Source organism: Macaca mulatta, chromosome 16 (assembly GCF_049350105.2).
Source record: "Macaca mulatta isolate MMU2019108-1 chromosome 16, T2T-MMU8v2.0, whole genome shotgun sequence".
NCBI lineage: Eukaryota > Metazoa > Chordata > Mammalia > Primates > Cercopithecidae > Macaca > Macaca mulatta.
This window is the reverse complement of record NC_133421.1, coordinates 4,056,058-4,268,866: the sequence shown is the minus strand read 5'-3', so window position 1 is coordinate 4,268,866 and position 212,809 is coordinate 4,056,058. Positions and strand designations below refer to the sequence as shown.

At 47.0% G+C, this 212,809-nt stretch overlaps 2 protein-coding genes, 1 long non-coding RNA gene and 1 other non-coding gene across 17 annotated transcripts; 2 read left to right on the top strand and 2 right to left on the bottom strand.

The window, feature by feature from the left end:
- The first annotated feature begins 587 nt into the window (after positions 1-587).
- On the top strand, positions 588-22,963 carry CLUH (clustered mitochondria homolog). Of its 11 annotated transcripts, none has more exons than XM_077969812.1 (27): positions 2,283-2,655; positions 3,759-3,794; positions 7,653-7,855; positions 8,665-8,836; positions 10,376-10,519; positions 10,689-10,813; positions 10,906-11,060; positions 11,160-11,285; positions 11,591-11,738; positions 11,943-12,035; positions 13,811-14,505; positions 15,463-15,686; positions 15,867-15,968; positions 16,144-16,244; positions 16,829-16,981; positions 17,075-17,137; positions 17,254-17,498; positions 17,780-17,864; positions 18,064-18,217; positions 18,301-18,440; positions 19,483-19,563; positions 19,640-19,765; positions 19,851-19,972; positions 20,235-20,328; positions 20,420-20,554; positions 20,643-20,716; positions 21,534-22,963. In XM_077969812.1, exons 3-27 carry the CDS (start codon positions 7,667-7,669, stop codon positions 21,715-21,717), a joined length of 3,930 nt encoding a protein of 1,309 aa, XP_077825938.1. In that variant the 5' UTR covers positions 2,283-2,655; positions 3,759-3,794; positions 7,653-7,666; the 3' UTR covers positions 21,718-22,963. The 11 variants fall into 11 exon arrangements, 9 of the variants coding, with proteins under 9 accessions (XP_028691707.2, XP_028691706.2, XP_077825937.1 ...); XM_077969809.1 differs by having other exon boundaries at positions 15,864-15,968; XM_028835874.2 differs by lacking the exons at positions 2,283-2,655; positions 3,759-3,794 and adding an exon at positions 588-790.
- Positions 22,964-27,155: 4,192 nt separating this feature from the next.
- On the bottom strand, positions 27,156-135,129 carry PAFAH1B1 (platelet activating factor acetylhydrolase 1b regulatory subunit 1). Of its 3 annotated transcripts, none has more exons than XM_077968500.1 (12): positions 134,776-135,129; positions 125,129-125,256; positions 82,350-82,571; positions 52,311-52,395; positions 51,677-51,751; positions 50,573-50,779; positions 41,718-41,886; positions 39,700-39,802; positions 38,492-38,720; positions 36,330-36,431; positions 32,477-32,633; positions 27,156-31,060 (listed from the first exon to the last, which is right to left on the bottom strand). In XM_077968500.1, the coding sequence occupies exons 3-12, from the start codon at positions 82,379-82,381 to the stop codon at positions 30,987-30,989; spliced, it is 1,233 nt and encodes a 410-aa protein (XP_077824626.1). In that variant the 5' UTR covers positions 82,382-82,571; positions 125,129-125,256; positions 134,776-135,129; the 3' UTR covers positions 27,156-30,986.
- Positions 65,084-65,184, bottom strand: LOC114673333 (small nucleolar RNA U13). The gene has a single exon (XR_003724049.1). It is a non-coding gene; the product is annotated as a small nucleolar RNA U13 (small nucleolar RNA).
- A 31,150-nt stretch (positions 135,130-166,279) lies between the features above and the next one.
- LOC144335242 (uncharacterized) lies at positions 166,280-188,850 on the top strand. 2 transcript variants are annotated; one of them, XR_013405915.1, is made up of 4 exons: positions 166,280-166,580; positions 166,834-166,879; positions 185,488-185,614; positions 185,742-188,850. It is a non-coding gene; the product is annotated as an uncharacterized LOC144335242 (long non-coding RNA). The 2 variants fall into 2 exon arrangements; XR_013405914.1 differs by lacking the exons at positions 185,488-185,614; positions 185,742-188,850 and adding an exon at positions 174,317-174,726.
- The last annotated feature ends 23,959 nt before the right edge of the window (positions 188,851-212,809 follow it).

Sequence of the window (212,809 nt, the reverse complement as noted above, 5' to 3'; positions counted from 1 at the left end):
GGTGAGGACCCAGGGGTCGAGGACGCGAGCAGGGGGCCCGTTCTGGCTCGGAACACAGTCTGGCGGGTCCATTCTGACACTTGAGCCCCATTTGCCATGTCCCGCCCTCGCCTCTCTTGCCCGTGCCCTACGCGGCCCTCCACTCCCTCAATAATCCCGCCGCACCCATTAGGCGGGAAAGGGCCTGCCCGGTGGGGAGGGCGCTGACGGTCACGCGAACACCGCAGATGACAGACTGCGCGGTCATTTAGCAAATTTGCAAAAGAAAACAGGGGATCATTGGGCAAGGGAGGGTTAGCCATGGCCGACCCAATCAGTCTCCACCCAAGGTCACGGTGCCCGCCCGACGGGCAGCGAGCGGCAGGGAGTCTCCCCGAGGCCCCGCCCCGAGAGGGCGCCCAGCCTCCCTGGGCCTTGAGTCAGGGTGCGTTGCCTTTAAGACGTTTGGGAAAGTCACCGCGTCCGTGGGCGGGGAACGAGGCGCGGCGCGTTTTGTCCCTCGCGGGCTGCCGTGGGCCGGGCCGGGCGCGAGGGCGGGGCAGGGGAACGGCGGGGGGTCAAAGGCCACGGCGCGCACCACGTGGGCCGGTGACTCCGTCCTTCCCGCAGCGGCCGCGGCGCGCAGGGCACTTGGGTTAGTGGCGCGGCGGGCGGCGCGGACAGCCGAAGCGGACGCCCGCTCCCGCCACCATGGTCATCAAGACGGACGAGTTGCCGGCGGCCGCCCCGGCCGACAGCGCCCGGGATCACGGCTCGCAGGCCGGGGGCAAGGGGCGGCCGGGCGCGGCCGGTGAGCGGGGCCGGGGCCAGCGGGCCGCCGGGCGGGGGGCGCCGGACCAGGGCGGGCGGGTTCGGGACTCCGCGGGGACCGTCGCCTTCCCTCCGCGCCTGGCCCGCTTGTATCTTGCTGGGGCCTCCACCGGGTCGCCCCCGCCCTGAAGGTCACCTTCACAGTCGCCCCCGGCTGCAGTCCGGGCTTCGCACGTGGGGTCCCGGGGAGGGCAGCCTCGGCCGGCACCCTCGGCGGGCACACGCGCGCCTCATCGCAGGGACACGTGCGCGCACACGCGGTTTCGGGGTGCGCCGCCGCCGCAGACCGAGAGAATCGGCGGCCCCACCCCCTCTGCGCCCGGGCATGGGAGCTGTCTGAGCTGGGGTCGCTCCGATGCTTGCGGGACGGCCCCCTTCGGCACCTGCTCCGCGTCGGCCTCCCAGGCATTCCCGGTGCGCAGGGCTGCAGCCCTGGGAGTGAAGCTCCGCTCGAGGCTTCCCAGGCTTGGTTTGTGGGAAGAGCACGAGGTGCGGGGCGTCCCTGGTTCATGCCCTGAGGCCAGGCTGTAACCGCAGGTCTTCAGGCTGTGGCGGCGACTCTCAGGTGTGTTGGCCCGCTCGGCCGACCTGGTGTAGGGGGCGTCTGCCTGTGCATGGGGCAAAACCGAACTCCTTGGCAGGGGGAAGTGTTTGTGCCAGAACTTGATCATTAACCTGCCTTATTGCGAAAAGTGGGTCAGACCAGAGTTGCTGTTTTTAAAGCAAAGGTCGTTAGTGTGGAGTCAAGCTCCCAGCGATCCCCCATGGTGGCTGTGTGGTGGTGACTGTGGCAGTGGCTGCAGCTTGTCTCGGGTGGGGCCTGCTTTCCCTTTCTCCTGAGCCCCTTCTCTTCCCTCTGTTACCTCCGCCGTGTCTCAGACTCCAGCTTTGGGGCTGGAATCCCCTTCCCAGACCTTCAGTCGTCATCTTCCTCAGGCCTGGGCTGCGGTCCTCTTTGCTCCGGGTGGCAGTGGGGGTGCAGAGCTACTCCTGTCCCCCAGTTCCTCCCGCCTCTGTCGACTGTCCTCAGTTGGGACTTGTGGTCTTAACGCCTCATCATCTCCCTTCCCAGCTTCAGTGAGTGCGCCAGGGCTGACTTGGGAATCAGGATGGGGACAGCGTTCGGCCCTCTGACCCTGTTCCCATCATAGCAGAGTTACCTTGGGGTGAGGGACAGGTGCTGGGGCAGTACTGCTGATTGCCTAGACAAGGCCAAGGTTTGGGCAGCACAGCAAATGCTGATCGCCCCAACCTACCAGGCTTTGTGCTGATGTGGTTCTGAATCCGTGTGGGCAGGCTAGATAAGAGGAGTTTGGCTGATTTCCCCTTTAGCAGAGACCTGAAGAGTCGAAGTGACTTGCCCAAGGTCACACAGCGATTTAGTTGTTAAGGGAAGTGTTTAGATTCCAGCTCATGGCCAGCAAGCCAAGGCTGCCGTGGCCAGGCCCAGAGGAAGTTGGGACAGGCGTGTTGGTTTGGATCACATGCTGAGAACGAGGGGGCCGAGGAGCATCTGTTGGAGGATTTCTGTGAGGGAATCAGTGAAGCCCCTTCCTAACTGTGCTGGTGGTGGTGGGGCTCTGGGGTAAACTGAGTCAGGGAAGGGCACAGCTATTTGGGGAAACTGGGAGCATATTCGTGGGCAGGACATGGGCTCCTACGTCCCTGGGAAGCTAGTACAGGTAGCTAAGACTTACATTACAGCCAGCCCGGATCTGTTGAAAGGACGGAGCCTTAATGAAGACCCACCCCCCTGCAAGCTGGGGCCCACCTGAGCATCAGAACCAAGGCTTCTGACCTCTGAGATCCAGCTCTGGAAGGCTCTTCAGTCCCCTTAAGAAGGAGGTGATCAAGGCCATTGAGGGTGGGGGGCAAGGGTTGGTTACCTTCCTGGGAATACAGTGGCTTTTAGGGGTTAAGAGAACAGGCAGGTTTTTCAGGTCCACAGTGGTGTGTCAGGTTCCTTCTGCCCAGGGGAGAGCGGGAGGAGGAGGAGGCTGGCAGCTGGGGAAGGAGTCTAGGGGCTAATGGGAACTCCCCAAGAGTATCCTAAAGCTCCTCTCTTGGATGGGATGTGGGGAGAGCAGCTTGAGGAACTCTGGACTGTCCTCAGGCCCTGAACACCTGCCTCTGGCCTGGGTGGGACAGGCAGGAGGCAAACAGGTGCCTGGTCTGTGGGTTCTTCGATAGGCCGCCTGCCTGCCCCATTGCCTTTCCCTGAAGCCCTGGGCTCCTGGGACGGGTGATGCACCTTTTAGGACCCTACTTCCTGCTGGAGCCTCAACTGCCGAGGCCTTGGCTGGGGCGTGGCCTGGCCCTGGCACGATCTTCTGAGTGAGATTGTGCCTGGCTTGGGCAGCTCACAGGCCCTCTGAGGAGGCCTGAGTTTCTTTTCTAGTTCCTCCTGTCTGCCGCCTTTGGGGTCCCTGCGCCTCCAGGCCTGCTGGGGTGCGCTTTACCTCTTCACTGGCATCTGAGTTTGCGTGTATGCAGAGTGCTGCTGGGCCCCGTTCTCCCGCTCTGCGGAAGGCCTCCTTTTCCCCTCCCCGAAAGCTCACATCCTCAGAGGTGCGGGCGGGAGAGGAGGGAGTAGTGGCCCGAGGGTTTAGAGGCCTCAGGGGATGCTGTGCCTGGGATAGATCTGCCCCCCCCCCACAGTCTTGAGGCCTGGAGAAGGAAGCAGGTGCAGCCAACCTGTGGGTGCTGCCGGGCCCCTAGGGAGGGCTGCGCTGAGCGGGAGTGGGTCAGTAGGAGCGGGTCGGTGGGAGTGGGTTGGCAGGGGCTGGTCGGTAGCCTGCGCTCTGTGGGAGTGACTCAAAAGCCATGGGCTTGGGCATTTGACACACCTGTTTTTTCTTTTTTTTTAAACTTAATCCCAAATGTGATAGTAACACCTGGTTTTTTCTTGCTCTGGGTTGGCTGCCTCTTGCCTCTGTGACCTTGGGCAGCTGCTTCCTAGCCTTCTGGAGCCTCAGTTTCCTCAGGTGAGATGGGCTGGCCAAGCCAATTTAGGGAGCTGCCGTAGGTGAGATGGGCTGGCATGGTGGTTCAGGGAGCTGCCGTGGGCTGGGCCTAGCGTGAGTCCTGGCTCTGTGGTAACCAGAACGCAGGTGGTTGTCAACACTGCTCTGGGGTCACTGCCAGGCTGCCCTCCCCCAGCCCTGCCTCCGGAGGGTTAGAGTGTATTTTGTGAGGGGATAGGAGCAGAGGGGCTCTGCCTACGCCTGGTCCTTCTCCTCTGGTCATTGTGTGAGACAGAACCTTCCATGGGGGCTGTGAGGCAGCCCAGGGTCTGCCTGATCCCTGGTCCTGGAGGGGGGAGGGGATGGAGTGAGAGCCTGACTCCCGCCCACCCTGGGTAGGGTGGGTGCTGGGGCAGTCCTCACTGGGCCCTGGCAGCATGTCAGAGGCCCTGGGAAGGCGCCCTGGCCAGCTGGGCTCCTCCCCCGCTGTGCGGCCGCCGGCCTCTTGCTGCCAGCTCTGCTCTCCCCTGGGAGAGACTTGGTTCCCTCCTGGTAGGGCCGGGGCTGCTGGGAAGGGAAGATGGAGCCTGCCAGCTTCTTGATGGAGCCTGGAGGCCAGGGGCACGGGTGCAGTTGTCCTCTGGGAAGCTGGGGGCCCATCCCCCTCCCTCCCAGCAGAACCAGTGGCTCCCAGGAAGGGGCTGGCAGCCAGGTCACCTGCAGGGGGCAGCAGGAGCCAGAGGTCCCAGCCAGGCCCTTGGCCCAGGGACAGCAGGGTGCTCAGTGTCTGGGACTGGTGGGCAGAGGCAGCCACCTTATGGCCTGGGCCCGGGTCTGTGCCAGCTGTTGGCGGCAGCTGGCGGAAGCGGTCCTGTTCACCCCCACTGGGGTGGGAGCTGAGGAGAGGACCCCCTTACTGGGCCCTGCCCCTGCCAGCCAGTCTCCTACGCCCTCAATCTTGAGGGGTCCAGGTACCCCAAATTCTGGGTTCTTTGATCCCCCTAGCGGCTTTGCCAGCAGTGACCCCCTCTCTAGGGGGCATAGGGAGGCGGGCCTGAGTGCTGATAGCAGCTCCCCCTGGGGTCCTGGGGCCATTGGGTTATCCTGGCCCACAGCCGTCCTTCTGGCCGACCTTGAGCGGGATGCCAGGCAGGGGGAGTGTGCCCTTCCTGGGGCTGCCACGGCAGGCCTGGCCCCGCTGAAACCCGAAGCCAGCCAGAGCTCCAGCCCCGGGCCGACTGGCTGCATTAGGGCAAGGGTAGCGGCTGAGGCTGGAACGAGGCACCCGGGCAATGCTGGGGCTGATGTGGAGAGCCGGCTGCCTGGCTGCCACGGCCATCCTGAGACTCCAGAGCCGAGGGCAGGGCAGCTGCCCACTGCACCAGGTGAGCACCGGGACCTGGTGAGCCAGCCAGTTGTGTGTGGGGGAGATCGCTCCGCCTTCATCCAGGGGTGGGGAGACCTTCGGGGTTCCTTGGAGGAAGGTTCGGGGCAGGACATGCTGTCCTGGGGAGCGGAGGCCCATGGGCAGCCAGTCACATTCCTTTGAAACCGGATCAGGGAATAGGTACCCCCTGAGGGTGGTCTCCCTGGGCTGGGGAAGGAGAGTGGGAGCCGTGGCCGCCTTGCCTTGTCCTCCCATTCCAGACAGGCGGAAGAACACAGGCTGTCTCTGTCTAGGTATTTGACTCCCCGCTTCTGGGCTCTCACAGCGCAAAACCGCTGTTCGATATTGGGTGGGGGCTCTTCCTGCTTCTCCCCTCCTTCCAGGGGCTTTTGGCAGCCGGCGCAGCCTTTCTCAGGGACCCTGTGGGGGGTTCCTGGCTCCCGGCTGCAGGTGCCTCCACCTGGCTGCCCTGCTCTTGCCTTTTGAAAGCTGACCGACCACCGCCCAGCTGTCATCTGCTGTGTCCCTAGAGTCAGGCAGGTGTTCGCCTGGGGGGGCTGCTCCCTTGCTAGCGGCTTGGGGGTGTCCTTGCCGGGGCGGTTGGATCCTGGCAGGGAGGACTTTGTGCATCCTTGTGCCTGGGAGTCCACGGCAGGCTTGGAGAGGGCGGGGTGGGGATGGAGAGGCGTGGCAGACACAGTCATTGAAAGTCCTCAGCAGGCCGCAGGAGGGGGTCTGGGGCCCTTTCTGACTTGGTTGACCTTAGGCCAGGCTCCGAGCCTTTCTGGGCTGCAAATACCCCTCTTTGGGGGAAGGGGGAAGAGACTGTCTGGGCTCTCAGCGGTCCTGTTTCTCATTGACTCGTGGGGTTCCAGGGAAAGGGAGTGGCTCTCCAGGCCCCGGGCTCTGCCTTTCTGTGCCGGCCTCATCCCCTCCCTGAGGCTTCTGCTCCGCGTTTCTGGTGGGTCCGGACTGGGACCACACAGTTCTGGGAGATGTACCTGTCCCCAGTCCTGAGAGCTGGGCAGGGAAGGGGAGGTGGGGTCTCGATGGGATGGGCAGAGCTGGGTGAGCTGTTCTTTCTGGAAGGGAACCCAGGCCCTCTTCGGAGTTGGCACCGTTGAGCTTCAAGCCAAGCCAGGCAGGTGAGCCTGGCTGATGGGCAGGTCCTGGGGCCAAGGTCCTCGTCTCCCCGATGGGTGCCCAGGCAGGCCTGTGTCTGCTGGAGGTGATGAGAGGCGGTCCTTGGCTCCTCCACGGAACAAGGGGCTCTCCTTTGTTCCACTGGTGCCTGGGTAGGAATGCAAGGTTTTGTCACCTCCTCCCCACCCTGCTGGACTGGGTGCTGTGTACAAATATTGGACTTAGCTACAGGTTTGCAGTAAGTACCTTATTTATTGCCTTTTTTGTTGAGCCTGGGCAAGATAGAACGTGGTGGTTAGAGCTGGTGAGGACGCCACCCTGGGTGCAGAATGTCTCTGGGAATGAAAGGGGGGTGGGGTGTGATCCCGCCATTAAGGGTCGTTTGGGCAGGCTGCCGAAAAGGTTTATTTCTCCTGGGCCTTGAAGGGTGAGTCAGTGTTTGCTGTACTCAATGGGATGTCAGGGGCAGCACAGACACAGAAGCACAGCGGTGGGAGGGCAGTAGGCGGTCCCAGGCTTCCATGGTGTGATGTCCTTAGACCTCAGCAGGGAGCAGGCAGGAGCCGAGGCTGACTTCAGGTGGGTGCCTGAGAGCACTGGCCTAAGAAGCTTGGTCTTGTAAGCAGTGGGCTTCCTAGGAGGAAGGTGGCCCTGCTGAATAGAGGAAATGCCTGCCCCAGGGCAGTGGCTGCAGAGGCCAGGTCCTGTGGGTGGGTTGGGAGATACCTAGTGGGTGACTAGATAGAGCAGGCGCCGGTTTGAGGAGGAAGATGAGTTCCGTTCCTTAAGTCTTCAGTGGTGCCTCAGGGCCAGCCACTTGTTGATGCCTGGGAGGCAGCGGTCTCCTTGGTCCAAAAGGCTGGAGAGGGGACAGGATTGGCCGTGTGAGCCACGAGGCAGGAGTGTATGGGAGGGGGTGGGGTCAGAAGGAGGAGAGGCTGGGCCCGGGCACACCCCTGCAGCCCCGCTGCAGCCTGGGACCTCAGCTCAGTGGGGATGGAAGAGGATGGGGCTGGAGGGGGAGGGGCAAGGGCACTGCGTGGGTCAGAGAAGAGGAGAGGAAGAGGGGCTGCTGCTGGGAAGCCAGGTGTGTTAGGGCCGGAGGAGACCCTTGGGTTTGGCTTGAAGGGTGGCTTTGGTGACCCTGGGGAGAGTGGTTTGGGCGGCGTGTTCAGGTTCCACACTACAGTGGGTCCAGGAGCAGTGGCTGGGAGGGCGGCTGGGTGTGTGAGTGGCCTGCAGGTGTGCGGAGGGCAGGGCGAGACCGCGCGGCTGGGGCGTGTGAGGTCAGGCGGACGGCACCCCGGACCAGCGAGGCTGCCTGATTCTGATCCGTTCTTGTCCCACAGAGCTGCCATCAGTCATGCTCTTAAACGGGGACTGCCCAGAGAGCCTGAAGAAGGAGGAAGGGGTGGCCGAGCCGCCCAGGGAAAATGGGCTTGATGAGGCCGACCCGGGAGACGAGACCACCGGCCAGGAAGTCATTGTCATTCAGGACACGGGCTTTTCTGTGAAGATCCTCGCCCCTGGGATCGAGCCCTTCTCCCTGCAGGTAAGATGGAGGAAGTTGTTGGGGACCAGGCCTGAGCCTGCTGGGGAGGGTGAGCTGGAAAGCTCCTCCTGCCCCACACTGTGGCAGGAAACTGAGGAACCCGTGCGCTCCCCGGAGTCGCCCAGCTAGCGTGATAGACGTGGGAATCGAGCCCAGGGTCAGGTCATTGCCCCATTGCTAGAGGACGGCGACCAGCTGGGCCCGCCAGCCCTATGTGGGGAGGGGAGTGATGGTGGCTGGGTCGTGTTGGCATCCCAGGACTCCCCAGCCTCTTGCTCTGTGCCCTCAGGCAAGTCAGCTCTCTCTCGGCCGTGATTTTACCATCTGCCAGAGGGGAGGGTGGTATTGGGTAATCTCCAAGGGCAGAGCCAACGTGGAGGTCTTGCAAGCCGGTGACTCAGTGGGGAATGAGGCAGGGCCGTCGTGTGTCTCAGCACCCACAGGCTTGGGCCCCAGAGCACCCCTTCTGGAAGGTGAAAGCCATTTGCTCCAGGCCCCTTAGCACTGGGCAAGGACGGGGGTGAGGCTGCCGTCAGAATTCTGACCCCCTGTTCTTCCGTCTCCCCTTCTCCGCTCGGGGGTTGCTCCTGGTCTGCAGGGCCAAGTTGGTGGGCCACGCTCCAGGCTGCACACACAGGGCGTGGCACGTGTGGACACGGCCTGGATTTAAAAGCCAGAAAGTGGGAAGTCGAGTATTTGGGGCATTTATTCTGGGGACCAAGGTACTTTGGGCTGGGGACAAGGTGGTATTGTCCTTGCTCTCTGCTACATGGCCTCTCACCAGGGTGGTCGGGGCCTTCTCCCTGCAGGTGTCCCCGCAGGAGATGGTGCAGGAGATCCACCAGGTGCTCATGGACCGTGAGGACACGTGTCACCGCACCTGCTTCTCGCTGCACCTGGACGGCAACGTGCTGGACCACTTCTCGGAGCTGCGCAGTGTTGAGGGGCTGCAGGAGGGCTCCGTGCTGCGCGTGGTGGAAGGTTGGTCTGGAAGTTGGGCGCTTGCCCAGGGGAGGGTCCACGGAGGCAGAGGCAGGCAGCACCGTCCATGCCAGGGTCCCTGTGTCACAGATGAGCTCATGGAGGCAGGATTGGAGCACAGGTCTGCTTCTCAGGCCATCACACCTATATCTGCCAACTTCACAGCCCATGGGTTGAAGAACAGAGCCGTGGCTGGGCGTGGTGGTTCACGCCTGTAATCCCAGCAGTTTGGGAGGCCGAGGTGGGTGGATCACCTGAGGTCAGGAGTTGGAGACCTGCCTGACCAACATGGTGAAACCGCATCTCTACTAAAAATACAAAAAGTTAGCCGGGCATGCTAGCACACGCCTGTAATCCCAGCTACTTGGGCGGCTGAGGCAGGAGAATCACTTGAACCTGGGAGGCAGAGGTTGCAGTGTGCCCAGGTCGTGCCACTGCACTCCTGCCTGGGCAATAAGGGCGAAACTCCGTCTCAAAAAACAAACAAAAGAACAGAGCCATGATTCTAAAACAGAAAAATCCGGCAGTACCATGCCAGGGCTTGCAGCCAGCCCAGGCCAGGTCTGTAGAGATGAATGAGAAGTCCCAAAAGTTCCCTAGCCCTGGAGTGGGGCGGGCGGGCACAGTGAGGTGCCATCAGGTTGGTCCGTGGCCTTGAGTTTTCTGGGTAGAAGCCGCTCAGGTTCCCCACCCAGGGCCTGTTGAAAGCAGTGACGGAAAAGATCTGTAGCTCAACAGCGCCCACGGTTGATCACGGAACCTCTCCCCACCACCAAAAGAGCCGCCATTAAAGTCCCATGAAACCGCATAGTGGGCAGTGTTGACACTGGGGGCCTTGGAAAGTCCTCAGGCCCCTCCACGAGGCTGCCTCGGGAGAGCAGGGCAAGGCTGTGCTGTGGAAGCCCCGAAGCTCCAGGAGCCCTGTCCCCCCGAGGCGCTGGCGCACAAAAGCAGGCGGCCGTGTGTGCTTCCGAGGCATCTGGCAGAAAGTTCTTTATGAACAAAGATCCCTGCTTACCAGTAGGCAGAGCGTGTGTGTGTGTGTGTGTGTGTGTGTGTGTGTGTGTGGTGTCAAAACCAGAACTCCAGCTTATGTGTTCATAGTGGAATTGGAAAACGGAAGCCTAGAGTTGAAAATTAAGGCCGGGCGCGGTGGCTCAAGCCTGTAATCCCAGCACTTTGGGAGGCGGAGGCGGGTGGATCACGAGGTCAGGAGATCGAGACTATCCTGGCTAACATGGTGAAACCCCGTCTCTACTAAAAATACAAAAAACTAGCCGGGCGTGGTGGCGGGCACCTGTAGTCCCAGCTACTCTGAGGCTGAGGCAGGAGAATGGCGTGAACCCGGGAGGCGGAGCTTGCAGTGAGCTGAGATCATGCCACTGCACTCCAGCCTGGGAGACACAGCGAGACTCTGTCTCAAAAAAAAAAAAAAAATTAAAACCACTACGTTAGCACCCCTGAAACCTGTTTGGTGCTGAGCAGGTTGTTCAGGGTTCAGGGCTCTGGTGACGCCGTCCCCTCCCACCTTCCTGACAGAGCCGTACACGGTGCGTGAGGCCCGCATCCACGTGCGCCACGTCCGAGACCTGCTCAAGAGCCTGGACCCATCCGATGCCTTCAACGGGGTTGACTGCAACTCCTTGTCCTTCCTGAGTGTCTTCACCGACGGCGACCTGGGAGGTGCGGGAGGCATTGGGGCCGGGGATTGGATCAAGGGGCGGGGAAAGGTGGGGGGCTGGAGAAGGGGCCGAGGGACCTGGGCCTGAGGCACCCAGACCAGGGCATCGGCAGGTGGGGAGACGGCTGGCCCTGGTGGCTCTGTGCTGAGGACCAGCCTCGGGTCCCTCAGACAGCGGGAAGCGGAAGAAGGGCTTGGAGATGGATCCCATCGACTGTACACCGCCCGAGTACATCCTGCCAGGGAGCCGGGAGCGGCCACTGTGTCCCCTGCAGCCCCAAAACCGCGACTGGAAGGTAGGATCCTGGGGGAGGGAGGAAGAGGGTCCCTGGCGGGGTGGAGGCCCCACACCAGAGGCCTGGCCCCTCAGCCTCGGCCACTCCCGCAGCCCTTGCAGTGCCTGAAAGTACTCACCATGAGCGGCTGGAACCCGCCCCCGGGGAACCGGAAGATGCATGGGGACCTCATGTACCTGTTTGTGATCACGGCCGAGGACCGGCAAGTCAGCATCACCGCGTCCACACGGGGCTTTTACCTGAATCAGTGAGTCCCTGCCAGCCCACCACGCCCCCCTGCCTTGCCGGCTATTCTGGGTCTGGGCAGACACCTGGGCCCCTGCTCAGTGCCCCCCTCGCCCTGCAGGTCCACGGCCTATCACTTCAACCCCAAGCCCGCCAGCCCCCGCTTCCTCAGCCATTCCCTGGTGGAGCTGCTCAACCAGATCAGCCCGGCCTTCAGGAAGAACTTCGCCGTGCTACAGAAGAAAAGGTAGTGCCTTCGCCCGCCCGCCTGTGTCGTGGCACACGGGGCCTGGGGTGAGCCGGCCCTGCACTCCAGTGCTTCTGTCTGGAGAAACCGCCCTGGGCCCCCAGTGCTGGAGTCCCCGCTATAGGGAGCTGTCAGTCGGTGCCGAGACAGCAGCTGCGGGAGAGGGCCCGTGCGCTTCCCTCCGACTTCAGGGCGGTGTCTCAGGGTAGGAGATGCCAGGGCAGGCGGGGGCCTCAGGAGAGGGCCCATGGCAGGGCTCTGAGCTTGGTGGGCTGCGCCATCTTCCCCTCCCCTGCCTGCCACAGGGTCCAGCGCCACCCGTTCGAGAGGATCGCCACCCCATTCCAGGTGTACAGCTGGACAGCACCCCAGGCGGAGCATGCCATGGATTGCGTGCGCGCAGAGGATGCCTATACCTCGAGGCTGGGCTACGAGGAGCACATTCCTGGACAGGTGCCTGCGGCCTGGCCCTGCCCTCGCTGGGCACCCCTGCCCTCCTGGGTGCTGGGCTGGTTCCATGCACTTCCTGGAAGCCCCATGCTTGACTCTTCATTTGCGAGTCTGGGGCTCTTCTCAGGAAGGTGGAAGGAGGGACTGCCCAGAGCAGGGCACAGGGCACAGGCTGAGCCCGTATCTCCCTCTCTGATCGCTCTGCAGACCCGAGATTGGAATGAGGAGCTGCAGACGACGAGGGAGCTGCCTCGCAAGAACCTGCCTGAGCGGCTGCTCCGAGAAAGGGCCATATTCAAGGTGCCTGCAGCCTCTGCTGACCGGCAGTCTCAGGCCCACCGTCTGTCTGCTGATGGGTTTTCTTGTGGACAGGAGGAAAGCAAGGGAGCCAGGGGCAGCCCTAACCCTGTCAGGTTCCCCAAAGGCCAGTCAGGGTGTCCTGCAGGGTCTGCTAGCCGTCTGCCTCCCAGCAGACCATCCCAGTACCTTTTTCTGGTCTCTTTGAGGCTCTGAGTCCCTGGGAGGAGCGGGCCCTACTTCCCATAGGGACTGAGTGTCCAGGGCCATCCAGCTTCCCGCCCTCCACTGACTGCTGCGGGGCTTTTGCCTGGGCGAGCGCTGGCCAACCGTGGCCCTTCTAGGGCGGGAGCTCATCTGCATTAACACTTTTAGCTGGCTGGGGTTTAAAAGTTATTAGCACTGGGTTAGTAAGAGAAATGAGGAGAAGTAGTTGCTTAAAAAAAAAAATCTCAGGCCAGCTTCGGTAGCTCATGCCTGTAATCCCAGGACTTTGGGAGGCCGAGACGGGCAGATCACAAGGTCAGGAGTTCAAGACCAGCCTGGCCAATATGGGGAAACCCCATCTCTACTAAAAATACAAAAATTAGCTGGGCGTGGTGGTGGGCAGCTGTAGTCCCAGCTACTCGGGAGGCTGAGACAGGAGAATCGCTTGAACTCAGTAAGCGGAGGATGCAGTAAGCTGAGATTGCACCACTGCACTCCAGCCTGGCGACAGAGCAAGACTGCATCTCAAAAAACATCTCAGCCAGGCACAGTGGCTCACTCCTGTAATCCTAGCACTTTGGGAGGCTGAAACAGGGGGATCACTTGAGCCCAGGAGTTGGAAACCAGCCTGGGCAACTTGGTGAAACCTTGTCTCTGCAAAAAATACAAAAGATTAGCCGGGCATGGTGGCATGTGCCTGTAGTCCCAGCTACTCAGGAGGCCAAAGTGGGAGGATCGCCTGAGCCAGGGGAAGTCGAGTGAGCTCAGATCTCGTGCCACTGCACTCCAGCCTGGGCAACAGAATGAGACCCTGTCTGAAAAAAAAAAAAAAAAAAAAAAACTTTCCATTGTTTTACTGCCTAGAGATGATAAATGTAGAAACAAAAACTCATTTCTCAGTTACCAACTTCCCCTAGAGATGGTGCCAAGTGCGTTATAGACACTATTTTGTGTAATATTTTGGACTTGTAAATACCTTTATCTGTTCAAGTTCACCTGGCACATAACTGGTGGGTCCCAAACTTGCCCACACTTGTTAATCACTCAGCTCTGCTGTCTCCCTGAGCACAAGTGTATTTTCAAAACATGGAGGTTTTGTTTGTTTGCTTGCTTTTTTGAGATGGAGTGTCACTCTGTCCCCCAGGCTGCAGTGCAGTGGTGTGATCACTGCAACCTCTACCTCCTAGGTTCAAGCAATTCTTCTGCCTCAGCCTCCCAAGTAGCTGGCACTACAGGCGTGCACCACCATGGCTGGCTGTTTTTTTTTTCTTTTTTTGTATTTTTATTAGATATGGGGTTTCACCATATTGGTCAGGCTGGTCTCGAACTCCTGACTTCGGGTGATCTGCCCGCCTGGGTCCCTCATAGTGCTGGGATGACAGGCGTGAGCCACCGCGCCCGGCCAAAACATGGTTTTGTTGCCTTTTTCTACATAATGAGGAAACTCAGGCTCTGGGTCCCTGGGTTTCCAAGGCAGGGCTGGTTGCCTCGGCGGTCTAGGTGCGCTTGGCCAGGTGGATGCAGGCTCTCCTGGGCAGGGCCTCTTACCCTCCCCACCTCCACCCCCGCAGGTGCACAGCGACTTCACCGCGGCAGCCACCCGGGGTGCCATGGCCGTCATTGACGGCAATGTGATGGCCATCAACCCCAGCGAGGAGACCAAGATGCAGATGTTCATCTGGAACAACATCTTCTTCAGCCTGGGCTTCGACGTCCGAGACCACTACAAGGACTTCGGGGGGGACGTGGCAGCCTACGTGGCGCCCACCAACGACCTGAACGGCGTCCGCACCTACAACGCGGTGGACGTGGAGGGGCTGTACACGCTGGGCACGGTGGTGGTGGATTACCGCGGCTACCGCGTCACGGCCCAGTCCATCATCCCCGGCATCCTGGAGCGGGACCAGGAGCAGAGCGTCATCTACGGCTCCATCGACTTCGGGAAGACTGTGGTGTCGCACCCGCGGTACCTGGAGCTGCTGGAGCGCACGAGTCGGCCCCTCAAGATCCTGCGGCACCGGGTGCTCAACGACCGCGACGAGGAGGTGGAGCTCTGCTCCTCCGTCGAGTGCAAGGGCATTATTGGCAACGACGGGCGCCACTATATCCTCGACCTGCTGCGCACCTTCCCCCCAGACCTCAACTTCCTGCCGGTGCCTGGCGAGGAGCTGCCTGAGGAATGCGCCCGCGCCGGCTTCCCGCGCGCGCACCGGCACAAGCTCTGCTGCCTGCGCCAGGAGCTGGTGGACGCCTTCGTGGAGCACAGGTGAGGGGCGGCCTTGCTGGGCCAGGGCCAGGGCCAGGGCCAGCTGCAGGGAATGCGGGCGCCCTGGGTGGGGCTAGGGCTGGGTCCTTGGAGAAGCGCCGGAGAGTGAAGAAGGGCTCCGTCTGGCCACAGTCATTGGAGACCCGTCCCCACCTGCCCTGTTGTCAGGCTCCCAAGTGCAGAAACCAGGGCTGCAGACTCGTGAGCACTCAGGCGGGTGACCCGGCTGCAACGGCGCTGTTCTCTTAAGGAGCATTAGGAAGTCTGGGTGGCTGTGACTGTCCCAGTGCTGGGGCGGGCAGGTGGGGCACCGGGGGTCCCTGCCGCTGGTGTGTATGTAGGGTTAGGAAATGGCCATGTCAGAGGTCCCACAGTGTGAGTAACTCTTTCAAATGCCAGTGGCTTCCTGTCACTTTCGAGAGCCCTGAGCCGGATGGGGAGCCCTTCTTGTCCCATCCCCTCCATAATGCAGCCTTTTTTTTTTTTTTTTTTTTTTTTTGAGATGGAGTTTTGCTCTTGTCGCCCAGGCTGGAGTGCAATGGCGTGATCTAGGCTCACCGTAATTTCCGCCTCCTGGGTTCAAGTGATTCTCCTGCCTCAGCCTCCCGAATAGCTGGGATTACAGGCGCCCGCCACCACGCCCAGCTAACTTTTTGTATTTTTAGTAGAGACGGGGTTTCTCCATGTTGGTCAGGCTGATCTCGAACTCCCGACCTCAGGTGATCCACCTGCCTCAGCTTCCCAAAGTGCTGGGATGACAGGCGTGAGCCACCGCCCCCGGCCACCTTCTATTTCCTCTCTTGGGAGATCTTGGTTTTTCTGCGTTGACTCGTGCACACCGGCCAGAAGGTGCCTCATGCCTGCGGGGTGTGGAGCCCCAGCCCCGGGAGCCTTGGGCCAGCAGAGCTCCTCTCCCCGATTCCCAGCTCCTGCTGTGCCCTGTCTCTTCTGCTCCAGGTACCTCCTCTTTATGAAGCTGGCTGCCCTGCAGCTGATGCAGCAGAAAGCCAGCCAGCTGGAGACCCCCTCCTCCCTGGAAAATGGTGGTCCTTCCTCCTTGGAGTCCAAGTCTGAGGACCCTCCAGGACCGGAGGCGGGAAGTGAGGAGGAGGGTAGCAGCGCCAGCGGCCTGGCCAAGGTGAAGGAGCTGGCAGAGACCATCGCCGCAGACGACGGCACAGGTGAGGCTGCTGCAGATGCCGGGGGAGAGCCCAGGCTGGCCCTGCCAGGGTGGCTTATGACCCCACCTGGGAGAGGCTGGCAGACGTCTCTGCGAGGAGCTAGGGGGCGAGGCGTGGGGCAGCCCAGCTCCGCCGGTGGCAGAGGGGACCCGCGTCTCATGGAGCCGTGTCTCACAGCAGACCCTCGGAGCCGGGAGGTGATCCGCAATGCGTGCAAGGCGGTCGGCTCCATCAGCAGCACCGCCTTCGACATTCGCTTCAATCCTGACATCTTCTCACCAGGCAAGTGGTAGGGGCCGGCCAGTGCGGGAGCCCTCCGGGACCAGAGCTTCTCTGGGGGGGACTGGGCCCTTGGGGCTGGTGGGTTTGTCCCCCATCTGAGCGCTTCCCCCGCCAGCCACAGGCAGCATTTGTCTTGCCACCGCCTGGCTCAGCCTCTCTGCTCTCCCTTCTCCAGGGGTTCGCTTCCCTGAGTCCTGCCAGGATGAAGTTCGGGACCAGAAGCAGCTGCTGAAGGACGCGGCTGCCTTCCTGCTCTCCTGCCAGATCCCTGGCTTGGTGAGGGAGGGGCTGCGGGGCTAGGTGGGGCTTGCGTGGTGGGTGCTGGTCCCTCATCCGTCTCCGACTTGGAGGCCCCTGAACACAGGATTGCAGGAGTTATTTCTTCAGCTTTCCCTGAGTGGGTCTCCCCGTTTGACAGATGGGGAGCCTGACTCCCAGAGGTCAAGGGCTCGGGCCCTGCTGAGCCCACCGGGTGGACCGGCAGCTGGGGATCCAGTCTTCTGACCCGTGGGTGGTGACACGGCTGGGGGATGGGGCAGGAGCTCAGTGGGGGCTGCCCATCCTCCTCCTCTCGCAGGCTCTGCACCTGGCCCCGGGGTGCTGGGTGCGCTCCCCCAACACTGTGGCCTCCAAGCCTCAGGACACGGGGCTAGGGGTCAAATAGTGGCCCCAAGCAGGCACCTCTGCGTCTCCCACCTCTGCTTCTGCCAGAGGCTGGGCACATTCCCACATCCTGACTGGGAGCTAGAGCCTTGGGGGTCCTTCTCCAGAGGCTCCCGGGATAGCTGTGCTCCCCTAGAAAGACTCAGCTGGGTGGGGGCAGAGGAGCCGGGCGGGGCCTGACCTGCTGCAGCCCGCAGGTGAAGGACTGCGTGGAGCACGCGGTGTTGCCCATGGACGGGGCAACGCTGGCCGAGGTGATGCGCCAGCGTGGCATCAACATGCGTTACCTGGGCAAGGTGCTGGAGCTGGTGCTGCGGAGCCCGGCCCGCCACCAGCTGGACCACGTCTACGTGAGTGCTGCCCGGGCGGGGGCGGAACGGGAGCTGCGGGGCTGGGATGGAGGCGGGGGGCCTGACCGAGACCTCCCTTCTGAATCCTTCCAGAAAATCGGCATTGGAGAACTCATCACCCGCTCGGCCAAGCACATCTTCAAGACGTACTTACAGGTGCCACCCGTCCGCCCCGTGGCTGGCCATGGCCTGCCAGCATGGTGTGGGGCCTCGGGAAAGAGCCTGAGGTGGGGCTGAGGGCCCTTGTGACTTGGATCCAACCTGTCTTGCAGGGAGTCGAGCTCTCCGGCCTCTCAGCCGCCATCAGCCACTTCCTGAACTGCTTCCTGAGCTCCTACCCTAACCCCGTGGCCCACCTGCCCGCCGACGAGCTGGTCTCCAAGAAGAGGAATAAGAGGAGGAAAAACCGGCCCCCCGGAGCTGCAGATAACACGGCCTGGGCTGTCGTGACCCCCCAGGAGCTCTGGAAGGACATCTGCCAGGAGGCCAAGAACTACTTTGACTTCCACCTCGAGTGGTGCGTGTAGGGCGTGGCTGGGACGCGGCTGGGACGCAGCTGGGATTGGGCAGATGAGGCAGCCACCACTGGCTCCCAGATGGCATCTAAGGCCTGTGGTCATAGGCCAGGGAGTCGGAGGAGAGAAGAGGTGTGGAGATCACTGGGTGCTGGAGGGTGAGGGCAGCCCGGAGGCTCCCAGGAACTGGGTGGAGGGTGGGGCAGTGTTGGGGGCCCGGGCTGGACAGTGTTGGGGGGCCCAGCGGTGCTTGGGCTGCTCAGGCCTCCTGCTCCTTCCTCAGTGAGACTGTGGACCAGGCTGTGGAGACCTACGGCCTGCAGAAGATAACACTCCTGCGGGAGATCTCGCTGAAAACAGGGATCCAGGTGGGCACGGCTCAGCGTCCCCACTGCGTCCCACTGCATCCCCGCCGCGTCCCTGCTGCAGGCTCCCACCCCCGACCGGGGACACAGGGGAGGTGGCTTTTTCATAGTAGCCATCTGTGCGCAAGCATTGGTGGGTTGGGAGGTGCCAACTCTCTGAGCCCGGGGCTGAGGCTTCCTGTGTGTGGGGGCTGCTCTCCAGGTCCTGCTGAAGGAGTACAGCTTCGACAGTCGCCACAAGCCCGCGTTCACCGAGGAGGACGTGCTCAACATCTTCCCCGTGGTCAAGCACGTCAACCCCAAGGCCTCGGATGCCTTCCATTTCTTCCAGAGCGGCCAGGCCAAAGTGCAGCAGGGTGTGTGGCCGGGTGGGGCTGGGTGGAGGGGGGGGCTCCCCATGCCCCGTCCTGACCTTGCTCCCCCTGGGGGTGCCCTGCAGGCTTCCTGAAGGAGGGCTGTGAGCTCATCAACGAGGCCCTGAACCTGTTTAACAACGTCTACGGAGCCATGCACGTGGAGACTTGCGCCTGCCTGCGCCTCCTCGCCCGCCTCCATTACATCATGGGCGACTACGCAGAGGTGGGCCTCAGGCACCCTCTGGGCTGTGGCAGCAAAGGCCTGGCCTCTTGTTGGGGAATGAGGAGTGAGGGGGCCCCCGGCGGAGGAGTGGGTGGAGTCCAGGGAGACCCCGGGAAGTTAATCGTTCTGCCCAGGCCACCTCTGGCTCCACCCTTGTGTAACTGTGTCCTGGGGAGAGCTCAGGAGCCCCCTGTGCTGTGGTGAGGTCAGTTCTGGGAGGCGATGGCAGGGGGGTCAGCAAGACTGCCTACTGAGAGTCCGTGAGTGGCAGGAAGCATGCCACCGAGCTCCCGCGTCCTCTGTGCCCAGTGCAGGCTGTGGGGTTCTGGGTGCCCTGCCTGGCGGGGCTGGCGGAGGCTGTGGGGTTCTGGGTGGCCTGCCTGGCCGGGGCCGGCGGAGGCTGTTTCAGGGTCCACATGTCTTAGGATCCCCACTCCCTGCAGTCAAAGGGACTGTTCTGTCTTTTGTTTATAAATGGGTGTCTTTGGTTTTTGGTTTTTGAGACAGTGTCTTGCTTTGTCACCCAGGCTGGAGTGCAGTGGCGTGATACCGACTCCCTGCAGCCTCCACCTCCTGGGCTCAAGCGATTCTCCCGCCTCAGCCTCCGGAGTAGCTGGGACCACAGGCGTCTGCCACTACACCTGGCTAATTTTTGTATTTTTAGTAGAGATGGGGTTTCGCCATGTTGGCCAGGCTGGTGTCAAATTCCTGACCTCAAGGGACCTGCCCCTGCTCAGCTTTTTTTTTTTTCTTCTTACGTTTTTAGTAGTTTTAGGTTTGTGTTTGGGTATTTGTGGAGATGTTGTTGGGCGTAAGACCACGGGTGTGTGGAGCTCTCTGTGGAGTCTGACCCACCCCTCAAGGTGTTGCAGCGGCTGCTGTTGACCCCCCTGCTGCCTTGTGCAAGGGACAGACCCAGAGCGCAGCTGGAGAGGACAGGAGTGTGCAGAGCAGTGCCGTGTGGGCTGCTGGGCCGGGGCCAGGCGGGCTCTGGGTGCAGGGGTGTTCCCACGCCACAGCGACCGCCACCGTCTCTCCCCAGGCCCTGAGTAACCAGCAGAAGGCAGTGCTGATGAGCGAGCGGGTGATGGGCATCGAGCACCCCAACACCATCCAGGAATATGTGAGTGCCGCGTGGGCGGGGGCCGCGAGGGGCTGGGGTCCGCGGCCACCCTGACCTGTCTCGACTCCGCCCGCAGATGCACCTGGCCCTGTACTGCTTCGCCAGCAGCCAGCTGTCCACGGCCCTGAGCCTGCTGTACCGCGCCCGCTACCTCATGCTGCTGGTGTTCGGGGAGGACCACCCCGAGATGGCGCTGCTGGACGTGAGTGCCAGGGCAGGGGGCGGCAGGGACCCACCTCCGTCCCAGGGGACCGGGAGCTGACCAGGGCCCCCCCGCCTGCCCCCAGAACAACATCGGGCTGGTGCTGCACGGGGTGATGGAGTATGACCTGTCGCTGCGCTTCCTGGAGAACGCGCTGGCCGTCAGCACCAAGTACCACGGGCCCAAGGCCCTCAAGGTGGCCCTCAGGTGAGGCGGCCGCTCGCCCAAACTCCAAGGGCCACAGAGGCCGGTGGGGGCGTCCGGTGGGGGCATGGAAGAGGCCCAGTGCTCTGGCTTCCTCGGACACCGGAGAAAATTTCTCTCCACCTCCCCCTGTTTGCTGAGCCTGGACTTGATCTTCCCCTCGGTGGCTTCCAGGGAGGGATCTAGAGGAGACCCCCGGCCCCCGAGTCAGGCCCCCACGCCCAGCCCTCTTATGCCCTTCCCTCGCCCCGGCGCCTCCCGGCAGCCACCACCTTGTCGCCCGCGTCTACGAGAGCAAAGCTGAGTTCCGGTCGGCCCTGCAGCACGAGAAGGAGGGTTACACCATCTACAAGACGCAGGTGGGCAGGGTGCGCTGTGGCAGGGGCGGGGCTGTGGCAGGGGCCACGGGGCGGGCCCGATCCCTTCCTGCCTCTGCCCGCCTCCCCGCAGCTGGGCGAGGACCATGAGAAGACCAAGGAGAGCTCCGAGTACCTCAAGTGCCTGACCCAGCAGGCCGTGGCCCTGCAGCGCACCATGAATGAGATCTACCGCAACGGCTCCAGCGCCAACATCCCGCCGCTCAAGGTGAGGCCTGCCGGAGACGGGGCGGAGCGGCCCCTCCAGCCCAGCGGGCGCGGGAGCCCCGCTCACGGCTCCTTTCCCCGCCCCGCAGTTCACAGCCCCCAGCATGGCCAGCGTCTTGGAGCAGCTGAACGTCATTAACGGCATCCTCTTCATTCCTCTCAGGTGAGCCCCCACCCCGCTCAGAAGCGTGTCCTGGTGGTTTCTGTGTTTTGAGTGGGAGCCCCGCTCTGTCGCCCAGGCTGGGGTGCAGTGGCGCGATCTCTGTCACTGCCAGCTCCGGGTCCCGGGCTCAGCGGCCTCCCGAGAAGCTGGGATTACAGGCGCGCACCCGGCTGAGTTTTGTGTTTGTAGTAGAGACGGGGTTTCGCCCTGTTGGCCAGGATAGTTTCAATCTCTTAACCTCGTGATCCGCCCGGCTTGGCCTCCCAAAGTGCTGGGATTCCAGGCGTGAGCCACCGCGCCCCACCCCTTACTTTACTCAGCATCCTCCTATTCCATGAGTGAAGACCTTGGTGTTTCGGCTTCACACAGTGTATCTTGGCGTCTTCCCATCCAGTACCTAAGAAGTGGCTTCGTTCCCTCCCCGCCGCCTCCCCTTCCACGGCGGGGTGTGCCTGAGGAGCAGGCCCCGGGCTCCCCGGGTGCTTCCAAGCAGTGTGGCCTCATGGGGGGAGTGGATTTAAAATGGTCGGCAGGGCTTGGGAGCAGCGCCGCGACTCCACTTTCCTCCATCTGTTCTGGAGGGAGGCCGCAGAGGGCAGTGACTGGAATTGGGTGTGAGGGGAGCCCGGAGACTGGGTCAGGTGCGGGGTCCTTACCTTCTCCATGTCCAGGGACCTTCGGCCTTCAGGAGGGAAGCACTTGTTCACACACGTTTCCCACTGAATAGAGCAGAGCCTGAGTTTATCCCAAAAGCCAGGAGGGTGGTGGAGGGCCCAGGACTCCTGAGACCCACCTCCATCCCCGCCCTTCTCTTCAGCCAAAAAGACCTGGAGAATCTGAAAGCCGAGGTGGCGCGGCGGCACCAGCTCCAGGAGGCCAGCAGAAACAAGGATAGGGCCGAGGAGCCCATGGCCACCGAGCCCACGCCAGCGGGGGCCCCAGAGGACCTGGGCTCCCAGCCCCCGGCCGCCAAGGACCCTTCTCCGAGCGTGCAGGGATAGAGAGGGAGACAGACGGACAGTCGGCCAGCGGCCCCGTCACCAGGGAGCCAGACTCCAGGAGAGAAGGGGGCGTGCCTGCGGGCGGAAGAGGAAGCAAGGCCCTCTTCTTCCACGTTTCACCCCACCCCACCCCCGTATCTTCCTGGGACCCTGGCCTGCCTGCCCCGCAAATGGTGTTTTTGCACTGGTTCAATGAATATATGATGCAGAGGCCCCATTGAAGACACGTGAATGGCGCGTGCAGCCATCAGTTCCCGGCCGGGGGGCAGGTGTTCCTCAGGCCCCCGCCCTCCAGCAGGCGTGTGCGCGTGCGTCCGTGGCTGTGAGTGTTGACCGTTCCTCTCCCCTGTACATAGCCCGAGCCAGTCCTGCGTGGGTGGTGCACAGGTGGGATTTCTCAGGTCGTTTGTATGGTCGACATGATGGCTGCTGCTTTTGCTGCCACTACCCCTAGGCCCAACCTCTCTGAAAGTTCAGGTTTAAAGCCAAAAAGCATGGTGGGGAGGGGCCTTTCCTGTGTCCTGGGATGGGGAGCCAGAGCTCTGTGGCAGGGCTGGAGGGTTTGGGGTGCACTTTAGTTTGGGGCAGGACAGGAGCCGCAGGGCTGTTTTAGTTGTGATTGGCCTGGTGTGGCTGCTGCTCCCAAATGAAGGGGTCAGGGTTGGCTGTGCTGGGCCCTCAGCCCGTGTGCCCGGCCCTGGCTTGTCTGCCCTCAAGCCCAGTGGGTGGCGCTGCCGTAGGCTCTGGCTCGGCTCCCTGCTCCCTGCACCCAGCTGGGCATACGCTTGGGGTCTGCAGTCTGAATGTATCCCTCTCCTGGTTCGAACCTGAGCTGCCTAACGCACAGTGGGCGGGGGCGGGGCTGGGGGAAGTTACAGGTGCCGATGTGATGTCACTTCTCTGGAGCCCAGCTCCCTTCCTGGTCTGAGACTAGCTCTGGGGGTGGTGGGGGCCCCCACAGGCCCCGCTCTTCCCGCGCCCCCCTTCCTGTGCTGCTGCTCTGTGCCTGCTGTCAGAGCCCTGGTTGGGGAGGACGTGACCACCCTGAGACCTGGAGGAGACGGGCGTCCGCCTGGGTTTACGGAGAGCTGCTTTTGGGTGTGGTCTGTGCAGACACCTTGTTTCAAAGGGGATGGGCGTGAGCTAGCAAGCAAAGTATCCCCACCGCTGAGCAAGAACTTTTTCTTGTTTTTAAACCATCACGTCCTCATTTCACATTGGAATAAAGTGAGTTTTTGAAACCTGCGGCCGCAGGCTCACCTGAGTGTTCTGTAACCCGGTCTGGGTGGATGGTGAAGGCTGACAGGAATGTGACTGGGAGAGGAATAGATACAAGTGAGGTCAATTTCGAGGTCATGCTTACATTGTCACTCGAGCAGGAGGTAAGGGGGTGGAATCACAGGCACTCAGCTGGAATTCACCGAGCTGCCAGTCAGTCACCAGGCTCGCTGGAGTGTCGTGCAGGCGAATGTCACCTGTCATTGGGCATAGAAGAAATGCAGTGAAGGCCAGGTGGGGAGGGGTGCTGGGCTGTGGGGCCAGGCCCTGTGCATGCTGATCCCGTGAGGTCATTAACACCCCCCCGGCTGGGCACCTGCCCATGTCGCTTCATTCAAGGTGGGAAGGAGGTTGGGTAGCACTCACAGAGGTGAGACACTGGGGGCAGGGAGGAGGGCCTCAAGTTTGCCACCCTTGGGTAGGATTTAGAGAGCCGAGACTCAGGCGGACTTGAGGGGCAAAGCCTGTCTCTGTTTATTTAATTTATTGAGACAGTTTCACTCTGTCGCCCAGGCTGGAGTGCAGTGGCACAATCTCAGCTCACTGCAATCTCCACCCCCCGGGGTTCAAATGATTCTCCTACCTCAGCCTCCCGAGTAGCTGGGACTACAGGTATGCACCACCACACCCGGCTAATTTTTGTATTAGCAGAGAAGGGTTTCTCCCTCTTGGCCAGGCTGGTCTTGAACTCCTGACCTCGTGATCCACCCGCTTCAGCCTCCCAAAGTGTTGGGATTACAGGCGTGAGCCACCGCGCCTGGCAAAGCCTGTCTCTAGAGGGGAAGTTGAGCACTCAGGGCAGCTGCTGGCCACGGCTCGCCATCTGTCTCCAAGAACAGGCCCTCGGCCCCACCAGGAACAAACGCCTTTTGGGATGCTTGGAGAGATCTGTACGTCTCGGAAATTCTGAAAAGAAAAAAATTCCAACCCTGAGTCTGTTAGTTTTCCTGAGCCAACTGGAGAAAAGGTGCTTCTGACCTGGAGGTTTTAGGTGACAGCCGGGGACAGCCACCAGCAAGTGGCCTGCTCCAGAAACCTCCCGTACTTCCAGCAGCCCCAGCCCCAGCAGCTTTCGCCATCTCACCGGCGTGTCCTACACATGCTTTCCCCTCTCCTGAGTTTTGGGAACATGGACCACACGTTCACGCACCTCTCAAAATGGGGCCTCCTGTGAAGGTGCGAACGGATCAGATGTGGTTACCATTGTACCTCCCGTCACCTGAGAGGCCCGTGTTTCCTGGCTGATCCTTTACGCGTATTAGTGCCCTCAGACATCTTTTCACGACCCAAATCACAAGGGGCTGTTTCCATAAAGCAAGTGGAGGCTCTAGGTGTGAAATCCATTCTTTTGCCTTCCCTTCTTTTAGGTGACAGGTTTCAATTTTTTAAAAAGTGGGGTCCTGGGCCGGGCGCGGTGGCTCATGCCTGTATTCCCAGCACTTTGGGAAGCCGAGGCTGGCAGCTCATTTGAGGCCAGGAGTTCGAAACCAGCCTGGCCAACATGCAAAACCCCATCTCCACTAAAATTACAAAAATTAGCCGGGCGTGGTGGTGGGCACCTGTAATCCCAGCTACTCGGGAGGCTGAGGCAGGAGAATCGCCTGAAGCCTAGGAGGCAGAGGTTGCAGTGAGCCAAGATCACACCACTGCACTCCAACTCCAGCCTGGGCAATAAGAGTGAGACTGTCACACACACACACACACACACACACACACACACACACAGAGTGAGAGCCTGGGCAACAAGAGAGAGACTGTCACACACACACACACACACACACACACACACACACACACACAGAGTGAGACTGTCTCACACACACACACACACACATTTAATTGGGGAAATTTCTACATATCCTACAGCTGGAAAGTAAGGTATCCTGATGTGGCCCAAATTTTCCTCTCCCCTACCTCTAAGGTCTAAACTACCAAATCAGTCAGGCTCCCCCTCCAACGCCTCACCCCGCCCAGAGTGCAGGCGCAGCCATCCTTGAATGGCAGGTGAAATGCCCTCATTTGTGAGTAAGCCATTATTTTATTTTTGAGACAGAGTCTCAAGGTCAGGTGATCAAGTGGGAATGAAGATGATAGGAAATTGTCACAAAGGAATAAACCCCACATGTTCAAAGTGAGGATGGGCCGGGCACGGTGGCTCACACATGTAATCCCAGCACTTTGGGAGGCCAGGCGGGCAGATCACGAGGTCAGGAGTTCAAGACCAGCCCGGCCAACATAGTGAAACCCTGTCTCTACTAAAAATACAAAAATTAGCTAGGCACAGTGGCGCGTGCTGGCAATCCCAGCGACTTGGGAGGCTGAGGCAGGAGCATTGTTTGAACCCCAGAGGCAGAGGTTGCCGTGAGCCTAGATCACCCCACTGCACTCCAGCCTGGACGACAGAGTGACACCCCGTCTCAAAAAGTAAACAAAGGATGAAAGAGGAAAGATCGGGATCCAAACCTGATCTTTGGGGCCAAGGGACCAGTGATGTGCCCAAGTTTCTTTGGTGAGAAGCTGAATCATTTAGCTCAGTGGTTCTCAAACCTGAGCCTGCCTCAGACTCATTGGAAAGGCTTGTTAGATTATAAATAAAGCAAGCAGGCTGCACCTTTTCGATTCAGGGGGTCTGAGGTGGGGCCTACGACCTGCGTCTCTAACGAGCTCCCAGCTGCTGCTAATGCTGCTGCACCAAGGAACACACTTTGAGGATCCCTGTCCTAGAGCTTCTGGTGTGTCAGCAGTTAAGAACTGTCTGCACACAAGTCAGGTTTCGCCAGGCTAGGCAGGGACAGACGGAGCTTCCACAGCCAGCTACCCTCCCCCTGCATCAAAGGCCATACAGAGTCATGACTCCTGAAGGAGGTTTGAGGCTGTTACATGCCAGCGAGTTACTTGCCAGGTTTTGAACAGCTAATGGCATTTCTGGATAGTGATACTAATGCTGCCCCGGAGCCCTGTCATCTGGATCTCAGCCTGGAAGAGTCTTGCAAGGAGATGGAAAAGCTGCAAAAGTGCAGTGAACTAACTTCAGGCCCATTTCTTTTTTCTTGCTTTTTTGAGCTGGAATCTTGCTCTATTGCCCAGGCTGGAGTGTAGTGGTGCATTCCCAGCTCACTGCAACCTCCACCTCCCAGATTCAAGCGATTCTCCTGCCTCAGTCTCCCAAGTAGCTGGGACTACAGATGAGCGCCACCACGCCTGGCTGATTTTTTGTATTTTTAGTAGAGACGGGGTTTCATTGTATTGCCCAGGCTGGTGTCAAACTCCTGAGCTCAGGCAGTCTGCCTGCCTCGGCCTCCCAAAGTGCTGGGATTACAGGCGTGCCACTGCGCCCAGCCCATTTCTTTTTCGCTCTGGGCCAAGCTCCTATTCTGGGGGAGGCTACTACTCCCAACAGGAGGCAGGAAAACAGCCGGGCTGTAAGAAAGGAACCAGCACATCACCAAACTGTCCTTGGTAGGTACCCCGAATACAAGATACAGCCCCGTGTAAAGTACAGAGCTGGGGTTTCTGGGACAAAGATGAACATTCTTATTTTGGTGTGTTGCAACCAAAATTGAAAACAGTATTAAGGATTTACCTTCATGAATCCAAGACCACTGAGCAAGGTAAGAGGTTCACTCACAGAACAAAGAGGGTAGGGCCCCATCTCTTTTTTTCCCCTCATTTTTGTGGAGAACGGGGTCTCGCTATATTGCCCAGAGGTACTGAACTCCTGGGCTCAAGCTATCCTCCCGTCTCTGCCTCCCTAAAGGCTGGGATTACAGGCGTGAGCCACCGCGCCCGGCAGGGTCCCTTATCTCTAGACTCTGACCCCAAGAGTCTAGTCTTGGGCCTGTAACCGGTCATCCTGGGTTTGACTCTGGCCACAGCAATAGCCATCGTCAGAATGGGCTGGTGGGAGGGTGGGGGAGAGCTGGCCTGTACCGCAGACGCCCGCCATGGTAAGGGCCCACGCTACGGCACTCCCTCCTCCACCTGGGGGAAAGGGGACAGCAAAGCCAGTCCGGGTGCTGCCCTCAAGCAGCTCATCAGGCCCTACCGCCCTCACACCAATTCGTGTCACTCTTTGTGACTGGTGCTACATACAGCCCCACTTTCCATCAGGATTTCACCTGTGCAAAGGAAGACCCCCCCCAAAAAAAAAAAATCACATCTAGTTTTATAGGCATTTAATAGTTTACCAATTGGTACAATAAGATTTTTTAATATGCAGAAAACATGAATAAATTTTGTTTTACACAGTCTGAGAGCAACAAATCTTACTGTAAAACACGAGAGCAATATTATATACATTCCTTTACTGATTTGTTTTTTTAAATTGTGTCAATATCTTCAGTGAACTCTTACAATCTGGGGAACTGTTTTCTCAATCGCCACCTCTGCAATGTTCATATGAAATCAAGGCTTGCCTTCGTGTCAGTGTCAGGATCAACTTTGACTCCAGGAGTCTGTGTTTGTCTCTACCATCTTCAGAGTGAGCTTTAGGGATGCCTGAAGGATAGGCAGTACAAGCAAGCAGCTACTTCCATGATACGGTGGGAAGATAAAAAGGCCCATTCAGTCCAGCCGTGACCTGTAAATCCAGCTTGCCCTCCCCCCACCCCACTGGAAAAAAATCCAAAACCTTTTTCCACCAGTTTTTTACACGTCGCTTCTCTACCAGGAGATTCTTCTTTGTGTCAGCTAGATTAATGAACACACTGGACTTATATACAGCTGGACAAGAAAGAGTAACCAGTTTAAGTGCCTTTTCCTTCAACAATTTTAACTTCAGTTGCTTAAGGACGATCAAGCCACCAATGTCAACAAAATATCCTTTACTTTTAAATAGTTGTTCTTTAAATAAATTTAAAGAAAATCTATTTAACGAGTGATATTACTGGGAAGTTCACACAGAAACAGAAAGAGGCGAACGGGAGAGCAGGGCACTGGCAGTGGGGAGACGGGGCTTGGTAAATCTAAAGCCAAAGCTTTCCAAAGACTACAGCGAGTGCTCCCCAGCCTGGGACGACTTGCTAACACTAGTGATTCTGAGAGGAGTGCTCTGGGCACACCACTGGTCACACCACACACAGACGAACCAGGACGGTCTTAGTCTCCTAAAGCGCAAGCTGCTGTGACAACAGGCAACTAGGCTCCACGCGCTGTCTGAACAGTTTCCATGGCTTGCACTCTCCAGAGCACAGCTAGGATTTCTTGGGCACGTTAGAGATACTTGGGTGGCACTGGAATGTCTGTTTTCACACACACACACACAGTCAATAATCATCTGAGGATGCAATTCTACCAGCTTTTTATTTCTTAAATAAGTGGCCAATTTGATTGAGAAAGTGACAAAGCAGCAGTGAACCTCTAAACCAATTAATAAAAGTCCTCTACTTACAATCCAAACCAGTAACCTCATCATTGTCCTTATCCCAGGCAAGGCACAGGGTTAGACAGCAGACAGAGAAAACAGAGAACACAGTCAGAAAGGGCATCAACAGGACAGTGTCAGACAGCAGTGCAGGAAACCTTTGCAAATCTGATTCCAGGTTGTAGACGGACTGCTCTCCCCAACCCCTTCGTTATTAAACAGGGCTCGTTACATGTGGACCCAGTTGTGGGCCATCCCTGAGATTCAATGTTCGCTGCTTCTCACATGGAGGATGTCTGGTAACTCAACTCAGCAGCAGGCTGTGGCAATCTCCCAAGTAAGGATAACTTTGTTTAGAGTAATCGTTTCCTCCTCCTTCTCAACGCAAGTCGCTGTGTGCCGCAGGGGAAGACACGCTTGCTTCCTCCTGCATCGGTACCATTCTCCTTTATTGTTCAATTATCTATGAGTGATTTCTAGATGTTGTGGCTTACCCTTAAACAATTCATGCTAAAAATGAATTAAAATACAAGACATTTATACATGTACAAACAAATGTTAAGATGCACCATTTCTATGTATTTATATTTCTCAAAATAGGACAGAAAATAGCAGCAAACAAGAACAAAGATATTTTCCATAGTTTTTGTAGAAAAATCCAGTCAGAAGAGCTAAGGGAAAAAGACTTTTCAATGTAAGCAGGGTTGTGAGGCAATATTGTCCTGAAAATTCACCTACTTGTATGTATTTAAGGAATTAGCTTAATTAAGATGTAATTTTTGTCCTCAAAAATAGCCATTAGTTCTCAAAACTTTCCCTTCCAGAGACATCTCTCAGGAATCTAAAAACAAACAAGCAAACAAACAAACAAAAAGACACAAGCTAGACATAAAGTTGCTTCTAGTTAATAGACGGCCTAGTCTCTGTGTGTATCTACAGGACGTTAACTCTCACCCTTCGTCTTTTGCAGGAACCAAATTTCCATTAAATACTAAAGGGGTCATTTAAAAAATCACGTAGTACACAAATGAATAAAATGCAATTCAGAATTTTCTCTCTGTTAAACTGTCACTGTTATCTCATTGTTCTGTTAACTTTTCAAATAACTTTCTTGGGAAAAAAAAAAAAAACCCGTTGGTTAGCTAAGCAATGGAATTCTTTATTAATAACTGACAATGGAATAGTGCTCCAAAAGTCATGGGTAAAAATTCTCTTAAACCTACTTGTAACTTTGGGTCAAAATATACAATATATCTGGGCTGTGTAAAATGTCAAGCGGCTAAATTAGAGGGGGAAATAACGGAAGTGATTTTCCTTCGGCTGGAAAAAAATCCCCAGAGTCAGACCTAGTTTTCAGAAGCATTAAGATCAAAAAGGGTTTGTTCTAAAGCATGGCATTCCACAGCAAGATTTATTCTACTTGTCCGTTTTAGCACTTTTTCAAAAACCCAGGACTAAGGACGTGGAGGTTGATGTGTATGATACACACATATAGACTTATCCACTTACAGATAGGCCCATATACTTACAAACATTTACATATAAACAAAAGGTGAAAACAGTACATTTTTATGCACGCTCCATTAAACCCTGTCATTTTATAAAACCTGTAAGTGAAACACAGTTTAAATCAATTATCAGATTCATGTTGAAAAACCAACTGCTGTATTCCTCCCTCTCCTTTCAAATGGGCACACAGAACCTTCTCAGTACTTCTGTCATTATGTAATGCACATTGCACATCCCTAAAAAACACCAAAAACAAATAGTGATTTGTACCATGACACACTCAATGGGAAGATTACATTCTACTTGGAAGTCACATCACTACAGTCTAATAGTATGGAGAATACAACTAGAAGTATGTCTAGTGTGTAAAATAGAAGCTTAGAGTATGATAGGATTTTTTGACCTGTTTACAAAGCATTAAGACCGAAATGAAATAAATGAGTTGCAATTAGCTGCTGAGATTTTTCTTGAGATTTACAGTCATTTTCTTACATAAATATACCACTAGCCTTTGCTTGATAGGCTGCCAAAACAAATATATCCTACTGATTTGGCAAATGTGTCATGAGAAAAATCCAATGTGTAATCCCCATTCATTACATAGATGGTTCAGAAGATTCTGAATTGTTGCCTTATTATCTAAAATCCTTAAAGATTTATTAAGCACACTTAAGTGATGTTACATAGATACACATTTCAGAAAAAGCCCTAATAACCACCACTTTTCCCCAAATGAGGCCATCAAGTCAGGCACCAACAGATAGCAGAAAGAAAAACAGGAATTAATAATCCAACATAAAATGACACTGTCAACTATTCAGTTTAGTGCCCTAGTTCAAATGATTCAACTTCTGCCTTCTTAGGCCTGGTGTGACCAATGCCAGCCCAGGTTTTTAAACCCCTATGGTACTTCTAGACAACGTATGTAAATTTACAGTATACAATTTGGATTCACCATGCATGAATACTTTGTGTGTAACATTTAATAAGCTCAATCTACATCCAGAATAATTTACATGAAAGGACAATATTTATTTAAACAGAGCTCAATGGGGGTAACCATGGTATCATCAGAGTGCATCCAGAGGAAAAGAGGGAGGAGGGGCCGAAGGAGACGCAATCAACGGCACTCCCACACTTTTACTGTTTGATCTACGCTGCCAGTGACGACATAGGGTGCCGTCTTGTGGAAATCTGAAAGAAAAAGAAACGGTTTATTTAAAAACCACAGTAAGCCTAGGCAACAAACAAAGTGAGACCTCCCTCTCTACAAAATACAAAATTAAAAAAAAAAGTTAGCCGGGCATGGTAGTGTGTGCCTGTAGTCCCAGCTACTCGGGAGACTGAGGCAGAACTGTCTGAGCTGGGAAGTCGAGGCTGCAGCGAGCCATGACTGCACCACTGCACTCCAGCCTGGGTTACAGAGCAAGACCCTGCCTGGTCCCCAACCCTCCATCACTCTGAGCCAGATACAATTTTTAATGAGCCACAAAATAAGAAAGCCCAAATACCAGGAGTTTTCAGGTTTCTCCAATATACACATACTCCAAGAAGGTATCTAGTTTGCCAATTTAGTTAGGGAAGTTGAGACTCAATGATCAAAACCTGTATTAACATCTCTACAAACACGCCTGTTCCTGTTTGGCCCATCCCAAATGGTGCTCGAATCTTTTTTTTTTTTTCTTTTTTTCGAGGCAGGGTCTCACTGTGTTGCCCAGGCTGGACTGCAATGGCTATTCAAAGGTATGATCCCACTACTGATCAGCAGGGGAGTTTTGACCTGCTCTGTTCATGCCCTGGGCCAGATCACCCCTCCTTAGGCAACCTGGGAGTCTCCTGTTCCCAGGAGGTCACCATATTGATGCTGCACTTAGTGCAGACATCCGATCAGCACAGCACACTGTAACCCAGAACTCCTGCGCTCAAGCAATCCTCCAGCCTCAGCCTCCTGAGTAGCTGGGACTAAAGGCATAGCAGGGCTCAAATCTAACAATAAAGAGTCTCACCGTATCTATTTACTGAACACTAAGTTCCAGGCATAGCACAAATGCTCCATATTCGTGTCTAATCCTTGAAACAATCCTGTGGGGCAGGCATTAGCTCCACCTTACCGAGGCTTTGGTCCATTATACTTCAGTGTATTTATTAGACTTGACTGTATTCACTATCTTAAATTCCAGATGCAAGTCCAAATGACAGTGAGGATGTTTACTAAAATCAAATACAGTTTTCTGAGTTTCTAGTACCTGACAGTATACACCTGCCAGAGGAAAAGGTTGAGGAAGATTTTGTTTGAGAAACAAACTAATAGGGGAGAAAAATTACCCATCAGAGTGTTAAGTATCCTCTTCATAAACTCTGGTTTCCAAAACCAATGTTGTGCAGTGCAGAAAGTAATATTTTTATTATAAGGCTAACGATACAAAGAGTTAAGGAAAGGAGAATTTAAAACAAATGGTAGGAATCCACAAAATTTTCATCTGTCTTCTCTATTCTGCTCTGAAAGCACATGGTCATTTCTTACCTGGCAAAGTTCACATGATCATGTAAAACACTGTTACGTCTGGCACTCCAAAATCTAATGTCAGAGACGTCACGAGGCGTACATACCCAAGGAGGTAACAAAGTGTTCATGCGCATTGAGGGTCTTCATGCATCGCTTGTTCTTGTAATCCCACACGCGCAGGGTCTTGTCATCAGCACAACTCAAAATAAACTTCCCCCCAGAATGGAACAGAACTCCACGTACCCAGTTATCATGACCCACCTTAAAAACAAAAAAGTTACTTGACTTAGTGAAAGGACAAAATGTTTAAATAGCATCTATTTAATAATACGATAAAACTATACATACCAAAAACATCAAAAGACACCAAAAGACCAAAAGAAAATAAAAGTCTAGGGAATTCTAGATTAAAGGAAACTGAAAACTCCTAAGACATGACCAGCAAATATAATGTATGATCCTTGACTGGGTCCTGGATGAGGGTTAAAGAGAAGTCACGCAGGGCATTATGGAAATAACAAGAACAAATCTGAATATGTAGTCTATCAATGGTAAATTTCTTGAGTGTGATTAATTTTATTGTGGTTATTTATATACTATCCTTGTTCCTAGGTGGTTCATGCTAATATACTTGGGGGTAAAGTGTACGATGTCTCCAAGGAACTCTCAAATGATTTCAGCAAAATATACACACATACATGAAGGAAACATGTTAACTAGGTGAAGGATATACAGGCATTCACTATATATCCATCCATCCATCCAATCATCCATCCAATCATCCATCCAATCATCCATCCATCCATCCTCCAATCATCCATGTATCCATCCATGTAATCATCCATCCATCTAATCATCCATCCATGTATCCATCCATCCATGTATCCATCCATCCATGTATCCATCCATCCATCCATTCATCCATCCATCCATCCATCCATTCAATCATCCATCCATCTAATCATCCATCCATCCATCCATCCATCCATCCATCCATCCATCCATCCATCCAATCACTCATCCATCCCTCCATGCATGCATGCGTCCATCCATCCATCTAATCATCCATCCATCCATGTATCCATCCATCCATGCATCCATGCATCCATCCATCTATCCAATCATTCATCCATCCATCCATGCATGCATGCGTCCATCCATCCATCCATCTAATCATCCATCCATCCATGTATCCATCCATCCATGCATCCATCCATCCATGCATCCATCCAATCATCCATCCAATCATCCATCTAATCATCCATCCATCCATCCATCCGTATTTCCCCTGTCGCAGCAGTTCCGTTCTTGCAATTTATCTTTAAGCACATGCCCAGAGATTCAGTTAACAAAGATGTTTGCAAAGCACTGTCTGTAGATCAATGTACAAGAAGAGCATCTAACAACACGAGCAAGGATCACATACTTTCTAAATTAAAGGTTTGCTACAAAGCTACATTAAGGAGTATGATACCATTTTTATAAAAAACAGCACATTCATCTACACATTAATTTAAGAAAAAGGCTTAGAACTGCACAGTTGAACATGGTAGCTACTGTCCATGTACGCCTTTTTTTTTTTTTTTTTGAGACGGAGTCTCACTCTGTCGCCCAGGCTGGAGTGCAGTGGCCGGATCTCAGCTCACTGCAAGCTCCGCCTCCCAGGTTCACGCCATTCTCCTGCCTCAGCCTCCCGAGTAGCTGGGATTACAGGCGCCTGCTACCTCGCCCGGCTAGTTTTTTGTATTTTTTAGTAGAGACGGGGTTTCACCGGGTTAGCCAGGATGGTCTCAATCTCCTGACCTCGTGATCCGCCCATCTCGGCCTCCCAAAGTACTGGGATTACAGGTTTGAGCCACCGCGCCCGGCCCATGTATGCCTACTTTAATATATAATAGTTAAGATTACATACAACCAACAATTCAGTTCTTCAGTCTCACTAGCCACATTTCAAGAGTATAACAGCTGCACGTGGCTAGCAGTTACCATGCTGGATAGTGCGGTTATAGCACAGCATTGCAAAGTTTTGTTTTGTTTTAAAAAGAGACAGCAACTCTCTCTGTTGCCCCGGCTGGAGTATAGTGGCATGATCACAGCTCACTAAAGCCTCAAATTCCTGGGTTCAAGTAATCCTCCTGCTTTAGCCTCCCAAGTAGCTAGGACTATAGGCATGCACCATCATGCATAACTAATTTTAAAATTGTTATTTTGGTACAGACAGGGCCTCGTTACGGTGCCCAAGCTGGTCTTCAAACTCCTGGGCTCCTCCTGCCTTTGCCTCCCAAAGTCCTGGGATTATAGGCGTGAGCCACTGTGTCTGGCCAAGAGTATGTTTTTCTTTCTTTTTTAAGAGAGTCTTGCTTTATTGCCCAGGCTGGTGTGCCATGGTGCGATCTCGGCTCACCGCAACCTCCATCTCCCAGGTGCAAACAATTCTCATGCCTCAGCCTCCCGAGTAGCTGGGATTACAGACATGCACCACCATGCCCGGCTTTTTTTCTTCTTTTTTTGAGACAGAATTTTGCTCTTATTGCCCAGGCTGGAGTACAATGGCCTGATCTTGGCTCACCGCAACCTCCGCCTCCTAGGTTAAAGTGATTCGCCTTCCTCAGCCTTCCCGAGTAGCTGGGATTGAAAGCATGAGCCACCAAGCCCGGCTAATTTTGTATTTTTAGGAGAGACGGGGTTCCTCCATGTTGGTCAGGCTGGTCTTGAACTCCTGACCTCAGGTGATCCGCCCATCTCGGCCTCCCAAAGTGCTGGAATTACAGGCATGAGCCACCGCACCCAGCTACGCCCCACTAATTTTTGTAATTTTAGTAGAGACGGAGTTTCACAACGTTGGCCAGGCTGGCCCTGAACTCCTGACCTCAGGTGATCCACCTGCCTCAGCCTCCAAAAGTGCTGGGATTGCAGGCGTAAGCCACTGCACCTGGCCAGCTTTATTTTATTTTATTTTATTTATTTTTTTTTTTTGAGACGGAGTCTCGCTATGTCTCCCAGGCTGGAGTGCAGTGGCGCGATCTCGGCTCACTGCAAGCTCCGCCTCCCGGGCTCACGCCATTCTCCTGCCTCAGCCTCCCAAGGAGCTGGGACTACAGGCGCCCGCCACCTCGCCCAGCTAGTTTTTTGTATTTTTAGTAGAGACGGGGTTTCACCATGTTAGCCAGGATAGTCTCGATCTCCTGACCTCGTGATCCACCCGCCTCAGCCTCCCAAAGTGCTGGGATTACAGGCTTGAGCCACCGCGCCCGGCCGCTTTATTTTAATTATATATCATCTTTTCTTAACAGCAACATGGTACAGCTGAACTCAGCTCAGAATACTACTAGAAAGTTTCATTTTCTAATCAATTCTTGAAGATGCTTCTACATGTGTCTGTCATATCCTACAGAGAGACAATCACTTCAAGATATGGTTAGCACCTAAAAAATCTCTAAACAAACGTGGATGCCAAATTATAAAAACTACTACTAAATGAACATCCATAGATCTCTTTGGAACTCCTTTAGGCACACAGCAGTGTCAACAATCCCTTACTAGTACTGACATATCTTTCTATGGAAATATGCTCCTAAGTAAGCCAAATAAACTAGATTATGTGAGCAAGGATATATAACAGTTAAAAGGATTCAAATAAAGTGAAACAAACAAACATCTTCAACAGTGAACAGGTCTCTAAGAATGCTGCTGCTTCTCCATAAGAGATATAACACAATTTTTTAGCATCTCTCCCTCAAACACCGACTAGCTCTACAGATTCTTTATAGAACCTGCATTCTAGAGAAATAATTTTCACATCACTGTAACGACAAAAGCTAAAGGAAAACTGTATTTATAAAGAAGTTATTTTAAAACCCAGTATAATTCAGATTTAATAAGATATCACAAAGCATTAATCCAAAAAGGTATAAACAGTGAAGATACAAAAGAAACGGTAGGATTATGCAAACTTACAAGGGTCATAAGGCACATGCCAGTACTGACATCCCACATCTTAATAGTCTTGTCTCTGGATCCAGACAGCAAGAATGGCCCAGGTTTACCACTTTTTTTAGTCTACAGAAAACATAATAAAAATTAAGTTGCCTACACAAGAAGTTAGGTACAGACTTTAAATGGTTTCTACCTAATAATGATCTATATTTCCAATTTTGTTGCATTTTGGTTGTTTGTTTTGAGACAGAGTCTGGCTCTATTGCCCAGGTTGGAGTACAGTGGCACGATCTCGGCTTACTGCAACCTCTGCCTCCCAGGTTCAAGCGAGTCTCCTGCCTCAGCCTCCTGAGTAGGTGTGATTACAGGTGTGCACCACCACACCAGGCTAATTTCTGTATTTTTCGCAGAGATGGGGTTTTGCCATGTTGGGCAGGCTGGTCTCGAACTCCTAACCTCAGGTGATCGGACCACCTCGGCCTCCCAAAGTGCTGGAATTACAGGCTTTTGAACCACTGCACCCAGCCCAATTTGTTTTTATCTGTTGAAATACACAAGTCTTTAACACCATACCTAGGCTATACAGGAAGGACCCAGATAATATAAGAACAGAAAATCTCTGTTTAGGCTAGGACTCAGTTTTCATAAAACCAACAGATAATACATTTACTTTTCAACATTTCTGTAATCACTATTTAATTTAGCTTTTACAAATCCAACCAGAATCAAATTTATTTATTTATTTTTTTGATCTGCATTAGGGAATATTCATTTATTTCAAGACAGGGTCTCATTCTGTCACCCAGGCTGGAGTGCAGTGGAACAATCACAGTGCACTGCAGCTCTGAACTCCTGGGATCAAGCAGTCTTCCTGCCTCAGTCTCCTGAGTGGCTGGGACTACAGGAGTGCACCACCACACCTGGCTGAGTTATTGAAAATTTTTTCCTCATTAGTATAGTGGTGAGTTAAAAAAAAAAACAAAAAAAAAGCTTTCTGTAGAGTCAGGGGTCTTGCTATGTTGCTCAAACTCCTGGGCTCAAGTGATCCTCCTTCCCTGACTTCCCAAAGTGCTGGGATTACAGGCGTGAGTCATCATACCTCTGGCGGTGTGATGCACCAGAATCAAATTTATGACACACAGCATGTAACCACCACCAAAGGGCAGTAAACAGAATCTGAAAATGCAATGGGCCAACCAAAATAAAGAGAACTCACAAGAGAAGATTCATTTAAGAGGGAACTGCCTCTTTTCTTTATTGAAATGTAGTTTTAAAAATACACGATAGGAATGCCTCTATCAAAATCAGTGTGGGGCTGGGCGCAGTGGTTCACATCTGTAACCCCAGAACTTTAGGAAGTTGAGGCAGGCAGATCACTTGAGGTCAGGAGTTTGAGACTAGCCTGGCCAACATGGCAAAACCTTGTTTCTACTAAAAATATAAAAAGTTAGCTGGCAGGGTGGCACATACATCCGTGGTTCCAGGTACTTAGGAGGCTGAGGCAGGAGAATCGCTTGAACCCGCGAGAAAGAGGTGGCAGCGAGCTGAGATCACGCTACTATACTCCAGCCTGCGCAACAGAGTGAGACTGTCTCAAAAACAAACAAAACTTTTAGACCATTCATTTTCATTCATTTATTAGAAACAGGGATCTTGCTCTGTTGCCCCAGGCTGAACTTTAACTTCTGGACATAAGTGATCCTCTTGCCTCAGCCTCCTGAGTAGCTGGGACTATAGCCATGTGCCACTGTACCTTGTAGGTAATTTATTTTTAACATGTTAATCAGAAAGACCAAAATCATAAAGAGCACAAAGAATCACAAAGAAATGTGTTAAAGCTCCAGACTCAGCTAGTACTTTTAAATGATCAAGAACATCAGAGGCCACCATATGAAATAGTCTTCATTTAAAGAAACATTTATACCATCACATCTGGGATTAATTTTAAAAAATAAATACTGAACTGCATTTTACCATAAATCTATAAATAAAATTATTATGTTCATTAATGAAGGCTATTTTTCTGACAGACACTGTGAAGAGTAGAGAATTTCAAGATTCAGAATTCTGGGATGCAGATTTTTAAATGCATTAACAGCCATGAAACTGGGAATCAGCAAAGTTATCTAAGGATTTAAGATATCAGCAATAAAACCGTGAAGACAAGTTTATATATACAGTACCTCAGATCCTGTTGCTTCAGAGATGGAGGAATATGAGCTTTCTGGAGCCCAGGAAATGCATTCTACCACATGCTCATGCTCTCGGAGCTCAGCCTTGCATTCCTTTGTTGCTACGACCCATACACGCACAGTCTGGTCATTGGAACAGCTGGCTATCAGAGTGCCATCTTGATTTGGTCGTACCATACGTACCCATTCTCTGTGTCCTGTGAATGTCTTCACACAGTAGCTGTCAATATAAATAATAACTTACATTGTGAATGACAATCATCGGGACACTTTCCAGAAGTGATATAAAAATAGCTATGTACTGGGATGAAGAGAATGGTACCAAGTCAGATATGCAAGTCGACAGCATAAATGTACAATCCTGGCTAATTAAAGTGGGAACAACAAGCTAACAGGCGCATCATTAAGGAGCTAACAAAATCAACATCTAGAAGATAAAATATATATAAGAAAATATTTCAAAACTAAACGCACACTTAAAAATATTTCTAGCCATATTGGAAAAAAGCTATGCTCTACTAATCTGAGTAAAACTAGTAAGTTTGTGTGACAAAAATCAAGTGTAATTTTACGCACAACCAAATTCAGTCTAACAGAGGTATACCAGCACAAACATTATTTACATTTTCATTAAAACCCACAGAGAGATGACCTAAAAGAAGACCACAGAGGAAAGAAGCCATCACACAGAAAAGCCTCTCAAGGACATGGAGTCTCTTCTTACCATGTCTCTGTGCTCCTTTTTGGAAGACAGGTACAGACCAAGCTGAGTTTTAAAGTGTATTTAATATGACTGTCATAATGATCATTCTGGGTTAAAGCTGAAATGACTGAAACACCAGAACACAATTTTGTTTTGTTTTTTATAAATATGTCTTTAAGCTGATGCCTTTTTTTTTTTTTGGAGACAGTCTCACTCTTGTTGCCCAGGCTGGAGGGCACTGGTACGATCTTGGCTCACTGCAACCTCCACCTCCCGGGTTCAAGTAATTCTCCTGCCTCAGCCTCCCAAGTAGCTGGGATTACAGGTGTGCCCCACCAAGCCTGGCTAATTTTTGTATTTTTAGTGGAGACGGGGTTTCACCATTTGGTCAGGCTGGTCTTCAACTCCGGACCAGGTGATCTGCCTGCCTTAGCCTCCTAAAGCACTGGCATCACAGGTGTGAGCCACTGATGCCTTTTCAACCAAGCTTACTTACCCAGTTTGCACTTCCCACATTTTTATGGTTTTATCCCTTGAAGCGGACACTAGATGATCTCCATTGGGCATGATGGCTACTGAGGAGACATTGTGGTCGTGGCCTGAAACACACAGCACGGCGGTGCGTTATGGCACATTAGGAAGCAGCACCCCCAAGAGCAGTGAGACATCAATTCACCATGGGGTCTCCCCACGTCAAAGCAAGTTCTAAATACACTGGATTTTATACAAATTTGATAAGAAACCTGGATTTACACGATAAAGTTAAAAAAATCAGTAAAAACAATCCACAAGGAAACAGTCAACTCCATTTAGGATTAAATTTCAACCTGTACAAATGGTTTAAAAACGTAAGGTATCAGGATTATCAACATTTGAAATATATTCATATACTTACCTCAGTGAGTCTGTTTACATATAAACGCTAGGAAAAACAATTTCTTTCTTTTTTTTTTTGGTGAGGCAAGGACTTGCTCTGTCACCCAGGTTAAAGTGCAGTGGCGCAATCACGGCTCATGTAGCCTTAAACTCCTGGGCCCACGAGCTCTTCCCACCTCAGCTGTCAAGTAGCTGGAACTACACAGGTGTGGCACCACCACACCCACAACATTTTAATTTTTTGTAGAGACAAGATCTCCGTATTTTGCCCACACTGGTCTTGAACTCCTGTCCTCAAGCAATCCCTCCTGCCTTGGCCTCTAAAAGTGCTGAGATTATAGGTGTGAGCCACTGTGCCTAGCCTGTAGACTGATATTCTAAAATATAAAAAAGATAAAACGAATGGGTAAGAAAAATGGGGAACTGGTTCTCTGTTTAAAATGGTGGGCCAGGCGTAGTGGTTCACGCCTGTAATCCCAGCACTTTTGGGAGGCCAAGGCGGGCGGATCACCTGAGGTCAGGAGTTCAAGACCAGCCTGGCCAATACGGTTAAACCCTGTCTCTACTAAAAATACAAAAATTAGCTGGGCGTGGTGGTGCTCACCTGTACTGCCAGCTACTTGGGAGGCTGAGGTGGGAGAATTACTTGAACCTGGGAGGTAGAGGTTGCAGTGGGCCAACATCGCGCCACTGCACTCCAGCTTGGGTGACAAAGCAAGAGGCCATCTCAAAAAAAGAAAAAAAGTGTTCATGTGTGGAATTCCTGTAATTATAAACTTCCCCAATGCATTTAATTGGGCGCGGGGGGGCGAGGAGAACACAATCTTCAAATTATGCCCTTTAGGTAAACACACAGTTTACTCATGTGTTAACATCATGGATAATCTGTATGCACTCCTTGTACAAAATCCCAACATTCAAATGTCATCATGTGTAAAGAAACAACAAAAATCCCTACGTAATGAGCATCTCCTATGTGGCAGGTACTACACCAAGATGATTTATCTTATGACTTCATTTTATCCTCATGACAACTGTATGACTCTGGTATTATTACCTCTGTTTTGCTGATGAAAGAGGTTTAAATTTTCTAATGCCATAAGTAGACAAGTAGGAATCTGAACCCAGGTATCTGTCTCTAAAGCAAATATACTCTCGTTCCACAAACATACTGCCTCAGAAAACAGTTCCCACAACAAGACCCAGGAAACAACTTAACAATGAATGAGGGCACGGGATATGTACCCTTATTCCATTTAAGTGAGCAAGATAAACTGGGCTCCAGTTTTCACTATACCTACTCTCTCTGGTCTTCAGTTTCCCAACTACGAGAAATTAATAAAACACAAACAAAACCATTTTTAACTCAAATACAGATAAACGACTTGGCAGTTTTTCTTACCAAAAAATACTCATACAAATATTTTATATAAAGTACTAAGAGATACTTAAAACCTCGTAACAGAAACGACTCTCAACTACTGTGACTTATCCCTGGACTATCTACATCGTATGCTCTTCCACCAATACAGACAATTAAGAGGTGCATAAAGGAACCCCGTACACTATTAGAAACAATATTCTTTCTGAAGTACCATGATAGAAATTACTATTAAAGTACTATCCTCTACCCCTTACCATGCATGGTTCTGATGCATTCAAAGCCCTGAAAATCCCATAGTTTAATGGTCATATCTGCAGAACAGGAAGTCAGAAGCTTGCCGCTGTGATCGAATGAAATGTCCTGTACAGAGTCTGTATGTCCTTTAAGAGTTCGTTCAAAATCTCCAGTCTCATAATCCCACACCTGTCAAGTGAACAGAAAACTGTTTAACACCAACTCCATCACTCCTTTCTTGTTTCATATTTGCACTCAGCAGGCCAGTCTGGCACCTTATTGAGCAATTAACCAAACAAGTAACAAAAGATAACTAACTTAGAAATACTGTATCTCATGTACAAATTGGTCTTTTTTCTACAGGGAAAACGAACGTTGCAATTATTAAAATCTATCTCTAGTACCACATTTGCAAGGTTTCTATCACATAACCAACTGTAATAGTGATAAAGTATAATAAAGTCACAAAACACAGTCCGTTTCCTGTCTCAGAGCAGGAAAGACATGTAAATAAGGAAACTTTAGGGGAAGAAATATGAGAAAAGAAAGAGATGGAAAGGAAAGGGAAAGAAAAGAAAAGGGGAAGGGGAAGGGAAGGACCTTAAGGGGGCTATAGCAGGTATTTGTATGTAGAGTATTTGAGGAATAATGGATCAATACTCAATCCTACTAGACCAGCAAAACTCAGACATCTGAAGAGCCAAGGAAAGTTTCAGAAGATGTAAACTGTTCACGAATAGCAAATGAACAAAAGCATATGTCATTTTGAGTTAAAAAGTGAAATATGGCCGGGCGTGGTGGCTCATGCCTGTAATCCCAGCACTTTGGGAGGCCGAGGCGGTCGGATCACAAGGTCAGGAGATCGAGAACATCCTGGCTAACACGGTGAAACACCGTCTCCACTTAAAAATACAAAAAATTAGACGGGCATGGTGGCGGGCACCTGTAGTCCCAGCTACTCGGGAGGCTGAGGCAGAATGGCCGTGAACCTGGGAGGCAGAGGTTGCAGTGAGCTGAGATCCACTATAGCCTGGGCGACAGAGCAAGACTCCACCTCAAAAAACTATATATATATATTTTTATATATAAAAATATATATAAAATTTTGGCCAAGTGCAGTGGCTCATACCTGTAATCCCAGCACTTTGGGAGGCTGAGGTGGGCGGGTCACCTGAGGTCAGGAGTTGGAGACGATCCTGGCCAACATAGTAAAACCCTGGTCTCCACTAAAAATACAAAACTTAGCTGGGTGTGGTGGTGCGTGACTGTGGTCCCAGCTAATCAGGATGGAAGGCTAAGGTGGGAGAATCACTTGAGCCCGGGCGGCAGAGGATGCAGTGAGCTGAGATTGTATCACAGCACTCCAGCCTGGGCGACAGAGCCAGACTGTTTCAAAAAAAAAAAAGAACAGTCACATTTTAAAAAGATAATTTTGGAGTGCAGTGGTGTGATCAGAGATCACTGTAGCCTCATACTCCTGGGCTGAAGAGATCTTCCTGTCTTAGTCTGTCGAGTAGCTGGGACTACACAGGTGTGCACCACCATGCCTGGCTAACTTTTTGATGTTTTGTAGAGATGGGGTCTCAGTATGTTGCCCAGGCTTATCTCAAACTCCTCCATTTTCTTTTTTTTTTTTGAGATGGAGTCTCACTCTGTTGCCTAAGCTGGAGCGCAGTGGCGCAATCTCAGCTCACTGCAACCTCTACCTCCCGGGTTCAAGCAGTTCTCCTGCCTCAGCCTCCTGAGTAGCTGGGACTACAGGCATGCGCCACCACACCTGGCTAATGTTTGTATTTTCAGTACAGATGGGGTTTCACCATGTTGGCCAGGATGGTCTTGATCTCCTGACCTCATGATCCACCCGCCTGGGCCTCCCAAAGTGCTGGGATTTCAGGTGTAAGCCACTGCACCTGGCCCTATGTTCTTTCTTCTCTTTCTCTTATTTTAATTGACAGGGTCTCCCTCTGTGGCCCGTGGTGAAGTGGAGTGGTGTGATCACAACTCACAGCAACCTCGAATTCTGGGCTTCAGTGTTGTTCCCACCTCAGCCTCCACAGGAAGTAGGACTACAGGTGCACACCACCACACCCAGGTAATTATTTCTTTCTTGTAGAGACGCAGCCTCGCTATGTCGCCCAGGTGGGTCTAGAGCTCCTGGCCTCAAATCGATCCTCCTGTCTTCGCCTTCTGAGTCACTAGGATTACAGGTGTGAGCCACTGTGCTCATCCCTCCTCCTGCTTCTTATCACAAATATTTTCCTGTGCCACTAAACACTCAGAAAGTATTACTTTTAAAAGAATTCTCGGTTGGGCATGGTGGCTCATGCCTGTAATTCCAGCACTTTGGAAAGCCGAGACGGGTGGATCACCTGAGGTCAGGAGGTCAAGACCATCCTGGCCAACATGGTAAAACCTCGTCTCTACTAAAAATACAAAAAATTAGCTGGGCTTCGTGGTGGGCACCTGTAATCTCAGCTACTCGGGAGGCTGAGGCAGGAGAATTGCTTGAACCCGGGAAGCAGAAAATGCAGTGAGCCGAGATCATACCAATGCATTCCGGCCTGGGCAACAGGAGTAAAACTCCGTCTCAAAAAAAAAAAAAAAAATTGCGGGCTAAACCACCATTATAGAAAACATTATGGTGAACATTTCTGAATATAAAAAAATTCTGTCCTCATTTTATAATACTTAGGTCAGACAGCAATGGGGAAAAAGAATTAGTGGGTCAAAAAGTATAAACTTTTAAAGCCTTCATATACTCTGTTAAACTGATATCCCATAAGACTGTATCAAATGTAATGAGAATGACTACTTTATCAAACTCATCACTGGGGATTCTTATTTAATAGGTAAAATATCTTGACAATTTCACACACACACACGGTAATTTTTTTTTTTTTTTTTTTTTTTTTTGAGACAGAGTCTCGCTCTGTCACCCAGGCTGGAGTGCACTGGCATGATCTCGGCTCACTGCAAGTTCCGCCTCCCGAGTAGCTGGGATTACAGGTGCCTGCCATCACACCCGGCTAATTTTTCGTATTTTTTAGTAGAGACAGGGTTTCACCATGTTAGCCAGGATGGTTTGATCTCCTGACCTTGTGATCCACGTGCCTTGGCCTCCCAAAGTGCTGGGATTATAGGCGTGAGCCACCGGACCTGGCGCAATTTTTTTAAGACAGGGTCTCACTCTGTTACCCACACTGGAGTACAGTGGCTCAATCATAGCTCACTGCAGCTTCCAACTCCCAGGCTCATGTGATCCTCCCACCTCAGCCTTCCGAGTAGCTGGGACTACAGGCATAGGCCATCACACCTGGCTAATTTTTTAAGTACAGACGAGGTCTTGCTATGTTGCCCAGGCTGGTCTCTAACTTCTGAGCTTTAACAGTCCTCCCACCTTGGCCTCCCAAAGTCCTAGGATTATAGGCATGAGCTACCACACCCGGCCCGTAATTTCAGTGTTTATTTCTTCTGCTGTTAGTAGTAAGGCCAAACTGTTGTTATTATTTGGTTAGTTGTTACTACCTTTTATTTTTTTGAGACAGTCTTGCTCTGTTGCCCTCGCTGGAGTGCAGTGGAGTGATCTCGGCTCACTGCAACCTCCGCCTCCTGGGTTCAAGCCAATTTCCTGCCTCAGCCTTCCAAGTAGCTGGGACTACAGGTGCACGCTGCCATGCCCAGCTATTTTTTTTTTTGCATTTTAGTAGAGATGGGTTTCACCGTGTTGCCCAGGCTGGTCTTGAACTCCTGAGCTCAGGCAATCTGCCCGCCTCAGCCTCCCAAAGTGCTGTGATTACAGGCGTGAGCCACCACGCCTGGCCTGTTACTACCTTTTTTTGTGAATTGTCTGCTCCTGTACTATGTCCATTTTTCTGAGACGTTAGTGGTTTACACATCTGAATTCTTCATGTTATATATTAAAGTTGGCAATCCAGCTGGGCATGGTGGTTCACACCTGTAATCCCAGCACTTTGGGAGACAAAGGCAGGAGAACTGCTTGAGCTCAGGAGTTTGACACCTGGGCAACATGGCAAGATCCCCTCTCTACAAAAAATAAAAAATCAGCTGGGCATAGTGGCACATGCCTATAGTCCCAGTTACTGAGGAGGCTGTGGTGGGAGGATAGCTTGAGTCTGGGGAGGTCGAGGCTGCAGTAAGCCATGACTGTGCCACTGTACTTCAGGCAAGGCAACAGAATGAGACCTTGTTTCACACACAAAAAAAGTTGGTAATCTTTCTTTTTTTTTTTTTTGAGACGGAGTCTCGCTCTGTCGCCCAGGCTGTACTGCAGTGGCCAGATCTCAGTTCACTGCAAGCTCCGCCTCCCGGGTTTATGCCGTTCTCCTGACTCAGCCTCCTGAGTAGCTGGGACTACAGGTGCCCACCACCTCACCCGGCTAGTTTTTTGTATTTTTTTGTAGAGACAGGGTTTCACCATGTTAGCCAGGATGGTCTCGATCTTTTGACCTTGTGATCCGCCTGTCTCGGTCTCCCAAAGTGCTGGGATTACAGGCTTGAGCCACCGCGCCCAGCCGGCAATCTTTCAATTGCTTATTAGTTGAACATATTTTCGAGTTTTGCTTGCTGTTTATTTACTTATCTTTTAGAGATAGGGTCTCGCTTCGTTGCCCAGGCTTGAGTGCAGTGCCATGACCATAGCTCACTGCAGCCTTGACCTTCCAGGCTCAGGCGATCCTCTCACCTCACCTCTTCTTTCTCCATGTTTAAATTAGTTCTAGCTGGGCACGGTGGCTCACACCTGTAATCCCAGTACTTTGGGAGGCCAAGGTGGGTGGATCACTTGAGGTCAGGAGTTAGAAATTAGCCTGCCTGGCCAACAAGGCGAAATCCCGTGTCTACTAAAAATACAAAAAATTTAGCCAGGTTTAGGGGCGCACGTCTGTAGTCTCAGCTACTCAGAAGGCTGAGGCAAGAGAATTGCCTAAACGCAGGAAGCAGAGGTTGCAGTGAGCCAAGATCGCACCACTGCACTGCAGCCTGGGCAACAGAGCATCTCAAAATAAATTAGCTCTAAATGACAATCAGAAAAATCAATCTAAAAATTTAAATAATGTAATTAAAAATACTGTCATGAACTGGTCTAAATATACATCCCTCTATAATATTTTTCATAAATTATTGTTCAAAGGTTGATGACAACTGAATGTTTTTAAAAGAAACCAGTTTTATTCATCAAATGCATGTAAGACATTATTTAAGACAATTTTATTGTTATTAATAATTATAATATCAGCAACAGTTTATTGAGCCCTTACCATCTATTTGCCAGGCATTGTTCTGTTACATTCATTACATATGCATTACTTTTACACTGCAGAATATAATACAGTTATTTATTTATTTGCTTATTTAATAGAGACGAGGTCTCACTTTGTTGCCCAGGCTGGCCTCCAACTCTTGGACTCAAGTGATCCTCCCGCCTCAGCTTCCCAAAGTGCTGGGATTACAGGCATCTGAGCCACAGCACCTGACCACACAGATATTTTTAAATAAGAAAATTGAGCCTTAACTGTATCAACCCCTTTGCCCAAGACAGTCATAAAATTACAAAACACTTTCTGTATGTTGTCCTTTGAGTATTTTGGAAAATCATTCTATTGCAGTTGTCATTTAAAAATAACTTAGCTGGCCAGGCACAGTGGCTCACGACTGTAATCCCAGCACTTTGGGAGGCTGAGGCAGGTGGATCATGAGGTCAGGAGTTTGAGACCAGCCTGACCAAGATGGTGAAACCCCATCTCTACTAAAAATACAAAAATTAGCTGGGCGTGGTGGCGGGTGCCTGCAATCCCAGCTACTCGGGAGGCGAAGTCCAAAAGAGGACAGCTTGTTACTGATGCTGATACACTGCTGACACTGAGTGCTCCTCTGGAATCTGGCCAGCAAAAACTGTTTTAAACAGCTTCCATGTCCTAAATCATTTAATCCTCCCCCAGACCCTACAAGGTAGGTATTTATTAATAATCTTCATTTAATAAATCAAGAAAGCCACAAAAAGTTAACTTGCTCATAATCACATTAACTATTGAGTGGTAGAGCCAGGATTTGAACCCAGAGCCAGTGCCCCTGACCACTAACTATCCTACAAAGCCTCTCTATATAAATAAGATGATCAGTTTAAAGTTACTAAAATGATGATTCATTAGAAACAAAGAAAAGTATTTCTAAAATAAATCAGTCAAAAGTTAACAAAACCATATATAACTACTTCATTAATGAAACAACCACATGTGTGCACATTTAAAGACTAAATGGTATGAGGAGGTTTCCTGTGGCCAGAAAAAAATAAAAATAAAAAGACCAAGTTGAAGGGTGGACTCTAAGTAGTTGCTGTGATACGTGGTATGATTACAAATAAAAAGTTCTAAAACTTCCATTTGTAATAATTTTAAATCAGACTTAATAGATACATTTTAAGGGGGTACATTTACAGTTCTATTTATGCTTTTATAATACTGTTATAAAATCAACAGTTAAGCCTAGATTCTAGATTTTCCACCTTTTTTTTTTTTTTCTTTTGAGAGAGTCTTGCTCTGTTGCCCAGGCTGGAGTGCAGTGGCGCAATCTCGGCTCACTGCAACCTCCACCTCCCGGACTTCAAGAAATTCTCCTGCCTCAGCCTCCCGAGTAGCTGGGAATACAGGTGCCCATCACCACACCCGACTAATTTTTGTATTTTTGGTAGAGACAGAGTTTCACCATTTGGCCAGGCTGGTCTTGAACTCCTGACCTCGTGATCCACCCGCCTCAGTCTCCCAAAGTGCTGGAATTACAGGCATGAGCCACCACGGCTGGCCAATTTTCCATCTATTAAAGAATGTCTACCTCTATCCCAAACCTCACAAGAGCAGTTGTAGTGTTTTAGTACATAACGATGAAAGACTATCATGAAAAAAATTTAAATGCATGTCTACCTATTTTTTAAAATGGAGTATATTAATGTATTAGGCATATAATTATTTTACCCTCTAGAATTCCATGATGCTTGTATGAATGTAAGACTCCCTTACAATGACTCCACAGCCACCCTCCTAAATCACAAGCCCACAGGGTGCAAGTCACTGATTTAGAAACTAAAGAAATCACATAAACACACTGTAAAACAATGTTTAATTTGAAGAACTAGTTAAGTACAGTCGCATTTAAATTATGCCTGTATTTATTTTTTCTTTTTTGAGATGGAGTCTTGCTCTGCCCTCCAGGCTGGAGTGCAGTGGCGCGAGCTCGGCTCACTGCAAGCTCCGCCTCCTGGGTTCTCGCCATTCTCCTGCCTCAGCCTCCTGAGTAGCTGGGACTACAGGAGCCCGCCACCATACCCAGCTAATTTTTTTGTATTTTTAGTAGAGACGGGGTTTCACTGTGTTTGCCAGGATGGTCTTGATCTCCTGACCTTGTGATCCACCCGCCTCGGCCTCCCAAAGTGCTGGGATTACAGGCTTGAGCCACCACGCCAGGCCTACGCCTACATTTTATGCTGAACTGCTATATGACATATACAATCTACTCACATTTTCTTAGTTATACTTTTTTTTTTTTTTTTTGGAGACAGAGTCTTGCTCTGTCACCCAGACTGGAGTGCAGTGGCGTGATCTCAGCTCACTGCAAGCTCTGCCTCCCGGGTTCACGCCATTCTCCTGCCTCAGCCTTCCGAGTAGGTGGGACTATAGGCGCCCACGACCACGCCCGGCTAATTTTTTTGTATTTTTAGTAGAGATGGGGTTTCATCATGTTAGCCAGGATGGTCTTGATCTCCTGACCTCATGATCCACCCGCCTTGGCCTCCCAAAGTGTTGGGATTACAGGCGTGAGCCACTGCGCCCAGCCTATTGGTTACACTTTTGTAAATGAAACTTAATATCTGTAACTAACTTACTTTGAAACAACCCTTAGTATAGAGAGACCTACCTAAATCTACCTATATTGCAACTATCTTATCTTTCTGTAGGAGGTTTATACAACTGTCATTTTACTGTGTCTGGAACAAAGGCAACTTAAAAACAACTCTTTTCCTAATTAAAAAAGCACAACATTAAAAGGTATTATATGTTTACTGTGAAAAAAAAATTTTTAATGAAATATATAATTTATAAAATGAAAAGCTCTTATATTCCCCTACTCCTGGAAAGCCAATTTTAAATACATCAAGGAAAGTCCAATTTAAATGAATCCTCTACTGAATTCGTTTGCAGTATAGATTCACCCTATCAATTACTAGTTTTGTCAAATGGTATTTCACACACAACCTCTGTTTAAAGGTAAGGCACACACTTTTCATCCTCTAAGAACAAAAACTGTTCAAGCACAAGGTGATCTACTGACATCAACTCAGTTAGTGACACCCGACTTTCTCAAATTCACCATCGAACTTACCTGGCAGCATGCCTCTCAGGAGCCACAATGGTATTTTATTCCAATTCTGTCTTTAAGATTCAGAACCAAATCACTACATTTCAAAGAGTACCTCCTGTCCCTCTGCATAGGCCCTCATTTTCAGGATCTTTTTGTTTGAGACGGAGTCTCGCTCTGTCGCCCAGGCTGGAGTGCAGTGGCCGGATCTCAGCTCACTGCAAGCTCCGCCTCCCGGGTTCACGCCATTCTCCTGCCTCAGCCTCCTGAGTAGCTGGGACTACAGGCACCCGCCACCTCACCCGGCTATTTTTTCGTATTTTTTTTTATTAGAGACGGGGTTTCACCGTGTTAGCCAGGATGGTCTCAATCTCCTGACCTCGTGATCCACCTCAGCCTCCCAAAGTGCTGGGATTACAGGCTTGAGCCACCGCGCCCGGCTTATTTTCAGGATCTTTTAATTTTCTTCACCCTATTAACTTTAAGTCTGCTTTTAGCAAAAAATTACCTTAATAGTAGCATCCTCTGAAGCAGAGACCATAACACTGAACACAGGATGGAAAATGACTCGAGTGACTGGACTCCTGTGACCACTCAATGCATATTTTTCTGGCGGACGGGGAATCCATTCTTTTGGGTCTCGTTTCTGACCAAGAGGTCCACCTGACGTAAATTCTTCTTTTGCTTCATTTAGCTTTGATTCTAATTCCATAACCTTGAAAAAGAGCATGTAGTTACGTACAGATAGATTTCAATAAAAATAGCATGTGACATTTAAAAAAACTGCATTTTGCAACTATATATGCAGGATACTTGAAAAAATTTCAGTAATCTCCAAGCATTTGTCAAATTTAAATGAAAATTATTTATTTTATACAGCATCAAAACCTAAGTCATGAGGAAACTAAAAACTGAGAAAAATTCAGTACAATTGCCTTAACTCTTTAACACAAAGAAAAACTTCAATTTATATCTGGTGACAGAGTCTTCTAATCAAAGAAGGGCAGTGAATTTGCCTTGGTCCCTCTAAGGCTGCTACTCTTAGTAAGTTCTTTCCAAACCACATTATATATGGTAATCATATTAATAATAAAAGCTAATATTTATTGAGCATCTACTATGTGCTAAGCACTTTTCTAAGAGCTTCGTAATAAATGATCAACTCATAACAATGTTATTTACTTATTCTAACTTTGCCTATGAAGTATACATTTTAGGACTGGAATATTATTTGTTGTATTTACAGATAAGAAGAAAAGCTCAGAGATAAAAATGACTTGTCTAAGAGCACAATGTAGTGCTCTTTTCCCAGCATCAATCACAATGGCTCCATGTGTTCTTTCCTTCTAAGTGCACAAATGAGTTCTTTCAGTATCAATTCCTCCAAGTCAGGACTATGCAGATTCCACCCAGTCAGCAACTCCGGATATGCGAGTTACCATGTATCTGCAATAATATGCCTAGGTCATACTTTTCATAAAGCACAGAAAATGTATTTTTATTTGCTTTTTAAAGATTAGATGCAATTATTAATTAATGCAGATGAATAGTTATTTTCAGAAAGTTTATATAACTGAATACAACTAATTTTAAAGAAACAAGACTTAGTTACCTTCTTCTGTAACCTAATAACAGATGTCCATTTTTTTTCCAAAAGACCAGCATACTTTTTATCTAATTCTTCATTCTAGAGAAAATAAAGTTAGAACCTTTTAAGAATGGCTTAACTATGATCCTCAAGCCAAAGATTACTCATCTTTAATCCCAAACATTACTAAAAATCTGATTATAAAAAAAGGGAGTGGCTGGACACGGTGGCTCACCTGTAATCCCAGCACTTTGGGAGGCTGAGAAGGGTGGATCACCTGAGGTCAGGAGTTCAAGACCAGCCTGGCCAACATGGCGAGACCCCATCTCTACTAAAAATACAAAAATTAGATGGGTGTGGTGGTGCGCGCCTGTAATCCCAGATACTTGGAAGGCTGAGGTAGGAGAATCGCTTGAACCTGGGAGGCAGAGGTTGCAGTGAGCCGAGATCACGCCATTGCACGCCAGCCTGGGAGACAAAGCGAGACTCCATCTCAAAAATAAAAATAAAAAATAAAAAAAGGGAGTGAAAATCAAGTTCAGTACCAAGTAGACCACAGTAACAAATGACAAAATTGTGCATAACTGTTAACTAGATACCTGAGTAAAAATCCACTCATTAACTCTACTTTGAAGAATTGTTAAAAAGTAAAACATACCATATCTAATTCAGCTTCCTTTTTAAAAACTGAATATGCCTCTTCATAGCCATTTGAACGAAGATAATCTGCTATAGCTCGATTTCTGAAAGAAAACAAATTCAAATGACTCCTAAAAAAAAGACCTCATTTCTATTTTGAAGAAATAGAATTTATTTAAAATCTCATTAAGCCAAGATACTCTTGAGAGTATTCCCTTTCAAATCATACAAGTATTTCATTAAAAAGGACACCCCCGCAAAGCCCTCAGAACTTTTAGCCTCTGTCATAGTACATCCATAATATTATATTCTTAGTTATAAGTTTTTCTTTTTTTTTTTTAACATCAGAAGAGAAATTACATATTTATAAGTTTCAAATGTGTTGCTTACCTCACAAGCTGTAGGCACTCTATAGATCAAGCTATGGCTCTGTGACAGCAATCATCAATTTTGCTAACATTTACATTTAGTCTTTCTTTACTACTTGTTATACACTCAAAGGCTGACAGCTGGAATTTAGTTTTGCAGAGAAAAGTTTTGAGAAAACTAAAGTATTTTCATATTAGAAATAACTTTGAACCATTGGAGTCGGTGAAAAAAAGAAATCATACACTATAAACTTAGTCTACTGTCGTAGAATGAGACATTCATTTAGAATTAGAACTTGAAGGTTAGAGAAGCTGAATTAGCCTTTTCATGTTTGCCTTATACAGTCTGAGTACCCTTTATACAAAATGCTTGGGACCAAAAATGTTTTGGGCCAGATAGATAGATAGATAGACAGCCAGCCAGACAGACACATAGACAGAGATATATAGATAGATATATAGATATAGATCACGAGGTCGTGAGTTGGAAGACCAGCCTGGCCAATATGGTGAAAAGCCCGTCTCTGCTAAAAATACAAAAATTAGCTGGTGTGGTGGCACATGCCTGTAATCCCAGCTACTTGGGAGGCCAAGGCAGAAGAATTGCTTGAACCTGGGAGGTGGAGATTGCAGTGAGCCGAGATCCTGTCACTGCACTCTAGCCTGGGCAACAGAGCAAGATTTCTTCTCAAAAAAAAAAAAAAAAAAGGCCAGGCGTGGTGGCACATGCCTATAATCCCACCTACTTGGGAGACTGAGGCAGGAAAATCACTTGAACCTGGGAGGCAGAGGTTGTGGTGAGCCCAGTTCGTGCCACTGCACTCTAGCCTGGGCAACAACAGCGAAAACTCCATCTCAAAAAACAATACAAAACACGCTCCAGTAGTATTGTAGAACTGGTGGGATTACTGACTTTAACTCAATGGTATGTTTAAAACAAATCAGCAAACAAAGATAACAGGGAATTACCAGCAAACACTTTATGTTCCAGGTAATTATCAGCATGCCAAAAATCAACGTATAATAATTACAGGGTTAGGCCGGGCGCAGTGGCTCATGCCTGTAATCTCAGTACTTTGGAAGGCCGAGGTGGGCAGATCACAAGGTCAGAAGTTCAAGACCAGAGGCTGGGAGCGGTGGCTCACGTGAGCCTATAATCCCAGCACTTTGGGAGGCCAAGGCAGGCAGATCACAAGGTCAGGAGATCCAGACCATCCTGGCTAACACAGTGAAACCCCATCTCTACTAAAAATAAAAAAAAATTAGCTGCGCATGGCGGTGGGCGCCTATAGTCCCAGCTACTCGGGAGGCTAAGGCAGGAGAATGGTGTGAACCTGGGAGGCGGAGCTTGCAGTAAGCCAAGATTGTGCAACTGCACTCCCGCCTGGGTGACAGAGCAAGACTGTCTCAAAAAACAAACAAACAAACAAAAAAAGTAGTAGTAGTTCAAGACCAGCCTGGTCAACATGGTGAAAACCTGTCCCTACTACAAATACAAAAATTAGCGGAGCATGGTGGCAGGTGCCGGTAATTCCAGCTACTTGGGAGGCTGAGGCAGGAGAATTGCTTGAACCTGGGAGGCAGAGGTTGCAGTGAGCCGAGATTGCACCACTGCACTCCAGTCTCGGCAACACAGAAAGACTCTGTCTCAAAAAATAATAACAGTAATTAAAAATAATTACAGTGTTAGACAATCACATCAAAGACATTGAGGAGAGGTAAATCTTAATGTTATCACAAGTCTGTGTCTGTGTCTGTGTGTTACTCATACTACAGCTTGTACCTTCCTTCTGGCCTGTTTCTACTAATGGCTAACTCCATTCATGCTGAATTATCTTCTTTACACAGAGCTGACTCTACTTTTTGATTTCCACCAAGTAATTATACTTGGGCCTTCCAAATCAATATACATACATATTTTTTGGAGAGAGGGGTTGCACTCTGTCACCCAGGCTGGAGTACAGTGGGTCGATCTCGACTCACTGCAACCTCCGCCTCCCGGGCTCAAACAATTCTCCTGCCTTAGCCTCCTGAGTAGGTGGGATTACAGGCACATACCACCATACCCAGCTAATTTCTGTATTTTTAGTAGAGACAGGGTTTTGCCACGTTGGTCAGGCTGGTGTCGAACTCTTGACCTCAAGTGATCTGCCCGCCTCGGCCTCCCAAAGTGCTAGGATTACAGATATGAGCTACTGCGCCTGACCCCAAGTCAATGTTAAGAAGGCAATGGCTCTCTCACGAGGTGCAATCAAATATCTTCTTTTGTCAAAGCCTGTACTACAAACCTTCAACAAAAATAAATTTTCCTTTTGTTAGAGTGTTGCATCCTGGCTGGACATGGTGGTTCACACCTGTAATCCCAGCACTTCGGGAGGCCAAGTTGGGCGGATCGCTCAAGGCCAGGAGTTTGAGACTTGCCTGGGCAACATGGCCAAAACCCTTCTTTACAAAAAGTACAAAAAATTAGCTGGGTGTGGTGGCAGGATCACCTGAGCCTGGGAGGTCAAGTCTGCAGTGAACTGTCATTGCACCACCTGCACTCCAGCCTGGGTGACAAAGTGAGTCCCTGTCTTCAAAAAGTAAAAAAAAAAAAAAAAAAAAAAAAAACCTGCATTCCAAAGTAGTAAGAGGAAAAAAAGGCTGCAACACATTTATTTCTTAGCTTCATTTTCTTTTAATATAAAAAACAAACTTCAAGCAAATAAAGAAGAATATGTCAAGAAATCATATATATTATTCTTAAATACTTAATGTTCCTACCAAACTCTATTAGCTCAATTGCTATTTTGGGGTCAAGTCCTAATGCCTGAAACTCTGCCTGAAAACACACTACACAGCTTCAAACAATAAAGCTCACATAACACATAATACATATGTGTAACATATATACAAATTACAACAACTATAATCTTTTTTTTTTTCTGAGAAATGGTCTCAAGCTCTGTCTCCCAGGCTGGAGTGCAATGGCACAATCATGGCTCACTGCAGCCTCAACCCCTCCGGGCTCAAGTGATCCTCCCACCTCAGCCTCCTGAGTAGCTGGGACCACAGGTGCATGCCACCATGTAGGGCATTTTTGTTGTTGTTGTTCTGTAGAGACAGGGTTTTGCCATGTTGCCCAGGCTTGTCTCAAACTCCTGGGCTCAAGAGATCCTCCCACCTTGGCCTCCCAGAGTGCTAGGATTATGGGCTACCATGCCAGGCCAACAATTACGGTCTTAAGGAACATTTTTTTGTAAAGGATAAGTTAAATGGTGACACATTTCCAGGTAAAGGAAAGATAATATTAAAGGAAAAATAAGAAAAATGATTACTCCCTTTTCCTTCTTAAAATCAGTAGGACAGAATCTTCAGTACCACTTCTTCCGCCTCCACATCAGGCCCTACTGAAAGGTTTTCAAGTGCAATAACATGCATGGAACTACCATTCTTAGGATAACAATGCCTTCTTCTGGAATACCTCCTGAAGACCTGAGGCTGTTTCACAGTTAATCTTTTTTTTTTAAAGAAGAAGGAGCACATTCTAAAACAACCATAAAAGTACAGCAGTACAGGTTTTTTGTTTTTGTTTTTTCATAGAAATAATAACACTGTTTTAGTTCTATTAAATTCTATTCTCGGCCGGGCGCGGTGGCTCACGCCTGCAATACCAGCACTTTGAGAGGCCAAGGTGGGTGGATCACGAGGTCAGGAGATCGAGACCATCCTGGCTAACAAGGTGAAACCCTGTCTCTACTAAAAATACAAAAAATTAGACAGGTGTAGTGGCAGGTGCCTGTAGTCCCAGCTACTCAGGAGTCTGAGGCATGAACCCGGGAGGTGGAGCTTGCAGTGAGTCAAGATTGCACCACTGCACTCCAGCCTGGGTGACAGAGTGAGACTCCGTCTCAAAAAAAAATAATAATAATAAAAATAAATAAATAAAAATATATATATATATTCTCCTACCAGCAATGTAGCCACAGCCACACTTCTAGCCACGTATCAGGTAAGTAATATTGTCAGGGTTAGGGAAAGAATTCCAGCTGGGCGTGGTGGTTCACACCTGTAATTCCAGCAATTTGGGAGGCCGAGGTGGGCAAATCACCTGAGGTCAGGAGTTCGAGACCAGCCTGGCCAACATGGTGAAACTCCGTCTCTACTAAAAATACAAAAATTAGCCAGGTGTGGTGGCATGCGCCTATAGTCCCAGCTACTTGGAAGACTGAGGCAGAACTGCTTGAACCTGGGAGGTAGAGGTTGCAGTGAGCTAAGACTGCGCCACTGCACTCCAGCCTGGGCAACAGAGCGAGACTGTCTCCAAAAAAAAAAAAAACCAACAACATAAAAAAACATCCAGAGAATTTTAGCACTACCACCTTTGATGCCCTGCCTCTCAAAATTTAAGCCAACAACTTGATCCAGTTAATGCAGAACCTTTAACTTCAGCAAGGTTTACCACTATTACTAAAAGTAAGAAATAAGTAAAGACTGAAGAACCTCAGCAGGTGGCAGTGGCTCACGCCTGTAATCCCAGCACTTTGGTAGGCTGAGGCAGGAGAATGGCTTGAGCCTGGCAGGTTGAGGTTGCCGCAAGCTATGAGTAAGCCACTGCATTCTAGACTGTCTATCAGAGCAAGACCCTCTCTCAAAAAAACAACAAACAAAACAAAATAAAAACCCACAAAATTCTTGGTTCTAACAGCCTAAAGAGTGCTTCTAGGGCTTGCTAGTAATTTCAGTTGACCTAGAGTAGATTTTCATCAGCTTGCTTTCTCTCTTTCTCTCTGTCTCTCTTTCTCTCTGTCTCTCTCTCTTTCTTTCTTTTTGAGACAGAGTCTCGCTCTGTTGCCCAGTCTGGAGTGCAGTGGCGCGATCTCGGCTCACTGCAAGCTCCGCCTCCCAGGTTCATGCCATTCTCCTGCCTCAGCCTCCCCAGTAGCTGGGATTACAGGCATGTGCCACCACGCCCAGCTAATTTTGTATTTTTAGTAGAGATGGGGTTTCTCCATGTTGGTCAGGCTGGTCTTCTCAAACTCCTGACCTCAAGTGATCCGCCCACCTTGGCCTCCCAAAGTGTTGGGATTACAGGCGTGAGTCACTGTACCTGGCCTCATCAGCTTTATTAAGGATGGAATCTTTGCCTCTTTAAAACCAGTCACTAGAATTAAACAGAAATTCACACAGAAGTAAAACAGAGTAGACCAAAACCAGTAATACTGTAAAGAATCAGAGAAGGCTGGGTGCGGTGGCCCATGCATATAATCCCAGCACTTTGGGAGGCCCAGGAGGGCGGATCACTTGAGGCCAGGAGTTCGAGACCAGCCTGGCCAACGTGGTGAAACCCCGTCTCTACTAAAAATACAAAAAATTAGCCAGGCATGGTGGTGGCCACCTGTAATCCCATCTCCTTGGGAGGCTGAGGCAGGAGAATTGCTTGAATCTGGGAGGCAAAGGTTTCGGTGAGCTGAGATTGCGCCATTGCACTCCAGCCTGGGCGACAGAGCAAAAGTCTGTCTCACACACACACACACACACACACACACACACACACACACACACACAGAGGTTAAAAAAAGAAAAATGGTTAAGCAAAATAAAAAAGAAAATGGTTAAAACCAAAACTGAGATGAAGGACTTTTATCCATGAGCAAACAGATCCTAGCTAGACATAGCCTAGACTTAAATATCAAACTATTACAAACATAACGAATGAAATTATTTTCTAAACTATCAGAAGTTTATGAAAATGCCAGGATTTGATTTTATCTGACTTCCTACACTCTTTTCATTGTTGTTTTTATCCCCTAGGGTAATTTCTGCAGCTGTAATACTAGTCTTAACACCTCATCAATACCACCCATAAGAATTTTTTTTTTTTTTTTTTGAGATGGAGTCTTGCTCTGTCGCCCAGGTTGGAGTGCCGTGGCGCGACCTTGGCTCACCACAACCTCTGCCTCCTGGGTTCAAGCAATGCTCCTGCCTCAGCCTCCTGAGTAGCTGGGATTATACACACCCGCCACCACGTCCTGATGATTTTGCGTATTTTTTGCAGAGATTGGGTTTCATCACGTCAGACTCCCAGAGTGCTGGGATTACAGACATGAGCCACCATGCCTTGCCAATAATAGTGTTTTACAAACTGTATACTCTAGCATTCTAAAAACGAAAAAAGTTCTAAGAGTTCTGTAACCATTTTACTTTCACTGCTCATATGAAGAAAAAACAAGGTTAAGTCAAAGGCTGATGAACTGAGATGTTTTCTTACTAGACCCATTTAAACAGATACACTAATAGCCAGGACAATCCTAGCAAAAAGAACGAAGCTGGAGGCATCGCATTACCTGACTTCAAACTATACTACAAGGCTACAGTAACCAAAACAGCATGCTACTGGTACCAAAACCAACAAACAGACCAAGGGAACAGAACACAGACCTCAGAAATAACACCAAATATCTACAACCATCTGATCTTCAACAAACCTGACAAAAACAAGCAACGGAGAAAGGATTCCTTATTTAATACATGGTGCTCAAAAAACTGGGTAGCCATAAGCAGAAAACCGAAACTGGACCCCTTCCTTACACCTTATACAGAAATTAACTCAAGATGAATTAAAGACTTACATGCAAAACCCAAAACCATAAAAATCCTAAAAGAAAACTTAGGCAATACCATTCAGGACATAGGCATGGACAAAGATTTCTTGATGAAAATGCCAAAAGCAACTGCAACAAAAGCTAAAATTGACAAATGGAATCTAATTAAACTCAAGAGTTTCTGCACAGCAAAATAAACTATCATCAGAGTGAATGTGCAACCTACAGAATGGGGGAAAAAAAGCCCATCAAAAAGTGGGCAAAGGATATGGACAGACACTTCTCAAAAGAAGACATTTATGTGGCCAACAAACATATGGAAAAAAGCTCAACATCACTGATCATTAGAGAAATGCAAACCAAAACCACAATGAGATACCATCTCATACCAGTCAGAATGGTGACTATTAAAAAGTCAAGAAACAACAGATGCTGGCAAGGCTGTGGAGAAATAGGAATGCTTTTACACTGTTGGTGAGAATATAAATTAGTACAACCATCATAGAAGACAGGGTGGTGATTCCCCAACGATCTAGAAGCAGAAAAACCATTTGATTCAGCAATCCCATTACTGGGTATATACCCAAAGGAATATAAATCATTCTACTATAAAGACACATGCACACTTATGTTTACTGCAGCACTATTTACAATAGCGAAGACATGGAACCAACCCAAATGCCCATCAATGACAGACTGGATAAAGAAAATGTGGTACATGTACACCATGGAATACTATGCAGCCATAAAAAGGAATGAGATCATGTCCTTTGCGGCAACATGGATGAAGCTAGAAGCCATCATCCTCAGCAAACTAACACAGGAACAGAAAACCAAGCAGCGCATGCTCTCACGCCTAACTGGGAGTTGAACAATGAGAACACATGGACCGCAGGGAGGGGAACAACACATACCCGGGTCTGTTGGTGGGGGCGGGGGCCAAAGGGAGGGAGAGCATCAGGACAAACAGCTAATGCATGTGGGGCTTAACACCTAGGTGATGGCTTGATAGGTGCAGCAAACCACCATGGCACACATTTACCTGTGTAACAAACCTGCACATTCTGCACATGTATCCCGGAACTTAAAGTAAAATAAAAACTAAAAAAAAAAAAAAAAAAAAAAAGGGCCGGGCACGGTGGCTCAAGCCTGTAATCCCAGCACTTTGGGAGGCCGAGACGGGAGGCCGAGACGGGTGGATCATGAGGTCAGGAGATCGAGACCATCCTGGCTAACACGGTGAAACCCCGTCTCTACTAAAAATACAAAAAAAAAAAAACAACAACAACAAGCTGGGCGTGGTGGCGGCCCCTGTAGTCCCAGTTACTCGGGAGGCTGAGGCAGGGGAATGGCATGAACCCGGGAGGCGGAGCTTGCAGTGAGCTGAGATTCGGCCACTACACTCCAGCCTGGGCGACAGAGCGAGACTCCATCTCAAAAAAAAAAACAACAAAAAAAGATACACTGAAAAGGCTAAGCTTGCATATTCAGGGCAACAATGGAGACAACATGCATTACTCTAAAAGGTCCAGAGGCCCAACAAATCTGAGATGTCTGCAGGGCTGTTGAAGGCTCTGTGAAGGTAACACAGAAGACCAGGCAGTATCAAGCATGACACCACCAGGAGCACACCTGGAGTCATCTTTAGTACTCTCCTCCAAAAGCCATCTCTCACACCACTCCAGGCTATACCATTTTAGATAACAAGATGAAACTTGTTATAGTCTTGGGAGAGTATGTGAATAAAATTTATTTCCAGGGCAGAAATATACAGGGGATCATTCCCTAAGCTGCGGCCATAGGATATCAACCAAGTCTCAAACAGGTATCAAGCCTTCCTAATTTTTTTTTTTTTTTTAAATGGAGTCTCACTCTGTCACCCAGGCTGGAGTACAGTAGCATGGTCTCGGCTTGCTGCAACCTCTATCTCCCGAGTTCAAGTATTCTCATGCCTCAGCCTCCTGAGAGTTGGGATTACAGGCGAGCACCACCATGCCCAGCTACTTTTTTTTGTATTTTTAGTGGAGACAGGGTTTCACCGTGTTGGCTGGGCTGGTCTCGAACTCCTGGCCTCAAGTGATTTGACTGCCTTGGCCTCCCAAAGTGCTGGAATTACAGTCATGAGCCCCCATGCCCGGCCAAGGCTTGCCAATATTTTCTTTTTTTTTTTTTGTCTGCGACGGAGTCTCACTCTGTCGCCAGGCTGGAATGCAGTGGTGCAATCTCAGCTCACCACAACCTCACGATTCTCCTGGCTCAGCCTCCCAAGTAGGTGGAACTACAGGTGTGTGCCACCACACCCTGCTAATTTTTGTATTTTTAGTAGAGATGGGGTTTTGCCATGTTGGCCAGGCTGGTCTCGAATTCATCATCTCAGGTGATTCGCCCACCTTGGCCCAAAGTGCTGGGATTACAGGTGTGAGCCACTGTGCCCAGCCAAGACTTCCTAAATTCTTATGCTAAAATACCCTACCGCGCCTTCAGGGAAAGGGCAGCACAGATGTGATGAGTTCCTGGCCATAGGTCTTATACCTCTCCAACCTCATGTACCCTAAGAAATCTGTCTGACAAACTGATTGCCATTACCATCCTTCACCATCACATTTTAAGGTAACTACTTCCAAAAGGCAGTTCAGGATTCAACTACTACCAATCTTGGGACAAGTACAAGTTCAGCAAGAGGCTATAATGAGACCTTATCCATGGCAGAGACAAAATGAAGAAGAACGAAATTCAGGCAACTCCGGGTGAGTGGAACTTTATCTTCCCCATCAAGCAAAAAGAACCCTGTACCTGGTAACCAGCCTGCTGGCTCCCATTTCTTTTCATCAGACAGCTGGGTCTGAGGTAACATCCTGATATACCCTCCAGACCACAGCAGCAACAAAAGCCAAAAATGATCTACCAAATAAGTATATCACATTGCATTTTCAAAAAAGCAAAACCAAATAAATAAACAAAAAATATGCATTACTGTTCATTCTCATATTTGGATTAAATTTCTTGAGTTACAGAAACACAAAACAGAGGGCAGTCACTGAACAGTTGTTTTCAGCCTCCACCCTTTTTTATTGTGTTTCCCTCTTTACCCTTTAACCTGTTAACAAAAATAACTTTACTGAAAACTAAAATACTTAAAGGTATGAGAGAGAGAAAGGGGGTTGGGGGAGTGGGAGAGAGAATGTCACACTAACCGGGCTGAACTCCTAATTATGTTGTTTTAAAGTTACTATATTATTGACTGACACTTAGAAAAAAACTGCATGGCCTGCTACAGGCCAGAAGTCAGCTACGTTTCCAGAGACAGGGAGATTTTGCCTTAGTTGTTCAGCATAATTTACAACTGTGAGATCCTCTCAGGATATATTCCTGTAAAAATATTTTGTATTATTTCAAAAGCTCATAAGGAAAAGTCAGGTTGTACAACAAGATAGCCAGTACAACTGTCATGTATTGAATAGTTTGAAACATTTGTATTTTTAAAATGTAAACCAAAATTTCACTATAAAACATGTAAAGAAAAAAGGAGAGAGGAAGAAGGGATGAGTGTCTGTTATTCCCAGTTTTATACAAGGGAATATAAAAGAAGGTTAAGTTATATATGGTCCCTTGCCTCCTAGGGATCTTGTAAACCTATAGGAGGAGCAAAATAAAAGTTACTGAAGTCTATGAAATTTAATTCAAAACCAAGAGAAGAGAGACTGAATGGAAGAATCTTTTTATAAAGGCAAGATGCGAGGCCTTAAAGGAAGTAGTAGGTATTACCTAGGCAGGGAGCTGATGCGGACCAAGTGAATCAGAATGGTACATTATGGAGATCTCAATGTTTATCTAAAAACATCTGATCAAATTCAACATTCTCGGCCAGGTACAGTAGCTTACGTCTGTAATCCCACCACTTTGGGAGACTGAGGTGGGTGGATAACTTGAGGTTAGGAGTTTGAGACCAGCCTGGTCAACATGGCGAAACCTCAGCTCTACTAAAAATATAAAATTAGCCCGGCGCGGCAGCGCACGGCTGTAATCCCAGCTATTTGGGAGGCTGAGGCAGGAGAATCACTTGAACCTGGAAGGTGGAGTATTGCAGTTAGCCAAGATGGCGCCACTGCATTACAGGCTGGGTGACACAGTGAGACTCTGTCTCAAAAAACAGAAACAAATTCAACATTCTTGATTTTAAAACATTCCTTATTAACGGAAAGGTCTTCATTAAGAATGTTCACGGCCGGGCGCGGTGGCTCAAGCCTGTAATCCCAGCACTTTGGGAGGCCGAGACGGGCGGATCACAAGGTCAGGAGATCGAGACCATCCTGGCTAACATGGTGAAACCCCATCTCTACTAAAAAATACAAAAAACTAGCCGGGCGAGGTGGCGGGCGCCTGTAGTCCCAGCTACTCGGGAGACTGAGGCAGGAGAATGGCGTGAACCCGGGAGGCGGAGCTTGCAGTGAGCTGAGATCCGGCCACTGCACTCCAGCCTGGGCGACAGAGCGAGACTCCGTCTCAAAAAAAAAAAAAAAAAAAAAAAAAAAAAAAAAGAATGTTCACTAACATCAGGAAAAAGAAATCTCTCAAACCTTCAACCAATAAATCTAATAGTGGCAGAACACTAGAAACACTTGTGTTAAAGAACAAGGCAAAGATGCTATAATCATTACCATGACTTAAAACTGCTCTAAAAGCAAATTATCTAAAAAATAGATAAAAACATTAGAAAGATGGCATTAAAATAATGAGAGAAATGGCTAGAAAGAGAAACAGACTATGTAGGACATTCAAGGCAAGAAAATGCAATTTAATGAAAGCAGTAATTTTAAAAGACCTATTTATCAGAAGTATCAGAAATAGCAAACTAAACAAAGGAAGACCACTGTATAGTAAGTCAAACCCTAAAAAACAATGAAGATCCCTTAAAATCAGGTCATATTCATAATAGGCATCCCCTGAATTATCTGATTAAATGTAGCTTCCAATTGTTGATGGAGCAGTTTTTACTCTGCACTGAGCAGCAGGATATTCAATTATCTACAATACTGCTAATAACCGATTTATATTTTTAGAATTAGGATAGGTCAAGTCATAGTATATGATTGTCATTCCATTGCCACCTGATGAATCATTTACTTGTCCCAGGCCCCTTTCCTCACTCTTCGAAAAAAAAAGAGATGAGGTCTTGTTCTGTTGCCTAAGCTGGAGTGCTGTGGCACAATCATGGCTCACTGCATCCTCAAGCTCCTGGGCTCAATGGATCCTCCTGCTCCAGCCTCCTGAGTAGCTGCAACTACAGGCATATGCCACCATGATCAGTCATTCTTTTTTCTTCTTTAAGTAGAGATACGGTCTCAATATGTTGCCTAGACTGGTCCTTTTTTTCCCTTTTAAATACCTAATTTTGGCCGGGCGCAGCAGCTCACACCTGTAATCCCAGCACTTTGGGAGGTGAGGCGGGCGGATCACAAGGTTAGGAGTTCAACACCAGCCTGGCCAACATAGTGAAACCCCGTCTCTACTAAAAATACAAAAAAATTAGCCAGGCATGGTGGCAGACGCCTGTAGTCCCAGCTACTTGTGAGGCTGAAGCAGGAGAACGGCTTGATCTCAGGGTCGGACGTTGCAGTTGAGCCGAGATCACACCACTGCACTCCAGCCTAGGTGACAGAGAGAGACTCAATCTCAAAACAAACAAACAAAAACCAAACGAAAAAACCCACCTAACTGCATCCCACCCTTCAGCTGACCTCCAACTCCACACAGAAAATAGAAGCTACTCAGCATATAACTTTCTCAATGTAGTTACTTGTGTTTCTGGCACTGCTTTCCTCTTGTATTTTTTTTTTCCACATCAGTCGGGTAATGTGACATTATAACAAGGTTGGAGGATGGCACATCTTATACATGTGTGTGAACACATAACCATCACACTTAGCAACTACAAAAGAATCTGCCTTCCTCTTCTATGATGTGTTTTATTTTTTATTGAGACATGGTCTCGCTGTCACTCAGGCTGGAGGGCTGTGGTGCAATCTCAGCTTACTGTAACCTCTGCCTCCAGAGTAGCTGGGATTACCAGGCATGTGCCACCACACCCAGCTAATTTTTATATTTTTAGTGGAGACGGGTTTTCGTCATGTTGGTCAGGTTGATCTTGAACTCCTGACTTCAGGTGATCCACCTGCTTCGGCCTCCCAAGGTGCTGGGATTACAGAAGTGAGCCACTGTGCCTGGCCTACCATGTGTCTTCTCTTTCTAATACAATTCTCTAGAATACCCTCCATCTTTCAATGAAATGCAATGTGATGTGGTATGTAAAAGGGCTTTGTATGAATTTTCCAGAAAGTCAACAATTTTGACCTTGATCATATCTTGATCATCTTTATAGATGCCTACATTTCACTCTTATAAAAAAGTTAACATATATATGTATTTTAAATGATGAGCAATTTCATTCTGGAAATCAAAAATTTCCAAAGAATAGAAAGATCTAACACAGGCTATGCGTGGTGGCTCACACTTGTCATCCCAGCACTTTGAAAGGCTAAGGTGGGAGGATTGTTTGAATCCCAGAGTTATGAGCTATGATCATGCCACTGCACCACTCCAGCCTGAACCCTGTCTCTTTAAAAAAAAAAAAAAAAGAAAAGAAAAAAGAAAAAGAAGAAAAAAAAAAGCCGGGCAGGGTGGCTCACACCTGTAATTCCAGCACTGCGAGACGCTGAGGCAGGCAGATTGCTTGAGCCCAGGAGTTCAAGACCAGCCTGGGCAACATGGCAAAACTATGTCTCTATAAAAAACAGAAAAATTAGCAAGGCATGGTGGCACACACCTGTAGTCCCAACAACTTGGGAGGCTGAGGTGGGAGGATGGTTTGAGCTCGGGAGGCGGAGGCTGCAGTGAACTAAGATCGAGCCACTGCACTCCAGCCCAGGTAACAGAGCCAGACACTATCTCAAAAAACAAACAAAAACACACACTGAGAATATTTTAATCCTCCTCTGAAGACCGAAAGGGCCTTTTAAATTTTTTACCTTAACGTAATAATCAGAAACAATAGTCACTGCATAGAAAGTGAAAATATAGGCAATATGATTAAAGATTCCATCATTATCAAACTTTTAAAGTTGAAAAGACAGGCCAGGTGGAGTGGCTCACACCTGTAATCCCAACATTTTGAGAGGCTGAGGCGGGTGGATCACCTGAGGTCAGGAGTTTGAGACCAGCCTAGCCAACATGGTGTAACTAAAAATACAATGAGCCGGGTGTGATGGTGTGTGCCTGTAATCCCACCTATTCAGGAGGTTGAGGCAGAAGAATCGCTGGAACCTGAGAGGCAGGGGTTGCAGTGAGCCAAGATAGCGCCATTGCACTTCAGCCTAAGCGATAAGGGCAAAACTGTCTTTTTAAAAAAAAAAAAAAGTTTAAAGACAACAGGGACCTCAACATGTAAGCTGGAGATAAGCAGCATATTAAATAGTTTATGTTTAAATGTATAGTTACTGGCCGGGCACAGTGGCTCATGCCTGTAATCCCAGCACTTTTGGAGGCCGAGGTGGGTGGACCACAAGGGCAGGAGATTGAGACCATCCTGGCTAACATGGTGAAACCTGTTTCTACTAAAATTATAAAAAATTAGCCAGGCATGGTGGCACCCGTCTGTAATCCCAGCTACTTAGGAGGCTGAGGCAGAAGAATCGCGTGAACCCGGGAGGCAGAGGTTGCAGTGAGCCGAGATTGCACTATACTCCAGCCTGGGCAACAGAGTGAGATTCAGTTTCAAAAAATAATAATAATAAATTTTTTTTAAAAAATAAAAAATGTATACTTACTTTGACAGTAAATGAAAATACATAGGTGTTTTTATAAATATAAACATAAACATCTGAAATTTAGATTACAGTTATAGTCTTATTTCAACCTTACTATCCAATTCATTCATGTACTTTGCTTCTGTGGCCCCATGTTAATAAAATTCAAATTCACACAGGTAAACAGTGCAAACAGTACCTGGATTTAAACAGCTCAACTTGCAGTCTCAGAGTATTCTGCAATTAAACTGAGCCAGAAGATTTAAAAAGGAGTGGGAAATACCTGTTAGAAAGCTGAGTCACTAACAAGATCTAAAAATTCCTTTCATGCCTTTCTATAGATCACAAAGTCAGGCAAAGACTACCCAAATCTTAAACTAAGCCCTAGAACTATCTGGCATCTGACACCACTGCATGAACATGTGCAGCTGTAGTATATTCCCATGTACAATGCGAAGTGTGCGGGCAGGTGCAGACCTTCAGTGTATTTCACACAGGCCAGGGAAAAACCACTCTCCAATCACTGCCAAGTATGTATGATGTTCAAACAGATTCACAGGAGAAACCCTGAATACCTCAACTAACTGCAGAGGTCAGTTTTTTAAAGCAAGAAAGCAAACAACAACAACAAAAAAACAAGCTTAAAAATATATTACAGTCATGAAAAGACATGGAGAAATGTTTTTGGTTTTTTGTTTTGTTTTTTTGAGACGGAGTCTCGCTCTGTTGCCCAGGCTGGAGTGAGTGGCGCAATCTTGGCTCACTGCAAGCTCTGCCTCCTGGGTTCACGCCATTCTCCTGCCTTGGCCTCCCGAGTAGCTGGGACTACACACGCCCGCCACCACACCCGGCTAATTTTTTGTATTTTTTTAGTAGAGATGGGATTTCAGCGTGTTAGCCAGGATGGTCTCGATCTCCTGACCTCGTGATCCACCCGCCTCGGTCTCCCAAAGTGCTAGGATTACAGGTGTGAGCCACCGAGCCCCGCTGAGAAATGTTAAGTACAGATTGCTAAGTCAACACAGCCAATCTGAACAGGATACATGCTATATAACTGTAATTTTCTGGAAAAGACAAAATTATGGAAACAGTAAAAATATGAGGGTTTTAGGGAGGCAGGGAGGGATGAATAGGTGGAGGCTGAGATTTTTAGGGCAGTGAATTTATTCTGTATGATTGATGGATATTTAATATTAGGCATTTGTCAAAACCAACAGAATATACAACAAAAAGAGTGAACTCTAATGTCAACTGTAGATTTAGTAATAATGTGTCAATGTTGGCTCATCAATTATAATAAATATACCACATAAATGTGAGATGGTAACAGTAGGGAAAACTGGGGAAAGGCAAAATTAAGAGGTGGGGCATGAGAAAAGGCATATTGGCACCCTCTACCAACTCACTCACTCTATTCCCAAATCAGAATTCCTATGGAAAACATTTAAGGCTTTTTGGGAAAATAATTTGAGAGAAGCAAGGTGGTTTACAAAACAAAAAATTTAGGAGAATTTATCACCTCATATTGAAATGTATTTTTCTTTTGTTTTGCGATGGAGTCTCACTCTGTCACCCAGGTTGGAGTGCAGTGGTGCGAGCTCAGCTCACTGCAGCCTCTACCTCCCTGTCTCAGCCTCCTAAAGTAACTGGGATTACAGGCAGGCGCCACCATGCTCAGCTAATGTTTTTTTTTTTTTAGGTAGAGATGGGGTTTCGCAATGTTGGCCAGGCTGGTCTTGAAACCCTGATCTCAGGTGTTCCACCTGCCTCAGCCTCCCAAAGTGCTAGGATTACATGCGTGAGCCACCGCACCCGGCCAAAATATATTATTAATATAAAGCTACAATAATCAAGAGTGTTCTTCTGGCTCCTGAAAGCACAGCAAGTCCAAAAACCAATGCAAGGTTTTATAAGAAGGTGTTTTCAGATCAATAAGGAAAGGACTATTCAATAAATGTTTGGACATGTGGATAATGACTCAGAGAAAAAGCACTTGAATCCCTTCCTTGTATAATCCACAAACATAAATTCCAGATGGCTTAGACATTACTATAAAAAGAAACGAAAACAAAAATGCCTTAAGAAAGTAAAAGTGAATACTTATGTAGTCATGAATTGCGAAGGTCTTCCCAAACATGAATCTAAAGGTAGTATCAAGGAAAACAGTTTTACTCTGTAACACTTCTTTGCAACATATGAACATGAGTGACTTAGTACACTAGTCCTCTTATGAATTGACAAGAAAAATGTAAACACTACAACAGAAAACAAAACAAAACAAAAATGTAGCAACACCCCAAACAGGCAATTCACAGAGTAAGAGAATGGCATTATACACACAGAAAAAGTTTTGAATTCACAATAATTTTAAAGAAAAAAAATTGTATCAATTGTAGGATTACTTTTACATACCCACAAAAAATTTGATTTTTTCAATTAACTTACTTTTTTTTTTTGACACAGAGTCTTGCTCTGTCATCCAGGCTAGAGTGCAGTGGCATAAGACCTCCCCAGATCCTCCCACTGAAGTCTCCCAAGTAGGTCCCAAGACCGTGCCCGACATCCCTATATATTTTTTTTGAGATGGAGTCTCGCTCTGTCGCCCAGGCTGGAGGGCAGTGGTGCAATCTCGGCTCACTGCAACCTCCACCTCCCAGGTTCAAGTGATTCTCCTGTCTCAGCCTCCCGAGTAGCTGGGATTACAGGTGCACACCACCACGTCTGGCTAATGTTTGTATTTTTAGTAGAGACGGGGTTTTGCCATGCTGGTCTTGAAAATCCTGACCTCAGGTGATCCACCTGCCTCAGCCTCCCAAAGTGCTGGGATTACAGGCTTGAGCCACCACCCCTGGCTACCAGACTATTTTTTAAACAAATTTTTTGTAAAGATAAAATCTTGTACCTACGTTGCCCAGGCCCATCTCAAACTCCTGCCTCAAGCAATCCTCCCTCCTTGGCCTCCCAAAGTACTGAATTCCAGGCCTGAGCCACAGTGTCTGGCCTGTTTTAAGGCCTTTCTTCACACAGAAGTTTTCTATTTTGATATAGTCAAACTTACCACTCTTCCTTTTGTTTCTACATTTTATACCTTGAGGAAGTTCATTTCTACCCAAAGTCTATACTTTCTCTACCACTTTATACTGTTATTCTGTATGTGTTCAACATTAACACTTTTAATAATACCACCTTTATCCCATTCTAAATTTCATAAATGGGCATGTCTTTCAACTTGGTTCCCCTAACCTATTTGCCTATTCCACATTTTACAATCATATTTGTGTATCTGATAGATTCAGTTCCTTTCCCATCTATCATTTAAAATATTCATTTTTCTCTTCCAAATGATTTTTAAGATCAAGCTGGTCAAGCTAATGAGAAATTTAGTTTGAATTTTGATTGGGATTGCATTTTATTATTTTAAGAGTTGTGGTATCTGTCCAATACTGACTTTTTCATCCAGAAACAAGGAAAAAAATCTTTTCTACTGTATTATCCAATAACAAGAACAGTTTATTATTTGAGACAGAATCTTACTGTTGCCCAGGCTGGAGTGCAGTGGCATGATATCCGCCTCCTAGGTTCAAGCAATCCTCCTGCCTCAGCCGCCCAAGTAGGTGGGACTACAAGCACACACCACCACGCCTGGCTGATTTTTGTATTTTTAGTAGAGAAGGGGTTTCGTCATATTGGACAGGCTGGTTTTGAACTCCTTATCTTAGGTGATTCACCCGCCTCAGCCTTCCAAAGTGCTGGGATTAAAGGTGTGAGCCACTGTGCCTGGCCAAGAACAGTTTATTTTTGTATGCCATCTTGTTTCAGGTCACCATACTAAACCCATTATTATTAATATTTTTTGAGACAGTCTTGCTTTGTTGCCCACGCTGGAGTGCAGTGGCATGATCTCGCTCCCAGTTTCAAGCAATTCTCCTGCCTCAGCCTCGGCATCCCAAAGTGCTTGGATTACAGGTGTGAGCCACCCCGCCTGGCCTTGAACCCATTAATTCTCATTGTTGGTTCCCTTAGGTTGTCCCTGTAGATGCTGTCACCTATAAATGTTTGGTTGCTTCCTTTCCAATATTTCTAATTCTTTTTGTGGCCTTACTACATGAGCTGGAATCTCAAACACCTAAAACAGATGCAGAGATACAGGAACTCTTAGTTTCTTGCTGACTTTAATGGGAATGCACCTACTATTTCTACTTTAATGTTTATTGTATATTTCTGGTAGGTAGCCATAATCAAGTTAAGAAAATATCCTGTTATTTTCTACAGGGTTTTTTTTTTTTTTAAACAATCAGGAATAGGTACTAAAAATTATCATTTTCTACATCTTTCTGGATTAATCATATGGTGTTTCATTTTTTTTTTTTTTTTAGATACAGTCTCACTCTGTTGAGTGAGTGCAATGGCACGATCATGCCCCCTGGGTTCATGGTCTCCCACCTCAGCCTCCCAAGTAGCTGGGGCTACAGGTGTGCGCCACCACGCCCGGCTAATTTTTTGTATTTTTAGTAGGGATGGGGTTTCACCATGTTGGCCAGGCTGATCTTGAACTCTTGACCTCAAGTGATCCACCTGCCTCGGCTTCCCAAAGTGCTGGGATTACAGACGTGAGCCACCATTCCCAGCCATAAATTTCTTCATGTTGAACCAACCTCGTAATCATGGGGAAAACTGTATTTGGTGATAGGATCTGGCTGTGACCCCACCCAAACCTCATCTTGAATTGTAGGTCCCAGCCGGGCGCGGTGGCTCAAGCCTGTAATCCCAGCACTTTGGGAGGCCGAGGCGGGCGGATCACGAGGTCAGGAGATCGAGACCATCCTGGCTAACACGGTGAAACCCCGTCTCTACTAAAAATACAAAAAGAAATTAGCCGGGCATGGTGGCAGGCGCCTGTAGTCCCAGCTACTCCAGAGGCTGAGGCAGGAGAATGGCGTGAACCCGGGAGGTGGAGCTTGCAGTGAGCTGAGATCGCGCCACTGCACTCCAGTCTGGGCGACAGAGCGAGACTCCGTCTCAAAAAAAAAAAAAAAAAAAAAAAAAAAAAGAATTGTAGGTCCCATGATCCCCGCGTGTGGTGGGAGGGACCCGGTGGGAGGTAACTGACTCATGGGGGCAGTTTCCCCCATGCTACTCTAATGACAGTGAGCTCTCAATGAGATCGGATGGCTTAATAAGGGGATTCCCCCTTCACTCGTCTCTCATTCTTCTCCTTTCTGCCACTATGTGAAGAACAACATGTTTGCTTCCCCTTCTGCCATTATTTTAAAGTTCCTGAGGCCTCCCAGCCATGTTGAACTGTGAGTCAATTAAACTTCTATCCTTTATAAATTACCCAGTCTTGGGTATGTTTTTATTAGCAGCATGAGTGAACAAATACACTTGGCCATGCATAATGCTTTTCATATTCTACTGGATTCCACTATTATATTATTTAGTATGTTTATATCTGAGTTCACAGAAAGAATTAGACTGTAACCTTCTTGCTCTCCTTTTTGAGACAGGGTCTTACTCTGTCACCCAGGCTGGAATACAGCAGCATGATCTCAGCTCACTGCAACCTCTGCCTCCCAGGTTCAAAATACTCTCACACCTCAGCCTTCAAAATAGTAGCTGAGATTACAGGTGTGCGCCACCAACCCCAGTTAATTTTTGTACTTTTATTTTTTTGAGACAGAGTCTCACTCTGTCTCCCAGGCTGGAGTGCAGTGGCACAATCTCGGCTCACTGCAACCTCCACCTCCTGGGTTCAAGCGATTCTCATGCCTCAGCCCTGACCCAAGTAGCTGGGACTACAGGTGTGCACCACCACACCCAGCTAATTTTTGTATTTTTAGTAGAGATGGGCTTTCTCCATGTTGGCCAGGATGGCCTTGAACTCCTGACCTCAGGTGATCCACCTGCCTCAGCCTCCCAAAGTGTTGCGATTACAGGCGTGAGCCACTGTGTCCAGCCACATTTTTTTATTTTTAGTAGAGCCAGGGTTTTGCCACGTTGGCTAGGCTGGACTCAAAAGACCCACCCACCCTGGCCTCTCTGAGTGCTGGGGTTACAGGTGTGAGCCACCATGCCTGGCCTTGCCCAGTGTTTCTATGAAGGTGGTACCCGCCTTATAGAATAAGCTCCTAAATTTACTACCTTTATGTCCCGGAAAAGACAATGGAATCTGGGAAGTAAATGGTCCTTAAGATTTGAAAAAATTAGCATCTAGGCTTAAAAACTGCCTGGGCTTGAAGTCTTTAATGTTACAATGTCCTCTACATTTAATTATCTATTCAAGTTTCCTACTATTTCTTGAACCAATGTTATCACATATTTTCCTAGAAAAAGCACCCAGGTCATTTAGATTTTCAAATTTATTTATTTATTTATTTATTTATTTATTATTTTTTGAGAGTCTCACTCTGTCGCCCAGGCTAGAGTGCACAACCTTGGCTCACTGCAACCTCCGCCTCCCAGGTTCAAGCGATTCTCATGCCTCAGCTCCTGAGTAGTGGGGACTACAGGCGTGTCCACCACACAATAAAAATACAAAAAAATACATTTTTGTATTTTTAGTAGACATGGGGCTTCGCCATGTTGGCTAGGCTGGTCTCAAACTCCTGACCTCAAGAGATCCACTGCGCCCGGCAGATTTGCAAATAGGATAACGTACTCTCAGAAGTTTGAACATCATCTGAATTCATTTTATGTTGAATTTCTCATTCCTATATAGTTCATTTATGTCTTTTCTCTTTATTAAATTGGTTTGTCTATTTTACTGGTCTTTTTAAAAAGCTAGTTTTGGTTTTATTAATTAAGTTTACTGGACTATTTTCTGTTTTATTAAGGTCTGCTTTTATTATTATTATTATTATTTTTTTTTTTTTTTTTTGAGACGGAGTCTCGCTCTGTGGCCCAGGCTGGAGTGCAGTGGCGGGAACTCAGCTCACTGCAAGCTCCGCCTCCCGGGTTCACGCCATTCTCCTGCCTCAGCCTCCCGAGTAGCTGGGACTACAGGCGCCCGCCACCTCGCCCGGCTAGTTTTTTGTATTTTTTAGTAGAGACGGGGTTTCACCAGGTTAGCCAGGATGGTCTCGATCTCCTGACCTCGTGATCCACCCGTCTCGGCCTCCCAAAGTGCTGGGATTACAGGCTTGAGCCACCGCGCCCGGCCGCTTTTATTATTAATTCTTCCCTTTCCTGCTTTCTTTAGACTTATCTTGTTGTTCTTATTCTTAAATTGAATACATAGTTCATTTTTTGTCATTATTTTTACAAAGATTCACTGAAGACTTTCTGTAGGCTATGGTGGCTGTATCTGGTAAGTTTTTGTTGTCAGTACCCTCATTATTACTGATGTCTTCAGTTCCTAAGTTTTATTTTAATCTCAACTCCGGAGCTATTTAGAAACATACATATATTTGGCCGGGCGTGGTAGCTCATGCCTGTAATCCCAGCAATTTGGGGGGTCCAGGCGGGTGGATCACAAGATCAGGAGAGCGAGACCATCCTAACACAATGAAATCCCGTCTCTACTAAAAACACAAAACATTAGCCAGGCGTGGTGCCATGCGCCTGTAGTCCAAGCTACTCGGGAGGCTGAGGCAGGAGAACCCAGGAGGCGGAGGCTGCAGTGAGCCGAGATCGCGCCACTGCACTCCAGCCTGGGTGACAGAGTGAGGCTCCGTCTAAAAAAAAGAGAAATATATATATTTTTGAGACAGTCTCCCTCTGTCCTCCAGGTTGGAGTGCAGTGGTGCAATCTCGGCTCACTGAATCTCTGCCTCCCAGGTTCAAGTGATTCTTGTGCCTCAGCCTCCCGACTAGCTGGGATTACAGGCATGCGCTATCGCGCCCAGCTAATTTTTGCATTTTTAGTAGAGGTGAAGTTTCACAATGTTGGCCAGGATGGTCTCCAACTCCTGACCTCAAGTGATCTGCCACCTCAACCTCCCAAAGTGCTGGGATGACAGGCATGAGCCACCGCGCCCGGCCCCAGATTTACATTTAAATCTTATCATAAGACAAATTTTCTTCACTTGATGAACACTTCTGTTTTTGTTTTCTGACAGGATCTTGCCCTGTTGCCGGGGTGGTGTGCAATGACATGATCATGGCTCACTGCAGCCTCAACCTCCCAAGGTCAAGCAATCCTCTTGCCTCAGCCACCTGAGTAGCTGGGACTACAGGCATGTGCCACCACGACTGGCTAATTCTTGTATTTTTTGTAGAGATGGGGTTTCACCAGGTTGCCCAGGCTGGTCTTGAACCTCTGTGCTCAAGCCACTCTCTCACTTCGGCCTCCCAAAATGCTGGGGATTATAGGTGTGAGTCACCACACCTGGCCTGATGAACATTTTAACTTATTTATCTAAAGCTCTCCACACATTTAGTCATCTGAAATTAGGTTCTCCTCTTTCACTTCATTTTTATTCAAATTAAAAGCTCTCTTGTGGGTCATAATGTCATAATGTTTAAATACTTATCCTGATTATGACGGTAGTAAGTGTGACTGCAGTGAGTTCATACAAAGCATCTGGAAGATCTGAATTGACTCAGAAATAACAACAACTAAAAAACAGATACAGCTCCAAGTAACACAAAGGTACACTTATACAGGGTTATGTATTATATACAGTATTATTTGGAGTTACAAAATATTGAAAACTACCTAAATATACCAAACACGGGAGACTGCTTGAATACATTAAGGTATAAGTAGAGAACTAGGTGCTACATATACAACTGTTTTATTTATTTATTTATTTTTGAGATGGAGTCTCACTCTTGTTGCCCAGGCTGAAGTACAATGGTGTGATCTCAGCTCATCGCAACCTCCACCTCCCAGGTTCAAGTGATTCTCCTGCCTCAACCTCCCAAAGAGCTGGGACTACAGGCGCCTGCCACCAAGCCCAGCTAATTTTTTGTATTTTTAGTAGAGATGGGGTTTTGCCATGTTGGCCAGGCTGGTCTTGAACTCCTGACCTCAGGTGATCCACCCACCTCAGCCTCCCAGAGTGCTAGGATTACAGGCATGAGCCACTGTGACCAGCCTACAACTATTTTAAAGAGAAAAATGAGGAAAAGTTTTATGAACTTACATGGAAAAAGTTCCAGGAGATACTGGATTGGTAAGATAAAAAAAAAAAGAGCAAGAGAGGCCCAGTGGCTTGAGCCTGGAACCCCCGCAACTTGGGAGGCTTGGGCCCAAGAGTGAGACCACCCTGGGCAACATAGCAAGACTTCATCTTCACAAAAAAAATTTGTAAATAAAAAATTAGCCAGATGTGGTGGCAGGAGCCTGAAGTCCTAGCTGCTCAGAAGACTGATGTGGGAGGATCACTTGAGCCCAGAAATTAAATGCTGCACCACTGTATTCCAGCTTGGGCAAAAGAGGTTGAATCTGTCTTTAACAACAACATCAAAAAAAGCCAGGTATGGACCGGGCACGGTGGCTCACAACTGTAATCCCAGCACTTTGGAAGGCCAAAGCAGGTGGATCTCTTGAGGTCAGGAGTTCAAGACCAGTCTGGCCAACATAGTGAAATCCTGTCTCTACTAAAAATACAAAAAATTAGCTGGGTGTGGTGGTGCCCACCTATAATCCCAGCTACTCAGGAGGCTGAGACACAAGAATCACTTGAACCCAGGAGGCAGAGGTTGCAGTGAGCTGAGATCGCCCCACTGCACTCCAGCCTGGGCCACAGAGAAAGCCTCTGTCTCCGGGGTGGGGAGGGGGAAGCCAGCTGTGTTGGCTCGCACTTATAATCCCAACACTTTCTGAGGCCTAGGTGGGAGCATCACCTGAGTCCAGAGGCAGCCTGGGCAACACAGTGAGACCGTCTCTACAAAAAAGAAAGAAAAATTAGTTGAGTGTGGCCAGGCGCAGTGGCTCATGCCTGTAATCCCAGCTATTGGGGGGCAGAGGCAGGAGAATAGCTTGAGCCCAGGAGTTCGAGACCTGCCTGGGCAATATAGTGAGACCCCATTCTCCACAAAAGGGGGAAAACAAAAAAGGCAAAGGAAAAAATTAGCTGAGCATGGTGGCATGGCATGTGTCTGCAGTCGGAGCTACTCAGGACGCTGAAATGTGTCAATCGCTTTAGCCCAGGAGGTCAAGGCTGCAGTGAGCCATGATCATGCCACTGCACTCCAGTCCAGACTGGAAGACAGAATGAGACTCTGTCTCCAAAACCAACCAACCAACCAACAAACAAACAAAGAACATATATAGTATGCTACCTTTTATTTAAGAAAGAGGGAGAAATAAGAAGACATATATCTCATATTTTTAAAAACAATAAGCTTGATTCCCTCAAGGGATGAAAGGAGTTGGGGGTAACATGGTGGAAGGGATTCAGAAGAGAATAACACTTCTGGGTATATGTTTTTCTAAAAAAAATTAAAGACAGGACAGCAGGGAGTAAGGGGGAGGATCAAAATAAGCAAGATGAACTCAACTATATTTCAAATGAGTAATACCATCATGCAAAGAGGGAAAACAACAACAAAACAAATTCTAAGTAACCTATTAACACATTTGATGATCATGTCGTGGGCAGGACAGGCAGGAGTAGAGCTGCATACGCATTCTCAATCCGTTCCCGGATGTTTGGTCTTCGTAGAAGTATGAGGGAAACAATTCTAAAACTATTTTAGAAGTAGAGGTTGAGTATCTCTTATCTGAAATGCTTGGGATCAGGAGTATTTCAGATTTCGACATTTTTTCTAAATTATGGAATATTTGCATATATCTAATGAGGTATCTCGGGGATAAGCCTCAACCAAGTCTAAACACAAAATTCATTTGTTTCATAAATGCCTTATACATACAGCCTGAAGGCAATTTTATTTATTTTTTTCTGAACACTTATCCCCAAGTTCTAATGAAGGTAATTCTATACAATATTTTAAATAACATATGCAACTGGTCACATGGGGTCAGTCAGGTGTGGAACCGTCCATTTGTAGTGTCATGTTGGCACTCGAAAAGTGTCGGATTTTGAAGCATTTTGGATTTTTGGACTTGGGGTGCTCATTCTATATTACAAAATTGAGCAAATGAGTCAATCTATTGATATTATTGGGAGTCAGGGTTCTCGCTATGGAAGAAAAGGGATATAAATAAATGGAATGAGAGAAGATAAAGAATTTTGTGGGGACAGACCAGAATTAGAAGCATCACTGTAGCCTAATGATTTCTAAAGTAAGTATGTGTACATGTAGGTACTTATCAGTGGTTTTCAACTGGTGACATTGGCAATGTCTGGAGATAACTTTCTTTGTAGCATCTAGTGGGTAGAAGCCAGAGATGCTGCTAACAACCAACATTATACAAGACAGCCCCCACAACAAAGAATTATTTGGCCCAAAATGTCAATCTTGCCAAGACTGAGAAAACACTTGTATATGTCTCTACCAGGGTGTCGGTATATGTATTCATACATGCATGTATTTTCTACCTCTGTCTCTACTTAAAGGGCTCAGAAGCAAAGACATCCCAGTAATAATGTCCATACCTAGTGCCCATATCTTGGTCTCTAATACATATCATGCGCCACTAAGAACCAAAGCTTGTTGGAGAAAGAGCTGATTCTAGAATTAAGGCAGGATAGGTACATAGTAAACCTGGAACATCTTGTTATTCTAGAAAGTAAGGAAGTAATCCCCCAAAATGATAGAAGCATACAAAAGTATCAACTAAGGGGGCTCTCACGGGCCAAACGAGGGACAATTCAAGTACGAAAACAGTGAGAACAGTGATGCATGATAAACGATGGAAAATACGAGAACTCATGAGTTCACATCACTGATGAAAAGACAGCCGGACGCGGTGGCTCACATCTGTAATCCCAGCACTTTGGGAGGCCAAGGTGGGCGCATCATCTGAGGTCTGCAGTTCAAGACCAGCCGGGCCAACATGGTGAAACCCTGTCTCTACTAAAAATACAGAAACTAGCTGGGCGCGGTGGCAGGTGCCTGTAATCTCAGCTTCTTGGGAGGCTGAGGCAGGAGAATCGAATAACCCAGGAGGCAGAGGTTGGAGTGAGCCAATATCTCATCACTGCACTCCAGTCTGGGCAACAGAGTGAGACTCCAAAAAAAAAAAAAAAGGAAGGAAGGGAGGGAGGGAGGGAGACAAGTAAATAAAAAGAAAAAGAAAGAAAGAAAAGAAAGGCAAGTAAATAAAGAGAAGAAAAATAAAGTCCCTTGCTTACAGCAAAATGATGAGTGCTGCCTGTAGTGTGGAATGAGTGGTGGTGAAAATCACCACTCTATAAAAACCGCTGTAGTAATGATGGTTCAGGCGAGACTCATCAATAGATGTCAAATCCAGAAGGGAAATACTGACGGAAAACATTAATGTTTGTATGGTCTTAAAAGTACTTCCCACTTATTTGTGGTAAAGAAAACAACAGTAACTACACAGTGGAAAAATCAATCATTTTGGTTGAGGATGAAAATTGAGGGGCAGATGACCATATCTCTCTCTAAATGCAACTGTCTTAAGAAGAATACAAACTACTTACGTAGTATTCTGGCCAAGAATGCATAACCTGAATCTAATCATGAGGAAACACTAGAAAAGTACAATATGAGCACTTTGGGAGGCCAAGGTGGACGGATCACCAGGTCAGGAGCTTGAGACCAGTCTGGCCAACATAGTGAAACCCCGCCTCTCCTAAAAATACAAAAAATAAGCCGGGTGTGGTGGTGGCTGCCTGTAATTCCAGCTACTTGGGAGGCTTAGGCAGAAGAATAGTGTGAACCCAGGAAGCAGAGGTTGCAATGAGCCGAGACTGGACCATTGCACTCCAGCCCAGGAGAGAGTGCGAGACTCTGTCTCAAAAAAAAAAAAAAAAAAAAAGGACAATATGAGAAATACGCTATTTTAAAACAAAGACTATTCCTCAAAAACATCAAGGTCAAAAAAAAAAAGGACAAGGAAAAGCTGAGGAACTGTTCCAGATTACGTGTGACTGAAGACACATGAGGGCTAAATGCAATGCCTGGTCCTGGACTGGATGATGCACCAGAGTCACAAAGCACCACGAAAGACATTACAGAATCAACTGACCAAACTGGAACACGGAAAGTTAAATTTAACAAAACTGCTAGCTATACTGCGGTTTTATAGAATATCCTTATTCTTGGGAACTACTTACGTTTATTTGTGGGAAAAGGTATTTCTTTGATATATGCAACTTACTCTCAAATGGTTTAAGGAAAACCTATTGTGTACTGCACACGCACACCCCCAACACACAGAGTGCAGATGATAAAGCAAATGGTACAAATGTTAACAATGGGTGTATTTCAAAAAACATTAGTATGCTTTGTGTTAATCTTGCAACTTTATAAATTTGAAATTACTTTCAAATAAAAATTGTTGAAAAGCCACATAAATTTTTTTTTTTTAATTTTAAAAATGTAGAACATACTCATGCCTGTAATCCCAGCACTTTGGGAAGCCAAAGCGGGTGGATCACAAGGTCAGGAGTCAGAGACCAGCCTGGCCAAGATGGTGAAACCCTGACTCTACTAAAAATACAAAAATTAGCTGGGAGCGGTGGCAGGCGCCTGTAATCCCAGCTACTTGGGAGGCTGAGGCAGCAGAATTGGTTGAACCCTGGAGGCGGAGGTTGCAGTGAGCCAAGATCGCACCACTGCACTCTAGCCTGGGCAACAGAGTAAGACTCCGTCTCAAAAAAAAAAAGAAAAGAAAAAGTAGAACATAAAGCCACATTTTCCCGTTTTGGTTTTTTGTTTTTAAGGCTAGTCAGGTGAAGCAGGAGGAGTGGAAAATCCCCCTATGTTCTTCACCTATAAAAATAGAATGCTGGCCGGGCGCAGTGGCTCACACCTGTAATCCCAGCACTTTGGGAGGCCGAGACGGGCGGATCACAAGGTCAGGAGATCAAGACCATCCTGGCTAACACGGTGAAACCCCGTCTCTACTAACATACAAAAAAAATTAGCCGGGCGAGGTGGCGGGCACCTGTAGTCCCAGCTACTCGGGAGGCTGAAGCAGGAGAATGGCATGAACCTGGGAGGCGGGGCTTGCAGTGAGCTGAGATCCGGCCACTGCACTCCAGCCTGGGCGACAGAGCAAGACTCCGTCTCAAAAAAAAAAAAAAAAAAAAAAGGAATGCTATAAAATACTCTAAAACAGAAGGGGTCAAACCATTGCACACCTCTCTCATTAAAGCATCCGCATTAATTATTTTATTAGCTACCTCATAAAGTTCAAATTCTGTAATGGCCATTGGAAGATAAAAGAAACACAACAAGGCAAAGGAAAGGCATCAGTGATAACAAGAACAAGACAGCTTTCACTTTTCTAAGACATAGATTCCAGACCAAAAAAAAAAGTTTAGAAGAGCTTTGAAGCACCTAACTTCCTACTGAACATAATATTTTAAAAGATAAGCTTCAGGGCAGGGCGCGGTGGCTCATGCCTGTAATCCCAGCACTTTGGGAGGCCAAGGCGGGCGGATCATAAGGTCAGGAGATCGAGACCATCCTGGCTAACACGGTGAAACCCCGTCCCTACTAAAAATATAAAAATTAGTTGGGCATGGTGGCAGGCGTCTGCAGTCCCAGCTACTCGAGAGGCTGAGGCAGGAGAATGGCATGAACCCGAGAGGCAGAGCCTGCAGTGAGCCGAGATGGCGCCACTGCACTCCAGCCTGGGCAACAGAACGAGACTGTCTCAAAAAAACAAACAAAAAAGATACGCTTAGGGTAAAACTTATCCCAACTGACTTGTCTGTTTTGCGTTAAACTTACATACAATCAAGTCACAAGGGTGAATAATGCTGTATCATGGCCGGGCAAAGTGGCTCATGCCTGTAATCCCAGCACTTTGGGAGGCCGAGGTGAGTGGATCACTTGAGGTCAGCAGTTCGAGACCAGTCCAGACAACATGGTAAAACCCCATCTCTACTAAAAATACAAAAATTAGCTGGGCATGGTAGCAGGTTCCTGTAATCCCAGCTACTTGGGAGGCTGAGGCAGGAGAATCGCTTGAACCCAGGAGGCAGAGGTTGAAGTGAGCCGAGATGGTGCCATTGTACTCCAGCCTGGGTGACAAGAGCGAAAAACTCCTTCTCAGAAAAAAATGAATAAATTTTAAAAATAATGCTATATCATAACAAGACTCTGTTTTAAAATCAGACCAAACTGCCTAAACCAATATTGGAACACTAGTAAAAATAGTTTTGATCTTAGAAGAGACCTCCCAAAGCTGTATTATAATTTACTACTTTCTCTCTCATGAGGGCGATTTTTTTTTAAAGCACAAAACAAAGAAACTTACAGTTCATCTCGTTGTCTCTGGGACAGCACCATCTTGGCTGTAATGTCAAGCTTATCTGATATAGTGGTAATGTCCCTCCTTTGGGAAATCAAAAAGCTTTTTGATCCGTGGACTTATAATTTAAATATGCCACTGAGTGTCTTCCACACGGGGAAAATGATTCTTTTACAAATGAATCCAACTGGTAACCAGGAGATATTCAACAAGTAAGATTCATTCCACCTAAGGAGAAAGAGAGAAGAAAAAAAAAAGATTATTTCACTTAAAATTTATTTCTAAATTATTAGTTGTAGTACTCATTTTCAAAGATAAAATTTATTGTGATGTTAGTATAAATATCACATGATGATTTTCAACTTATAGTAAAAGTCAACTAATGTCAAAAACCATACTGTTTTATATCTTTTAAATAATTCAATGAGCCAAAACAGCATTACTTTTAAATTTAACATACATTTACCCAATCCCAATCATGTTAACCTGACAGATACATTTGATTTCAAATATTAACATATAACTCTAAAAGACTGTAATTCTCTCTTAGAGACAAAAAGTAAAATTTCGTATTTACAAAAAAGGTATAAAAGGTAAAACAGATAAGGGTTTCATGAACTGCACAAGCCCAACAGTGCCAACTATAACTGAAGTAACCTTCAATGTTGAATGTTAGTCACCAACAACCTGAGAATGGCCGGTATTTATAACATACACTACTGCTTAGCAATCTTAGGCTTTTTTTTTTTTTTTTGGAGACAGGTTCTCACACAGGTTGGAGTGCGCAGTGCCATGATCACAGCTTATGGCAGCCTTTCCCCTCTGGGCTTAAGCGATCCTCCCACCTCAGCCTCCCAAGCAGCTGGGACTACAGGCACACACCACCATGTCCAGTTAATTTTTAATTTTTTTGTTGTAGAGACAGGTCTCCCTACATTGCTGATCTCAAACTCCTATGTTCATGGGATACTCCCGCCTCAGCCTCCCAAAGTGCTAGAATCTTATGCTCTCTTAACCAATGCACTGAATTAAGAAACGTATTTGAGATGGTCTTATTTAAAATAGAGGCTACCAAATGATATGAAATCAACATATAATGAAGACCCTGTGGGATAACCAATCTAGAAACCTATCATGGACAGAAGAGTTAAAGGACCATTTCCTGAGTACCTTTCAAATGCCATTGTAGTCACTGCTCCAGACACTGGGAATACAGTAATGAATAAGCCAGTGAAGAAAGAAAAATGAGAGGCGGGTATGGTGGCTCACACATGTAATCCCAGCACTTTGGGAGGTTAAGGCAGGAGGATGACTTGAGCTCAGGAGTTCAAGACCAGCTGGGAAACATAGGAGGCCCCGTTTCTACAGAAAATGTTTAAAATTAGGTAGGTGTGATGGTGCATGCTTACTTCAGAAGCTAAGGCAGGAGGAGTGCTCGCCACCCAGGAGTTCAAGGTTATGGTAGGTAAAATCATGCCACTGCACTCCAGTCAAGGTGACAAAGCGAGACCCAATTTCTTTTAAAGTGGGGGGGGGGGCGGGGAGCATACCTTCGGGTTTCAAATATGAGCCCTGAGGCCAGGCATGGTGGCTCACGCCTGTAATCCCAGCACTTTGGGAGGCTGAGGCGGGCGGACCACTGAGATCAGGAGTTTGCGACCAGCCTGGCCAACATGGTGAAACCCTGTCTCTACTAAAAATACAAAAATTTGCCAGAAATCGCTTGAACCTGGGAGGCAGAGGTTGCAGTGAGCTGATATCATGCCACTGCACTCCAGCCTGGGCAACAGAGGGAGACTCCGTCTCAAAAACAAACAAACAAAAAACGAACATGAGCCCTGAGTGACAGAGTGACAGCTCACTATGGCAACTGCTATTCCATTAGAGACCCTCATCTGAAGAACAATTCTAGTAAATAAAAGCAGGAATTTATTTTATAATCCTTAATGACTCTTCTGACCTGGAGCCCAGCTAACTACAAATGACAGCCGAAAGCCATCACTATCACTCCATCTAAATTCTGAGAAATATGATTGGTATCACTAAGAAATAGTGGAAGTGGAACCAAACACAACAAACAACCCAGTAAACCATACTTCTTTGGTACTTAATAACTCCCAATTATTCAAGCGTCACTCTTCTTCATATTTTTCTTTTTTGAGATGGGGTCTTATTTTGTTGTCCAGGCTGGCATACAGTGGCAGCACAATCATGGTTCATTGCAGTCTCAACCTGCTGGGCTCAGGTATCCCCCAACCTCAGCCTCTTGAGTAGCTAAGACTACAGGCATGTGCCACCAACCCCAGCTAATTTTCTCTGTGTGTGTGTGTGTTTTTGTAGAGGCTGGGTTTTGCCACATTGCCTAGGCTGGTCTCAAATTTCTGAACTCAAGCAATCCTCCTGCCTCGGCCTCCCAAAGTCCTAGGATTACACGCGTGAGTCACCATGCCTGGTCCAATTATATAGAGTGAAAATAAGTTATGGCAAAAATCCCTGCTTTAATCAGAAAAAACTCCCCCCATATGATGTATATTACAGAGTCCAATTTAATTATAAACAGACCTCTGCTAGCCAAAAAAGCAAATCAATGTACAAGAATAATGACAGTGTTGTGCATGGTGGCTCATGCCTGTAATCCCAACACTTCGGGAGGCTGAGGTGGGAGGACTGCTTAAACCCAAGAGTTTGAGACCCGCCTGGGAAACACAGCGAGACCCTGTCTCTACAAGAAGTAAAAAAAAACTGGCCAGGCATGGTGGCACACGCCTGTAGTCAGTCCCAGCTACTCAGGAGGCAGAGGCAGAAAGGCTGCTTGAGCCCAGGAAGTCAAGACTGCAGTGAACCATGATTGTGGCACTGTACTCCAGGCTGGGTGCCAGAGAGAAACTCTGTCTCTTAAGAAATAAAAATAAAAGAATGATGACAGTACTGGCACAGTAGGATTACCTAATAATGATAAAACACATACACAAATCATTAAATACATTGGTGTACTGAACAAACTTATTCATTCAACAAACATATAAAGAACACTTAATTTATAGTACGTGCTAGGTATTGTCTTAAATACCATGTTTAATGGGGAAAAGGACTTGGTCTTTTTTTTTGGAGACAGAGTTTCACTGGTTGCTCAGGCTGGAGTGCAGTGGCACAATCTCAGCTCACTGCAACCTCCACCTCCCAGTTTCAAGTGATTCTCCTGCCTCAGCCTCCTGAGTAGCTGAGATTACAGGCAACCACCACCATGCCTGGCTACTTTTTGTATTTTTAGTAGAGACGGGGTTTCACCATGTTGGCCAGGCTCGTTTCAAACTCTTGACTTGAAGTGATCCACCTGCCTTGGTCTCCCAAAGTGCTTGGGATTACGGGTGTGAGCAACTACGCCCGGCTGGACTTGGTCTTTACATTCAAGAAGTTACAGTCTACTGGAAGAGTCAGCCAAGAGGGCAATTAAAACAGCTTGAATAATGTGACAAGTATTGCCACCTGTGGGCGATGGCACAGGGTGAAGCTCAGCAAGCAAACAGGCCACAAAATAAACTCAGGTCTTTATAATTTATCCCAGGGCCAATGGGGAGCCATTAGATAAGTTTTTTAGAAAAAAATCACTCTCATTTACATAGTGAAGAACAGACCAGAAAGGAAGCTTGCAGTAATGAAGGTGACAGATGACAGAGGTCTATGTTAGGACAACAGGAGTAAATAAAGAGAATGAGATGCATTAAAGTTGTTTACTGGGTAAATCTTACAGGACTAGTGACTCAACGTGGACAGTAAGAAAGGGAGAAAGTCAGTCAAGGAGTCAAGTGATTTCTGGCTTACAACTAAGTTGAGATGGAGCGCGGTGGCTCATGCCTGTAATCTCAGGACTTTGGGAGGCCAAGGTGGGTGGATCACCTGAGGTCAGGAGTTCAAGACCAGTCTGGCCAACATGGCGAAACCACCCCGTCTCTACTAAAAATACAAAAATTAGCTGGGTGTGGTGGCGAGCGCCTGTAATCCCAGCTACTTGAGAGGCTGAGGCAGGAGAATCGCTTGAACCTGGGAGGCGGAGGTTGCAGCTGAGCCGAAATCACGCTCCAGGGTGGGCAACAGAGCGAGACTCCGTCTCAAAAAACAAAAAAACTAAACTAAATTGAACAGGAAAGTAGAATGTGTGAGGGGATGAGGAAAGTATGATTAACTCCATTTTAGATATGTTGATTCTAAGATGCCTGTGAAATTTCCAGTACGAAGCTGTAACAAACAAGTTAGTTCTGAAGAGAACCAACCTATTAAAAAAAAAAAAAAGATTTGGTACTATTTAGACATGTTTACTGAAACCACAGCAGTGGATAAGATTACCCATGGAGATTGTGCAGAGCAACACCTATATTTAAAAGAGCCTACAACTAAGGCTAAAAGTAACAGTTCAAGAGGTAAAAGAAAAAGAGGAGAGAGTATGTCTCAAAAGCCAAGAGAGTATTTCAAGGAAGCAATCAACAGTATCCAAAGCTGTCCAACTATCAAGCTTAAAAGTAAGGTTGGATGGGTCTGTTGTATTCAGCAAGGAGTTCATTGATAACCTTGATGAGAATGGTTTCACGTGGCAGAAATAATATTTAAATGAGGAAAGAGATGAAGCAGCGATGGTACCATAAATAAATATTTTTGTTTGTTTGTTTGTTTTTGAGACGGAGTCTCGCTCTGCCGCCCAGGCTGGAGTGCAGTGGCCGGATCTCAGCTCACTGCAAGCTCCGCCTCCCGGGTTTACGCCATTCTCCTGCCTCAGCCTCCCCAGTAGCTGGGACTACAGGCGCCCGCCACCTCGCCCGGCTAGTTTGTACCATAAATAAATATTTTTAAAGTAGATGAAAATATTGAAAAACAGTTTTTCTCTGTTTTTTTCCCCCCAGCCAAATTATATACTTAAATCCTAATAATCTAGGTATGACGCCTTACAACTTAAAAAAAAAAAAAGAGAGAAATCCTGGCTGGGCGGGGTAGCTCATGTCTGTAATCCCAGCGCTTTGGGAGGCCCAGGCAGGTGGATCACCTGAGGTCAGGAGTTCGAGATCAGCCTGACCAACATGGCGAAACCCCATCTCTACTGAAAATACAAAAATTAGCCAGTCATGGTAGCAGGCACCTGCAATCCCAGCTACTCGGGAGGCTGAGGGAGGAGAAGTGCTGGAACCTGGGAAGCAGAGGCTGCAGTGAGCTGAGACTGCATCACTGCACTCCAGTCCCGGCAACAGAGTGAAGGTCCAGCTCAAAAGAAAAAAAAAAAAAAAGAAAAAGAAAAAGAAAAAAGAAATCTTGATGGTGGAGAAAAAGACCATAGGAGAAATGAAGAAAGAATTAACCAAAGCCTAGTAAAACAACAAGACAACCAGATCATGGTATGATTACAGTTCTATATCTATGTAACTGTAGTTTATATTGGTGTAGTGATAGAATAACAACTACCACCTATGAAGTATTCTTGCCACAAAAATCAAACATGAATCAAGCCTCTGGCTTCAACTATCAATCTGCAAGAAGGATAGAGGGTAGATGAATACAATGTACACCTCAGTATCCATGGGGCAATGGTTCTGGGACCTCCAGGATTTTGATACCCGAGGTCGCTCAAGTCCCTGGTATAATATGGTGTAGTATTTTCATATAACCTATGCATATCTTCCCCTATAATATAAATCATCTCTGGATTACATATAATACTCAATACAATGTAAATATTATATAAATAGTTGTTATATTATTAAGAGAATGACAAGAATAAAAGTCTGTATATATTCAGTACAGATGTATTTTTTCTAATGTTTTCAATCCGGGATTGAATTCACAGACGCAGAACCCACAGATACAGAGGACCAACTCTATGTTACAGAACACCATGAGGATACAATCAGCAAAATCTAGACTGTGAAAAGTCCTATAAAACAAATGACCAAATTTCTTCTATAAATACCAAGGGAAGAAAAATGAGATAGAAAGGGAAACCTATGGATCAAGTGAGACAAGTGACATATCAACCAATTGCAATTTACAGACTTAATTTAGATCTAGATTTGGACAAATTGTAATATAAACCAATGAACAAACTTGGAGAAATCTGAACACTGGCTGGACATCTGGCAATACTAAATAACTGAAATTTTTAAGAAGTGATAACAGTATTGTGGTTATTTTTAAAAGTCTTTCAGAAATACACAATGAGGCTGAGTGTGGAGGCTCACACCTGAAATCCCAAGATGTCGGGAGGCCAAGGCAGGAGGATTGCTTGAGGCCAGGAGTTCAAGACCAGCCTGAGCAACACAGCAAGACCCCATCTCTACAAAAAGAAGATACACAATGTAAAAACTACATCAAATCAAAGTAAAATAATATCATGTCTGTGACTTGGGTAATGACAGTGAATGAGACAGATATATGAAACAAGACAGGTTTTGAACTGCTAACTGTTGAGGCTGGGTAACGGGTACATAAGGGTTCATTACACTATTCTCTAACTTTGTGTAAGGGTCTGACGTTTTCCATAATAAAACATGTTTTAAAAATCAGAAGGAGAGGAATTAACGGATCATGGCAGACGGCAGGCAGGACTAGATTGCAGCTCTGGATAGAGCAGCATGCAGAGGCTTGCACTGTGAATTTTAGCTCCAGATCCACTGCAAGAACCAACCAGCAGTCCTAAGAGGATCCACAGACCCTCTGAAGGAAGTGGATTGCTCCTGCAGGACCCGGGAGACACCCCAAGTACTGTGAGTGCCCCAGCTGCGGGAATTGAGAAAGAAAGCCCCTCCTCTCCTGAGCACACCCCCACTAGAGAAACTGAAGTTCTGTTTGCGGTTGAAGTTTCAGACTTTAACTTAGAGAGCCAAGCGAAATGCAGGGGTAGAGGAAGCAGCAAAAAGGCCCTGGGAGCTCACTGGGTCCCCAAGCAGCCCATTCTTGCCTGGCACCACAGGGAGGGTGGCCAGAGGAGCAGGGGGTAAAACCCCACAGGAAGAAGGAATTCTCTAGCCAAATTTTGTACCCATTTGAATGGGGTGGGAAGCCTCCTGGCCAGAACTCAGGGGAGGGTGCAAATCCGGCATGCAGACATCACAGGCTGGGGAAGAACTAAAGCCCTTTTCTTTCACTGCTGGAAGGCAGATAGCCTGGGCCAAGTTTTCTTTTTCCTTTCCTTTCTTTTTTTGAGACAGAGCATCTTGCTCTGTTACCCAGGCTGGAGTGCAGTGGTCCCACCTTGGCTCACCGCAGCCTCTGCCTCCTGGGTTCTAGCGATTCTCCTGCCTCAGCCTCCCAAAGCTGGGACTACAAGCACACGCCACCACACCTGGCTAATTTTTGTATTTTTAGTAGAGACAAGGTTTCACCATGTCGGTCAGGCTGGTCTCGAACTCATGACCTCAGGTGAACCACCGCCTCAGCCTCCCAAAGTGCTGGGATTGCAGGCGTGGGCCACCGTGCCTGGCCTTGTCTTAATTTTTAATGACTGCATGATATCTGATCATGTGGATGTACTATTTTTAACAATCTTTTATTGCTAGATATTTAAATCATGTCTATTTTCAATTACCAGCTTGAAGACAGTAACCCAACCCAACCCAACAAAGACAAAGAAAAAAGAACAAGAATATATGAACAAAGCCTCCAAGATGTCTGGGATTATGTTAAATGACCAAACCTAAGAATAATCAGTGTTCCTGAAGAAGAAGAGAATTCTAAAAGCTTGGAAAACATATTTGGAAGAATAACTGAGGAAACTCCCCAGGCCTTGCTAGAGACCTAGACATCCAAATACAAGAAGCACAAGGAACACCTGGGAAAGTCACTGCAAAAAGATCTTCACTAGGCACACTGTCATCAGGTTATCCAAAGTTAAGAGGAAGGAAAGAACTGTGAGACAGAAGACAGGTAACCTATAAAGGAAAACCTATCAGATTAACAGCAGATTTCTCAGCAGAAACCCTACAAGCTAGAAAGGATTAGGGCCTTATCTTCAGCCTCCTCAAACAAAACAATCATCAGCCAAGAATTTTATACACAGTGAAACTAAGCATCATGTATGAAGGAAAGCTACAGTCATTTTCAGACAAACAAATGCTGAGAGAATTCACCATTACCAAGCCACCATTACAATAACTGCTAAACAGAGCTCTAAATCTTGAAACAAATCCTTGAAACACATCAAAACAGAACCTTTTTAAAGCATAAATCACATAGGACCTACAAAACAAAAATACAAGTTAAAAAGCAAAAGCAAAAAACAAAAAAAACCCAAAGTACACAGGCAACAAAGAGCGTGATGAATGCAAGGATACCTCACATTTCAATACTAACATTGAATGTAAATGGATTAAATACTCCACTTAAAAGATACAGAACCGGCTGGGCGCGGTGGCTCAAGCCTGTAATCCCAGCACTTTGGGAGGCCGAGATGGGCGGATCACGAGGTCAGGAGATCAAGACCATCCTGGCTAACACAGTGAAACCCCGTCTCTACCAAAAACTACAAAAAACTAGCCGGGCGAGGTGGCGGGCGCCTGTAGTCCCAGCTACTCGGGAGGCTGAGGCAGGAGAATGGCGTGAACCCGGGAGGCGGAGCTTGCAGTGAGCTGAGATCCGGCCACTGCACTCCAGCCTGGGCCACAGAGCGAGACTCCCTCTCAAAAAAAAAAAAAAAAAAAAGATACAGAACTGCAGACTGAATAAGAACTCCCCAACCATCTGCAGCCTTCAGGAGACTCACCTAACGCATAGGGACTCACATAAATTTAAAGTACAGTGTGGAAAAGGGCATTTCACGCAAATGGACACCAAAAGCAAGCAGGGGCAGCTATTCTAATGTAAGACAAAACAAATTTTAAAGCAACAGCAGTTAAAAGAGACAAAGAGGAACGTTATATAATAGTAAAAGGCCTTGTCCAACAGGAAAATACCACAATCCTAAACATATGTATGCACCTAACACTGGAGTGCCCAAATTTAGAAAACAATTACTAATAGACCTAATAAATGAGACAGAGAGCAACACAATAATAGTGGGGGACTTCAATACTCCACCGACAGCACTAGACAGGTCATCAAGACAGAAAGTCAACAAAGGAACAATGGATTTAAACTATACCCTGGAACAAATGGACTTAATCTATACACAGAACATTTCATCCAATAAACACAGACTATACATTCTGAATTTCAACAGCGCATGGAACTTTCTCCAAGATAGACCACAAAACGAGGCAGACCTCAATAAATTTAAGAAAACTGAAATTATATCAAGCACTCTCTCAGACAATGGAATAAAATTGAAAATAAACTCCAAAAGGAACCTTCAAAACCATGCAAATACATGGAAATTAAATAACCTGTTCTTGAATGTGCATTGGGTCAAAAACGAAATCAAGATGGAAATTAAAGAATCATTCGAACTGAATAACAATAATGACACAACCTATCAAAACCTCTGGGATACAGCAAAGGCAGTGCTAAGAGGCAAGTTCATATCCCTAAATGTCTACATCAAAAATCTAAAGGAGCAAAGACAGACAATCTAAGGTCACACCTCAAGGAACTAGAGAAACAGGAACGAACCAAACCCAAACCCAACAGAAGAAAACACATAACCAAGATCAGAGCAGAACTAAACGAAATTGAAACAAACAAACAAAAAATACAACCTTGGAAAAATACAACCCTCCTCGCATAAATCAGGAAGAATTAAGATACCCTGAACAGACCAATAACAAGCAGTGAAACTGAAACGGTAATTAAGAAATTACCAACAAAAAAAGGTCCAGGATCAGACGAATTCACAGCAGAATTCTACCAGACGTTCAAAGAATAGTTGGTACCAATCCTTCTGATACTATTCCACAAGACAGACAAAGAAAGAACCCTCCCTAATTCATTTTATGAAGCCAGCATCACCCTAATACCAAAACCAGGAAAGGACACAACCAAAAAAGGAAATTGCAGACCAATATCCTTGATGAACATAGATGCTAAAATCCTTAACAAAATACTAGTTAACCAAATCCAACAACGTATCAAAAAGATAATCCACCATGATCAAGTAGGTTTCACACCAGGGATGCAGGGATGGTTTAAATACACAGGTCAACAAATATGATACAACACATACAGAATTAAAAACAAAAACCACATGATCATCTCAATAGACATAGAAAAAGCATTCAACAAAATCCAGCATCCCTTTATGATTAAAACTCTCTGCAAAATCAGCATACAAGGGAAATACCTTAACATAATAAAAGCCAACTATGACAAACCCACAGCCAACATAATACTGAATGGGGAAAAGTTGAAAGCATTCCCTCTGAGAACTGGAACAAGACAAGGATGCCCACTCTCACCACTCCTCTTCAACATAGTACTGGACGTCCTTGCCAGAGCAATCAGAGAAGAGAAAGAAATAAAGGGCATCCAAGTCGGTAAAGAGGAAGTCAAACTGTCACTGTTTGCTGACGATATGATTGTTTACCTTGAAAACCCTAAAGAATCCTCCAGAAAGCTCCTAGAACTGATAAAAGATTCCAGCAAAGTTTCTGGATTAAAGATTAATGTATGCAAATCAGGAGCTCTTCTATACACCAAGGGCGACTAAGTGGAGAATCAAATCAAGAACTCAACCCCTTTCACAACAGCCACAAACAAAATACTTAAGAATATACCTAACCAAGGAGTCAAAAGACATCTACAAGGAAAACTACAAAACGCTGCGGAAAGAAATCAGAGATGACACAAACAAATGGAAACACATCCCATGCTCATGGATGGGTAGAATATTGTGAAAATTACCATACTGCCAAAAGCTTTCTACAAACTCAACACAGTCCCCATCAAAATACCACCATTCTTCAAAGAATTATAAAAAATGATTCCAAAATTCATATGGAACCAAAAAAGAGACTGCATAGCCAAAGTAAGACTAAGCAGCAAAAAGAACAAATCTGGAGGCATCACGCTATCTGATTTCAAACTATACTATAAGGCCATAGTCACCAAAACAGCGTGGCACTGGTATAAAAATAGGCACATAGACCAATGGAACAGAATAGAGAACCCAGAAATAAACCCAAATACTTATAGCCAACTGATCTTCAACAAAGCAAACAAACACATAAACCTTTTCAATAAATGGTGCTGGGATAATTGGCTAGCCACATATAGGAAAATGAAACTGCATACTCATCTCTCACCTTATACAAAAGTCAACTCAGGATGGATTAAGGACTTAAACCTAAGATCTGAAACTAAAAATTCTAGAAGATAACACTGGAAAAACCCTTCTAGACATTGGCTTAGGCAAGAATTTCATGACCAAGAACCCAAAAGCAAATGCAATAAAAACAAAGATAAATAGCTGGGACCTAATTAAACTGAAGAGCTTTTGGACAGCAAAACGAACAGTCAGCAGAGTAAACAGACAACCCACAGGGTGGGAAAAAATCTTCACAATCTATACATCTGACAAAGGACTAATATCCAGAATCTACAATGAACTCAAACAAATCAGTAAGAAAAAACAAATAATCCCATCAAAAAGTTGGCTAAGACATGAATAGACAATTCTCAAAAGAAGATATACAAATGGCCAACAAACATATAAAAAAAACTGCACCCAGGGCCGGGCACGGTGGCTCAAGCCTGTAATCCCAGCACTTTGGGAGGCCGAGACGGGCGAATCACGAGGTCAGGAGATCGAGACCATCCTGGCTAACACGGTGAAACCCCGTCTCTACTAAAAAATACAAAAAAAAAAAAAAAAAAAAAACCTAGCCGGGCGAGGTGGTGGGCGCCTGTAGTCCCAGCTACTCGGGAGGCTGAGGCAGGAGAATGGCGTAAACCCGGGAGGTGGAGCTTGCAGTGAGCTGAGATCCGGCCACTGCGCTCCAGCCTGGACAACACAGCCAGACTCCGTCTCAAAAAAAAAAAAAAAAACTGCACCTAGGTGCGGTGGCTCATGTCTGTAATCCCAGCATTTTGGGAGGCTGAGGCGGGTGGATCACGAGGTCAGGAATTTGAGAGACCAGCCTGGCCAACATAGTGAAACCCCATCTCTACTAAAAATACAAAAAATTAGCCGGGCGTGGCAGCAGGCGCTTGATATCCCAGCTACTAGGGAGGCTGAGGCAGGAGAATCACTTGAACCTAGGAGGCGGAGGTTGCAGTGAGCCAAGATCGTGCCATTGCCCTCCAGCCTGGGGAACAGTATGAGACTCCATCTCAAAAAAAAAAAAAAAAGAATGAAAGAAAAAAAAAAAGCTCAACATCACTAATGATCAGGGAAATGCAAATCAAAATCACAATGCAATACCAGCTTACTTTTGCAAGAATGACCACAATCAAAATATCAAAAAACAGCAGATGTTAGGGTGGATATTGTGAACATGGAACACTTGAACACCACTGGTGGGAGTGTAAACTAGTACGAACACCGCTGGTGGGAGTGTAAACTAGTACAAACACTGCTGGTGGGAGTGTAAACTAGTACAACCACTATGGCAAACAGTGTGGAGATTCCTTCAAGAACTAAAAGGAGAACTACCATTTGATCCAGCAGTCCCACTTCTGGGTATCTACCCAGAGGAAAAGAAGTCATTATTCTAAAAAGATAACTTGCACACAGGTGTTTACAGCAGCACAATTCACAACTGCAAAATCGTGCAACCAATTCAAATGCCCATCAATTAGTGAATAAACTGGTGTGTGTGTGTATATACATATACACACATATATATAAACATACGTTTATATGTTTTATATATATGTGTGTGTATATGTTTTATGTATGTGTGAGTATATATACATATATACATGTATATACACACGCACACACACCAAACTCTATCGATACATCCACAGTGGAATACTATGCAGCCATAAAAATGAATGAATGAACAGCATTTGCAGTGATCTGGATGAGACTGGAGACTACTATTCTAATTGAAGTAACTCAGGAATGGAAAGCCAAATGTCATATATTCTCATTGACGTGGGAGCTAAGCTATGAGGATGCAAAGGTGTAAGAATGATACAATCGACTTTGGGGGCTTGAGGGGAAGAGTGCAAGAGGGGCGAGGGATAAGACTACAAATATGGTCCAGTATATACTGGTCGGATGACAGGTGCACCAAAATCTCACAAATCTCACCACTAAAGAACTTACTCATGTAACCAAACAATACCTGTTCCCCAATAACTTATGGAAAAATAAAACAAACAAAAAAAAGATCAGAAGGAGAACTCAGTAGAAGAAAGACCTAAGGGAAGAGGAAGGGGAAAGAACGGGATCCAGGTGTAGAATAGAAGCCTTACACATAAAGATGGGTCACTTCTTACATGGTGTTGGAAAGAAAGGAGAAAAAGATGTATATATGTTTTTACATCTCTGGAAAACAGACAGCAAGGTCATTTACTGAAGAGCAGGAATAAGGAAGAGACATTAAGAGGCTCGATATAGTTACAATGAATAATAAGAGAAAAGAAACTGGTAAATAAAGACATTTTTTAGAATGGAGACCATGAATTTTTAGTGGTGTCAATCTCCAAAGACGTGATTTTTCTTCAGTAAGTATGGACAGTCTGAAAGCAGACACTGAAATGGCACACATTTAAAAGAATCTAGGGTTGGGTTGAGGGTTTGCAAGGTATATGCAATAAATGCATGATGAAGAGAGCTGAAATAGCGATTAGAGGGGTCAAGAAACTAGAGGTCTCTTCGTCCTGACTATAACCTGGAAGGTTACAGTAAGAGCAAACTACATTTAATATTTCCCAGTGTAATGATGAGTACTTCATGTTTTGATTAGAAACGAAGTATTGATGATACACAGTAAAGAGAGATGATGGGTATGATGAGCACCGGATGCAGATTAAGAAAGAAGGTGTTGGCCGGGCGCAGTGGCTCACACCTGTAATCCTAGCACTCTGGGAGGTTGAGGCGGCTGGATCACGAGATCAGGAGTTTGAGACCAGCCTGGCCAACGTGGTGAAACCATCTCTACTAAAAATACGAAAAATACAAAAAATACAGGTGGCACGCGCCTGTAATCCCAGCTACTTGGGAGGCTGAGGCAGTAGAATTGCTTGAACCCGGGAGTGACGATTACAGTGAGCCGAGATTACGCCACTTCACTACAGCTCTGGGTGACAGAGCAAGACTTCCCCTCAGGGGAAAAAAAAAAAAAAGAAAGATGATGTTGGTTCAAGTTTATCATCAACTATCTAACCCAAGTAATTAATTTAATTTTCTACATAGTAGATAACATCTAAGGCACCCTTTAACTCAGATTATTTCATCCTATGAATTTTCTAACTTTAACCTTTCTAACCTTTAACAAGTATTTGTGCTATCAGAAAGCGGATATGATTGAGCTATCATACTTATCATACTATCATACTTATTTTAAGAATACAATTATACCTTTCCAGTTGCCTTTTAATGTTTTAACACATAATTGCAAAATACCACATGAAAACAGAAATAATTTTTCTTTTTTGAGACAGAGTCTCACTGTTGCCCAGGCTGGAATGCAGTGGCACGACCTCGGCTCACTGCAACCTCCACCTCCCGGGTTCAAGCGACTGTTTTGCCTCAGCCTCCCGAGTAGCTGGGATTACAGACGCATGCCACCATGCCCAGCTAATTTTTTTTTTTTTTTTGTATTTTTAGTAGAGATGGGGTTTCACCATGTCGGTCAGGCTGGTCTCCAACTCCTGACCTCAAGTGATCCACCTGCCTTGGCCTCCCAAAGTGCTGGGATTACAGGCGTGAACCACCATGCCCAGTTTTTATTGTTTTTCTGTTTTTCTTGAGACAGGGTCCTCACTCTGTCACCCAGGCTAGAGGACAGTGGTATGATCGATCATAGTTCACTGCAGCCTCTAACTCCTAGGCTCAAGAGATCCTCCTACCTTAGCCTCCTGAGTAGCTGGGACCACAGATACATGCCACCATGCCTAGCTAATTTTACCCCCAACCCCCACTAGAGATGGGGTCCTGCTATGTTGCCTAGGCTGGTCTTTAATTCCTGGGCTCAAGCAATTGTCTCACCTCAGCCATCAAGTGCTAAGATTACAGGCATGAGCCACCATGCCCAGCCTCTAATAAATGGTTCTTAAATGGAGTGAACATTTTTAAAGAAAGAGTTTAAAATTAATATTTTGCAATGAACAGTCTACATTAACAAACAGTACAAATAAATCAGGTAATATTTTCATACTACCTGGCATAGAAGTTCTCAACCTTTTTTGAGGTTACTGGATTCATTTGAGGATATAATGAAAGCTAAGATCTCTCCTCTCAAAGAAGCACATATGAAAATAAACAAAGGCCGGGCGCGGTGGCTCAAGCCTGTAATCCCAGCACTTTGGGAGGCCGAGACGGGCGGATCACGAGTTCAGGAGATCGAGACCATCCTGGCTAACACGGTGAAACCCCGTCTCTACTAAAATACAAAAAAAAATTAGCCGGGCGAGGTGGCGGGCGCCTGTACTCCCAGCTACTCGGGAGGCTGAGGCAGGAGAATGGCGTGAATCCGGGAGGCGGGGCTTGCAGTGAGCTGAGATCCGGCCACTGCACTCCAGCCTGGGCAACAGAGCTAGACTCCGTCTCAAAAAAAAAAAAAAAAAAAAAAAGAAAATAAACAAAATATTGCGTGTATTTTAAGGGGGTTCACAAATCTTTCCAAAGTCAAAATAATGAATAAGATGATTTAATATTTTTGAAATGTATTTTGGCAGTATCCTAATATTCTCTTTTAAGCAACTTGTATATATGACAAACATAATTCAAAGAACAGTCTGACTTTTTCATTTGCATGTCAATATCCAGACTATCTTAGAGATCAAGATCACTGTTGCTTAAGCACTAGAAACAGAGGCTTTAGTATGCTTTTGGAATGCAGAATTCTTAAGCATTCTCTATTCTAGTACTATATCCATGTACCTGCTATCCAGTGCAGCACCTAAAACAACAATGTGTTTATTGCTAGGGTAAGTACCCCACCACAAAAAGAGAAAGTGGAGGAGTTAAAAAAAAAAAAAAGAAAGAAAGGAAACAACAGAGCATTAAAATAATTTTATAAAACAAGATGGTGATCATTTATTAAATGATTCCCATCTTATGTTTCCAAATGTGTTAAACAAAACAAGTTTCACACTTATCAAAACAACCTTTACAAAATAATCATTAATAATCTGTTTTTTGGCTGGGCGCGGTGGCTCACGTCTGCCCAGCACTTTGGGAGGCCAAGGCGGGCAGATCACCTGTGGTCAGGAGTTCGAGACTAGCCTGGCCAACATAGCGACACCCCGTCTCTACTAAAAATACAAAAAAAATTAGCCGGGCATGGTGGCACATGCCTGTGATCCCAGCTACTCAGGAGGCTGAAGCAGGAGAATCACCTGAACCCGGGAGGCAGAGGTTCCAGTGAGCCAAGATAGCGCCCCTGCACTCCACCCTGGGTGACAGAGCAAGACTGTCTCAAAAAAAAAAAAAAAAACAAAAAAAAACAAAAACCTACTTTTTACACTGGTCCCTGACAACCAGAAGTTTATGAAATGGGAAAATACAGAAAATAAAGGATGTGTGTGAGGGAAGACAAAAATTAACAAATTATATGTTAACAGTAGAGGCACAATGACATGAAAATGGAAATCATCAGGTTTATTATTAGATGTAGAAGGGAGAAATAAAGACCTCTCCGGTAATTCATCAATTATCAATGGTTCCTAACCTCAAATTGTCACTTGCCAAAGCTTCATTTAAAAGGTCAGCAGAGGCCGGGCGCGGTGGCTCAAGCCTGTAATCCCAGCACTTTGGGAGGCCGAGGCGGGCGGATCACAAGGTCAGGAGATCGAGACCACAGTGAAACCCCGTCTCTACTAAAAATACAAAAAAAAATTAGCCGGGCGCGGTGGCGGGCGCCTGTAGTCCCAGCTACTCAGGAGGCTGAGGCAGGAGAATGGCGGGAACCCGGGAGGCGGAGCTTGCAGTGAGCCGAGATCGCGCCACTGCACTCCAGCCTGGGCAACAGCGTGAGACTCCGTCTCAAAAAAAAAAAAAAAAAAAAAAAAAAAAAAAAAAAAAAAGGTCAGCAGAGGCTGGGTGCAGTGGCTCACACCTGTAATCCCAGCATTTTGGGAGGCCCAGGTGGGCGGATCATGAGGTCAGGAGATCAAGACCATTTTGGCTAACCCGGTGAAACCTCGTCTCTACTAAAAATACAAAAAATTAGCCGGGCGTGGTGGCGGGCGCCTGTAGTCCCAGATACTCAGGAGGCTGAGGCAGGAGAACGGCCTGAACCCAGGAGGTAGAGCTTGCCGTGAGCCGAGATCGCGCCACTGCACTACAGCCTGGGTGACAGAGCCAGACTCCGTCTCAAAAAAAAAAAAAAGGGCCGGGCGCGGTGGTTGAAGCCTGTAATCCCAGCACTTTGGGAGGCCGAGACGGGCGGATCACGAGGTCAGGAGATCGAGACCATCCTGGCTAACACGGTGAAACCCCGTCTCTACTAAAAAATACAAAAAACTAGCCGGGCGAGGTGGCGGGCGCCTGTAGTCCCAGCTACTCAGGAGGCTGAGACAGGAGAATGGCGTAAACCCGGGAGGCGGAGCTTGCAGTGAGCTGAGTTCCAGCCACTGCACTCCAGCCTGGGCTACAGAGCGAGACTCCGTCTCAAAAAAAAAAAAAAAAAAAAAAAAAAAAAAAAGGTCAGCAGAGGCCGGACGCGGTGACTCAAGCCTGTAATCCCAACAGTTTGATGGGCCGAGGCAGGCGGATCACTTGAGCCCAGGAGTTCAAGACCAGCCTGGGCAACATGGAGAAACCCGGTGGTATGGTTTGGCTGTGTCCCCACACAAATTTCAACATGAATTATAGCTCCCAGAATTCCCAGGGGAGGTAACTGACTCATGGGGCCGGTTTTTCCCATGCTATTGTTGCGATAGTAAGTCTCACGAGATCTGATGGGTTTATCAAGGGTTTCTATTTTTGCTTCTTCCTCATTTTTCTCTTGCCCCTGACATGTAAGAAGTGCCTAGTGCCTTTCACTTCCTGTCATGATTCTGAGGCTTCCCCAGCCATGTAGAACTGTAAGTCCAATTAAACCTTTTCTTGTTCCCAGTTTCGGGTATGTCTGTTATCAGCAGTATGAAAACGAACTAATGCAGTAAATTGGTACCAGTAGAGTGGGGAATTGCTGAAAAGTTACCCAGAAATGTGGAAGTGACTTTGGAAGTGGGTAACACGCAGAGTTTGGAACAGTTTGGAGGGCTCAGACGACAGGAAAACATGGGAAAGTTTAGAACCTCCTAGAGACTTGTTGAATGGCTTTTACAAAAATCCTGATAGTGATATGAACAATAAGGTCCAGGCTGAGGTGGTCTCAGATGGAGATGAGGAACTCGTTGGGAACTGGAGCAAAGGTGACTCTTGTTATGTTTTAGCAAAGAGACTGGCAGCATTTTGCCCCTGCCCTAGAGATCTGTGGAACTTTGAACTTGAGAAAGATGATTTAGGGTATCTGGCAAAAGAAATTTCTAAGCAGTAAAGCATTCAGAAGGTGACCTGGGTATTTTAAAAGTATTTCATTTGAAAAGGGAAGCAGAGCAGGCAGGGGCAGTGGCTCATGTCTGTAATCCTAGCATTTTGGGACGCCAAGGTGGGCAGATCGTTTGAAGTCAGCAGTTTCTAGACCAGCCTGGCCAACACGGTGAAACACCATCTCTACTAAAAATACAAAAATTAGCCAGGAGTGGTGGCTAATGCCAGCTACTGTGGCTGGGATCTCAGCTACCTGAGGGCTGAGGTAGGAGAATAGCTTCAACCAAGGAGGTGGAGGTTGCAGTGAGCAGAGACTGCACTACTGCAGTCCAGCCTGGATAACTCCAGGCAAGACTGCATCCCCCCCGCAACAACAAAAAAAAGGGAAGCAGAGCATGAAAGTTTGGAAAATCTGCAGCGTGACTATATGATAGAAAAGAAAACCCCATTTTTTGGTTGGACGCGGTGGCTCATGCCTGTAATCCCAGCACTTTGGGAGGCCGAGGCGGGCGGATCACGAGGTCAGGAGATCAAGACCATCCCGGCTAACACAGTGAAACCCCGTCTCTACTAAAAATACAAAAAAAAAAAAAAAAAAGAATTAGCCAGGCGCCTGTAGTCCCAGCCACTTGGGAGGCTGAGGCCGGAGAACGGTGTGAACCCAGGAGGCGGAGCTTGCAGTGAGCCGAGATCCCACCACTGCACTCCAGCCTGGGCGACCGGGCAAGACTCTGTCTCAGAAAAAAAAAAAAAAAAGGAAAGAAAAACCCATCTTCTGGGGAGAAATTCAAGCTGGCTGCAGATATTCGCATAAGAAGCAAGAGGCCCAATGTTAATTCCCAAGACCATGGAGAAAATGTCTCCGTTCCATGTCAGAGAAATTCCTGGCAGCACCCCTCCCAACACAGGCCCAGAGGCCCAGGAGAAAAAAGTGGTTTCATGAGCTGGGCCCAGGGTCCCCATGCTGTGTCCCAGCCGCCCCAGCCGTGGCTTAAAGGGGCCGATGTACAGCTCAAGCTGTGGCTTCAGAGGGTGGAAGCCCCAAACCTTGGCAGCTTTCACATGGTGTTGAGCATGTGGGTTCACAGAAGTCAAGAACTGAGGTTTGGGAACCTCCAACTCGATTTCAGAAGATACATGGAAACATCTAGATGCCCACACAAAAGTTTGCTGCATGGGCAGTGCCCTCATGGAGAACCTCTACTAAGGCAGTGCAGAAGAGAAATGTGGGGTCGGAGCCCTCGACACGAGTCGCTACTGTGAGTCCCAGCTGTGAGAAGGCGGCCACTGCCTTCCAGACCCCAGAATGGTAGATCCACTGACAGCTTGCACTGTCGCCTGGAAAAGCTGCAGACACTCAAGGCCAGCCCGTGAAAACAGACAGGAGGGAGGCCGTTCCCTGCAAAGCCACAGGAACAGAGCTGCCCAAGACCATGGGAACCTACCTCTTGCATCAGCGTGACCTGGACGTGAGACCTGGAGTCAAAGGAGTTCATTTTGGAGCTTTAAAATTTGACTGCCCCGCTGGATTTTGGACTTGCATGGGCCCTGTAATCCCTTTGTTTTAGCCAGTTTCTCCCATTTGGAATAGATGTATTTACCCAATACCTGTACTCCCATTTTATCTAGGAAGTAACTAGCTTGCTTTTCATTTTGCAGACTCACAGGCAGAAGGGACTTGCCTTATCTCAAATGAGACTTTGGGCTGTGGACTTTTGGGTTAATGCTGAAATGAGTGAAGACTTTGCAGGACTGTTGGGAAGGCAAGATTGGTTTTGAAATGTAAGGACATGAGATATGGAGGGACCAGGGGTGGAATGATATGGTTTGGCTGTGTCCCCACCCAAATCTTAACTTGCATTGTATCTCCCAGAATTCCCACATGTTGCAGGAGAGACCCAGGGGGAGGTAACTGAATCATGGTGGCTGGTCTTTCCCATGCTATTCTGGTGATGGTAAGTCTCATGAGATCTGTTGGGATTATCATGTTTCCGGTTTTGCTTCTTCATTTTTCTCTTGCCACCACAACGTAACAGGTGCCTTTCGCCTCCTGCCACGATTCTGAAGCCTCCCCAGCCATGTGGAACCATAAGTCCAATTAAACCTCTTTTTGTTCCCAGTTTCGGATATGTCTTTATCAGCAACGTGAAAACGAACTAATACATACACCCCATCTCTACTAAAAAATACAAAAATTAGCTGGACATAGTGGCACACGCCTATAGTCTAAGCTACTCAGAAGGCTGAGGTGGGAGGACCAGAGCCCGGGATGCAGAAGTTGCAGTGAGCTGAGATCACACTACTGCACTCCAGCCTGGGCAACAGAGGGTGACCTTGTCTCAAAAAAAGAAAAAAGAAAAAAAAAACGGATTATCTACACCATGCTTGAATAGCACATATTATATATTATGGCTCCTAATCTTTTTTTTTTTTTTTTTTTTTGAGACAGAGTCTTGCTCTGTCGCCCAGGCTGGGGTGCAGTGGCCGGATCTCAGCTCACTGCAAGCTCCGCCTCCCGGGTTTAGACCATTCTCCTGCCTCAGCCTCCCGAGTAGCTGGGACTACAGGTGCCCGCCACCTCGCCCGGCTAGTTTTTTGTATTTTTTAGTAGAGACGGGGTTTCACCGTGTTAGCCAGGATGGTCTCGATCTCCTGACCTCGTGATCCGCCCGTCTCGGCCTCCCGAAGTGCTGGGATTACAGGCTTGAGCCACCGCGCCCGGCCTATGGCTCCTAATCTTAATCCAAATATTTTCCAGATGCAACAATGAAGCAAGGCAGAAGCTATTCTCAGTCAAGAACCGAGTATCTTTTCAGACCAGTTGCTTTCAAGAATCTGTCAAGCAATGTCTCCCGATAAGCTGGGTTCCATGACACCTTGCAAGTTACTAGATGTTTAGAATAGTAGTTCCACATGGATGGAACTGGAGGCCATTATCCTTAGCAAACTAACGCAGGATCGGAAAGCCAAATAGCGCATGTTCTCACTTATAAGTGGGAGCTAAATGATGAGAACGTGTGGACACATAGAGAGAAACCACACACATTGGGGCCTTCCGGAGGGTGAAGGGTGGTAGGAAGGAGAGAATCAGCAAAAATAACTAATGAGTACTAGGCTTAATCTATGTAACAAACCTGCACATACACCCCTGAGCTTAAAAAGGTAGTTTCAAAATAATAGCATTTTGGCCGGGCGCGGTGGCTCAAGCCTGTAATCCCAGCACTTTGGGAGGCCGAGACGGGCGGATCATGAGGTCAGGAGATCGAGACCATCCTGGCTAACACAGTGAAACCCCGTCTCTACTAAAAAATACAAAAAAACTAGCCGGGTGTGGTGGCGGCGCCAGTAGTCCCAGCTACTCGGAAGGCTGAGGCAGGAGAATGGTGGGAACCCGGGAGGCGTGAGTCATCGTGCCTGGCCCAAATTTTTTTTTAATTAGCCAGGCATGGTGGCACATGCTTGTAGTCCCAGCTAGTGAAATACCATCTCTACAAACAAAAATTTTTTTTTAATTAGCCGGGCGTAGTGGCACATACTTATGTCCTAGCTACCCAGAGGCTGAGGTGGGAGGATCACCTCAGCCCAGGAGTTGGAGGCTACAGTGGGCTGCAGTGATTACGCCCCTGCACAAAAGCCTGGGAGACACAGTGAGACCCTGTCTCAAAAATAAAGAAAGAAAAATAACAAAATTACAAAAAAAAAACAAGCAAACAAAAAACCCCAGCTAAAACAATGAACTTGAGACATGCTTTCTTTTAAAAGTCCCTGAAATTGGCTTACTTTGTGACACTGTTTTCATTTAACATCATGAAGAATTATCTCCTGTGGGAGTGTCATATGACTGCTGCTCTGGAATTTTTTTTTTTTTTTTTTTTTTGGAGACGGAGTCTCACTCCATTGCCCAGGTTAGAGTGCAATGGTATGATCTCGGCTCACTGCAACCTCCACCTCCTGGGTTCAAGTGATTCTCCTGCCTCAGCCTCCCAAGTGAGTGGGCGCCTGTAATCCCAGCTACTCAGGAGGCCCAAGCAGGAAAATCGCTTGAACCCAGGAGGTGGAGGATGCAGTGAGCCGAGATTGCGCCACTGCACTCCAGCCTGGGCAACAAGAGCAAAACTCTGTCTCAAAATAAAATAAATAAATAAATAAATAAAACTCCATCGTTAACAATGTAGTATAATGCAGTCAAATAATTTCTTTAAAAAAAGTAAATTTTCCTATAAAATCATTTCATCACGTATCTGAAAAAGACTCCAGTCTAGAGCTAAATCCAAGAGATTACATAGAAAGACAAAGTACTCCAGGAGAGTAACTTCATTTCCTTAGATCAATCTTTGTATTTCCTTTCTTACCCAGAGAGGTGAGTTTCTAGAGTTTTAAAATTGTTTTCTGAAAAAATGGTGGCAAAATTTATCAAAAGATTAACTTCACGTTCTTGAAGTATCATGTGCTCTGTATGAATAACTGAAGACACGAGAGATTTTAGACTTCTCCCATTCACACTATTACAAATGATAAATGAAAGTTTTTTTGTTGTTGTTTGTTTGTTTGAGACAGAGTCTTGCTCTGTCGCCCAGGCTGGAGTGCAATGGCATAATCTCGGCTCATTGCAACCTCTGCCTCCTGGGTTCAAGCGATTCTCCTGCCTCAGCCTCCTGAGTAGCTGAGATTACAGGCGCCTGCCACCACGCCCGGCTAATTTTTTGTATTTTTACTAAAGGCAGGATTTCCCCATGTTGGACAGGCTGGTCTCGAACTCCTGACCTCGTGATCCACCCGCCTCGGCCTCCCAAAGTGCTGGGATTACAGACGTAAGCCACCACACCCAGCCTAAATGAAAGTTTTTAATCCAATACTGAGACTTTTTGATGGGGGACTGAGTCTCGCTCTGTCGGCCAGGCTGGAGTGCAGTGGCGCAATCTCCGCTCCCTACAAACTCCACCTCCCAGGTTCAAGCAATCCTCCTGCCTCAGCCTCCCAAGTAGCTGAGATTACAGACACCTACCACCGCGCCTGGCTAAATGCTGCATTTTTATTAGAGACAGGGGGTTTCACCATGTTGTCTGTGCTGGTCTCAAACTCCTCACCTCAAGTGATCTGCCTGCCTCAGCCTCCCCAAAGTGCTGGGATTACAGGCGTGAGCCACTGCATCCAGCCTAAAACACTGAGACTTGAACATATCTAACTTCTTATTCTGCTTCAGCTTAGAAGCCCATCTATGATTCACTAGCATCTGCTGTCGGCAGGTAACAAAAACAAAAAAAGAGATCAGGTTGGTTTATCAGTATGGTAAAATCACTGAGGAATGGACTGAGCTCAGGTGTGGTTCATTGGACTGAGCTCAGGTATGGTTCATTGAAAAAGATGTAAATTTATTTGACAGCTTCACCACTCTTCACTTTTCTATTAGTTACAGCTAACCACTATACTTCACTCATTTTGCAAGATTTAAGCTACCCATCCAAAATTTACATATGAAAATATTTTCTATTTTACAATTAGCCTTGAGCCAAAGATTAAGCTACCACTTTTTTCACTGAGAAGCATTCCTACCGACCTCAAATCTCCTAACTCCAGCATTAAAGGCAAGTGCTGCAAATAGGTGGTCCACGGCTTTAAATCTGAAGAAATAAAAAGTAGAAATAGTTTTGGGGTTTTGAAATCAATCAGACTTAGATTTAAGTAACACAATGTAAGTCATATCTGGATGTCCATTTTTTTCTTATTAAGAGCAATCATGTTTGGCTTTGCCCTTTGCCTTTTTTTTTTTTTTTTAGACAGAGTCTTGCTCTGTCGCCCAGGCTGGAGTGCAGTGGCGTGATCTCGGCTCATTGCAACCCCTGCCTCCCGGGTTCACACCATTCTCCTGCCTCAGCCTCCCGAGTAGCTGGGACTACAGGCACTCGCCACCACGACCAGCTAATTTTTTTGTGTGTATTTTTAGTAGAGACGCGGTTTCACCGTGTTAGCCAGGATGGTCTCGATCTCCTGACCTCGTGATCTGCCCGCCTCGGTCTCTTAAAGTGTTGGGATTACAAGCGTGAGCCACTGCGCCCGGCCTGCCCTTTGCCTTTCACCAGAAGTCCCAAATATACATTATGAGATGGTTTCTATTATAGCCTTGTGATGGTTAATTTTACATTCCAACTTGGCTAGGCCCAGTATATTTGATCAACCATTAGTTTAGATGTTGCTGTGAAGATATTTCTTTAGATAGGATTAGCATTTAAGTCAGCAGACTCAGAGTAAAGTCAATTAGCTTTATAACGTGGGCGGGCCTTATTCTATCAGTTAAAGGCCTTAATAGAAAAAGACAAGACTGATTTCCCAAGGAAGATATAATTCTGCCAACAGACTGCATTTGGACTTGAGATGCAACATCACCTCTTCTCCAGGTCCCCGACCTGTCGGCCTACCCTACAGATTTTGAACTTGCAAGCCTTCACAACAGACAGACACACACATACACAATCAAATACACACACACACACACCCTACTGGTCTTGTTTTTCTGGAGAACCCTAATATACTGCCATATTCCAGCAGCAGTATTCTTCTCCTATAATATAGAACCTTTATTAATATAAGCTTAGTCTGTCCGTAAACTCTACGAGAATGAACATTTTTCACTCTTTATACTGCTTGAACTCTACTCCCTGGGTACCCTCCAAGCAAATTAATGCTTTCAAAGATTATCAAATGTAATAAACTGCTCTCCATTCTACAACAAAGATGTGCTGAATAAGGGCTACTTGAAGAATAAAGTAGGTAACTGAGAACTCATCCTATTCTTGTTCCTTCATTGCTTTCTTTCCACTAAGTTTTTCACATTCACTGCCGCTGCAGCTTGTAAGCACCCTCTCATTACTGCCGATCTTTCCTTTCCTTACTTTTCTCTCCTTCTGTCTTCTCTCTCAGTCTGTCTACCTTATCACCTCCTGGATTTCCTTATCACCTCGTGGATTTCCTTATCACCTCCTGGGTGCATCCTTATTGCCACACCAGACTGATCAAACACATTAGGGATAATCTTCATCCCAGATGCGTTCAGTTATTGATGGGTGCTCAAAGACTACTTCTTCACCGTCCCTCAAAAAAGAGAAAGTTTCAGGCTGGGTGCGGTGGCTCACGCCTGTAATCCCAGCATTTTGGGAGGCCGAGGCGGGTGGATCATGAGGTCAGCAGTTCGAGACCAGCCTGGCCAAGATGGTGAAACCATGTCTCTACTAAAAATACAAAAATTAGCCAGGCACAGTGGCAGGCCCCCATAATCCCAGCTACTCAGGGGGCTGAGACAGGAGAATCATTTGAACCGGGCGGCAGAGGTTGCAGTGAGCCAAGATTGCACCGCTGCACTCCAGCCTGGGGGACAGAGTGAGACTCCATCTCAAAAAAAAAATAAAAAGTTTCCCACTCAAGCCTGTAATCCCAGCACTTTGGGAGGCTGAGACGGGCAGATCACAAGGTCAGGAGATCGAGACCATCCTGGCTAACACGGTGAAACCCCGAACCCCGTCTCTACTAAAAAAACACAAAAAACTAGCCGGGCGAGGTGGCGGGCGCCTGTAGTCCCAGCTACTCAGGAGGCTGAGGCAGGAGAATGGCGTGAACCTGAAAGGCGGAGCTTGCAGTGAGCTGAGATCCGGCCACTGCACGCCAGTTTGGGCGACAAAGCGAGACTCCGTCTCAAAAAAAAAAAAAAAGTTTCCCACTTTTGTCTTCAAAATGAAGCCATTTTGAACACCTGAAGGTTCTAAAGAAACTGAATTATGACTTTAGATTATGTCATAAATCGCTTTTTCCTTGTACTTTTTATCTCAGCTGTTGTGTATCATACACATGTACAGTCCTTCCAGGACCCCTCAGATACCAAAAAAACGATGCTCGAATCCCTTACGTAAAATGGCATAGTATTTGCATATAACCTACACACATACTGTGATATACTTTAAATCATCTCTAGATTACTTAGAATACCTTAAAAAAAAAAAGCTATATAAGTTGTTATTATATTGTATTGTTTAGGGAATAATGACAGGAAAACTGCATGTTCAGTACTGACACAACTATCATTTTGTCTGAATAGTTTCAATCTGCAGTTGGTTGAATCCACTATACAAAACCCATAGATATGGAGGGCCAACTGCATATGCCACAAATAGTGGGAGGGAATGTGAGGACAAACATTCACTGTTTTAGTATGATTTTCAAGATTGTGGATCACTTTTTTCTTTTAAATTTACTTTAATGTTGGCCTGCAGTGGTGGCACACTATAATCTCCGCCCCTTGGGAGGCTGAGGTGGGAGGATTGCTTGAGGCCAGAAGTTTAACACTGGCCTGGGCAATGCAGTAAGACCCATCTCTAAAAAAAAAGAAAAGAAAAGAAAAAATTATAACATTTAGCCATGCATGGTGGCATGTGCCTATAGTCCCAACTACTCAAAAGGCTAAGGTGGGAGGATCACTTGAGCCCAGGAGTTCAAGGCTTCGGTGAGCTATGATGACACCACTACACTCCAGCCTAGGCTTTTTATAAAAGTCCTCTTTAAAAATCCTTCAAGAAGAAAACACAGTTGCCTTGTTCTTTATATAACTATCTAGTCTTTCTGGGAAGTTGTAATAAAGACACATTCTTTGCATCTATATTAACTTTGTTGCTTTCTATCTTATATTCTCTCCCCTTTGTATCTAGACCAGGGATCAGCAAACTCTGCAAAGATAGTAAGTATTTTAGGTTTTGTGGGCCATTCAGATTCTGTAGCAACTCTTCTGCCACTGTAGTAAGAAAGCAACAATAAACTATGTATTGGCTAGGTAAGTGCCACGGCTCACTAGTCCAGAACTTTGGGAAGCTGAGGCAGGAGGATCCCTTGAGCTCAGGAGTTTGAGATCAGCCTGGGCAAAACAGCAAGACCTCGTTTCTACCACAAATTTAAAAATTAGCCAGGAATGGTGGCACATCACTGCATTCCAGCCTGGGCGACAGAGTGAGACTATGTCTCAAAAAACAAAACAAAACAAAACAAAAAACCCCAACATATAAACAATACATAAGATATAGAGGCTGTTCATTGCGCTACTGTCCACAGGTAGCTGCCACAGCCGCCCCCGCTTGCTGTCGCCCCAGAATGCCCTCACATCACCCTGGGCCTCCATTTCAGGGCCCCCTTTCTGGGGGTGCCCTCACCTCTGTGCCAGACCCCAGGATATGGCTTCCTGCCCCCTGCCCGGGAGATGTTCGCCTGGCAGCAGGAGCTCCTGCAGAAGCAGAACCTGGCCCGGCGCCGTAAGACTCTCCATGGATGGGAATGAGGTCCTGGCCCCTGAGGACATCAGCAAGTGGACCGTGGATGATGTCTGCAGCTTCGTGCAGGGGTCCTGTCTGGCTGTGGAGAGTACACTGCGGTCTTCAGGGAGCAGGGGATCGATGGGGAGACCCTGCCACAGCTGACGGAGGAGCACCTGCTGACCACCATGGGGTTGAAGCTGGAGCCTGCCCTCAAGGCCCAGGCCCAGGTGGCCAGGTGCCTGGGCCGCATCTTCTACATGGCCAGCTTCCCCGTGGTTCTGCCGCTGCAGCCACCAACCCTGCGGGCCCCGGATCGGGAACTCAGCACAGGAGAACAGCCTTTGTCCCCCATGACGGCCACTTCCCCCTATGGAGGGGGTCACGCCCCTGCGAGCTGAGCTTCACCCAAGCAAGAAAATGGGACCCTGGCTCTGCTTCCAAGGGCCACCGACCCTTCCCAGCCTCTGTGCTGAGGTGCCCAGGGGTGGCGGGTGGGGCCACACAAACTCCCAGGAGCCACCACTTGATGTGACGGCCCTGCCTCCCACAGCTTGTTTGCTTTCTTTCAGTTTTAGATGCAAAAAACAAAAACAAGAAAAAAAAAAAAATTTTTTTTAAAGGAAAATGTGAAAAAAAAAAAAAAGAAGAAGACATGGTTTTATTCCAACAAAACTTTATGGACGCTGAAATTTGAATTTCACTTATTTTTTTTTAAATTATTAGTTTATCAAATGGATTTTATAAAATTATTTTACAAAATATTTTCTTTTGATTTTTCAACCACTAAAAATTGAAAAAAAAAACAACATTTTTAGGCTTATGGTACAAAATCAGGTGGCAGGCCGGCCATGCTGGCTCACACCAGTAATCTCTGCGCTTGCGGAGGCCAAGGCAGGAGGATCACTTGAGCCCAGGAGTCTGAGACCAGCCTGGGCAAAAAAGTGAGATCCCCATCTCCACAAAAAATGAAAACTTAGCCAGGCGTAGTGGTGTGCATCTTGTGATCCCAGCTACGCAGGAGGCTGAGGCAGGAGGACTGCGTGAGCCCAGGAAGTCAAGGCTGCAGAAAAGCCATGCTCAGGCCACTGGACTCCAGCTTGGGGCACAGAGACCCCTTCTCAAAACAAAAACAGTAGGATTTGACTTGCTAGCTCTAGTCTGCAAACCCTCTTATACCTAGAAATTATCGGATACAGCTACTTCTAATAGTAGTCTCTATTTCATAAGATTGTCAGGAAGATAGGGCCGGGCGTGGTGGCTCACCCCTTTAATCCCAGCACTTTGGGAGGCCAAGGTGGGCGGATTACCTGAGGTCGGGAGTTTGAGGCCAGCCTGGCCAACATGGCAAAACCTCGTCTCCACTAAAAAAAACAAAAAATTAGCCAAGCGTGGTGGTGCACGCCTGTAGTCCTAGCTACTCGGCAGGCTGAGGCAGGAGAATCACTTGAACCCAGGAGACAGAGGTTGCAGTAAGTCAAGATCGCACTGCTGCACTCCAGCCTGGCAACAGAGCAAGACTCTGTCTCAAAAAAAAGATTGTCAGAAGATTAGATGAGTTGATTCATGTAAAATACTTAGAACACAGTACCTGGTACATATTAAATTCTATATGATTTTATCCATATGTATGTCACTCTTAGTTTATCGCCTCCATTTTGTTTAATAACCCTTCATTGTGTTAGCCTCTAACATCAAAATGTTTTGCGTAAATCGGACTGTTATAAACAAAGAAAGATCTTTCATTGTTAAGATAGAAAAAGTATCCAATTATGATTCATCAGTTTTTCCTAGAAACTAATTTTCTAGTTCCTTCTTAAAAATCCAATGTATCCACCTGCAAAAATTAAAAATAAAAATTTTTCGGCCGGGTGCGGTGGCTCAAGCCTGTAATCCCAGCACTTTGGGAGGCCGAGACGGGCGGATCACGAGGCCAGGAGATCGAGAGACGATCCCGGCTAACACGGTGAAACCCCGTCTCTACTAAAAAATACAAAAAAACTAGCCGGGCGAGGTGGCGGGCGCCTGTAGTCCCAGCTACTCGGGAGGCTGAGGCAGGAGAACGGCGTAAACCCGGGAGGCGGAGCTTGCAGTGAGCTGAGATCCGGCCACTGCACTCCAGCCTGGGTGACAGAGCGAGACTCCGTCTCAAAAAAAATAAAAATAAAAATAAAAATAAAAATAAAAAATAAAAATTTTTAATGTACCCACACAAATTAAAATTTTCATGTGCCCCCACACATTAAAAAAATTTTAAGTATTCACCTGCAATTTAACCATAGCAGTACTCCCATTTAACTTAAATCTCCTACCTAAGACCTCAGAGGAGAATTATAAAGATTTCTAATTTTCAACTGCACTTAGGAAGAACTTGTCTATAAACGCATCACTACATTATGATCATACACAGCTTACAAGTTCAGGTTTACAGTAGAGGTTGAGCATCCCTAACACAAAAATCCAAAATGGGCCAGGCACGGTGGCTCACGCCTGTAATCCCAGCACTTTGGGTGAGGCAAGCGGATCCCTTGAAGTCAGGAGTTCAAGACCAGCCTGGCCAACATGGTGAAACCCTGTATCTACTAAAAGTACAAAAATTAGCGGAATGTGGTGGCACATGCCTGTAATCACAGCTACTCTGGAGGCTGAGGCATAAGAATCGCTTGAGCCTGAGAGGCAGAGGTTGGCTGCAGTGAGCCAAGATCGTGCCACTGCATCAGCCTGAGTGGCAGAGCAAGACTCTGTCTCAAAAAAAAAAGGAAAGAAAGAAAGAAAAAGAAAAAGAAATGCTCCAAAATCCGAAATTTTTTAATGCTAACAAGATGCTTCAAGTGGAAAAATTCCACACTTATATGACAGGTCAAAGTTAAAACTCTGTTTCATGCACAAAATTATTTAAGATATTGTATACAATTACCTTCGGCTTTTGTGTATAAAGAACATACGAAATATAGGCCGGGTGCGGTGGCTCAAGCTTGTAATCCCAGCACTTTGGGAGGTCGAGACAGGCGGATCACGAGGTCAGGAGATCGAGACCATCCTGGCTAACATGGTGAAACTCGTCTCTACTAAAAAATACAAAAAACTAGCCAGGCGAGGTGGCGGGCGCCTGTAGTCCCAGCTACTCGGGAGGCTGAGGCAGGAGAATGGCGTGAACCCGGGAGGCAGAGCTTGCAGTGAGCTGAGATCATGCCACTGCACTCCAGCCTGGGCAACAGAGCGAGACTCCGTCTCAAAAAAAAAAAAAAGAATATACGAAATACAAATGAATTTTGTGTTTCGACTTGAGTTTCATTCTCAAGATAGCTCATCAGGTATATGCAAATATTCCAAAATCCAAAAACCAAATCTAGAACACTTCTGGTCCCAAGCGTTTTAAATACAGAATACTCAACCTGTACTTCAGTTTACCAAAGCAAGTTAGTCTCTCGCTTTGGCCTGACCCACCGTAACAGTAAAATTTGAGTCAAAAACTGTAGATGGGCCAGGCACAGTGGCTCACGCCTGTTCTCCCAGAACTTCAGGAGGCTGAAGTGGGAGCAGCACTTGAGCCCAGGAGTTCCAGGCTGCAGTGAGCTATGATCCCACCACTACACTCTAGTCCGGAAGACAGAGTGAGACCTTGTCTCAAAATACATACACACACACACACACACACACACACACACACACACACACACACACAGAAAAGCATCCTAGAATGCAGGTGAAGGCTCTTATCCTCAAAAAGGTATAATGAGGATGCATTCCACATTCACAAGTCTTCATTACTAAAATGGTTTGTTTTGGGTACATGTCCCTAACTCTTATATCGGACCATTTTCCATTCACTTTTAATTATTATTATTTTTTCACAGACAGAGTTTCACTCTGTGACCAGGCTGGACCTCCTAGGCTCAAGTGATCCTCCTCACCTCCGCCTCTCAAGTAGCTGGGGACATAGGCACACGTCCACATGCTGGGCTAATTTTTTCCAATTTTAGTATATGTGCTGCTGAGGCAAGCGCATGGGGTAATTCTTTTCATTTTCTGTTCCTAGGCTGGTCTTGAACTCCTGGGCTCAAGTGATCCTCCCCACCTCAGCCTCCCAAATAGCTGGGAACACAAGCACATGCCTACATGCTGGGCTAATTTTTTCATTTTTTTGTTCCTAAGCTAGTCTTGAACTCCTGGGCTCAAGTGACCCTCCCGCCTCAGTCTCCCAAAGTGCTAGGATTACAGGCACAAGCCACCGTGCCCAGCTCTGATCACTTTTAAGATTCGGCCTGAAGGCAGCCCATCACCACTCCTGTGAAGCCTTCCCTGACTAGCCCATCTCCCTTGGCAGTGGTAAATCCAGTCTCCTTTAGTCTCACTGCGCCACATAAGTATAATCCTCACAGCTATCATTTACTGGTTGACATTACATGCCAGGCCCCTTCCTACATTAATTCTTACAATACGGAGCAAGGAAACTAAGTTAGGTCAAGGTCAAACAGCTAGAAAGTAGCAGGGCCAGGATGCACACCAGGTTTGTTTGTTTTTTGTCTCCACACCAACTGTTCAAACAGTAGGCATGAAGACATAGAGGAGGCCAAGTAGGTAAGATTCTGTTTTTATCTGTTTATACATTTGGCTTCCACATAGTTTTTTGGAGAAACTTCTCCACTATTAAGACAAATTTGAAAGATCACTCATTCTAAACTGTGCTACCTCTCACATTATTTGTAACCGTATATTAAGTTGTCACTAGTACCAGACTGACCTGCTTAGCAGCAAACACTAAACTAAATTCAATCTTTGCATCTTTAGCATCAGGCACAGTTTCTAGCATTCAACAAATGTTTGTAAGGAATCAAGCTTTGAAAGTAAGACGTAACAAATTAGGGCTGGATGCGGTGGCTCACGACTGTAATCCCAGCACTTTGGGAGACTGAGGCAGGCAGATCACCTGAGGTCAGGAGTTTGAGATCAGCCTGGCCAACATGGTGAAACCCCATCTCTACTAAAAATACAAAAAATTAGCTGGCCGTAGTGGTGGGCACCTGTAATCCCAGCTACTCAGGAGACTGAGGCAGGGAGAATCGCTTGAACACAGGAGGCGGAGATTGCAGTGATCTGAGATGGCGCATTGCACACTCCTGGGCAAGAGAGAGAGGCTCCGTCTCAAAAAAAAAAAAAAAAAAAATGGCCAGGGAGGTGACTCACGCCTGTAATCCCAGCACTTTGGGAGGCTGAGGTGGGCAGATCACCTGAGGTAAGAAGTTCAAGACCAGCCTGACCAAAATGGTAAAACCACGTCTCTACTAAAAATACAAAAATTAGCTAGGTGTGGTGGCATGCCAGTGTAATCCCAGCTACTCAGGAGGCTGAGGCAGGAGAATTGCTTGAGCCGGTGAGTCGGAGGGTGCAGTGAGTGGAGATCACGCCACTGCACTCCAGCCTGGGCGATGAGACTCAGTCTCAAAAAAAAAAAAATATATATATATATATATATATATATATTTCTTATTTTCTTTCTTTTTTTTTTTTTTTTTTTGCCCCAAGACGGAGTCTCACTTTGTCGCCCAGGCTGGAGTGCAGTGGCGCACTGCGCGATCTTGGCTCACTGTAACCTCCGCCTCCCAGGTTCAAGCGATTCTCCTGCCTCAGCCTCCTGAGCAGCTGGGATTACAGGTACGCACAACCACACTGGGATAATTTTTGTATAGTGGAGACAGGGTTTCACCATATTGGTCAGTCTGGTCTCGAACTCCTGACCTCATGATCCGCCTGCCTCAGCCTCCCAAAGTGCTGGGATTACAGGCGTGAGCCACCGCGCCTGGCCTTTTTCTATATTTCTTCATGTTTTACCACTTTTGGATATTCTGGAAGAATATTCTCTACCCACCTTTGAATTAGAAGAAAGACAAGGATGAAGAAGATTTGAAATTATTTTCTAACAAGGATTTTAATGTAGTCACTCCCACAAATTCTATTCTGGGTAAAATTAGATTTTCACAGAATAATTTAAATCCTACATATGAATGGTCTGTATTTGATGTATGGAGGTACCTGCCAAGGAGGTTAAAAAGCTGGGTTGAAGGAAACTCATCCACTCATCAGACACTGAAAGACAAATCTATCCACTCTTTCAAGACTGACTCATGTGATGTGATTGGTCTCCCATACTAAGACTACTTAAATACTTGTCATCCATCTACCTTAGAGATGTTGAAGAGGATAATAATAATTGCAATATAATCCTCTTTATAAGAACCCCATGAGAAACTCTAGCCCAAGCTTGTGCTACCCACAGCCCAGGATGGCTTTGAATGTGGTCCAACACAAATTTGTAAGCTTTCTTAAAACACTGACTTTTTTGTGTGTGACTTTTTTTAAGCTCATCAACTACTGTTAGTGTATTTTATGTGTAGCCCAAGACAATTCTTTTTCTTCCAGTGCGGCCCAGGGAAGCCAAAAGATTCGACATGATAGTGCCAAGTGGTTCTAGCCTGATAGTGCCAAGTGGTTAGCTATCTTTCTGAACTATCTACTTTATTTTTTATCTTGAGGACACTGTAAAAAAATAAACTACCAAGTTTTTCTCTCCTGCTGGCTCCTAGAAAGCTCAGAGTCAAATCTGTGCTCTGCCTGTAGCAAGAAAATTATAACAAACCTTTTTTGCCCATATCCTGACTGGACTTTACCTTTTGTTTTTGTTTCTTCTTTCTCCTCACTTTTAATCTGAGGCATTTTGTAGTTTTATGCATCCTCATAAATTTGCTTTAAATAAGGAGTTACAAATCAAATACAGAGACCAACTTGCCAGGTGAAAGTCTGAGTCGGCTAGAAATGGAACACCAGTGATACAGTCGTGTTTTCAAAGTTCAATTAAAACCAAAATTACTGTCCAGCCACAGTGGCTCAAGTCAGTAATCTGACCACTTTGGGAGGCTGAGGCGGGCAAATAATTTGAGGCCAGGAGTTCAAGACCAGATGGCCAACATGGCAAAACCCTGTCTCTACTAAAAATATAAAAATTAGGAGGGCATGGTAGCACACGCCCATAATCCCAGCAACTGGGGAGGCTAAGGCACAAGAATTGCTTGAACCCAGGAGGCAGAGGCTACAGTGATCCAAGATCCTACCACTGCACTCTAGCATGAGCGACAGAGCAAGACTCTGTCTTAAAAAAGATATATATTAAAATATTCTTCATTTCGGCCCCGGGCACAGTGGCTCATGCCTGTAATCTCAGCACTTTGGAAGGCTGAGGCGGGCAGATCACGAGGTCAGGAGTTCGAGACCAGCCTGACCAACATGGTGAAACCCTGTCTCTACTAAAAATACAAAAATTAGCTGAGCCTGGTGGCTCGCGCCTGTAATCCCAGCTACTCGGGAGGCTAAGACAGGAGAATTGCTTGAACCCAGGAGGCGGAGTTTGCAGGAGCCGAGATAGTGCCACTGCACTCCAGCCTGGGCAACAGAGTAAGACTCCGTCTCAAAAAAAAAAAAAAAAAAAAAAAAAAAATTCTTCATTTCCAGAAAAATATACTCTTTTCCACTTTTCTTGAATATTACAGCTGTCAAGCTATACTTTTTGTCATTTTTGAAAGAAACATTATCAATAGAGAAGTATTTCTCCACCATAAACAATATAAGGGCAATAATAAACACCAACAGAGAGTACCAGAAACTTGTTGCACTGGAGAGCTTATGCTCATCTAAAGGAAGGCAGCTGGGGCTGGGTGCAGTGGCTCCCTCCTGCAATCCCAGAACTTTGGCAGGCCAAGGTAGGGGGATCACGTGAGCCCAGGAGTCTGAGACCAGCCCCAGCAACAGAATGAGACCCTATCTCCAGCACGGGGGGAAAAAAAAATTCAAGAAGGCAGCTGTAATTCAGCTTAGGTTAACAGTTGTCATGGGAAAATGTGGGCCGCCTGTTGAGAGAGCTCCTAGTTTTACAAGATAACCAAAAAATAAAGACTTTATGTAAAACAGCTAGTTTTTAAATGTTGGCTCAAAAAAATATTAACCATCAATGCAAAGAGAAATATAAGGCTGCCAGTATTCAACCCCAGGCTAGATAATAAATAAATATGGGTTTTTTGTTTTTTTTTTTTTTTTGAGACGGAGTCTTGCTCTGTCACCCAGGCTGGGGTGCAGTGGCCGGATCTCAGCTCACTGCAAGCTCCGCCTCCCAGGTTTACGCCATTCTCCTGCCTCAGCCTCCCGAGTAGCTGGGACTACAGGCGCCCGCCACCTCGCCTGGCTGGTTTTTTGTATTTTTTAGTAGAGACGGGGTTTCACCGTGTTAGCCAGGATGGTCTCGATCTCCTGACCTCGTGATCCGCCCATCTCGGCCTCCCAAAGTGCTGGGATTATAGGCTTGAGCCACCGCGCCCGGTCGGGTTGTTTGAATGGTTGAAGAGACGGAAGAAAATGGAACAGTTTAGAAATTTATACTCTAGGCCGGGCGCGGTGGCTCAAGCCTGTAATCCCAGCACTTTGGGAGGCCGAGACGGGCGGATCACGAGGTCGGGAGATCGAGACCATCCTGGCTAACACGGTGAAACCCCGTCTCTACTAAAAAAAAATACAAAAAACTAGCCGGGCGAGGTGGCGGGCGCCTGTAGTCCCAGCTACTCGGGAGGCTGAGGCAGGAGAATGGCGGGAACCCGGGAGGCGGAGCTTGCAGTGAGCTGAGATCCGGCCACTGCACTCCAGCCTGGGAGACAGAGCGAGACTCCGTCTCAAAAAAAAAAAAAAAAAAAAGAAATTTATACTCTAAAATTGATGCAATAATATTATCCATTCTCTTTATTCAACTCAAGGCATAAATATCACCAAAGAAGAAATATTTTATTTAATTAACCTAAGGGTGAATTCTGCAGTGCAAAAACAAATCATTTTTAATTTTTAGAGATGAGGTCTCACCCTGTTGTCCAGGTTGGAGTGCAGAGGCACAAGCACAGCTCACAGCAGTCTCAAACTCCTAGGGACCACAGGCACACACCGCCACATCCGGCTAATTTATTTTTTGTAAAGACAGGGTCTCATTATGTTGCCCAGGCAGGTGCCAAATTCCTGGCCTCAAGTGATCCCCTGCTCTGGCCTCCCAAAGTGTTGAGATTACAGACGTGAGCCACCACGCCCACCCCAAACACACACATCATATTATCTCATTAGCAAATACCTTCCTTATGTTCACTGCAGCATTGTCTGTAATAGTAAAAAGCTGTAAACAACCTAATTGCCCATTTCTGTAGTCTAAACATAAAGAAAATATGGTATAGGGCCAGGTGTGGTGGCTCACGCCTGTAATCCCAGCACTTTGAGAGGCTGAGGCCAGTAGATCACGAGGTCAGGAGTTCAAGACCAGCCTGGCCAACATGGTGAAACCCCGTCTCTACTAAAAATACAAAAATTAGCTGAGCATGGTGGTGCGTGTCTGTAGTTCCAGCTACTCAGGAGGCTGAGGGAGAAGAATCGCTTGAATCCGGGAGGTGGAGGTTGCAGTGAGCTGAGATTGTGCCACTGCACTCCAGCTTGGACAAGAAAGTGAGACTTTGTCTCACAAAAAAAAAAAAAGAAAATATGGTATCATATATAAGAAATTATACAACCAAACTAGATCTATATATATCAATAATGCATCTAAAAAACAGGAAACAAAACCAAGTAGATTAATATAGGTATACAGTAGAATATTCATGTAAATTCTAACAATCTATAAAGCACTACTATATATTGTTTATGGATACACCCAAATGCAAATGCATAAAAACATGAAACAAAGGGCTACATACAACATTTAGAAACTTTACTACTGAGAAGAGGAAGGCGGACACGATTGGAAAGAAGTACAAAAGGGACATCAAGCCAGGTGTGGTGATTCACGCCTGTAATCCCAGCACCTTGGGAGGCTGAGGCAGGAGCATCACTTGAGGCCTGGAGTTTGAGACCAGCCTGGTCAACATGGTGAAACCCTGTCTCTACTAAAAGTACAAAAATGAGCCGGGTATGGTGGTACAGGCCTGTGATCCCAACTACTCGGGTGGCTGAAGCACAGAACCGCTTGAACCTAGGAGGTGGAGGCTGCAGTGAGCCGAGATGGTGCCGCTGCACTCCGGCCTGGGTGACAGAGCGGGACTCCATCTCAAAAAAGGAAAAAAAAGAAAAAGAAAAAAAAAAAAAAAAGGCCGGGCATGGTGGCTCACACCTGTAATCACAGCATTTTGGGAGGCCTAGGCAGGTGGATCACGAGTTCAGGAGATGGAGACCATCCTGGCCAACATGGTGAAACCCCGTCTCTACTAAAACACACAAAAAAATTAGCTGGACGTAGTGGTGCGTGCCTGCAGTCCCATCTACTCAGGAGGCTGAGGCAGGGGAATCTCTTGAACCCCGGAAGCTGAGGTTGCAGTGAGCGGAGATTGCACCACTGCACTCCAGCTTGGTGACAGAGCAAGACTCTGTCTCAAAATAAAAAACAAAAAGACATCAACTGTAATAATGTCTTCTTAAAAAAAGCTCTAGGCCGAGTGTGGTGGCTCACGCTTATAATTCCAGCACTATGGGAGGCTGAGGCAGGTGGATCACTAGGGTCAGGAAATCAAGACCATCCTCGCTAACATGGCGAAACCCTGTCTCTACTAAAAATACAAAAAATTAGCCGGGGGTGGTGGCGGGCACCTGTAGTCCCAGCTACTCGGGAGGCTGAGGCAGGAGAATGGCATGAACCTGGGAGGCGGAGCTTGCAGTGAACCAAGATCACGCCACTGCACTCCAGCCTGGTGACAGAGCAAGACTCCATCTCAAAAAAAAAAAAAAAAAAAACCGCTCTGAAGCAAATATGACAAAATGTTAATTAACATCTGTCAATTGTCAATTCTGGTAATAGTTACATGGCTATTTTGTTATATTACTGCAGGTACTTTTAACATTTGACATATTCCAAAATAAAAATAAAAAATAAATTAAACTATAAATACACAAAATAAAACTTTAGCAGGCATAGTGGCTCACACCTGTAATCCCAGCACTTCGGGAGGCCAAGGAGGGCCTGAAGTCAGGAGTTCAAGACCAGCCTGGCCAATGTGGTGAAACCCCATCTCTACTAAAAATACAAAAATTAGCTGGGCTTGGTGGCAGACGCCCACATCCAGCTACTCAGGATGCTGAGACAGAATTGCTTGAACCCGGGAAGTAGAGGTTGCAGTGAGCTAAAATTGCGCCATTGCAGTCCAGCCTGGGCAACAAGAGTGAAACTTCATCTCAAAAAAAAAAAAAAAAAAATTAAAGAAAACTCAAGGCCGGGCGCGGTGGCTCATGCCTGTAATCCCAGCACTTTGGGAGGCCGAAGCGGGCGGATCACAAGGTCAGGAGATCGAGACCACGGTGAAACCCCGTCTCTACTAAAAATACAAAAAATTAGCCGGGCGCAGTTGTGGGCGCCTGTAGTCCCAGCTACTCGGGAGGCTGAGGCAGGAGAATGGCGTGAACCCGGGAAGTGGAGCTTGCAGTGAGCCGAGATCGCGCCACTGCACTCCAGCCTGGGTGACAGAGCGAGACTCTGTCTCAAAAAAAAAAAAAAAAAAAAAAAGAAAACTCAAAAAGCACTTTTTTCATTGGGCATAGGTCTCATGATAGGCTTTCTGACAGGTAATAAGTTGGAAATATAAATGAAATGAAAGCCCTGAAGGGTAAGTCCTACATATATGAAGCCCTCCTGTGAAGAACTTTGGAGTCGAATAGTTAAGATTCATACATCAATCTGGCTCCTTACAAACTGTGTGACCTTGGGGAAATTTGCAAACTTCCTAACCCCTTTACCCATTTTTTAAAAAGGGACCAATACTACCACCTACCTCAAACAACTGTGGTGAAGCTTAACAAAATAGTCAATATGTAAGGGCTTGTCTACCTTTGTATATCCCTCACCTACAGCTCAAGAATCATTTCACTTTTGCACTTTTATATACATAAGCAAAGTAAACGACTTTGCTTTCCTAGTGTCCAAGGATAGACAACAAATCATTTTTGCCATCACAAGAAAGCAGAAAGTAAAGGTCACCTCATCTTAATCATCATCACCACCAATCATCACCGTAACAACATTTATTGAGTACTTACTATGTTCCAGGTGTCATTCCTAGACTCTTTAAATGCATTAACTCACTTGACAAGTCAGATAATATATTTTATATATGCTATAAGAGAAAAATAGGTACTTATTATAAGATTACGAACTCAGAGAAAAGAAAGTTTCTTCCAGGTGGAAAAATTAGAACAGACTGCCTGGAAATGGAAAACGTGGTAGGCATATTTGAAGCATAAGGGGGGTGGGGCAGGAACAAAGTAGCAAAAGGAACAGAAAATATCTTCCCAAAGCTGAATCACAGTAGACGTGGAAGGCAATAAGAAAAAGGATGAAAAGCCAGGCCACGTAAGAGAAGTATTTGAGTGCCCATTTAGGAGTCAACAAACACCTATTCAGTACCATGTTTTGCCATTGTGTTCTTTGCATTTTCATTAAAGACAGTAAAAAGCTGATGATGGGTTTCTGGCAACAAAGTGACTTGAAAACTGTGTTTCAGGAACATTTATCTGGCTGCTTTATGTAATATTTTATACAACTCCTCCTCTTATTCTCTGCTTTGGCTAATAACACCTAGTTTCTCAGTTCCACTCAGTCACCCAAACTACAAATCTGAATTGCTTAAACTTGCCTCTCCCATCACACTACTCATTCACACCTGGACCTCCTAAACCTTTTTCCACTCAGCAACCTTCATTGTCACTGTCTTGCTTCAAGCACTAATCGTTATTTCCTGAAAAGGTCTACATGACCTCCAAAATCCACATTCCTCATTGCCATCCACATAATCTCTCTAAAATACACATCATCTCACAATGTTTGTTTTTGCTTGAAATTGTTTAATGACTTCCAACTTGCCTACAAGCTATACAGAATATACAAATTATATCAATCTGGCTCAGACATGCCTCTCCAATCTCAAATTCTACAATCCCCTCTTCCAAACTATTACCAGCATACACAAAATAGTTTCTCAAGCTTTTCTGACTATGTATGTTGCTGTTGCTGTTCCCTCTACCTAAAACGACCTCCCACGTTCACTCCAATTATTCTTTTTTTTGAGACAGAGTCTTGCTGTCGCTCAGCAGTCTGGAGCGCAGTGGCCATCTCAGCTCACTCCAATACTCCTCCTGGGTCAAGCGATTCTCCAGCCTCAGCCTCCCGAGTAGCTGGGATTACAGGCATGCACCACCACACCCACCTAATTTGTGTATTTTTATTTGTATTTTTTTTTTTTTTTTTGAGACGGAGTCTCACTTTGTCACCCAGGCTGGAGTGCAGTGGCGCGATCTCGGCTCACTGCAAGCTCCGCCTCCCGGGTTCACGCCATTCTCCTGCCTCAGCCTCCGAGTAGCTGGGACTACAGGCGCCCGACACCACGCCTGGCTAATTTTTTGTATTTTTAGTAGAGACGGGGTTTCACCATGTTAGCCAGGATGGTCTTGATCTCCTGACCTCGTGATCCGCCCACCTCAGCCTCCCAAAGTGCTGCGATTACAGGCGTGAGCCACCACGCCCAGCTTGTGTATTTTTAATAGAGACAGGGCTTCACCATGTTAGCCAGGCTGGTCTCGAACTCCTGACCTCAAGTGATCCACCCACCTCAGTCTCTCAAAGTGCTGGGATTACAGGCATGAGCCACCATGCCTGGCCCAATTATTCATTCTTTAAGATTCAGATCAAGCATCATCTTTTGGCTGTTTTCAGTGGGGAGATCTGATGGGCTGTGCAATAGCCTAAGTGACATAGATCATATACAAGGTATACCATAACAACTCATGACAGCTTTAAAATAGCAAGTACAATGACTTTCCTAGCCATTTAATCATTTTATTAAGAATCTTGGCAGGGTGCGGTGGCTCACACCTGTAACTCCAGCTCTTTGGGATGCCGAGGTGGGGGGATCGGAGGTCAGGAGTTGGAGACAAGCCTGGCCAATATGGTGAAACCCCGTCTCTACTGGAAATACAAAAATTAGCCGGGCGTGGTAGCACACGCTTGTAATCCCAGCTACTCAGGAGGCTGAGGCAGAAGCTCTTGAACCCGGGAGGTGGAGGTTGCAATGAGCCAAGATTGCGCCATTATACTCCTGGGTGACAAGAGTCAAACTCCATCTCAAAAAAAACTGGCCGGGTGCAATGGCTCATGCCTGTAATCCTAGCACTTTGGGAGGCCAAGGTGGGATGATCATGGGGTCAGGAGGTCGAGACCAGCCTGACCAACAGGGTGAAACCCCATCTCTACTAAAAACACAAAAATTAGCCGAGCGTGGTTGCGCACACCTGTAATCCCAGCTACTCAGGAGGCTGAGGCAGAAGCACTTGAACCTGGGAGGTGGAGGTTGCAACGAGTCGAGATCGCACCACTGCACTCCAGTCTAGGAGACAGAGACTCCGTCTCCAAAAAAAAAAAAAGAATCTGGAGAAAATTTCAAAGTACCCAATGTCAATGAAGATTTTCCCCCTTCTTATGAAATTGAATAAAAACAACGTGTGTGTGTGTGTGTGTGTGTGTGTGTGTGTGTGTGTGTGTATACACATATACATACTTTTTTTTTTTTCTTGAGACAAGAGTTTTGCTCTTGTTGCTCAGGCTGGAGTAGAGTGGCGCAATCTCAGCTCACTGCAACCTCCACCTCTTGGGTTCAAGCAATTCTCCTGCCTCAGCCTCCCAAGTAGCTGAGACTACAGGCATCCGCCACCATGCCCAGCTAATTTTTTTTAATTTTTAGTAGAGACGGGGTTTCACTATGTTAGCCAGGCTAGTCTCGAACTCCTGACCTCAGGTGATCCACCTGCCTCGGCCTCCCCACGTGCTGGAATTACAGGCGTGAGCCACCGCACCTGGCCTATATTTTGAAAAATACAAAAATTACCCGGACATGGTGGCATGGGCCTGTAGACACAGCTACTTGGGAGGCTGAGGCGAGAAGACTGCTTGAGCACAGGATTTGCAGAGTTGTAGTTAGCCACTGCACTCCAGCCTGGGCAACAGGGCCAGACCCTGTCTCAAAAAAAAATAAAATAAAATCATTCTTTTGTCAAAATGTATTCACTGCACTCTGTTCTGAGATACTAGAGGTTGCTCTAGACAGAGAGAACAGCAGGAGTAGAATCATAAAGATCACACAGTGGGGAGGGAGAAGGCATATATATACTAGACTGAGTAAGGTGGGGCTTGATTAGAAATGAAACGAAGTGATCAAAGACCTTGAAAACTGTGTTAAAGTATGTGGACTACAGGAAAGAGGGAGTCAGCACAGTAGGATGGCTGAAAGCCCCAACTGTGGAGCCTCCGTACCTGAGGTTAGACTTTTAGCTCTGCTATTTACAAAGCTGTTACAAAGGGCTCGCTAAATTCTCCTAGAATGTTGTGAGGAGTAAAGGAGTATTTGTAAAGCGCTTAAAACAGTGCCTGGCATATTAGTAAGTGCTAAGTAAATATTTGTTAAATAAATACAAAGGGAGCCAAGGAACGGTTCTTTTAAGTAGCGAAGTGTGATATGGTCAGATTTCATTTTAGATAGATGACTGGGGACTACGTAGCACAAAGATGTTAACAGGGCAAAACAAGAGTTAGAGGGACTATGTGAAATTTGTTGGGTAAGAGATTATGTGAACTATGATGGTAGTAGTAGTAATGGTAAGTATGGATAGAAGGGGACTAACTCAACAAATATTGAGAAGGTAAAATTGGCAAGACAAGGTAATTGAATATAGAGGAAGAAAGAAAAAAGTCAAGGTTGAGTGCCACATAAAGTATTATTTCTGCTGTTTTTAAAAGCAATATTCTTCTAAGAACTTCGGATCTTAGGTGTCTTCTTGATGTCTTGGGGTGGTATTATGATGCTTCCATAAAAATGGGAACTACAGGCCTGTTGAAACTCTCACATTTACAGGTCCTTGCTGTTTTCTTTCTTTTTTTCAGTAGGTGGAGATAATTTCTCTTTAAGGACATACATTATGCAGAACACTTATTTAGCCCGAGTCAAAGAGCCAGAAAGCATGAATAATCATTTTATTATGTGGGGGTTTTTTTATTTTTACGTTGGGATTTGTGATGATAAAGATTATAGCATTATGGTAATATTGTAAAAATTTTTAAGTGACTGCTGAACCATTAAAGACAAATTAAAATTTGTTAATTCTGTTATTTCCAATTTTTTCACTGTTCATTCATATATGATAAACTTTGATAACCAGAATATTTCATTACTTATTCATCTCTTTGACAAATCTTAGCTCCTTATTTCTACATTTGTCAACTTTAAAAATATTTTTTCTTAGGCTGAGAGCAGTGGCTCATGCCTGTAATCCCAGCACACCGAAAGGTTGAGGTGAGCAGATGGCTTGAGGCAGTTTGCTTAGGCTAGGAGTTTGAGACTGGCCTGGGCAACGTGACGAGACCTCACTTCTTACAGAAAATACAAAAATTAGGCAGGACGCAGTGGTGCATACCTGTAATCCCAGCCCTTTGGGAGGCCGAGGCACGAGGATCACCTGAGGTCAGGAGTTCAAGGCCTGCCAGGCCAACATGGTGACACCCCATTTCTACTAAAAATACAAAAATTAGCCAGGCGTGGTGGCAGGCACCTGTAATCTCAGCTACTTGGGAGGCTGAGGCAGGAGAATTGCTTGAATCCAGGAGGCAGAGGTTGAAGACAGACAAGATCGCGCCATTGCACTCCGCCCGGGCAACAAGATTGTGAGACTCCGTCTCAAAAAACAAAAAAATAAAAGAACAAAAATTAGCCAGGTGTGGCTGGGCACGGTGGTTCACGCCTGTAATCCCAGCACTTTGGGAGGCCAAGGAGGGCAGATCACTAGGTCAGGAATTCGAGACCAGTCTGGCCAATAAGGTGAAACCCCATCTCTATTAAAAATACAAAAAACTTCACCGGGCATGGTGGCAGATGCCTGTAATCCCAGCTACTCAGGAGGCTGAGGCAGGGGAATTGTTTGAACCCAAAAGACAGAGGCTGCAGAGAGCCAAGATCGCACCATTGCACCCCAGCCTGGGCAACAAGAGCGAGACTCATTCTCGAAAGATAAATAAATAAATAAATAAATATTCATATATGGGTTTAGTCAACAAATTATTTCATTTTCTCTGACTATGCTAAATGTATAGCCTTTTCTCACCCATAAAAAGTTAACCAAGGCCAGGCATGGTAGCTCACACGTGTAATCCTAGCAATTTCAGAGGCCAAAGTGGGCGGATCACCTGAGGTCAGGAGTTTGAGACCAGCCTGACCATTACGGCGAAACCCCATCTCTACTAACAATAAAAAATTAGCCGGGCGTGGTGGCACACGCCTGTTAACTCCAGCTATTACTAGGGAGGCTGAGGCAGGAGAATCGCTTGAACCCAGGAGGCGGAGGTTGCAGTGAGCCGAGATCACGCCACCATACTACAGTCTGGGCAACAGAGCAAGACTCCGTCTCAAAAAGAAAAAGAAAACTTAACCAAAATACTAAATAATCAAAACATCTGACTCATTTATCTCCACCTTCTTTCTTTTGTAGTTAGCATATTTTTTATAAAAATATGAAAAGAGAAGAAAAGAGAAATAGATAAAACACTAGCATATCATAAAACATATTCTTTTTTTTTTTTCTGAGATAGAGTTTCACTCTTGTTGCCCAGGCTGGAGTGCAATGGCACAATCTCAGCTTACTGCAACCTCCGCCTCCTGGGTTCAAGTGATTCTCCCGTCTCAGTCTCCCTAGTACCTGGGATTCCAGGCGCCCGCCACCACACCTGGCTAATTTTTGTATTTTTTAGTAGAGACAGGGTTTCACCATGTTGGCCAGGCTGGTCTGGAACTCCTGATCGCCTTCTGCCCACGTTGGCCTCCCAAAGTGCTGGGATTACAGGCATGAGCCACCGCACTCAGCCCATAAAACATATTCTTCTATCTTTGCCTTAGATTAAAAATGGATTGGGCTGGGCGTGGTGACTCACACCTGTAATCCCAGCACGTTGGGAGGCCAACTCAGGCAGATCACTTGAGGCCAGGAGTTCTCTAGTAAAAACACAAAAATTAGCCATCCGTGGTGGTATGCACCTGTGGTCCCACCTACTCAGAAGACTGAGGCATGAGAATCGCTTGAACCCAGGAGGCGGAGGTTGCAGTGAGCTGAGATCGAGCCACTGCACTCCAGCGTGGGTGATAGAGTGAGACTCTTACCTCAAAAAAAAAAAAAGGTTAAAAATGGATTAATCCACACTGTAAAATTTTAATAAACATATAACTTTCTACAATGCTTTCAAAAATTAAATTTCTTAAAATATTCAAAGATTCTTAATTTTACTTTTGTAAAAAGTCTCAGAAAACTTCTGAATGGCCTCAGTTAACTGTCAATTCTTGTTTAACATAAGAGCCCCAAAAGCAGATAATCAAAATGTATAGGTAATTTGTCCAGTTGAGTTAATTCACTTTTTATACTTAACAATTCTGGGCCAGGCGCAGTGGCTCAAGCCTGTAATCCCAGCACTTTGGGAGGCCGAGACAGGCGGATCACAAGGTCAGGAGATCAAGACCATCCTGGCTAACACGGTGACACCCCATCTCTACTAAAAAATACAAAAAAAAAAAAAAAAAAAAACTAGCAGGCGAGGTGGCGGGCGCCTGTAATCCCAGCTACTCGGGAGGCTGAGGCAGGAGAATGGCGTGAACCCGGGAGGCGGAGCTTGCAGTGAGCCGAGATCGTGCCACTGCACTCCAGCCTGGGCGACAGACCGAGACTCCATCTCAAAAAAAAAAAAAAAAGGAATTCAGTCAAAGTGTAATACCGTTCCCTCAGAGAACATAAAATCTCCATATAGGAAAGGCGGCCACTCTTCCTTCCATCACCTTAATTCTCTCGAGATCACTGGAGCTATTACAGAGATCTTCAGGATAGCACATTTCCTTTCATATAATCGTTCGTTCAGTCAAATGCAACTAGTACTTATTTACTTACTAATACTATCTGTAAAGCAGTATTAGGCATTTTTGGGAGAAGCTACTCAAATGCCAAAAGGCTTATGCATGCAAAGCAGTCAACAACACAAGACCATATGTTAATAAACGCCAATTTAAATGATGTAGGCAATAAATGCCACCAACTTTCACCATTTTAGAAGAGATTAACAAAGATTAAGGAGTCCAATCGTTATAGAAAGAAGGAACGTGTGATCTTACAAAGCAGTACCCAAGAGTTCTGTGACTACAGTATTTACCTTATTCTAGTCACTAGCCTAACATTCGACAGGAAAATTCTCTGGATTTTAGTTCTCTCATCCGTAAAAATACCAATCTACCTCAAAAAGCAGCTGACAGAAGAACAAATGAAAATGAGTACCAAGCTCAATATTTATAAAGTTCTAGAGAAATGTTTATGACAATGTTAAATGACAATAGAGAGTACCGTTCCAGAAGCATCCTTGACAAATGCAGATTAGTCCTATCTAGGTAAGTTTCAACAAGAAGCCACCATCTTTTAAAAAGAAAACAAGAAATAAAATAATAAGTGCTTACGATGCCTGCCACCAATGAATAGAAAGCATTTCACAAATATCAATTAAATTCTATAACTGCCATGCCAAGGTTAAAAATTACATATGTAACAGAAGTTAAACTAAGGTTCCATTTCAATGACTAGCCAAAAAGTGCCACATCAAATCAGAAACAAAGTCAGAACAACCCAAAAAGCCTTCACTGCAGTTAACTATTATGCTTACATAATGCAGCATCTTTCTTCATGAAATACAGATTTCTCAAAATGTTTGGCCTTCAATGACGAGGATTCAATTTACAGCTAAACATCTTCTGGAGAACGGTAGGTTCGCCTTTTTTCAGAGCTCATATTATATACCATTAGCTTTATTTTAAATAGAGCAACTTTCTAAGTTTAAAAAAAAAATTAACAGTTGTACTGTAGATGACATAATAAGAACAGTGGCAAAGAATTTCCACTTCAAAACCTAACTATTTCTCTCTGTCCAAAGCACATAAAAATAAGTTACCCATCATAATGAAATTTTTTTGTAACAGGGACGTACAGGCAAGTAAAAAATACTTTAGGACCAGAAGCAGAAATGGCCAGCTTGGTTTAAAACCAACCCAGCCTCAAGTCCCTTTGGCAAAAGAGCACATGACTCACTGCTTTAGAACTCAATGGGAAGATATGGAAAATTCACTCTGCCCTAAGATTTTGCTTTAGGTTTGTTTTTTAAGATATCTTCATCTTGTTTTATTTATTTATTTATTTTTGAGATGGAGTTTCGCTCTTGTTGCCTAGGCTGGAGTGGAATGGTGCAATCTCGCCTCAATGAAACCTCCGCCTCCCGGGTTCAAGCGATTCTCCTGCCTCAGTCTCCCCAGTAGCTGGAACTACAGGTGTGTGCCACCACGCCCGGCTAATTTTTTTGTATTTCTAGTAGAGACAGGGTTTCACCATGTTGGCCATGCTGGTCTTGAACTCCTGACCTCAGGAGATCCACCTGCCTCGGCCTCCCAAATTTCTGGGATTATAAGCATGAGCCACCGTGTCTGGCCAGACAGCTTCATCTTAATGTTCACAATTTCTATAGCGTCCATGGCTTATTTACAAAGATGACAAACTATGAATAAGATGAACCACGTGTAAACAAGAGGGTCTTATTTTTTTGCTGGATACTTAAAATATAAGCCATAAAGTCTCACACACACAGACACACACACACACACACACACACACACACACACACTTTCTGTCTCTGTCATTTAGTATACAACTGAGAGAGAGACATTTATATTATTTTTAAAAATTGAAAATAGGGAAGGGCGTGGTGGCTCACGCCTGTAATCCCAGAACTCTAGGAGGCAGAGGCAGGCGGATCACGAGGTCAGGAGTTCAAGACCAACCTGGCCAACATGGTGAAACCCCATCTCTACTAAAAGTACAAAAATTAACCAGGTGTAGCGACAGGCGCCTGTAATCCCAACTACTCCAGAGGCTGAGGCAAGAGAATCGCTTGAACCTAGAAGGCAGAGGTTACAGTGAGCCGGATCACGCCACTGCACTCCAGCCTGGGCAAGAGAGCAAGACTCCACCTCAAAAAAAAAAAAAAAAAAAAAAAAAACGAAAAACCAGACACGAACGTTCTAAATAGAAAACCAAAAATTATGGTTCTGATTTTTCCTTCCCAGAAACATCTCAAAATCTCTTTAAACTGGAGATATTTTATCTGGAAAAATAGGTAACAAATAATTGTACTAAAAAATTCCTTCCAACCTCATTAAAAGTTGTATATAAGAACTATGAATAATTTTAAAAATTAATGTACAAATTAAGCATAACATTCTTCAACATGTATCAAAAAACACTACATACACTACATACACTTGGAACTAAAGCTCTCTTATTTACGTCAAATTATCTTAAGCTCCTGATTAATAAGCTACTGAAAAATCACCACTCTTAGTGTGTAGGGTTTTGTTTGTTTCTGACGGAGTCTTGCTCTGTCACCTAGGCTGGAGTGCAGTGGCGTGATCTCGGCTCACTGCAACCTCCGCCTCCCGGGTTCAATCCATTCTCCTGTCTCAGCCTCCCAAGCACCTGGGACTACAGGCGCATGGCACAACACCCGGCTAATTTTTTTTATTTTTAGTAGAGACAGGGTTTCACCATATTGGTCAGTCTGGTCTCCAACTCCTGACCTCAGGTGATCCACCCGCCTCGGGCTCCCCGGTGCTGAGATTACAGGCGTGAGCCATTGCACCTGGACCTTAGTGTGCTTTGATACCTACAAACGGTAGGAATAGGGATATGTCAGACACATAATAAAGTGAATTATCATTCCCAACCTTACTCATTTCCTCACCATACTAACTGTTCTACTTTCTAATCATATTAAAAAGAACAAAAATGCAAAAACAAATCATACACTGACAAGCATTCATAAGGCTAAATCAAAATCACATTTACCACATATAGGTGAAATTCTTTTGAAGATGTCTACTCATGTGAATGCTTGATACAAGGCATTAAAATGACCTACCCTCTTATGACAGTATCTCACAAAAAGGTCCCTTTCAAGGAGCAACACAAGAGAAAAGGTCCAAAGGGCCTTTCGTGCAAATTATCTTTTCCTTTTTTTCCCACCTTTTATGTTCACTATTTTAAAATCGCAAATAGATTTACTGTTTTAAGTAAAACAACTGCAGTATTCTTCTTAGATTTTTGCAGTTTTCTTGTACCTCCTATTTCTTGCCAAATATTTCTGACATTAATTTATACTTATATGACTAGAATAATAAAAAACATCAACAAGAGTGTAGATGTATGTGTATCTTTATATATTAACATATACACACACAGGGACAAATACAGAGACAATAAGTGTCTATTTTAAAGCAAGGACATTGCTTTTTATTCCAATCATTCAATGCCCATCATGAAAAAAAGGTGGAAAACATTAGATTTTAAGATTTACGACAGAGAAATTACTTAGTTGTAGCAACCATTCATATCAAATAACCTTACAAAACACAAGCTAGAGAAAGACGCTCTGAAAGGGCAATCCAGCATTTCACAGCTTCTGCTCCCTTACTCCACCCAGTCTTCTCGGCTCAATGGCTGTTCACAGCATCCACAAATATTAGCCCATTTTTTAAAAAAAGGATGTGGGGGGAGGTACCAACGTAGGGCTTGCTCCATCAAAATCAGCATATACAGAAATACTTCATGTGAAAAATTGGGTTCCTTTCTGGTTTTAAAAAATATATACCAGCCTTAAATTTCTTTTAGGAGATTCCCCCCTTCTGAGCAATCCAAACAATGATCATTAATGAACACGAAAGAAATCACCCTAAATACAGATTACTCTTCTGCTTTATTAAAAACTGCAATTTCCAACTGCCAATTATTTTGTGAAACCGTGTCCTAAAAGACACCCGTTAGAGATTAAAAGCTAGCTGATGCCTTAAAACCAAATCAGAATTTTTTAAGTAAAAGCTTTTACTATATATTCAACATCACTATGACACAGTCAACAGGAAATTTTCCTGATTATGAGACTGGACCCCGCAGCGATCAAGCCCTGCTGCAGCAAAAAAAAAAAAAAAAAAAAAAAAAAAAAAAGCAAACACTCCTGTGGCAAAAAGGGAGGGATGACATTATTACTGGTATGAAAGGCCCAAGCAGTGTCTCTCCTCCGCCCTAGCCTCGAAAAGAAATTCACACAAAATAACCCACTCCCCCAACAAAAACAGAATTGCCAAAAATGGCATAAATTTCTTGTTTGGCGTTTAAAACCTTACGAATCTCAAAGACTGTGTGCTTAAAGGAGAGATGAGAATAACAGTAGTATCTCTATTTGTCCGGACTGCCACTTAAGGAAAGAGGGAGGGGGGACCTTGGCATGACATCGCCCATTGAGAACGAGACCACAAATCTGGTCCTCCTCTTCAAAGGCATATTTTCTTAACCAAAAGACTGATATAAATTGGGCCGAAACCCCAAAAGAAAAATTCCTGCCCTCTTCCCAAGGAGTTTCTTGCTAAGTCACTGAAGAAAGGCAGCCTAACAAATAAAGCGAAGGTACCTTGCTCTCTCCTACTAAATACTGAAAACCTCTTCCCGTCTACTGTTACGTTCAGAGGGGCAGAGTCAAAATGTGCCGACCACCTCAAAGGCATTTTCTCGTGTGGGAGGCTAAGAGGGTAAATATGCACAGGCACTGCGTTTCCCAAAGGGGCAGGGAGAGGAGATTAGATGAAGGGGAATGGCAGGGAGCCTCGAAGCTGAATGTTAACAGCATCAAAAGGCAACTCCCGATCGAGGAGCCGGTGGCAGAAAGAAAATCCTGCCAGATTCGGTGGGTGGATGCTGCGGATTGCTCGGTGGGCCGGGCTGCCTCTCCTCGGCGGGTGCTGAGGCTGGACCGCCGCACTGGGGGCCGGGGAGACGCTGGGCCACCCTCCGCTGGTCCACCCCATCTTAAGGACCAGTCGGGGACGGAATGCCTGGAAGGCCCAATGGGTGCCCCGGCGGCGAGGGGCTGAGCCGGTCCCCGAGCCCACAACTGAGGGTGGGGTGGGGACTGCGGTGCTCGTCTCTGCGGCCGGAGAGAGCAGGGCCGAGCCCTTTCCCCGGGATCAGAGAGCTACCTGGTCCCCACGCCCTTCCTACCCAAGAATACTTTTCTTGCTAAGTCACCCAGGGAGGAGGGCGATCCCTTCCTGGGGAGGGCCGCGGGGAGGGTCGCAGCGGCGCCGGCAGCCCCCAAAGCCGGGCCCGGGAGGAGAGCAGCGAGGGCAGCGCCCTCCCCGGACAGTCCCCCTCCTCCGGGTCTCTCACTCAACGGCCGTCGCGGCCGCCATTTTGAGAGCGAGGAGAGAAGAAGAAGGAGGAGGCGGCGGCGGCGGCAGGGGGAGGGGAGAATGGGAGGGAGGGGACCGGCGCAGCCACATCGTCAGGCCGCCGGGTCCGGCCTGCAGCCGCCCGGGCGCGGTGGAAGAGACAGAGGGGAGGGCGCAGACCCGCGCCGCCTTACCGGAGCGCTGCACCGCCGCCTCCGCAGGGCCTCTTCCGTCCTTCACTCCCATCCACCGGCGGGGGAGGGTGAGGGAGAGGGGAGGGAGGAAGGAGGGAGGGAGGGAAGGAGGGGGGGAGGATGGCGCGCTGGGCCCGGGCCCGGGGAGGGGGAGGGGAGGGGAGCGGGCGAGCTCCTCAGCCGTTCCGGGGCTCGAGCCCAAGCTCGGCGCTCGCGGTTTCTCTCGCTCGCGCCCGGGCGCTCCCCTCCTTCTCCTTCTCGCTCCCTAGACCCCCGGGTCGCTGCTCCTCCGCTCGCTCACTCGCTCTCCCGGCCGCCGGACTCCGCCGCCGCCCCGCCGCTCCAGCTCCGTCTGTCACAGGAGCTGCCCCAACGCCCTGACGTCACCGCGCCGCCGCCGCCGCCGCCACCGCCGCCGCCGCCGCCCCAGACCCGCCAGGAAGAGGGAGGGGCGGGCGCCGGGAGCGGAGGAGGGGCTGCGGCGCATGCGCGGGGCTGGGCCGAGCCGGGACCGCACTGCCTTCTAGCGGGTGGGCGGCTCCGCGGTGCCCCCGGGCCGGCGGGCGAGTCTGCGCGCGAGGTGCTGCTTCTCACGCTCGGCACGCTTCTGTAACCTTGGGAAAGGCTCTTTTTTCCCAGCCCCTCGTCTAACTTGTGGCCCCTTCTGAACTCTGGCTCTGCTCACCTCCCTGCCCTGCTTTTGCGCTCATGCGGCCGACCGCGGGGACCGGTTGGCACCGTGCGTGGCGGGCCCCGGGAGGCGCGAGAGGCAGCGGAGCCCGGCCACCTACCGTCCCTTTCTGCCTCCGGCCTCCGAGATGATTTCTCAGTTTGGGGGGAAATGAGGGAAGGGAGTAGGTTGGTCGGCTTGGGAGGAGGAGCTGTTGAGGTTAAAAGGCAGATGGAATGCTGTCATTGTCTTGATTTTTGTTACAGATTTTTAATTGGGAGGACTCGCTTTTGGATGTGATTCAGCTATTCTTCTTCTTAGTCACACACACACATCAGAGGATGCCCAAAGAAAGGCCTGGAACTGTATCACTATAAGGGATGTCTGTGTGTGTTTGTTAAATTATGGATTGAAATATTGATGAGAGAGTCGTCTTGGGGATTTGCAGTTAATTTATTCCGCACAGAGACCCATGATTTTTTTTTTCCTTTTTTTTTTTTTTTTTTTTTGAGACGGAATCTCGCTCTGTCGACAGGCTGAAGTGCAGTGGCGCGATCTCGGCTCACTGCAACCTTCGCCTCCCGAGTTCAAGCGATTCTCCTGCCTCAGCCTCCCGAGTAGCTGGGACTACAGGCGCCCGCCACCTCGCCCAGCTAATTTTTGTAATTTTTAATAGAGACGAGGTTTCACCATGTTGGCCAAGATGGTCTCGATCCCTTAACCTCGTGATCCGCCCGCCTCAGCCTCTCAAAGTGCTGGGCAGGCGTGAGCCACCGCGCCCTGCCGACCCTTGATTTTTAAAAAGCGAGATTTGGGGTTCTGAATAATTCAATATGGGTTATTATTTTAATAACAGGTTTAAATGAGATTATCTTATCATTAATTTTATTGTCCAAGGAAGCTCTTTTCTTCAAACAGGCTTAACCTTATGTGTACTGATTTTATTGCATCACTTTATATAGGTAAATATATATATACTGCATTTGAGAAGCAACAGAGTTAATGAAAGAGACAACTTAGGTGTAAATCCTGGACCCCGCACTTGCCAGAAGCCAGACCTGGGGCAAATTATCATACCTCTCTTTGGCCTCAGTTTCTCAATAAAAGACACCTAATAACTAACCCGTCTTTTGTGAGAATTAGAGAGGGGATGCAGCCTGTGCAAAGTATCCCAGTTTCATGGGGACTCATCGGTAACTCATGTAAACATTACTGTTGCTTGATACCAAAACAAGCTTCCTTTGATCAAGAAAGGTTATCTCCCATCCTGGCTAACACCGTGAAACCCTGTCTCTACTAAAACATGGTGAAACCCTGTCTCTACTAAAACTACAAAAAAATTAGCCGGGCCTGGTGGCAGGCGCCTGTAGTCCCAGCTACTGGCGAGGCTGAGGCAGGAGAGTGGTGTGAACCCTGGAGGCGGAGCTTGCAGTGAGCTGACATTGTGCCACTGCACTCCAGCCTGGGCAACAGAGTGAGACTCCGTCTCAAAAAAAAAAAAAAAAAAAAAAAGAAAGGTTATCTCTGCCAGGCACAGGTTGCTAACCCCTGTAATCCCAGCAATTTGGGAGGCCAAGGCAGGGATGGGGAGGTTGGGAGCGGGGGTGGTGGATCACCTGAGCCAAAGAGTTGGAGACCAGCAGGTGCAACATAGTGAAACCTCATCTCTACAAAAAAAATTTTAAAAATTAGCTAAGTGTGGTGGCACGTGCCTGTAGTCCCAGCTACTGGGGAGGATGAGATGGGAGGATTGCTTAAGCCCTGGAGATCCGGACCAGCCAGGGCAACACAGCAAGATCTCATCTCTAAAAACAAAAAAGAAAGAAAAGAAAAACAGCCGGCACGTTGGCTCATGCCTGTAATCCCAACACTTTGAGAGGCCCAGACAGGCGGATCCCTTGAGGTCAGGATTTCGAGACCAGCCTGGTCAACATGGTGAAATGCCATCTCTACTAAAAATACAAAAATTAGCCAGGCATAGTGGTGTGCGCCTGTAATCCCAGCCACCTGGGGGACTGAGGCATGAGAATCGCTTGAAGCCGGGAGGCGGAGGTTGCAATGAGCCAAGATCATGCCACTGCACTGCAGCCTAGGTAACAAAGCGAGAGTCTGTCTCAGAAAAACAAACAACAAAAACAAAAACTTTTAATTAGCTGGGTGTGGTGGCCCGTGCCTGGAGTCCTAGCTACTCAGGAGGTGGAGACAGGCGGATCACTTGAGCCCAGGAGGTCCAGGTTGCAGTGAATCACGGTCAGGCTACTGCACTGTAGCCTGGGCAGATTGGCCCCCCATCTCTAAAAATAGGCTGGGATCAGTCCTTCAAGCCTGTAATCGCAGCACTTTGGGGTACCAAGGTGGGAGAATCGCTTGAGCCCAGGAGTTCGAGACCAGCCTGGGCAACACAGGGAAACCCCGTCTCTACGGAAAAATAGAGAAATTAGCCAGACGTGGTGGTTCGCGCCTGTGGTTCCTCCCATTGGGAGACTGAGATGGGAGGATCGTTTGAGCCCGGGAGGTGGAGGCTGCAGTGAACAGAGATGGCACCACTGCACGCCAGCCTGGGTGACAGAGCAAAACCCTGTCTCACAATAAAGTTAAATTAAATAAGTAAAATGAGTAAAAAAGAAAGATTGTCTCCATCCCTGTAAGTGTTCAAAGGGAACATGAGCCAATTGCATGAAGGGCTTGGGTTTTTGCGTCACGAAGATTTGCCAGAGATGAATCAAATTGTCTCCAGAAAGTCTTGTCCAGTTTTACATTTCTGGGATTTTCAGATAAGGACAATAAAATGAGGCATAGAGCTTTGGTCTGTGCTATTGCTTTGGTTCAGTAACAGTCAATAAACATACAATAAATTAGCATCCCTTTGTTCTAAGAATCCACCCTCCCTTCATTTTTACCTTTTAAAATATTTATTATGGTCTGATATCATGCTACTTAATATTTAATTAGCTGAGTAAATCAGTTCTTTATTTTTTAAATGAATGCTCTAAAAGTAAACAAAATTGCCCAAAAAGATATCAGAAACACTTTTATAAACACTGACTTCATACAAATAGGTAGCACTAACTCCTATAAACCTTGAGCTCTCAGACTCATACTTAGAAAAATTTTAAATCTATATTATGTAATTATGCACTAAATTTATATCAAATTTTATTTCTATAGCGGTCCTTCAAAAAATAATAAACTCCCTTTGGGGGAAGGTATAAAACTTTCTCCCTGGATTATGATTTTTCTGAACAGAAAACTGTTAACGTGCTTACCTTGATGTGAAGTGATGTGTTATGGTTCTATGCACCTTCCCTTCAGTTAGCTGCTAGGATGATAGATCTATCTTAATAAACCTTTGTCTATTGAAAATGTAGAATTAGGACATCTATGCTATCAATCAGAATTTGTAAGGACTTAGATAGAACTTACTATATCCATCCAGGAAACATTTAATAATGGACATTTTAGATGATGTTTCTTGAAAAAAAAATTAAGTGTAAACATCCATTTTACTTACCACAATCTAAGAATCTCCCCATTCATTTTAATTGCAAATCTTCATTTTTCCAGTAGACATTTTCAAAATTGAAATATTTATTTATTTATTTATTGAGACGGAGTCTCACTGTGTCACCCAGCCTGGAGTGCAATGGCGTAATCTCAGCTCACTGCAACCTCCGCCTCCTGGGTTGAGGCGATTCTCCTGCCTCAGCCTCCTGAGAAGCTGAGATTACAGATGCCCGCCTCCACGCCCAGCTAATTTTTGCATTTTTAGAAGAGACGGGTTTTCACCACGTTGGCCAGGCCGGTCTCAAACTCCTGACCTCAGGTGATCTGCCCACCTCAGTCTCCCAAAGTGCTAGGATTACAGGCGTGAGCCACCACACCCAGCCTGGAAACATTTATTCAATTGCTGTAGTAAAATTAGGGTCAGTTTAAACAATTCTGCAAATAAGCTGACTGGAAGAAGCACTCCAAAAATACTTCTATTGGGAAGAGGAGTATCTTCTTCTAAGGTATCTCCAGAGTAAAAGTCTATTTATGATAAGTGCAAATATTAAAATGTTGTTTTGAGAACAGTTCTCTATAATTTATAGGTAAATGTACGTTGTTATGTGTGCAAATTTGATAGAAAGCAATTAGCAAGATGTGAGAAGGAAGCTTTTGGGCATACAAGTTATGTGAATCAAAGTCACATTTTTTTTTTTTTTTGAGACGGAGTCTCGCTCTGTCGCCCAGGCTGGAGTGCAGTGGCCGGATCTCAGCTCACTGCAAGCTCCGCCCCCCAGGTTCACGCCATTCTCCTGCCTCAGCCTCCCGAGTAGCTGGGACTATAGGCGCCCGCCACCTCGCCCGGATAGTTTTTTGTATTTTTTAGTAGAGACGGGGTTTCACTGTGTTAGCCAGGATGGTCTCGATCTCCTGACCTCGTGATCCGCCCGTCTCGGCCTCCCAAAGTGCTGGGATTACAGGCGTGAGCCACTGCGCCCGGCCCAAAGTCCCATTTAAAGGAGAATCACAACCCACCTGTCATGGGACTCACTCTGGGAGATTTTACTAATTATTGTGTGTACATGCATTTCCCCAAGGTATGGATATGCCAGTGAGGGCAAGTCCAACTAGACCCATCCTTCCTCATCTCAGCATCATGACATCCACCTGTGTTACAAACACTGAGCGTCCATAAAAACAAATTAAAGGCTATTAACAGAGTGAAACTCAGCCTAGACCTAGAAGGAATATTTAAAAGCAGCACTTGCCGGGCATGGTGGCTCACTCCTGTAATCCCAGCACTTCGGGAGGCCAAGGCAGGTGGCTCACCTGAGACCAGGAGTTCGAGATCAGCCTGGCCAATGGGGCAAAACCCATCTCTACTAAAAATACAAAATAAAGGGCCGGGCGTGGTGGTTCACACCTGTAATCCCAGGACTTTGGGAGGCCAAGGTGGGCGGATCATGAGGTCAGGAGATCGAGACCATCCTGGCTAACACCGTGAAACCCTGTCTCTACTAAAAATACAAAAAATTAGCCGGGCGTGGTGGCGGGCGCCTGTAGTCCCAGCTACTCGGGAGGCTGAGGCAGGAGAATGGCGTGAATCTGGGAGGCAGAGCTTGCAGTGAGCCAAGATCATGCCATTGCACTCCAGCCTGGGTGACAAAGTGAGACTCCATCTCAAAAAAAAAAAAAAAAAAAAATGACCCGGGTGTGGTAACCCACACCTGTAGTTACAGCTACTCGGGAAGCTGAGGCAGGAGATTCCCTTGAACCCAGGAGACAGAGGTTGAGGTGAGCCGAGATCGCACCACTTCACTCCAGGAGTGAAGGCTCCTGACTCAGCCTCCCAAGTAGCTGGGATTACAGGCACGCGCCACCACGCCCGGCTAATTTTTTACTTTTAGTAGAGATGGGGTTTCTCCATGTTGGTGAGGCTGGTCTCGAACTCCTGACCTCAGGTGATCTGCCCGCCTTGGCCTTCCAAAGTGCTGGATTACAGGCGCGAGGCACTGCGTCTGGCCAGTGAGGGAGTTTTGTTCTGGCTCTAGCAGAGTTTTGGTTCCCACTGACCTGCTGGCCAGAGGCATTGCTGTGCCGCAGATTTCTTTACTCCTCAACTATGACCTTCCCACCAACGGAGAAAGCTATATCCACAGAATTGGTTGAGGTGGACAGTTTGGCCGTAAGGGTGTGGCTGTTAACATGGTGATAGAAGAAGACAAGAGGACTCTTTGAGACATCGAGACCGTCTACAACACCTCCATTGAGGAAATGTCTCTCAGTGTTGCTGACCTCATCTGAGGGGCTGTCCTGCTACCCAGCCCCAGCCAGGGTTCAATCTCGGGCGGCTGAGGAGCAGCAGGAAGGGGGACGGAAGGGGGCCAAGGGATCGACATCTTGTCATTTTTTTCTTTGGATACTTGTCACTTTTTGAGGCAAACACATGTGTATATATATACATAATTTTTGAAGTTCTAATATGAAGAAACATAGTACAAAAGGATGTATTAAATTGATCTGGCATGCTACCACATAGACCAGGCAAAGGGTAGAACAAACTTTCTTTTTTTCTTTTCTTTTCTTTCTTTCTTTTCCTTTTTTTTTTTTTTTTTGGAGACAGAGTCTCACTCTGTTGCCCAGGCTGGAGTACAATGGTGTGATCTCAGCTCACTGCAACCTCCACCTCCCAGGTTCAAGCGATTCTCCTGCCTCAGCCTCCCAAGTACCTGGGATTGCAGGCATGCACCATGACGCCTGAATTTTGTATTTTTAGTAGAGAGGGGGTTTCTCCGTGTTGGTCAGGCTGGTCTTGAACTCCTGAGCTCAGGTGATCCACCCATCTCAGCCTCCCAAAGTGCTGGGATTACAGGTGTGAGCCACCACACCCGGCCAGGTAAAACCAACTTTCTGTCCCTTTCTGCTAATTTTATTTAACTAGTGGAGTAAAAGATTAATTCTCACCTAGAAGGCTTAAAGGAGGTTTCATGAAGGAGTGGTTTTAAAGTAGAACTTTACAGGCATAAGCCACCACATCCAGCCAAACGTGTAACTATTAAACTCAGTAGCAACAGCCGGGCACAGTGGCTCATGCCTGTAATCCCAGCACTGTGGGAGGTCAAGGCAGGAGGATCATCTCAGGTCAGGAGTTTGAGACCAGCCTGGCCAACATGGTGAAACCCCATCTCTACTAAAAATATGAAAATTAGCCAGGTGTGGTGGTGTGTGCCTGTAATCCCAGCTACTTGAAAGGCTGAGGCAGGAGAATCGCTGGAACCCAGGAGGCAGAGGCTGCAGTGAGCTGAGATTGAGCCACTACATCCCAGCCTGGACGATAGAGCAAGACTCCGTCTCAAAAAAAAAAAAAAAAAAAGAGGCCGGGCACGGTGGCTCACACCTGTAATCCCAGCACTTTGGGAGACTGAGGCAGGAGGATTATAAGGACAGGAGTTCAAGGCCAGCCCTAGCCAACATGATGAAACCCCGTCTCTACTAAAGATACAAAAAAAAAAAAAATTAGCCAGACATGGTGACTTGCACCTGTAATCCCAGCTACTCCGGAGGCTGAGGCAGGAGAATTGCTTGAACCTAGGAGGCGGAGTTTGCAATGAGCCGAGATCTTGCCGTTGTACTCCAGCCTGGGTGACAGGGCAAGACGTGGTCTCAAAAATAAAAATAAAATAAAGTCAGGAACAAGACAAGGATGTCATCTATTACTACTCATAGTAACAACTGCTCTCAAAATTCTAATCTAATGCAATAAGATAAGAAAAAGAAATGACATAGAATTGGAAAGGAACAGACACATTACTTTCCTCTTTTTTAGAGGACTAAATATTCATAAAAAGTTAAAATGGCTGGGCGCAGTGACTCACGCCTGTAATCCCAACATTTTGGGAGGCCGAGGTGGGCGGATCATGAGGTCAGGAGTTTGAGACCAGTCTGACCAACATGATGAAACCCCGTCTCTACTAAAGATACAAAAAATTAGCTGGGCATGGTGGTTCACGCCTGTAATCCCAGCTACTCTGGAGGCTGAGGCAGGAGAATTGCTTGAATCCAGGAGGCAGAGGTTGCAGTGAGCCAAGATTACACCACTGCGCTCCAGCCTGGGTGACAGAGCAAGACTCCATCTCAAAACAAAAAAAAAGAAAGAAAAAAAAAGTTAAAACAACATGTAAATTTAAAAGTAAACATTCCCGTTATTGTATCTATTTCATTTCTCAGAGGTAATCACCTTCAACAGTTCGATGTGTCTTTCTCAGACGCTTTTCCATGCATATTTAGGCGTATATATTTCTGAGTGTATATACATTGATTTTGAAAAATAAAACTGGGATCATAAAATATTATTATCCTGCAACATATTTTATCAACTTGACAAAATCGCATGGACCAATTTCCAGTTTGGTCCTAGAGATCTACCTTATTCTCTTTAATGGCTGCATAGTATTTCATAGTATTAGCTACTATAATTTATTTAACCATTTCTTTTTTTTTTTTTTTGAGACGGAGTCTCGCTCTGTAGCTCAGGCTGGAGTGCAGTGGCGTGATCTCAGCTCACTGCAAGCTCCGCCTCCCGGGTTTACACCATTCTCCTGCCTCAGCCTCCTGAGTAGCTGGGACTACAGGCGCCCGCCACCTCGCCTGGCTAGGTTTTTTTTGTATTTTTTAGTAGAGACGGGGTTTCACCGTGTTAGCCAGGATGGTCTCGATCTCCTGACCTTATGATCCGCCCGTCTCGGCCTCCCAAAGTGCTGGGATTACAGGCATGAGCCACGCGCCCGGCCCCTTTTTTTCATTTTTTGAGACAAAGTCTCACTCTGCTGCCCAGACTGGAGAGCAGTAGTGCCATCTTGGCTCACTGCAACCTCCACCTCCCAGGTTCAAGTTATTCTCCTGCCTCAGCCTCCTCCTGAGTAGCTGGGACTACAGGCTTGTGCCACCTCACCTGACTATTTTTTTGTTCCGTTTTTTTTGTTTTTGTTTTTGGTTTTGTTAGTAAAGATGGGGTATCACCATGTTGGCCAGGCTGGTCTCGAACTCCTGAGGTCGAGTAATCCGCCACCTCAGCTTTCCAAAGTGCTGGGATTACAGGCGTGAGCCACTGCACCTGGCCTATTTAACCATTTCTTACTGATGAATGTTTTATTTTATTTTAATTTTTGCTAGTAAGGAAAAGTGCTTAATGAATACCTTCATCCATGTGTCTTTGCTCACTTGTGAATAATAATCTTCTAGAAGTGTAATCACTGGGTGAAAGGATATGCAATTTTAAATTTTTCACAGTCTTGGCCGGGCGCGGTGGCTCAAGCCTGTAATCCCAGCACTTTTGGAGGCCGAGACAGGTGGATCACGAGGTCAGGAGATCGAGACCATTCTGGCTAACCCAGTGAAACCCCGTCTCTACTAAAAAAATACAAAAAAAAAAAACTAGCCGGGCGAGGTGGCGGGCGTCTGTAGTCCCAGCTACTTGGGAGGCTGAGGCAGGAGAATGGTGTGAACCCCGGAGGCGGAGCTTGCAGTGAGCTGAGATCCGGCCACTGCACTCCAGCCTGGGCGACAGAGCGAGATTCCGTCTCAAAAAAAAAACAAAAAAATAAAAAATAAAAATAAATAAATAAATAAAGTTTTCACAGTCTCAAATTATCCTCCAAAAATACTTACCAATGTATACTCATAGGGTTTGAGAACATCCATTTACCCCCATTCTTACCAATGCTGAAACATAAATTCTTGTGACTTTGCTCATCTAGCAGATGAAACACACACAAAAAAAACCCCAAAGATTATTATTATTTGTAGATTATATGCTCACTTTCCTGGAAAACTCAAGAAAATTCTCTTAAAAAAATAAATAGCCGGGCGCGGTGGCTCACGCCTGTAATCCCAGCACTTTGGGAGGCCGAGGCGGGCGGATCACAAGGTCAGGAGATCGAGACCACGGTGAAACCCCGTCTCTACTAAAAATACAAAAAATTAGCCGGGCGCGGTTGTGGGCGCCTGTAGTCCCAGCTACTCAGGAGGCTGAGGCAGGAGAATGGCGTGAACCCGGGAGGCGGAGCTTGCAGTGAGCCGAGATCGCGCCACTGCACTCCAGCCTGGGCGACAGAGCGAGACTCCGTCTCAAAAAAAAATAAAAATAAAAATAAAATAAATAAATAAATAAATAAAGTTAAACTGGGGAGCCAAGTGTGTGTGAAGGAAAGCACTCTTATGCTTGGCAAAGGTATAAATTGTACTCCAGAGGACAATTTCTCAGTATGAAATGAGTCAAAAACATTGGCCGAGGCAGGCGGATCACCTGAGGTCGGGAGTTCGAGACCAGCCTGACCAACATGGAGAAACCCGTCTCTACTAAAAATAAAAATTAGCCAGCCATGGTGGCGCATGCCTGTAATCCCAGCAACTCAGGAGTCTGTGGCAGGAGAATTGCTTGAACCCGGGAGACGGAGTTTGTGGTGAGCCGAGATCGCACCATTGCACTCCAGCCTGGGTGACAAGAACAAAACTCCGTCTCAAAACAAAAAGCAAAACAAAACAAAAAACATTAAAAAATGCTTCTCTTCTGACCCAGCAACACAAAATCCAGAACTTTTTTTTTCTTTTTTTTTTTTTTGAGACGGAGCCTCACTCTTGTCACCTAGGCTGGAGTGCAATGATGCGATTTTGGCTCACCGCAAACTCTACCTCCCGGGTTCAAGCGATTCTCCTGCCTCAGCCTCCTGATTACCTGGATTACAGGCACCCGCCACCAAGCCCGGCTAATTTTTGTACTTTTAGTAGGGATGGGGTTTCGCCATATTGGCCAGGATGGTCTCAAAGTCCTGACCTCAGATGATCCCCCCACCTTGGCCTCCCAAAGTGCTGGGATTACAGACGTGAGCCACTGTGCCTGGCCCAGAATTTTTTTTTTTTAGGAAAATAAGAAAGTGTGCAAAGATTTATCTACAATAATTTTTACTGAAGCATAGTTTACTGCTATGAAAAATAAAAACAACCTAATTGTCCAACAACAAGGGAGCAGATAAACAAATGATGGTTTATCCACAGAATCAAACACTACACGTTTATTCGAAGTTATCTTTTTTTTTTTTTTGAGGCAGAGTTTTGCTCTTGTTGCCCAGGCTGGAGTACAATGGCACGATCTTGGCTCACTGCAACCCCCGCCTCCTGGGTTCAAGCGATTCTCTTGCCTCAGCCTCCCAAGTAGCTGGGATTATAGGCATGCACCATCACACCCAGCTAATTTTGTATTTTTAGTAGAGACGAGGTTTCTCCATGTTGGTCAGGCTGGTCTCGAACTCCCGACCTCAAGTGATCTGCCTGCCTTCTCCCAAAGTGCTGGGATTACAGGCATGAGCCACCACACCCTGCCCGAAGTTATCTTATAGATTAAAATTTGTTGACAAGTTAATGTTTTCAAACTATAGTGTTCAATGAAAAAGTCACAAAACAGTTTGTGCAATATGATAATAATAAAAATATAAATAAGTAGTTCTAAATTGCCCATTAACTTTAGTTTGGTCAAATGTAGTCTCTTCTAAGGGTAAATTCTTTTCAGAGCACAAGTGAAAATGCCCATCCAAATGTAAGCTTAACTAACACTGACATCCAAGCTAAGCTACCAGGACTGGATGCAAATATAAAACTCAGAGATTATCCTGGCGTAAAAAGAAATGCCTGTTCTGGGACCTTAAAATTAGGCTTCTTAATGAAATTAACAGCTGTTTGAAAAACATCTCTCCACTTGTTTACAAAGATCACAAGCTTTGCCAGGGTATCTCAGGATTGTTTTAAGCGTCCCCAGGGATCCTGGGAGTCCCATATTGCTTTTCTCATTTAGATGCTTACCCAGTGGTTGGAAGAATTTAAACACGATGCTTTCAGCTAAGCATTGCAGTGTCCTCGGCAAAAAGGAGGGCCAGTGTTAGCTCTGTGACAATTCTCTGTTTTCCCAAACCATGAATCAGCCCCATTGTCTGACCCGTCTCTGTGCATCATTCATTCTGTTCATCCTAGCTAACATCATTCATTCTGTTCATCCCAGCTAACATCATTCATTCTGTTCATCCCAGCTAACGGCAAAGGCAGGAACATGGCAGAGAAACTAAAACTCCTATTTAATTCTGCTTGTAAGGAGAGTCAGGATTTCTCATGAGCTGCTTTGGAGAGATGTCTGGACATGTGTCAGAAAGCTGATTTTTTGGAAGGTTCATTTATTTACAGTAAACTTAAACGTACTATAAATTCCTAATTTACAAACGAATACCTGGCAATTGACCAGCATTTTTCATCCGAAGGTAAGAAGCCTCCAAACGTGAATATATGAACATTTTCTGGCACCACATTGTGTCAGTTTTTTTCCTCCCCACTCCACTGCCTTTTCTTCCTCCCAGTTTTTCCTCTCTCCTCCTCTTCATCCTCTCTGCTCCTTCCCAGCTGGAAACAAATGATAGTTTAACCTGGATAATACCCTCCTTTGTTCACTTTGTAGAGCTCATCTTCACCCAGCTGGCCTAAACCTTTCATGCAATTTATTTTATAGGAACAGAAGAGGGGAGGGTTCCGTCTCTGGCTCACAGCACCCATTGCCCAAAAAGTCAGCTCTGCTTCTCAGTCCCCATGGGCTGGGTCCAAGCCTTGTCTTTCTACTCCATGATAACTCATGTTACTATTGTGATAGGTAGGACTCTTTGGTTCTAAAGAACAGAAACCCATTTGAGTGAGCCTAAGAAAAAGAAAGGGCAGTTTTTTTTTTTTTTTTTTTGAGACGGAGTCTCGCTCTGCCACCCAGGCTGGAGTGCAGTGGCCGGATCTCAGCTCACTGCAAGCTCCGCCTCCCGGGTTCACGCCATTCTCCTGCCTCAGCCTCCCGAGTACCTGGGACTACAGGCGCCTGCCACTGCGCCCGGCTAGTTTTTTGTATTTTTTAGTAGAGACGGGGTTTCACCGTGTTAGCCAGGATGGTCTCGATCTCCTGACCTCGTGATCCGCCCGTCTCGGCCTCCCAAAGTGCTGGGATTACAGGCTTGAGCCACCGCGCCCGGCCGAAAGGGCAGTTTTGAAAGGATAGAGAGGTGCTTTCATAGCACTGATGGAAAGGTATGCAGCAGAGTCCTGAAAGCATCTGGAACCAGGACCACCAAAGCAATCTTTATCATTTCTATTCTTTTTTTTTTTTTTGAGATGGAGTCTTGCTCTGTTGCCCAGGCTGGAAAGCAGTGACGCTATCTTGGCTCACTGCAACCTCCACCTCCTGGGATCAAGTAATTCTCATGCCTCAGCCTCCTGAGTAGATGGGATTACAGGCATGGGTCACTACGCCTGGCTAATGGCTCACACCTGTTGTCTCAGCATTTTGGGAGGCCAAGGAGGGCTGATCACTTGAGCCTGGGAGTTGGAGACCAGCGCAGGCAAAACCCCAGCTCTTGGAAACAAAGACAAAAATTAGCTGGGCATGGTAGTGTGCACCTGTGGTCCCAGCTACTCGGGAGGCTGAGGTGGGAGGATTGACTGAGCCCAGAAGGTCAAGGCTGTAGTAAGCTGTGATCCTGCCACTGCACCCCAGCCTGGGAAATAGAACAAGAGCCTATCTCAAAATAATAATAATAATAATAATAATAATAATAATAATAATAAAAAATTTAAAAAAATAATAAGCTGCCTGTTTTCCAAAGTGACTGTACCCTTTTCATATTCCCACTTGCAATGTATATGTATGAAACTTCCAGTTATTCTGTATCCTTTATAACATTTCATATTATGAATTTATTTTTATTTTATTTTGTTTTATTTTACTTTTTTTTTAGACCGAGTCTCGCTCTGTCACCCAGGCTGGAGTGCAGTCGCAAAATCTCGGCTCTCCCGGGTTCACGCCATTCTCAGCCTCCCGAGTAGCTGGGACTACAGGTGCCCGCCACCATGCCTGGCTAATTTTTTTGTATTTTTTAGTAGAGACAGAGGTTCACCGTGTTAACCAGGATGGTCTCGATCTCCTGACCTTGTGATCTGCCCACCTCAGCATCCCAAAGTGCTGGGATTACAGACATGAGCCACCGCGCCCAGCTTATTTTTATTTTAACCACTCTAAGTGTGTAATGGTATCTCATTATGGTTTTAATTTGCACCCGATGGCTAATGACATTGAACTTTTTTCATGTACTTGCCATCTTTTTCTCTTACCTAGTGGAGGTCTATTTATATATTTTGCCCAATTTTTTCATTTTTTTATTTTTAATAGAGATGGGGGGGCGAGTCTCACTATGTTGGCCAGGCTGGTCTCGAACTGCTAGCCTCAAGTGATCTGCCCCCTTCAGCCTCCCAAAGCACTGGGATTACAGGTGTGAGCCATTATGCCCAGCCCCGGATACAAAGCTTTTATCAGATGTGTGCTTTTAAAATATTTCCTTTCAATCTGTGTCTTATCTTTTCATTTTCTTTTTTTTTTTTTTTTTTTTTTTTTTTTTTGAGACGGAGTCTTGCTCTGTCGCCCAGGCTGGAGTGCAATGGCGCGATCTCGGCTCGTTGCAAGCTCCGCCTCCCGGGTTCATGCCATTCTCCTGCCTCAGCCTCCCGAGTAGCTGGGACTACAGGCGCCCGCCACCTCGCCCGGCTAGTTTTTTGTATTTTTTAGTAGAGACGGGGTTTCACCGTGTTCGCCAGGATGGTCTCGATCTCCTGACCTCGTGATCCACCCGTCTCGGCCTCCCAAAGTGCTGGGATTACAGGCTTGAGCCCCCGCACCCGGCCATCTTTTCATTTTCTTAACAGTGTTTTTGGAGGGCAGAGATTTTCATTTATTCAGTCTAATTGAAACATTTTTTATGGTGCATGGTTTTTTGTGTGTCTTATCTATGAAATATTTGCCTATCCATAAGTTATAAATATTTCCTTCTGGAAAGTTTATAGTTTTAGGTTTAAATTTAGATGTATGATTCATTTCAGGTTCATTTTTGTATGTGGTACACGATATGGATCACGGTTCCCTTTCTTGCATATTAATATCCAATTGTTCCAGCACCATTTGCAGAAGCCAACTTGTTCTTAACTACCACATTATGTTACATACAACAGATTTCTTCCCTATTTGTACCAAAGTCTGGTGAGATTTGTGGATATACAAGTGACACACTTTGCTATTCTGTACAATTTACAAAGTACTGTTTATTTAATTACATAATTTCACTTGAATCTCAATTAGCCCTTTGAGGTAAGAATAAAATATTATTACTTCCATTTTTTCAGATGAAGAGATGGAGAGTAGCTGGGTGCTTTGCCCAAGATGACAAAGCATTCAGTGAGAGCATCAAGATTCAAACCCAGGTCTTCTGCAGTCAGTGCTATTTTCTTCTTCTTTTTTTCTTTTTTTTTTTTTTTTTTTTTGAGACAGAGTCTCGCTCTGCCGCCCAGGCTGGAGTGCAGTGGCGTGATCTTGGCTTACTGCAAGCTCCGCCTCCCGGGTTCACGCCATTCTCCTGCCTCAGCCTCCCGAGTAGCTGGGACTACAGGCGCCCGCCACCTCGCCCGGCTAGTTTTTTTGTATTTTTTAGTAGAGACGGGGTTTCACTGTGTCAGCCAGGATGGCTTTTTTTTCTTTTTTGGGGGTGGGGACAGAGTGTCACTCTGTCGCCCAGGCTGGAGTACAGTGGCGTGATCTCGGGGCACTGCAACCTCCGCCTCCCAGGTTCAAGCAATTCTCCTACCTCAGCCTCCTGAGTAGCTGGGACTACAGGCGTGTACCACCACACCCGGCTAATCGTTGTACTTTTAGTAGAGATGGGGTTTCGCCATGTTGGGCAGGCTGGTCTCGAACTCCTGACCTCAGGTGATCCACCTGCCTTGGCCTCCCAAAGTGCTGGGATTATAGGCGTGAGCCACCGCACTGGGCCAAGCTGCATTTTCAAAGATCCAAGCTGTTCCTAAAAATAGACTCTACTTGGGAGCCCTGGAAGCAAAAGTTAATGCTTACTATTTAATTTTTAGTTTACTGCACCTCGAAGGCTGGAAAGGTACAGAGATTTGGTGTAGCTGGGATCTGAGGGGATGGTCATTTGGGCTTCCCACAAGACGTGGTCTCTTGTTTCCACCCTGCTATATGAACTGGCCATGGTTATGCAAACTTCATTTTACAAAAACATCACTGGAATTATATTCTTTAAAACATTCCTGGTCGGACGGGCGTAATGGTTCACGCCTGTAATCCCAGCACTTTGGGAGGCAGATCATGAGGTCAGGAGTTCAAGCCCAGCCTGGCCAACATAGTGAAACCTCGTCTCTACTAAAAACACAAAAAATTAGCTGGGCGTGGTGGCAGGTGCCTGTAGTTCCAGCTACTCTGAAGCAGAAGAATCACTTGAACCCGGGAGGTGGAGGTTGCAGTGCCACTGCACTCTAGCCTGGGCAACAGAGTGAGACTCCGTCTCAAAACAAAACAAGACAAAATGTTCCTGGCCGAGCGTGGTGGCTCATACCTGTAATCCCAGCACTTTGGGAGGCCGAGGCCGACGATCACAAGGTCAAGAGATCGAGACCATCCTGGCCAATGTGGTGAAACCCCATCTTTACTAAAAATACAAAAATTAGCTGGGCGTGGTGGCATGTGCCTGTAATCCCAGCTACTCGGGAGGCTGAGGCAGGAGAATCACATGAACCCAGGAGGAAGAGGTTGCAGTGAGCTGAGATCGTGCCACTGCACTTCAGCCTGGGCAAAGGAGCGAGACTCCATCACACAGAAAAATAAATACATAAAAATAGAAATAAAAAATAAAAAATAAATCCTGAGCTTCAAATAGTCCAAGCATCAGAGCAATAAACTGATTTGTTTTATGTTTTGGGTTATTTCCCCAGCCTCGTAGCCGCGCCTTTTCTCTGGGAAGCACACCCACAGATCACATCACTGGAATGGGTTCTTGGGAGCCATTTCGCTTCATCTGACTCTGCCTCCCTGGCCACGGCTGCTTGGACCACAGCCCCAACCCAGGTGATTACTAGATTGTTTCATTGGGAATTTAGGATTGGACTGAGAAGCAGCGAATCAGTTTGAAGGTGGCTAGGATTTTAACATGTGGACTGGGAGCTACACAGCAGCCATATTCCGCTTGTCAAATGGAGCAGAGGAAAAAAAAAAAAAAAGCAGATATGCAGAGAGAAAAGGACTGTAGCAGGACTGGGGGAACAGAGACGCAAGATTGCTTTACAGGCCAGGTGTGGTGGCTCACGCGGGCCAACTCCTCTTGAGATCAGGAGTTCGAGATCAGCCTGGCCAACATGGTGAAACCCCATCTCTACTAAAAATACAACAATTATCTAGGTGTGGCAGCGCATGATTTTAATCCCGGCTATTCGAGAGATTGAGGTGGAAGGATCACTTGAACTCAAGAGGCAGAGGTTGCAGTAAGCCGAAATCACACCACTGCACTCCAGCCTGGGTGACAGAGAGAGAGCCTGTCTCGAAAAAAATTAAAAAATGGATGTTCATCAACTGGTGAACGCATAAGTACACATAGTGCAGTCATATAATGGAATACTATACCTCAGTAAAAGGAGCAAATGATTACTACACTCCCTTGCCTGAATCTCAGATACATTGCACTGAATAAAAGGAACCAAGCTCCAGTGGTTCCATTTATATAACATTCGGGAAAAATCAAATTATAGGGGCAGGTTGGGCATAGTGGCTCATGGCTATAATCCCAGTATTTTGGGAGGCCAAGGTGAGAGGATCACTTGAGCCTAGGCGTTCAAGACCAGCCTGGGCAACACAGTGAAACCCTGTCTCTACAAAAAATACAAAAATTATCTGGGTGTGGTGGCGTGCACCTGTCGTCCCAGCTACTTGAAAGGCTGAGGTGGGAGGATTACTTGACCCCAGGAGGCGGAGGTTGTAGTGAGCCAAGACTGTACCACTGCACTCAAGCCTGGGCAAGGCAAGATTCTGACTGAAAAACAAAAAATTATAAGGACAGATATCAGGTCAGTAGTTGCCGGGTAAGGGCAGAGAGTGAAGTACAAAGGAGCATAGAGGACTTTTGGGGAATGGAGTTATACTATATCTTTTTGTTTGTTTTTGAGACAGGGTCTTGCCCTGTTGCCTAGGCTGGAGTGCAGTGGCACAATCTCAGCTCACTGCAATCTCTGCCCCACGGGTTCAAATGATTCTCCTGCCTCAGCCTCCAAAGTAGCTGGGACTACAGGCGCCCGCCACCATGCCCAGCTAATTTTTGTAGTTTGTAGAGATGGGGTTTCGCCTGTTGGCCAGGCTGGTCTCAAACTCCTGACTTCAGGTGATCCACCCACCGTGGCCTCCCAAAGTGCTGGGATTACAGGCGTGAACCACCGTGCCCAGCCGAGCTATACTATAATTTGATTGTGGTGATAGTTATACAACTGCATGTATTGGGCAAAATTCATAGAACTGGCCCAGTGCGGTGGCTCACGCCTGTAATCCCAGAACTTTGGGAGGCCAAGATGGGCAGATCACCTCAGGTTGGGAGTTCGAGACCAGCCTGACAAACATGGAGAAACCCCGTATCTACTAAAAATACAAAATTAGCCGGGCGTGGTGGCACATGCCTGTAATCCCTGCTACTCAGGAGGCTGAGGCGGGAGAATCGCTTGAACTTGGGAGGCAGAGGTTGCGGTGAGCTGAGATTGCGCCATTGCACTCCAACCTGGGTGAGCTGAGATTGCGCCATTGCACTCCAACCTGGGCAATAAGAGCGAAACTCTGTCTCAAAAAACAAAACAAAACAAAACTCATAGAACTGTATACCTAAAAAGTGAATTTTACTGCATGCAAATCATTTCTTAATAAACCTGACTTTTAAAACAAGAACAAGTTTGGCAGTTTCTCAGAAAGTTAAACACAGAATAAACATATGTTCTAGCAATTCCACACCCAGGTGTATAGCCAAAAGAGTTGAAAGCAGGGACTCACACATAGTAGCGTTATTCACAATAGCCAAAAGGTGGAAACAACTCAACTGTCCATCAAAGATGAATGCATAAACAAAATGTGGTATATATATTTTTTCTTTTTTTTCTTTTTTTTTTTTTTGAGATGGAGTCTTGCTCATCGCCCAGGCTGGAGTGCAGTGGTGCAATCTCGGCTCACTGCAAGCTCCGCCTCCCGGGTTCACGCCATTCTCCTGCCTCAGCCTCCGAGTAGCTGGGACTACAGGTGCATGCCACCATGAAAATGTGATATATATTAATACATACAATGGAGTATTATTCGGCCATAAAAAGGAATAAGGGCAGGCACCTATAATTCTGGCGTATTGGGAGGCCAAGGTGGGAGTATCACTTGAGCCCAGGATTTCGAGATCAGTATGGACAACATGACCAGACCCTGTCTCTACTAAAAATAAACAAATTAGCGGGGCATGGTGGCACGCACCTGTAGACCCAGCTACCCGGGAGGCCGAGGTGGGAGGATTGCTTGACCCAGGATTTCAAGGCAGCAGTGAGCTACGATCACGCCACTGCACTCCAAAGCAACAGAATGAGACTCGGTCTTTAAAAAAAAAGTTTATATTCCTATCCAGTGTGGGTCAGTGTGGGAAGTGAGGGGCCTTGCCTCAAGAGACACTCAAAGCGTCTCTTAGACATTGCCCTTCTGGGGCCCTGGAAGGGAAAGAGAAGCCTGTGGAAACCACAGAGACTTTACTGGCCAACGCTTCTGGCTGTGCCTGATGGGAAGGGCTAGAAATGTAGAGAAGCAAGGGGAACTCGGGTGAGCAGCACTGTTCCTGCCACACTTCTTAGTACCTCCGTTTCTTCAACTATAAAATAAGCCTGGGAATTTTTCAATCTCAGGGTTGTCATGAGGACAAAATGACAAAGTGTTTATACACATAGTGAACACTCGGTAAATCTTACGTTCTATCTGGCCCCATGATTTCATCCTGAGTGTTAATAGCAAGAGGCAGGCCGCGTGCGGTGGCTCACGTGTATAATTCCAGCACTTTGGGAGGCCGAGTTGGGCGGATGACTTGAGGTCAGGAAACCAGCCTGGCCAACATGGTGAAATACTGTCTCTACTAAAAATACAAAAAAAAAATTAGCTGGGCATGGTGGCAGGAGCCTGTAATCCCAGCTACTCGGGAGGCTGAGGCAGGAGAACTGCTTGAACCTGGGAGGCGAAGGTTGCAGTGAGCCAAGATCACACCACTTCTCTCCAGCCTGGGCAACAGAGCAAGACCCAATCAAAAAAAAAAAAAAAAGAAAAAGAAAAAAAAATGCAGAATTACGGGATCTCCCTTTCTTTTCTTTTCTTTTCTTTTCTTTTCTTTTCTTTTCTTTTCTTTCTTTTTTTTTTTGGAAACAGAGTCTCACGCTATTGCCCAGGCTAGAGTGCAATGGTGAGATCTCAGCTCACTGCAACCTCCACCTCCCGGGTTCACATGATTCTCCTGCCTCAGCCTCCCAAGTAGCTGGGATTATAGGCATGCACCACCATACCCAGCTAATTTTTGTATTTTTAGTAGAGACAGGGTTTCACCATGTTGACCAGGCTGGTCTTGAACTCCTGGCCTCATGATCTGCCCGCCTCGGCCTCCCAAAGTGCTGGGATGACAGGCATGAGCCACCGTGCCCGGACAGCATCTGCTTTTCAAAGCGTCTGATACCGGCCTCCAGGTCATATGAAAGCAACCGTCTTGCCTCCGTCTCACCAATATCGTGTCCCAGTCAGAATGCTTTTTGGTTGCAAGAAAAAGAAACCAGCTGGAAATAGGTCAAGTAAATGAAGGCTCAGTGAGAAAGACAATAGAATTTGAGACAAGCAAAAATGAACCACAGAGCCTCAGGGAGAGCAGGAGACAGTCATTCAACTGGGAGCCGGCCGCTCTGTATGTCTCTGTGATGCTTTATCTCTGTAATGGGTGCATCTGCTTAGCTTTCTTCCAGCTCCTGCCAACTGTCTTCCACTGGATTTTATGCCTTTTTTTTTTTTTTTTTTTTTTTTTTCCTGAAATGGGGTCTTGCTCTGTCACCCAGGCTGGAGTGCAGTGGCACGATCATAGTTCACTGTAGCCTTAACCTCCTGTGCTCAAGCAATCCTTGCATCTTGGCCTCCCGAGTAGCTGGGACTACAGGGATTCCTGTAGTCCCAGCTACTCGGGAGGCTGAGGCAGGAGAATCGCTTGACTTGGGAGGCAGAGGCTGCAGTGAGCCAAGATTGCACCACTACATTCCAGCCTAGGTAACAGAGAGAGACTCGGTCTCAAAAAAACAAAACAAAACAAGGTGGGGCATGGTGGCTCATGCCTGTAATCCCAGCAGCTTGGGAGGCTGAGGTGGGTGGATCATGAGGTCAAGAGATCGAGACCATCCTGGCCAACATGGTGAAACCTCGTCTCTACTGAAAATACAAAAAATTAGCTGGGCATGGTGGTACACACCTGTAGTCCCAGCTACTCAGGAGGCTGAGGCAGGAGGATCACTTGAACCTGGGAGGGGGAGGTTGCAGTGAGCTGAGATTGTACCACTGCACCCCAGCCTGGCGACAGAGGGGGACTCCATCTCATAAACAAAACAAAACAGAAAACAAAAGTATGCTTAGTGAAATGGAATAGTATCATAAAAACGTATTGTACTAATTTAATATTTGGTAAATGAGATTTCTTTTTTGTTTATATTCTTTATTAGGGAGGTCGAACATCCCTCCTCATTTATTTTATTTTTTTTATTTTTTATTTTTTTGAGACAGAGTTTCGCTCTTGTTGCCCAGGCTGGAGTGCAATGGCGCAATCTTGGCTCACCGCAACCTCTGCCTCCCAGGTTCAAGAGATTCTCCTGCCTCAGCTCCAAAGTAGCTGGGATTACAGGCATGCACCACCACGCCTAGCTAATTTTGTATTTTTAGTAGAGATGGGGTTTCACCATGTTGGCCAAGCTGGTCTTGAACTCCCCACCTCAGGGAGACAAGATCTACCTGTCTTGGCCTCCCAAAGTGTTGGGATTACCGGCGTGAGTCGCCGCGCCCCACCATCCCCCCTCATTTATATATTTGTAACCTCTTTTTTGTTTATATTTTGTTTTGTTTTGTTTTGTTTTTGTTTTTGGTAGAGACGGGGTTTCTGCATGTTGCCCAGGCTGGTCTCTGACTCCTGAACTCAAGCAATCCACTTGCTGTGGGCTATCAAAGTGTTGAGTTTACAGGCGTGAGCCATCACCCCCAGCCTATTTATTTGTTAATGTTCTTGATGCATTTTTCTATTGCCATATCCACCTTTTCCTTACAGACTCTTAATAGTAAGAGACCGGCCGGGCGCGGTGGCTCAAGCCTGTAATCCCAGCACTTTGGGAGGCCGAGGCGGGTGGATCACGAGGTCAGGAGATCGAGACTATCCTGGCTAACATGGTGAAACCCCGTCTCTACTAAAAATACAAAAAACTAGCCGGCGTGGTGGCGGGCGCCTGTAGTCTCAGCTACTTGGGAGGCTGAGGCGGGAGAATGGCGTGAACCCGGGAGGCGGAGCTTGCAGTGAGCCGAGATCACGCCACTGCACTCCAGCCTGGGAGACACAGCGAGACTCCGTCTCAAAAAAAAAAAAAATAGTAAGAGACCATTAACCATTTGTCTATTACATATATTGCAAGTATTTCCCCCAGTTTGCCATTTGTGTTTCGACTTTGTGAAGAGATTTTGGCATCCAAAAGTATGGTGAGCCAGATGTGGTGGCTGATGCCTATAATCCCAGCACTTTGGGAGGCTAAGGCAGGTGGATCACTTGAGGCCAGGAGTTTGAGACCAGACTGGCCAACATGGTAAAACCTTGTTTCTACAAAAATGCAAAAATTAGGGCTGGGCGCGTTGGCTCATGCTTATAATCCCAGCACTTTGGGAGGACGAGGCGGGTGGATCACCTGAGGTCAGGTGTTCGAGACCAGCTTGGTCAACAGGGTGAAACCCCATGTCTACTAAAAATACAAAAATTTGCAAGCCGTGGTGGCGGGTGCTTGTAATCCCACCTACTCAGGAGGCTGAGACAGGAGAATCGCTTGAACCTAGGAGGCGGAGGTTGCAGTGAGCCAAGATTGCGCCATTGCACTCCAGCCTGGGTGACAAGAGTGAAACTCCATCTCAAAAAAAAGCAAAAATTAGAGTGTGCCTGTAAGTAATCCCAGGTACTCCAGAGTCTGACGCAGGAGAATTGCTCAAACCTGAGAGGAGGAGCTTGTGGGTGAGCCGAGATAGCGCTACTGCACTACCTGGGCAACAGAGTGAGACCCCGCCTCAAAAAAAAAAAAAAAAAAAAAAATTGGTGGGCTTTTTGTTTTGTTTTGGTAATCAGAAGTATTATCTTTTCCTTCCTGTTTTCTACCCTTAGGGCCATATTTAGGAAGTTCTCTACCACCCACAATCCTAATAGTATTCATTTTCTTTCTAGAACATTTATGGTTTCATTTTGCACATTACTTTGCGTGTGGTACAGAGTAGACATAATAATCGCTAACTTGTATGAGGCACATTCTGTGTAATAGGCACCATGGTTTTACTTTTTTATACTCATTATCCCTTTTAATCCTCATAGTCATGTGAGGTAGTCATTTTTATTACCTTGCTTTTAAATATGGGAGAAATTCGGCTTTGGGAAGTTAAGGATCTTGCCTGCAATTTACACAGCTAATCAGTGGCAAAACTGGCATTCAAACTCCAAGTCCGTTTACTTTCAAAGGTCTTTGTGTGTGCACGTGTGACAGTGCCTCCTCTGTCACCTAAGCGGAGTGCAGTGGCACAATCATAGCTCGCTGAAGCCTCAACCTCCCAGGCTCAAGTGATCCTTCCACTTCAGCCTCCTGAGTAGCTGAGACCACAGGCATGCGCCACCAAGCCTGGCTTGTTTTTAAAAAATTATTTGTAGAGGCTGGGCGCAGTGGCTCACGCCTGTAATCCCAGCACCTTGGGAGGCCAAGGTAGGTGGATCACGAGGTGAGGAGATCGAGACCATCCTGGCTAACGTGGTGAAACCCTGTCTCCACTAAAAAATAGAAAAAATTAGCCAGGTGTGGTGGCGGGCGCCTGTAGTCCCAGCTACTTGGGAGGCTGAGGCAGGAGAATGGCGTGAACCCGGGAGGCAAAGCTTGCAGTAAGCCGAGATCGCGCCACTGCACACCAGGCTGGGCGACAGAGCGAGACTCTGTTACAAAAAAAAAAAAAATTATTCGTAGAGATGGGGTCTCCCTATGTTGCCCCACCTTACTTTCAATGGTCTTAATCATTGCTCTGTATTTTTCTACCTTTACCCTCAAATTGTTAGTCATTTTTTCCAGTATCATTTGTCAATTCAGCCTTTCCTCCACTGGTTAATGCCATTTTTGTTTTTTTTGAGACAGAGTTTCACTCTTGTTGCTCAGCCTGGAGTGCAGTGGTGCAGTCTCAGCTCACTGCAACCTCCGCTTCCTGGATTCAAGCAATTTTCCTGCCTCCGCCTCCTGAGTAGCTGGGATTACAGGCACGTGCCACCACACCGGCTCTTTTTTTGTATATTATTTATTTATTTATTTATTTTTCTTGAGACAGAGTCTCGCTCTGTCACCCAGGCTAGAGTACAGTAGCTCAGTCTCCGCTCACTGCAACCCCTGCCTCCTGGGTTCAAACAACTCTCCTGCCTCAGCCTCCTGAGTAGCTGGGACTATAGGCACCCGCCACCACATGCCTGGCTAATTTTTGTATTTTCAGTAGAGATGGGATTTTGCCATATTGGCCAGGCTGGTCTCAAACTCCTGACCTCAAGTGATCCACACGCCTTGGCCTCCCAAAGTGCTGGGATTACAGGCATGAGCTTTGGTTGATTGATTGATCACGAAGTTCGGGCTGAGTGATGCCACTCTTATTATCTAATAGCTTTTGATAATTTTTGAGGTCTATTTCTGCACTTTTTTTTTCTTTTCTATTGATTCTTCTGTCCATTCCAGTGCCCGTAGCATACTGTTCTAGGGACTGCTGCATTATTTATACATTCTATTATCTGGTAGAGGCCAAGTCACTGAGAGATGCTCTTCTTTTTCAAAGTTTTCATATTTTTCTTTCATGATGTATTCTTCCAGGAAATCTTTAGAATTATATTGCAAAGTCCTCCAGAAATTTCACCGAGGTTTTTGGCCGGGCCGCTGGCTCACACCTGTCATCCCAGTACTTTGGAAGACCGAGGTGGGTGGATCACCTGAGGTCAGGAGCTCGAGACCAGCCTGGCTAACATGGTGAAACCCCGTTTCTACTAAAAACACAAAAAATTAGCCAGGCATGGTGGCACGTGCCTGTAATCCCAGCTATTCAGGAGGCTGAGGCAGGAGAATCGCTTGAACCCGGGAGGCAGAGGTTGCGGTGAGCCGAGATCATGCCACTGCACTCCAGCCTGGGCTACAGAGAGAGACTGCATCTAAAAGAAAAAAAAAAAAAGAAATTCCACTCAGGTTTTTGCTGAAATTGCATGAGAAAGGCTATTAGGGGCTGGGGCTGTCTTGTGAGGTGAGAGTTGAGCTCATCAGGTTCCTCTGTTCATGGTGCACGTGGTCGTGCACGATCTCTCATTCATTTGAACCCCACCCTTACCCTTAGTCCACATTCCCCTTCCCCTCCCACATAAACACCCACCGTTACGTGTTTGAAATGTGCCCTTGGAAACGTAGGTGTAGTGAAAAACATACTCCTGCTATGTGTATATGGTTTTTTTTTTCCCTCCTTCTTTTTTCTTTCTTTCTTTCTTTTTTTTTTTTTTTGGAGACGGAGTTTTTGCTCTTGTTGCCCAGGCTGGAGTGCAGTGGTGCGATCTCGGCTCACTGCAACCTCTGCCTCCTGGGTTAAAGTGATTCTTGTGCCTCAGCCTCCCGAGTAGCTGGGACTACAGGCACCCGCCACCATGTCCGGCTAATTTTTTGTATTTTTAGTAGAGACAGGTTTCTCCATGTTGCTCAGGCCAGTCTGAAACTCCCGACCTCAGGTGATCTGCCCGCCTCGGCCTCCCAAAGTGCTGGGATTACAGGTCTGAGCCACTGCGCTCGGCCTCTTTTATTTCTTTTCTATTTTTGTTGTTATTTCTGCAATAAAAGCCACACTTGTTGTATGTTTTCAATTTAAATAAACAGTATTGGTCCAAGAATCTTTTTCTATTCCTTTCCAATACTGTTTTCATGTTTGTTTGAGACGGAGTCTCGCTCTGTTGCCCAGGCTGGAGTGCAGTGGCCCAGTATTGGCTCGCTGCAGCCTTCACCTCCTGGGTTCAAGCGATTCTCCTGCCTCAGCCTCCATAGTAGCTGGGATAACAGGCGCATCACCACGCCCAACTAATTTTTGTATTTTTAGTAGAGACGGGGTTTCACCATGTTGGACAGGCTGGTCTCGAGCTCCTGACCTCAAGTAATCCACCAGCCTCGGTCTCCCAAAGTGCTGGGATTACAGGCGTGAGCCACTGCATCCAGCCCCAACACTGTTTTTCTGACCTCCTCCAGCCGCTGCCTGTCCACCTCGCTCCTAGATCCTACTGCCGAACAGCAGCACATGAGATAAACCCAAATATTCCACTAGTGCTGGACACCAGCTCCTCATTTTTACAACAAAGCTGCAGTGAACATCCTTGGACATGACCCCTTGTGGATGGGCGAACTCTCAGATGTACAGAATTCACCTCCCAACCTAGGCTGAGATTGCTGATTGCTGGGTCTTGTATCCTTGACTTCCCCAATTCAGCCACATTTGTTTCTTAAATACCTGCACCAGTCTGCATTCCCATAATGAGAAAGAAGGATGATCATTTCTCTGATCTTCACTCTGCTATTTTCTAACGCTAATTTTTTCCCCTCTGCGAGGTATAAAATGGTATCTCATTGTTTTAACTTGCATTGCTTACCAATGAGTTTGAACATCTCTTAATTTTATTTTATTTTATTATTATTATTATTATTATTATTATTTTGAGACGGAGTCTCACTCTGTCACCCAGGCTGGAGTGCAGTGGCCGGATCTCAGCTCACTGCAAGCTCTGCCTCCCGGGTTTACGCCATTCTCCTGCCTCAGCCTCCCGAGTAGCTGGGACTACAGGCGCCCACCACCTCGCCCGGCTAGTTTTTTGTATTCTTTTAGTAGAGATGGGGTTTCACCGCATTAGCCAGGATGGTCTCGATCTCCTGACCTCATGATTTGCCCATCTCGGCCTCCCAAAGCGCTGGGATTACAGGCTTGAGCCACCGCACCTGGCCTTTATTTTATTATTTTATGAAATGGAGTCTGGCCCTGTCTCCCAGGCTAGAGTGCAGTGACTCGATCTCGGCTCACTGCAACCTCCACCTCCCAGGTTAGAGCTATTCTCCTGTCTCAGCCTCCCGAATAGCTGGGACTACAGGCCCGTGCCACCACACCCGGCTAATTTTTTGTATTCTTTTTCGTATAGACCGGGTTTCACCGTGTTGGCCAGGATGGTCTCAATCTCCTGACCTCGCCATCCGCCCTCCTCGGCCTCCCAAAGTGCTGAGATTACAAGTATGAGCAATGGCGCCTGGCCGGGAACTGCTTCTTTTACAAATTGTCAGCTAATGATGATGTTTAGCACTAACCCCCACTGCACTTTGAGTTATTCACTGCTCCCAATTCCCGAATCTTTCCAGTCACCCTGCTGCTTTTTGCTTTTCGTGGTCTTACCTCTCTGCAGGACCTAGCCGAAAAGAAAAAGCTGAAACCTAAATCAATTATCGCTAATCCTTCCTGTCTTCCAAAATGGGGTCGACATCACTCATATATCTTCTCTGCAACTGTTCTCTTTGACCTGTGGATTTATTACATTTTTAGTTCTTTGCTGTGACTTTATTGGAGTAACAGGAAGAACCAAATAAATATTCAGATTTAGGCCAGAACTATGGCTCTTGCCTATAATCCCAGTACTGTGGAAGGCCAAGCAAGGCAGATCACTTGAGTCCGGGAGTTTGAGACCAGCCTGGGCAACATGATGAAATTCTGTGTCTACAAAAAATGTAAACATTAGCTGGGTGTGGTAGCACATGTCTGTAGAGTCCCAGCTACTCGGGAGGCTGAGGCAAGGGGATCACTTGGAGATGGAGGCTGCAGTGAGCTGAGATCACGCCACTGCACTCCAGCCTGGGTGACAGAGCAAGACCCTGTCTCAAAAAAAACAAAAAAAAAGATTTGATAGGCATGTTTAACCAGACATTCATTATCGATTTTTTCCTATTTTACCTTATTTTATTTTTTTTTGAGACAGATGGAGCCTTGTTCTGTCACCTAGACTATAGTGCAGTGGTGCAGTCTCGGTTCACTGCAACCTCTGCCTCCCGGGTTCAAGCAATTCTCGTGCCTCAGCCTCCTGAGTAGCTGGGATTACAGACGTGCACTACTACACCCAGCTAATTTTTGTATTTTTTGTAGATACTCGGGAGGCTGAGGCAGGAGAATCACTTGAACCCACAGGGCAGAGGTTGCAGTGAGCCAAGATCGCGCCATTTCACTCCAGCCTGGGCAAAAGCACGAGACTCCATCTAAAAAAAAAAAAGAATTTTTATTTTTCAGGCTGAATAATATTTCATGTACCTGTATACCACATTTTATTTATCCACTCATCCGTTTATTATTATTGAGTTTAGAGTATTGATCTTTTTTTTTTGAGACGGAGTCTCGCTCTGTCGCCCAGGCTGGAGTGCAGTGGCGCGATCTCGGCTCACTGCAAGCTCTGCCTCCCGGGTTCACGCCATTCTCCTGCCTCAGCCTCCCGAGTAGCTGGGACTACAGGCGCCCACAACCGTGCCCGGCTAATTTTTTGTATTTTTAGTAGAGACGGGGTTTCACCGTGGTCTCGATCTCCTGACCTTGTGATCCGCCCGCCTCGGCCTCCCAAAGTGCTGGGATTACAGGCGTGAGCCACCGCGCCCGGCGAGTATTGATCTTCTATTTGGTCTTACTGCTAAATTTTATTTCTAAGATCTTGTTGATTCTGGTAAGGTGTGTATATATATATATATATATATATATTTTTTTTTTTTTTTTTTTTTTTTTTTTTTTGAGACAGAGTCTTGCTCTGTCACCCAGTCTGGAGTGCAGTGGCGCGATCTCGGCTCACAGCAACCTCTGCCTCCTGGGTTCAAGCAATTCTCTTGTCTCAGCCTCCTGAGTAGCTGCGACTAAAGGCGCCCGCCACCATGTCCAGCTAATTTTTTTGTATTTTTAGCAGAGACAGGGTTTCACCATACTGGCCAGGCTGGTCTCGAACTCATGACCTCAGGTGATCTGCCCACCTCAGCCTCCGAAAGTGTTGGGATTATAGGCGTAAGCCACTGCACCCAGACATCCTTATATTTCTCATTTTTAAATTTGGTCTATTTTACTGGCCATGACATAAATGTTACAACTTTAATGGCTTAAAGCAACATACATTGGTTATCTTATGGCTTACAGCTACATACTTTTGTTATCTTATTACAATCTATCAGAAGTCCAAAATGAATTTCACTGGGCTAACATCAATGTGCTGGTAGCCCTGCATTCTTTTCTGGAAGCTCTAGAGGAAAATTCTTTTTTTTTTTTTTTTTTTGACATTTTCCACTTTCTAGAAGTTGCCTGCACTCCTGTGCTGGTGGCCCCCTTCCATCTTCAAAGCCATCAGTGTGCCAGGCCTGGTAGCTCACACCCGTCGTCCCAGCACTTTGGGAGGCCAAGGCAGGAGGATCACTTGGGCCCAGGAGTTTGATATCAGCCTAGGAACATGGTAAAGCCCTGTCTCTACAAAAAAAAAAAAAAAATTAGTTGTGCATGGTAGCATGTGCCTGCAGTCCCAGCTACTCGGGAGGCTGAGGTAGAGGCTGAGCCCAGGAGGTCGAGGCTGCAGTGAGCTGAGACTGAGACACTACACTCAAGCCTGGGCATCAGAGAGAGACCCTGTCTCAAAAAACTCCACACCTCCAGCCAGCAGAGTCTTTCTCTCACAGTATCACTCTGACCCTCCGTTTTCCTTCTTGCATTTATAAATGTTTTGTGATCACATTATCCACCCAGATAATCCAGAATAATCTCCCAATCTCAAAATTATTGCAATAGTCACATCTGCAAAATCCCTCCTGCCATGAAAGGTAACACGTTCACAAATACAGGGAGCTGGAACATGGACATCTTTGGGGGCCACTCTTCTGCCTACAGTACCTGCTTGCCCTTATACTCCTTTTAAAAAAAAAAATTTGTTGTTTTGAGGCAGGGTCTCACTCTGTTGTCCAGGCTGGAGTGGAGTGGCACAATCTGGGTTCACTGCAACCTCCAGCTCCTGGGCTAAAGTGATCCCCTTACCTCAGCCTCCCAAGTAGCTGGGACTATAGGCCTGTGCCAGTATGCCTGGCTTTTTTTTTTTTTTTTTTTTTTTTTGAGATAGTCTTGCTCTGTCACCCAGGCTGTGGTACAGTGGCATGATCTTGGCTCACTGCAACCTCCGCCTCTCAGGTTCAAGAGATTATCCTGCCTCAGCCTCACGAGTAGCTGGGATTACAGGCACCTACCAACACACCGGCTAATTTTAGTATTTTTAGTACAGACAGGGTTTCACCATGTTGGCCAGGCTGGTCTCGAACTCCCAACCTCAGGGGATCCGCCTGCCTCGGCCTCACAAAGTGCTGGGGTTATAGGTGTGAGCCACTGTGCCCGGCCACCTGTCTAATTTTTGTGGGTTTTTTGTAGAGACAGGTTTTCACCATTTTCCTCAAGCTGGTCTTAAACTCCTGGACTCAAGCTATCCACCTGCCTCAGCCTCCCAAAGTGCTGGGATTACAGGCGTGAGCCATGGCACTCGTACATCCTTATATTTCTCTCTCTCTTTTTTTTTTTGAGATAGGGTTTTGCTCTTGTCGCCCAAGCTGGAGTGCAATGGCGAGATCTCAGCTCACTGCAACCTCCGCCTCCTGTGTTCATGTGATTCTCCTGCCTCAGCCTCCCGAGTAGCTGGGATTACAGGCATGCGCGACCACACCTGGTTAATTTTTGTATTTTTAGTAGACACAGGGTTTCACCATGTTGGCCAGGATGGTTTCGATCTCCTGACCTCAAGTGATCCACCCACCTCGGCCTCCCACAGTGCTGGGATTACAGGCATGAGCCACAACGCCCGGCCTTGGAATGTTTAAAATAGGGCTTTTGACAGCAAAGAGTGTTACTAATTATAGTAACAAGGAAGTTGATAACCCTCGTGACGCAATGTAAAAATATTTGATCAACGTGTATAACCTTTTGTTCTTGTCAGTGAGAAAGCTCTTATTGAAAGTAAGAGACAACCCAAACAAGGTGGCTTGAATACTAAACATAACATAACAACTTCCGTAACTCAAAGTCCACAGGTCAGCAAGGCGCAGTGGCTCGCGACTGTAATCCCAGCACTTTGGAAGGCCGAGGTGGGCAGATCACAAGGTCAGGAATTCGAAACCAACCTGACCAACATAGTGAATCCCTGTCTCCACTAAAAATACAAAAAAATTAGCCAGGCGTGGTGGAGCATGCCTGTAATCCCAGCTACTCGGGAGGCTGAGGCAGGAGAATCGCTTGAACCCGAGAGACAGAGGTTGCGGTGAGCCGAGATCGTGCCATTGCACTCCAGCCTGGGCAACAAGAGTGAAACTCCATCTCAAAAAAAGAAAAAAAAAAAAAAAAGAAAGTCCACAGGTAATGCAGCTTCAGGGGTAGAACAATAAAGCCTGGTTCTGTTTCTCTGGATTCTACACCTCCTTCCTGTGCTGTCAAATCCTCAGGCTGGCTTTCTACAGAGTAACAAGATATTGGGCCGGGATCATTTAGGACTGTGGGGGGTGGATTCTCATTCAAACCTGGAGGGCTTTCCACAATCATAGAGAGGAAGATAGGATTATTTTGCTTGATTTATTTAGACCTAATGTGGTATTGTTTCTTGGCCTTTTAGCTAAGATCAAGTGTAGACCTAATGTGGCTTGCATCTGGAACTACAGGTGAGTTACATCCTACTGAAACCATTTTTTCATTTAAAAAAATAATAACAGATTGGGCGCAGTGGCTCATGCCTCTAATCCCAGAAATTTGGGAGGCCGAGGCGGGCGGATCACCTGAGGTCATGGGTTCAAAACCAGCCTGACCAACATGGTAAAACCCCATCTCTAGTAAAAATACAAACAAATTAGCTGGGCATGGTAGTGGGCAACTGTAATCCCAGCTACTTGGGAGGCTGAAGCAGGAGAATCACTTGAACCTGGGAGGCGGAGGTTGTAATGAGACGAGATCGCACCATTGCACTCCAGCCTGGGCAATAGAGTGAGACTCTGTCTCAAATAATAATAATAATAATAATAAATAGCAGTGAGGTCTCACTATTTTGCCCAGGCTTGTCTCAAACTCCTGGGCTCAAGTAATCCTGCCTAGGCTTCCCAAAGTTCTGGGATTACAGGCGTGAGCCACCGTGCCTGGCCCTACCCAAACGATATGACTAACCCCAGAGAAGGTGGAGTGGACGCTGGAGAGACAATCAGAATGTCAACCACTCTTTGATTCAGCATTGGATTTCTAAGAATTTTTCCTATAGAAAGTACCTACTTGCTGCTACAAGAAGAAAGTGACATAAAGTCTGGACAGGCAAAAACAAGAGCTAGCCACTAAAGGTAAGGTAGGAACAGACAGCCGGGCGCGGTGGCTCAAGCCTGTAATCCCAGCACTTTGGGAGGCCGAGGCGGGCGGATCACAAGGTCAGGAGATCGAGACCACAGTGAAACCCCGTCTCTACTAAAAATACAAAAAATTAGCCGGGCGCGGTGGCGGGCGCCTGTAGTCCCAGCTACTCAGGAGGCTGAGGCAGGAGAATGGCGTGAACCCAGGAGGCGGAGCTTGCAGTGAGCCGAGATCGCGCCACTGCACTCCAGCCTGGGCAACAGCGTGAGACTCCGTCTCAAAAAAAAAAAAAAAAAAAAAAAGGTAGGAACAGACACCGAATGAAGGAACGATCACCTATAAAGTACCGTCTATATCAGTTATTGATCACTGCCTTACAAACCATGGCCAGACTGAACACCTCCGCTTCCCGGGTTCAAGCGATTCTCCTGCCTCAGCCTCCCGAGTAGCTGGGATTACAGGTGTGCACTGCCACCCCCGGCTAATTTTTTGTATTTTTATTAGAGACAGGATTTCACCATGGCCAGGCTGGTCTTGAACTCCTGACCTCAGGTGATCCGCCCGCCTCGGCCTCCCAGAGTGCTGGTATTACAGGCATGAGCCACCGCACCCAGCCTCAAAATTTTTTATCTTTAATAAAATAATATAGGAACAGAGTTTTTTGTTTTGCTTGCTCACGAATCTGGATCAGCAATTTGGGCTGGGGTCACCACAGTGCTTCTACTGCTGGTCTTTCCTGGAGTCATTCATGTGTCTGTAGTCCTCTAGGGTCTTAAATGGGGCTGGATGGCCTAAGATGACCTCACTCACATGTCTGGCAATTGGCTGGTTGGACATAGGCAGGCTGCTGCCTGGGCTCAGCCCTGTTGGCATAAGGCCTTTCTATTAGGCCAGCTCAGGCTTGCTCACATCACCGGTCTTAGGGTTACAGCCACTGTCAAAAAGGGGTAATTCCTTTTGTGCAAGCGCTTTTCAAGCCTCTGCTTGCATCACATTTGCTAATGTCCCGGTGGCCAAGCCCAGATTCAAGGGGTGGAGGAATAATCCCTATCCTTTGATGCAGCGTAGTCATGTGCAAAAGGGATTTGCATAAAGGAATGGGAAAAACTATTGCAGCCAGCCAAGCGTGGTGGCGTGTACCTGTAATCCCAGTTATCCGGGAGGCTGAGGCAGGAGAATCGCTGGAACCCAGGGAGGCAGAGGCTGCAGTGAGCTGAGATTGTGCCACTGCGCTCCAGCCTGGGTGATAGAGCAAGACTTAGTTGCAAAACAAAAAACAAAAAACAAAAAACAATTACAGCCACCTTTGTAAACAACTGATCATTCCTACCACCTACTCAATGTATGTTTTAGTTAGTAAATATCATGTGCCATGTGCTAGACCCAAGGTTTGAAGGGAAAATCGCTTGACAGGAAATCGTTTTTCTGTCCTCAAGAATGTTTGATCGAGCGAAGAACAAAGACAACTAAATGAGCACCGCAGTGCAGCTGAATTTGTACTCCAGTGAAGTTTAGGGGACATTACGCAGGGAGGTAGAAGGCACGGGATTCACACGGTGTGGGGGACTGAGCAAGGCTGCCTGGAAGAAGGGATGGCTGAGGAAGGTCCTGAGACCAAAGGGGCAAAATAGAGAAGTAGGAGAAGAAGCAGGGAACAATACAAATTACAATTAGCAGCTTCAACCAGCCTTTACCCTCCCACCATCCTCCTTTCTTTCTTTCTTTCTTTTTTTTTTTGAGACGAAGTCTCACACTGTCGCCCAGGCTGGAGTGCAGTGGCCCGATCTCAGCTCACTGCAAGCTCCGCCTCCCGGGTTCACGCCATTCTCCTGCCTCAGCATCCCCAGTAGCTGGGACTACAGGTGCCGCCACCACGCCCAGCTAGTTTTTTGTATTTTTTAGTAGAGACAGGGTTTCACTGTGTTAGCCAGGATGGTCTCGATCTCCTGACCTCGTGATCCACCCACCTCGGCCTCCCAAAGTGCTGGGATTCCAGGCGTGAGCCACTGCGTCCGACCTCTTTTTTTTTTTGAGATGGAGTTTCACTCTTGTTGCCTAGGCTGGAGGGCAGTGGCGTGATCTCGGCTCACTGCAACCTCCGCTTCCCGGGTTCAAGCGATTCTCCTGCCTCAGCCTCCGAGTAGCTGGGATTACAGGTGTGCACTGCCACCCCCGGCTAATTTTTTGTATTTTTATTAGAGACAGGATTTCACCATGGCCAGGCTGGTCTTGAACTCCTGACCTCAGGTGATCCGCCCGCCTCGGCCTCCCAGAGTGCTGGTATTACAGGCATGAGCCACCGCACCCAGCCTCAAAATTTTTTTATCTTTAATAAAATAATATAGGAACAGAGTTTTTTTTTTGTTTTTTTTTTTTTTTGAGACGGAGTCTCGCTCTGTCACCCAGGCTGGAGTGCAGTGGCCGGATCTCAGCTCACTGCAAGCTCCGCCTCCCGGGTTCACGCCATTCTCCTGCCTCAGCCTCCCGAGTAGCTGGGACTACAGGCGCCCACAACCGCGCCTGGCTAATTTTTTGTATTTTTAGTAGAGACGGGGTTTCACCGTGGTCTCGATCTCCTGACCTTGTGATCCGCCCGCCTCGGCCTCCCAAAGTGCTGGGATTACAGGCGTGAGCCACCGCGCCCGGCCAGGAACAGAGTTTTTTAAGAGTCCACTAGAAGGAAAAGGCTTAAAGTTTCCTTAAAGCAGCCGCCTTCTGCTCCCCAACTCCCTACCCAAGTCCTGCTTCTCAGATCCAACCACTTTGAACTCCTTTTTAGCTATTTTTTTCTGGTATTTATCACCATATCTCCAATAACAAGCTTATATCGGCATTTCTTAAAATTTCAGTTGCAGATATCACCCATGGGCTTCCTTGGAGGCAACTTAAGGATTTATGAACTTGGAGGATTTAACTGTCTTACTTCACCTCTTCGCCTACCTTCTCAACATCTCTTTTCTGAGACTGAGTTTTGCTCTTGTTGCCCAGGCTAGAGTGCAATGGTGCAATCTCGGCTCACTGCAACCTCCGCCTCCCGAGTTCAAGCGATTCTCCTGCCTCAGCCTCCTGAGTAGCTGGGATTACAGGCACCCACCACCACGCCCGACTAATTCTGTCTTTTTAGTAGAGACGGGGTTTCTCCATGTTGGCCAGGCTGGTCTCGAACTCCCGACCTCAGGTGATCCGCCCACCTCGGCCTCCCAAAGTGCTGGGATTACAAGTGTGAGCCACCGCGCCCAGCCCTTCTCAACTTCTTTTAACACAGTTTTGACTAAAGCTGTATTTAGCGTCTTCCTTATGATGGCTATGTAGATACCAGTGACAAGTACATGTATTTCTCTTTTGTTTTCCCTGGGGTGAACATCTTGGTTTTTTTCACGTGCTCAGCTTTGTTGGAACCTGAGTCTTCCCACACTCTCCAAGGACTCTGTAAACCCGTCCTAATCCAATTTTCCGCATAGTCAAACTTGCCAGCTAGTCCCTCGGTTCTGTTTTCCTCGCGGGCCCCTCTGCAGCCCCTCACCCCACCTGGACAGGCCGCTCTCCAGGCCGCTGCAAGGTTCCCTTTCTGAAACTTTCCTTTGCTGTCCTCCTGGGAACCCCAAAGAGAATTGTTTTATAACTATTTTTATACCTTTCAAAAGCCTGACCGGTTCATTGTAGAAAAACTAAAAAGGCACAAGAAAGAAAAATAAAGGTGATATATAATTTTTCTACCCAAACATAACCATTGACATTTTGGTAGATATCTTCTTGGTCTTTTTCTACACATCAGTATACATCAAAGAGGGCAGAGTGTGGGGGAGGCAGGCCGGGGGGATGCTATTTTGAAAACCAGGCTCGGGGGTGCTGCATTCCTGATCCCGGAAGAGCAGCAGGAAGATTCCGCTGTGCAGGAAAATGGCTTGTTGGGCCTCATCCGTTGATGAATAGCAAAAGTGCCGCCTGCCCCAGGACGCGGTTAAGAGAGCACAGGAGAGAAAATGCTTTTGAAAAAACAGAGCAATCAAATGCTTTGCCGGCAGGCAGTGGTAGGAATTAAAGACGTTGAAGACCCACTGCAAGGGAAGAAGTGTCTAGAGTCACACAGTCTACTATGGTAGTCACTAATCTCGTGAAGCTATTTCTTTTTTTTTTTTTTTTTTTTTTTTTGAGGCGGAGTCTAGCTCTGTTGCCCAGGCTGGAGTGCAGTGGCCGGATCTCAGCTCACTGCAAGCCCCGCCTCCCGGGTTCACGCCATTCTCCTGCCTCAGCCTCCCGAGTAGCTGGGAGTACAGGCGCCCGCCACCTCGCCCGGCTAATTTTTTTTTTTTTTGTATTTTAGTAGAGACGGGGTTTCACCGTGTTAGCCAGGATGGTCTTGATCTCCTGACCTCGTGATCCGCCCGTCTCGGCCTCCCAAAGTGCTGGGATTACAGGCTTGAGCCACCGCGCCCGGCCAAAGCTATTTCTTTATTATTAATTAATGTATTTATTTATTTTGAGATGGAGTTTCACTCTTGTTGCCCAGGCTGTAGTGCAATGGCACGATCTTTGCTCACTGCAACCTCCGCCCCCTGGGTTCAAGTGATTCTCCTGCCTCCACCTCCTGAGTAGCTGGGACTACAGGTGTCTGCCACCATACCCGACTAATTTTGTATTTTTTTAAGTATTTTTAGTAGAGACGGAGTTTCACCATGTTGACCAGGCTGGTCTCGAACTCCAGACCTCAGGTGATCTACCCGCCTCAGCCTCCCAAAGTGCTGGGATTATAGGCATGAGCCACTGCGCCCAGCCTATATTTTTAAAGACAGAGTCTCACTCTGTCAACCAGGCTGGAGTGCAATGGCACAATCTTGGCTAACTGTAGCCTGTGCCTCCTGGGTTCAAGCAATTCTCCTGCCTCCGCCTCCAGGGTAGCTGGGATTACAGGCACGCACCATCATGCCCAGCTGATTTTTTGTATTTTTAGTAGAGACGGGGTTTCGCCATGTTGGCTAGGCTGGTGTCGTACCCCTGACCTTAAGTGATCCACCCTTGAAGTGGAAATATCTTCATCTGAGGCAGCAGGCATGCGAAAAAATAAATAGGCCTGGCATAGTGACTCACGCCTGTAATCCCAGCACTTTGGGAGGCAAAGTGGGAGGTTCGATTGAGCCCAGGAGTTTGAGACCAGCCTGGGCAACATGGTGAAACCCCATTTTTACCCAGGAGGACGAGGTTGCATTGAGTGAGCAACACCTGGGCACTCGAATCTGGGTGGCAGAGCAAGACTGTGTTGCAAATAACTAGATAAGAAATATCTTTTTTTTCTTTCTTTCTTTTTTTTTTTTTGAGACGGAGTCTCGCTCTGTCGCCCAGGCTGGAGTACAGTGGCGCGATCTCGGCTCACTGCAAGCTCCGCCTCCTGGGTTCCTGCCATTCTCCTGCCTCAGCCTCCCGAGTAGCTGGGACTACAGGCACCTGTCACTGTGCCCGGCTAATTTTTTGTATTTTTAGTAGAGACGGGGTTTCACCGTGTTAGCCAGGATGGTCTCGATCTCCTGACCTCGTGATCCGCCCGCCTCGGCCTCCCAAAGTGCTGGGATTACAGGCGTGGGCCACCGTGCCCAGCAATAAGAAATATCTTCAGGCAAAAGAATGGCAGGTGGTTATTTTGGACAGTGATATCCTATGTTCAATTTTGAGCCATACTGCACACTGTAGTGTGTTGTGTTTCTCTACCTCAAATCTTCAGTAAAGGCCAGGCGCTGTGGCTCACAACTGTAATCCCAGCATATTGGGAGGCCAAGGTGGGTGGATCACTTGAGGTCAGGAGTTCAAGACCAGCCTGGCCAACATGGTGAAATCCCATCTGTACTAAAAATACAAAAATTTGCTGGGCATGGTGGCAGGTGCCTGTAATCCCAGCTGCTCAGGAGGCTGAGGCAGGAGAATCGCTTGAACCTAGGAGGTGGAGGTTGCAGTGAGCTGTCTCTACCAAATATACAAAAATTAGCTGGGCGTAGTGCCGTGCTCCTGTAGTCCCAGCTACTCGGGAGGCTGAGGCAGGAGAATCGCTTGAACCCGGGAGGTAGAGTTTACAGTGAGCCAAGATTGCTCCATTGCACTCCAGCCTGGTAACAGAGTGAGACTCCATCTCAAAAAAAAGAAAAAAAAAAATCTTCAGTAAAGTCTGCTGTACACCTGGTTTGAGAGAAGTGGTAGAGTATTTGGGAGAAATGAAGGAATGAGATGGCACAGCATGGAACAGCATGGTGGGAAAGCAGAATGGGAGAGACAGAGTAGAGACTGAGAACCTCCACGCATTCAACAACGAGCTAGCTCCTTGAAAAATCTTAGGAATTTGTTTTTCCTTTGTAGAGACAGGGTCTTGCTCTGTCACCCCGGCTGGACTGCAGTGGTGCCATCACAGCTCACTGAAGCCTTGACCTCCCGGGCTCAAGAGATCTTCCCACCTCAGCCTCTTAGGTAGCTGAGACTACAGGTGTGTGCCACCACTCTCAGCTGATTTAAAAAAAAAAATTTTTTTTTTTTTTAGAGATGGGGTCTCACTGTGCTGCCCAGGCTGGTGTCCAACTCCTAGGCTCTAGTGATCCTCCCACCTCAGCCTCCCAAAGTGTTGAGATTACAGGCATCAGCCACCGTGCCTGTTCTAGGCACACGTAATCTACGCAACTGAAAGATGACCAAGTCCCTGGAAGGGCAGGAGGAGCAGACTCAAGGATTTCTTTCAGGAGTGACTCCCAGAACACTCCCAATGGAGTCATGATCTCTGTCACCCACAGGAGCGCTGAGTCGTAGGACATTCTGTTCTAGTGACAATCCAGGTACCAGGAAGCTGGGCCCAAGAGGTTGCTGCCACCGCCCCCACCGATACACGAGAATGTGGAATTCTGCCACTGCTACCTCCTCAAACCTGGAGACGTGACATGGGTATCACATGGCCTTCTTGCCAAAAGCAAACAGCTAAGAACAACAGGAACACAGCAAGACCCCCTTCCTTTCCCTTCCCTTCCATTCCCTCCCTTCCCCTTCCCCTCCCCTCCTCTTCCTCTCCTCTTCCCTTCCCCTTCCTTCCCTTCTCCTTCTCCTCCCTCCCATTCCCTTCCCCTCATCTCTTCTTTTCTTTTTTTCTGAGATGGAATCTTCCTCTGTTGCCCAGTGGTGTGATCTCAGCTCACCATAACCTCCACTTCCCAGGTTCAAGTGATTCTCCTGCCTCAGCCTCCCGAGTAGCTGGGATTACAGGTGTAAGCCACCATGCCTGGTTAATTTTTGTATTTTTAGGCCGGGCGCGGTGGCTCAAGCCTGTAATCCCAGCACTTTGGGAGGCCGAGACGGGCGGATCACGAGGTCAGGAGATCAAGACCATCCTGGAGAACACGGTGAAACCCCGTCTCTACTAAAAAATACAAAAAAAACTAGCCGGGCGAGGTGGCGACGCCTGTAGTCCCAGCTACTCGGGAGGCTGAGGCAGGAGAATGGCGGGAACCCAGGAGGCGGAGCTTGCAGTGAGCTGAGATCCGGCAACTGCACTCCAGCCTGGGTGACAGAGCGAGACGCCATCTCAAAAAAAAAAAAAAAAAATTTGTATTTTTAGTAGAGGTGGAGTTTTACCATGTTGACCAGGCTGGTCTTGAACTCCTGACCTCAGGTGATCCACCCGCCTCGGCCTGCCAAAGTGCTGGGATTACAGGCGTGAGCCACCATGCCTGGCCCACTTCCACTTTTCAAATCTCGAAGAAATGCATTTATTAATAAGTAGCAACCTAGAACCCAGGTTGCGCCCAGAATCTGAGCTGCAGGCAATCTGGGAAGTGCAGCTTTCTCCTCCCAGTCTCCACAGCACAGGAAGGCCTGCTGGAATAGCTGCTGAGGCTCACCCTACGCTACCCAGCAGAGGCTGGTCACCTCTAGGAAATCTCATGGTCTCTGTGATGCACAGAGCTATTTTTGCCCTTCCTGCTCTCTGTAGCCCTTTCTTCTAATAATAGAAGGCTTTCCTTTGAGGAACCACATCTCCTACTTGCAATGCATATGATTGGGCGTGACTGACGCCAGGCCCCAGTCCCAGGGGAGGGCACAGGTACCTACCCTGAGTAACTAGTATATTCCATCTCCTGCCTGTAATCCCAGCATTTGGGGAGGCCGAGACGGGTGGGTGACTTGAGGTCAGGAGTTCGAGACCAGCCTGGCCAACATGGTGAAAGCCTGTCTCTACTAAAATACAAAAATTAGCTAGGCATGGTGGCGGGCGCCTGTAATCCCAGCTACTCAGGAGGCTGAGGCAGGAGAATCGCTTGAACCCAGGAGAAGGAGGTTCCAGTGCGCAGAGATCGCACCACTGCACTCCAGCCTGGGCGACAGAGCGAAACTCCGTCTCATAAAAAAAAAAAAAAAAAGAGAGCCGGGCGCGGTGGCTCAAGCCTGTAATCCCAGCACTTTGGGAGGCCGAGACGGGCGGATCACGAGGTCAGGAGATCGAGACCATCCTGGCTGACACGGTGAAACCCCGTCTCTACTAAAAAAAAAAATACAAAAAACTAGCCGGGCGAGGTGGCAGGCGCCTGTAGTCCCAGCTACTCGGGAGGCTGAGGCAGGAGAATGGCGTGAACCCGGGAGGCGGAGCTTGCAGTGAGCTGAGATCCGGCCACTGCATTCCAGCCTGGGCGGCAGAGCGAGACTCCGTCTCAAAAAAAAAAAAAAAAAAAAAAAAGAGAAAAAAAGAAAAAAAAAAGAAAAAAAAAATTAGCAGGGCATGGTGGCACATGCCTGTAATTCCCAGCTGCTCGGGAGGCTGAGACATGAGAATCGCTTGAACCTGGGACGTGATGGTTGCAGCAAGCTGAGATTGCACCACTGCACTCCAGCCTAAGCAGGCGGGAGACTCTGTCTCAAAAATAAATAAATAAACTGTAGCAGGACAAGCCACAGACAAAAGCCCTCAGACACCGAGTTAAAGAAGGAAGGGCTTTATTCGGCTGGGAGCTTCGGCAAGACTCATGTATCCAACAACTGAGCTCCCCGAGTGAGCAGTTCCTGTCCCTTTTAAGGGCTCACAACTCTAAGTGGGTCTGCATGAGAGGGTTGTGATCGATTGAGCAAACAGGGGGTACGTGACTGGGGGCTGCATGTACCGGTAATTAGAATGGAACAGAACAGGACGGGGATTTTCAGAGTGCTTTTCTATACAATGTCTGTAATCTATAGATAACATAACTGATTAGGTCAGGGGTTGATCTTTAACCAGGCCCAGGGCGTGGCGCTGGGCTGTCTGCCTGTGGATTTCATTTCTGCCTTTTAGTTTTTACTTCTGCTTTCTTTGGAGGCAGAAATTGGGCATAAGACAATATGAGGGGTGGTCTCCTCCCTTAAAACTAGTATACTCCATCTCCTGTTCTTGCTTGGTGTGTAATTCTTTACAGAATATATGAAAGGACATGATAGCATATCCCTGGAGACAGCCAAGAAGGGCAGGGATAGCCATTTATCTTGGACTGCTGGGATATTTACTAACCTAGAAGCCAGGGACAGAATACTATGATTCGATGTCATTTTCTGCTCTAAGATTTGGTAATTGTCAGGTCTCAGTGATCCAGATGAGCCAATTATTCAACAGCTATCTTTCAGAATTTCTTTTTTTTTTTTTTTTTTGAGACGGAGTTTTGCTCTTATTGCCCAAGCTGGAGTACAATGGCACGATCGTGGCTCACTGCAACCTCCGCCTCCCAGGTTCAAGTGATTCTCATGCCTCAGCCTCTCCAGTAGCTGGGATTATAGGTGCGTGCCACCACGCCTGACTAATTTTTTGTATTTTTAGTAGAAACGGGATTTCACCATGTTAGCCAGGCTGGTCTCGAGCCCCAGACCTCAGGTGATCCGCCCGCCTTGGCCTTCCAAAGTGCTGGGATTACAGGCGTGAGCCACTGCACCCGGCCTCTTTCAGAATTTCAAACTGTCTACAAAGAAGACAGTCCTGATTTTATTTTATGTTTGTTTTTTAGAGACAGCATCTCATTCTGTCGCCCAGGCTGGAGCGCAGTGGTGTGACCGTAGCTCACTGTAACCTTGAACTCCTGGGCTCAAGCATTCCTCCTTCCTCAGCCTCCTGAGTACCTGCAACTGCATGTGTACAGTCTCGCTCTGCCGCCCAGGCAGGACTGCAGTGGCGCGATCTCGGCTCACTGCAAGCTCCACCTCCCAGGTTCATGCCTTCTCCCGCCTCAGCCTCCCGAGTAGCTGGGACTACAGGCACCCGCCACCACGCCCAGCTAATTTTATTTTTGTATTTTTAGTAGAGACGGGGTTTCACCGTGTTAGCCAGGATGGTCTCGATCTCCTGACCTCGTGATCCGCCTGCCTCGGCCTCCCAAAGTGCTGGGATTACAGGAGTGAGCCACTGTGCCTGGCCTATTTTATTCTGGAGATGGAGTCTCGCCCTGTTGCCCAGGCTGGAGTGCAATGGCATGATTTTGGCTAACTGCAACCTCTGCCTCCAGGTTCAAATGATTCTCCTGCCTCAGCCTCCCGAGTAGTTGGGATTACAGGCACCTGCCACCACACCCGACTAATTTTTGTATTTTTAGTAGAGACAGGGTTTCGCCATATTGGCCAGGCTGGTCTCCAACTCCTGACCTCATGATCTGCCCGCCTCAGCCTCCCAAAGTGCTAGGATTACAGACGTGAGCCACCGCGCCCGGCCCTAATTTTTGTATTTTTAGTAGAGAGGGAGTTTCACCAAGTTGGTCAGGCTGGTCTCAAACTCCTGGCCTCAAGTGATCCACCCGCCTCAAATCCACCCAAAGTCCTGGGATTATAGCCGTGAGCCACTGCACCAGCCAGGACAGATGATCTCTAATGGCCTTTCCAGCTCTGAGATCCTGTTTAAGCTCATGACCCAAAGTCACCAAGAAGGTGTCAGCCCTAACATTTTTCTGGGGGAGTAAATCAGAAAGGAAAGTAAAAGCTCTCAGTTAATGAAGGGGCTGCTCCTGAGATCTTTGGGCGCTTCCTGAATTCATGGGCGTCTTCCTGGCCATTTGTTCCCATCTTACTGTCAAACTTGAGGTTTCAGGGCAGGAACTGGCACACGCGAGACCCAAAGCCAGCCTCATGAGCAGGACCTTGAGTTCTGCTGAGTCCTGCCACGGTTGGAGTCCAAGGGTTGAAGAGTAGCTTTTCCCGGCTGCTGATCAGGGCCTTTTACCGGCCCAGCCCAAGTGACTACTTGGCAGTGGACTTTGTGTAATCTATTGTTAGGTGTCCCAGAAGTACCACTTTGGCTGACAGCCTCATCCACACCGGGCCCCACACCCCACAGGACCTGTGACCTCTGAGTCTGTCTGTCATCAAGGGCAACTCTCCTAGAGGATTTTCTAGGCTGAGCCACTTAAGAGAGGTGTCACAAGGGCGAGCCTTTTTTTTTTTTTTTTTGAGATGGAGTCTCGCTCTGTTGCCCAGGCTGGAGTGCAGTGGCGCCATCTCTGCTCACTGCAAGCTCCGGCTCCCGGGTTCACACCATTCTCCTGCCTCAGCCTCCCGAGTAGCTGGGACTATAGGCGCCCGCCACCGTGCCAGGCTAATTTTTAAAAATATATTTTTAGTAGGCCGGGTGCGGTGGCTCACACCTGTAATCCCAGCACTTTGGGAGGCTGAGGCGGGAGGATCACGAGGTCAGGAGATCGAGACCATCCTGGTTAACATGGCGAAATCCCGTCTCTACTAAAAATACAAAAAATTAGCCAGGAGTGGTGATGGGCGCCTGTAGTCCCAGCTACTCAGGAGGCTGAGGCAGGAGAATGGCGTGAACCCGGGAGGCGGAGCTTGCAGTGAGCCGAGATTGTGCCACTGCACTCCAGCCTGGGCGACAGAACGAGACTTCATCTCACACACACACACACACACACACACACACACACACACACACACACACAAATATATATATATTTGGTAGAGACGGAGTTTCACCATGTTAGCCAGGATGGTCTCGATCTCCTGACCTTGTGATCCGCCCACCTCGGCCTCTCAAAGTGCTGAGAATCCGCCCACCTTGGCCTCTCAAAGTGCTGAGAATATAGGCATGAGCCACTGACCTTTCTTTTTTTTTTTTTTTTTTTTTTTTGAGACGGAGTCTTGCTCTGTCCCCCAGGCTGGAGCGCAGTGGCCGGATCTCAGCTCACTGCAAGCTCCGCCTCCCGGGTTCAGGCCATTCTCCTGCCTCAGCCTCCCGAGTAGCTGGGACTACAGGCGCCCGCCGCCTCACCCGTCTAGTTTTTTGTATTTTTTAGTAGAGACGGGGTTTCACCGTTTTAGCCAGGATGGTCTCGATCTCCTGACCTCGTGATCCGCCCGTCTCGGCCTCCCAAAGTGCTAGGATTACAGGCTTGAGCCACCACGCCCGGCCTGACCTTTCTTTTTTAACATCATAATTGCATAAGTTTTATCCTTTGGCTCAGCAATTCTACTAATGGTAAAAATTTTAAAGAAAATATCCAGATTACATACACATAAAGAGTTTATGCTGAGGCTCACTGCAAATTGTAATCACTCTTTATGTGATTACATACACATAAATAGTTTACACAGGCACGGTGGCTCACAACTGTAATCCCAGCACTTTGGGAGGCTAAAGCAGGTGGATTGCTTGAGGTCAGTAGTTCGAGACCAGCCTGACCAACACGGTGAAACCCTGTCTCTACTAAAAAAATTACAAAATTAGCCAGGCATGGTGGCTCACGACTGTAATCCCAGCTACTTGGGGAGGCTGAGGCAGGAGAATCACTTGAACCTAGGAGGCAGAGGTTGCAGTGAGCCGAGATGGCGCTACTGCACTCCATGGGCAACAAGGGTGAAACTCCGTCTCAGAAAAACACACAAAAAAACAAACAAACAAAAAGTTTATGCTGATAGACTAGTAGATTTTTTTTCTGGCTGTCTGAGCAAGCCGATTGCTTTGGACAATCATCTCTGTATCGGGTGGATTGGAAAGGGTGGCCTTAATTGTCTGAGTCTGTGTCCCAGCTGTCTTACTGAGGGAGGAGGGGCGGGCAACAACTTGCAGCTCCGCAGACAGTACAAACCACGGTTGTTCAGACACCCACAGTCCGCACCCTTCTCCTTTTTCACAGAGTGAACCACCTGCCTATGCTGCTGTCTTTACTATCAGCCTCCCCAGCTTCACCTTAGCTTCCTCAATGACATCAGGTCTTGGCTCATACACAGCTGTCTGCGCCACCCTGTCTGCCAAAGGTCACTGGTGACATGTGCCCAGATATTTTTGCAGCATTATTTATGAGGCGGGATAATAATTTAAGATGATAACGAGTTTCTTCTTTCCCTTTCTCAAAATCCCTTTGAATCCAAGGCCACCATCCCTTCTAGGATAGAACCAGAGAAAAAAGTCAACAACATCTTGGCTTTTAAATGCACAAGCTGTGCATTCAAGAGTAAAACCAAAAGACTCAGGAAGAGGTATGATAGCCGGACACAATTCTCCCCACCTCCGCTCCAGATAAGATTTTATTAGAGAGGAAAGACAGGTGGGGCATTGGAAGACGAAGCAAAAGAGCAGGAACTGTGCACCCAGCCTCATCTGAAGTTCAATAAACCCCTTTTAATTGGCTATTGAAAAGATCTTGATTCCTGAGCAAGCCCCAGGAGGGCAGCAAGCCCCAGAGGCAAATCTCCTACCACAATGGCATGGACACTATGGAGTAGAAATGGTAGCTTGGCATGTCTAGGCTTGGGATCAGAAACAGATTCTCGGCCGGGCGTGGTGGCTCACGCTTGTAATCACAGCACTTTGGGAGGCTGAGGAAGGTGGATCACGAGGTCACGAGTTCGAGACCAACCTGGCCAACATGGTGAAACCCTGTCTCTACTAAAAATACAAAAATTAGTGGGGCACGGTGGCAGGTGCCTGTAATCCCAGCTATTTGGGAGGCTGAGGCAGGAGGATCACTTGAACCCAGGAGGCAGAGGTTGCAGTGAGCCGAGATCATGCCACAGCATTCCAGCCTGGGTGACAGGGCAAGACTCTGTCTCAAAACAAAAACAAAAAGAAATAGATTCTTCCACCTTCTACACTCTACTCCTTTAGAGAGGGGGGATCTCATGGCTGTGATAAGAGAATGACACATGGATGGATGAGGATGTGGCCACACAGCAGGTTATCCAAACTCAGGACAGACCCTTCCTGCCTCCCACTCATACATTCCCTCAGTGCTGCTGTCCTACCCTCTTTTACCCCAGCCTGAGACAGATAGGGATGATTTATCTTGTACACCTGGAACAGGAGACCACCAAGGAACAAGGCTGACCAAGATCAAGAAGCATGACCCCTCCCCATTGGCTCTTTGGTGACATTTACATAACTCCCTCAGCAACAGAGAGGTGAAGACTTGAGAACAGCAGAGTCTGATTAAGGCAGTTTACCTGGGCCCAGCGCGATGGCTCATGCCTGTAATCCCAGCACTTTGGGAGGCTGAGGCAGGTGCATCACCCGAGGTCAAGAGTTTGAGACCGGCCTGGCCAACAGGGTGAAACCCCGTCTCTACTAAAAATACAAAATTAGCCGGGCGTGGTAGCACACGCCTGTAATCCCAGCTACTTGGAGGCTGAGGCAGGAGAATTGCTTGAACCGGGACCCGGGAGGCGGAGCTTGCAGTGAGCCAGGATGGTACCACTGCACTCCAGCCTAGGTGACAGAGTGAGACTCTGTCTCAAAACAACAACAACAATAAGCAAACAAAAAAACCACAAAACAAAACAAAAGAAGCAAAAGCAATGTTTAAAAGAAAACCCTCAAAACATAGTTGAAATAAAATTTGGGAAGTCAATAGACAAAACAGACAAAGTGTTAAGTGTTTGTCTTTGGGAAGCTGTGAGTAATTTTTTTCTTTTTTTCCCTAAATTTCCTCTATGAACATGTATGTATTATGCATGTATGTATGTATGCATGTATGTGTGTATTTATTTATTTTTGAGACAGCCTGAGATCTGTCACCCAGGCTGGAGTGCAGAGGCATGAACACGGCTCACTTCAGCCTTGACAACATGGGCTGAAGTGATCCTCCCACCTCAGCCTCCTGAGTAGCTGGGACTATAGGCACCCACCACCACACTCGGCTTATTTTTGTAATTTTTTTGCAGAGACAGGGTCTTGCCATGTTGTGCAGGCTGATCTAAAACTCCTGACCTTCAGCAATCCTCCTGCCTCAGCCTCAAAGTGCTGGGATTACAGGCATGAGCCACCATGCCCAGCCCATGTATTTCTTTTTGCAGGTTGAGTATCCCCTTATCTGCAATGTTTGCAACCAGAAGTGTTTCAGATTTCAGGTTTTTTTTTTTTCAGATTTTGGAATATTTGCATTATACTTATGTGTTGAACATCTCAAATCCAAAAATTCAAAATCTGAAATGTTCCAATGAGCATTTTCCTTGAGTGTCATGTTGATGCTCAAAATTTTTAGATTTTGAAACATTTCGGGTTTCAGATTTTGGGATTTGGGATGCTCAACCTGTAATGAAATTTATGCATCAAATATATATGTATTATATATTTAACATATACATATTTAAATATGTATTTGTGTGTTTTTTTTTTTTTTTGAGACGGAGTCTCGCTCTGTCGCCCAGGCTGGAGTGCAGTGGCGCGATCTTGGCTCACTGCAAGCTCCGCCTCCCGGGTTCCCGCCATTCTCCTGCCTCAGCCTCCCGAGTAGCTGGGACTACAGGCGCCGCCACCACGCCCGGCTAATTTTTTTCTAATTTTTAATAGAGACGGGGTTTCACCGTGTTAGCCAGGATGGTCTCGATCTCCTGACCTCGTGATCCGCCCGTCTCGGCCTCCCAAAGTGCTGGGATTACAGGCTTGAGCCACCGCGCCCGGCTTGTGTGTTATTTTAAGCATGGTTTGGATCCATGGCTTAATGCTTTGAAGAGGCTGGAGAAAAGCAGAGTGAAAGGGATTCTGCAGACCCCGTTTAGTATCGTCCTGCTCAGTCAGTCATCAGCTGTCTCCTTCTTCTTGCCTCGTGGTAAATGTTGGGTGACGTCATGGACAGAACGAACCAAGAAATGGCAGACTGTGATGAACAGGAGCCTTTGTTCATAGGAAAGGCAGGAAACCCACGTACTACTTTACATTTTAAGTCAGCAGTTCTCAAAGTGTCATCCTCAGATCAGCAGCCTCAGCACTGCTTGTTAGAAATGCAACTTCTCAGCAGGGCACAGTGGCTTATGCCCATAATCCCAGCACTTTGGGAGGCCGAGGCGGGTGGATTATGAGGTCAGGAGATTGAGACCAGCCTGGCCAACATGGAGAAACCCCATCTCTACTAAAAATATTAAATTAGCCGGGTATGGTGGCACATGCCTGTAATCCCAGCTACTCAGGAGACTGAGGCAGAAGAATCGCTTGAACCCAGGTGGCGGAGGCTGCAGTGAGCCAAGATCGTACCACTGCATTCCAGCCTGGGCAACAGACCAAGACTCAGTCTCAAAAAAAAAGAAAAAGAGAAAAAAGAAATCCAAGTTCTCTGGCTCCACCCTAGACCTTCTGAATCAGCAACTCTGGGGCTGGGACCCAGCAAAGTGTATTTAATAAGCCTTCCAGAGAATCCTGCTAAAGTTTGACAATGACATTCTTTTTTTTTTTTTACATCAAATTTTGTTCAGTAAACTTATTATTTTTTTTCGGTAAACAGTTTTATATTTACAGAAAAATGGCAAAGATAGTAAGTACAGACAGTTCAATATCCTCTGCATTCAGTTTCCCTATTAACACCTTACAATAATATGGTACATGTGGATAACTGCTTTTTTGATTAATAATCATGGAAGAGCTGGCTTGCGATTAGTCATTGGAGTGGATACCAGTATGGAGGCTGGAAGGAACTAAGAACTATGCTTATCATCATTTTGACCGCCACCTCTGCCATGAAGTGGTGATATGTTATTCGTCTAATTATTTCTATTTTATTTGAATTATTTCATTTGATTCTCAGTACATGCCTGTGAAGTAGGCCAAGGAAGTTATCCCCACCTTACAGATGAAAAAAACTGAGGACCAGAAAGATTACACAACTAATAATCATGGGGCTGATGTGTCTTTGTCTATTTGTTTGTTTTTGTTTTGTTCTGTTTTGAGAGAGGGTCTCATTCAGTCGCCTAGACTGGAGCGTAGTGGCACAATGCTGGATCACTGCAGCCTCAACCTTCCGGACTCAAGCGATCCTCTTGCCTCAGTGTCCTGAGTAGCTGAGACTACAGGTGTGCACCACAATATCCTGCTAATTTTAAATTTTTTTGTAGAAACAGGGTCTCCCTATGTTGCCCAGGCTGGTTCCAAACTCCTGGACTCAAGCAATCCTCCTGCCTCAGCCTCCCAGAGTACTGGCATTACCGGTGTGAGTCACTGCGCCTGGCTGACATGGCTGATGCTTATTAAACATTTCCAATAAGGCAAGTCTTATTGATAATGTGTCAATAATATGTTAACAATTTATATGTATTATCTCATTTAAGCCTCAAACTAGCATAGAAGTTTTTACACAAATAAAAATTTAAAAGGCTGGACGTGGTGGCTCACGCCTATAATTCAAGTACTTTGGGAAGCCGAGGCGGGCGGATCACCTGAGGTCGGCAGTTCAAGACCAGCCTGACCAACATGGAGAAACTCTGTCTCTACTAAAGATACAACATTAGCCAGGCATGGTGGCGCATGCCTGTAATCCCAGCTACTCAGGAGCCTGAGGCAGGAGAATCGCTTGAACCTGGGAGGCGAAGGTTGCGGTGAGCTGAGTTTGCACCACTGTACTCCAGCCTGGGCAACGAGAGCGAAACTCCATCTCAAAAACAACAAAAACAAAACAAAAAATGAAAAGGAAATAAAAATAATTTTAAAAACCCTGAAACTCAAATAACTAAGCGCTACTGTTAGATCTTCATTTTACAGACAAGCAAACGGAGGCCCAGAAAGACTAAGAAACTTACCCTTGGACATACGACTTGAAATAAAGGAAACAGATCTAACCTGAGAAGTCTGACTTCGGGTCCTCCATCCACAGCCATTAAACTATATGGTAAATATGGCGACTGAATTCCCTTTCCCAGAATCCCTTCCCCAGAGTTCCCTTTCTTGTGTGTTTCCAGTTAGCATGGGCCACAGATGATTCTTTTTTTTTTTCCCACCCCTGAACCCAATTGAAGACTACACAAGAGAGTCTTGTGAGAGACTGGAGGGCTGGATTGAAGCAGAAGCTGTTCCGCAGCTGACACTTGGTTATCTGATGCCTCAACTCATTGGCAGGAGGCAGCAGCTACACCTGGAATTGCTTCACCTTCCCCTCAATCTTCCTTCAGCTTTTCTGACTCCTGGGCCAGGTGTCAGTGTTTATCTCTGTGCAATGAGCCCTGGTTTCTCCCGGACACCCACACCACCAATATTAGAAGCAATAAGAACTGCCACGGTCTCCAGCTTGCCCTCATGGGCTCCCGTTTACGCTAGTGAGTTCCAGCTCATTCTCCACTTTACCAACTGCCTGCCCTGGGGACCTCAAACTCCAGCATCAGATGTGAAGACACCAACCATGTAGAAACTGCTTACCCAGCAGCCTTCACTTTGCATGGCCATGCAGGACCACAGATAGGACAGTGCAAGCTGAAACCATACAACTCAATTCTTTTTTTTTTTTTTTTTGAGAGTTTCGCTTTGTCACCCAGGCTGGAGTGCAGTGGTGAGATCTCGGCTCACTGCAACCTCTGCCTCCTGAGTTCAAGTGATTCTTCTGCCTCAGCCTCCCAAGTAGCTTGGACTACAGGCGTGCGCCACCATGCCCAGTTAATTTTTGTATTTTTAGTAGAGATGGGGTTTCACTATATTGGTTAGGTTGATCTTGAACTCCTGACCTTGTGATCCACCCACCTCGGCCTCCCAAAGTGCTACGATTACACCGTGCCCGGCCCTTTTTTTTTTTTTTTTTTTTTTGAGACAGAGTCTCGCCCTGTCACCCAGGCTGGAGTGCGGTGGCGCAATCTCGGCTCACTGCCAGCTCCGCCTCCTGGGTTTATGCCATTCTCCTGCCTCAGCCTCCTGAGTGGCTGGGACTACAGGCGCCCGCCACCACGCCTGGCTAATTTTTTTTGTATTTTTTAGTAGAGATGGGGTTTCACCATGTTGGCCAGGATGGTCTTGATCTCTTGACCTTGTGATCTACCCGCCTTGGCCTCCCAAAGTGCTGGGATTACAGGCATGAGTCACTGTGCCCGGCCATCCTTTTCCTACTTTTACTTTCAAAAAGTAGTGCTTAATTTCCCTTGCCTTGAATGTTGGTTGGACTTAGTGGCTTGCTTCTGGTTAATAGTGTATAGTGAAGTAATGGTTATGTGACTTCCGAGAATAGGTCATAAAAGATGTTGAGTTTTCCTTCTTGCTTGCTTTCTTGTATTACTCACTCCTAGGGTTACCATGGTCCACCATGCTGTGAGGATACTCAGGCAGCCCTGTGGAAAGGTCTATATGGTGAGGAACTGAGGCTTCCTGCCAACAGCTGTGTGAATGAAATATGATAGAAGTGGACTTCTTTTTTTTTCTTTTTGAGACAGAGTCTTGCTGTGTCACCCAGGCTGGAGGGCAATGGTGTGATCTCGGCTCACTGCAACCTCCGCCTCCTGGGCTCAAGAGATTCTCCTGCCTCAGCGTCCTGAGTAGCTGGGATTACAGGCATGCACCACCACGCCCAGTTATTTTTTGTATTTTTAGTAGAGACCACCATGTTGGCCAGGCTGGGAAAGCGGATTCTTCAGTCCCAGTGAAGCCTTATGATGACTATAGCCTCAGCAGATATCTTGATATGTTGACTGAACCTTCCTGAGCAACCACAAGCCAGACCATCCATCTAAGCTCCTCCCAAATTCCTTGACCCCAGAAACTGTGTAAGATAATCAGTGTTTATTGTTGCTTAACATGTTCCCCCTTCTATGTTCGGGGTAATTTGTTATCCAGCAAAAGATAACAATCAATAATTGCAATTAGGCTAAACACTCCGATTAGAAGAAAGACGTTCTCAAACTGGATTTTGAAAAGAAGCATATGCTTCTTTTATTTATTTATTTACTGATGGAGTTTCGCTCTTGTTGCCCGGGCTAGAGTGCAATGGCGCTATCTTGGCTCACCACAACCTCTGCCTCCCGGGTTCAAGCGATTCTCCTGCCTCAGCCCCACAAGGAGCCGGGATTATAGGCACGCGCCACCACGCCCGGATAATTTTGTATTTTTAGTAGAGATGGGGTTTCTCCATGTTGGTCAAGCCGGTCTCAAACTCCTGACCTCAGGTGATCTGCCTGCCTCCACTTCCCAAAGTGCTGGGATTACAGGCATGAGCCACCACTTATAATATACACTTTAAATATAAGGATGCAGAAGGTACATCATTCACTCAATAACAGAAAATAATAATCATAGAATAAAACGGACAAGGCTGGATGTGGTAGCTCACGCCTGTAATTCCAGCAGTTTGGGAGGCTGAGGCAGGCAGATCACGAGGTCAGGAGATTGAGACCATCCTGGCGAACACGGTGAAACCCCATCTCTACTAAAAATACAAAAATTAGCTGGCCGTGGTGGTAGTCACCTGTAGTCCCAGCTATTTGGCAGGCCGAGGCAGGAGAATGGCTTGAACCCGGGAGGCGGAGCTTGCAGTGAGCTGAGATCGCGCCACTGCATTCAAGCCTGGGCGACGGAGTGAGACTCTGTCTCAAAAAAAAAAAAAAAAAAAAGGGCAAAAGACTTAAACAGACATTTCTCCAAGAAGGTATACAAATGGCCAAGAAACATGTGAAAAGATGCTCAAAGTCACTAATCGTTGAGGAAATGTAAATCAAAACCTCATTCCCTTTAGGATGGCCACTACAGAAAAAAAGCAGAGAATTAAGAGTGTGGGCGAGGATGTGGAAACATTGGAACCCTCATGTACTGCTGGTGCGAATGTAAATGGTTAAAAGTAGCAGGACAGTTTGTTTGTTTGTTTGTTTGTTTGTTTTGAGATGGAGTCTCGATCTGTCGCTCAGGCTAGAGTGAAGTACAATCTCGGCTGACTGTAACCTCCACCTCCCAGGTTCAAGCGATTCTCGTGCCTCAGCTTCGCGAGTAGCTGGGATTACAGGCCAGTGCCACCATGCCTGGCTAATTTTTGTTTTTGTTTTTTTTTTAGTAGAGACGGGGTTTTGCCATGTTGACCAGGCTGGTCTCAAGCTCCTGGACTCAAGTAATTCACCTGCCTCAGCCTCCCAAAGTGTTGGGATTACAGGCCCCACCACCACGCCCAGCCAGCTCCTTAAATATTTTTATATAACATTACAAACCACATTATTTCAGTAATTTCTATATATTGTAGAAACAGGCACAATCTGGGAAAACGAAAATTATCACAAGAAGAAATGATGAATGGTAAAAGAATGTCCCAAGAAAGAAATATTGTTGAAATTAAATCCATTCCCACAAAGTAACTCCAGACCCAGATGGCTTTATCATTGAATTCTACCAAAATAGTTGAAGAAGAAAGAATGCTACTTTTATACTAACTTCATACCTGGGCCTCAGTTTTCTCATCTGTGTAAGGCAGGTGTTGGACCAACTAAATTCAAAAGTTTCACTCTTGGCTGTTTACTGGGAGGCCTGGGGCAAGAGCAAAGGTGAAGATATTTCACTTTGAAAAAGGCTTCACAATTCTGTGGTTTGATATGGCGGGGTGCGGTGGCTTATGCCTGTAATCCGAGCACTTTGGGAGGCCAAGGTGGAAGGATCACTTGAGCCCAGAAGTTCAAGACTAGCCTGGGCAACATAGTGAGACCCCGTCTCAAAAAAAAAAGGTTGTGTGGTTTGGTACTGGCTAATCATCAGAGGACGAGTGAAAGCCGCCTGGGCTCTGTTCTCCATGGTCTGTAATCTGCCATCATCAGAGGATGAGTGAAAGCCGCCTGGGCTCTGTTCTCCATGGTCTGTAATCTGCCATGGATGTTCCCATGTGAACTGAAGTGGGTGCTCCTCCAGGGGTCCTATGATCCCTACCACCTACTTTTCCTCCTAGGGGAGCATAGGAAACTTAAAAGTATCCTGTAAGAAGGCCAGGAGCAGTAGCTCACGCCTGTAATCCCGGCACTTTGGGAGGCTAAGGCGGGAGGATCACCTGAGGTCAGGAGGTTGAGACCAGCTTGGCCAATATGTGAGCCGAGATCGTGCAACTGCACTCCAGCCTGGGAGACAGAGCGAGACTCCTTTTCAAAAACAAAAACAAAAGCAAAGTATCCTGTAAGACGAACCCCAGGATCAAGGGCAGATGTGGTCTTGAGTGTAATATTAATTTCAAAACTTCAACTATCCAGAACCTACAGATTTACCTCTCTAAGCACGAAAACTTTTTATTTTTACCATCTTGCTTGGAAACTGTGCTAAACATATTCTACCCATCTCTTCTTTCCTAGGTATAGGTTAACAAATCTATGTTCTCTGGCTTTTTGTTCAGAATATAGGATTATAGTGATAAATATCAGTTATTGCAATGTCAGAGAAGCAATTAGGGAAATTATAATACATATAATTATCTGCTCGTATACCAACTAAATCTTTCCCTTTGTTTTTTATTTTTTATTTTTGAGACAGAGTCTCGCTTTGTCACCCAGGCTGGAATGCAGTGGTGTGGTCTCAGCTCACTGCAAGCTCCACCTCCTGGGTTTACACCATTCTCCTCCCTCAGCCTCCCGAGTAGCTGGGAATACAGGCGCCCGCCACCACGCCCGGCCACTTTTTTGTATTTTTAGTAGAGACAGGGTTTCATTGTGTTAGCCAGGACGGTCTCGATCTCCTGACCTCATGATCTGCCCGCCTCGGCCTCCCAAAGTGCTGGGATTACAGGCGTGAGCCACTGCGCCCGGCTTTTTTTTTTTTTTTTTTTTTTCGAGACAGAGTCCTGCTCTGTCGACCCTGAGTGCTGGAGTGCAGGGGCAGGATCATGGCTCATCACAACCTTAATCTCCCAGGGTCAGTAATCCTCCCACTTCAGCCTCCCCAGTAGCTGGAACTATAGGCTCATACGACCATGCCCAGCTAGTATTTATATATATATATATTTTTTGTACAGATGGGGGTTTAACCATGTTGCCCAGGCTTTTCCAATTTTCTGTGATTTTTTTGAATTCTCATCTGCTATTAAAAAAAAAAATCTTCGGCTGGACGTGGTGGCTCATGCCTATAATCCCAGCACTTTGGGAGGCCGAGGGATAACTTGAGGTCAGGAGTTCGAGACCAGCCTGGCCAACATGGTGAAAACCCATCTCTACTAAAAATACAAAAAGAATTAGCCTGGTGTTGTGGTGCAAGCCTGCAATACCAGCTACTCGGGGGGCTGAGGCAGGAGAATCGCTTGAACCCAGGAAGCGGAGGTTTCCGTGAGCTGAGATTGCGCCACTGCACTCCAGCTTGGATGACAGAGTGACATGTGTCAAAAAAGAACAAAAACAAGGCCGGGCGCGGTGGCTCAAGCCTGTAATCCCAGCACTTTGGGAGGCCGAGACGGGCGGATCACAAGGTCAGGAGATCAAGACCATCCTGGCTAACACGGTGAAACCCCGTCTCTACTAAAAAATACAAAAAAACTAGCCGGGCAAGGTGGCGGGCACCTGTAGTCCCAGCTACTCGGGAGGCTGAGGCAGGAGAATGGCGTGAACCCGGGAGGCGGAGCTTGCAGTGAGCTGAGATCCGGCCACTGTACTCCAGCCTGGGCGACAGAGCGAGACTCCGTCTCAAAAAAAAAAAAAAGAACAAAAACAAAAATAAAAATCTTCTGTATGTTTCAGGGTGTTTTCAGTTATCTTAGGCATGATGTGTTATTTATTTATTTATTTCTATTGTTTTTTGTTTGTTTGTTTTGAAAGTCTCACTCTTGTCTCCCAGCCTGGAGTGCAGTGGTACGAACCTCAGCTCACTGCAACCTCCGCCTCCTGGGTTCAAGTGATTCTCCTGCCTCAGCCTCCTGAGCAGCTGGGATTACTGGCGCCCACCACCAAACCCAGCTTATTTTTGTATTTTTAGTAGAGATGAGGTTTGCCATGTTGGCCAGGCTGGTCTTGAACTCCTGACCTCAGGTCATCCACCAGCCTCGGCCTCCCAATGTACTGGGATTACAGGCGTGAGCCACCACGCCCGGCCATTTTTATTTTTATTTTTTTTTAGAGACAGGGTCTTGCTGTCTTGGCCAGGCTGGAGTGCAATGGCACAATGATAGCTCACTGCAGCCTCGAACTTCTGAGATCAAGCAATCTTCCCACCTTGGCCTCTCAAGTACCAAGAATGACAGGGGCATGCCACCACACTCAGCTAGTTTTTTGTTTTGTTTTTTAAAAATTTTTTGTGGAGACAGGGGTCTCGCTATGTTGCCCATACTGGTCTTCAATTCCTGGTCTTGTGCAGTCCTCCCACCTGAGGTTCCCAAAGTGCTGGGATTACAGGTGTGAGCCACCATGCCCAGCCTCAGTATTATGTGTTTTCTTAGCAGCTGCTGATCAGACTTTTCTAATCTGCTGCTTCTATTTTCCTTTAAGAAAAGAGATAGGGCTGGGTGCGGTGGCTCATGCCTGTAATCCCAGCACTTTGGGAGGCCGAAGTGGGTGGATCATGAGGTCAGGAGTTCGAGACCAGCCTGACCAACACGGTGAAACCCCGTCTCTACTAAAATAGAAAAATTAGCCAGGTGTGGTGGTGCGTGCCTGTAATCCCAGCTACTCAAGAGAGTGAGGTAGGAGAATCGCTTGAACCTGGGAGGCGGAGGTTGCAGTGAGCCGAGATCACACCACTGCACTCTAGCCTGGACGACAGAGTGAGACTCCATCTCAAACCAAAAAAAAAAAAGATTATTTGTGAGCCCAGGAGTTCAAGGCTGCAGTGAGCTATGATCATGCCACTGCATTCTGGTATGGGCAACAGGGCCAGACTCCATCTCAAAAAGAGAAGGGAAGGGAAGGGAAGGGGAGGGGAGGAGAGGGGAAGGGAGGGGAGGAGAGCTAAGGGAAGATGATTAGGCAAGTTAGGATTGTGTGTAAACACCGTAAAGGTAACATGGGAAAATGTTATAGTGAGATATTAACCATCAGTGGCTCCCACCTGTCCACTCATGGTCAGAGAGCACCAAACCACATAGTTCTGAAATCTTTTCCAATTAAAGCCAAATGTCCTCCACTTTGCCCTTCGACTGGGGCCTGCCAGAGGGAGCCCAGAGACACACCAAGGGTGGGCACTGGGTGAGAACTGCGAACCCACTGTCTCCCGCTCTTCGTTCAAGCAGGTAATAGATCTTGGGCTGCTTGTCTCTGGAGGCCTTGGGACTCCTGGGGAAGAGTTGGATTGAGAAGGGATGAATTTCTTGAGGCCAGGATGTCTTATGACCTGGGGTCCTTGAATATGGATGGGAAAAACAATTGCATCTTTTTAAAAATTATTATTGAGATGGAGTCTTGTTCTGTCACCAGGCTGGAGTGCAGTGACATGATCTCAGCTTACTGCAACCTGGGCCTCGCGGGTTGAAGCGATCCTTTTGCCTCAGCCTCCTCAGTAGCTGGGACTACGGGCGCCCGCCATCACGCCCGGCTAATTTTTGTATTTTTAGTAGAGATGGGGTTTCGCCATGTTGGCCAGGATGGTCTCAATCTCTTGACCTCGTGATCCACCTGCCTCGGCCTCCCCAAGTTCTGGGATTACAGGCGTGAGCCACTGCACCCAGCCAAAAAATTACATCTTTGTATTCACTAATTTGTATCTAAAACATAGATTTCTGGCTGGACGAGGTGGCTCACGTCTGTAATCCTAGCACTTTGGGAGGCCCAGGCAGGTGCATCACCTGAGGTCAGGAGTTTAAGACCAGCCTGGCCAACATGGTGAAAAATAAAATAAATAAATAAATAAAATATAGCATTTCTTTCCATTATGAGCATAGGCAACAAACTACTGAAGTATTAATGGTACCTGTGCCTTTGTCCTCAGCAGAAATCAGATATTTTCATATCATATTATGATGGTTGCACTATGTTGAAATGCTCTTTACACTTATCACTACTTTAAAAATATGAAAGCCAGGCGCCGTGGCTCACGCCTGTAATCCCAGCACTTTGGGAGGCCGAGTCGGTGGATCATGAGGTCAGGAGATCGAGACCATCCTGGCTAACACGGTGAAACCCCATCTCTACTAAAAAATACAAAAAATTAGCCGGGCGAGGTGGCGGGCGCCTGTAGTCCCAGCTACTCGGGAGGCTGAGGCAGGAGAACGGCGTGAACCCGGGAGGCGGAGCGTGCAGTGAGCCGAGATGGTGCCACTGCACTCCAGCATGGGAGATGGAGCAAGACTCCATCTCAAAAAAAAACAAAACAAAATAAAACGAAAAGCCTCTCATTGGATTGCTCAGAGGCTGTGATGGAATTGCTGAACAGTGGCTAAGTATGGCCGTCTTCATGGCACACCTGAAAGGCTGTGGCCCTGGGAAAGGAGTGTCTGGCCTCTGCATTTGTTGCCTCCCAGCTCAGAGAACCAAACTGGGACCCCAGACATCTTTGCACTGAGTCCACTCTCCAGTGCCTCTGTTAGAGGCTACATGGGCAGCCGCACCAACAAAGTCAGCTCTCCGTCTAATCTCTCATTTCTCCATTTTGTACAAAAACTCACAACTCATGGCCTGAAAGAAGGACCAGCCAAAAGCTTCTTCCTCCTCCTCATTTTTTTTTTTTTTAAGATGGAGTCTTGCTCTGTGGCCCAGGCTGGAGTGCAGTGGTGTGATCTCGGCTCACTGCAACCTCTGCCTCCCGGGTTCAAGTGATTCTCCTGCTTCAACCTCCTGAGTAGCTGGGACTACAAGTGCCCGCCACCAGGCCCAGGCCCGGCTAATTTCTGTATTTTTAGTAGAGGCGGGATTTTGCCATGTTGGCCAGGGTGGTCTTGAACTCCAGACCTCAAGTGATGCATCTGCCTCGGCCTCCCAAAGTGTTGCGATTACCGGCGTGAGCCACTGTGCCCGGCGCTTCCTTCTCCTTTCCATGTTTTTGTTTTTTGTTTTGTTTTTTGAGACAAGGTCTCACTCTGTCACCCAGGCTGGAGTGCAGTGGCGCAGTCTCAGCTCACTGCTGCCTCCGCCTCCCGGATTCAAGAGATTCTCCCTGCCTCAGCCTTCTGAGTAGCTGGGATTACAGGGGTGAACAACTGCGCCTGGCCTACGTGGTGTTTTGTTGTTGTTGTTGTTGTCTTTTTTTTTTTTTTTTTTTTTTGAGACGGAGTCTCGCTCTGTCGCCCAGGCTGGAGTGCAGTGGCCGGATCTCAGCTCACTGCAAGCTCCGCCTCCCGGGTTCACGCCATTCTCCTGCCTCAGCCTCCCGAGTAGCTGGGACTACAGGCGCCCGCCACCTCACCTCGCCCGGCTAGTTTTTTTGTATTTTTTTAGTAGAGACGGGGTTTCACCGTGTTAGCCAGGATGGTCTTGATCTCCTGACCTCGTGATCGGCCCGTCTCGGCCTCCCAAAGTGCTGGGATTACAGGCTTGAGCCACCGCGCCCGGCCTTGTTGTTGTTGTCTCTAAGACAAGGTCTTGCTCCGTCACTCAGGCTGGAGTGCAGTGGTGCACATCATGGCTCACTGCAGCCTCGAACTCCTAAAGCCATCCTCCTGCCTCAGCCTCTCAAATAGCTGGGACTACCAGCATGCGTCACCACGCTTGGTTAATTTTTAAAATTGTATAGACAGGATCTCGCTATGTTGCCCAGTTTGGTCTCAAACTCCTTGGCTCAAGCGATTCTCCTGCCTCAGCCTCCCAAAGTGTTGGGATTACAGGTGTGAGTCACTGTACCCAGCCTCTTTTCTATCTTTTCCACAAATTTCCTCCCTGAAATAAAAGACATTTCAGAGGTGAGAAAGAGTACTAGCCCTGCCCCCTTCAACTCTTACAGAGAAACTGTTTTCCCATCCCTGCTTCCCTGATAGGCCTCTCTTAACTTCAACCCATCCCAATCCCTGCAGGGAGAGGGAGTAGGACCTGAGGGGGAGGTAGGACTAGTGCCCAGCTTCCTTGTTATTCCCCGCACCCTAACCTTTCCCCTCTACAGCTGGACCTAGTGTGGGAAGAGTCCCTGGCCTCAACTTGTCAAGTTGTGCAATGGACCGGCTGACAGGTGAGGCAGGCTCTTCCCGCCCCCAGAGTGGTAGCCTTATTAACTGCTTAGTAGCCAGCATCTTCAAAGGGCTGAGTGTTGAGGCCTTGGGAGGAGCTGGGGCAAGGCTGAGCTAGTGGCTGTGGGTCCTTCTCCCTCACCTCTATCCCTCAGGAGACACAGGGGATCTGGGTTCTGGTCCAAAATCTGTCACGGAAGAGCTAAGCATCCCCGGTCCATTCAAGTCTCCTTCCCACCCTAGCATTACTTTTTCCATTTTTAAGACAAATGATTAAAACTAGATGGCGCTGGACCTAGTGGCTCACATCTAAAATCCCAGCACTTTGGGGCCGGGTGCAGTGGCTCACGCCCGTAATCCCAGCACTTTAGAAAGCCAAGGTGGGCAGATCACCTGAGGTCAGGAGTTTGAGACTAGCCTGGCCAACACGGTGAAACCGCGTCTCTACTAAAAAATACAACAATTAGCCAGACGTGGTGGTGCATGCCTTTAATCCGAGCTACTGGGGAGGCTGAGGGAGGAGAATCGCTTGGACCAAGTAAGCAGAGACTGCAGTGAGCCTAGATTACGCCACTGCCTGGGCGACAGAGCAAGATTCCGTTTCAAAAAAAAAAAAAAGCCTCAGGAGAGCTCTAGGCCAACTGCTGAGCTTACAAACAGTGAGAAAGAGCCAAGGAAGGCTCATCACGAGAAATGCAAAAGGAAACCTAGAGGCCCAGCCAGGTGTGAGGCTGGAGGATGCAAAACAGGAACAGTGGGAATGGTTTGGAGGCAGTACGATAGGAGAAGGTAGATGCTGGAATGACTTACTTGTCCAAAAATACAGTGTCCCACATAGTCCTGTTGTCATCAGAGAAAAATGTCGTATTAGCCAAACATGCAATCAGCTCGGCTGGGAAATGAGGCCATGCTTTCGTGACAGATGTAGGCTGTGAGACACAGACTGGGAGGAGCAGGACAGGGGCTGGTCGCAGTCTGCGTGGTGGAGGCGGAGGTGGAGTTTTACAAGCTTCCGTTGGCCTCTTGAGGCCTAACATCTTGTTTGGTTTTTATTGAGATGGAGTCTCCCTCTATTGGCCAGGCTGGAGTGCAGTGGCGCAATCTCGGCTCACTGCAGCCTCCACCTCCAGGGTTCAAGCGATTCTCCTGGCTTAGCCTCCCAAGTAGCTGGGACTACAGGCTTGTGCCACCATGCCCACCTAGCTTTTGTATTTTTAGTAGAGACGGGGTTTCACCATATTAGCCAGGCTGATCTCGAACTCCTGACCTCATGATCTGCACACCTCAGCCTCCCAAAGTGTTGGGATTACAGGCGTGAGCCACCACGCCCGGCAGAGGCCTAACATCTTGCTCCCTGGTTGCTAGTGCCTGATGGAGGAGAGATGAGGTACAGAGGGTAAATAACCTCAAGAGATTCCAGTAGTGGCTAAGGAGCTTTGTCTTTCTCTCATTTTATTTATTTACTTTTAAATTAATTAATTAATTTTTTTCTGAGCTAGTGGCTCAGAAATCCCAGCACTTTGGGAGGCCGAGGTGGGAGGATCCCAGCTACTTGGCAGGCTGAGGCAGGGGAATTGCTTGAACCCAGGAGGCGGAGGTTGCAGTGAGCCAAGATCGTGCCACTGCACTTCAGCCTGGGTGACAGAGGAGACTCTGTCTAAAAAGAAAGAAAGAAAAAAAAAGGTACAAAAATTAGCCAGGTGTGGTGGCGTGCACCTGCAGTCCCAGCTACTCAGGAGGCTGAGGTGGGGGGATCACTTAAGCCCAGGAAGTTGAGGCTGCAGTGAGCTACAATGGTGCCACGGCACTGCAGCCTGGGCACAAAGGGAAACCCTGTCTCATAAAAACAGAAAAAGAAAAATCAATGCTGCTAAAAGCATCCTGGGTGTTTAGGTTTCCTAGACTCCAAGTGTAAGAATTTCTCTGGGATATGTACCCTGGAGTGGAACTATTGGGTCAAATTATTTTTCAGAGTGGTCAGACCCACTTACATTCCCCCCATCAGTGTTCCTATTGTGCCACATCCTCACCAAGACTAGGTTCTGTTCTCCCAGTTTCCAGCAGCCTATCTCTGCTGGTGTCCCCGGAGTGGCTCTCATCTTTCCCAACCACAGCCAGTGGACATTTTTTTTTGAGACCGAGTTTCACTTGTTGCCCAGGCTGGAGTGCAATGGTGCAATCTTGGCTCACCGCAACCTCTGCCTCCCGGGTTCAAGTGATTCTCCTGCCTCAGCCTCCCGAGTAGCTGGGATTACAGACATGCACCACCACGCCCAGCTAATTTTGTATTTTTAGTAGAGATGGTGTTCTCCATGTTGGTCAGGCTGGTCTTGAACTCCAAACATCAGGTGATCCGCCTGCCTCGGCCTCCCAAAGTGCTGGGATTACAGGCATGAGCCACTGCGCCCGGCCACCAGTGAACTTTTTAATGCTCCAGTGAACATGCTGAGATACTTCTAGTCCTGTAGTCCTAACGGAATGACATAGAGGACAAGAGAGGGGAGGAATTGCCAGATTAGGGAGAGACTAGGGGACTTGCGGTCTTTCTATGTGACTCTCAGAATCCCTGGACTTTCTTAGAGAGTGGAGACCAGCTGGTGGATTTGTTATTAACAGTTCTGTTCTAACCCAAAGCACACGACTGCCTGATCCTCTGGGAAGGATTGAAGATGCCTAAGTAACTGTGTTTCCTCTCCCACCCGCGACAGCCTCTCCTGCTTCTCAGGCGAACCCTGTTTACTTCCCTCTCCTCTTGAAGTCAGTGTTTCTCCAAGTGTGGCTCACAAGCCACTCACATTAGAATCAGCTGGCGTGCGCGGTGGCTCAAGCCTGTAATCCCAGCACTTTGGGAGGCCGAGACGGGCGGATCACGCGGATCACGAGGTCACAAGATCAAGACCATGCTGGCTAACACGGTGAAACCCTGTCTCTAGGCCGGGCGCGGTGGCTCACGCCTGTAATCCCAGCACTTTGGGAGGCCGAGGCGGGCGGATCACAAGGTCAGGAGATCGAGACCACAGTGAAACCCCGTCTCTACTAAAAATACAAAAAATTAGCCGGGCGCGGTTGTGGGCGCCTGTAGTCCCAGCTACTCGGGAGGCTGAGGCAGGAGAATGGTGTGAACCCGGGAGGCGGAGCTTGCAGTGAGCCGAGATCGCGCCACTGCACTCCAGCCTGGGCGACAGAGCGAGACTCGTCTCAAAAAAAAAAAAAAAAAAAAAAAAAAAAAGAAACCCTGTCTCTACTAAAAATACAAAAAATTAGCTGGGCGTGGTGGCGGGCGCCTGTAGTACCAGCTACTCGGGAGGCTGAGGCAGGAGAATGGCGTAAACCCGGGAGGCGAAGCTTGCAGTGAGCTGAGATCTGGCCACTGCACTCCAGCCTGGGCGACAGAGAGAGACTCAGTCTCAAAAAAAAAAAAAAAAAAAGCAGATTCTTGGCTGGGTGCAGTGGATCACGCCTGTAATCCTACCATTTTGGGAGGCCAAGGTGGGCAGATCACCTGAGGTTGGGAGTTCGAGACCAGCCTGACCAACATGGAGAAACCCCATCTCTACTAAAAATACAAAACATTAGCCAGGCGTGGTGGCACATACCTGTAATCCCAGCCACTCAGGAGGCTGAGGCAGGTGAATCGCTTGAACCTGGGAGGCGGAGGTTGTGGTGAGCCAAGATTGCACCACTGCACTCTAGCCTGGGCAACAAGAGCAAAATTCCATTTCAAAAAAAAAAAAAAAAGCAGATTCCTGGCCAGGCACGGTGGCTCACGCCTGTAATCCCAGCACTTTGGGAGGCCAAGGCGGGTGGATCACCTGAGGTCAGGAGTTTGAGACCAGACTGGCCAACATGGTGAAACCCCATCTCTACTAAAAATACAAACATTAGCTGGGCATGGTGGCACGTGCCTGTAATCCCAGCTACCTGGGAGGCTGAGGCAGGAGAATCACTTGAACACAGAAAGCAGAGGCTGCAGTGAGCTGAGATCACACCTTGCACTGCAGCCTGGGCAACAGAGCAAGACTCTGTCTCAGAAAATAAATAAATAAATAAAAGAAACGTTCAGTTGTAAGAGAACACCCAACTCAAGCTGCCTTAAACAATAAAATATATGTTTTGAGTTAAGAGTATTTATTTTTTATTTATTTATTTTTTTGAGACGGAGTCTCCCTCTGTCGCCCGAGCTGGAGTCCGGTGGTGCGATCTCAGCTCACTGCAACCTCCACCTCCTGGATTCAAGTAATTCTCCTGTCTCAGCCTCCCAAGTAGCTGGGACTACTGGCACGCACCACCATGCCCAGCTAATTTTTGTATCTTTATTAGAGTTTTAGTAGAGATGGGGTTTCACCATGTTGGCCAGGATGGTCTCGATCTCTTGACCTCATGATTCACCCATCTGGGCCTCCCAAAGTGCTGGGATTACAGGCGCGAGCCACCGCACTCAGCCGAGAGTATTTAAAAACACAATACCCCACGTGCATCTTTTCCTTTACTCTTCCAGGGCCTAAGAGACTACTAAGCTCCCAGACCCCTGCACACAGGGCCCTGGAAGTAATCGGAGAGCCTATTCTGCAGAGGTGCTGGAAAGGACAAGTACATAGCGGAGAGGGAAGATGATGCCTAAAAGCCAGACAGTCATTTGAGCTCTGATTCAGCCACTTACTGGCTGCAATACATTCTTTAAAATTCTTTGTTTTTTTTCTTGTTTTTTTTTTTGAGACGGAGTCTAGCTCTGTCGCCCAGGCTGGAGTGCAGTGGCGCGATCTCGGCTCACTGCAAACTCCGCCTTCCGGGTTCATGCCATTCTCCTGCCTCAGCCTCTCGAGCAGCTGGGACTACAGGCGCCACCACCAAGCCCGGCTAATTTTTTGTATTTTTAGTAGGGACGGGGTTTCACTGTGGTCTCGATCTCCTGACCTCGTGATCCGCCCACCTCGGCCTCCCAAAGTGCTGGGATTACAGGCGTGAGCCACCGCGCCTGGCCAAAATTCTTAATCTCGACTGGGCGTGGTGACTCCAGCCTGTAATCCCAACACTTTGGGAGGCTGAGGTGGGAGGATCACTGGAGTTCAGGAGTTCGAGACCAGCCCAGGCAACACAGTGAGACCCTGTCTCTATTGAAAGAGAGAGAGAGAGAGAGAAAAAAAAAAGAAAGATTAGAAGAGGTAACGTTTGGGCCAGGCACAGTGGCTCATGCCTGTAATCCCACCATTTTGGGAGGCTAAGGTGGGTGGATCAATTGAGCCCAGGAGTTTGAGACCAGCCTGGACAACATGGTGAAACCCCGTCTCTACAAAACATACAAAAATTAGCAGGGTGTGATGGTGGGCGCCTGTAGTCCCAGTTACTTGGGAGCCTGAGGTGGGAGAATGGCTTGAGCCCAGGGAAGTCGAAGTTGCAGAGAGGCAGAGGTTGCAGTGAGCCAAGATTGCGCTACTGCACTCCATCCTGGATGATGGAGACAGACACTGTCTCAAGAAATAAATAAAACAGTGTTTCAACGAGGGGTTCACAGACAACTTATGGGGATTTGGGTTTTTTTTTTGGGGGGCGGAGTTTTGCTTTTGTTGCCCAGGCTGGAGTATAGTGGTGCGATCTCGGGGCTCATCGCAACCTCCGCCTTCCTGGGTTCAAGTGAGTCTCCTGCCTCAGCCTCCTGAGTAGCTGGGATTACAGGTGTGCACCACCATGCCCGGCTAATGTTTTGTATTTTTAGTAGAGACGGGATTTCACTATATTAGCCAGGATGGTCTGGATCTCCTGACCTCGTGATCTGCCCACCTCAGCCCCGCAAAGTGCTAGGGACTACAGGTGTGAGCCACCGCGCCCGGCCAGGAAACTGTGGGAAGAAGAGGAGGAGGATGTTTCAGAAAGAGAGACTAGTTTGGGTGAAGAGAAAGGGGCAGAAAAGAACACAGAGTATGTTCAGAGACCAGATGATGGTGAAGTTGGCTGGAAGGTGGTTAAACACTGAAGGAAGTGGTAGGTTGGAACTGTTGTGAATGGCCTTGGATTCTGGGGTGAAGTCTTATTAAATATGGGTAGGAGAGTCAATATTGAGGAAATGCCAATCCTCTCGAAACCGATCTCTCTACAGAAAATGTAATGACAATAACAAAATCCCAAAAGGATTTTTGTAGAAAACTTAATAAAATGGTTCTAGAGTTTATTTAGAAGCATCAACATGTTAGGCAAATTCTGAAAAACAAGATTAACATAGCGGCCTTATGTTATGTGATACTGTATAGTAATAGAAAGCTGCACTAATTAAAACAAATGTGTACATGTATAGAAATAAGCTGACAGATCAATGAAACAAGCCTAGAAATAAACTCAAGCATATGTGGGAAGTACATAAATTACCAACAGGACAATTCAAATCGATGTGTTAAAAATGGTATTCACGTAGGCCAGGCGCAGTGGCGCATGCCTGTAATCCCAGCACTTCGGGAGGCCGAGGCAGGCAGATCACCTGAGGTCAGGAGACCGCTCTGGCCAACATGGTAAAAACTCGTCTGTACTAAAAATACAAAAATTAGCCAGGTGTGGTGGCATGCACCAGTAGTCCCAGCTACCCAGAGAACTGAGATAGGAGAATCACTTGAACCCAGGAGGTGGAGGTTGCAGTGAGCTGAGATCATGCTACTGCTCTCCAGCCTGGGTGACAGAGTGAGACTCCATCTAAAAAAAAAAAAAAAAAATAGTAATAATAAGGTATTCATGCTGGGTGTGGTGGCTCACGTCTATAATCCCAGCACTTTGGGAGGCTGAGGTGGAAGGAAGGATTGCTCTAGGCCAATAGTTCAAAACTAGCCTGGGCGATATAGCAAGACTGTCTTTTTTTAAAATTAGCTGGATGTGATGGTGCGCACCTGTAGTTGTAGCTACTTAAGAGGCTGAGGTGGAGGCCGGGCGCAGTGGCTCATGCCTGTAATCCCAGCACACTGGGAGGCTGAGGTGGGCGGATCACAAGGTCAGGAGATCAAGACCATCCTGGCTCCTGGCTAACACGGTGAAACCCTGTCTCTACTAAAAATACAAAAAATTAGCCAAGTGTGGTGGCGGGCGCCTGTAGTCCCAGCTACTTGGGAGGCTGAGGCAGGAGAATGGCATGAACCCGGGAGGTGGAGCTTGCAGTGAGCAGAGATCAAGCCACTGCACTCCAGCCTGGGCGACAGAGCGAGACCTGGTCTCAAAAAAAAAGAAAAAAAAAAAAAAGAGGCTGAAGTGGGAGGATAATTTGAGCCCAGGTATGCATGGGTGCAGTGAGCCAGGGTCATGCCACTGCACTCCAGCCTGGTTCAACCTATGAAAATCTATCAACGAATATACAACATTAACAGAATGAAGGAAAAAAATCCCCATATGATTATCACCATTGATGCAGAAAAGCATTTTGACAAAATTCAACACCCTTTCTTAAGAAAAACACTCAAAAAACTAGTAATAGAAGGAAACTATCTCAACATAATATAGGCCATATATGAAAATCTCAAGCTAACATTATACTCAATGGTGAAAGACCGAAAACTTTTCCTTTTTTTTTTTCTTTTTCTTTTTTTAAGAGACAGGGTCTTGCTCTGTCACGCAGGCTGGAGTGCAGTGGCACAACCAGGGCTCACTACAGCCTCAAACTTCTGGGCTCAAGCAATCCTCCCACCTCAACTTCCTGAATGGCTGGGACTGCAGGTGTGAGCCATGGTGCCTGGCCCAAAAGCTTTTCAGGAACAAGACAAGGATGCCTGCTTTTGCTGCTTCCACTGAACATGGTACCGCGCCGGAATAATTAGGAAAGAAAAAGAGATAGAAGACATCTAAATTGGAAAGGAAGATGTAAAAGTATCTCTAGTCATACGTGACATGATCTTATAGTAGAAAACCTAAAGATTCCACCAAAAAACTGTTAGAACTAATGAATTCAGAAAAGTTGCCAGATGCAACATTAACACAGAAAAATCAGTTGCATTTCTGCTTACTAGCAATGAGCAACACGGAAAGGAAATTAAGAAAACAATTCCAGACTGGGTGTGGTGGTGCACGCCTGTAATCCTAGCACTTTGGGAGGCTGAGGTGGGCAAATCATGAGATCAGGAGATCAGAACCAGCCTGACTAACACGGTGAAATCTGTCTCTACTAAAAATACAAAAAATTAGCCAGGCGTAGTGGCACGTGCCTGTAGTCTCAGCTACTCGGGAGGCTGAGGCAGTGGAATGGCTTGAACCTGGGAGGTGGAGGTTGCAGTGAGCTGATATCACACCACTGCACTCTAGCCTGGGTGACAGAGCGAGACTTCACTTCATTTTTTAAATTTTTTTGAGATGGAGTCTTACTCTGTCACCCAGGCTGGAGTGCAGTGGCGTGATCTCAGCTCACTGCAACCTCTGCCTCCCAGGTTCAAGCCATTCTCCTGTCTCAGCCTCCCGAGTAGCTGGGACTACAGGCACCCGCCACCATGCCTGGCTACTTTTTTGTATTTTTAGTAGAGATGGGGTTTCACCATTTAGGCCAGGCTGGTCTCGAACTCTTGACTTTGTGATGTGCCCACCTCAACCTCCCAAAGTGCTGCGATTACAGGCGTGAGCCACCAGCCTTCACCTCACTTAAAAAAAGTAATGAAAATTGGCCGGGTGTGGTGGCTCACGCCTGTAATTCCAGCATTTTGGGAGGCTGAGGTGGGCGGATCACCCGAGTTCAGGAGTTTGAGACCAGCCTGACCAACATGGAGAAACCCCGTATCTACTAAAATTATAAAATTAGCCGGGCGTGGTGGTGCATGCCTGTAATCCCAGCTGAGGCAGGAGAATCGCTTGAACTTGGGAGGCAGAGATTGTGGTGAGCCGATATTGTATCATTGCACTCCAGCCTGGGCAACAAGAGTGAAACTTCTTCTCAAAAAATAAAAAAATAAAAAAAACAATAATAATAAAATAAATAACAAAACCTTTTTCCCTCCTTCACCCATTCCCTGGCAGTCACCTTTCTGCTTTCTGTCTCTATGAATTTGACTATTCTAGGTACTTTATAGAAGTGGAATCATACAGTATTTGTCTTTTTGTGACTGACTTATTTTGCTTAGCATAATGTCCTCAAGGTTCATTCATGTTGTAGCATGTCAGAATTTACTTCCTCTTGAAGGTGAATAATGTCAATATTCCATTGTATGTATGTGCCACAATTTGTTTACCCATTCGTTCATCATCGAACACTTGGCTGGCTTCCGCCTTTTGGCCGTTGCTAAGAATGCAGCCGTGAACAAGGGTGTATAAATATCACTGAGATTCTGCCTTCCGTTTTGGGGGGTATATATCTAGAAGTGGAATTGCCAGATCACAGGGCAATCTTATCTTTTTTTTTTTTTTTTTTTTTTTTTGAGACGGAGTCTCGCTTTGTCGCCCAGGCTGGAGTGCAGTGGCGCGATCTCGGCTCACTGCAAGCTCCGCCTCCCGGGTTCACGCCATTCTCCTGCCTCAGCCTCCCGAGTAGCTGGGACTACAGGCGCCCGCCACCACGCCTGGCTAATTTTTTGTATTTTTAGTAGAGACGGGGTTTCACCGTGTTAGCCAGGATGGTCTCGATCTCCCGACCTCTTGATCCACCCGCCTCAGCCTCCCAAAGTGCTGGGATTACAGGCGTGAGCCACCGCGCCCGGCCCGGCAATCCTATCTTTAATTTTTTGAGGAGTTGATCATTTTAGAGTATAATCCATATTCGTGTACATTTTGATTCTGTTTTGTCTGTCTGTGGTGCTTCTGGATGAGGTGTGTGTAGTGAACATCATCACTCTTCAGCAATATTTTGAGCACATGGAGGGACGGTGCGCCTGCCCTCTTCCCCAACCCAAGTTAGGTGGGGACATCTGACTTGATTTGGTTGTCAATGATGTGTGTCACTTCTGAGTGGAAGCTCTGAAAAGCCATCCTCTCTCTTTCCTTGCTGCAGGGGTCCTGGGAGCCCACGTTGACATGGTGGTGCCACAGGCTGTGGCTATGTGGATCACAGAATCATCACACGGAGGATGGCTGTCCTGAGCAGCTGCTGAGGCTGAGGCCACAGGAGGCTTTGCTTCCCCTCTGAATTGTCTTTTCTTGCGTAAGTGTCAGGCTGTGATGTTTTTTTCCAACAGATTTGATTTTCTCTTCTTTTTCTTATTTTAAATCTTTTTTTTTTTTTTTTTTTTTTAAGACAAGAGTCTCACTGTCGCCCAGGCTGGAGTGCAGCAGTGCGATCTCGGCTCACTGCAAGCTCCACCTCCTGGGTTCATGCCATTCTCCTGCCTCAGCCTCCCAAGTAGCTGGGACTACAGGTGCCTGCCACCACTCCCAGCTAATTTTTTGTATTTTTAGTAGAGATGGGGTTTCACCGTGTTAGCCAGGATGGTCTGGATCTCCTGACCTCATGATCTGTCCACCTCGGCCTCCCAAAGTGCTGGGATTACAGGTGTGAGCCACTGTGTCCAGCCTTAAATCTATTTTTAAGTCGTACAAATGATGTATGAATCCATTATCATTGTAAAACATTCAAATGATATAGACAAAATTAAAGACTCTCATGTCCCACTTCTAACATTCCAACCCAGTTTCCCTGAGGTTTCCCTAAGGTAACCACTGTTTTCAGTCTAGGGTTTTTCCTTTCAGATCTTTTTCTATGGCTACTTTTATGCTTTAAATTTTCATATTGAAATGTGTTCTGGTTTTACTTTATACAAACAATATCAAACCGAACCTACTGTTTCACAATTTCCTTTTACCTTATTCCATATTTTGGAAATTTTCCGTGTCAGTAGATATAGATTTCCCTTTTTTTTTTTTTTTTTTTTGAGACAGGGTCTCGCTTTGTCACCCAGGTTGGAGTGCAGTGGCATGAACGTGGCTCACTGTGGCCTCGACCTCTCCGGCTCAAGCCATCCTCCTGCCTCAGCCCCTCAAGGAGCTGGGACCACAGGCGCACACCACCACCCCTGGCTAATTTTTGTGTTTTTTGTAGAGATGGGGTTTTGCCACGCTGGCTTCCTAGGCTGGTCTCAAACTCCTAGGCTCAAGCGACCCACCTGCCTCAGCCTCCCCAGGTGCTGGAATTACAGGAATGAGCTATCGTACCTAGTCAATTTTATTTGTTTTTATGGTTATTTTGTTTCTTAATCCATATGGGATTCTTTTTTGTATGGTGTAATTTTAATTTTTTTCCAAGTGGAAAAACATTATTTGCTATTCTTGCACATTTTGTTCTCCAGCCTAATGTTATCATCATCTTAAGCTTCCTATAAAAAACTTCTTGGCATTTTAGATGGTATTCCTATTCATTCTGTATTTTTTCAGAGAATTATCACATTTTCTGGGGTGTCAATAACACTAATTCTGAATTTTCAGCTCGATTTGAAATTTACTATTTAATTTTTAAAATAAGTATGTTCTGTTTTATGAGACTTGGAACAGGAAGCAGGGCAGTAGTAAGATGTACATTTATATTCAATTATTCCACCAGCTATTATTATTATTTATTTTATTTTATTTTATTTTATTTATTTATTTATTTATTTATTTATTTATTTATTTATTTAATTTTTTGAGACAGAGTCTCCCTCTGTCGCCCCGGGGGGTGCAATGGCGCGATCTCGGCTAACAGCAACCTCTGCCTCCCAGGTTCAAGAGCCCAGGAAGTCGAGGCTACAGTGAGCTGTGATCATGACCCTACACTCCAGCCTGGGTGACAGAATGAGATCCTGTCCCAAAAACCATAAAGAAATGAAAAAGAAGATATGGTATCCTTCGTGCAGAGGATCACTTGAGTGGCTCTCTCAGTTACATAAATGTAAGCTGAGAAAAAATCATTGTTCTGTGAACAGGATATAACTTTTTTTTTTTTTTGACAGGGATTCTTGCTCTGTTGCCCAGGCTGGAATGCAGTGGCCCGATCTCAGTTCACTGTCATCTCTGCCTCCTGGGTTCAAGCGATTCTCCTGCCTCAGCCTCCCGAGTAGCTGGGATTACAGCCATCTACCACCCCGCCTGACTAATTTTTTGTATTTTTAATAGAGATGGGGTTTCATCGTGTTGGCCAGGCTGGTCTAGAACTCATGACCTCAGGTGATCCGCCCTCCTCAGCCTCCCAAAGTGCTGGGATGACAGGCGTGAGCCACTGCACCCACCTGGATATAGCTTTTGTGACAACTATAATGACTATTAGATCCCTGATATGTAAACTTGGTCCCTAAGAAGGACGTGGACGAATTTCCATAAGGAAGCTAGGGTCTTCTAAGCTAGAAGAAATTGACACTCAATTATTACTTTCTGAAACACAAAGTCAGAGAGACCTGTGGCTGTTGACAGGCTGGCTGTGGCCAAAGGACAGTGACAGGGAAGGGCCACAAAGTCCTTGAAATAATTAATTTCAGTAAAGAGGGAGCCCAGTCTGATGCCCTCAAGGGTTGATTCCAGTCCAGTAGGCAGCTGCTGCTGAAAGCGGCTCTGATAACCTGCTAGGCAACATTTCATAATTAGCAGCATTATTTATTGGATGTGCAGAATCAGTTTCCTGCTACAAAGAGGTAGCAAAGGAGGTAATTGGTTAATTGGACATCTGCACTGTCCTTCCTGGGGTATGGAAGTTTGAGAGACTTCTCTGACCAGTTACATCCTTGAAGATTTGAGGGTAAATTTGGAAAAAGGCAGATGTTGAATATCTTGTTAATCTAGTCTGTGGAGTCTCCAGATAATTTTCATTTTATACAAAAAAGTTTTCTATATGGCCGGGCGCGGTGACTCAAGCCTGTAATCCCAGCACTTTGGGAGGCCGAGACGGGCGGATCACGAGGTCAGGAGATCGAGACCATCCTGGCTAACACGATGAAACCCCGTCTCTACTAAAAAATACAAAAAACTAGCCAGGCATGGTGGCGGGCGCCTGTAGTCCCAGCTACTCGGGAGGCTGAGGCAGGAGAATGGCGTGAACCCGGGAGGCGGAGCTTGCAGTGAGCTGAGATCCGGCCACTGCACTCCAGCCTGGGCGACAGCGAGAGACTCTGTCTCAAAAAAAAAAAAAAAAAAAAAAGTTTTCAAGGATATGTATTTATCATCGTATCACAATATTTGGTAATAGGTCATACCAGATACATTGGAAAGAACCTATATCCATCCACAGGGGAATTAGTTTTTGTTGCTGTTGTTGTTGTTTGTTTGTTATTTTTGAGACAGAGTATCGCTCTCTCACCCAGGGTGGAATGCAGTGGCACGATCTTCACCGCAATCTCCGCCTCCCGGGTACCGGTTCAAGCAATTCTCCTGCCTTAGCCTCCCGAGTAGCTAGGATTACAGGTGCCCACCACCACGCCTGGCTAGTTTTTGTATTTTTAGTGAGACGGGGTTTTACCATGCTGGCCAGGCTGGTCTCGAACTCCTGACCTCAAGTGATCCACCCGCCTCAGCCTCCCAAAGTGCTGGAATTTCAGGCGTGAGCTACTGCGCCCCCCCTTGTTTGTTTTTGAGATGGAGTCTCACTCTGTCGCCCAGGCTGGAGTGCAGTGGCGTGATCTCGGCTCACTGCAACCTCCGACTCCCGGGTTCAAGCAATTCTCCTGCCTCAGCCTCTTGAGGAGCTGGGATTGCTGGTGCCCACCACCACGTCTGGCTAATTTTTTTGTATTTTTAGTAGAGATGGGGTTTTACCATGTTGGCCAGGCTGGTCTCAAACTCCTGAGCTCAAGTGATACACCTGCCTTGGCCTCCCAGAGTGCTGGGATTACAGGTCTGGGCCACTGAATCAGGCCGCGAATTAGTTTTTTAAAAAGTGGTATATCCAGCCGGGTGCAGTGGCCCACGACGGTAATCCCAACACTCTGGGAGGCCAAGGCAGGTGGATCACTTGAGCTCAGGAGTTTGAGACCAGCCTGGCCAACATGGTGAAACCCCATCTCTACTAAAAATACAAAAAAAATTAGCTCGGTGTAGTGGTGGGCACCTGCAATCCCAGCTACTCGGGAGGCTGAGGCAGAAGAATCGCTTTGACTCGGGAGGCGGAAGTTGCAGTGATCCGAGATCACGCCACTGCACTCCAGCCTGGGCGACAGAGTGACACTCCATCTCAAAAAAAAAAAACAAAAGAAGAAAAGTGGTATATCAATTCACTGGAATACTGTGCACCTATCACAAAGAATAATATAGAACTATATTGATGGAAGTGGAGGAATCTCCAAGAGTTATATTTGAGTATATATGTGTGTGTATGTGTATATATATATGTAATTACATATATATACTAATGTGTATTATTTGTATAAAAATTATTTGGTTATATATCCTTATGAGATATAGAGGTTTAGTGGTAAGGTTACCCAAATTTGATGGCGCTTGCCTGTGAGTGGTGAGATTTTAGATAATTTTTATCTTTCTGATACCTTTATGTGTTATTTAAGTTGTTTACAAATTTTCAATTATTAACATGTTTTATCTTTATGGAATACTTAAAAAAAAACTGACCAGATAAGTTACAAGGAGCAATATTATAATTATTAGGAACTTACTATATGCTAGACATTCTGTTTTATATGCATTGTCTGATTTTAATTCCCACAACCCTATGAGATTATTAACCTGTTTTGTAATATTGAGCAAACTAAGGCTTCAAGTGTTTAAGTAAATTGCCTATAATCACAGGGTTAGTAAATGGTGGGCAGGATTAAAGGCCAGGTTTCCCAGCTGCAGTGCTACTAGGGTCCCTCGGGCCTGACCTATAGGTAAACGGGGTTGCTCTTTGGAGCTAACAGAAAGTTACCAGTATCTTAAATAGAATCACTTCAACCCCACCAGTCCTATCTCTGAGGCCATCTTTTCTTTCACCTTTCCAGTAGCACACACTAAATAAAATGCTATAAGTAGTATCAAAGCCACTACCAACTAAAGATGGAAAACTTTCTGTACTAATATGTTACATTGATTGCCGAAATGAATCATGCCTTCTAATATTGGAAGGTATCCTGGCATAGTCCCCTCCCCTTGAATGGCCGGGGGCTGGCCCTTTTACTTGCTTTAACCAAGAGTATGGCCAAGGTGGTAGTTCTGCACCTAAGCTTTAAGAAGGCCTGGCAGCTTCCACTTTTGCCCTTTTGGGAGCCCTGAGCCAACATGTAAGAAGTATTCTGACCGGGCGCAGTGGCTCATGCCTGCAATCCCAGTACTTTGGGAGGCCGAGGTGGGTGAATCACCTCAGGTCAGGAGTTTGAGACCAGCCTGGCCAACATGATGAAACCCTGTCTCTACTAAAAATACAAAAAATTAGCTGGGCATGGTGGCGGGCGCCTGTAATCCCAGCTACTCAGGAGGCTGAGGCAGGAAAATCGCTTGAACCCAGGAGGTAGAGGTCGCATTGAGCCAAGATGGCACCATTGCACTCTAGCCTGGGCAATAAGAGTGAAACTCCATCTCCGGGGTGGGGGTGGGGAAAAAATCTTCCTACTCTGCTAGACAAATTATGTGGAAAGGCTATATGGGCAGGGAAATAACTTGGACTATAGGGAGAGAGACCCAGTTCTAGCAGAACCAGCCCCCACTTGATGCTATGACCACTGGCAAGACCAGCAGAATGGCTGGCCTAACCACAGCCCAGATTGCAGAACTGTGAGCAAATAAAATGGTTGTTGTTTTAAGTCTTACGTTTTGGGGCGGTTTGTTACACAATAGATTATGAAAACACCTCCTCAGCTTTCCTTGGGTGACTGCTGGTACACTCACTTGTGCATAAGGCTGAAGTCTCCATTCCTTAATCCTTACTATCTCCCAATTTTATCGCAATAGTTTGCCAGAAGCGTTCACATTAACGATGAGGACGTAGGCAGGCCTTTTTTTTTTTTTTTTAAATGGAAAGAGGTACTAGGTCCAGAGGCTGACTTTAGCCCTCACTTTGTTACTACTTGTATGCCTTTTGAAAGTCACTAACCTTTCTATCTCAGCCGCAAATTGGGGGAGATTTATATTCACTCCACTTACAAGAAGGTAAAATCGGCCGGGCGCGGTGGCTCAAGCCTGTAATCCCAGCACTTTGGGAGGCTGAGACGGGTGGATCACAAGGTCAGGAGATCGAGACCATCCTGGCTAACCCGGTGAATCCCCGTCTCTACTAAAAAATACAAAAAACTAGCCGGGCGAGGTGGCGGGCGCCTGTAGTCCCAGCTACTCGGGAGGCTGAGGCAGGAGAATGGCGTGAACCCGGGAGACGGAGCTTGCAGTGAGCTGAGATCCGGCCACTGCACTCCAGCCTGGGTGACAGAGCGAGACTCCGTCTCAAAAAAAAAAAAAAAAAAAAGGTAAAATCAGTAGAAATGAGTTTAAAAGAAATTGAAATGCATTAACAGAGCTTCCGGCTTAGGGCAGGCAGACTTGATGTCATCCAATTTTTTTATTTTTATTATTTATTATTTATTTATTTATTTTTTGAGACTGTGTCTTGCTCTGTCTGCCAGGCTGGAGTGCAGTGGTGGGAACTCGGCTCACTGCAGCCTCGACATCCCGGGCTCAAGTGATCCTCCCACTTCAGCCTCCCACCTCAGTCCCCCACGTAGCTGGACTTCTGGCGCACCACCACCACACCTGGCTAATTTTTGTATTTTTTTGTATTGACGGGTTTTTGCCATGATGCCCAGACTGGTCTTGAACTCCTGGGCTCAAGAGATCCGCCCACCTTGGCCTTCTAAACTGTTGGGATTACAGATGTGAGCCACGGCATCCGGCCTCTGAGTGTAAGATCTTGAACAAACCACTTAATAGCTCTGATCCAGCTGGGCACGTGGCTCACACCTGTAATCTCAGCACTTTGGGAGGCCGAGGCAGGCGGATCACCTGAGGTCAGGAGTTCGAGGCCAGCCTGGCCAATATGAAGAAACCCCATCTATACTAAAAATACAAAAATTAGCCGGGCGTGGTGGCGGGTTCCTATAATCCCAGCTACTTGGGAGGCTGAGGCAGGAGAATCGCTTGAACCCGGGAGGCGGAGGCTGCAGCGAGTCAAGATCGCGCCACTGCACTCCAGCCTGTGCAACAGAGCGAGACTCCATCAAAAAACAAACAAACAAACAAAAACCTCTGATCCTCAGT

What these genes read in the sequence shown, in the direction of transcription:
- PAFAH1B1 (XM_077968500.1), bottom strand. Translation starts at nt 82,381, where the DNA reads ATGGTGCTGTCCCAGAGACAACGAGATGAACT. An exon ending in AGGAAGCTGAATTAGATATG is followed by an intron (nt 51,752 to 52,310) that starts GTATGTTTTACT and finishes TATTTTCTCTAG; the next exon opens with AATGAAGAATTAGATAAAAA. An exon ending in ACACTTTGTTACCTCCTTGG is followed by an intron (nt 31,061 to 32,476) that starts GTATGTACGCCT and finishes TTTTTCTTTCAG; the next exon opens with ATTTCCACAAGACGGCACCC.
- CLUH (XM_015118229.3), top strand. Translation starts at nt 4,354, where the DNA reads ATGGAGCCTGCCAGCTTCTTGATGGAGCCTGGAGGCCAGGGGCACGGG. An exon ending in CCCAAAACCGCGACTGGAAG is followed by an intron (nt 10,814 to 10,905) that starts GTAGGATCCTGG and finishes CCACTCCCGCAG; the next exon opens with CCCTTGCAGTGCCTGAAAGT. An exon ending in TCCTGACATCTTCTCACCAG is followed by an intron (nt 15,969 to 16,143) that starts GCAAGTGGTAGG and finishes TCCCTTCTCCAG; the next exon opens with GGGTTCGCTTCCCTGAGTCC.